Here is a 288,358-nt window from a genome sequence, read left to right as displayed (position 1 = left end):
CCTGATTGTTAGAGCTTCTTTGCAGGAATTCCTACCTACTTTCCTTAAAGAACTCAACGTAAACAGGCACAGAGGGTATTTGGTTTTAATTGGGTGGTTTGACCCCCGGGTGTTCCACATCCAGTGGACCATCCCCTACGACCACCAGGGCACAGCGGTGGTCCCAGCCCCCCCGGTGCTGCCGACCTCCATCCCCGGCTATCGGCACGTCCAGGGGCAATGGGCACCGATCAGCATTCCCAGCACGGCCACTGCCACGGGGGCACCTGGGGGCAGGAACATCCCCCGGAGCAGCCCCTCTGCTGCCCTCCTCAATGAAGCCCCTGAGAACCCCACCGATGGCTTTGACGTATCTGAGGAGGTGCTCCTGCTAGAGGCCCATCGGCTGTTTGATGTCACTCTGGCTACAGTGTGGGTCACTGAGGACGGTCCCAGAAGCAGCCCCATGCCTGAGAACACGGGTGGCAGCAGTGCAGAGGGGAATGCGGTGGCCCCATCACCTCTGGAGCTGCCAATGGCCGTCGATGGGCATTGGGCAGCGCTGAACATCCCGGGGGGCATCTCCGGGCAGCACCCGCTCCCCTGTTAGATGTGATCCAGGTAGTGACTCTATAAGCAAATCCTATAGGAATAGGACTGAAATAGATTTTCCTGGTCCTTTGGGCATTTCCTTAACATTATGCAATTCTTCTAATAAACTTCCCAGATTTCCATTTAAAATTATTAGAGATTAAATAGCTTCTATTTTTTTGCTGAAAGGATATTTGCAGAATATCCAACTTGGTGCAAGTGACGTGTATCAAACTTGCCTTCCAGCTGGAAAATGCCAAACTGTCCTCTGACTGAAACGACAAAGTGCTGGTGCGGCGCGAGAGGAGCTGAAAGAGGCTCATATGAGAATAGAAGCTCTCAGCTACCAGCTCTCTGGCCTTCAGAAACAGGTAAAGGCACTACATTTGCTCTCATAACTAATCCAGAGCACTATGGTGTTTGGATGGATTGACATTTCCGTCCATTTGCATTCCCTGAATTTTGCGGACAGAAATCTTGACGTCCATTTGGGAGGGAGATGGATTTTTGAACGTTTTTACTGTACATACGTTTTTACTGTACGTTTTTACTGTACCCACATAGAATGTAACAAGGTGGATGGATGATGGCAGAGCGGTAGATGTGGTCTACCTTGACTTCAGCAAAGCGTTTGACACAGTCTCCCATAGCATCCTAGTTGCTAAGTTGAGGAGGTGTGGTCTGGACAATAGAGTAGTGAGGTGGGTTGCAAACTGGCTTAAGAAGAGAAGCCAGAGCGTGGTAGTCAATGGTGCGGAGTCTAGTGGAGACCAGTATCTAGTGCAGTGCCTCAGGGGTCAGTACTGGGGCCAGTATTATTCAATATATTCATTAACGATTTGGACGAGGGAATTGAGTGTACTATCAGCAAGTTTGCTGATGACACTAAGCTGGGAGGAGTGGCTGACATGCCAGAAGGCTGTGCTGCCATCCAGGGACAGGCTGGAGAGTTGGGCGGGGAATAACCTGATGAAATTTAACAAGGGCAAGTGTAGAGTCCTGCATGTGGGCAGGAACAACCCCAGGTTCCAGTATAGGCTGGGGAATGACCTATTAGAGAGCAGTGTAGGGGAAAGGGACCTGGGGGTCCTGGTGGACAACAGGATGACCATGAGCCAGCACTGGGCCCTTGTGGCCAGGAAGGCCAATGGCACCTGGGGTGTATTACAAGGGGGGTGGTTAGTAGATTGAGAGAGGTTCTCTTTCCCCTCTACTCCGCCATGGTGAGACCCCATCTGGAATATTGTGTCCAGTTCTGGGCCCCTCAGTTCAAGAAGGACAGGGAACTGCTGGAGAGAGTCCAGTGTAGGGCAACAAAGATGATTAAGGGAGTGGAGCATCTCCCTTACGAAGAAAGGCTGAGGGAGCTGAGTCTCTTTAGTTTGGAGAAGAGGAGGCTAAGGGGGGACCTTATTAATGTCTATAAGTATATATAAGGTGAGTGCCATGAGGATGGAGCCAGGCTCTTCTCGGTGGCAAACAATGATAGGACAAGGGGTAATGGGATCAAGCTGGAACACAAGAGGTTCCACTTAAATTTGAGAAGAAACTTCTTCTCAGTGAGGGTGATGGAGCACTGGACCAGGCTGCCCAGGGGGGTTGTGGAGTCTCCTTCCCTGGAGACATTCAAAACCCATCTGGACATGTTCCTGTGTGACCTCATCTGAGGCATTCCTGCTCTGGCAGGGGGATTGGACTAGATGATCTTCTGAGGTCCCTTCCAATCCCAAACATACTGTGATACTGTGACTGGCTCCACGCCACAACGTGTTGTGTGGAACTCTTGCAAGTGTTCTCATCCAAACACTGTCTTTATTTTATTTTGGTTTTTATAATGTCTCAGAGTACAGTGGAATAAATCATTCTGTCCTTGACATTCATCTTCTCTTTTTATTGAAGTACTTAGACCTCTTTGTAAATGATGTGGCCCAAGAATAGTGTGTTTAGTAGAAGATCTACTGAAGGGAGGGTTATGTGACCCACGTGGCTCTCCTTAGCGTGACTTTGCAAGTCATATAATCATAGTACCAGAACATTTCTTGAGCAATTTCTCAGCCCCCTGCTTCTTTTCCTCTGGGCAGTCCTGCTGACACGCAGAGTATTCAAAGTTAACTCATCCCTAATCTCACCTGGTGGGACGGGACAAACACGCCAGGATCAGACTCCTCCATTCCTTTGCCCAGCTGTGCTGAACTTCATGAGGGCTCGGGGCAGGTTCCACCCCTCTCTTCCTGGGTGGTGACTCTGTTCCAGGCTGCTGTAGTCACCCTTGCAGACCTGGTCTGTTGCAAACCCTCTTTCCAAAAAGGTTTCTGGAAGGATGCAGCCTTTTTGGCCCAAGCAGGAGAAGGAAACAATTCCTGCTGCTTCTGTTCGGGTGTGAGCCAAACCCCAATGGTGACAGTAGAAGCTGCTGCTCAGCCTTCCAGTGGGCACCTCGCCCTGCGTGGGGGACTCAGAACTTGGCAGATTTGCACGATGCTCCTCTCTGGGAGCTCACAGCACTGCAAACCCTCTGCTGTACAGCCCGATGTTGCGACAGGACAAGGGGTGATGGTTCTGAACTAAAGGAGGGAGATTCAGGCTGGACATGAGGAAGGAATTGTTGGCCCTGAGGGTGGTGAGAGCCTGTCCCAGGTTGGCCAGAGAGGTGGTGGATGAACCATCCCTGGAGACATCCCAGGCCAGGCTGGACGGGGCTCTGAGCAACTTGAGCTGGTGAAGATGTCCCTGTCATGGCAGGGGGGGCACTGGGGAGCTGGGAAGGTCCCTCCAACCCAAACTATCCTGTGATTCTAAAATCAGGGTCCAGGGCTGGTCCCCACAGGGGAAAGGAGAAATTAGGAGAAAAAAACAAACAAACAACCACTCCTTCTTTGAGTCTGGGCTCTACTTGCTTCTTGTTGGATCTTTTTTCACTGATGTCGGGTGAGCCTTTGTTTTGTTAAACCGCCGATATTGTTTCTAGTCCATCACCTTGAAGGGGTTTAGTCTGAATAAATCCTTTTCTTCCCAGCGAAGTGCAGAACAGGCCCGGTCATGTCTTCCTTTAACCTTGAAGTCGTTCTTTTCTCCCCAGTTGATTCCGTTCTTCCCAGCAAAGTGCGAAGCAGACCTGATCTCACACGTGGTCAGTGCAGTCTGGAGCCATTTTGGTGAATACCAGCAGAATTTTACAGCTTCAGATTTCTGCAAATTCAGCTCACTAAGTACCATGAAGCAAAGAGGATATTAAAAATCACACAACCTTTTCATGCTGGGTGATTCATTCTATCTAGGAGGCATTTAATTAAGCCAGGTGATTGATGTAAAACTTAAATTGGGCTCGTCCACTGACCCGTGAGCAGCACAACCATTGCTGTACGGGCAGCTTGTTCAGCAGAGAGCTCACAGCAGCTCCCCAGGCTGCCATATTGATGGAACAAAGTGGCTGTTTTGTAGTCCAGTGGCAGACCCTGGGAAAGGTCTGCACGAGGCTCCGTGCACCCACATCTTGAACCTCTCTGGACCTCCTAACCAGCCCCCTTCTAATCCACCCCAGGATGCCATTGGCCTTCGTTGTCGCCATTCAGTGTGTTGTTTGCTTCCTCGGGGTTTCCCAGCGGGAGTTCTGGGCTCAGCTGCTGCTCTGGCCTTTCCCTTCTCTGGAGCCTGCACCAAACTGCTGCTGGTTTGGCTGGGAGGTCAATGCCTCTGCCAACTCCCCCACTTGAAGCCACAGGACGAGGCCCAAGTTTGCCCGTCGGCAGCTCAGAACCTGCGCTCATCCCGTCTCCTTCCCCGTGGACTGTTGGAAACCACGTTCCTGACCCCATGAACGTCCCCGATCTCCATCCGGCTCCTCTGCTGAGGGGGCGTTTGTGCCCAGGCAGACGGCAGCCGTGTCGCCCCAGCAGAGCCCACAGGGTGTCCCCGCCCTGCTCAGCCCTGGGGACCCCAGTGTGATGTCAGAGCCGCCACTGTGAGGTCACAGTTGGCCAGCGTGGCCTTCCCGCCCGGGGAAGGAGCCCCAGCTGCCATTTGGCTGTTGCCCTGGGCAGGCAGCTCTTGCTGCGGGTGCTGTTGGGCATTCTCGAGCTTTTGGTGCCTGGACAGGCCAAGTGCTGTGCTGAGCGGGGAGCCCCCACTTGCCAGCCATGGCCAGGAGAAAGGCATCCCACAGAAGATACCGAGAGGCCTCCAAAGGCTCCTTGGAGGCCAAGGCCGACCAAGAGCCAGCAGGGGAGGCAGCGGGGCCGAGCCGCTCCCAGACGAGTGGGTAAGAATTGGCTGCTCCTGCCCGGGGCGGCAGGTTGGGGTGGGAGCTGGGACGCGGCCGGACACGACCCGTGGGGCAGGGAGCAGCATGGGGAAGATGACAGAGGCTTCTGGAGAGAGAAACGGAGCTGGGGAAGGGGCTGCCTCTGTCCCCGCAGCTGGGACGTCCCCTGCGAGGCTTCCCGAGGCTGAGCTCCGGACAGGGCCTCGGCTCACACAGCATGGGGCTGGTGGGCAAGCGGCATCTCCCTTTGTCCTCCCGCAGGAGCGCCGGCACGAGGTTGGAGCTGGTGACGCGATTCTGGGAGTCAAGTCCCGGCTCTGCCACTCAGGGATTTGCAAACTGGCGCAATGAGGCCACAAAAATTGCATGTAAGCTCAGCCACTGCTGCTCGCTGTGACGTGCTTGGGGGTGAACTCCTGGAGAGGAGACCTCAAGAGACAGGCCTGACTTTTCTCTGTTTTTTTTTGCCCAGGGATTGTCTTCAGCCTCACTTGCTGTGGGGCAGGTGCCCTGGTCTCCCTGTGGACACGTCTGCTGAGTGTGTCCGTCTTTGCCGTGTACGTAGTGCAGGTTTCTGCTGTGGACGGGGGGAAGGGGATGTCCAGGGCCAGTGCAAGCAAAGGGGAGAACAGGGCGTGTTCCCCAGCCCAGACATGAGGAAGGAATTGTTGGCCCTGAGGGTGGTGAGAGCCTGGCCCAGGTTGGCCAGAGAGGTGGTGGATGAACCATCCCTGGAGACACCCCAGGCCAGGCTGGACGGGGCTCTGAGCAACCCGATCAGGGTGAAGACGTTCCTGCTCATGGCAGGAGGTTGCACTTGATGTGCTTTGAAGGTCCCTTCCAACCCAAACATTTGCTCTTTACGGATTGTTTTCCTTCTCTTTCAGAAGGTGGTCCTGCAGCTCTTCCTCTGCAGAAGAGCTGCCAGTAGTGTTGAGGCAGTGTGGACAGAAATCATGTTCCTCCAGCTTTTCAGCCTAAGAATGCAAATCCAGCTCTGAAGGGGTTTGCTCAACACTTGGTTCCCTGACAGCCCCTGGACTCTCTTTTTCAGGCACAAGATGGCCCCCAAAAAGAACTGGTTTGTGATGGACAGGCAGAGGATGCAGTTCTTGAGGGACATGAGGTGCTTCCGAGTCATCCTCCTCTTGCTCCTGGTGGCTCTTGGCATTCACTGCACAACCTTGATGCCAGGGTGGACAACACGGGCAAAGGGATGGATGGAGGTGGGTGACTCCTGCAAGGGAGCGCTGCTGACAGCGGCTGGAGAAATCACGGGCTCTTCTGCTTCCGTGCAGAGCGACCCAAAGAAAGAGCAGCTTGTGCCGTGTCTCCTGGGGAAGCCTCCCCCGGGGAGCCCTGGCAGCTCTGGTGGTGGAGACTCTAACGGGGAATTGTTCCCTTTCAGGAGCAGATCTGTGGGTCTGCGATCGAACGGAAGATCCAGAGGTAAGAGATGTTTCCTGAGCTGGAACTGGGTCTGTGCAGAAGCCTCAGCCAACACCTCGTGCTACCTGCACCCATTTTCCTAAAGCCAGGGCTCCCGTCCTTCCCTCTGGCCTTTGCATTGCTCAGCCTGGTGAGGAGGGAAGCGCTGGCAAAGCCAGGCGAGCACCCGTGTCTGTGCTCCGTGCTGAGCTCCAATGCTCCCCAGAGGGGATGGACATCTCTCTGACGAGATCTGCTTTTCTGGTCCTTCAGCGATTACCAGGCTTTGCTGGCGGCACAAACTCAAAATATACGGCGTCTGCTGAAGGAGGTGGCTCAGCTGAGGGTGCAGCTCGTCAGCGCGAGGAAGGTGAGTGTGCATTTGGGGAAGGAGGTTTGGCTGGGCAGAAGCCCCGATAAAGCCTCCTTGGGGTTGTTGGTGGGCTTGGATTGCTGACCATGCTGTTCCTCAAGCAGGCAGCGTCTGAGGCGGCTTCACAAGTCTCCGTGGAGATGTCTGACTGGGCCCTGCAGAGCGCTGGTACGGACACAAGCAGCCCAGCCGTGCTCCCGGCGCTGCTCTCCAAACTGGTGATGAGGACAGGACTGAAAAACGAGGAGCTGGCAGCGGCCTCACGGGTCGCGTCTGAGCACCGAGTCCTCCGCTTGCAGTCATCTGCCCCCCCTTCCTTCCAGGTGCCACCATCGACATGCGGAGAACTTCCCAGACCTACAGCTGCCAAGGGAATTGGATCTGCAGCGTTATACAGCTGTTTCGTGATGCCAACCCTCCTGAGGCTGTTCTGCAGGTATGGCAGCAGAAATCCTCAGTGCTGGTTTCCTTCCTTCCTGGGAAGGTGGGGTCTGATCTCAGGGGCATTTCCCAGCTGCAGCAGACCCCACAGACACCCCGTAGCCTGCGCTGCAAGCTCCAGGAGCAGTTGTGTTGGCCCCAGCGCTCTCTCACGCTTCATTTCTCTGCTGTTCTGGTTGCAGCCGGATGTTTCCCCAGGGAACTGCTGGCCTTTCCAAGGGCATCAGGGCCAGGTGGTCATCCGGTTGCCAGCACGAGTCCACCTGAGCGCCGTCACCGTGCAGCACATCTCCGAGGAAGCCTCTCCCTCTGGATCCGTCACCAGCGCCCCCAGAGACGTTGCCGTCTTTGTAAGTGTCTGCTGGGCGCTTCTGCCCTGGGGCCAAGCCGTGACAGCGACTTTGTGCATCCTCGGAGGTTTGTGTCCCGCTCTCTCCTGAGCCCGGCTGTGCCCTGGCATGATACTTCAAGGGCTCGAGAGGTTTCCTCCCTCTCAAGACTTAGTCTGGCCAGGGCAGAGTTCTTCACCAAAACTCCAGGCGGAGACTGAGCTCCAGCCCAACCAGTACCAGACGAGCACTGGGGTCCCAGGAGAGTCTGGGAACGGGACGGGGCTGATCCAGCGCGTACGTCCCTGCGGTGCTGGGATGAGTCTGAGCTGCTCTCCTTGTGCTTTGCCCCTGAGGGACTGGATGCGGACGGAGAAGAGGAAACTCTGCTTGGGATGTTCATGTACAACGTGGCGAAAGAGCCCATCCAGACGTTCCCGCTGAAGGTACGGTCCACACGCGGGGGAAAGATGCCAGGGAGCAAAGCAGGTTTGCCCGCACGTCTGCAGCAGGAAGAGCGTGAACGCTTTCTCGCTGGGCACAGGAGCCCGCAGCACTTTTGGGAGCTGGTTCCTGCGCAGGAGGGGCAGATCCATTGACTGCACTCTGGCTCTTGACGCCTCCGTTTCCTTTTGCCTCTTTTCTTCACAGGCACTTCCCAGAGCCTTTTCATATGTCAAATTTCTCGTCAAGAGCAACTGGGGAAACCCGAAGTATACCTGCATTTATCGAGTGCGGGTTCACGGGAAGATGGCGAAACCAGAAAGCCTCAGCTGAAACCAGAGCAGAAACAAAGGCAAAAAATAAAAAATGCTGTGTCAGTTCAGATCGGTGTAGAAGATTTGCAAACCTGATTCCTCACCCCATGAATGTTCCTGTTCTTGATCTGGCTAACCACAACCAAATGAAACCAAAAGAGTTTCTAAGTGTCTGAAGAAAAGTAACTCGATTGCAGTTAAACCAGCACAATGGGATAAAGACAGAGAGGGGGGAATTACAGAATGGGGGCAGGGAGCCAGCCAGAGAGTGATGGGGAGAGACGAAAAATAGCACTTATGGGCAACTGCCGCCGTTTCTTGAGCTCTCCTAGGAGCTGCGTCACCGGGAGCCTCGAGTGAAGTGCTGCCTGCCTTGGGCCCGATCCTGCACCCTGGTAGAATAATGGAATCAGAGAATGTCCTGGCTGTCAGGGACAATGGTGGCTCATGTTCAACTTGCTGTCGACCAGAACCCCCAGCTCCCCTCACAAACCGCGCTGGCTGGGACCAATGGCTGCGGTGCTGTTCAGATGTTTTTCATCTGAATGAGTTACCCAGAGTTACCCCCGTGCCTGTGTCTTTCCGGCAAGGGGTCTGTCCTGAGAAGGGGATGCAGTGCATCCTCTGCCACTCTCTGGAGAGACCAACCCTGTGTCCATGGCACCGGGGAACACAAAGGGTGACTTGTGCAAGACCACCCCTCATCTGAACCACTTAGGTATGTGCTTGTGAACAGGCTATCAAGCCTTAGAGTGTAAATGCCCATATAAATGTCCAACAGCAGCTCCATCACCCAGTTCCTCCTCCTGCCATTCACAGACACATGGGAGCTGCAGCTCCTGCACTTCTGGCTCTTCCTGGGCATCTACCTGGCTGCCCTCCTGGGCAACGGCCTCATCATCACCATCATAGCCTGTGACCAGCGCCTCCACACCCCCATGTACTTCTTCCTGCTCAGCCTCTCCTTCCTTGACCTGGGCTGCATCTCCACTACTCTTCCCAAATCCATGGTCAATTCCCTGTGGGACACCAGGGCCATTTCCTACACAGGGTGTGCTTCTCAAGTCTTTCTGTTTGTCTTCAGCAGAGTATTTTCTCCTCACTGTCCTGTCCTATGACCGCCACGTTGCCATCTGCAAACCCCTGCACTACGGGACCCTCCTGGGCAGCAGACCTTGTGTCCACACGGCGGCAGCTGCCTGGGCCACTGGGCTGTTTTGTAGTCCAGTGGCAGACCCTGGGAAAGGTCTGCACGAGGCTCCGTGCACCCACATCTTGAACCTCTCTGGACCTCCTAACCAGCCCCCTTCTAATCCACCCCAGGATGCCATTGGCCTTCGTTGTCGCCATTCAGTGTGTTGTTTGCTTCCTCGGGGTTTCCCAGCGGGAGTTCTGGGCTCAGCTGCTGCTCTGGCCTTTCCCTTCTCTGGAGCCTGCACCAAACTGCTGCTGGTTTGGCTGGGAGGTCAATGCCTCTGCCAACTCCCCCACTTGAAGCCACAGGACGAGGCCCAAGTTTGCCCGTCGGCAGCTCAGAACCTGCGCTCATCCCGTCTCCTTCCCCGTGGACTGTTGGAAACCACGTTCCTGACCCCATGAACGTCCCCGATCTCCATCCGGCTCCTCTGCTGAGGGGGCGTTTGTGCCCAGGCAGACGGCAGCCGTGTCGCCCCAGCAGAGCCCACAGGGTGTCCCCGCCCTGCTCAGCCCTGGGGACCCCAGTGTGATGTCAGAGCCGCCACTGTGAGGTCACAGTTGGCCAGCGTGGCCTTCCCGCCCGGGGAAGGAGCCCCAGCTGCCATTTGGCTGTTGCCCTGGGCAGGCAGCTCTTGCTGCGGGTGCTGTTGGGCATTCTCGGGCTTTTGGTGCCTGGACAGGCCAAGTGCTGTGCTGAGCGGGGAGCCCCCACTTGCCAGCCATGGCCAGGAGAAAGGCATCCCACAGAAGATACCGAGAGGCCTCCAAAGGCTCCTTGGAGGCCAAGGCCGACCAAGAGCCAGCAGGGGAGGCAGCGGGGCCGAGCCGCTCCCAGACGAGTGGGTAAGAATTGGCTGCTCCTGCCCGGGGCGGCAGGTTGGGGTGGGAGCTGGGACGCGGCCGGACACGACCCGTGGGGCAGGGAGCAGCATGGGGAAGATGACAGAGGCTTCTGGAGAGAGAAACGGAGCTGGGGAAGGGGCTGCCTCTGTCCCCGCAGCTGGGACGTCCCCTGCGAGGCTTCCCGAGGCTGAGCTCCGGACAGGGCCTCGGCTCACACAGCATGGGGCTGGTGGGCAAGCGGCATCTCCCTTTGTCCTCCCGCAGGAGCGCCGGCACGAGGTTGGAGCTGGTGACGCGATTCTGGGAGTCAAGTCCCGGCTCTGCCACTCAGGGATTTGCAAACTGGCGCAATGAGGCCACAAAAATTGCATGTAAGCTCAGCCACTGCTGCTCGCTGTGACGTGCTTGGGGGTGAACTCCTGGAGAGGAGACCTCAAGAGACAGGCCTGACTTTTCTCTGTTTTTTTTTGCCCAGGGATTGTCTTCAGCCTCACTTGCTGTGGGGCAGGTGCCCTGGTCTCCCTGTGGACACGTCTGCTGAGTGTGTCCGTCTTTGCCGTGTACGTAGTGCAGGTTTCTGCTGTGGACGGGGGGAAGGGGATGTCCAGGGCCAGTGCAAGCAAAGGGGAGAACAGGGCGTGTTCCCCAGCCCAGACATGAGGAAGGAATTGTTGGCCCTGAGGGTGGTGAGAGCCTGGCCCAGGTTGGCCAGAGAGGTGGTGGATGAACCATCCCTGGAGACACCCCAGGCCAGGCTGGACGGGGCTCTGAGCAACCCGATCAGGGTGAAGACGTTCCTGCTCATGGCAGGAGGTTGCACTTGATGTGCTTTGAAGGTCCCTTCCAACCCAAACATTTGCTCTTTACGGATTGTTTTCCTTCTCTTTCAGAAGGTGGTCCTGCAGCTCTTCCTCTGCAGAAGAGCTGCCAGTAGTGTTGAGGCAGTGTGGACAGAAATCATGTTCCTCCAGCTTTTCAGCCTAAGAATGCAAATCCAGCTCTGAAGGGGTTTGCTCAACACTTGGTTCCCTGACAGCCCCTGGACTCTCTTTTTCAGGCACAAGATGGCCCCCAAAAAGAACTGGTTTGTGATGGACAGGCAGAGGATGCAGTTCTTGAGGGACATGAGGTGCTTCCGAGTCATCCTCCTCTTGCTCCTGGTGGCTCTTGGCATTCACTGCACAACCTTGATGCCAGGGTGGACAACACGGGCAAAGGGATGGATGGAGGTGGGTGACTCCTGCAAGGGAGCGCTGCTGACAGCGGCTGGAGAAATCACGGGCTCTTCTGCTTCCGTGCAGAGCGACCCAAAGAAAGAGCAGCTTGTGCCGTGTCTCCTGGGGAAGCCTCCCCCGGGGAGCCCTGGCAGCTCTGGTGGTGGAGACTCTAACGGGGAATTGTTCCCTTTCAGGAGCAGATCTGTGGGTCTGCGATCGAACGGAAGATCCAGAGGTAAGAGATGTTTCCTGAGCTGGAACTGGGTCTGTGCAGAAGCCTCAGCCAACACCTCGTGCTACCTGCACCCATTTTCCTAAAGCCAGGGCTCCCGTCCTTCCCTCTGGCCTTTGCATTGCTCAGCCTGGTGAGGAGGGAAGCGCTGGCAAAGCCAGGCGAGCACCCGTGTCTGTGCTCCGTGCTGAGCTCCAATGCTCCCCAGAGGGGATGGACATCTCTCTGACGAGATCTGCTTTTCTGGTCCTTCAGCGATTACCAGGCTTTGCTGGCGGCACAAACTCAAAATATACGGCGTCTGCTGAAGGAGGTGGCTCAGCTGAGGGTGCAGCTCGTCAGCGCGAGGAAGGTGAGTGTGCATTTGGGGAAGGAGGTTTGGCTGGGCAGAAGCCCCGATAAAGCCTCCTTGGGGTTGTTGGTGGGCTTGGATTGCTGACCATGCTGTTCCTCAAGCAGGCAGCGTCTGAGGCGGCTTCACAAGTCTCCGTGGAGATGTCTGACTGGGCCCTGCAGAGCGCTGGTACGGACACAAGCAGCCCAGCCGTGCTCCCGGCGCTGCTCTCCAAACTGGTGATGAGGACAGGACTGAAAAACGAGGAGCTGGCAGCGGCCTCACGGGTCGCGTCTGAGCACCGAGTCCTCCGCTTGCAGTCATCTGCCCCCCCTTCCTTCCAGGTGCCACCATCGACATGCGGAGAACTTCCCAGACCTACAGCTGCCAAGGGAATTGGATCTGCAGCGTTATACAGCTGTTTCGTGATGCCAACCCTCCTGAGGCTGTTCTGCAGGTATGGCAGCAGAAATCCTCAGTGCTGGTTTCCTTCCTTCCTGGGAAGGTGGGGTCTGATCTCAGGGGCATTTCCCAGCTGCAGCAGACCCCACAGACACCCCGTAGCCTGCGCTGCAAGCTCCAGGAGCAGTTGTGTTGGCCCCAGCGCTCTCTCACGCTTCATTTCTCTGCTGTTCTGGTTGCAGCCGGATGTTTCCCCAGGGAACTGCTGGCCTTTCCAAGGGCATCAGGGCCAGGTGGTCATCCGGTTGCCAGCACGAGTCCACCTGAGCGCCGTCACCGTGCAGCACATCTCCGAGGAAGCCTCTCCCTCTGGATCCGTCACCAGCGCCCCCAGAGACGTTGCCGTCTTTGTAAGTGTCTGCTGGGCGCTTCTGCCCTGGGGCCAAGCCGTGACAGCGACTTTGTGCATCCTCGGAGGTTTGTGTCCCGCTCTCTCCTGAGCCCGGCTGTGCCCTGGCATGATACTTCAAGGGCTCGAGAGGTTTCCTCCCTCTCAAGACTTAGTCTGGCCAGGGCAGAGTTCTTCACCAAAACTCCAGGCGGAGACTGAGCTCCAGCCCAACCAGTACCAGACGAGCACTGGGGTCCCAGGAGAGTCTGGGAACGGGACGGGGCTGATCCAGCGCGTACGTCCCTGCGGTGCTGGGATGAGTCTGAGCTGCTCTCCTTGTGCTTTGCCCCTGAGGGACTGGATGCGGACGGAGAAGAGGAAACTCTGCTTGGGATGTTCATGTACAACGTGGCGAAAGAGCCCATCCAGACGTTCCCGCTGAAGGTACGGTCCACACGCGGGGGAAAGATGCCAGGGAGCAAAGCAGGTTTGCCCGCACGTCTGCAGCAGGAAGAGCGTGAACGCTTTCTCGCTGGGCACAGGAGCCCGCAGCACTTTTGGGAGCTGGTTCCTGCGCAGGAGGGGCAGATCCATTGACTGCACTCTGGCTCTTGACGCCTCCGTTTCCTTTTGCCTCTTTTCTTCACAGGCACTTCCCAGAGCCTTTTCATATGTCAAATTTCTCGTCAAGAGCAACTGGGGAAACCCGAAGTATACCTGCATTTATCGAGTGCGGGTTCACGGGAAGATGGCGAAACCAGAAAGCCTCAGCTGAAACCAGAGCAGAAACAAAGGCAAAAAATAAAAAATGCTGTGTCAGTTCAGATCGGTGTAGAAGATTTGCAAACCTGATTCCTCACCCCATGAATGTTCCTGTTCTTGATCTGGCTAACCACAACCAAATGAAACCAAAAGAGTTTCTAAGTGTCTGAAGAAAAGTAACTCGATTGCAGTTAAACCAGCACAATGGGATAAAGACAGAGAGGGGGGAATTACAGAATGGGGGCAGGGAGCCAGCCAGAGAGTGATGGGGAGAGACGAAAAATAGCACTTATGGGCAACTGCCGCCGTTTCTTGAGCTCTCCTAGGAGCTGCGTCACCGGGAGCCTCGAGTGAAGTGCTGCCTGCCTTGGGCCCGATCCTGCACCCTGGTAGAATAATGGAATCAGAGAATGTCCTGGCTGTCAGGGACAATGGTGGCTCATGTTCAACTTGCTGTCGACCAGAACCCCCAGCTCCCCTCACAAACCGCGCTGGCTGGGACCAATGGCTGCGGTGCTGTTCAGATGTTTTTCATCTGAATGAGTTACCCAGAGTTACCCCCGTGCCTGTGTCTTTCCGGCAAGGGGTCTGTCCTGAGAAGGGGATGCAGTGCATCCTCTGCCACTCTCTGGAGAGACCAACCCTGTGTCCATGGCACCGGGGGACAGAAAGGGTGACTTGTGCAAGACCACCCCTCATCTGAACCACTTAGGTATGTGCTTGTGAACAGGCTATCAAGCCTTAGAGTGTAAATGCCCATATAAATGTCCAACAGCAGCTCCATCACCCAGTTCCTCCTCCTGCCATTCACAGACACATGGGAGCTGCAGCTCCTGCACTTCTGGCTCTTCCTGGGCATCTACCTGGCTGCCCTCCTGGGCAACGGCCTCATCATCACCATCATAGCCTGTGACCAGCGCCTCCACACCCCCATGTACTTCTTCCTGCTCAGCCTCTCCTTCCTTGACCTGGGCTGCATCTCCACTACTCTTCCCAAATCCATGGTCAATTCCCTGTGGGACACCAGGGCCATTTCCTACACAGGGTGTGCTTCTCAAGTCTTTCTGTTTGTCTTCAGCAGAGTATTTTCTCCTCACTGTCCTGTCCTATGACCGCCACATTGCCATCTGCAAACCCCTGCACTACGGGACCCTCCTGGGCAGCAGACCTTGTGTCCACACGGCGGCAGCTGCCTGGGCCACTGGGCTGTTTTGTAGTCCAGTGGCAGACCCTGGGAAAGGTCTGCACGAGGCTCCGTGCACCCACATCTTGAACCTCTCTGGACCTCCTAACCAGCCCCCTTCTAATCCACCCCAGGATGCCATTGGCCTTCGTTGTCGCCATTCAGTGTGTTGTTTGCTTCCTCGGGGTTTCCCAGCGGGAGTTCTGGGCTCAGCTGCTGCTCTGGCCTTTCCCTTCTCTGGAGCCTGCACCAAACTGCTGCTGGTTTGGCTGGGAGGTCAATGCCTCTGCCAACTCCCCCACTTGAAGCCACAGGACGAGGCCCAAGTTTGCCCGTCGGCAGCTCAGAACCTGCGCTCATCCCGTCTCCTTCCCCGTGGACTGTTGGAAACCACGTTCCTGACCCCATGAACGTCCCCGATCTCCATCCGGCTCCTCTGCTGAGGGGGCGTTTGTGCCCAGGCAGACGGCAGCTGTGTCGCCCCAGCAGAGCCCACAGGGTGTCCCCGCCCTGCTCAGCCCTGGGGACCCCAGTGTGATGTCAGAGCCGCCACTGTGAGGTCACAGTTGGCCAGCGTGGCCTTCCCGCCCGGGGAAGGAGCCCCAGCTGCCATTTGGCTGTTGCCCTGGGCAGGCAGCTCTTGCTGCGGGTGCTGTTGGGCATTCTCGAGCTTTTGGTGCCTGGACAGGCCAAGTGCTGTGCTGAGCGGGGAGCCCCCACTTGCCAGCCATGGCCAGGAGAAAGGCATCCCACAGAAGATACCGAGAGGCCTCCAAAGGCTCCTTGGAGGCCAAGGCCGACCAAGAGCCAGCAGGGGAGGCAGCGGGGCCAAGCCGCTCCCAGACGAGTGGGTAAGAATTGGCTGCTCCTGCCCGGGGCGGCAGGTTGGGGTGGGAGCTGGGACGCGGCCGGACACGACCCGTGGGGCAGGGAGCAGCATGGGGAAGATGACAGAGGCTTCTGGAGAGAGAAACGGAGCTGGGGAAGGGGCTGCCTCTGTCCCCGCAGCTGGGACGTCCCCTGCGAGGCTTCCCGAGGCTGAGCTCCGGACAGGGCCTCGGCTCACACAGCATGGGGCTGGTGGGCAAGCGGCATCTCCCTTTGTCCTCCCGCAGGAGCGCCGGCACGAGGTTGGAGCTGGTGACGCGATTCTGGGAGTCAAGTCCCGGCTCTGCCACTCAGGGATTTGCAAACTGGCGCAATGAGGCCACAAAAATTGCATGTAAGCTCAGCCACTGCTGCTCGCTGTGACGTGCTTGGGGGTGAACTCCTGGAGAGGAGACCTCAAGAGACAGGCCTGACTTTTCTCTGTTTTTTTTTGCCCAGGGATTGTCTTCAGCCTCACTTGCTGTGGGGCAGGTGCCCTGGTCTCCCTGTGGACACGTCTGCTGAGTGTGTCCGTCTTTGCCGTGTACGTAGCGCAGGTTTCTGCTGTGGACGGGGGGAAGGGGATGTCCAGGGCCAGTGCAAGCAAAGGGGAGAACAGGGCGTGTTCCCCAGCCCAGACATGAGGAAGGAATTGTTGGCCCTGAGGGTGGTGAGAGCCTGGCCCAGGTTGGCCAGAGAGGTGGTGGATGAACCATCCCTGGAGACACCCCAGGCCAGGCTGGACGGGGCTCTGAGCAACCCGATCAGGGTGAAGACGTTCCTGCTCATGGCAGGAGGTTGCACTTGATGTGCTTTGAAGGTCCCTTCCAACCCAAACATTTGCTCTTTACGGATTGTTTTCCTTCTCTTTCAGAAGGTGGTCCTGCAGCTCTTCCTCTGCAGAAGAGCTGCCAGTAGTGTTGAGGCAGTGTGGACAGAAATCATGTTCCTCCAGCTTTTCAGCCTAAGAATGCAAATCCAGCTCTGAAGGGGTTTGCTCAACACTTGGTTCCCTGACAGCCCCTGGACTCTCTTTTTCAGGCACAAGATGGCCCCCAAAAAGAACTGGTTTGTGATGGACAGGCAGAGGATGCAGTTCTTGAGGGACATGAGGTGCTTCCGAGTCATCCTCCTCTTGCTCCTGGTGGCTCTTGGCATTCACTGCACAACCTTGATGCCAGGGTGGACAACACGGGCAAAGGGATGGATGGAGGTGGGTGACTCCTGCAAGGGAGCGCTGCTGACAGCGGCTGGAGAAATCACAGGCTCTTCTGCTTCCGTGCAGAGCGACCCAAAGAAAGAGCAGCTTGTGCCGTGTCTCCTGGGGAAGCCTCCCCCGGGGAGCCCTGGCAGCTCTGGTGGTGGAGACTCTAACGGGGAATTGTTCCCTTTCAGGAGCAGATCTGTGGGTCTGCGATCGAACGGAAGATCCAGAGGTAAGAGATGTTTCCTGAGCTGGAACTGGGTCTGTGCAGAAGCCTCAGCCAACACCTCGTGCTACCTGCACCCATTTTCCTAAAGCCAGGGCTCCCGTCCTTCCCTCTGGCCTTTGCATTGCTCAGCCTGGTGAGGAGGGAAGCGCTGGCAAAGCCAGGCGAGCACCCGTGTCTGTGCTCCGTGCTGAGCTCCAATGCTCCCCAGAGGGGATGGACATCTCTCTGACGAGATCTGCTTTTCTGGTCCTTCAGCGATTACCAGGCTTTGCTGGCGGCACAAACTCAAAATATACGGCGTCTGCTGAAGGAGGTGGCTCAGCTGAGGGTGCAGCTCGTCAGCGCGAGGAAGGTGAGTGTGCATTTGGGGAAGGAGGTTTGGCTGGGCAGAAGCCCCGATAAAGCCTCCTTGGGGTTGTTGGTGGGCTTGGATTGCTGACCATGCTGTTCCTCAAGCAGGCAGCGTCTGAGGCGGCTTCACAAGTCTCCGTGGAGATGTCTGACTGGGCCCTGCAGAGCGCTGGTACGGACACAAGCAGCCCAGCCGTGCTCCCGGCGCTGCTCTCCAAACTGGTGATGAGGACAGGACTGAAAAACGAGGAGCTGGCAGCGGCCTCACGGGTCGCGTCTGAGCACCGAGTCCTCCGCTTGCAGTCATCTGCCCCCGCTTCCTTCCAGGTGCCACCATCGACATGCGGAGAACTTCCCAGACCTACAGCTGCCAAGGGAATTGGATCTGCAGCGTTATACAGCTGTTTCGTGATGCCAACCCTCCTGAGGCTGTTCTGCAGGTATGGCAGCAGAAATCCTCAGTGCTGGTTTCCTTCCTTCCTGGGAAGGTGGGGTCTGATCTCAGGGGCATTTCCCAGCTGCAGCAGACCCCACAGACACCCCGTAGCCTGCGCTGCAAGCTCCAGGAGCAGTTGTGTTGGCCCCAGCGCTCTCTCACGCTTCATTTCTCTGCTGTTCTGGTTGCAGCCGGATGTTTCCCCAGGGAACTGCTGGCCTTTCCAAGGGCATCAGGGCCAGGTGGTCATCCGGTTGCCAGCACGAGTCCACCTGAGCGCCGTCACCGTGCAGCACATCTCCGAGGAAGCCTCTCCCTCTGGATCCGTCACCAGCGCCCCCAGAGACGTTGCCGTCTTTGTAAGTGTCTGCTGGGCGCTTCTGCCCTGGGGCCAAGCCGTGACAGCGACTTTGTGCATCCTCGGAGGTTTGTGTCCCGCTCTCTCCTGAGCCCGGCTGTGCCCTGGCATGATACTTCAAGGGCTCGAGAGGTTTCCTCCCTCTCAAGACTTAGTCTGGCCAGGGCAGAGTTCTTCACCAAAACTCCAGGCGGAGACTGAGCTCCAGCCCAACCAGTACCAGACGAGCACTGGGGTCCCAGGAGAGTCTGGGAACGGGACGGGGCTGATCCAGCGCGTACGTCCCTGCGGTGCTGGGATGAGTCTGAGCTGCTCTCCTTGTGCTTTGCCCCTGAGGGACTGGATGCGGACGGAGAAGAGGAAACTCTGCTTGGGATGTTCATGTACAACGTGGCGAAAGAGCCCATCCAGACGTTCCCGCTGAAGGTACGGTCCACACGCGGGGGAAAGATGCCAGGGAGCAAAGCAGGTTTGCCCGCACGTCTGCAGCAGGAAGAGCGTGAACGCTTTCTCGCTGGGCACAGGAGCCCGCAGCACTTTTGGGAGCTGGTTCCTGCGCAGGAGCCGGGCTGGCAGGGGCAGATCCATTGACTGCACTCTGGCTCTTGACGCCTCCGTTTCCTTTTGCCTCTTTTCTTCACAGGCACTTCCCAGAGCCTTTTCATATGTCAAATTTCTCGTCAAGAGCAACTGGGGAAACCCGAAGTATACCTGCATTTATCGAGTGCGGGTTCACGGGAAGATGGCGAAACCAAAAAGCCTCAGCTGAAACCAGAGCAGAAACAAAGGCAAAAAATAAAAAATGCTGTGTCAGTTCAGATCGGTGTAGAAGATTTGCAAACCTGATTCCTCACCCCATGAACGTTCCTGTTCTTGATCTGGCTAACCACAACCAAATGAAACCAAAAGAGTTTCTAAGTGTCTGAAGAAAAGTAACTCGATTGCAGTTAAACCAGCACAATGGGATAAAGACAGAGAGGGGGGAATTACAGAATGGGGGCAGGGAGCCAGCCAGAGAGTGATGGGGAGAGACGAAAAATAGCACTTATGGGCAACTGCCGCCGTTTCTTGAGCTCTCCTAGGAGCTGCGTCACCGGGAGCCTCGAGTGAAGTGCTGCCTGCCTTGGGCCCGGTCCTGCACCCTGGTAGAATAACGGAATCAGAGAATGTCCTGGCTGTCAGGGACAATGGTGGCTCATGTTCAACTTGCTGTCGACCAGAACCCCCAGATCCCCTCACAAACCGCGCTGGCTGGGACCAATGGCTGCGGTGCTGTTCAGATGTTTTTCATCTGAATGAGTTACCCAGAGTTACCCCCGTGCCTGTGTCTTTCCGGCAAGGGGTATGTCCTGAGAAGGGGATGCAGTGCATCCTCTGCCACTCTCTGGAGATACCAACCCTGTGTCCATGGCACCGGGGGACAGAAAGGGTGACTTGTGCAAGACCACCCCTCATCTGAACCACTTAGGTATGTGCTTGTGAACAGGCTATCAAGCCTTAGAGTGTAAATGCCCATATAAATGTCCAACAGCAGCTCCATCACCCAGTTCCTCCTCCTGCCATTCACAGACACATGGGAGCTGCAGCTCCTGCACTTCTGGCTCTTCCTGGGCATCTACCTGGCTGCCCTCCTGGGCAACGGCCTCATCATCACCATCATAGCCTGTGACCAGCGCCTCCACACCCCCATGTACTTCTTCCTGCTCAGCCTCTCCTTCCTTGACCTGGGCTGCATCTCTACTACTCTTCCCAAATCCATGGTCAATTCCCTGTGGGACACCAGGGCCATTTCCTACACAGGGTGTGCTTCTCAAGTCTTTCTGTTTGTCTTCAGCAGAGTATTTTCTCCTCACTGTCCTGTCCTATGACCGCCACATTGCCATCTGCAAACCCCTGCACTACGGGACCCTCCTGGGCAGCAGACCTTGTGTCCACACGGCAGCAGCTGCCTGGGCCACTGGGTTTCTCACTGCTCTGCTGCACACGGTCAGTACATTTTCACTGCCGCTGTGCAAGGGCAACACCCTGGGCCAGTTCTGTGAAAGCCCCCAGATCCTCCAGCTCTCATGCTCAGACACCCACCTCAGGGAAGTTTGGCTTCCTGTGATTAGCAACTTTTTGTTCTTTGGCTGTTTTGTGTTCACCATGCTGTCCTATCTGCAGATCTCGAGGGCTGTGCTGAGGATCCCCTCTGAGCAGGGACGGCACAAAGCCTATTCCACGTGCCTCCCTGGTTTTGATCGCTGCCATGTTTGCCAATGTGAAGCCCCCCTCGTTCTCCGTCCCATCCCTGGACCTGGGGATGACAGTTCTCTACTCATTGGTGCCTCCAACATTGAACCCCCTCATCTACCGCATGAGGAACCAGGAGCTCAAGGATGCAGTGACTTCTTGACTGAGCGACTGTCTAAATGAGGAGCTCTGCTCTACGTGTGTTGAAACAAATTAAAAGGCCTTGCAGCAGGTATTTTTTCCTGAGAACCTTTCCCTAAGGCCTGGTGAAAGATCTTTGTCCTTCCATGGAGCGACACTGCATGAGTAGGTCAGAAGTCCATGTTTGCATTGTACAGAGGAGATGTGAGCATGCACTTCTGTTGTGGTTTAACCCGAGCTGGCAATACCACCATGATAGCCGCTCACCACCCTCCCTTACCCCCCCAACAGGGGAGAAAATCAAAAGGGAAGGGAGAAACTTGGATTGAGATAAACACAGTTAAATAAGATAACAAAATACTAATACACAACTAGTAAATATATATATATAAATAATAGAAATAAAAGATACTCAAGTCAATTCCAAACAAACTCCGTCCACAACTGAGCAGCCAAGCCCAGCAAGCCACACCTGGTCCTGAAGCTGATCCCAGAGAGAGAGAGAGGAAAAAGCCAGAAAAGCCCAGCGAATGACAAAAGGCCAAGCTAAACATCCTAACTGAACTCCCCCAGCTTGTCAGCAAGAGCAAGAGATGGTGGAAGAAGGGAGAAAGGGAGAAACCTGGAACAGCAACACTCCTTAAATCACTAGCATGATGCTAATGGGATGGAATACTCTTATTGATCAATGTGGATGTCAGTCAACCTCTGCCCCACCTCTCTCATGCCTCACACCTGCTGGCAGAGCTCCTTGGCTCTCAAACCAGAGCAATTGAACATATTAACTGTGCTGGGGTGGCATCTGCTTGTTCTCAAGCTAAGTCCAAATAAAGAGCATGTTAGCTATGAAAAAGCAAGGTTTCTAACTGCATGAAGAAAATGAACCCATTTTCAGTCAAACCAGCACAATATCATGTACGGGAAGTGAGATGAACCCGAGTGAGCACATTCCGAGTCAGCTGTTCCTCGGTGTTCCGTGAAGGCCTGAGGGACAGACAATATCTCAAGGTCACTTCATGTTGTGAGCAACAGCCCATGGGAAACCATGTAAATGCAGCACTGCAATGTGCTTCCCTGAACCAACGTCCCCATGCCTGTTCCTCATGAAGTGGGACATTTCAGATGACTCTAGACTAACAAGGCACACCACAGGGCTGAGCTGCCACCCATCCTTTGGTAGTGGGAACCAGAGATCGGAGAGACACTGTCACTCCTGCTTCTGTTAGCAGAAGGGGAAGACTTTGCCCCTGAGCATCCCTGGGTGCTTAAGGAGTTCACAAGGCCAGATGTGGCTGACTTGACATTTCTGTGTGTGACTCTAGGAGCAAACCCCACTGGCCAGGTGACATTCATCTCAGCAGACAACAAACCCATCTTCAAAAATGGCAGGAGTGAGAAGTGGGAGAATTACAGGGTGGTCAGCCTATCTCTGTCCCTGGGAAGGGGATGGGACTCGTCTACCTGTAGCCATTTCCAGGCACTTGAAGGACAAGAACGGGATTGTTGAACCCAAATAATCAGGGGAAAGAACCTGGAGCTTTCCTTGGTAGTCGCAAAAAGCAGGAGAGAGAAGAAAAAGCCACCAAATGCAGATTGGAAGGTGGAGACTGGGTATCAGGAGGAAAAAATGTCACTGGAAGGGCAGTGCTGTGGTGCAAGATGTCACCAGGAGGGAGTCTGGATCAGCCCATGGTTTGTGTTCCAAAGAACAGCCAGTGAGAGTTCAGACAGAGCAGTGAAGGTGCAGAAATGCTGGGGTCAGAGCAGGTGGGGAAGCAAGATGGGTGTCTGCAGCCTGCAGGGAAAGAGGGGCAGGGGTAGGACCATAAAGAACAGCCTGAGGTGGAGATGGCAAAGGGCGCTGGCAAGGCTGGAAGGGACCCACAAAACCCAGGTCTTTGTCCCTTGGCCATGGCAGTTTTCTCTGCCACTGAGGCCTAGGAGAAGACATGTTGTCCTCATGGCACTGGGGCCTTGTTGCCTCCCTGCAGCCCCACGGGGAAGCTGGAAGTTGTTGTACCAGTGTTGTCCTTCCCTCGGCCTTGCACACCCACATCCCATGGTCCCAGGAAGAGCCCTGAGCCGCGTGTGAGGAACAGGATCCCCCTTCCCATTGACTGGAGGTCAGGGCTTCTCTTTTCTGCTTCAGAAAGCAAACCAAGGGGTTTCTGAGCATCAGAGCCACCTGCACAGGGCCTTGGCCCACCTCTCATAACAGCCTCCAATTATCTGCTCTAACGAGCCCCTGGGGAGGCTTTGTCAGTAACAGTCCTCAGTGGGGCCCATTAATGCTTCAAGGAACTCTGAGGTTTTGGTTTTGACTTTGGGTCCTCGAGGCCTTTTTTCAGTCTCTTCTCAGTACCTGTGATTCATGGACGCAGCCTCAAACACACAGTAACTTACAGAAGACTCCTAAATGACTTGGGGAAAATAAAGTTTCTGGTGTAAATAATTTATTTTGATCAAATCTTGCCAATTTGGCCATCCTGTCACATGCTGACTGATGCTGGCTGTGGTACTGTCACTTGAATTAAGTTCTTTACTCTTGTCAGAAAATGGGAATGTTTATCCTCCCCCCACCTCGCTCTTGGATTTTGATATAGGTTGCTTCAGATTCAGGAGGTTGCTGGCAATACTGCTGAGATTGGATAGTTGATTTAATTCTTAGTTTGTGGTGAGGTTACAGACTGAGAACCTAATTTAATTCTGTGTAATTTACTGTGGAAATAGATAAGCAAGATCTGTCCGATATGCTTGGGTCCATAATACTTCAAAATGTTAGTGCTTTTTGAGCAGAACAGACCAGCTAGCCAGGAGTGCTTGTCTGCTGTGGCTTCAGTTAGGTGGCTTTTCTTTTTTTGTCTTACATAGTAGCAACAGACTTGGTTTGCACCAGAGGAGAGCAGATGAGCACGGTATGGATAGACGGAGTAGTGCTGTGATATGGCATTTACACACAGAGCTGGAAGAAATGGCTTAAAATCACATCAACCTTATATTCATAAATCAGGATATAGAATTTGTGTTCTTGACTTTTAAAATGCATGGTATTTTCTTGTCTTGTGTATGCCTTAGTACATAGAACTTCCATACTGCATCTTTTCATGTGGCAGAACACATGTGCTGTGCTTGAAATCCGTGTTGATTGATCGCCGACTGTAACGACAAACAGGACATCAGGAATACAAGTAATATCTATTATGTCCTATTTGGTACATACACTTCAATTCTTAAACTGAGTTTAGCTCAAAACATTTCTGAAGCCATGTTTAGCAAGGCTGATAATTCTGACCTGCTCTTGGGAAAATTCTGCAGTGTAATTGGGATTCCACCAATAGCTCCATCAGGTGGTGCAATTGCTGCATGGGCTGGATACAAGATTTTTCTCCAGAGGCTGGGGGCAGGAAGTAGATGGAGTTGTCCTCTTATTTCACTGAAAAACAGCTCAAAAGAAATGCCACCCTGCAACAAGTAAAATAAATTTAATGTCTCATATCAGGAGCTCTAGTTCTGGAACCATTTTTACAGCATGAATGAGCAGAATTGCCCAAAGATTAAAGGTACTGGTAAATACTCTGTATGGGAACTGAAGACAGCATTCTGCATCCTCAGAGAAATACAATCACTCAGATGAACCTTTACGTCTAACTTTTCCCAGTTCTTGTGCTGAAATTAAAAGTATTGAGGTATTTTCTTGTGTGGGAGGAAAGGGATAAAAAGATAATGGAATAGTTTTGTATAGAAGTTATAATTTTATCTAGCTTTTGTTTTAAAGAGACACTCAAAAGGATATATAAAATAGCCTAATATAATGTGAGACTTTTTCCAAAATTATCCTTAAGAGGCTCTCAGAGTTACATGATGCTAAAGTTTGTAATTGTCCAAAAGATTTTAATAACCCATGGAGCTAAGGAAAATATTCCTAAGAGCTAGAGAAAAACTTGTTCCCCACAGCACAGGGCAATAAACAACCAGCGGAAGATAAAAGCCTTTCATGCAGATAAAGAGCTGGCAGATACCAGACATACAGCTGAAGATTTATTTGGGAGTATAGTCTTGTTCTACAATTAGGAGACATTTGAATTATTACTAAAAAGAAAATATCCAGCTGTGCTCCCTAACTGTAACAGATTGCACTAACTGTAAAAGTCCAGTGCGTGCAGTGTAGTGTGAATCTTTGATAAGAAAATGTATTTGAATCTTTGATAAGAAAATGTATTTTATTTTCCCTTCTTATGGCTGGCGGGTAGGAAGATGGAGAAAGAAAGTAAACTTTAAATTGTACAGTAGCCCAGTACAGATCTTTACATAATGCTTTTGCCTATCAAGTATCTCAGTTACAATTAGTGCTGTTGGTTTTTAACACGCAGTAAGTGTCATCTAGTAAGCTGAAAGATGGGAAAAGAGAGGGAAGTCAAGAGGTGGTGACAGTGCTGATAGATAATTTATCTACCAACTCTTTATTTGTCTAAATTCTTAATACATGTCTAGAATAGCACAAGTAGATATAAGGGAGAACTAATTGAAAAAAAAAACTATATTGATTAGCCAGATTAAAAAGTGAAAATAATTCTTTTTAATAAGTAAATGTGCTACATAAATTTGTAGGGCATGGATATTTGTTTCAAAACTTCAGAAAACTCTCCTTCTGGAAATAATCTGGACTTTCTCCATTTTTTTCAAGAATGATTTAAAAAATGAAAATAAATAGTTCATGGAGCTCTCCAGCATATTCTGTAGGTGTTCTGTGGTGCATATTATGCTTTGGCACATTGAAGTCTTTAATAACTTGATATTTGTTATCCTCCCTGTCATGAATGTTAAGTGTGCCATTACCATGCTAAAATATGAACTTCTTACATGAAATGTACTTCAAGAAGTATCAGTGCTCATGCAAACTTGGATATACTCAGTAACAGCTGTATCAATGTGCTTCCTTTCCTCCATGCTGGCTGCAGACAGCAGGCAGACCGAACTAAAGAAGTATCAGTAGGTATTATAGTAAATATACACTTGAATTTTAAACGCAAACTGAGTCTTGGCTCCCACTGCTATTAAAACAAACAAAAAACCAACAAAATCAAGACCAGTTCACTGATTAAATGTATGGGGTATTTAACCATTACCTTTATCTTCAGTGTAAAAAATCCCCAAACTTCCTTCATACAGGGACTTCCAAATTTGAAAGAGTTACAACTCCAGTGTATATAAAAGGAAGGAAACAAGTTCAGCAAAATTTAATACAGATTGTAAGCATTCTAGTTTACAGTTAAATGCACATAGGAGGCACACAGAAAATTCATGTCCTCCCTAAAGGCTCCTGTTTTCTTGTGAAGTCAGTAACATCATTGTGCCATGTACAATCAGATTAATTGGCCATATTTTCCTGAACAAAAGGCGTTATGCTGGGTTCCTGCATTACAAGGTACTGCAAACACACTTTAATTATTTTGTACCTATGAGAGGCAAACAAAAAACCTTTTTCTGACCTATTCCAGTAAAAGTACATGTTTGTTTGTTTTTAATGTCAGGAATCAAAATATTATGGAAGGTGGACTTTGAACTGTAATATTGTGTAGCTAGAATTAACCATACCTTAAAATTAGCACTGTCTGGATCCCAAACTTGCCATCTCCGTATAAAAATAACTGCGAGTTCGTTGTGCTGTGTTTGTTGACCGCACACCCTGCCTTGAACTGCAGTAACGAATGCACTGTGCTGAGACTGGGTGACTACTGAGAACTCTAATGGAAAATGAGAAGAGTACCTCATGATGCTACTATGTCAACTTAAAAAATATGGATTATATTCTCTCTGTATAATTCTGGCTCCTATTTGGGTGCTCCTAGCCTTTAATACAAAAAGTTGTTTTCCTCATCTGTGTAAGTGCGCTTATGTCACTTTTCTTACATCTTCCCAAACGGAAGCCCTGAGAGCTGTTGTTACGCTGGTACTGGATGCTGGCATGCTCCAAGGTACATTTGTCTCTACAGATCTGTCATTCTTCTGGGGACCAGCTTCCAAGCTTTTCCATATGTTGCATTCATTTGTTTTGTCTTCTTGCAACATCTGTTAGTGTTGTGATAGAAGAAAATGAGAGAATGTTTGCCTTCATTTTGCAAGTACCAGCAAACTGTGAGGAAGACACATGCCACTCAGGTGCATAAATATCAAAATAATTATACCTTTTCCATCTAAATTAGAGTATAATCACTAACAGCATTTTAAATTATGAAATTTGGGATTTCTTTGGCCACCTTCAATTGGAGGCTAGGTATGCTATTCTTATGCAGTAGAGATGAGAAATAACCACTGGGTTGCTTTATTAAAGAGAGGCCTTGACACTGTTCCTCAAACCACCTGCCCGGTGTTTTGCTTAACCATGTTCATGAGGATGTTGGCAGACTGGGGAGAAGGCGCTACCTTTTGAGGTTCTTGCACGTCTTCGAGTCATTTTGGCTTATGTGGTCACAGTGAGAATTTGAGTCTCGTGGCCTCTGCCTTCGGTTTTTATGGCTACCTTTCTTGGGGAAACCCGGCCACTATCCAGTATACTCTAGGCCGAAGAACTTCTTCTCCTGACCCCCTCATCATTTTCTCAAGTTTTCATATCTTTGATTTATTGCTGTAGCTGTTTCCTCTGGGTAGTCTAATCTTTCAGTCATTGACTTGCTTCCTCTGGCAATAATATCTGATAGGCATTTAAAACTTGAGGCTTCTGGCTTGGGAAATAGCAGTGGATGGCATACTTTTCTTTAAAATAAAACTTTGAACTGAAAGACTGGTGTCTCATCTAGAAAGCACAGTGTAGCTTGTCCTTAATGCCATAACTTGACTGTGTTCCCTCCCTGCTTTCATTGTCTGTTCTGCAGTCGATCTGGTGGTGTGATGTGCTGATGAATTTGCTAACATGGCAGAAAAATAACCTAAGATGTTAAGTGGTTTGCTCCGTGTTAGCAGGGTGATGTTGTTTACCATTCATTCAGCTTAACTCCAGAGGCAGTGCAAAAAGGGAGGAAGAAAAGCAGGTAACAGAATCATACCTCTGAATGAGAGTGAAATAGTAGCTAGAGTGTAGTTAAGATATGTATTAATATCTGAGCTTAGTATGGCTGGTCAGATTAGTGACATTCAGCCTGTGGCTTTACAGAGGAGTTCAAAGGTTCCAAACAAGTGAAAATATCTATTAAGCAACATGAGCAAAACCTGTGAGTTACTGTGAAGTCAAATGTTAAGGCAGTGGTGTCACACAGCATTATTAGATGGGACTACTTGCTGCTCCAAAAAAGCCACTCTACCCTTTGAAGGATAAATGTTGTTTAGGTCCCTGCTTTTTTCCTGTTTGCCTTATTTGCTTTGAACTTTTGCAATTTAGTAGCTAATGAATTTCTGGCATCTGAAGGCTGGGCCTTGCATGATAGAGAAAAGGCAATGCATGATGCTTGCACAAATAACTTGGCAGTTCATACTGTGTGTTAAAATAGGTTCGTGCTTGCATTCTGCCTGTTTATTATGTTTATGGTGTCCCATTGTTCATATCTTGGATCCTGCATGTTTTCGTCTTGGCTATACATTCATGCCAGAAGTTGTAGGGTGGAGATGCCCGTCAGTCCTGCTGGTATAGGCTTTGATAGCCTATACAAGTGGAATCTTATTAAGTGGAATCACTTTGTGTCTGTGTGACCTGTCTTAAGGTAAATGCTAATAAGGATACTGTTGTACTGTTGCAGTTGAGACATGCTTTTTGGCTCTGGGAAAGCAGGGAAGGTGTTCTGGGCATGACCCCCAGGTCTTATGCTGATTTACATATTAGTTTGTACAGTGAAACAAGTGAAACAATGATCTTATTTGCTTTTTGATTTGTAGGTATTTCCCAGTCTCTTCTAAGGACACTAAACAATACAAGTATTTTAACTGCCCTTTTTTTTTTAAGTTTCATCTTCAGAAGTTGTGATGTCCCCTTCGGCTGCACCAGTCCAAGGGGCTGTGCTGAGACCCTTTCTCCGAGGGACTCGGTGTCTCCCAGTCTCATGGCCATCAAAGCGCACACGCCTGTTGTGGATGGGCGCTAAACAAGCCACTTACATGTGGTGTCCAGTGTAAAGCTTTCCTGGGAGATACTGTGGAACAACCAAGAAAATGGGTGGGATCATATGTGTCTTTATCTTCAATTTCAAAGCACTGCTTTGAGTTGAGGCTACAATATGCCTTTGGGTGTTATGTTACAGTGTGTGTTCTTTCACTATAAGTTGTCAAAATAAAGACATGGAAACACACTGGCTAATGAGCTGAGAATAGAGGTCTTGACTTTGAATCCCTGAGCTGTTTCTATGGCTCAGCGAGAAAAGGCTTTTTGATTGCCTTAAATAAATTACCACTGCACAGTTCAATTCATTTTAATATCAGTGCTTTCTGCATTCAGTGCTTGAAATCTGATCAGTCAGAAAGAAAATACAAAGGCTACTGTGTGTGACTGTCCGTATTTGTAAAGAAGACTCATGCTCTTAGGAAAACACTTGCTGTCAGTAGCAAAGCTCTGAAGTCTGTCTCAGGTATCATTTCAACCCATTCAAACTAGGATGCTATTATATGAGATAGTTATGAAATTATGTCTGTTGAATTAGATAGACTGAAATAGCATCAGGGCTTTCAAAACTGCTTGAGCAGTAAGTTTAAGAAAAGGTGAAATGTGAATTCAATCAGTTACTATTTAGCAATGTCTTTAATTTATTGAAATATAGGATAATATATCTCAGACTAGGAAGTGGGAGAAACTGACTTGTGTTAACAATTGGTTATTTTAAATAGTGAGAAAAAAAATCCACCTACTGCATCATTTAGCACCTGAATTGGTATTCAGAACTAAGAATCGGTTGGTGCAGGTTGCTTTTAGGGGTATTATTAAGAGTGTCCCTGAAAAATACTCTTCTTAAGAAGAGTCAAAACCAAAGTGTGTGTCACCCATGTATTAAGAAGTTCTTTCTATTCAGCAGATGGATTACTAGCAATGATGGGGTGAGAAGAGAATGATAGGTCATGGCAGGAAGCATTTAGGGCAGAAAGTGGTTGAGCGTAGCTGTAGGCACCAACAGCAAGGGATGAAAATATGCATGCAGGGGAACTTGGAAGCGGAAGATCGGAAAACGTCAATAGATTTTGATAGATGAAGAGTGCGTAAATTATAGGCAAATAAAGTGCAAAGTGGAGCAAGCAAACAGTATCCAGGGCAAACTGAAATGCAGATGAGTCAAAACAAGCTGATGTGCCAGAGTGTGCCATAGCTGCAATATCAAAGGCAAAATGAGATTCCCGTCTTTGCCTTATTTTAGAAGGCAGGCAGTCTCTAAAGGGAAACAAGTAAACCAGTAGAAAGCACAGAGTTTAGAATTGCTGCTTTGACTGTGGTCAGGATCCTGAGGGCAATAATGGCCCTGACCAGCCTCACCTTGGCCCTCTATCCGTTCTCATGGGCCCGGGCCCTATTTAAACTCAGCCTTCAGGCCATAGTCCTGTTTTGCTGTTGGCAGTGCTGGTCTCTAGCTTGGTTTTGGCTATGGGTCCTGTAGAGCTGGAACCTGGGGACCTGGTTGTCACTGGGCCTGATTCTCATCTCTGGACCACCTTCTTGGTTTAACCTCAGACCTGTGTTGTCATCCTGTATTTGTCTGATGATCTGGGCTCTTGTGTGATCCTGCGCTGCTCCCTGTCCTGTGGGGAGCAACCAGCCCTTGCTGTGCCTGGGCAATTGCTTTATTGGCTGGAGTATGGCAGGCTCAAAGAAAATACTTGGTTTCCATTTTATTTATTCTTTCAAAATATAAGGGTGGTAGAATCTATCAATTTCTGGAAGTGAACTGCTTTAACAGGTTTTTATCTTTCCAATAATCCCTTGCATAATAAAATAAGAAAAAAAAATCATATTAGTACCTGGTGATTTTCCTGAATACTGATATTAAATTAATCACCTTTTCTAGGTCTACAGTTCTGGTAAAATGAGCTGGTTTTTAATGACAATAGATGTGACTTGGTATGTTGTTGTAACAGCTAGAGGAATCTAATGATAGATATCTGTAGAGCAGTAGGTAGCTGTGGTGCTGTAGCCCATGATCTCAGATCAGATTTTGAAAGTACTGAGCTTTATGACAGTTTTTTTGGTATTTGAAACTGCTTTTTTAATATCCTCAGAGATTTTAGCTGGAACTGTGTAACAGATGTTATTAACAAGTTAACTCTTTAAGCAATAATTTGGAGTAACTTCAGATCTTGAGATATAGTTCATTCAACAGTTAAGTTATACAGAACTCTCCTTGCCAGTGATTCATTCCTATAGTCTGTTCTAGTATTCTAGTAATGTATCACATCTCGACAAGGACTTCAGCTTTTGTAAATACTATTACCTTGCAAAAAGCTTATTGTATCAGTTTGTTCTTTATTTTGTTAGAAGACATAGCCTTGCTATTACATCCAGTTTCCTTCCCTGAATTTACAGTGTCTCTACTTTCTAAAGGAAGCGTGCTGACTTTAACTTAAATGCTTAATGAAATACTTCTGCAATTGATTAAGATATGTTCAGTGACTTTTCTATCGCTTCTAATTGCACAATGCAAAAAAAAAAAAAGTTTCCATTCTCCAAAACAGATTTTTTTGGCTCAGCTGCTTCTGTTCAAATGATACATCAAAGTGTCCTATTAACTGGCCTGCATTAAAGTGAAGATAAATGGTAAAGCAATAGCAGAGGCAGCAGCCATGACCCAAGCCTTGTGCTGGGTGTGCAGGCTTTGCCTTACAAGTCCTCTATTTAGGAAACTAAGTTAGGGCATGGGATTATGAATACAATAGCTAATATATGTTCTTAAGTATTTGTTTTATATGCAGGTGCTGCTTAAATTGCCACTGTTAATTGCTACTGTGTCTGACATTGCAAGTATCAGTACTTCCAAATATCACTTCTAGACTTCAGTTTGTTTTCTAGCTCAGCAGCTATTGTTTAGATTTAATGGTGGCTTTATCTGTAGTCTGACCTTGGCAGTTGGTCCTGCCCATCGTCCATTTTCAGAGGTGCAGTACGTGCTTCAGCCGTGTCATGAACACGCTGCAGAGATGAGCAATTTCTTAAATTATTTCTTAGTTTTAGCTATATGCTTACTCATGGAACTAGATGCTTTACTCATCTCCCTCTGAGATATGGGAGGGTGGTCCTAGGAGTTACATGGAACTTCAGGGTCTCTGATAGAGAATGTCAGAAAGTGAACTCATGTGACAAATGACTTGGTCTTGTGTTGGTTTGATACACCCTTTTAAATAAGCCATACAGAGGATCAAAAAGCATTTCCACTTTCCAAACTTCTTTGCTCAGTTTGTTGTCTGAATAATAAACAAAAAAAATTGTCTGAATAAAATAATAAAAAATAATAAATATAATCAATTACCAACAAGTATTACAGTGTAGGGGGGGGAAAGGGTAGAGCAATAACAAGGTCATCAGCTGTAGTAGAAAAAAGAACTTGCCTTATGCAAACTAGAATCAGCTGGAAGTAGTGAATAAAGTACTTTATCAAACCACAGCTCAAAGAGTCAGAATGGAAACAAACTACCTGGGAACTACTTCAAGACTTTGGCCTTACGTCTTGGGGATTCTGCAGGAAGCAATAGTGAAGATAGTTTAGTTAGTTTATGTTCAGGCTGCCCACCTACAGGACGAAAATCAGAGACTGACTAATACACAATCTTTCGTTGCCAGCTGAGCTTGGTATTCTTCTGGGCTTGCTGGCCCGGTACAGGACCTCGAGCTCAGACTGGCCTTTCTTATTTATGCTTTAGGTGTTTGAAGTAACTTGCAAACTTGTTCTTGGGCTTCCTGCACTCCTTCCTTTTATTGACTGCCCTTCGTGAAGTACAGTTGTTTCTTAAACCCTTAGATTAATAGTGCAGAGTTTGAACAAGTTTGCCCCCTTGCTCTCTTTTGTGCTGCTCAGGAACAGGGAGCCTTTTGTGTTGCTCTCTACTTTTCTGGATTTTCGAGTAGTAGTGGGTCATGGTCTTCTGTGGGAAGTTACCGCCTTAGAGTCTTTTTACAATATGTTACTTTCACATTGCAGAAAATGGAAAGTCCTAAGCAGACTTACATTAAATACAATAATCTCAGTCACTCTAAAATAAATATAACTTAAAAATGATCCATATGCAGTGAAGGGTTGAAAATGTTTTGAAAACTGGGTCTCTTGGTCAGTTGCAGTGGAAGCATAACCACACTGAGATTACTGTCAAAAATTTCCCATTGGTCTCCTCATGAGATGCAGCACAGGAAAGACTGAAAACCAGATCCCAGTTTTGCAGAAATGTCATAACACTGATAATGTAACTTAAAGACTTGAAGTGCTAGTTCATTACATATCATCTCTCTATAACTACCTGAAGGGCAGTTCTAGCCAGGTGGGGATTGGTCTCTTCTCCCAGGCAGTTAGCAGTAGGACAAGGGGGCATGGGCTTAAACTCTGCCAGGGGAAATTTAGGCTGGATATTAGAAAGAAATTCTTTACAGAGAGAGTGGTCAGGCATTGGAATGGCTGCCCAGGGAGGTGCTGGACTCACCGGCCCTGGGGGTTTTTAAACTGAGATTGGACATGGCACTTAGTGCCATGATCTAGTAAACGGACTAGAGTTGGACCAGGGGTTGGACTCGATGATCTCTGAGGTCTTTTCCAACCCAGTCAGTTCTGTGATTCTGTGATCTGTTGATAAATAAAAGCTACTTCAGATGTGATTGCAGGGATGCAGCGACTTGCCACTGAATAACTGACTGATTATAACCTCTCTAAAATACTTAAATTAACTTGTTCATGAATTATTGAAAGTATATGGTAGTGAAACAGATATCTCAGTAATATTTTCAGTGTTCTTTCCTCCCCTCATTTAATCATGTCACTTTTTTTCTGTGACTGTTTTCCATGAAGTAAAGGAATATTGCAATTTTGTCATTTCTTGTAGATCTCAAGGGGTGAAGTATTCCATTAGCACAACAGCCCATCTAAGAGCTCTAAGTCCTTGACAGAAGGATGTTTCCCCTCTGGCCACCACCTCCTCCAGGTGTGCAGTTCCTTCCCCTTCTCCACCCTTGTGCTGTCAGACCCTTTGCTGAGCCAATTCAGAGAACTGAGCTGCACAGCCAAGGAAGTGAAATATTTTTGCTGGGATAGGGAGTTGTAGCAGTTCAGCAAAGGGTCTCAGGAGCAGAAACAGGAGCAAGTGGGACTGTTTGCTTTTGGCTGTGGTGAGGTTGGTTTCATCCTCAGTCATTGGTCTCCAGAGTTTGCTGTTCCAAATAATATCTGGTGTGTTTTTTGGAGTGAGAATCCAAAAAATGGAGGCTGACAGCTCCAAAGGCAGTGAGCAAAACTGTGTTTTCATCTTAAAAGTAGGGATTTAATTGTTTCTGCTTATTCCTGAAGTCAATATGAGGCAAGAGCTGCTGCCTTGGCCAGCTGTGAGATGCTATGTTGCTGATCGGGTAGTGGCAGCATCTTCCAGGTAAGGAATGGTGCCTCCCCGTGCCTCTGTTGTGAAGCTTGGAATTCAGGGAGAACAGGGAAGAAGAAAGATGCGGCTTCTGGTGCTGTTACATGTGTGTTATCCTCTAATTCTGTCCTCTTCCCTCGAGTTTTAGCAGCCATGATTTGAGGGCCTTTTGTTTGTACCTTTCTGTCCTTATTAATCATTTTTCACTACTGTCCTCCCTGGCCTTTTCCTATTAACAGTATTTTCATTTATTGCCTTCACTTTTAAACTCATCATTCCTCTTCCCAGAGCTTTGTTTGCAGAAGAACATTGTGTATAAGTGGTCATGTTACTAAAAATACAGTTTGCCTCTCCCATATAATGACTGTAGCTTTTGGAGAATGTGCAGTGGTTTCCAGAGGTTCGTGTGAAACTTATCAGTTACTCTGTTAAATGCAAATTATAAAGAAGTTTAACAGACTCTTTACTGCTGCATCTTACATGGTTTAGTAGATGAAACATTTGCAGACAGTGAAGATTTTGGCTGTGCTAGGTAGACTTCCTTTACGATGACAGCTAAAATAAAAAGGGTTAATAAAGTTCCATTAGTATGGTTTTGTCACAGCCCTCTTTTCCATGAATATAAGATACAGCACAGAGTAATCTAGTTCTTGACATAAATAATGCAGTTGTCTCGAGCAAAGATTTATGAGACCTTCTGTAATATACAACATATAAGATCGGCATGGCACTCTTCTGTCAGAATAGTTCAGCCTGTCCTAAATTTGGGTTTAATGGCTGTGGGGGAGAGGGCAGAACCCTCCTTCCCTTGTCAATACCTCTGTCTTGTGGCAGATCCTGCATCATAAGGAGCTGTACAGTCCAACATTGATCTCGGGGCTGTATTTGTACTTGTTTGCTGTGTCTTTCAGCAGGTTAAACTTGAATGTTAATCTGTGTCAGGATTATCATCCTACTTTCAGATGCTTACAGTGACATACACTTATTGTTCTAGGCAGAAAAACTGCTTTTCTACATAGGAGAGTTACAGAGCTATGGGATGTGTCATAATATTCTTAGGGCTTCAGGTGTTTTTTTGGCTTTTTTTTTTTTTTGTTTGTTTTCCATTTCTAGCCAAATTATCTCATAGCATCATGACGATGAATACTTTTAGTATTTAGTCAAGTGTATTAGTGGTGCTAATTTGCCTGCAGTTGCTGTACCTTCAGTGGTTATCATCTATGCTGCAGTAGCACCAAACAAAAAAAATCCTTCTGTACTTGTAAGATTTACTCTTATTTCAGAATCAGTCTCTGGATTTGATCAATTATTATAAAGGACAGGATTTCCTGCAGTACAATTGGACTCAGTACCTTGCCTGGACAGTGTCCTACCTGCAGGTGGTGAAGGTGTGGACCAGGATTGTGGCAAATGAGCAAAAAAATCAGTAAACAAAAATATAAGGGATCATTTATGAGATAAGGAAACATCACAAGATGATGCTTGCAAGTAAATGGGTTCCCAGCTTTTTGGTAGCCAGATGTTACAGACCCAGTGTTGATGGGTAACCAGGTCCCACTCTGAATGGGAATACTCAAAGAGCACAATCTACCACAGATGTGCACGCATATAAAAAGGCATATCAGCAAATGCAGTTTTCAGTGTTACTGTTCTAAATTTTCCAAACATAACTGCCTTTCTTAACCTAATCTCTGTACATATATGACTATCTAATTTTTGTTTATGGTTTCATTATTGAAATATATTTGAAAGAACTATGTAGCACCCATGTATTCTGCTTTTAAGTCATGTCTAAATTGCTGTGGAGCTAATGAAAGCATCGGTCTTACTGTGTCTGTGTTATATTGCCCTCCTGCCCATACTCTCTGCACATCTTAAAGTACCTTAACTTCTGGCAATGATTTTGAAGCTACTTTCTGTGTTCAGTGTTATTTGACCTGAAGCGACGTGTAAGTAGCTGAGTAAGTGGATAAAAAGAAACTGCAAGGTGCTTGAACAAAACTTGCAGAGAAAATGGATGTGCCTGTGAAAACAGCAGCACATTAGCTCTACCACTGTGGGGAAAAATCTGCCAACCTGAAAACTGTTTTGCCTGATCTCTGTTATTCAGGTGGTGTTTGTTACTGATATTTGAACAGCATAAAGTAAACATAAAATAGTTGCTTATCGTTCTTGTATTTCATTTTGTGTACTTGGTAGTATAAATGCTCATGTCAGCATGAACTCATGTATATGCTAATCACTTCACTAATCTATCTCAAACAGTGGGAATGCCTGCTCAGAACAATTTTGCTAGATATTTCTGCAAAAGCCCCAAGTATTGTTTCAAGGATGGTGTTTCTAGTTATTATCTACTTTTCAGATATCAATAAGTCACTTGTTTTCTGAGAATATTTTTGGAGGGTAAGAAAATCAAGAGATACTTAAGTGTATCTCCAAAATGAGTACTTTATAGGCACAGCGCTAGGGAAGTATATTAACTTCAGCTTTTTAATAAGTGTCTTCACTTCTTTGCTGCACAGCTGGTATCAGATTTTCTTTTTCATTTAGAGATAAGTGTTAAGCCAGATTAATTTTCATAATAAGCAGTTTGTGTACTTGTTCTTAAGAATTAAAAATACTTTTTATATATTTTCACTGGTTTTAGATACCTCATTCATATGCAGAAAAACCTTGAAATTAAAACTTTTATTATCAGTGATACTACTGTTTACAAAGTTATTTCTTTTTTATTTATGACTGAGTATCCTAATCTATGGGCGGGCTTTGAAGTAGAAACTGGCACTCAGCATTTCGCCTTTTGAAATAATTTCTTCTGGTGCGCTCGCCTCTGGCTGCATGAATTGTTGCACTGCAGCTTGTGGGCTGCAGAAACACTTCGCATGCAAAGGCAAAGCCAGGAGTTTATTGTTAGCCTAATTAAAGTCTTAATGGTCTAACAAAAGAGTTATTATTAGTCTAGGAATATTGCAGAGAAGCAGAGTACTGTTGTAGAAAATGTCTCAGTCGTAATACAGTTAAATTTGTTGTTCCCATGCACCTTGGTATCTACCCCTCTTTTCCCCCTGATGTTCTGTTCATCCATTTGTTACCCCTCTAGGCCTTAAGGTCACCAGCCTTTCTCAGCAAGGGATGGGGCAGTTACAGCCATGCAGCTTTTTGCAAGGAGGACATTGATGTTGATGGTGCTGTGGGTGTGTTTTTTGGTATTTTTTTTCCTAGATCCCGCTTGGGGCTATTTTTGTTTTCTAATGTGTGCTTACACCATGCTCTTTCTTTGTATGTCTGGAATTCCACATTACAGCTGAATTTCACAAATAGAAAATACTCTGTATACATATGTATATTGGATGTGTATTCTTTGTTCTCTGTTATATCTGGTTTTAGCCAGCTCCCAAATTTGCATGCATTTAATGACCAGTAATCAACTATTCATGAGTTGCATGTAGCCGAGAACTCTCTTACTTTCTTGTTCTTGTACTTTCAAGCCCTTTTCTGTCATCGTGTGCCTGAAATACTCTACGCTACATTGTTATTCTACGGTCATAAATAGTTTATTCTACATGGAATATCTATTTGTTATTCCACTACATTAATCACAGAAATATCTCACAATTACTGTTGCAGTAGGTCTTACACCACACAATTGTGCATAGCTAAGCTAAAACTAAACCAAGATGAGCAACAGCCACCTCCTGCTTGACCTCCGGAAAGACCAAGACAGGTCCAGACAAAGCCAGTTCCTGTGTTGTGCCAGGATGAGTTAGTACCGAGCCTGGGACTAGCACTGGCCACACCGTGCTCCTTTTGCTCCAGGCTTACAGCATCTTGCAGGATATTGGTTTGAGTTGAGCCCAGTGTGCAGCCTGGCAGAGAGATGTTCCCGTGGCAGGTGGGAGATGTGGGCTTGTCCTCAGCTCCGGTTTGCTCGCCGCTCTGCGGCTGCTCTTCTCTACCTGCCTGGGGCTGGTCAAAGAGAAGCTACCTAGGTTTAAAGAGAGTTTGATTTTTGGTTTTGGTGTATGGGAAAAAACAACAAAACAAAACACACAAAAAAAGAACCAAACAAAACAAATGAGCAAAACCCAAACAGACTCAAAAACAACAACAAAAAACCCTAGCCCCTCACCCCCCCAAACAATCAAACCAACCAACCAAAAACCACACACAGAAACAACAAAAACCAAAAACAAACTGCCACCCAAACCTGAAACTCGATATGGAAGGTGCAAGGATAGTTATGTTCTCTAATGTGAGATACAGGAGATGGTAACAGTACCTTTTCCCCTCAAATTCTACATAAATGTATTTTTGCATCCTATTGTTCTTGCTTTGGTTTTATTGACACCTCTGTTCTGAGCAGTCTGTTCATTTAATCTGGATGTGCTAGGACCTTTTGAAAAGCAAGTTGTGATTCTTCAGTGTGTTCATTTCTTTAGAGCCTGTTTGGAGATGCACTAAAAGGGATCTCAACTTTAGGAAAAATCCTGAATATTTAGTTTTCCATATCTCATTACAAAAATGCTAAGTACTTTTGAAAATCTTGGCTGTGCTTTTCATCCAGAGTTAATTATAAGCTTTCTTAATACGCTGTGAGAGGCGAACAATGCTTTAATGTTTATGGAAGAAATGCAGATACTGTCTGGAAAAACTCGTAGCGAGGCAGTTTTCCAAAAATGTTCAATACTGCAGCTCGGTGTTTGTAATAGACTATTATAATAAAAGATAAACTTCTTTATAGGATTTAAAGCTGTAATTAGTAAGTGTGCTGTTGAGGATTGGGTCAGCTAAATGAGTAAAGTGGGTATTAAAATTCCTGTTGTGCTTATGGGCCAGTGAGCAGCTGACGGCCTGCCAACCTCCTTGACTCATCTGAACACCTCACCATTAACTTAAAGCGGTTCATTTCTAGATTAACTTGCTCAAAGGTTGAAGCTAAGGATGAGGTGACTGATGGGAGATCAGACTGCAGTTTTGTGGTGTATCAGGAATAACAAGTTGGTGTTTCTATGGTTCTGGAAGGAGACAGCGGGTGCTTGGGCATGGGTGTGCTTAGGTGGGCATGGCTGTTAGAGGTACTTCAGAGCATGGGAGCAATAGAGATGATTTATCAGTGAAATTTCCTTAGCAGCTTTCTCCCATCCATTTTATTTCCTGGGCAGAGGGGTTCAAAGCATTCAGACATCAATTTTTGGAGTTTTTTTACACTTGTGAATTGTTCAAAGCATTGAGGGTTCAGCCTTTGGCCCATGTTTTTCTACTGCTCCGTCCTTTGCCTAAGTTCTGATTTAGCTATAAAATGTAAATGTTATTGGCACTGGTTGTGGAGTATTTTAATAGAAGCGCTTTGGAGATTAAATAAGCATTGAGATTTTACTGCTGCACACCTTGTGATGATCTGCCGGGGATGCTGTACACCGGATTCCTGAAGCTGCTGTAGCGTGTCACGTGGATTCCACTGAGCTTTTCTACCTCCGGCTACATTGTGTGGCATCAGCTGTTGGAAGTTTACTAGAAGCAGCTGGGGTTTTTAGGCATTTTTCCACTCATTTTTTTACAACCACAAAGTGCCAAGGAAATTTAGCCTGTCTGAGTAAAGGAAATCTAATCCCAAATATCTGTGCGCTGCACCTTTTTCCCTGGGTAAGAGCTGTTTTCGTGGTATTTACACAAGAGGCCAGAGAGCTCCTTGGAACTGTAGGTCGGTGGGCACAGGGACAAGCAGAGGAGGTTTGTGAGAGGTGGCAATTGTTGCCTTTTAGTAAAGACAACTGAATTTCACAGCAATTAGTTAAATATTTATTTTAATGTATCCTCAATTATGTCACTTTTCATACTAATATGAAGCATCTGATTAACTGTGGTATACAGAAATCCGTTGCTTTTACATCTTGTGTGGATCTCATCTCATAAATGCTTAAGATGAGGCACTCATTTCTGACATGCTTCTTAAAGGTCTCTAGATACAGCATTTGGAAGAATGTCAATTTATAATTAATACTTAAATGTTGAAAATAGCTAAGCTGTAACTTGCAACAGAGTGAAGCATGTGGAAAACAGTAATACACAGTAGAATGAGGCAAATTGCTAAATTTAGATCAGCCCTCAAATTTGAGAATCTAGCCATAAATATGAATTATTACTTAATTTTTTTACTTTGCATAGGTATATAATCAGGGTCTCTTGAATATCAGTTCTTTACTGATCATGAGTCCAAGCTTCTTGAATATGGTGGTGAAAATTTTCATTGTTTATTGGAATAGGTTAATGTCAAAACTTCAAACCCAAACTGCATCCAACCCCCACCCCAGGGCAAAAATAATAAAAAAATCACAAATCTAATAATGAGCCGAGTAAGGTATGAAAAATACATAAAATCCCATCTAATGAAAACACAAGGTGTTTCCTAGAAAGGGTGTATAGAAATGCCAAGGTGTCACATTTAAGTTGTTACTTCAGGTGACATTTATATTGAATTTAAGAAGCAGCACTGATGTGAAATGTTGAGTTCTACTCTCTCAGATTGTACATAGCAAAAATAGAAATGTTCTGTTAAGTGCAATTCTCAATATATTTTAGTCTGCACGGGTATGGGGCTGAGATGCCTACTCGGGTGTCTCTCTATCAGTTCCTGCAGAGCAGCTCGGCTATGGAAGCTGCAAAATTCATTAACCTTTTTCAGTGAGCTTTCTTTATTGGTACCTCTCCATAGAGCTAACCGTATTCAAGCGAGAGAGCGCGTTAGCTAGGGAGTAAAATCCCTGGGCAATGCAAATTAATTCCCTTTGCTTTATTACTTCTCCTGCAAATAAAATAGAGAAACTACCCATTAGTCAGTGGCAGTTTACTACATGTGTCCCTAGCACCTCCAGGCAGTCACGTAAATTCAGCCGGAGCACGGTCTGCAATGTGAATCATGCACAACTGCAGCACTCAGCACCATCATTCATTGAAGGTCATTATCCATCTTTTATTTTAAAACATTATTTCAACTGTGACTGTAAGGACAGGATATTGAATGTAGGTCGGAAATTACCGTTTAAATGTATTTAGAAAAGCTAAAGAAACTATTAAAAATGAACTCATACAAAGCTGGAAAATAAACATTTGAAAATGCTTTATCTACCTTGTAGTGATGTATAAGTGTTAGTTAAAATGGTTCACTATGCCTGTTTCACAACTGCTGTAGTGGTAAATGAATGTTTTCTAGTGCCTCATCAGGAACATTTAAAGCAATGTTGATTACCTGAATGGACTTCTAACCATGACATCCATGCTCTGCAGTTCTGAATATATGAGCATTTGAATTTTCAATATAATAATTAATCATTGTGGAGAGACAAGATGATTTATTTGATAACAGAACAGTAACAGTTTTCATTTCTTACATGAAACTGTTGAAGGTAAAATACTCGTTGCACAAACAATTAAGCAGAAAACTCAAGCTCATGTTTTGCAGCATAGGGTATTACCATTGATCTCAGATCAAAATTCAGCCAGAATTCCTTGCTTGTTGAAGGGCATTAGTCTGTGACTCTGGGTTTATTGGTGTGATGCCATTGCTGGTGGTGTGAATGAATGTGTGCTGGCTATTTTTAAACTTAGTTAGTCTTAAGGGGTTTAGTTGTGTGTCATTTAATTTTGCATGGAATTGGGCTGACAGCCCAAACGATGACAGTAATGACTTTGGTTCTAAATGTGTGACAGATTTGTTAGAGGGCAGATTCTGATGCAAAATCCAGGAGTTGGGAAGCAAACATGGAAATTGTGGTCTGCAGTTGGTTTAATATATTTATGTATACATTTATATATTAGCTTCATAGATGTGTGTTAGAAAGTAAGTTTCTGTTTAGGAAAATTCATAAAATATGCAGAACAAATAGGTACAGTGCATAGAACAATAGGAGGACAAAGTAGTCAAGGGTGGGATTATAGGGAGACTTGTAACTCATTAGTGAAGGCTAAATTCTTCATGGCTGCATTGGTTATGAAGAATGTAGATTTTGATTACACACACACACCCCTTTTTTCTTTGCTTTTTGAATGACAGTTGTTAGTATAGCAAGACAGGAACCTTTTCTTATTTTGCATAATTTGGTTTCAGACTTAGATACTTTTTTTACTTCTTCTGTATTGAGATAAATCAACATCTTCCAAAGCCGTTGAATGGGGAGCTGGTCTCTTCAGCATCATGTGAGCTGCGACTTTGATTCAAGGATTTTGTATTCCAGGTTGGTGTCAGTAGTCCGTTTTATTTTTTGGGCCAGTCTCTGGTTCTGACTGGAAATTCAGCATTTTTTTTATTAGAGCTGGTACTCCCTATGGAAACGTGTATTTTCTAGAAATTTCTGCTGAGAAATTTCTGATATGTTCTCTCTTATGAAGTATGAGGGGTAGGTAGATACTGAGAATACCTAGGAGAGGAAAACAAACCAGAAGAGAAATGAAATTATGATTAACTCATAATGAAAACAAATAGAGGAAAGTGGTGTTAGGGAGCTTGAAAGAAATGCATCTAAGGAAAATATAGCAAAAAGATGATGTTCAAATGGCAGATGAAGTATTTGAAGAAGCCAGACTGATGAATTATGAGGTTGCAAATCTTGAGAGAGAGGAGTTATTTCATCCAGATCTGCAAAGAAGGTGCAAGTGGTTGAAATGAAAGAAATATAAAAACATAGAAATGGCTCTTGGCAGGTAGGGCTGGCTGTTTTTCTGCATTGCAGAAGAATATTGCCTCTTGGCTTTCAGTTTTGGACAATGCAGCTGTGGGACCTGCACAGAAAAACAGTCTCTTCTTTAATTGCATCTGTGTCCAGCGGCAGGAATCTCTTCCTCTCCCCGCTTTGCTGGTGCTCAGTTGGGTTTCAGGTGCTCTTGTACTTAATGTTCAGAACTTTAACAAAGACATGAGCGAGTTGGTTGGAACTGAATAAACAGTGAAATCCGAATGACTCCTGAAAGAGCAGGTTGTGTTAGCAGCTTGCTTGTGTCTACAACAGAAGGCCACAGTTGCCTTTGGCAGATCCACCAGGAATGATCCATCTTCTTGCCCCATAGGAAGGCTCCGATGGGGTTGTGTTGAGAAGGAATGAATGAATTGGTCAGAATCACTCTCCAAATTTTGGCAGCATGACATTTTCTGACTTAAACAGATTTAAAAAGCAAAAGAAATAACATTAGTCGACTAAACGTGCATACTTGAAGGGTAAGTAGCAGATTCATGGTGATTTTGCTGCAATTCATAAAAGGTAAATCTGTAAAATTCAAATAAAATTTTAAAAAAATGAACAAGAATTCCCTCAGTGTGTTTAATTTGGGAGACATTGAGTAGTTCTCAGTCAAGTGAATGGACGGCACCTGCTGTTTGCCAGTTGTGCTGAGGCTGCAATGGCAGAATATACATTGACTTGGCAAGCGAAAATTTTATTGTTTAATTTTGTTTTATCCCTTTTTATCTGTAGCCATAATGAAGAAGATTAAAGTAGAAGAGAATAGCAGCATTTCTACTGCGTTGCCAAGAAGCAGGTGTCCCTACTCAGTTATTTATAGACCACAAGAATGCATATCATGGAAATGGGCTGTGAATGGCCAGTTACCCATCTGTTTTATCTGCTGGGGATCGTAACTGGCTGTGTAGAAACTGAATTTTTTTTAGCTGATGAAAACCGGAGTTCTGAACAAACCAGTATATGGCTGACTTTCTACTATCCTGTGAGCCATGGAAATTAGTTGTATGTGATTTAGGCTTTGAAAACAAAAGAAGGCTCTTGCTGTAGACCTCTTCTCATTCCTGCTGAGCAAAAACGTTTCTTCCATCTGGTCTGGAGTGCAACATTCTACAACCATAGCTGTTTAGTACAATTGGTTTACTAGCTGATTTCACCCATTTCTTCATTATGGGTCTAGTGGTTTCTGTGGTTGCTTGTTGTCCCTTTCAGTTTCTGACACTCAGCTGAAAGAAATGTCAATACCCACTTTCTGATTCTTGCCCCACTTCCCGCATTAATCCAAGCTTGTGTCCCAGAATTGTGCCTGTCACTTAGAGTATGTAAGCTCTGAGTTCTAGCTTGGAAATATCCTGTTTCTTAAGATCTAGGTCAGAAGCCAATTCAAACGTAATAATTTATAATAATGAAACTAGGGCAAAACAAAAAAAAAAGCAGCTTTTCTTGTATGGAGAGAGGGGAATAATCCATTACAAACAAAATAGCCAGCACCTCAGGAGCTGAGGGAACAAATGACTGCTCTTGACCAAATGGGGCTGTACAGACCCACTCCAGTTTTCTTTAGGAGCCATTGTTAGCGCCTTGTTGCTCCGTCTTTCCCTTTTGTGCACAATGGTGACATCGCTAATATTGCTGCAGCTTTCAAAGAGCAGAAATCAACTTGGCAAAGAGAAAGTATTTGACCTCCTTTGATGCACAATGGTCTACGCTATGAACAGTGAAAATCCGCTCATTGCTAGATGAATTTCTTGTGTTTATGCATTAAAGCAGTTAAGTGGTTTCAAATGTGTTGCTAAGGTCAATGATAATGTCATAAACAAACCAATCATGTGCCCTGTCTGTAATGAGATGACAACATCGTGGAGTTGCTCATATAATCAGGTCTGTATTTAAAGTATTAATATAGCTATTCTGGGTAAAACAAAATGCTGAAAAAAAAATTTTTACTTTGCCTACTTGTTTAAAAGTCTGAACTTATAACAGTGATGTTGCTTCTGTTGCTCTGAAGTTGTAAGGTAGAGCTTGTCTGCTATTGAAATGTACAAATGTATCATTTCTTCCTTGGACATGAGCTCTGTCATGTTAATTTGAAATGAATTGATTGGAGAAAATAATTTTAAGTGTAAGTTCCTTCTACACCTAATACATTTCTATTTGCAATTTGGTTTCTTTATCCTCTCTGATACCAGAGGCAGTGTTCATAGCGCCTATGTTGGGTTAACATTCCCAAAATGCCCTGGTGGAGAAAGGTATTTAACGGTGCGTTAAAAGTTTGCCCTGGCAGGGAGCGAGGCTGTCAGGTAGATGCTGTGGTGCACTTGTAGTGGTGAACAACAATTAAACCTCTCTCTGGCCTGCCCAAAATACTTCCAGAGTGAGGCAGTGGGACCCTATGGGACCAGCAGTTCTTTGGAGGGGGTGGGACAGACAAAGGGACAGGGACAGATAAAGGGACACGCAAAGCCTGAGACAAGTTTTTAATGTGTTCTACTTATGAGTAGAACTGGGCCATGTTTTTGTGGCCACTTATTTATTCAGTAGAAAAAATACAGATTCGGGTCAGCCAAAGGTATGATGTTGCTATGTAATCGTATTGAATTTGTCCAGTTATAGAATTAATTTCGACTTGGTGTTTTTAAAGAATGTTATCTTGCTTAGATATCTCTTTAAAAAGTTAATGTCCTAGCATTTCCTTCAAAGTAAAGCTTTGATTTAAAGTGAACAAAATTGTTTTCCTGTCTTGGATTAACCAGTGAACTGAAAATATCCTTCATTCACACAGCAATATCTGTGATGCGTCTGTTGGAGAAAGCTACAAATAATTCAGAACTTCAAAGTAAATCTGCTTTAATGTGTTTAAAAAACATGCAAGATATTCCTTGATGGGAAACAGAACAGTTCTACATTATTATGTAATATTATGTGAAGATAAAGAAGCTGAGGAAAAAAGACACTAAATGACTCATCACCAAGAAAGCTGATGGAAAAACATTTGCCCCATTCTGTATCACAAGAGTCCTGTGGATAATTGTGTTAAGAAACTGTGAGATGGTGAAATACACGTGGGGCATATATCTCTAGAGAAAATCCCACATAATGTATTTTCTCTTCCATCCTGTTTTTTTGCACAGAAATCACTTAGCTTCTTTCAGCCCTAACTTTTAAAAAGTTTTTGCAAAGGCAGTATAGATTTGGCTCACAACGATTGCCCAGACAGGAATGCGGTTGTGATGGGAGGAAAAGAATGTGGTTTGGAGGAGTTAGGGTCTGTAGGCAGGGTTGGTTCCTGGCTGTGCTGCAGCATCTCTTGCCCTTCCATTTAGTGCCTTTTCACCTCTTTAAAGTGGTGGGAAGAGTCAGGACTGAGGTACAAACTCAGACCCTTGAAGTGAATCCACGATCCCAGTGCTGGAGCAGTGGGAGGAATGGTGGGAGGAAAGCGGGTGGTGACGCTGTTCCTCTGTCCTGGGGTGCAGAGCAGAGCTGGTTCTTCAGAAGTGATGGCACTAACACTGTTGTGAAATGTGAAAGGCTGTGCTTCGATGAGACCCAGCTTGCTTTGGCTATACCTTAGGTTCCCTTTCAACTCTTTCTTCAAAAATCTTATAAAGGAAAAAAACCACCTAAATTGGCAGAATGAAAGTACAAACTCAGTTGTGATTTGGGAATGGGAAGTAAATCTGAATAATCTGATCTGAGCTCTGTGTGTCCAGAGGAGGGAAAGGGGATATGAAGAGAGTGGTATTGGCTTTCTGTCCTTTGTTTTTTGCCCTCCAGGCAGGCTATGACAGTGATGTAGCTGTAGACTTTTAAAAGGAAAAAAGCTACAGTTCCACTTACAGACTTGGCATGTTCTTCAAGTGATGACCAGGGCTGGAGTACATGCCCACAGTGTCACAAACTGAGAAGAAGAGCATCTGGAGAAATAAAGCAATCCCACTGCTGCATTTGACAAGCAAAACCCCTCAGATCTCCAGGCAGTGAGCTGAGATGTTGGTCTCTGAAAGGTTTTGAGACTTGTTTTTCACCAGGGTCAGGGGAGAAGGCAACATCATCTAATTTGTTTTGTGTACACTCCCAAGTACTTGAAGGCCCTTCACGTGCACATGTGCTGTGACTGCATGTTTCTTACACTGAGTGTTCCCGTGCCCCAAGCAGATTAGTCTGGTGAAAACCTACCCAAGGGGATTTCTTCAGTGCTAGCTACGCTCTGGCTAAGTTATGTTTGCTTTTGTTAGTTGTTGTGACCATCTCTGAAGAGCTAAAGGTGCTATTCTTAGCTCTATCTGTTTCTTTGCCTGCTTGTTTCACCTCTGATGCAATGCAGTGCTGGAACTGCAATGCACTGTCAGTTTACATCACATTACACCAGTAACAATTTTAAAATCAGCACGATGTTACATGATTTGTTTTCCTTTCCTGTGGTTCGATGCCTACTAAGTAATCAGGGCTGCATGCTAATGACTCAAGAGTAGTTACAAATCATACCTTGACAAAGTAATTTGATGTGGACAGTATGTGGATAGCTTCTCAAACAGTTTTTGTGTAAACAATATAAATATAGCTGTGTGCTGGAAATCTTCAACCCAGTTTTGAATGTAGTTTCCATGCAGAAACAAACTAAAATAACTTGCTTATGCTGAATATTAACTTTGGGCTGTGTCATGCAGGATAGACTTTATTTTGCAAAACAGTGGAGTTGACTAGAATCAGCTGTTTCACTCAGTGTTCTGGCCAACTGATACTCTGCAAATATTAGTACAGACTGGGGGATTCCGTCTAAATAGTGGCTAGAGCTTTGCTCTGAGAGCATATCTACCCCAATCATGAGTTCGGTGTCATTCTGGGCTTGAGTTTTTGGACACTTGGACAAAACCACAGAAATTTTTCCTTAGCTTGTGCAGCAGGAATTATAATGACGTGTCCAACCTGGAAGCTTTATGTGCTAGAGGCTTCTAGATCCAACTGAGCAAACTTCAGTGCAGTTGCAGGCCTGAATTTTAAACTTAGTCTGAGATAATTTTCAGCATTTAGTTTAAGCCCAATTTAAGCTTTCAATACATCACTTCACGGCTGCCTGCACAAGTGTAAGTGACTCGAAGACTGGCGTTCACACCATATAGGACCAGAGGAGTTCTTACTGGGTAGAACTGGTTCCAGTGACTGCAAGCAGCCCGAGCAGTACAGTTTTAACAAGCTTAGTCATTCTTCTGCTGCAGTTGGAAGGCATGGCAACTGCTGAAATAGCTCTTTTCATGTTCTAAGGTTACCTTTCCTATAGAACAATGTTCAGGATGCAGTTGCTTTGTGCTTATGCAAGACTGCTGTACTCTGGTGACGTGCAGCGTTTGTTAGGTAATTGCCATTCAAGACAATGGATGGAGTTGCTTTTTGTCCCTGTCGGTAGTTCTAATGTCCTTTGACTTTTCGACCATCTTTCCATCCATTTGAGGGAGTGGATTATGTCCTGCTGTTCCCTTTCCCTTTCTCAGAGTGAGGTTCAACACTGTTCAGCTTGATAAGAGTAGTCATAGTGGAATTTTGGGATTTAGCCAGACCTTTAACTATTCAGAAGCCCTTGTGAATGAAGTGAATTATTCTGAGCAAGTGACACTTAAGAGGAGCATTTTTTACAGTGACATACTTGATACTAAAAATAGAGATGATTTCAGTACTTAGATTAACAACCGCATGTTCCAAAGGTGATACATATACAATCTGTTTCAGTCTGGATGTGCTTGTTGCAGATGAGTTGTGGTGGGCGCTCAGCATTCTCTCTAGTCCCTAGAATGCACCTTTGTGTGACACTTATTAGTGTCTTCATTTAGCAGGGCATGCTTTGTTGAGATATGGCTATATACGCTGCATCTTGGGACAAGTGAACAACTGTGAGGTTGGACCTAATTTTAAATGGTAAATCAGGTTATTGTGGCCCATTTATCTTTTCTACAGGAACACACAAAAATAACTTGAATATAAGAAATATAAGGGAAACAATTTATTTCTCCATCAGTCCCCTTGGTACAGTTTCTCATTAAAATACCTACTGGGTTTATAGAAGATTAAGCCTTTAGAGAAGAAATTATTTAGTTGTTTTAGACCTTTTTAGTCTTTCTTTTAGAAATTGAGTGCTCCATACTACAATGTTTGTAAGTTCAGTTAGAATTTTGGCTTAATGTTCCCTCCTATCATAAGCTAGTGTTTTTTATGGATCTATATATAAAATCAAAGGTTCTGGATCTGTGCTGATTTGTCAGATCAAACGTGTGTTTATTTTTCATGTGTATAAAATTAACTTACTTGGAAAACAGTCTGAATGAAAAAACTTCACTTATCCTTAGAAACTGAGCTTTATTCCTGCCCATGCTCTTCTCTCTCAGCACTCTGTCTTAACTGATCATCTTGAGATGAGGTTTAACTCAGCAGTTAATTGGACTTCAGGGAGCAAAATACACTTTTGTTTACACAAGTGCTGTTGTACCTGTGAAGGCATTGGACCTGCCACTGCTCCACTGCATTGACTTAACAATTTGCAGACAAAACATATGATTAAATCAAGGTATGAAGCAGATTATCGCAAAGCTTATAAGAAGGAAGACAAAAGCTTAACATTGTGTTGAAAGTACCAAACCTTCATGGACATGTTATGTTGCCTGGAGAAAGAAAAACTGCCAAATTTATTCAGTAATCTTGCCTGATGTGATATGTTTACAAAAGATACATTGTACTGTGTGCATGAAAAGATGTATTTTGAAATAGTGAATGTATAGCAGTTTTGTATACAGATTACTTAGGTGATTTCTTCAAGTGTCAGTCATTAAGATGGTAGCTGAGTGGTGTGGGTTTGTGTTTTGTATTTTTTTTTTTATTGGATTATACCCCACTAATATTCTTGGAGGACTTCTCTTTTAGGTCAAAATTGTATGTTGTTTTCAAAGGGGAAAAAACATCAAAGCCCTCAGGATTGACAACATCAAGGGATTATGTCAACTGTGAGCATGTTTCGAATGCCATAATGTTAGCAAGGGCAAAGCAACTTGAGTAAGCAAAACAGATGTTTCAGATGAGCTAAGATGAACAGCTGTAGATCTGTGCTTATACATGTAGCCATGCTGATGGTTAGTGGACCTGCTGAAGGTTTGAAGAGGGTAAGACACCAAGTAAACCCTTGTAAATAGTAGGAAGAGATTTTTCGTAATGATGAGGGGTTAAAATGAATTACTTAAACACCACTCCATGCCTCCTATTTAAAACCTGAGCCAACTCCTACTGCAGAGCATTAAAGTATCCCTGTCCCATCCCCTAAATGGGATTATTGAGGACCCCTCCATCAACTTTATAATTCACTCCTGAAGTAAACAGCCAGTCTAAGAATCAGTGTTATTGAAAAAATCAATTTGGTCAACTGTGGTAAAAATGCAGGCTGGAAAATCTGCAAAGACTAAACACAGAGTCTGTTTTTCTTTTGATTTTGAACCTTGAAGTGTTTATCTAGTATGAACAGCTCTTACACCTTCATTCAAGGATGAATGTTGATAACCAGTGAAGATGAAAAGTCAATTGATAAAAAATACAATGTTTAAAGCTTTTCAGACTTGCATCAAGGAGAACCTGGAACCATGAAATAAATCTGTGGTGGACTAGGACAGCAGTGAGATCAGTGAGGTCAACTGGTTATTACTGTAATACTTGCAATGTGTTTTGAGATTTCTTAAATAATATAGCTCTTTTATATTAACTGTCTTTAACTTGGGATACTGCAGAAGCACAAGCTGTTTCTCCTGCAAATACTCACATATTCTGTGAATTTTTATATGGGAGTATAATCAAGTAGTTAAAGATAAACAGAGTAAATACAGATGGAGTAGCTCATGACCCATTGCCTGGAGTTGTGTACCTTGGAAGAGCGTATTGTTCTCCACTTAGCGAGAAAGGCTAAGAAGAAAGTCTTTTTGGTTATCATCTTCCAGCATTTTAGCTTTCTGGCTAAAATCAAGAAAGCAAGAAATCTGATTCTTTTTTTGCAGTGGGAAGATAAGAGCTGGCAGGCTTCAACTGGAAAAATATTCTTGTCCCAACATATATCACAGTTATTTTGGAAGCTATGTTATAGAAAGAACTGGTGGGAACAGAAATAGTTGTGTGAAAGTAGATAGCGTACATCTGTCTGCCAAGTGAGATTCCAGTTAATTGGCTTATAAAAATTGAGTGGATATTAATTCCAGAAAGCAGGTCTGGGACCAAATTTTTCAATAGGCTGGTGAAATACCTTCAGATGTTAATATTTGTCTAGATGATTCCACATATGTAATTGTTGCCTAAGAAGAAAACCCAACCCTGCACGTATTTTAACATGTTTGAATATGTGCACAGTATATAGATGGTAAGACAAAACACAGGATACTTACAGTTCAAAATATATACTTGAGCATATACTTGATTCTATCTATTGAACTCAAAAAGAGATTTAATACTTGTGTTGATGTATCAGTGCAATTGTTTAGCAGGTGGTATTTCAAAGCGTAGTTGAGTTCAATTTAAAGAATGTCAGTAACATAACCAAACATTTAATTCTCATCCCTTTAAGTTGCTTTAATGAGGTTGTGATCATGAAGTCATTCCAGTAACTCATGGAAGGCTTCATTTTGGGAGAGAGGTACTTTTGTTTTGCTTTCAGTTGTGTTTAAAGCAATAGTGTGACCTCTGAGATTTAGAAGTCATGATGTATAAAAGCTGGAAATGAGCCTGTGCAGTCCTTGGGCTCTCTTTGTACAATTTGTACAGGAATTAATTTTTTTGTCTCCTTAGGGTGGGAGAGGAGGAAAGAATAGGATTGTCAACAGTAACTTTTCTGGGAAAAAGTCTACTTAAACCTTGAACTTTTCACAATACGGAAACCAGCCCAAGCAAGAGAACTATAGGAATAATTGATTTGTGGTCATCTGGGTAAGCTAAGCCTGCATTTTAGGCAGGAGACAAATGTGTTTTAATATGTTATTTTGTTTAAAGCTCCTTTGTCTTATTCGTTGTTCCCACCAGTGAGATTAAGCTGAGCAAGGTTTGAAACTGCAATAGCATGAAACTAATTAGATCTACTAATAATCACAGTGGTGCAGAGAGCACGGCAGCCTGGAATTTTTCTTGGGCAGGGAAAAGCAAGAGGCTTTGTTTCTGTAGGAAGGAATGGAGATGCTCCAACTGGAGCAAGAGCAGACTAAATGCAAAACCTGGAAGAACCATGACATTTGCACTTTAAAGAAAACTAATATTCAAGTGGCTCAGCAGCATCCCTGTATATGAACAAAAGCCACATAACATGTATGGCAGAAATAGATAACAGAAGGCTCTGACTCATCGTGTGGAACTGTAATTTAAGTCCAAGGGGGATTTTTCTATCTTGGATCTATTCCTACTGGCTCAGATGTCTCATAAGCCTTTAGCACCTAGTTTTAATAGAGCTGGTGCCTACAATCAAGAAATGGGTTGGATGCAAGGAACAAAATACTACTCATCTTAAAAATATCTTCCAGCTAGAACTGAGGTAACTTTGTGTTGATAAGAAGCTTCCATTGACCTTTGCTAAATTTAATTTTCTGGATTTAGAAAAGTCTCAGCTCCCTAAGCAAGAATTTGCTTAGTGAAGCACTGAGAAGCAGATGCAGTGTAGGCATCTTGGTGCTTCCCACTCAGCACAGCTTTCTTTTAGCAAACAAGTACCACCGATGAACAACGTGTGAGAGGTCGCTGCTGTCTCTTACCAGTCATAAATAGTAATTTTCTTTGTGTTGAATCAAATTTGAAGCGAAATAACTTCATACTATTCCATGAAAGTTTGTTTTACAAGTAATACAAGGCTAGTAGCTCACCTATCTTCAAGATTCATAAGGTATTATATTTTTCTGATCATTATTTTCAAACCTGGCAGGTCTATCCAGCCCTTTGAATACCTAATACATGTGTACTGATTCAAGGCAGTGGACTTTAAAACTATGTATTGTTTCCTCAAAAGATCAGAATGATAGTCATCTCTGATTTGAAACAAATTTCTGGTAAAAGTTTTGAAAATATACATCAGCTATATACATAGGGGCTTTTTTAGGTGTATATAATCTGCATAAGTGTAGACTGTCACTAATGTGGAGACATAGAATGTTCCATGTGAGGCGAGAGCAAAATTACCCCTGTCATTATAGACTTCAAGAATCTGAGCAGCCTTTAGATGGACTAATATGAGCTGGTAACTACTTGGCCAGGAAACCCGTCATGCTGTCCAGAAATAGACTGAGAAGAGACAGATTGATATGGTTCAGGGGCTGAGCGAAAAGACTTAAAATAGCATTTTTAAAAAATTCTGATTCATAAAGGCTTCTTGCTTTTACCACGTTCAGTGAGGATTAAGAGGTATTTGGCCCTAAATAAATAATGGCAAATTTTGACAGCTCCTCTGCTGTTCTAGGTATTAACGAACAAGCTGTACTGGCTATGCAGTGGGCAGGTGTTTTCATAGGTGTTCCTAGAAGGCTTTATTAGAAATATACTAATATTTCACAGTTTCTGGCTGGGGGAGAGCAGGGAGGGAAGAAGAGAAGCAGGCTTAAATTAGGTATTTACACTTGATTTGGTTCCCTGAAGCCCATACCTTGTGCAGGCAGTTGAATGTGTAATGGGATTGTTACTGACACAGTCTTCCCTGGACCGCATTGCTGTGACACAGATTTCTTGTTAATAGAGCAGCTTTAATTAAAAAGTACAGAGTTCATTATGAAATTCTGACTTGACCCTCAGAGTCAGATTTGAATAACTTCGCGATTTCCCAGAGAAAGACAATTCCTCTTGGGAACTGCATAGCAGAGTTGGGAAATAAAGCTGAAGATTAATTTGGTATGGGAAGTTCATTACAAAAGAAACAAAGAGAGAGTCCTGGTGAGTCTTGAATAACTGATAACTGGGGGTGAGGTGGGAGAAAGAACGGGCTGAGCTGTCCCTGGGTGTTCCTGCCCTGCCAGGGGTGCTTTGCAGAGGAGCTGAAGTGCTGTAACAGCCTCAAGCTCCTTTCAGTGATGTTGTCTCCTTTTTTTTTTCTGTGGCAGCCAGCTCATGTCCTTTGCAAAGCTGAGAGTAGCTCAAGGCCATCATTTCATGCATGACTTGGTAAATTGTGCAAGGAAGGACACTGCCAAATGAGGAGCTAAGCCAGTTTTCAATAAGCGGGCCATCTGTGACCAAATGTTTTAGGAAGTTTAAAAACAATTGAGTTCTTTCCCATTTCTACTTCGAGTTCATTTAGCACATATGTAACTTTGCACCCCAAGACTGTGTTTGTTACTGTAGCCTTGTTTGCTGTGCGTTAAGTTTGTGTTGAATCACGTGGTTTCATTTCAGACTCGATCCTGCATGGTGCTAAAAATGACTTTGCATCAATGTCGCTTTTGATTTGTGCTGGAGAGTTTTCCCAAGGTAGATGAAATTCAAGTATTTGTGGAGATAAGATACATGTAAATATCTTGTTGCTGGTTACAGCAATATTCCCTAAATGTAAGAGGAGTTTATTGCTGGAACTAGAAACCTTTTTAAAGTTGGAATGAATTCTAAGTAAGCCTCTCTCAACCTAGCCAGTTACCTGTTATCTTTTATTACCATCTTGTTTAACAAAATGTATGAAGTCTTGTCTAAGTGTTCCCTTGTAGCAAGGGCTACTGAGGAGATATGCAAAGACTTTTGGAGATCTCTTGAATCATGGCTTAACATTTTGCAACAAATACTACCCCTGTTGAAAATAGCGGCAATAATTTGACGTGTAATGTGTTGAAGTATTTTTTTTCTTGCTGAACTCTGGAGTCATTGGGTGAGAACAAATTCTTTTTTAAAAGGTTGATTGTACTTAACACTGCTTTAAGAGCAAGAGGAAAACGGTGCAGTTGTTTTCCTGAATCTGTGGGATAAATCTGGCTTTTAATTTAGCTGTCTAACATGGCTGAGGCAAGCATCTTATAGATGGTAAAGTGGATGGAGAGTACCAGACACACTAGGTGTCACTAGGTCGGCAGGAGGGACAGACACTTGCCATGTGTCAGAGCCCTCTGCTCTCTGGCCTCTTTGGGAAATGCTTCTGCTCCTCCGGCTGCTGTTTCTGTTCACAAGCGAACTCTGCAACAGGTCGCTTTCAGAAAAGGGAAACCTTTCTGTATTTCAGTGCTGCTTTGGAAGGGGCTGAGTAAGAAGCAAGTTTCTGAGCTGTAAATAGGGGTTTATGTAGCAGGCAGGAGGGAGGGAAACCTCAGCTGGAAAACATCCTCGGAAGAGCAGGATTCCAAACTTCTTGAAGTCACGTTGTAGCTTTTAGACAAGTGCCCAGCTGTTTGTGTGGAGAAAGCAATCACTTACATATCAATCCATCTGCCTTTCAGAATAAATGTTCTCCATGAAAATACTAAATTTGTCACTTCATCTCCCAAGTGCAGGGATGTTAGTGTTTGTTACACTGCTTTGAAAGTGAAGTGTTCCCTTTTTACACACAAATTACAAGGGTAACTTAAAGACAAATGCAAATTTTGTTTTCTTGTTTCTGCTGAGTGAAGTTGATTTCTTACCATGTTTGCAGCTCTTCTCTTTAATTTTAAATTAAACTGTGCAAATATACCTAGAAATGGACTATGACTGTCTGTTAAGAGTCTACTTTTTGCAGCATTTACTCAACTCTGTAGGTAGTGATCTCCTTGAATTTGGTGAGGGTTTTGGGAAGACTGCATATGTACTGCCAAGATTGGTCCAAATGTGTTTGAGCAAACTTTCAATGGTGTGTTTTATTTTCATTCTAATTTGTAAATTAATTTGGGCTAAGTTTTTAATGTGGTATTTCCCAATTTTCTGTAAGAGTGATTGAGGAAAGATATTAGAAATAATGCTAAAGTATGTCTACACTTAGATTAATGAAAAACATACAGTTCTGTTGAAGTCAGAAAAATTGGCTATTTCTCGTATTGGTCTTTCAAAGCATTAAATTCAGTAAATGTATTGTACACAGGATAGTGTGTACTAAGTATTTTCCAAATACATTGTGTCACTTTTAATATTTTAAATATATGCTAATGTTAAAGCCACATTTTTTTTTCCACCACTGTGAATTTCCCTTGCATTTGATGATATTGTATCCCTGGTTTTGCTGCTGCTCCAATAAGTCTTCTGAATAACACTGAAATAACCCTTCCACAAGGATGGAGATACAACCTCACCTCCAGTAACTGTGACAAACATCACTGTAAATTTACAGGAGAAAAGTGTGCATCAAGGGTGGAATGCAAAGATGCATTAAAACATCAAAAAAAAGAGGCACAGTTGTAGCCGCTTAATTGCTTTGCTTAGAAAGACTAATGCTGTGTCTAAGGAAGTAATCTCTAAAGAAGTTAGGAGATGAGGAAATGAAAAAAAGACATAGAAATATTGGGGAATTTTATGAAGAGACTGTCAAGAGCAATAAAGCTGATATAAAATGTCTTTGGGGGTGAGTTCTTGGTAATCGATATCTTAAAGTAGTGAAAAGCAAACTCCAGTGAGTGGACACTTGGCATTGTCCTATTTGAACCCAAAGTTTCCTCTGGCATAGGTGCCTTGTTGAATGAGTCTGTCAAAATGAGTGCATTGGCCTTGCTGTGAGGCATTCGGTGTAGAAATATGTATGATTGTAAAGGATTGAGGACAAAAGAGGACATCACCTATGTGGTAGTTAACTGGTGCATATATTCATTCGTGCAAAAACAAATGAGTTGTGGCAGCTGGAGCAGGATGGTGGGAAGGGGAAAGCAGGAGAGCAGAGGAGGAGGAGCGGTGGAGGAAGGTGCTAGTGGGCTGGGGAGTGGGCAGGGAGTGGGAGCTGCTGAGCAGCGCGGTGGGGCTGAGCCCAGGGCTGTCCTGGGGGAGTGCGACAGGGAGAAACGGGCAGAACGCTTTGAAACGGGAAGTGTCGGCTGGGGGATGGATGGAGCAGCAGGGATGCCCAGACGGAGCCAACTTCTATAGAGCGTTTTTGTGATATTTGGCTGCGGTCTGGAGCTTTTAGAGCTGCTTTTAGTGTGGAAGCTGCTGCTCCACATTCATTCCCCTGAGCCCATGGCAGGGATTTCTGGTTGACAGCCCCTGCATCAATGGAAAGGAGAACGCTCTGGGGTTTCCCGAGCTACCAACCTTTCGCTGGGGCTGTTAACGTGGGAAGAGTGCTCAAGTTTGCCACTCTTCTGCCCCAAACGTGGGGTTTTCACTGTTCCCCCAGATCTGACGCCCCCTCCCCCGATTGCCTGGGTCTGACTCATTGGCTGGTGCTTGTGGAAGCAGAACGGGGAGGGGAGGAGGGAGGGGGGAGCCTTCAAAGTAGCCGCGATTGGCCCCGGTTGGACAAGGCGCCCGTGAGCTTCGCCCCTGCAAGGGCGGTGGAGCCGGGGGGAGCGGAGCGGAGCGCAGCCCGCGGGGTGGATCCCGCCGCCCCTTCAGGAATCGGCGCTGCCATTCCCCGCCGCGTCCGGGCAGCCGAGAGGAGCGCGGGGGCTCTGAGGTTGGGGAACTGCTGCGGCAACATCGCAATTGCCCTTTAAACAACAACAAAAAAAGAGGGGGGGGAGGAAAAAAAAAAAAAAAGAAAAGGATGAAGACGCTTAAATGCCTCCTGCCAAAAGTAAAGAGCAAATCTCAGTTGCAATGGCTCTGCTAAAACTTGATCATGCGGGATTTCAAGCGATAAAGAGCTGCCGGGCTTACTGCGGCGGGAACAAGTTGCAGGATGAAATCCAGGCATTAAAGGACCTGTTTTCCACTTCGTTGTTTGCAAAGGAATCTACTGAAATGACTTTGAGGATCTTTAAACTGGAACTATGTGGAGGGAGAATGCAGTAAGTATTGCCTGTGTGGCGAGCACTGGTGCTCGCCGGGTAGCCGGGCAGGGCTCGGAGGCCCCGGGAGCCGCGCAGGGCTGGCGGCGGTACCGGCTCCGCGGTGCGATGCTCGGCTCTTAGTTTCTAGTCAGCACCGGGGACCAGTTGGGGAATGCCGGCTGCCTTTGCCTGGCGCGCCAGCGTCCTGCATTTAATTGGGGTTGCCTGGAGAAGCATCCTTATACATATTTACTGGGAATAGTGAATGAAAAATCAAAGCAATCCAAGCTTTTGGTGGAGGGATCTGCTAGAGTGTGCCTCCCGGGGTTTGTTTATGATAAATTGAGAATGAATCTGTTCCGTGACAAGATCGAAAAGAGCTTTACCCCACACCAATTTAGTCGCTTTCCAGATTATGCTTATTTTGAACCTGTCAAGAAAACTCCTGCCCTTGATGGTGTGGATTAGTTTGCTTCTAGCTGCTCTTCCCAGGTAGAATGTGCTTTCCCTTAGCGCTCAAACCCGTGCGTGTCTCCTGGAAGCAAACGGGCAGTTGGGAGCCCAGGATTTTCCTGACCTGGATAGGATGAGGGACGTTTCCCGGGCGGCTGCGGGCTCACGGGCGCTGCTGTCGGGAAAGAGCTTGAATTTATTGCTCGGTGAAGTGGGGGAAGGGGGAAAAACTTTAGAGTCTCGTCTCCGTATTTCGGTTCACACGCCGCATGAGGTTAAAATGTATTTTTTTCTCCTTGTCTGATGTGGAGCCCGGCTGACGGCTTTTCACTGTCTCCTCTTCCCCCCCCCGTGTCCAGCCCCCCTTTGCCTCTCTCCCTCTCCGCCTAGCTGCCCTCCCGGGATGCGATGTCGCTCGCAGGCTGCGGCGGGGATCACGCGTGCGGCCAGCGGCGCGGAGACCGGCCCTGAGCCCGGGCACCGAGGGGCGCGACATGCCCGGTGCCGCGGCATGCCCTGCACCACCTCCGGCACCTCCGGCATCACCGGCACCTCCGGCTCCCGCCGCCGCTCCGTCTCCTGAGGCGCTGGGTACGTGGGACGGCTCCGCGGGGCCGCCAGGGGGCGCCATCGCGCCGCGGCGGGGAGGTCGGTGGCGGGAAGCGAACGGGGGATGTGTGGGGTGTTAATTGTTATAATTGTTGTTTCTGGGGCTCCGAAGGAAGCTGGAGCGGCTTCGTGTCTGCGGGTTTGCGTGCTTCTGCCGTTTTTCCGTGCTACCCCCGGTGCTGCCCCTGGTCCGCAGCGCGGTGACTTGGGGAGCTCAGTGGCACCGATTTGCGGTTAGGTGCTCTCTCAAGTGCTCCTTGTCTGCCCCGAAAAGAGGTGGTGATACACCAAACCTTTGTCTTGATGTGTTTCAGCAGCAGATGATGGGGCTGGCAAGATGAGAGGGGAGATGTGACAAATGCCACCCTGGTTGGACAGCCCCGCGAGTGTGACGCTCTGCAACAAGCTTGGCTTTGCGTGGCACAGGGACTCCCTTCCTGCAGCTCACAGAGAGCCGGTTATGGGGATGGAAATCCCCCGAGCCACAGAAACAGAGGGAGATCTTGCAGAGTGAGACCTGTTCTCCCTCTTCCGCCTCCTTCAGATAGTTCACATCACTTCTATAGCTCATCTCTCTCCCCATCCTACTCTGTCTATATTCAGCCCCCTACAGAGACTCAGTGAAGACATGAAGTCAACCAATGCGGTGTTTGTGGAACACCCTCCTTTTCAACACCAGTGACAACTTGGTGCCTGAGATCAGCAGTTCCGAGATGCTCAAGTGAATGCTGTGTTAAGAGGAGGGAGAAGAATTAAGATAGAATATTGTGCTTCTGAATCTGTTCCAGAAATGCGGTAGACTGTGCTTGAGCAGCTGTCTAGGAGAGATCTTCAGAAATAAACCAGGATGGTTCTGGGATGCTGTGAGGTGTATGGAGTACAACGACTGGCGTTTCCAGCAGACCTCTGGCTCGCTGCCTTCATTTAGAGCTAAACCACCTCTTCCAGTGACTGAATTTTAAATAGATGTTCAGGACAAAGGAAAATAGATTTCTGCGTTTTACCTGTTTTAGCATGGCAAGGTTAAGGAGAAGGATGATAATATACTTTTTAAATGATGTCTGTCACTTTAATTTTGTTGGCTATACAGGAAGCATTTTAATGGATCTTTGCTCTGAACTTGTGCTACATTTTTGCCTTACTTGTGGGAGACCGGTTATAATACCATCATTGGCAAGCAAACTTTTTGAGGGGATATAAGAAGCTTGAATTGAAACTGAGATGAAGAATGCATTATAAAAAGCTGCTAAAATTCGCATTGTGTCAGGAAGCTTTCTCTTTAAAACCTTAGTTCAAGATACACGGTATATAATTTTTCTGTCTCTGTTTTTCTCATACAATGTGATCACTTTTACAGGGGATAAAGCTGGCAAAGATGAAGAAAATTGGCTGTGCTCTCCTGGTACTCCAAGCTCTTCTGGCACCTTTGGATCTTGTTCGTGGAGCGGAGAAAAGTTACCCCATCCTGAACATTGCAGTGATTCTGGGAAGGACCAAGTATATCACAGAGAGAGATATCAAAGCTCTCTGGACCAGGGAAATGTCAGCAGACCTGACTGTTGATGTCAATGTAGTGACCCTTCTGGTGAACCAGACGGACCCTAAGAGCATCATAACACATGTTTGCGACTTGATGTCAGGCACCAAGATCCATGGAGTGGTTTTTGGAGATGATACTGATCAGGAGGCAGTAGCTCAGATTTTGGATTTTATTTCATCTCAGACTTCTATTCCAATTCTTGGAATTCATGGCGGGGCCTCCATGATAATGGCGGATAAGGTAGGAAAATTTATTAAAAGCTTTTTTGCTAGTCTTATGTACTTCACTGTGTTGGTCTCTATTGTGAATAATCACTGCAAGCAGTTCAAAAAGGATGCTTCTGATTGTCTCTCTGTATTTTAAAAAAGAAAAAAAGATATGGAGCAGTGTCCTTGTTGATCACTCATCAAATACTCTGAAATATTTTGAGGTTCATGCCTGAAAGTCAACTTTCTGTCCATTGTAAAAGCAGTCCTAATGAAATCTTAGTCTCCAGCATGCTGGCCAGTTTAGAGATTTTACTAGCAAATATGACATGGCTGTAAGAACAATCTCAAAATAGTATGTCCATAAAATGATTTTGGGCATAAAATGTGACATTATAGGCAAATATTCTGCGGTGCTCGTAAGAGATAGCAGGCAATAGACCTGGAGGTATTTGAGGACAATAGTAGTAATAGGACTGTCATATTAAGCTGGACTTCTGTGATCCTCTACAGTGTATAAATTAGGTAGACTTGCAAACTTGAACCAGTTCTTGTATTCACTATATTAAAGTATATTTTTGCTAACTGGATACCTCTGATTTTCTACTATAGTTCATCAAAACCCACAATGGAGTTGTCTGGACTCCAGAGATAATGACAAATTGTTTTGTTGGAAAACATCTCTTTATATAATCTGTCGTGAGACTGTGGAATGACAAAAGTGACTCATGTACCCAGCTCATCTTTCTTAACACTGTAACAATTTAAACAAAAAAATCCTCGTTGGCAGTGCAGCGTTGATCTTGTGTGATGATCTCTGCCGTGTGTGAATGGGGTGCTCAGCACCGTGCAGGACGGAGCTCTCTGGCATGGGGGCTGCTGGGCCTTGGAGTCCATGAGCAGCTCCCACCCTGGTTTAACACAGGAGAGTCCAACTAGGGGAAGTCACTTACTGCTTTTCCAGCACACAGTGCTTTTCAATGTCAATTGTAGCTTATTTCCTGAGATTCGCATCCTTTAGGGCTTCTTATTCTTTAAATATTGTTACTTCTTAGAAGTGGCTTTTGAATAGGAAAGCACTCTCTGAATCCATCTGGAAATGAAGTGGTCCAGACCTGTTGTTTCATAACTTCGGGGGGGAAGAAGCAGGAAAGACACAATGATTAGTTACAGTTGAGGAGTCAACTTTGAACTTCTGAAACTTTTCACCTCTGGGAAAGACTTTTTCCAGTGCGGTAAGAGATCGGTCTCTCCTGGTATTTTGAATGGCCTTCCTTTATATCTTGGGTCGTACAAGGGGAGGACAGTAAGTGCTGAGTTATAGCAGACATTCTATAACAATGGCTTTGGCATCTTGATTTATATGGAAAGAGCATTACAGTCAATGCTGCTGTCTTAAATGCAATTCCAGTGACCAAGTTATTTCATGTGCTTTTAAATTACTGTACAGATTTACCCATCTTTATAAAGCTGGCTTTATATACATATATATATATAGATATGAATTTTATTTGATATGTATTTCACTCAACGTCCTCTGCCAGTATAAGAACATTTGAAGATCCAAGCCAGTGCTGAGTGATGAAACACTGGCAGAAATCCTTACGGAATCGACTTCATGCTCGGTAGCAGATGCAGCAGGTTACTGCTACAGATCTATTTTTTACTTTTATGTAGGAGCTTCTAGAGAAAGAAATAGATTGTATTTTCTTGTCTCAGGAAGTGAATGCTGTTTTCATTGTATGCTAATGTTGTCGTTATTGTATTACTGTCCTTGATTTTAGGGGTTATCACAGTTTGCTAATAAAACATTTTTGGCTTCTAAGATTTCACTTGGGAAGTTAAAAGGACTCTTTTGTGTGTTAAGAAAATCTAACAGAGCTGTCTTCAGTAGCTTCAATTGGCTGAACGAATTGTTTGTTCATGTAACTAAAATTGCCTTAATTTTCAACTTGGCTTTTGCAATGTGCAATGTTTTGCAACTGCTTTTGGAACGTCGCAGTGATGAGACTTGCATGTTTTAGTCAATTAACCATTCGTTTAGGAGTTAATTCCTGGGAGCTGAAGGTGAAATTCCCAGTGGTGTCATAAAGGCAGAGAAGATGAAATCTGAGGGAGAAGAACTGCAAGTGTAAAATCTGTCTTCCAAGTCAGTGTCAGGATTTTAGCTGAAATACATGGGTTTTGGCTAAATTGTGAAGTTGATCAGTGCTTTTGAAGTCTTCTGTTTTGTCTCGTACGTTGAGATGGCTGGATATGCAAAAAAGCTGCTTTGTCCCACTCCTGCTCCTGGATGTAGTTCTCTGGCACTTTAAGGCCATTTCGTTGATGTCCTTGTCATGTGGTTCTAACAGATATTTTCCTCCTGTGTGGCATTGTGCTGGTACTGTGGTTTAGGTGGCTTTTACTTCAGAATGTGTCTGTGTGTAGTACCTGTGTGTTTGTAGCCTACCAAGCACAGCTGACACGAGGGTGGCACAACAGTTCGGTGAATTCTGTGTCGGTGGTGGTTATATGATGCTTCACTGTCCTAAACAGGAGCTAAACTGAAGGCATAGAGGTGTGAAGTCATCCCTAACGCTCTATACTGCTAAAGACTTCACTGGAATGACTTAGAGTAGGTAAGCTTACCATATTCTCTATGGCTAATAAATACTATGTCAATGTGAATCTGGCATGAAGAGCAATCTCTTTAAAAAAGAGAAGTTGTTCTAGGTTTATAAATCTGAGCTGTGCCCACATTTGGAGTGTGCAGTGATTAATGCAGGCCGTACAGCTTCTGCAGCACCCGTGCGAACATCTGCTGTGAGGGGTGCGTGGCTGTGAGCGCCTCCTGCGCTGCCCAGCTGGCTGCTCTGCTCACTGTGCTTCATGTTTGCACCAGCTGGGGAGAGATGTTGCTCGATGTAGACTATGAAAATTGACAGGCATGTGAAGCCAACAAAACTGGAATGCATTCTGAACCTAGCTGCTCTGCCTTCAGCTGATGTCTGCTGTCAAGAGCCTCCCGACAAAGCAGTGTGACACTTGGGGCTGTGTGGTACCTACCTGATTGCAGCTGAGCTGGAGGTGCCCCTTGGACAGTGCCACATGCTCTGCCTCCAGCTGACTTTGTCACCTGCTGTCGGCAGCAGCTCTCCTGCCAATGAATTGCTCTTTGGCTTTGGTCCCCAGTTCTGCCACACACTCCAAACATGTTCAGATGTGGGATAGTCTGCTGAAATGAGATGAGAATTGTGTCTGGGGCATCTGTGCCAACCTGCTGTGCATCAGCATCCCTTGGAGGATGCTGGAACAGACTGGCTGTTTATTCGTCTTGTGTCTGTTGACATTTGAGGGATCTCAAACATTACTTAGGAACTCCTTCCTGACTTGAGCGTTTGGTTTTAAACTTAGTTACATTTGTTTCACCACGTTATTATTATGTTGATAGTACTTGTGATAGTTTTCTCAAACAGAACATCATGGTTAGCTCTATGACAATAATAAAAGATTTGTTTCCTTCACAAGTGGGGAAAAGCCCCTAGGTATTATAAATACATCCACGAATATTTAGCATCTTTGAGCCATACTGCTTTTGTGTATTGCAAAATTAAGTCTTTCTAACTTCTCATTAGAAATCTTTCTGAAAGACATAACTTGAAGCATTTTATTGTTGTGGAAGTACTGACTTTACAATGCATAGCCAATCAGCATTAAAGGTGAAAGTAATTTTCCAACAGGGCTATTACAAAGTGATGCTTCTTGAAACAGCTTTGGAAATGTTATGCAAAATAAATCTTTGCTTTTCCAAAAAGTAAGTACTATATGTGGTTCAATTATCATTCTTCATCATTCTTTCTGCTGATAATATTGGCAATAAACACTTCTAATTGTTTAGTATAAAATCCCTTTTGCATCTACCACCACCTTCAGCTTTCCCTTTTTACCCCATCCTCCTCCAAAGCGGTAAACATAGAACCAAACAGCAACTGAGGTTGGGAGGGATCACTGGACATTGTCCAACCCAACCCCGGCTCAGTGCTGAGCTCACGTCAGTCACATCAGAACGTCCAGTCAAGTTTTTAGTATTTCCATGGGTGCAGACAGCACAGCCTCTCTGGGCAACCTGTTCCAGTACTTAACCTTTCTCACCATGCAAATATTTTCCTTATATGGCATTTCCTTCTGTACAGTGACCACAGGCTCTTGTTCTTGTGCTGTGAGCCTGAGTCCAGCTCTGTGTAGCCGTAGGCTGTGATTGTACCTGTCCCTTTCTGGGCAAAACAGTTCCCTCAGCCTTTTTGTGCACTTCATGGCTCCAGTCCTGTGGACTCACTCAGGTGTGTTGCTGTCTGGTACGGGGGAGCCCAGAGCTGGGCGGGGGACTCCAGATGTGGCCTCCCGAGGAGCCAAGTGAATAACCGCTCCCCTGGCAGTGCTGTGCTGCTGCAGCCCGGCCAGGCCGTGTCCCCAGAGGGTGCGCTGCTGGCTGGGTTCTGCCCTAGTGCTGCTGGGATGTTCGCTGAGACATCCAGCTCTGAATAAGTAGTGACTGAAACTCCACTCTTAAATCCTCTTCATTCTTTTGGTGGATATTTTTCAGGTGCTTTATTGAAATACCTGTCATTTTCAGCTCATTACAGTCAAAGCTGGAATTGCTCTGTTTTTCCTCATTCCTGAGATACAAAAACCATATCGCACTTGTACACACCAGAACCCTAAGCCCAGCCTTGTAACTATGATCAGAGCACACCCAGACTCTAGGGTCTGGTACTGAGAATTTACACTCTCTTATCTATATTTAACTTTATACGCTGCTCTTAAGGTTCCTCAACATATCTTACAACTTCTTTGCCATGTGTCCTCATAGCACAAGGGTCATATTTAAAAAAAAGTTCGAAAGCCACACTTCACTTTTGCACTATGCATAAGTGTGCTTCAATTCTTATGCTTTAAAAATTATTATGATGAGTGGGGGGGTGTTTGGTTTGATTTTTATTGTTGAAACTTTTCTGGAGATCATGCCTAATGGAGTGTGCTCATCAATTTGCATGTCTTCCATATATGTTATGTAGATTCCTGTCCAGCTTATCTAGTTTGCTTGTAAAAGCAGTCCTGTATTTTTACAGAAAATTTTAAATTTAAATTTTGTAACTTTTCATTCCTGCCCTTACTGATAACTGGTGTGAGCATGTACATGGCACTATCCTGCTGGGCATATTAACTTCGGCTTTGGTTGATACTGCAGAAGACTGGAAGATTAATCTGCAGTTCAATATGTGCATTAGTGCAAAAGTACTTATATTTGTGTAACTGCTGTTTCAGGTCTAGATACAGTAGCTTGCACTATTCTATTACACACAGTACTTCAGCTTCTGCCCCTTCAAAACAAGCAGTTGAGTTTGATTTTTCCCTCTAGCTGTACTAACACTGCTATGGGAAGCACAACTTTCAGATATTCTCATTTTTATTTTGAACTGCCACAGAAATGTAGCATTGACCTCCTTTTGCAAATCTGTGTTTACTTGACCATTTTCATAAAAGTCAATCTATGTGTATTTTTTAAAAATAAAGTGGTCTTGCACATCCATTAAGATTTTTAAAACTGGGCTTGTAGTCTGCAGTTGCACCTTTTACGCACACATGCCAAAATCACTGCTCTGAAGGGGTTAAAATCTCTCGGGGCTGCTTTTGTAGGGCCGTGACCATGAGAAAGTAAAGCTTGATCGGCGAGAGCTGCAGCGTTCGCTGCTTTGAGCTGTCTCAGACCTTGGAGGGACATGGTGTTAACGGTGTGAGCCTCGCTTTCTTGCTCTCCCACTCTCTTTTAATTTCTAAAGGATTTTCCTAGCTATTTCCAAGATGATTACATTACTCCTCATTCTCTTGTCCACACAAGTTTCCCATCAATTTAGCAAAGGAAAGCATGGAGGATTCTCTGGAATACCATATGAGTAAAGTTGAACTCTTGTGGAGCTGAACAGAGGTATATTGGGTTTAATTTTCCTAAGTAGAAGGAGGATAGTTTTGAAGAGATCGGAGAATTTCTGTAACTAATAAGCAGATTGTAGGAAATTGAAATCTTCTAGAGTTTAGTTGATTTTTTAATGTAGCTCAGGTGTGGGTAAGTTACTGTTTTATTAGCTTGAGTGGACACAGCTTGAGTGCAGGGTGGGATCCTATAAACCACTCTTATTTAGGAGAGCAGAGTGTTTGGCTTTGCTTGGATCCAGTTATTTGCAGTAAGATTGATACACTTTCATCTCAAAGGTACTGTTTTCTTTATCTTCAAACTGTCTGTTTCTGCAGTTTTCTTAAAAATAGAAATCTGTGTGTCTTTGTTTTGAGGAACAGCAGTTTAAAATTTCTAGTAAATCATTGTTGTAGATAATCCATGCAATGTCTCCAAACTGTTGCCTGCCTGTAGGTAATTATAACACAACAGACTCCTGAGCTGAAAAAGCAGGATACCAAACCTTTAGCATCATTTTCTGCTTGCAGACATTCCTGCTGGCACCTTTTGGATGTTTTTCCTGAGGACATTTTCAAATGTAAAATCCCAAATTGTTCCCTTGAAGCTACAAAATAATAATAGACTATTATAAAGCACATAAGATATTTCTCACAATCATAATATATCCAGATAACATGCCTGAAAATATTCATCCTAATAAAAATATGCAGTGAGCAGAAGGGCCTTGGTATCATGTCAAATATGTTTTTCATGTTTCATCTATTAATTATTTTGTAGAGGGTGCTTAGGTTATTTGAATAAGACAGTTTGACAGTATGTTTTGTATTTGTCATTTATTTGAAGTACCAATTTAATTTGAAAAATTTCTGAATTTTTTTTTTTATTTGCTTGGAAGATATCTGGGCTAGATCTGCCTGCATCAGGGACGGTACATAAGCTGTGTAGAGATGAACAGAGGAACGTTGCGGTCCTCAGCTGGGTTTATTTGTTAGAAATCTGTGGTCAGCTGGGCCAGCTTTGTGTGTATTCCTTTCTCCCCCTTTGCCCTCCTCTGCTTCCCCTCTTTCCTGGAGCTATGAAGTTGTGTGACTTTTACGGAGGGAGTCCAGCCTGGATTGTCTCCACACCATCTGTCACCATATTGTTTGTTTAAATCCTTGAGATATTTTCTTCTGTACTTCACTGAATGAGATGAATAAAACTGTGGCAGCATCATTGGCTATTTATATCAGATTTAGACTTAATATCCTTAGGAGAAAAACCCTGTGCTTGCAGTTGAGGTACATAAGCTAGATGCACAGTTTGTAAAAATGGACATGGTTTAATTTGTTCAGTGCAGAGCTCCAGTTACACTGCATGTTCACCCTCCAACCAAGGGCCCCTCTGGCTTCTCAAGACAGACCTGGCTGGGGAGGCTCATGGACTCTCTAAGCTTCACGTACACATTAAAGAAATAATTCATAAATGTATCTATCTAGACAATTTGTGTAATCCGTTCCCACTCCACTCATCTCAACAGCCACAGAGACTGAACTAAAACTGACCTAAGAATTCTAGGAACATCTGAGGTCATAAACTGCTTCTAAACTTTTAGACCATAGGCAACAGTGGAACATCTCCATTTGATTGTAAATGTATAGAACAGAGTGCTTAGCAAACATTAACCTGTATTTGGACAGGGGCAAAAAAGCAAAAGTCCAATCCCTTTGGCTGTAATACACTAAGAAGCACTTGGGAGGGCTGTAGATGGGATTTGATGAAAACACTGTAGTATTCTGCATACTACTCCAAAATTACTTCCGTTACTTTTGAAAGTCATCTTTTCTTTTGTATTTAGGCATGATCAGGTCTGAGAGACCTGGGTCTTTTTCTGATGTATGTGCAGGTTCCTCTCCCTGCTTTCTTCCAGATGCCTTTGCTGAAGGCAGAGAGGAAGGGTAAGAGAATAAATTTGTCATCTTCATGCTCTTAATATTTTTCTTCAAGTACATTGATTCACCTACTCCTCAGGATGGAGCCTACAAATAGTAGTGGTTTGTTGTGTTGAATTAGCTGAAGATAGTGTGATTTCCCAGCAGGATCACATACACCCATCTTCAAGTGTGTGTGACTTCTCAGCTGCCTTTTGTGCATTGCAGAGCAAGATATTTCTATAAACATGTTTCATTCAAGGGATTGCTGGGTGGGAAGCTGCTTTTCCTTTGTTTCCTTTTAATTTTTTTTCTTTTAAAGTTTATCTTTATTTTAAGTTCTGGTTCAAAATTTCTGCCTGTACTTTTGTTGATGCAAAGTTTTGGCTGTTTGTGCTGATGAGCATGATGAGCTTGCCTCTCCATGTGAGCAGAATTAACAATAGGACAGCTTCATTTTCATTGTATTGATTTAGTGTCTGGTGGAAACAGTCTACATGTGTAGAACCACTATGAAAGAGGAAAGAGTAGGGATTTTATAGCCACCTTCCAGCTCAACACAATTTACAAAACAATTAGGAATGACAGTTATAATTGGATAAACAGAAAATAGAATTAAGGTAATCTGTTCGAAGTGCACGACATTCCTGTAATGAGTTGCTTTTAGGAGTTACAGAAACATATAATTACCAGACAAATTACATGTTATTTTGTGTGTGTGAGGCTAATTAAGAGTTCTGGGTAAATTGTGTGGAGGCATCAGAGCTATATGAAGTACCTCATTGGGATGAGATAAGGCTTGTGAATTCATCATAAGAATACAGATGTAAAAACTCTGGAAAGTGTGTGCATTCTAGTCAAGTACCATTTAGGATGGTCTGGTTTATTTTCAGTATTCATGTTATTTTTGTAGTAATAAGCTAACGCTATCCTTTGTTTCATTTTGTTCCATTTGCCTTCCTGCCCTCTCTCCATCTGCATTTTAACTATTATCTGCAAAAAGGCTGAAACTTCCTCTTGTGGAATCTGGTTTCTAGCGAAAAATGTGGATGATTCCAGTGCTTAGCATGCGAAACATTGAGCACTATTGCTTAACTATGTAACAGCGAACCAGTACAGAAGTTGTAAAAAGAAACGTTTGCTTCCTTTGCTTGCTCTTAGACAGCGTTTTTCCTACCCAGGCCATTCTGTTTGCAAATCCCCTTCTGCCAAACAGCTGCTTTCCAACACCCTCCTGTTACACTGTTTTCATCTGCATCCCATCTACTTGCTATTTCTACTTCATATTTGGTTGTCATCATAGTGTTAGAGTGTGTGTGTGTGTGTTTTCCCATTTATTGCCTTAGTTCACCTGCAGCAGAAGCAAGGCTGGCTGGGAGGGGGTATACCTGTCAGCCTGAAGTTCTGAATCCCTTAATGTTAGCAGTACCAGGACTCTTTCAGTGCACATACAGCACAGATGATAGCTGTGATAAAATAAGATTAATTGGAGCAAATAAAAATCATTTGGAATCCCAAGAAGAAAGTAAAAACTGTTATGACACTAAGCCAAGCCTGTTTATATTTAATAAGCAGAAAATAGAGAAAGGCTGAGAAACTAAACCAGGTGAGCTAGGGCAACTGGCATTTGAAAATATATTTATGATTCCGTTTTGTAATTTATTTTCAATTCAATTAATCTGAATTTCAGACTTCCATTAGAGGCTCCAGAATACTTGGGGACTGGGCAGATGGACAGTTAAAATATATGAAAATAAATTGCTTTTGACAGTGTCAGGTGGCTTGCTGACTCTGCACTCTCCCTATGCAAGAATGTGTTTTGCTGTTGCTTTAAAATATTCTGAGACTCATGTTTACTGGCACTTAGAACTTAAATTGTTATGTGCACAGAATGAAGTTATGGATTGTGAATTACATAAATGCTGATGTTGTCTAAATGGCTGGTTGAAAATGGGCAGTGTCTTCTTTGCAGGGTGAGCTCACTTGCAGAAGAAAGAGAGAATTTGGCATGATTTAGTTTTTTTTCCTCCAGGTTGGCTAAAGACAACAAATGATCTTCATAGCAATTTCCAGATATTTTCCAGTCTTAACAATTAAAAAAGTCATCACACACATTTTCCTTCTTCTAACCTTTTCCACATCAGGACCCAGGCTTCTGGTTACAATCTTTTGCATTCATGTCGTTCTTTACTATCCACCACCATTCTATAGCGTAAGAGTTAGTGTAATATGTCCAGTGGTCAGTGAATAAGTTAAATGACACTGAGTAGCTGACTTAGGCCATGTGTAAATAATAAAAACTCTTCATGTTTAAAATATCCTGAACAGTTGTTCAGTAGCTTCTCACTATATACAAGTGTTTTCTCATAAAAACGTCCCATGGTCTCTGAATTAAAATTTAAATGCACACCTGGGTAGCTGATAGCAGAGCCAGCTGTCACCTGCAGCGTGTGTGCCTTTAATGGCCATTGAAGCCTCACCCATCTCTTTTTCTGGGCTTGCTTCAGTTGTTTTCTTTCTAAGTGTGGACTGCATCTCCTTTTCTTTGTATGAGGTGACTGTTGGCTTGAGAGGGGCTGTTTTGTGGTTTACCCTCTTCACCGTACGAGGCGGAGATCTTAAAATAGTGAGTTATTTCATCCAATAATAAAGTGTAATAATCCAGTTCAGTAATCCTTATTCCAGTCTAAGTCCTGTTGGTTTGTTAAGCTGCAGTGGACAGTACCTGAAAGCACTAGAAAACTTAAGCCAAAAGAGGAATGAACTCACTCTCTACTGCCTTTTTTTTCTTTACTGTCTGATAAGTAAGTTATAGGCCTTCAAAGTCTTTGTTTTAAATAACTGATGATGAAAACAACTGTCTAAGTCAGCAAAGACATGTCTAAAAGCCGAGGAGCGCACTTGAGCATCCACCCTTACAGCATCCAGGTTGGATAAGAGTCCTGCCGGGAAGGCAGGAATCCTGCTTGTGGGATCCTGGCTGGGGCATGATGGATTTAATTGGGAAGTAAAGGACTAGGAGCAAGTGCAAAGCAAGTGAATACTTTAAATATTTAGTCCTTTAATGCCTACTTAAATGCTTTTCCTGAAGATTTCAGCACTGCGATATAAACATGGAGCGTTTTTTGCCTTTCTAATAAGGGGCTTAGTATGTTCTTTATATAAAAGGCATAAAGATGCAGACGTAGCTGCTAAATATCTGAGGTGGAAAGTCCAAGCAACACACTAGACTGAAGGCATATTCTGCTTAGAGGAGCAGTCTCTAGTTTAAGGGATGGTTTGGTACGCTAAGGCTGGGATGGTGCTTGGGCTGCTTTTTCAAATTACTTACTGCACTGCTGGAGAAATACCTTGTTGACATGCTGCCTGGTTTTACTCAAGTTAAACCTGATATTCTATTTAAACTTCATTTTTGTAATTAGATTTTGGCTTATCAGGTCACTTTAAGGTTTCATTTGCATGTTTGACCCAGTTAAAAACCCTTGTGTTATTAAAACAGCTTTTCTGATTTAGCTCAGGTGGTGGTATATTTTCCTTCTTAACAAGAATTCTAGTGTTGTATTAAAAACAAACCAACCCACACCCAAACCAAACAAAAACCCCAAATAAAACAAAAAACCAAACCACACCATTATCCCTCCCTTGGCTTCTTTGTAAATCAAGTATGTACAATAAGTCTACTCCCTATTGAGCCGGTTTAATAATTTGTTTTTCCATCTGCAGAGAGCCAATTCCCAAAGTAACTTCAAAGAGCCTTGTCTGAGCACAAGCTTCCAGCTTTGGAGCAACAGAGATTATAGAAATATGCTTATGCAATAGCTTGAAATCTCTGGCTATTTTGGCGTGGAGGCTAAAGCTGAATATTTGCCTCTATTATTATAACCCTCAACTGTTTTCAACTGAAAGTTTTACTGGCGCTTTGCTTTTGCCCCCCATGGTAACTGTGCACAGTGGGATGTCACACGAACGCTCAGATGTGGCGTCGTGGGCTTGCGGGGGAGCGATGGCTTTTTGGGTCTAGACGTGATCTCATATGTAACTTCATCAAGAAAACAACCATAAACTTCAGGCTTAACATAAATTGTCTACAGACAAGTCTGAAGACTTGCAGCAGCAAATACAGAATATTTGTAATGTTTTAGATTTAATCCAGCCTCATCTGTGCAGGCTTTAATCAAATGAAGAAGCTTCAAGTGAAATGGCTCCTGGGAGGGTGGTATCTTCCCTTCTTCATTTTTACAATTTTCTGTGTTGACGTGTGTAATCTCTCATCTTGCTAAAAATAAAACAATCCCCCGCCCAACGCAGATAAATAGATATGAGATAAATATTTTATATCTAATGTGTATGTCATGTTTTTGAGTACGGTGACAAATACAAACTACTTAAAATTGCTACTAGGGTGTTTGTGAGGATCTGCTTCATAAAATTGCAATTTAAGTAATTGTCTTTATTTCTGTCGTCTTTCCAACTGGAGGCTGTGCCTTTTTCATGGCATTCCAGCCCAGCAGTTGTCATTATCATTTTGGAGAAATGCTGATTTATTTATATATTTTTTAAAATTTTTTTGAGAAAACTCCTATCTGAAAGTCAGCGTGTCTGGGATTTGTCCCAAATTAATTTCCTGTGGAGAGAAGGGCTCTGAGTTTGGTCTCAGTACAGTGACTCTTCTAGATGATAATATCTCAGTAGGAATGCACCAATTTGATTTTAACTGAAGCTATTTCAGATCTTAATTTTTGGCTTAATTGAATCCTTACCACAAGCGAATCTCATTCTACCATACTATATTTCAATTGCACCAACTTTCATTTCTGACTAAAGATTGCAAGGATTAACCCAGATTTTAGCAGTTCTCTCCATGACCGGGTGGATGGGATTAAAGTCTGCTTCTCGTTGTGGCTGTTTATTCCAGTTTATGAATATTAGTTACATCTGTTAACCGGGACTGGAAATGTTCTCAGAATAAGAGTACAGCTAAAAGACAGTATGTTGAATTCACTGGTTTGTATTGTATTTCAATTAAAAAATAACACTTCCTAGCTTTGCCTGTTGACAGTAACACAATATATAGTTTATCATATTCTGCATTAGTTTTGCAGTTTGCAGTATTAATAAATATATCAGCTTTGAGACATTCCAAAAATAGGTATTTTGGAAAAAAAAATGGAGGAGTAAAGCCAGAATGGCATTAAGTTTAATAGGATCAAATGGTAACATCTTGCTAAGAACTGGGCTGGAAGCTGGCAGGGTGTTCCTGGATTTTTTCTGATAGTGTTGCTCTTAGAAATAGACAATTTCCCCCCACTGTGCAGGAAATGGAGGAACTTGTGGAATATTTTCTGCAAATAGTGTCCCACGTTCTAAAGAGCCCTGGCTAGCCTGGCAGTGGCTTTAGGAACTGGTTACTTCAGTGAGTGGGGAATGGAAAGTCTCGGCTGCAGGAGAGGAGCTGAGTTGGTTTTATTTAATTAGTAAAAATGAGCCTGTGTGGGGAATATGGCACCTGGACACAGGATGAAGAAAAGCTGATCACACAACATAAAATGAGTCGATAGGAGGACTTAACCTAAGGTGGACATAATTTGGATGATAAATTGAAAGAAGTGAATAGTATTTAGAAGGAAAATTAAGAAGTTAGGAATGGCAAGAAGGCAGCTGGTATTGTGATGGAACCTGACCAGTGAATGGTGGAGGATGAGCAGTTGTAGCATGAAGTTCTTGCTAAGCCTACCTTTTTATTTACGTTCATAAAAAGCTTGGAAAAATCTACAATTCCATAATAAAATAGTCTTCAAATCTAGCCAGGCTCATAGAAATGCTGGAATGGGTGAAGATGAAGTGGGATGAGTAAACTCCTGATGTGCAGCTGATCAGAAAGTGAAGGACTGTGCTTATCAGCCTTGGAGAGATGAAGTGGCCTTGGGACCCTTGTAGGAGTGTAGAAAACCACCTTTCAAGAATTTCTAAAGCCTCTGCTCCTAGAAAAGGACATTCCTTTTATTTCCTGGGGAAATGCTAATTTTACATTTTTATTTTAAGTAGGAGAACTTATGATCATTCTTTGGGTATTTCTACCGTTCTGTATTTTATTCTCTTGTGCCTCAGGCAGCAGCAGAATTCTCAAGAGATGTGATGAAGACACACTCTCGACTTGGACAAATCGCACTGTTTGTCGCACGTCATTCTGTTTTATTAGGGAGAAAGAGAACCTGTTAACAACCATGGAGCTGCACGGTTGAAGGTTTCGGGATTTATAACAGTGAAAGCCTTGAGTTCTGTGGTCCCGTCTCCCTGGAACCTGCCCGCGATGTTGGCTGCGTGTCGGCCGTGCTCTGCGGTGGGTTACAGCACATATATTGATGGGCAGCCTGGCTTGCGTTCACAGGCTGACACCCAAAATGATACAGGCTTGAATCTCTGTGCTGGACGTTCACTGCCATTCTGTGGAGTGAAGACAGAAGTGAAAGCATGAAAAAAATCTGATGTTTTGCTTAATGGCAACTTTCCTTGGAAAACCGAGCCACCACTACCCCGTTTGCCTGATTATGTTCCACAGGATGCTTTTAATTTTGTTCTGTTTGGTTTCTGTGTAATGTGGGCATGTAGAAGCCGATCATACACTGTTCATGTTTTTCATGCTCTTGCAGATTCCCAGTTTTAACAAGTTCCTCCTACCCAATTCCTTCTGCCTATTACTAGTTACTGTGATGATTTCTTCCAAAGTTCTTAATTCTATGACCTCTAAATACCAGAAAGAAAGATTAAAAACCTTTTAACACTCAAGTAAGTGTTTTCAGGTTCAAGTCTGTACTGGTGGTTTTGACCCTAAATAATCAAGAGTTTGAGACCAAGCAGCTGCCTTTGGAATAGCTCTTAAGGCTACAGAAGGTAATGCATTTCAGAATCTGTAGTATTTGTACAGATTTAAGCTGGGAAAGCCTTGAGAGAGGCTCTGTTCCAAGTATAGGACATGATATACAAGTACAGCAGAACATTAGCCAAGGGAGGCTGTAAAAACATTAGTTATGCTGCATTATTTGTTTGCCATTCTGTGTGGCTGGGTTTAAAGTACTGAAATGATGTCCTTGCAGGAATGGAATATTCTTCCTAAAATACCTTAATGAAATGGCCAAAGTCTTCCCTGATAACTTACTGTGGCTGGAGAAGGTTAACAAGATGTGCTAATGAATGCTGCATATGGTCTGGAACACATGGGTAGGACTGTTTATAAGTAATTTTTTTCCCCAAAAAAGGCTGAACAGCAAATCAGATAAAATTCTGTTTCAAAGTGACCGAGTCTATTTCTTCCCTGAAGCAATTCAGACTTCTTCCAGACTTCATTAATACTGGAATTATCATCAACTCTTACATCTTACAGCTGTTTCTTTTTCAGGGACCTGCAGAAGCCAATTATTTTGTGATGAAGTGCTTATTAATGAAAATCTGTGGTCATGTGGAAAGAAAAGGCCAGTACAGGAAAGTTTTGAGGTGCTCCTAGCTGTGCTTTTGGAAGAGCAGAAAAAAGTCAGAGCAGCATCCTTGGTTTCAGTGTTGTTTGTGTGATGAGCCTGGATTTCTTGCACTGGGAGTGAGGTAAAAAGGAGGATACATCTCGGTTTGCAAAAGTAAACAGATGCATTCTCTGTTTGTACTGCTGTCATTACATGAGGCACTGTGAAGTGCTGGGAGAAGTTTGTGTAGTTTTCCTTGTCCGGGCACAAGTTCATGGATTTCTTTCTGAAGTATGCGGATTAATCCCTGAGTCAGTGAGCACAATATCACTTAGCATTTCTGTTTTCACAGATTTACCTGACGAAGAGACATGTGCAGAGTCATGAAGCAAAGTTGTGTTAGTGGCACAGCCGTCTCTCCTCAAGCACCCGTGTCCCCAGCGGAGCCCCGCGCTGCGCTCCCTGGCTCCGCAGGGCGGTTCGTGTCTTTCTGCTTGGGGCATTTTTGTTATAATAGTTCTACCTCCCCACAAAAGATTCTGCTTCATGAACTTGAGCACATTGTTTTTCTCATAAGTGTAATTCTAATGGCATGATAATAAGCATTTGTGTAATATAATAGTTCTCACGATTCTTTAACCGTGCTATTGGGAACACCTTCACCATTTTGGACTTTTTCTCCCCTTGTTTCCTTTATTGATTGAGGTCTACGTTTTTGAATTTGAGAAGACCACCCTCTGCTTGACGTTTGATGTTCTTCATATCAGTTGTGCCTTGATTTCCCTCTTCCTCCCCCATGTTACCACTGTCTTTTTGTTCTAGACCTACTCCTGCAGCTACACGGAGCGCTTTGGGAAGGTATTTTGAGTTTAAGTTGTCTCTTACATTGCTTTGCTGCTTTGCTGCGGCTGATGCGGTGTGACTGGCACACAGGAGCCCTGGGGGCTGCGTTGCCGCTGGTCAGGCGGTGCCTCCTGCCTCCGTTCCACGGGTGATGCCGTGCGATGGCAGCTGTGCTTGGTGTGCTCTTTTGGACGGAAAAACACAAGTTCACCACGTGCTTTATCTAAAGATCAACATGCTGCAAGGAGAGCACAACAGTAAGAAACATCTAGCAAGTCAGCAAATGAACAGGCTGGTCTCTTTTGTTCAATGGCACTTTTAAAAAAGAACCCCAAGGTCGTAGTTTCTAATTTTAGTCAAAGTAAAACATGCACTCAGAATCAGACCCTGATTTTCAAACTTGGCTCTTGCCAGAGTAAGCATCTGAGTTTATAAGTACCTAAGTACTCAAACAGACATGCAGGAAAACTTGTAATCCTCTAAGTACCATACAAAGGCAGATACGAGTGTGTAAATAATTGTTCGCATATGAACAACTGATACATGAGTTGCCTTTTGTGATGTCTTCTATTGATGTATTTATTTTCTGTTGCTTTTCTCTAAGAGGTGATTACCTAGTCCTGGTAAGTGATGAATTTGCTCAAAAGTGGTGCTGCTAATGAAGAGCTATCTCTGTGCAGAGGAAGAATTTGAAAGGTTTCAGGCAGAACTCCCAGAGAAGGGCACATGGGTCAGGTTCCTTCGCTCCTCTAGGTACCGAGAGCCCTGAAGTTCAGGCTGACACCTTATCTGAGGTATGGTAAATCTGTTTTCCCAAACTTCATCTGTGGTTTGGAAATAACAGCAATTTTTACTTCATTGGTATTTCAGACTTGGACTGTTGGACCATGCAGTATTAGCTTATTCCAATACTCTCTGCTAAGAGATGAGTTTTGTATATATTTGTAATATTGTAGGGCTGAAGCAGTAGACATTAGCCGACATAGAGATTTGGAAGAAGTCACTAGTCAAAGCATTCTGACAGAATGAAGTGGAGGATCCTATTATTCATGCTGTCAGACAGATACTTTCTGGCAATTCTATGATCTTAGTCTTTTTTTTTGGCGGGGGGGGGGCGGCAGGGGTGGATCAGAAATCAATATCCCAATATACTTTTCCCACTTGGGCACTTGCTGTTCTAGCTTTTCCCATTTTCTCCAAGTGAGCACAGTCTCTTTTTGAGCCCACCAGGTATATGAAAATCTGCGTTTTCCTCTGGCATTTAGAATACCTGCCATGTTGATTAAAATCCTGCTGATCTGTTTCTGTTTGGGAGCTGCCCTGGTGCAGTTTGGAGTGATGAGCTGCCCGCTGCTGCAAAAAGAGCATCAGGTAAATAAGCTGGAAATCCCAACTGAGAACAAGTGCCCTAATTGGATACCGAGTCTGAATATTAATTTTGCATTACCAAATATTCCCACTAGGCATGTAATCCACTAGCTGCCCAAGTAACCTGATTTTCTTGTCTGAATAATCAGTATGGCACCAACAAAATAATGTATGGGTCATGAAATGCTCCCCTTCTATAATGTTTGCTTGGGCCTTTCATTGTAGACAGCATTGCTTTTGATTACTGGAAAAGACAAACAAAACAACAAATGAAGCTACTGTTTATTTCTTACTGTTTATTTCTCCTTACCTTAGCATTTACGTGGTTGTATGTGCACTGAAAAGAAACCTAGAAAATGTATTTTTTCCGTGCAGGCACACCTTACTGCGGTAGATCAGTTGAGCTAGAAATATATGCTGAAACACATTGAAATGTGAACCAAGTATATTGATACCATAAGCTATTAAGCGAGTGTTAGTATGCTCTCCTGTGAAGATACTCTTGATGTGAGGCTGGATTAATCCACTGTGAATCACACTCTGGATGTGCATGTTATATAGGAAAAGCAGAATAGTACCCGGACTCTTGAATGATACTTTTCCATTTAAAGTATTTATTCCTTTTGTTTTTGTAAGAATATTTCTCTGTGCCACTGGCCTATGAAACAGCAGAAATAAATCCTGTCCCTGATCTTCGATTATTATTATTCTTGCATAATACCAATAATTTACTTAATTGTTTAGAGCAAGTTCATTACATCATCTGTGACGCTCGCTAACGTTAATCAGGAGATTTTACAAGTATGTACCAAACAGACTCCAACACGGTTCCACAACAATCCAGTTCTATGTTATTTCTTAGCACCTCTTTCTGTTCTTCCCTGGTGGAGGAGGGTGAGCACAGTTCACGAGAACCACTGGGCAAAACACAGTGTGAGCAAGATCCCTGCGCTTTGAAACCCAAACCAAAGCAAACAGCCTTGGGAGAAGGGTTGACACGCTGAGGCTGGCTGCTGCAAACTGGAAAAGCAAGCAGCGCTCTTTGTGTGGTGGCCATGTCTCTCAAGGAGGGGCAATTTGTGTCCCATCTCTGAATTATACCAGAGTATCTGTTGAAGACAGACAAAACTGAGATGTTTTTTTTTTTTTTGCAATGCAGCGGTGTGCAAAATAAGTCCAGCGAGTAGTATGCTATTGAACGAAATGGTTTCAGTCCAGAAACAGGGAGCCTTTTGCCTCTTTTTGTCTGTTATACTTTTCCCTTAAACTTGCTTGTTATTGTTAATGATAATGAATATTAGTTTGCTCTATGAAACCAATGTTAAAGTGGTAGCATTGGTAAGACTATGGGAAAATACTTGGTTATGGGGGAAAAATGAGTGTGAGAGGGAGAAAAACCACTGACATTTTCATATGCACAAACGCATTTTTGAATTATCACATGAATAAGTTATAATTACTAAGAGAAATGTGTTTTGTATAGTTCATGCTATGAAATCCATTATTTAATCAAGCTGTGTGGTATATGCAAATGCATTATAACATAAGCAGCACTTCCCATTTTAAAGGTGTTTTCCTTTGTGTCATGTTAAAAGAAGGTGAAAATGGACTGTATCTAGATAAAAGAGCAATCAACACCTACTTATCAAAGAAGTTTCTGAACAGGCATCTCAACTGATCTCTTATGTTTGTGTGCAGTTAATTCAGGGCTTTACAAAAAATTGTTCTTGTCTCAAATACACTTGAAGATGTAGTTGCAATTAACTGTCCCTCTCTTAGAAAATGGAATAATTTATTTTCTTAAGAGGAACGCGGCTCCATTGGAAGATAACTGATAGCTTGCCTCCTTCAAATTGTGAATAATGTCAGGATCCCCATCTTGGCATGCGCTGCCAAGCTATTTTGAGGGAAGTGCAAAGAAAAGCTCTGATTCCCCCTGGCACATGAGGGGTGTAATGGAGGTGTCTGGCAGCATTTCAGGAAAGCAATTAGGTTTAGTGAAAGGGATTCCCTCTTGGCATCACTGTCAGTCAAAGAATAAATAGAGGGTGAGAAGCTACCACCGGTCTTGGTAGCTGGGGACAGCAAGCTTGGAGCCCTTGCCAGCTAACACAGGTGATATATCACTCTTATCGCAACATTTTTGGATTTATAGCCTATGTATTGACAAGCAGAATTGAACACTCTTGAAAATGAGACAACATGGGCAGTCTCTGAGGTGGGGTAGAGCCTCAGATGTTTAATTGTTCACAAGTTGTAACAAGCTATGTGTCATGGGGAGGCAGCTGAGATGTGGATAAATCTTTGGAAAGACTTCCAGAAGGATTTAGTAGAAGTAAGTTTTAGGGAGAGAGCTGAAACAAACTGTTTATCTTTGCGTGTACCTGATAGCAATGATGATTCATGTGCTTTGTATAGGTTGAACAAAGTAGAAACACTTGACATTTGTCATTTGCACATCCATAGCTCATTGTAAGGAATACACCAAGAGTTAAAATGACACATAGACAGGGACACGAGTGCTTTCTTGAATTGTCATGGTGAAGAACAAAATAGCAACTGGGCAGTGGTTATATGTTTTCAAAGGTTTTATGACTCTATTCTTCTGTAAACATAGTGAAATTTGCTTTCTTTAATTTCTGGTGATTCAAATCAGTGATATGTCAGAAATGCAGTTACAGCGACGCTGAGGGTGACGATCCCTTTGCCGCTGAGGGTGACAATCCCTTGGGCAGGGAGCACAGCGGAGCTGGTCCCAGGGACCTGCCTGAGGACACAGCCGGGCACAAGCTGCTGCTTCATCCTTGGGGTGGGTCTCTCGAAGTCTAATAGCTTCCAGTGCTTCGTTATTTAAAACATGTAACAAAAAACTGAGGAGTATTACATTCCTAATTCAACTTGTAAAATACAATATATGAGACCATCCTCCTCTTATTTAGTGTGTGGGAGCCAGCTTTTCAGATGGGATGTATAGAACAGGGCATGAAAATGTGGGTTGACTTTTTCTCCTTCTCATATTAGCGTGACTTTCCTTAAAATACTTCTTTTGCATTTCTTATTGCAGCATTAGAAGTTTTTGTTTCCTCTGCACCATGGAGAGCCTCAGGGCTCTGTGCTTCACTGGATTCCTCTGCCAAGGTGCTTCAAAGCAGTGAAAATTCCGCTGTTGTTTCCTTGTGGTTAGATTCCACCTTTATCCCTGACTCCAGTGGTTTTGTTTGCCATCAGTTGTGGTTGTGCCCGACCTCCTAGTTTACACCATAAGACTGCACCAGAGGAGGTTTCTCGTGCAAGGGCTTCCACTTCATTATCTTCCTTACCTCCTCATAGTCTCCTTCACCTCACTGTGGTTTTACCCTCTTGCTTCCTCGTCCCCAGTGTTTGCAGTGCCAGCTCTCTCGCATGTGCATCTTCACAGTATCACAGTATGTTTGGGATTAGAAGGGACCTCAAAAGATCATCTAGTCCAATCCCCCTGCTGGAGCAGGAACGCCCAGGTGAGGTCGCACAGGAACATGTCCAGGCGGGTTTGAATGTCTCCAGAGAAGGAGACTCTACAACCCCCTGGGCAGCCTGTTCCAGTGTCTGTCACCCTTACTGAGAAGAAGTTTCTTCTCAAATTTAAGTGGAACCTCTTGTGTTCCAGCTTGATCCCATTACCCCTTGTCCTATCATTGTTTGCCTATCTTCTGCAGCATCTCCAAAATTCAAGCTGATCTTCATGACTAGGTAAATAATTAGTTTAAGCTTCAGGGTCCCAAATCCAGAATATGGCACACTGTTCGATTCTGGGCAGTCACCCATGGGTTGTAGAATATTTAACGGATGGCTTGAAGACAGATTTTGTAAAAAGCTCTTGATCCTTTAGATCACTGTAGAGATGACTGAATGAGATGGCTTTAAGCATTTGGTGCTGAAGAGTTTTACATAATGGTGAATAGAAGGAAGACATGCAGGCATCAAGAAAGTAATCCCTTTGGTCATAGCTTTTTCTGGTTCCCATTTCTGGGAGTTTCAACTGGTTTTAATTCCAGAAGCCCATTTTGGGGCGATTTGTCTGTGGTATATGGGACAGCCTCTCTGGCTTCTGTTATTCTGTTAAATATGTAAATGAATCTTGCCTTCTGCATATGCAGCTACCCCAAGCTTAGCCAGACTTATTCTATGGGAAGTATAGTGTTTCACTTTTAACTTTAATGTGAATTAAGAGCTCAGATAAGTAAAAATAGAGAGTTTTTGGTTTTTTTTTTTCCTTCCATAGTCCACCCTATAAATTTTCCCAGCTATGTTGTGGGGTACCAAGCCTGTTGTCTCCACTATTATCTGTTTCCAAAGTTTGGTGAAGTGCTGGTATAAAGTAAGCATGTTACCATGTGCAAAACTGGCTGAACAGGAGTAGTTTTTTTTATAAAGTTTGCCAATGCCTTTTATATAAATGTTCAAGGTTTGGAGCGGTAGATCAAGATGTGCTAAGGTTTACATTCCGGGGGAAAAAGTGGATTTCTGCAAGAAAGTATGATAACTAATCAGGTTTGTATTTATAATGCTTTAGTTCTGAGGAAGTACTTTTGATCTAATAAGCATCTTTCTTTTGTCACATTTAATGCACGTCCTGGATGCTTAAAACATTGAAATGGAAATTGAGGCTGTGGAAAACCAACATTAAGAATATGCATCAATTTTAGGTTTCTTTTAAAATAGGGATTTGAAAATTGAAAATGGATATGACTTTATACTTAATGTCATTACTTCACGCTTTACCTCATATAAACTGTTTTGGTATGAATAAATCACATTTATTTGATGTTTTTCATAACTTTGTTTTTCTTTGTGCCATAATTATTTATGTTCATGCATATCTGCACCACTGAGGGAATAACAAGGGAAACTGGAGGCTGCGGCAGTCGTCTGGGAGATGACTTCAGCTGTGGGCTAAGCATAATAGTTGGGTATATTTGCTGGAACGATCAGTAGTGATTGGAAGTTACAATTTAGAAATGAGAAGTGCACTTCCTAATGATCCCTCTGAGATGAGCGGTTTTGATTAACTGATCTTCTGAATATTCAGGAAGATATTGCTATATCATTCTACATCTGCTTGATGTATTTAAGGATGGCTCTGTGGTATGATGCTAGCCATAAAGCTCCTTACAAAAATTGACTTGGGTTCAGTGTTTTGCAGATGATGATGAATTTTTCACGCAGGCGGCTTCCCTTTGCATTGTTTTGCATCCCCTTGTACGCTGGAGGTGAATCCCTTGGTTTATTACAGTGAGGACCTGTCTTACACATCATAAGTTAACTATTTCACAAACTTCTTGAGAGCTTGCAGGTGCCTGAACATGGGAGTGTCACATCTGTGGTTCCTGCTTCTAAAGATGATGACTTAGCAGCCATCACTACTTTGCTGTAGCTTTGTTTGTTGCCTGTATGAAGCTTTCAGCTGCACATTTCAGGGACTGTCAGAATTGCTTGTCTCATGGAAAAAATAAAGTCCTGTCCAGTAGGAACATCTGAATCAGTCTGTATGAAGTTGTTCCTGCTGCAAGAGCAGCTGCTCTGTATACTTAGGAGTCACTGTTTCTTGTGCTGTTGGTCTGGTGTGCGGTTGTTGTGTCCATGTGTATAAATAACACCAGAACGGTCGTGTCCAGGTGTGGCACCTGTGCTGGGACTGGGCACAGACACCAGGCTGCGGTGTACTGTGGGCTGGTTCCACCCTCAGTCTTAATGCAATAGCCTAAAAGTGAGTGTTGGGGTAGGAACTCTGTCCCTGACACAGAGTTAAAAGGGAAACTGAATTGTGTGTACCAACTCCTGAGGATCTCCTGGTCTTTTCTAAAACTGTGTGATTTGTAAATCCATTGGCTCCATACCCAGCGTACAGAATAACCTTGGGAGGAACTGCAGCGGGTTTTCTTTTCTGTCTGTTAGAAGGAATGCAGTAAGAGAAAAAGGAGTTGTAATCATTATAGTAATTACAACTGCAGGTTTTCTTTACGACTTTTACAGCCAGTAGAGTGCCCCTCTGTTACACAGGGCAAGCTATGGGTTGTGGAATGACAGCACACTCCCTTGTAGCTTTGGTTGTTCTAGGTCAGCATTGATGTGCATTGGATTTCAGCATCTATGGTTGTCAGTCTGCCACATCATTAATGTTTGAGTTTATTTTTAGTTTTTCTAGTTGAGTAAGCTTAGAGCTTCTGGAGGCGCTATAGACTTCGAATGCCCAGAGACAGAATTTCAGCAGTGCCTTACTGAAGAGATAAATCTTACTTGGCAGTGTTGTGACTGTATCCAATATTTCTACTCAGAATTTGTTGCCAATAAATATCCTTTTGTCCTAAGATTATGAACGCAGTTCCTGCAGACTCGTGCAGAGTACATATGGACATCCCACTAGCAGAGATACTGAATAATACTATTACTGAATGATGCCTGAAGGGACAGGGGGTTTGTTGAGAAGGGGTTAATTACCTGAGGTTGCATCCCTGCTTGTTCAGTTGCTGGGATGCTTCCCGGTTGAGGGCATGGATCTAAAAAAAGAAAAGGTCAGTTGTGACCATCCTGGTGTAAATCGCCAGTCCCATTAATCTAAGCTGGATTTTCTTTCCCTACTAAACCTGGGATATACGTGATTCTCCAGTTTTCTACCATGTGTGCTTTGCCGCACAGTCCCTTCTTAAAAGCTCTCTGGCAACCATGCAAAGGGCATAACATTTTCCTTTGTGAAGGTGGGAGATGAGACAGCCTGAAGATTGCTGCAGGGATTTTTTGGCTTGGGTTTATTCTACAAGGTGTTTTGGTGCAGACTGCCGGGGACAGCCCCACATGGGCAGTGTTCCGCTGCCCTGCCAGCAGTGGGCTGGGGTGGGGAATGCACTGGGAGCTGCAGGGAACCTCCAGTGGAGGCTGCGACTGGAATGGGGAGGAGAAAACCTCACTGTAAGGCTTTGGGGAAGGTTGTGGGGGACTGGACAATGAAGAAGATGAAGGAAGCACCTGCTGATAGTTGGGACTGAGACTTGTTTTGAGGTGGGGAGAGGAAGAGGAGATGGTTGGGGTTGCTGTGTGTGATGAGAGGAGAGCTGTTTGAGACATGGTGGATTTCTATGTGCATGGATGATGAAGGGAATGGGATGGGTAAGGAGAAGAGGAATGAAATTGTTTAAGAAAAAAGAAAAGAAGGCCCAGTCTAACAAGTTGATGAACTTCTGCACCACTGGACAAATACTTTCCTCCTGTCCTCCTCTTTCCTCCTTCATTCAGCTCCACTGCAGCTTGTACCTGGTGTCTTTTGTTTCCCCAGCTCCACCAGTAGCTCTTCTCCTGGGTGCCCCTTTTCCCATGGGAGGAGGGAGAGCAACTGGCTGCTGGGGGAGGAGAGCGCTGGGGAATAACTCTGCTCGTTCCATTCTTGAAAATCAATACAGCTGGGACATCTCAATCTGAGGCAGTATGCTTGTTTTCATCCACAGCTCACGTAAAACCTAAAATTTATGTGCATATTGCCCACAGAAACTCCCATCTGTTACCTTAGAAGGAGTTTTCATATGTATAAATGAACTTAATTTGCAGCAGAGAGAACATAAACAATTACCTATAGGCTCTGTGTAGGCATCTCATGTTTGCCTTCTGCCTTAATGTGATGAAATGAAGACTGTCCAAGAATTAGTACTAATGTCAAAGAGTAACTTGTGATAAGGAATCAGCTTGAATTAAGCATTTCCCTTTAGAGGCACGTTTTCATTTTTCATAGAAAAGTTTGATTTGAATTCAGCCTCTTAAAATGGCCAAAAAAATACTTGAAAAGCAAAATTTTTTTCTATTTACTTATTTGATACCTTAATATTATATCTAAATACCCAAAGCTTCGAGAAGAGGAAAAATTGCAGCTTTATAGTCAGCTATATAAAAAATAGGTCACACCTTGTTTCGAGTGTAAATTATTGCTGGTGTTTCCTAAGTACCCCACTGAAAGCTTCATTGCTGTTGTATTTCTGGACCAGAAGGCTAACAGAGCAAGTCTGAACCAATTCAAATGCTCTGTTTATGAAATGGATCACTGGAGAAGTTTTATTTTGCAGCTTAATTTAAGAATGATATTTTCAAGAACATCTTAGTAACTGTTGCTTTTGCTGAGAGATTGGGCTACTGCAAACTCACCATCTTCCTTGTCTAGGACCCTAGTTCTTAAACTATCTGGCCACATAAATATATAGATATCTATTCTGTGGTTAAAGTTGTGCTTTTCATGTATATTTTAGATTGCAGGTGAAAAGGATCCAGAGCTTTAAGGGAGTTACTGACTATGCAATTACTCATGAAATTTTATGAGCTCCAAACCAGTATCACATGTTGTGCGTGAGAGTCAGCTCCCTTCAGTTACCTTCCTTTTCCAAAGCTTTCCCCTTTTCCTTAAACATTCTCACGGTGTTCCTCTGTTAAATACCGGTGACTTATGCCCAATAACCTGTGATACTCACCTGGCAGGTAGGAAAATGAATTGGGAACTAACTCTACTTGTGTTTCAGAACTGGGCATCAGCTCCAGGCTGTGGGCAGAGGTGCATGGGCTTGTAGAGATCTTTCCAGTGCTTTTCTGCTTTGTGTAAGTAAATACTCATGGACTAGAAAGTTGGAGCCTTCCTGGAGAGAAAAAGCCTTGAGTGGGAGATGGAAAGCCTTGTCGGGGATCAAGTAGGAACTGGCTCCTGGTAGGACAGAGAAAACGTGGCTAATTCCAGGGATTCCACCTGAGTTGAAGAAACAGCAAGAGAAAAGCTTCAGTAAATCCCCTTTTCTGGTAAACTGTTTCCCTGGGCTATTTCTACAATCAGATGTTCTCCCTGTTACTGAAAGGTTATGCAGCAATAGTCCTCAAAGCCTTTTCTGTTCCATTTGGATGGCTCGAAGTCTTGTCTATGAAAAAGACCCCTGGTCTTCTCTGTTACTTTGAACAACAGTAGGTAGTATTTTCTCAAGTAATTTCATTGTAAAGACGACACCCTGTTTTGCTTACTGCTCTGATTTTAGCTGTGCTTGACAGACTTGTAACTATCTCAGCTATAATCAGGTAATATCCCAACAAACACCCTCACCCGTCTGAGCAAGAAACTAGTTCATTTTGAAAACTTACCGAGATCGAGAAATACCGGCTCATTTTGCATGAGAGAACAAGTAATGAAAATTAATGTGCAGTGAGTTTGTCAAAAAAGCATTAATAGAGAAAGAGCGTGTGTGTTGGGAAGCAATTATACCTGAGCTGATCAAGGAAGTTTGCTGTACTGTGAGTGAGATTACCTGCCAAATATGCTTATGCAAACAAAATGTACATTATAGAGAAACATTTCATGTCATAGCCATGGCCTAGAGTGATATTTTAAAAGGGCGTTTAATGATAAAACTCATTAATTTGTGCAAGTTAGTTCTGAGGTTTATAAAAATGGTTGGCTTTGCGAGCTTTGAGAATTAACAGCAAAGCAACACAACCAGGTTGGAAAGATCCCTTTCCAATGATATCACTGAACATGTAGGGTCCTGTTGTATAATGCATGATCTAGATTAAAGTTGCTGACATGCAAATAAATGCACCCGGTGAGAAAATCCCAACAGTTCTCTTACTGGTTCCTCTCACACTTCTCTAATGTATTTTACACCTTCTTGAACAGATGAGTTTGAGCTTTCTCATGGTGTTTTCTTTACTCTATAAAGAGGTGTGAAGCAGCCTTGTGCTGAGAAATAGGCCAGAGTCACTAGAGGTTCTTTGACATGTTCTTACAATCTTCTACATTTTCCTGACTTTACCAGAACTCCAATCTGATGCCTATTTTAATAAATACAAGCCATGCATTTTAATTTTAAGTAATGGTTGCTTGTAGATGAAAAACACAAGCAATTCCATGCATATAGTGAAGTGTTACTTAAACGTTCATCAAAATTACCACCTGGTCCTGCCTGGTTTCTTAATGTGGATAGGAAAAAGGTGAAGAGTGCCGGCCCGGAGGCTGTTACAAGGGGTATTGAAGCCATGGCTGTTCTGATCAGTTGTTCCTCAAGTCTCTCCAGTTGTGTGTCGGATTCTGCTGTACAGACTGGATACGAGTTGGTAGCAAAACACTCAGGAATGAAAAGCTCTATCCATTATCTCAAGGGATGTTTTAAAGACAATCAGCTGGACAAGAAATAACTGTAAATATGTCATAAATATTTTTTTCTTCATTTCTATAGAGTTGCTTGAATAGCTGTCTAAAACTAGACAGGAAAGTAACCACATAATTTTTATTTGAACCCGATTTCCTCATGTTTTGGTTTTCAGTGCAAAATTTGAGCATGATCCTTTGAAGAGAGTGTTGGGCTACTATACTGGTGCAATGACCGAGGAAAAAGAATTGCTGACAAAGAAAGAAAGGCTCATCTCTTTGTAGCAAAGGAACTTGTGAAAGTCTATCTAGGAAATTAATTTAAATTTTGCCCGTAAGTAGAAACTGGATTTTTCCAGTGAAGTTTTGTTCTTTCCTGCACTCTGCTCTCTAGTTTGGAATGAAACACAAGTCAACTTTTAATCCACTTTTGCTTCTGAGTTCTGAGAAGAATGGGGGATAATTTGAGTGGTGCAAAGAAAAAGATTTATCTTCCTCTAAGTCCTGCTGCTAAAGGCAGTTTATTTATTAGATCACCTCAGCCGGTGCACGTGAAGATCTCTTTCCTATCTACAAACCTCATCAGTGATATTTAACTACTTAACATCTATAGAACATGGTTTCATCAGCTGAATAGACATGGGCTACATTCTGACTGAAATTTGCTGGATCCTGTGTGTAGATACAAGTGTATTTGGGGAATGTGGTGAGCAAGTCTGACTTGCCCCGTGCCATTCTAAACAACCTGGCTGTATCCAAAGAAACAGAATTGCCTAGTGTTTTGATGTTTGCAATATCAGCCATATTTTTGATAAATCCAGTATGAAGAAAGGATAATTTCAGAGTTCTCAGAAGCATTTCTTTTCCTTCTGTCTTGCTGTGCATGCTTATCTCTTCTAGCCTTTATCCCCTGGACTGGCTTTGTACGCGCCAATTCGTGTCCCTGCACAATGAAGGAAAGATCTTGAAATCAAGTAAGCCTTCAGTACTATGAAATTAGAATCTATTTAATATACAGTGTTTGCAGTTCCTGTGGTTATTTTGCTTGTGCTTAAGTTAAGAATTCGTGTTCCCCAAAAAGTTATTGAAGAGCAGTAGGTCATTCAGTGGACCCAGGTCATGCTTTGTGCACTGTCCATGTAGAAAATGTAGCTTTTTAAACTAGATGTTTAAAATGATGGTGTAAATACCCTTCTGTCCTGACCCATTTTAAGAGCAAATGTGCATATCAGTTCTACTTTACATTATGAGTTTAGCTTTTAATTCTGTAACTGCATTTAAATGCAAACCCATTTCCTTTCAAATTCGAGTCCTTAAATGATGTTTTTCCAATTCAAATATCATGGTAAAATATATTCCCTCAGAGGCTTGGTACAGTGTGAAAATGTGCAAATAATGGATGCATGTGCATTGTACATCTTCCTACCAGATGGTACTGCTCAGATTTATAGTGTGTTGCATAATCACTTTAGAAGAGCCTGAGCGAATCTGGTTAATTTTAAAATTTCCTTCCCCCCGCCCCCAATGTTGGATGTTAGTTTCATCTCTAATTTTGCCACAACACTGATCTAGGCCGCAGAAGCCTGAGTTAAAAGAAAAGTCAATATTGTATCTGCTACCAGTTGGAGGGCAGACAGCTTTTGATTGTTGATGAACTAGTTCAGCTATTGATTTTGGCAGAGCAGCATAATAAGACTTTTTGCCTCTCGAGCTACAATTCACATGAGGCAATGCATTAGCATGAGGAACGATTTTGGTTGATTTTTATCAGAAAGCCTGGTAAGCTGCTTTTGATTACTGCTGCCCTTCTCCCAAGCCTTACGTTGCTGTTCGGATTCATACGGTGTGTCCAGGAGTGCAGTATTGAGCTACTTGTAGTGCATCTATTTCCTAGTGTGTCAGAAATTCCTGTGGCAGCTGAGTGCTGGCAGTGTTGGCTTAGCATGCTATCTTAATGAAACAAATCCTCCTTCAAATGTGCTTAACAAATTCAGAAAAATTCTGATGTTTCTTAACATTATGTTAAATGTAAAGAAAAGCAATAAAGCTGGCTGAGAAAAGATGCTTGCAAAAGGGCTGGGTGAGTCATTTTGTATAAGCAGATGTCTTCACTGCTTAAAATGAGGGCTCTTTTTAAAAAACACATTTTTAGAGATGGGAATTGGCGTGCTTCTGCCGAACTTGACCGTGGACTGAATTCTGTATACGACTAACAATCTATTTGCTAATATATCTGTACATGATTTAGCTTAAGAGCAGTTTGCTTTGGGGGAGGAAGGAAGCAAACCTGAGAGGTGTCAGGGGCAAGCAAAGGGTTGTGTCTCTGCAGACCTGTCTGCCGTCTTCCAGCAGAGTAGAACACAATAAGCTCTTAGTTCACCACCTGTTTCTGTCCAGTTTATAACTCAGTTTTGGTTTTGACAAGAACTTTCCTAAACATCATAAAAAATTGTCTCTGGATGAAAGTTCTCTGCCTTTTAATTGTGTTTCAGGTTACTGTGTGAAGGTTTAAAATTTCAGCCTTGTGTTTAGTATGTTTTCCCTTCACTGAACTTGTAATCCATTTTGGCTTTGCTTTTCTGTAAATTCTAGTGTCACTGCCTGTCTGAGACTGAGTCAGAGCTGAGATGATCTATTTAAAACTCAAGTAGAAAATTCTAATATTTAAGTATTAGACAGTGTCCATCTGGTTTGAAATCTAAATATAATAGCACAGCATAATGCTAGACTGGTGGTCCTGTAGTTCTGCCTGCATCCAAATGTTCAGAGAAGCTGACATCATCTTTTTAGTTTTCCTCTTCAGATGAGAAAGGAATGTTTTGGTGGGTCTGGAAAACCTTTATGCGATGACCGTGCACTCATGGTCAACTAGGAGCTTGTTTCCAAGTGGGCTGTGACTCACACTCTTTGCAAAATTACCTCTTTATGTTTCTTACTAGTTTTTATCAGGAGATTTCTTCTCCTGGTCAGAAACTCCATTCGTCTTCCATCTCAAGAACTGCGTAACAAAATCCTTCTCAAACTGTGCAAATATTGCATTAAAGGTTGCTTTGTGCCCATAATATTGCTTTCAGAAGGATGTTTGATAGCATCTCTATTTCCATGGTTAGGCACCTTTCTTTATTTTTGAACCTAAATTTATTCAGGGTTACCTCATACACACTGTGACTGTACAAGCAGCATTCTTAAATTTAGACAGTGCTTACACTGATGCTCCTCTTGCATCCGTTCACACAGTAGACAAGAGTCTCTCTGTCAATCTTCACTTTGTCAGGCTAAACCAGCCTGTGCGATGGGTTCTGGATTTACCCCGTTATCCCTGCAGCCCCTCTCTGGGGAAAGGAGTCTCGGGTATCCTTCCTGAATGGGAAATAAGAATTATACAATTTAATATTTCAGATGGTGGTTGATCTGTGCTTTGTCAACTAGCACTAACGTTCTTCCAGCTGTGCTGTAAACACAGACTAATGCATCCCAAGATGATGGGACCACATTATATCATGAGCAGTGATTAATATAATTCACGCCAGGCTTTACATTTTGGGGCTAAAATAGCTAGTGCTAAGAACATGAGGTATCTTAGTATTGGTTTCCTTGTCTACAAAGACAAATAGGCAATATTTATTTCTGCAATAATCGTTATTTACCAAGAGTAGTGTTTTACTCCTTAAAAAGCAGGATTTTTCAAGGTTAGATAGTGTTGAATGTACAGCTTTCTTCCAAATTCAACATATTCTACAGCAAAATGCTCATTGTAAGAGGTGGTGATTTGTTTTATTTGCAGGGGGCAAAGTTAGAGCCTGGTTCTGTTTCAGATAGTCCTCGTTTTTCTTTACATTTACAATACAGTTCCCATCCTTAGGTTGAAAACCGCACAACACTTTTCAGTGTGTTTAGAGTGGGATCCAGAAGACTCAGAGTTTAAAGCAGAGGCAGCTGATTTTCTCCAATTAAAATTCACGGTACCTTCATGGGCGTAACTGAACAGCTAAAATAAGATGGTGATTTAAAAGCGCTATGTGGCTTAAGAGCAATGAAAGCTTTTAAAATCCATTTCTCATTATTACTTCTGAGAAATTTCTGGGACATATACTCCTTTTCCATAAGTTCTGTGGGCTTGTGCAGAGGGGATTAGTCAGGGCTATAAAATTAGCAGTATTGTTTCTGTCTTCCCTGTTCTAGATGATGAGAGGTAAGTTCATATTATTAAAAAACTAGTTGTATCAAAAAGAATAGACTGTTTTGTTCATTAGGGAAATAGCGAACTATTTTGAAGTGATCAAAAAAACGTTTAACTTTTATCAGTTTTAGTGTGTGTTATGCTTATTAACAAAGTATGCACTGAAGTAGAATGTAGTTTGTTGAAAGGGAATTGTGCTGACCATTTTGGTTTTAAATTATTGACACAAAAATGATAATGGCTACTGAAAAGGGCAAAATAGGAATTTCAGCAAAAGCACGGTGGTGACAGCACTGATCGCAACCACGTTGCTGCAACTAATTTTATGACTTTTTAATATAACAATTTCTTCTTTTGCAAGAATTCCTAGAGAAGTTTTAAGATTTCAAGACAAAATCTCTAGAACAGTGTAAAGATTACAAGGAAGAAATAATAACAAATTGATAGAGATGTTTTAATAAACTAGCATTCATTTTCTGGTATGGACAAGATCTGTGAAATTAAACTGTCATTAAAGCCAAATTAACCTTTCTGTTAGTAAGTGTCTCTTTTGGTCAAACTCTGTTCTTGGCAGTCAAAATACTAATGACTGTTTTCCAAAAATGGGACTCTATCTTAGCACAGTTCTGCAAGTGCCAGGATCAGTTTTCTGTGGTCTTTCCTGCACTCTGCTGGTTGCGTAACGACTGAAATTATACCTGTCATTCAATTTGTCTGTATTTTGGTAATTGCACAGCTTGCTGAACTTTGTTCTGAATCTGTAATTAGCTATTTCTAACAGAAAAACTACTTGCTATTCTGGTCTACTCAAGATTTGTAATGGACTAAATTTGGATCTTCCGGGAGTCAGTCCGTCTGTATTTTAGCTTCATTTATAACTTCACAGAAGACTGATCTTTGCTTTGTACTTCATGGCCCATTGTGCTCCCATAAGGTTAAATGCAGCTCCTTTGTATCACTGTTTTATAGATCTGAAATAATACATTTGTTTCACTAATGGTTAACTTTCCAAAGTTTCAGACATACTCGTTCCTGTACTTACAGCATATGGGTTTCTGACTAAAAGGTTCACATTTAATTATATTGAATTTAATAAATCTAGCAATCAAACCATGCGAAGTATAATTGATGTGTTGGCAATGTAGCCAGACTGTCTAGAATACAAAGTGGTTTAGAGAGAATAGCAGGACCTCGGCGTGGAAGACTGTGCAATAACTTTTAAGCTTTCAGATGCAAGATTTATATTTCCACTTTTCCTTTTCAGCAGGGAGATAAAAGAATGTTGTTTTGTTGGTAGAATAGGAGATAACGGGTTTAGAGGAAGTATTTTGCAGCTGCACAAGAAGAGTAGGATACATGCATTAGTTCTAATAGGAACAATACCAGGGTTTATATATGGTCCTGGATATTTGTGATAATTTATGCCTAAATTTCCTATCTGTAAAACAGACATTGGAAAGGATAACTGTTTTAACGGATTTTGTCTTTTGACAGTGTATGATACTGTTAATTTTGTGTCTCCTGCTCAAGATTTTACATGGTGGATGGTTCTTCTGTATAACAGAACCCTCACTGAGTTTTATCCTTGAGAATATTACAAAATCCTCTTGTTAGTACAGAGGTACTGTAGTCTAATTTAGCAGCAATAAAAACTGAAGTCACAAGGAAAATCATGTCCTAAGAATGTGACAGTTTCCTGGAGAAATAAGTCACCAATTTAGTAACTTGAAGTCACACTGTTTCGGTGAGCTCTTGTTCACAAGTTGAAGAATATCTTGAAGCAGCAGAAGAAAGGGCTTTGGCACCATTTGTTCTTTCTTCCAGACAGTCCCGGTGACAATATAGGTTACATCTGTTTGTATGGATGTGTGATGCTGACTAGTGATGACTTTTCAAAGTCTGGCATATCTGTCAAAACAAAGCGGTGAAGTACTGAACAAGGCCAAACCATTTAAGGACTCTGGCGTAACCTGGAACAAGTCCTGGAATAGTTTGCTTCTAGGCCTGTGATAGATCTGTTGGGCAGGTCTGCACCTCAGTCAGCGTCACCCAAGGGTGAGAGAGATCCGGGAATAAAAGAGTGAGGAACTGGTCTCTCTGAAAGGCTATTTTGATGGGGAAGCAGGAGTACAAGGTGTGCATATTTTATATATATATATATTTATATATATATATTTATATATGAACATACATATAGACACACACACACAGACATACAAAGATAACAAAGCATGACTTTGACATGACATCAATAAATGTGACTGTTTCCTTTGGGACTTCCCACTATATCTCTGCCAGCTTTACAGAGAGAATATCCAAGTCAACCTGAGGCAGAAAATTCAAGAGCAGTGAGTTTCCGGCTCAGTGAAGCATATTTCACCTCTTTCCCAAGGGGAAATGTAGAACATTTCCTTATAATTCAGGTGTGTAAATGAGAAGCACTCCAGGTGCATTGTATTAGTCTTCTCTTGTGGCTGTAGCTTGCTTACTGAATAATTTTTTTCAATGGGGGTATTTATTCTGTGGTCACTCCTGTCACAAAAATAATTTAGTCTAATTCATTTGGAGCTGACTTAGATGTCACATAAGAAATTGAGGTTCTAGCTTGCTCGTTTGTGTAGCTTCACCCACTGCAGGAGCATGACCATTAGCATATATAAGATATTTTGGGAAAATAATATCCTTTCTATGAATGTATCAGCTCTTCTTCAAACCTCTGCACTGTTTAGTTAAATTAATGATGATACCTAATTTATTAGATAACAAAATACTGTTGTTGCTTACATTTATAAAGAATCCTGCAAGGTATATAAAATGTGAGTTTTGATCCAAGTTGAAATGACAGCACTGTCCTACCCTTTTATTCATTAGATACTTTGAGGAAATAGCCTCTGACATATGCACCTCAGAACAAATGTATTTTGCCATATTATTGACAGGCTAACAGCCCTGTATGAATCAGTGTTTTCTGCAGTTCAGCTCTTATCCTAATTTGCCCTAATAATAAGTTGCCCATGGGCTGAGATGGCTGTAGAGAGGACTGATGATTCCTCATTCTGTTCTCTGAATGTGGCTTTCATCAGTCAGAGTTCCATTATTTCAGTACTGCTGCACCATTAACCATGGAGATGCACGTGGGTGTTTGGAGGATCTGCTGGGTGGTGAAACAAAAGCACAGAATGGTTGAGGTTGGGAAGGAAGCTCTGGAGGTCACCTGGTCCAACAGATTGGGCAGAACCATGTCCAAACAGACTTGGAGTATCTCACAACCTCTCCGGGTGACCTGTGCCAGCACTTGGTCACCCTCCCAAGGAAAAAGTGTTTCCTGATGTTCAGAGGGAATGTCCCATGTTATAGTTTGTGCTCATGGCCACCGGTACTTATATGCATTAATAAACAATTAGAAACATTGATAAGAAATGATTGGAAACAAAAGTGGAAGCACAGAGGCAGCTGGATGTTGCTGTCACACCACTTGCAGCAAGTGATCCTAAACATTGCCTACCTTGAGGTCTACGTCTGGTTTTATCTCAGGATTTGGTATTTGATACATACAGATGGCAAGACATTCCTTAGATTTTAACATAAGAACTGAATGTATTATTATCTTTTCACTGTTCTGTTTATATTGAGATTATAATACGGGAATGATCAAGTGTTACAGTTGTCCTAGTTTTCTTGTCTGAGCATTTTCAGAGATGATGTGCTTTCAATGACAGGCAGCAAAACAAAGCGAGGGTTGAAATACGGTGAGTGCTGTAAATCTATTTACAGAAAAGAAAAATCAGGCAACTGAATGCAATATTAACCAAGGAATGAATCCCCAATGCCAGAAATAAGGCATCAGCATTCACCTAGTACTGTTGCCTGAACTGAATCTTTTCCTTCGTTTGTCTTTCAAGCAGAAGTTTTCTTTGAAAATGGTTTTCTATAGAGCAGGAATGTAAACTCAGTGGACTGCGGGTGGCTTTGAATAAGAATTATCAGTCCTGGGCATGCTTGCATATTTATTTACTTTTTAAAGGGGTTTTTATACACTTTTTGAATTCTAGAGAACCTTAAATTGGCTGGAAAGCTTTTCTTAAACTTGGTATCCAGGACTGCAAGGTGTGTCTGGTTTAAACAATGGTATAGACTGGGTCTCATTTGTATTATCTGTGCCAGAAAGTGGAGAACTGCAGGGCCAGGGCTGAGCTCAGAGCTTCAAGGTTTAAGCTCTGGAGTGTGAAATGAAAAAGGCTGGAAAAAAAAGAGCAAGACTATCCCACAAATCTGATATTTTACTAATATCTTACAGTATATTTTTAAATGGTAGTCTTACAAGTGCTAGAAAATAAAAAATTTGGGTGAAAATGATATAATCTTTAAGAAAAACTAATAGTATAACAGCTTTTAAAAAGTAGATTGGATCATCAAATTCTACTCAGGTCATCTTGTTCTTTCAGCAGACTCTGCAGGATACTTCAAGTGAAGGTGGTCTGCAGGAATGTGACTACTTGGTATCAGAAACATTAAATAAAATACTGCTTCCTTTGACTGCATAAAGACTTTAAAATACCTTTAGTATGGTGAAAAAATGCTGCAATATATTGTCTAAACATTCCTCCTTTCTGTCTGCCCTCATGTACAAAATGACATAGAAGTTTTCTAAACTGTAAAAATCCATGTGTTCTGGATACACCTAACATGTTTTCAGTAATTTGGATTGTGCAAAGAGGTAAATGTATAAGTAATCCAAATGCCAAACAGAACTCTAAATGATTTGAAAGAATTACTTTGTATAATGACAACTCAGTGACTGAAGTGCGTGTGACTGTACTTGATTACTGAAGCACAAAGAAAATCTAATAATCTACTAGAGTCTAATTCAGTGTTGTAAAATTTTATTATCTGCTAGTTTTAATATGATTTCAATTAAATCAATAGTGGAGGATTTATATTATCTTCATTTCTCTCTTTATCATATAAATGCTTTTTCTTCTCTTCATTGGTGAATACACCACTTGAAATAGGTTTTTTTTTTTTTTTTCTGGCTGGCCAGGATTTGTTTTTCTTGACAGAATGATGTGTTTTTGCAGCATTGATAATGATCAGGACATATTCAGGGAAGCACCATTTGCTTCTGTAATGTAGTACATGAAGCAAACTGCGATCTGAAAAGCAGTTAATCAAATTTTAGTTCCCCCTTAGCCTTTTTATTAACTAAAGAAGTATAAATGTGTTTCTTTAATATATTCCTCCTAATTGAATCTCTTTAGCCATGTAAGTAATTTTCTGTTCTTTAAGTGTCCTTCTTTTACCTGATGCTTCTACCACTGAGTTTTGAAGTGGCAGACAGTTTTATAGCTCAAATCTTAGCAGTGCTTCGCAGAGATTTTCTTGATTTGTGCCACGTCTATAAAAGTGGCACAAAACGATAATGGCTTTCTCCTACCTTCGGTACATTCTTTTATAGCTGGTTGAAAAAATAGAAAGGTGTTTAAGTGAGAACTTCTCTCTGGCTGCCATTAACATTCAGATAATTCATTTTTTGGCGCATTCAGTGATAGTTTTCTGATGGGCCGCCACTCCAAACGGCTCACAGCTTGTTATGACAGTCCAAGTTCGGGGTCTAGTTTTTCTGGCTCCTATTGAATTACTCCACGTTTTATGTTTTAATCTCGCTGCTGTTGTTGGCATTTGACTGGAGCTCTTGTCCAGCCTCTGCTGTTCTATTCCTGCCTCTCGGTGTTGGATCTCCAAGGCTCCCCGATTCATGCAAAGGCTGGAGATGATGCTGTTGGCTCGGGGTCTGAAATATTCCCATGTTCAAAAAGACAAAGTTGTTTAATCCTCATGTAGTACTGAGAAAGCAAGTGGTTCACTGCACAGTTGCTGTAATAATAATCAATATGAACATTTGAGTCCTGGACCTTAAACAAAAGGCACATCCATTCTCTCTATGGAATTTCTTTACCTGTCTCCTTGTCTCTTCTGTAGATTTGTCTCTGTCTTGTTGGCCAAAAAAATATAACGAAGTCCATGGAAAAGTTTCAGTGGCATATCCCTGAACAACCTTTTGCTTAAAAAGGGCCGCCTTCTGTCCCAAGAGCTATTATATGTTGAAACTTTTGTGACTGGAAATGCACCAGAAGCTCTTTGGTCTGAGGTGAAGCTTGAAAAAAAAAAAACAACTCCATTCTTAAAAGTTCACCTTATAGTCCTTAAAACACACAAACAAATACTGAGATGCCTGACTTGGTGTCGATTTGCTTTTGTCACCAACTGCAGAAATACCGGCCGATGTTGCAGCAGAGCTGGCAGATGCCAGATCTCCAGATGGTCTTCTAGGACTTTGTCTGACATGAGAACCCAATAATGAGCTATCAAAAAACCTCCCAGTTTTAGTAATTCAAAAAGTTTGCAATTCATTTTAGAGAATTTATGTGAGTCTGTTTCCCAGTGCTGTATTCTCATGATTCTGCAGTATTCTCATTTAACTGATGAGTTTGCAACCTGCCAAAGACCAGTTTCTCTGTAACAAAGGTAACAACATCTGCCTGTATCTGTATTAAGACTGGGGGAAAAATCTACATGTACAGATGTAATAATTTTTCTGTTAGAGAGGAAACCATCACACATTCACAAGCACAAGTGTACGTGCACATGTAGCCAGTTATGCAGAAGTGTCGTCTCCGTTGATGAAGATGCCGTTACCCAAAGCACCTCACAATGCAGTTTTGCTTAATCTTTAAGCCTTCTCTTGGAATGAAAATATTTAACCTCTAAAGCTACTTTCACGTGGGGCAATCTCAGTAGAGATCTATGGGCTGTAGCCTGCGGAAACATGGTGAGATCCCTGTCATCCATGGGGAGGAGGGCATGGGAAACACCTCCTGATCCCTTCTAGTTGGGTGCGAATGTGCTTTCTGTTGGAGAATGCATCTTTTCAGACACATTGGTGGCTCTTAATAACCTTGTGTATAAGCCCAAGGTAATAGAATATATGTTGTGTGGTAAGCCATATAAAAACTCTAAGGGCAGAAGGGCGTTTGCACAGCCTTTGATTGCAGAAAAGGGACCTCGGCAGCCAAAGGCTTCGCTCTGCTTCTGTCATATGACAACCTGGGCCCATGTGCTGGGCCCAGCGAGGCTGTGGGGCTGGCGAGGGTCTGGGGGAAATGCTTCGTGTCACAGGCTGTTACAGCAATATCTGCTGCACCATTCCTCTCTGAAAAGCAAATGATGCCTCTGTGGAGTGGAAAGGAGGGAGCAGGGTTTATTTTCTTCTTTCAAGTCACGTAAGACAGCCGGCAGCCATCACTGCATAGAGATAAGCCTTTGGAAGACCTTTGCTGCTTTCTGCTTTGGTTTTTCTGTTGACACTGCTGCCTCCACCCTTGTCCCTCATGCTTTTGAGCATCCACTATAGTTTGATTTCTAAGTAATCATCAATAAAAGACTTAACATTTGACTAGTAGAGAAATAAAAGAGATGTTTAAGACTGAAGGGTTTTGCAGATTTTTAAACAGGTTCAGTGATATAATTTTCATATTTTAAGACTGAACAGTGGGAACAGACGTATCCTCATATTATTCCGAACCTGTTGCCTGGCTGGGCAGTAAAGGTGGGTGATTCAGCCCAATGTGTGGCTCTGCTGCTGGGTTAATACGCAGGGCACGCTTTCGGTGGTGGAATATGAAAACATTTTGATGGTTCTCAGGAACAGGACACAGCCATCAAATTTGCTTTCCACTGTGGTTTACTGCTGTCTCCTGAGCAGCATATGCCAGTGCTCTGCTTGTTTGCTTCATCACTGCCTGTGTTGTCAGGCAAACAGGTTGTCACAGGTAAATCTGCAGATGGTTTTCTTAGCTTTAATCCAATTTAGCTAATTTGTAGGTTCCCTGTGACTTCCTACTTCTCCCCTAACTGTGAGACAAAGCAATATTAGAGCCACATGAAAACTCTGTGCAGCTCCCTTCCAACAAAATTACCCCGAGCATGTAATTATAGCTATTATTAGCAAAGTTCCCTCTGTCTTTCAGCATTCTCCAGAAAGCATCCTTCTCAGGCAAGTCAGGCAAAAAGCCCACAGAGGTTATAGATAGACAGACAAGTCAGTCATTTAAGAAATCTCTTGATGTTACCACAACATAATTCACTGTGTGCAATAAAATATCTTGGCTGGGCAAAAGATCTGTTTCATGATACGGTTGTTTGGAATTAACAGCTAGAAAGAAATGAACTCTCTGTTTTACAGTTTTTATAGATACCTCTTTGCAGTGTACTCATCCATTTCAATAATGGAGGAATTTATAAACACCATTGGAGAGTGTTTGGGATGTTACAGAAAATATCTTTCCAGAAGACAGCCTCATTCCAGGAATATAGTTACTTTTCTAATTCATGGTTTGGAATCTTAAGGTTGGGTGATGTGGTTGTTTTGGTATGTGTGTGTTTTGTCCCTCTCCAGTTGTCCCCATGCCTCCTCAATTTCAAGTTGAATTGAATTTCTTTTAACTACCAAAAGCAGGATACTTAAAGAATTAAATACACACACCACTGGAGTTGAAATTCTGTAAGGAAACAAGGGTTTAAAAGCAAAATGTGTCTTTCTGGCTGGTTCTGCGCTGCATCGGGGTCCTTGGCTGCCTCCCCAGGGCTGTGTTGCAGCTCAGCGCTGCTGAGAACAGGTTTGGTGAAGCACTTGGGGAAAAGACCGTTCTGTGCCCTGGGAAAAAAATCTGCCTGGTACGGTGGAGAATGCTAAGAACAGCAAAAATGCAGTCATGGGAATGACTTCAGCACAAGGTATTGGTGTTATTTTCACCGTTGGCTCCATGCTGGCTTGATATACCTGGTTTGCTGCTCTGAACTCTCTTGTTAGCTGTGGGGATTGCGGTGGACTTGGGAAGTGGGTGCTCTGCTTCTTGGGAATTCAAAGATTTGAAAGTGTTGCGGAGGTTATTGGATAAGTGGTGACTTTCTCTCATATTTGTACCTCTGCCCTCCCACCTACTTCAACAAGATTTCAAGCAGAATTTTGTACTGAAGCAGATTTTTTGCAAACTCCAGGCTTTCCTTGTGAGTCTTTGCATGAGATGATAGGGAGTGGGCAATTATCTTCTGAGGGATATTTATATAGATACCAGCTCTGCTGCTGCATGTACACTGCTATATATTAGTTCTTTCTTTTTATAGATTGGTGATCTGGAATAGAAGTGACTGGCAAAGAAAAACGTCTTAAGGGACCTTGGGCATCTTAGTAGAACACAAGATGTTCCATGAGATATATTTACCTACCTAACCAACAAACATTCCACACGATTCCTCTCCTAAGTTTAAGTGGAATTGTTAACTGTTCACACTGGTCTTCTTTCCTGATTTTACTTTTCTAATTATATTTTCTTATAAGCGTTCTCAAGACAATCATTGCACAGCACAGTTTCTTTAGTATAGCCAGTATTTCAAGGGGTGTTTATGCAATCTACCAAGAGGTGCATCATCCTGTGCATTTGGCCTGGTATTTGGTTATGGATCTCACCTTTGGAGCTCACACTCATATCAGCAGACGTGTTGGTCTCTGGAGGGGCAGAGGGACGGTCACTGTGGCACATTTGCTGCCCTGGGATGTTGTATGGAACAAGAGCAAGTGACTTTTCTAGGAGGCCTTCTTTGTGTAGTTTATGAAGCAGGGGAGAGTATAAAGCAGAAAATTGAAGCAACGACACAGGTTAAAAAAAAATTGTTGCCATTTAAGAGTTAGAAAAATGTTGGCCAGCTTTGTCTATGCAAATAACAATTGTGTGCAAAGATTTTATTAAACCAAACCTCTGCAGAATAGTGAAATGAAGATTGTGTGAATGTGGAACAAGCTTTTCCACATCAGTGCACTTGCTCTATAGCTCTTTAGACATCCACAGTCTATTCAAAATTGCAGGCCTGAACCTGGGTTTTGTGTTTAGTTAACTACTTTCATGTGTGCTTGATTACTGGTCTTCTGAGCATCTTGTGTATCTATAAATATGGTTTCTGTTCCTTGTGGTCTTTGCATAATTTGATGTACATAGTCTTTTGCTCTAGACAAGTCCAGGACAGAACCATTTTATTACATCTGCAACTAGACATTACAATAATCTACCCAAAATTCAAGCCCTGATTATATAAAAAAGTATATGAACACAATCAGTCTCTTCTCTGGAGACTTCATTGAATTCGAGGAACTGTTTTCCTCATGTCACGGTTTAGTGATAGAATTTATACTAGCCACAGGAGATTATCAACTATAGGGACATAGCTCTGTGTAGATGCTAACAACTAATAGAAAACCAAAGCAAAGCAGAGTTGTTTTACTTGGGAGCTGACATTAGCAAGGGCAGGCTGCTCTGGGATGGAGGGGGAGCCAAGAGTGAGAGCAATGCAGTGTCCTCACCAAGTGTGCTGTCCCACACCAGCCCGAGAAGGGCAGTGCGGGTCTGGGGACAGCCAGGTTCAGCCACAACCGTTTTGAGATAAGTCCTTGGTGACTGGATGGGTTGGTGGTTGAGCTGGGAAGTCAATCTGCAGTCAACGTCAGGTCTGGGTCAGTGAGAAGGTGGCTTGCACAGACATACTTGGAACACAGCTTGTGCAAAGACCAAGAGTCTGAGCTTCAACACCACTCCAGGTGAAAGAGAAGTCACCAAGAAGGTGTCTTTCAGCAATTTCTCACACTGGTCCTTTCCCACCAGCCTGACCCAACATTCGAGAGCTGCACTGTATTGACCAGCCTGGAGTACAGGTAACCACACACATGGGAGAAGGGGAGAGGTAGCAAAGCCCTGATGATGCATACAGAGGCCTGACAGGTGGAGGATAAATTAATCCAAATTACTGAAGTTATGGTATGGTTTGGAAACATTCTTATTCAGTATCTGCTTCTGACAAAAGAACCTATTTCTACAATAATAGCTTTTTTCATCTCCTCCTCCTCGTTGCCCCTTCTCTGTGGTTCACCATGGTTTTTCTTTCTCTTTTCTGCAAAGAGAAAGGACTCACAGATTTTAATAGTTTTCTCCTGACCTTTCCAGCTCAGCTGTTGAGGAACTCCATAGTTTGAAGTGCTTATTCAACCATGTCTCTGAACAGCCTTGTGCCTTAGAAGAAATATATTGTCTAATTTTTATCTATGTGCCATAGGCAATTGAGGATATTTATTTGGGTGCATAATTGGCCAAAATCTTTTTACAAGCATCCGTTATCTCTTTTGCTGCCCTTCACTACAACAAGGAAGAGAAGAAATCTAAATGTCATCAGTAAGTGAATAAGTCATTAAAGCAATAAAATCCCCTACATTTATAAAATAGATAACTCAAATGTCTCCAGAACATGCCTTGCTGAACTACTTGTATCACGTGTACAAGCCGTATACAGTTTTCTTGCCACAAAAAGTGTAAACTAGGACTTTCCAAGCTATCTTTTTTTTTTCTCCTCTAATCTTGCTCTCTAAGGTATCTGAGTTCAACACAAAATTGAAGTACATACACACAAGTAATGCTGATATACTAGAATGCAGGAGTTATAGAAAACCTTTTGAAATGTTAAAATAAGTAGCGTGTTTGAGCTGGAGTTATCTGATTAATCCCATGAATGAATGATGGACAGCAGGAGAGCAATGAACTACCTTCAACAAACAGTCACAGCATCCAGAACACCAAGGAACATTAATCAATAACCAGATCCGTTTCCTACCAGGTGCTCCGTAAATCTCACTTGTTGCAGCAAGTCCCCTTGTGAATCCTGCGGCTGGAAAGACAGTTAATATGGAAATCTTGTGATTACTTAGGAGGTCTAATTCTAGTAAAATTACATATACATAAAAGGCCGCTTTCATGCAGACCATGTAATTCCGTCTTTTGCTTAGGAAATAGTATATTTTGTATTTCTCACAAGCACTGCTAAGCCTTCTCTGAGTGCTCAGCGCCACATACAATGGCTTCTTTCATGGATCTTTTTCACTTTTGAAAACATTTCCTTCTGGTACAAAGGAAACTGACTTGATTTGGGGAGGAGGTGGAATGTGGAACTAATTTTTTACTCATTACTTTGAATCCTGCCAAGAACAGTCCTCACCTGCCCTTTGACTGCCATTGTGGGGTGGCTTGGCATTTCCATCAGAGTTGCTAGTCACAGGGGGAGGAATATCTTCAGATGGAGGTAGAGTACTACCTATTTTGTAACTCTGAGAGTTTCTGTGCTCAGAAATAGGGCAAGAAATGGCATAAATATAAGACCAGAAACTAGACTTCTGTGTGTGTGCTTTTTTTTTTCTTCCTCTGCTGCATATGTGCATGTAGCACAAAACATTGGAGTGTTATATTCGTCAGGCTGTGCCAATTTTAGAACAGAATAGACTGTTTTGGCTGGAAGGGACCTACAATGATGATCCAGTCCAAGTACCTGCTCAGTTCAGGGCTGACCAAGTCAAAGCATGCTGTTAAGGGCATTGTCCAAATGCCCTTAACCGGGGCACTGACCACCTCTCTAGGAAGCATGTTCCAGTGCTTGACCACCCATTTCAGTAAATAAATGCTTGTGTCCAGCCTTAACCTCTCCTGGTGCAGATTTAAACTATTTCCATGCCTCCTGTGGCTGGATCCCAGGGAGAAGAGCTCAGCACCTCCCTCGGCACATCCCCTCCTGGGGAAGCTGCAGAGCCATGGGGTTGCCTCTCAGCCTCCGTCTCCGCAGACTAGACAAGCCCAAAGTCCTCACGGGACATTCCTTCCAGCCCTGTCACCAGCTTTGCTGCCCCCGCTACCCAGACATGTCCAGGGACCTTCACATCTTTCTGAAGTTGCAGGGTGCAGACTACACACAGCTCCCCGGCTGAGGCCACTCCAAGGCTGGACCCAGTGGGACAGTCTCCTCTCTGACCGGCTGGTGCTGCTGTGTTTGATGCACCCCAGGGTTTGGTTTTCCCTCTGAGTGCCAGAGCAACCTGCTGGCTCCCCAAACCCACTGTCAGCCAGCACCCCCATCCTTTCCCACAGGCTGCTTTTGCTTCTCTAGCTTCAGTGCAACCATGTGGTTAATGTGGGACTGATCTACCAACTGACTTGTCTCCTTTGTTTGGCCGTGGCCGCTCACCCTGGTGCTGGTTGCAGCTTTATTCGCCTCTGGATTGTTTCCCCTGTTTCTTGACCTTGAACGAGGATTGTGCTTCTGCTGTCATTATGAATAGTTTTGAGGGGGCACACAGAACCTTTTCATCGGCGTACTTGACCACAGGCAGATGCTTCTTCAGTGTAAACCTTAGTGACCTCACCAGGTCTCTGTCTTTTTGAATTCTTTTTACAGTTGGTTTGGTCTGTATTAATGTTCTCTGTACCAAAATAATAGTAGAATTGAATTATTCGGTAGCTGCAGTGTACTTGTTTTATACAAATAGCTAAGAATGGCACAGAGGGCTGTACAAAGTGTTGCACAAATAATGCAAGAGACATGGAACAAGAATGAATCTTCTGGATGCCTCTTCCTCTGGATAAACCTGTAAGTACTTCATTAAAATACTGGTTCTTAATCTGCTGGTCGCACATGTAGAATCCACTGTAAGAGTAATTATCAACAGATTCCTGCTCCAAAGTCACCATAGTTGTTATTTTACATTGTACTATCAGGTGTTAAGCTGGATGTAGTTTAAAATACTTGAATAGAGCTGAGCAGACGGAATCTTAAAAAAAAATAGGAATTTAATAGCAACATGAGGTAGTTTTTAATGTCACCACCTACTGTGCCCAGTCCTATGGCTTTGTTACACACATATCAGCTGTTGCAAAAACCTTCATTTTCTTTAAATACAGCGTTATCCCAGGGCCACTTGTAGCCTGGCCAGAATCCACCTGTGACAAAATATAACTAAAAGATTTGATTCAATAAAGAATTCTTTAAGTAGGTGATCATTTATATTGTTGCTTTCCTCTTAGAAAGAATTTCTGTCCTGAAATGTAGGTTTCCACGTAAGGCTGCAGCATATTTTTCCTGTTCAGGGTAATGATATGATATCACCAGTGGAAGCGATGCTGTTAGGTTGTTTTTTTTTTAATATACTTTGCTGGTGTGAGCTCTGTTAGAAGACCAAAACTAGCCACACTGTGTTCGCTTCACTGCAGATGTAGTGACAGAGTTGAACTGTATGATGTCTTACTTTAAAAAAATGGGTTTCTGTTATATATATAATTATGACTCTGTTTTGTGTTGTGACTCCAGGTCCTTAAAATCATATCTTCAGAGAAGATATTGAGGTTTGTGCTCAATTTTGTCACTTGACAGGGGAGAGAGACCTTTCTCCTGCTGTATCAGTTTGTGTCCAGGGGAAAATGACGGGGACGAGCTGAAGGAAGAGAGGAGCAGAACATTAATTGACTCCAAACCAGAGCTCTGTGATTGGAGTTGTCTTCCTACGTGAACATGAGCAAGGCACTTAGCTGTAGTGTCCAACCCCAGTTTAAATTTAAATTTAGAATTAATTTAATGATAAATTCTAAATTTAACTTGTCTTCCTACGTGAACATGAGCGAGTTGCTTAGCTGTAGCATCAAGCTCAGCTGTAGGAGTCCAAGTTACTCCCATTTCTGCAGCAGATCATCACTTGCTGGATCTGTTGGCCAGGAATCATTTGGAGCCGGGGAGGCTGGAAGAATTCAGTGACGTCTGGTGTCTGCTCTCGAAGTTTAGTGTCTGATCTCACTGCTCAGTGTTGTGGAGCATGAGATTTAGCACCACCAGGTCCAGCTGGTTCAGGAGAGCTTCTTGTATCAGGGAGCTTTGTTCTGTTGGCTTGAAACACAGGTATAAAGTGAAAAATGTTGCACACAGGTTTGTGGATTATTAGCTTGAAATTAGAAATGTGAATCTGATATAAAACAAAAAGATCATTGCCAAAAATCAAAATACACTGAAGTAATTAAAGTAGTAGAGCAATAGTGTTAAAGTAATAAGAAGAATTTATGGAGCTTCTCTCCCCAAAATCCACTGCGCATTTGTAAAACAAACTGAGATTGGACATGGCACTTAGTGCCATGATCTAGTAAATGGACTGGGGTTAGACCAGTGGGTTGGACTTGATGATCTATGAAGTCTTTTCCAACCCAGTCAATTCTGTGATTCTGTGATGTATGTTTGTAACAGGAATAAATTAATGATTAAACAATTAACATTAGAAAGATTTCTTCCTTAATAGAGGTTCTTTTAAAAAGACCCATAATTAGGGCTACTGTACATACACGTTTTCAATGTCTTTTTTAATCTATAAATCTTATCTTGCTAGAATTGGAGCATCTGGGACGTTTGCCCAGGCCACCTGGAAATCCTTGGTATATCCACCAGATTGGGCAGATGACCTGTTCCTATACAGTAAATTAATCATATTGTGATGTGTTAGATTTCCTGTCCAGATGGGTAACACATGTACAAGTTTGTCTGGGAAATTCTGGGAAACAAAATGGTCTCTATGTTGCAAAAATACTGTAAAAGGTCAATGGATATTATTATGCCTTTTTGCTAAGCTGGGAGATGACAGTCCCTCTCATTTCAAAGCTAGGCTTGTAGCAGAATCTTTTTGCTGCCTGCTCTCAGTTCATTCTCACATTTTCTGAGATACATTTTAAGATCTGTTCAAACAACTGTGCAGACAAAATTGCAGAACAGCTATTATACAAACTGCGTGTGCTATGTAGCTGTATGGTGCATCACCATTATATAAAGATACCATTAAATCTTTCCAGTGAAATCACACAAAGGTGAAATGTTGGAAGTTACTTAGAAGTCAGTACAAGAAATGAAGGTGAATTCTTATTAAGCAATTTTTGGGGAAAATACCCATAGTTATTAATTATAAAGCACTTCTAATAACCTTGAAAGTTGGATCTTTTGCTGTGTTTTCTTTCGTTCTTTTTTTTTTCTCCTTATGACAGAAAGATGGAGAACATGGCTATCTCAGAAAAAAGAAATGATTAGACAGGCACGCTCAGAGATGAGGGAGCACCCAAGGGACAGCTTCACAAGCCTTTGCTCGCTCAACCCTGCACTAAAGTGCAACCTTGTGGAAGTAAAGACACCCGAGAGGCAGAGACGGGGCTTGGCCCAAACTTGGAAGGCTCTAAGACTTCTGTAGGTGCAGCTTCGTGCTAAATGCCTAAACATTACCATAGATGCAAACTGTGATTTGTCGCTGATCTTGCCAAAGCATATAAATTCTGCGTGAAAACAAATGCATTTTTATTGTAGCACAAAGATGCAAATATATACAATTAAGGTAATTGAGTTGCATTGCTCTGGCAAGTGAAAGCAGGCAAGGACTGCTCACTAGTTGGAGCTTATCTTAGCTCTAACAGCATACAGGGATCACTTTATAAGGTAAAAATTTAAAAGGTTGCTTGTAGAAGATGTCACATATTTGATTTGACTATTTCCTTTATCTCTTAAAATTAATTCTCACTAATATTTAAGGATTTGCAGACTAGACCAAATAGTCAATTTTTTTGTTAAGCTTTCATGTAAAACTCTTCAAACTATTTTCTGGTCAGAAAATCTATTAATACTGCATCTATTTAAATAAATTAATGGCTAGTGCATTGTTACCATCCGACATTTGAAAAAGATTTGTTGCAACATGGCTGGATGTTGGCAAGTGTATTTTTATATTCTTTGGTGAAGCGGGCAATGTGAATGTGACAACGACTTAGAGACGTGATGGCTCAGCGATTGCTGGTGGGATAAGAGCGCAAGTGTTGGTTTGGTGGCTCTCAAGGATGCAAAGGCTGTTTTGTGTCCCCGCAGTGAGGCAAATGGCTCTGCTGCTTTTGCTGGGGGCAGTGACCCCAAAGGGAGGCTTTGCTGGGTGCCTCTATATGTGGAGACCATGAAGGAGTTTACAAAAAAGTGAGAAGGATCCGATCTTGCTGAGCTGGTGGGTGCTGAGCGATCCCCCAGGCAGAAGGAGAACTGGGATGTGTCCAGCTCCAAGAAGTTCCAGCGAGGATCAGCAGTGAGAGGGAAAGCAGTTGTCATAACGCAGCCAAGTGGTTATAGACACTAGGTTACGACTGAGCAATTATAGACGTTTTACACTGCAATTCACACTGAGGAGGTCGCCAGCTTTCCAGTAAAGCAGCCGTGATGTGCGCCTGGACCTGTGTGCTGGGAACCGAGCGCCTCTTCCCGCTGGGTGCTCCCCTCAGTGTGCATCGCTGCGGCTGCTTCTCTGGAGACGTTATCTCTGCAGGCAGATGGTAATTCAGAGAATTCACCCATTGCTTGGTACTGATGCTTACTTTCCCCAAAAAATAAGCGTTTAAATATATTTTCAAAAAGAATTACACGCAGGTTTTTGCTTGAGATGCAGTAGGCTGTTTGATGTTATGTATATTCCATGCAGGAGTGGGATTTTGGAAAGGCTTAATAATACATTTTAATTACATTTTATAATGTTTTCTGTTCCTGGATCCTGTATTGAGTAGTGCGTCCAAAATGTTTTTAGAAATAAAACTAATGCTCAGCGAATGGATCAGAAGTAACACTCAGTCCAGACATTATATCTGTAACAGTTGGGTGGTTCTTCTGTTCCAGACCTTCAGCAGAAAGATCCGCTTTTGCAGCTTCCTTCACAATTTATAGCATTCTGGCATACAGATGGAGCAAAACGATTTGCCTTTGTGTTGTAATGCTGTTAGTAACTACTTAAATTCCTGTGCTCCAAGCCTTTTAAAGGTTAAGAAAGATTGCACGTGGACTTGCGCGGAGGAGTTGGTGTTTGCTCTGAGGGAAGACCTGCCCGAGGGCTCCTTTGCAGTGAAATTGAACAAATATGATAAGAGCTGGTATACTTTTATCAGTGGTTTCTGTAGTTAGAGCTGTCGTTTGTTGTTCCATTGTAGTTGGAGAATATAAAGCAAGGGAAAAGTTGCTTCTCATTAGGCTGATGATATAAGATGATAGTGCCCGAATGGTTTTTCATTAAACATTCTCATTTTTAACACTTGTGCGGGGAGGCAAGTATTAATACTTAAAAATACAGGAAAAGTTGAATGAAGGCAAATAAGAGGTGGAATGAGTGTTTACCGAGAGGATTTTTCTAGCACTATCTGTTTCATATGTAACCATGTTTGGTTACAGAATTAGCAGCAAACTTGATTATTTGCCACCACCTTTTTAAAACATTTGCCCCTTTCATCCATGTGATACCTGCATGTCTGTTGAAAAGTTCTGGCAGTTTTTCTTGTTACATCTCTTTTTTAAAAGGCAGGTAATTGCTGTCTACAAGAACCTGCTGGTGAAAATCTTCTAATTAAAGCGTATCCTCTGTGCTGGTAATTTCAGAGCTGGCCAAGCCAGTTTTGCTTTCAACAGATTTTGTATTTTCAGGCTTAAGACAGGCTGCCGAAATCTTTGGCTTCTAGATAACTGTCGTCTTAAAAATAAAACTAAGCATTTGAAATTCATATGAAGTTAGAATAGAAACAGCTCCTCTCTGAACTATGGTTTGTAGAACACTTTATATAAAAAATGAAAGCCATTGGGTGTTTGCTGGTCTGAGCTCGCTGCCATGTTTTCCGCATGGTGCCTGGTACCTGCTCAAGGGAGAACGTTTGCCCTGCTCCGCTGTTGCTCGTGTTGTTGCATCCTTGCATCGCGTGGTGTATCATGAATACAGGGCAATGAGCTAGAAACGGAGGTCGAAAGGGCCTTTAGTATCCTGGATTTCTTCCTGCAAGTTTTCTGTAAAACAGGCAAATTGTGAAAATCTGTGCAGTGTCATGGTAAAGTGGAAATAAATCCCTGCATGCCATCTGGGAGGTGTTTATTTGTACCTGCACCATGCTCTGCAGAAGCATCTTTGGCACAGCCTCGGGTGTGTGGTGCTACAGCCAAATGGTAGAAAAAGTCACCTGGTAGTCATTGAAAGGGTTTTTTTTTTTTTGCTAGAAACAGAAGGAAGATTTCGCTGCCCAGTGGCCCAGCGTGTGGGACAGCAGTGTTATCTTTTCATGTGCGTTTGTGTAGCTGAGGTCTCTGATCTCCACTAGCATCTTACTGCTGTACAAATGTGACTGGAACGTTACTGCCCAGTAGCTGAATTTTGTGACTTACTGAGCTTGAGCTTTGAAAGGATACAGCGGTAAATACCACCCTTCCTATTGATAAGTTCTACTTTTGAACATCATTCACTGGAAACGCTGGCCACTGTGAGAGGGCGTGTGTGCCTGTAAAACCCACCGCGGAGATCAGGCACCTGTGTGCTGGATTCATTTATGTCATGTTTTGTAGATACTTTGCTAACACTTTCACAAGCTTTTTTAGTTTCAGACACGTGTGCTCACTGCAGCACCGTGCTGACTCCTCTCCCAGAATGGGTTGGTGCTCTGCAGGGAAAACCAGGGGCTTTACCACCTTCACCATTGATGCAATGAATCCTATAGGTCTGCTTACCAGTGATGACCCCTGTTAGCTCATTGTCTGCTTAAGATGCCTGTCAGCAGGAGAGGATGAATTTGCTGGAATTAAATCCAGTGCGGGTGAGGAGCAGGCACGCTGCCCAGGATTCAGCTGAAATTTTTGGCAGATCCTGTGAGCAGGACAATCACGTTAGATCTTGAATACAAGTATCCCTCATGGTGGAAACATGGCAAGTGGTTGGTCTGGGAAGGTCCATGGACGGGGTTGGAAAAGGCCGGGTGGTTTTTTGGAAGACGTCCTGTGGGTGGGAGAGGATGGGGTCGGCTGTGCTGCAGGAGCAGCAGCATTGGCAGCACCAAGCTCTTGCGGTTTTGCCCTCCCAGCAGCATTCCAAAATGCTTTATGGCAAAGGCTTTGTTTTCTTTCCTGGTTTTCAACCTGTTCTGGCAATGTATGCAGCTTGAATAGCCAAATATACTTTATCAGGAATCTCACACGCAGAAGAAAATGAGGTTTTTCTGCATTCGGTGACCGTGTCTGTAATGGAGCTGAGAGGGGTTGGAGCGGGACCAGCTCCCTCTGCCAGAAGAACCAATATTTCTGGGGCTGTGGAGCTAACCTGGCGCTGTATATTGAGCTGAAGGTTCAGCACTGGACATGCAGGAACAATTCTGTCCTATTTTCCTAATGGGAGTGCACATTGTGATTACAGGAGAGAACATGCCGAATGGGATTCAGTACATTTGAGGCTGAAACGTGGGCTTACACAGTGAGACCTGCTGTTCACAGAACAGCCGACTCCAGACAAGGCAAAGCAAAGTTTTCACCGTAATTGTACCTTCTGTAGTGAGATTTATCTATATTAACGAAAGCTGCCTGAGTCTGTAGTAAATATAATTCAAAGCACCCTTTCACATTATATAGGTTATTGTCTCTATTGTAAAGCAAGACAAAATGTTGCTGTAGACATAATTTTGCCTACTTTCATTTGTATTTTTATGTTTTTTGTCATATTTTTTCGCTTAGGTTTTTCTACGTAGAGATTTGCTTCTGCCTTCTGAAAGCTGGAAATTGTGACATGAAGCAGTTGCAGTGGTAGATAAAATAGAAAACGTTGGATTTTGAGATAGAATGCATTTATCAGAATGAATTATTTATTTTACTCATAAATTTATTTACTCATGTTTTTATTGTGGAGAAGCAAAAGCAAGGTGAAAATGTTCCTGGATACACTGAAGGCTTTTTTAAAGTTTTAGTGCAGCTACTTAAGTGCAAATGTTTCACTGTTCTTCCTTGGGGCTGATGTTCCCTGTAAGGTGCTGAAGCGAGTGCTGCGTTACTGCTGCAGGTGCCATCAGCCCCAGCAGCATGAGGGGATGCGACTGCCTCTGAAATGCTTTGGGAATCACCGTTATCCCGTGGCTCTGTTGCAAGTAGAAGCTGAGGTAGTGTACATTTGGTTTCCAAGCAGTTTATTATCAGGCAATGTCGAATCTCAAGGTCTTATATTAAAAAAAAATAAATAAAAGTCTTTTGATATGCGGAAGCGCTCTGTAGATGGCAGCATTGATGAGGCCTTACTTGGTTTCGCTCAAATGAAAAGCAGCAAAAGAGTGGTTAACCAAAGGCGTTTTCTTAGTAGCTTTCTTTATACAAATATAGAAGTAGCGCTTGGCATTTTGCTTACATAATAAATTGAAGTTGCTTCATAGTCCAGTGATTTAAGGTTCATTTCAATGCTATAGCTAGTGTAGTTTTTTGGTAATTTACAACTTGTACTTTTAGTGGGACACACTTTTTTTCCAAACTGCACATGGCCATTTTTCTTTCTGACGCTGGAAGCAGGTATTAACCAAATCAGTTATCATCAGCATGATTGCAGGCAACATTATTGTTCTGTGTTCTCCTGCTGAATTTTCACACCTCATGTTTTCAGGCATTCCCATATCCTATTTTTTAGTGAGCAATAGTGGAAATTATTCTGAAAGCCTAGACCTTCAAGATGCTGCTCACCTACTTTGATTAAGACATTTTTCTTACTAAGACTCAAATAAGCTTTATTAGGAAAAGAGAGAGTACTTATTTAGTAATGTAGCATACTAGCTAAGAAGCCACTGATCTTGTACACTGAAATTATAGTTCCTTGCAGTAATTCTAGTTTTCTCACTCCTTGTTTGTCTGCATTGGATCTTGGCTTCTGCCTCTGCTGGTCTCATGAGGCAGCCATGTGATTTTCTAAGGGCACAAGGAAAACGAGGTTTTAAAGGAAGTGATAGCTGTTGCTTAAAATATGGTAACTAATTAAATAGGTATTTATTTAAAAGGGACATGAACACTGTGAAATGTCTTATTTATATCAGTCATATTAACCTTTTCAAGTGTTTAAAATCTGTGCTCCCAACTCTGGCTGTAACATCGGTGGAGCATCCAGCATTGGGTGGTTAGTCCATTTTCCTGTCATCTGTTTGCCAGAAAGGGTTATATTAGTAATATTCTTGCTTGGTGTCATCTGTTTCTGTCTATAGGGTAAGGAACCAGGGTTTGATGATTTGGGGTCATCTGAACACTACTGTGTTCTTAATATTATTCCTAAACTTAGTGGGGTAATCCAAAACTATAGCTGCTTCTGTTCTTCTGGATGCTTAGAGCTGTAAGCAGTGACACCCTTAAGTGTGTGTTGGAAAAAATACAAATATTGAAAGATTAAGCGATTTTATTATGTTTTTTTCTCATTTCAAGCTTCAAAATTTGCAACAGCTTATATTTACACAGATTTATTTTCAAGGAAGAATCTCAATTATTGTGCTTTGGCAGTTACACTTGCTCTAAATTGTTGAGTTGTGAATGCAGATGAAATAACACTTAATGGAGTTGGAGGCAGGTCAGAGTTTTACGACTTAAAAAATTGTCACTTGGCTGTAAAATCTTATATGCGTTTGTTAATTCATTTGGTTGTTTTCTCTGGTAATTTCTGATTTTCAGTTCATGAATTGAGAAACGTAGGTCTTGATACTCAGAAGCGTGGGCTGTATGCAAAGCCTGAAGAGCAGCTGGAAGCCGAGGGTTGTGTCAGGTCTCTGGGACTATTGGCCAGTTGGGGACACGACTGCGTTGTTGCTTTTGCCCCTTGAAAAACAAAGGTACTTCTTACCTTTTGAGAACTGAGAATTAATTTATTTGAATCTGTAAATAGCTTTGAAACCCCAGAGAGAAGAGTCAGAAGACTGAAAAGTATTGTTATTGCAATATAAGCTTTAATGCTTCAATCACTGATAAAAATGCTTAGAGTGTGAGACTCCCTGAGAATGCAATAGGGATGTTCTTGGCTTCATGCATATTAAGATGCTAAACAGTCTGCTTAGACCTTCATTTACAAGTGAGGTGGCCTAGATATTAGCTTCAAATAAGCATAAACTTGTTTTGATGACTTTTCAATCACTGAGACAAAATATAGATATGAAGGTAAAATCAATATAGTAGCAGCCTCTATGCCACAGCACCACAGAATGGATCGAGTAGCGGTGATGTACAAAGATTAAATAAGAAAAGCCTCTTTGGATATGTAGAAATCACTATTACAAAAGGTGTTAGTGAAGCTGTATTAATAATAAAACAGGACTTAGGATTTCATCCTAGTACTGCTTTGATGCCTACATGGACTTTCTGATGGTAATTTTGAGGAGAGATTTAACTTACAGTGACTTTTGCCAAATTAGATCTAACATAATTTGGTAAGTCATAATATCTTCCAGTTCAGAGCAGCTATTGGAGGGATACTTCATTTGCTGTTCCATTTCTATCAACTGCAATGAAGTCATATTATAAACTCGGCTTAGTTTCTGCTGTTAGTTTCTGCATTATGCAAACTACTAAAAAGCCATATGAATTAGGGAAGAACCTTTTATACACAGTTGAAGTGACACAAATGCACCATCCAAAAATAAAAGAACTTCAGTGGCCTATTGTCATGTTAACTTTTTAATTTTTACATGCTAAAATCTAAAATGTTTTATTAATAAGCTCTATTTTTTGTTAGTCTGTGTTCATTTCAGTTTGCATCAGCCTTCCCGGCTGGAGAGCAAAGGTTTTTAGGTGATTGCATGTACGGTGGAGCAGAACATTTGCACTCTTGGCCTTTTCCTCTGAGACTGCATGTTACCCCTGGTAAATTTTGGAGTGTGTGCTGGGAGCTGGATTTGTCAGTGTAAAAATGAGCTGGTATCACATACTCTGCACACTGAAGTCTGAAAAACGTGTCTTTTTCTGAAGTTTCTGACACAATAGTTCCTCTGGGGTGTTCACATTTAGACCTTGTATCTCCCAGCAAGAGGTGGGCAGCCCAAGGGATTAGGTGCTTAGAAATGCACTGAGACTTCGGGTTTTTCCAGTGGAAAGTTCTGGTTTAACTGGTCGTAATGAAAAATGTTTTAATTTTTTCTCCAATGAGCTAGTGGTTGCCTTTTTCTAAGATGGTTTTTATAGTGTGGCTGAAGTATTTTCAACAAGGTCATAGGAGAGAAGCAACAGGGTATAGGAGGAGAATCTCAGAATGACTGTAGAGAGAGCGCTGGCCCTGTCATGGTACATGATCGTCCTTTTACAGACCCTGTGTCATTTTAAGGCAAAAGAAGGACCCTCTAATGTTAGTAGAGCTTATTACTTGAATCAATTGGGATGGGATTTCCTAAAATGGCAAATGATTTCAGTGTGATTAGTTCTAAGTTATTTAGGTGCTCGCAGCTTTCTGCCCTTGTTTTCTCAATGCTGTGTCAGTATTCTGCACAAAACCACAAAGCTTTTCACTGAGGTGATGCTTGGTCTCTGTGACATGAGGAGGGTGCAGCGGCCATGGGTCACCCGTGTTCTGTGGGGCTCTCTGGCTTCCACCGTTTGCCTCTCCTGAGATGGACGTGCATAATTTCTTTCTCCATATTTCCTTTCTAATCTTTCCAGTCTGACCAGGTTTTACATCATATGCTTCCTTGTTACTTTAGATACTTTGCCACCACAGTGACTGAATGGACTGCAGTACAAACTGGGACCAAGAGACATTTCTCTAGGTGACAGAGCATTAGAATTTAAATCTAGATTTCTGGCTCAACACTCAGTCTTTTTAGTCACTGCTTCATCTCAATATATAGCTTAAAATAGCTGTCAAATAGGGAACAAGACAGGTGATGTAGATATTTAAGGTCCCTGTGGAATGATGGAGATGGAGGAAAAAAGAACTGGGTGCTCAGTGTGATATGTTTCCCTTGGGTGGTGAGTGAGAGCGAAGGGCTGTGGGTGCCCTAGGGCAGGGCTGGGCTGGCACTGGGCACCCGGACACCCTGACAGAGGCAAAGGGTTTGTCCATCTGTTTGTTGCTGTCTCTGAAATAAATTGGGAAATTATGGACTTTTACACTTGATAGAGAAATAGGCAGAAGATAAAAGCTCTATTTTAATCTGTGACTCATATCACTCTTCTGTCACGGCACAGAGGACTTTAATGCCAGAAACAGCTAGACACTGCCATTTCTCAGGCTACGCAGCTTCTCCCAAGATAAAATGATGCATGAAAATGCTTTATCTTGATAATAGACTCTACTTAAATGTGAAATGTGTCCTTGGAGCTCATTTTTATCATGCTGTACTCTTTCTGTGCAAGAAATCCCTTTGTAAGATAGCTCAGGGTTCCATTAGTGCTTCTGGACCTTCTTTTCTGGAACAATTATTTTTATATATTAAATGCCATTACCGTGGGATGAAAGAGGTGTGGGATAGCTTCACTTTTAAGTACAAGCCTTAACACACTCACTCTTGAATTTAGAAGCTGGTTTGGGTTTAAGTTGGTTTAGATCCTGTTTAATTTTTTTTGGTGAGCTCTACCTATTGGCATCTGTGGGGGAAAATACCCCTGAAATACTCACTCTTCTGCTGGAAGGGCTAATTTAAGAAGGTAGGCATTGCACTGGTTATATAATAGCAGAAAACAATCAGTTGAAGGCTTTTGTATGGGTTTATATGAAGGTCTCGATCTTTCATGTGTCCTTTAGAACAAATTATCTAAAAATTGTATTTGTTAGCAAGGAAGGGATAATTTAATGTGATATAATAAGTTGATCATGGTGACCATTTTAAGTTGTTAGCTTTCATCATCCCTTTCTATTCTGGACAGCAGTGACATGTAGAAAATACGCAGTAAGAAGTTAATTTGGTTTTAAAGGTCTCTCATTTTTCTTTGCTTATTTTGGCTACATCCTTGATGCCCACACTCAAGACAAAGGTTCTCATCAGAATTTATCTTCAATGAGTCTGTCAAATTGATGAGGTTCTCACTACTCACAGCAGTGCAAAGACATAGGTCAGGGTTTGCATGACCTGACAAAGGCAAGCATTAATTATATCTTCATTAAAAGAAGTAAAATTCTGATGGGTATTACTCAGTAAGAAATGGACAGTCGAGTTGATTGCGTCTTGGACTGCGTGAAGTGGAAAGAATGGAGGAGCCCCGAGGGCGCTGAGGTTCTGCTCCTGTTCTGGACCCTGAGCGACACAGAGGTGGTTTAACCAGCCGTGCGGTGCTGGCAATGGCACCTGAGAGTAAAGTAACATGAAGAACCAGCAGCCCGGTGCCTGGATGGGCTCTTGCTGGGGACTCCAGCCCAAGGGGCAGTGGAAAATTCCTGTCCGGCTTGCTTTGGGGCTTGTGAGCGAGACGCCTGCACGCTTCTTGGTGTCAGTCTTGGCCTCGCACATCGCTGAGTCCTGAAAAGACTCCTGCTGCAAAGCTGAGGCTGCTGAATCGCTTCCAATTAAACCTGATCTGATGTTAATTAGCCTGATGTTGCTTGGTAAGCTGTTTAGCACTTCTGTCTCACCTGGAATATGTGCTAGGGAACTGTGACTTTTTTATTGGAGTGAGCCAGATTTTTTCTGATTAAGTCAGGACTGATTTTAGACAGGCAAAATTTCTCTTTGTTGGGTATTTTGCTCATGAAGCCCTGTGATTCATCACAAAATGGTCCATTGTTTATAATCTAAGTGAAAATTCTCTGTGAAATTGTCACAAAATACTAATGTGCTTACCTACAAGTTTAATCTAGAAAAAAACTAATATGGAACCGTGTGTGCAAAGCAGCTGAATTAATGTGGTTTTCATTCCACATTTCCTGTGCTTTTAGCTATGCGAGTTTACTATAGCTTTAATTGCTATATGTGCATTTTTTGCATATATTCTTTTATAGAGGTGGTGGATATCTTGGAGTTGACACTGGCACTTCTGATGATCTTACCTACTGAAAAAATGTGAAACTTAAACACTTCAACACTGTTGAGAACACTGTGTAGGGTTTTATGACAAATAAATTACTAAGTGCTTGGATGGCTGTTCTGCCACCTTTAAGTGCCGTTGTTTGGGCTGAGCAAAATCATAAGATTACTCCAAACAGAGAGCACCTGCTCATTCATGTATCATCACCTAGAATGAAGCTAGGAAAATAATATATGTATCATACATTGTGACCCTGCTGTCTGAAACTAGACTGATATATTGACACACATTCCCTAACTGGCAAAAAGAAACCAACTTGAATTCCAGCAGTGTCTATTAAAAAAAAGTTCCCCCATCCTCATCTATAATATAATAAATATCTGTTTTTATATTCTCTGTGTGTAATCACCAATAGCTATTCCATACCCTTAATATGCAAGATGTGTGTTTTAGGCTATTATGTAAGTACTACTAACAAGGCAGCTTCAGTAGTTCACCTCTTCGATTCGTCTTCCTGGGAAAGTGTTTGATGGTACCGTCTTCTCAACCTTCCAAAAAGATGCTGGAGTTTTGCTCAGAGGTTCAGATAAACTTAGAGAAGAAACCTCATATGGCATGTCAGCCCTGGAATGGCATTTTATATGATTTTCAGAAAGCTATGCTTGTTGGAGGACACGTGCTTTAAATATTGGAAAGCTTTTTCTGGTCATCAGCTAAATCAGTACTATTGTATTTTTAATAGGCAGGTGTATAAAAACCAAGGAGTACTTGCTGATTTTTATTAATTCATATCCCTTTGTATATTTGCATATAATTTGGAAAAGTTGGGTAGCATGTAAATGGCAAAGGCTCAGTAACTAAGTGTAGAAACAGCATCCTCAGCTGAGCCCTGAGGACAGGGAAAGTGGTGGTTTCTATTTAATTAGCTTTAAAGTGTCCTTGCCTTGAGGGACCTATGTAAGATCTAATACAAATACACACTTGATAGATTAATAGAGCTCATAAATCTTGAATGGAAAGACATTCGTCCTAGGGTGCCTTTGTTCTTAAAAATCTTTGTTAAATACCCAGGAATGGTTTTTGTAGCACTGACACAGTAATTTGGTGTTTTTGTTTGGATTGACTGGTCTCTGAGTTCAGGGCTGTCACAGAAAGACCTGGCACAAACGAGAGCTGACATTTCATGGGACTGTACTGGTAACTGTGACTATAATAAAACAAAGATTTCGGCATGGCCTCCTTTTGAGAAAAGAAATAATAATTTTAAAACCCACTCTAAAGGTATTAGAGGCGCATGTCCTACTGTTTAGCAGTCTAAGATTATAATTTACACAAGCACTGATGCTGGTGATCAAAACCCTTAAATTGCAGGAATCCCAGAGAAAAGGCAGCTGTAATGATTGCTTGTTGTGGTGTCGCTGCTCATTTTGAACCTTCTCCCCCGTGCATCTGAAAACATCCAAACAGGAGTGTGTTTCTACTTGGCAAGAGCTAAATTGTACACAGTTTCATGAAGTCTCTGGTTCTGAGAACAGGACGTGCTCCAGGTGACAATAGCGCAGTCGAATCTTTTCCCTCAAGCTCTCACCCAGGTACCTGTTGCCCTTGGCAGCTGCCACAAGTCCTGCTTGTTCTTGGGACTAAGTCATCACTCGCATCTGGTGCATTTCTAGGTGGAGATCTCAACAGAAAAGAATTGGGTAATCTGGCTCTACTTATGTAGAAGCTGTTAATTTGAAGTTATTAATGTGATGGGATGGGAAACTGGGAGAAGGAGATCTGCTGGGTCCCACACCCACACAACAGTCATTGTCCACCATCTTCTTTTCTTAGCATATGGCTCCATTTGTTTGAAATCCTCTCTCTAAATTGTATTTTTCCTGGGGAGCAGGGATATGAGGAGAAAAACTCCTGAACTTAGAAAACAACTCCCCGAGTTATTACAAATAATGTAAGTATTGCAAAGCAGATGCTTTCTCAAAGGATCCAATCAGTTTGTGTAAGATCAGCAGTGCTGGGCTCCTGGTACTGTTTTAAGTATCAAGTTTTGTAAGGTCGCATTAGTAATTTGTGTAAACCCTCTTTTATTCAGATTAATGCTGACTGTTCCTTCCTGAGTCGTCTTTATTTCCTTTGTGTTTTTATGTACAATGCTGAAATTCTCTTAAGCTCACTGCTTCCATTATTTCATTCTCTGCTGAAAAATGCAGCAGAGTCATTTTATTAAAACAGCCTAAATGGCATTACCTTTCTGTGAAAGTCTTGAATATTTGGAAGTCTGCAGATAAAACATAGATACTATAAATAAACATAGTAATGTGGCAACAGGTAAATGTGCTGCAGGGCTGGAATACCGGTGTTGGGGATGGGCTCTCGAACTCCCAGATTTATTAGCAGGGAAGCTGGTGGCACAGGAGGATGCTAAGAGGTCTGATGGCAATGGCTGTAAAGAGCAATCCGGAATGGTAAAAAATGTGGCTCTTCAGGAAACTGCCATTTTCAAGCAGTTTTTGTTGTTGGCTGGGCAATTCTCAAGCTGGCATGGCAGTTTTTGATAGCAGAGTGCAAAGTGAGATTTGTATAACATCAAGTCACATCAGACTCTTCAGCTCAGATGAAGTTGGGGAAGACTCCAGCATGGCAGGTGTTGCACAGATTTTATCAGGGTCTCAGCATAAATAAGCCAGCATTTGCTGGTGGGGAGAGACAAGCAATAAATAAGGACAGCAAACGCCCAGAAATATTCTTATCAGATTTAAATGAAGTGAGCAGTATTTGCTAACTGAAGATGCTGAGTGGCATGGAAGGAAATCTGTTTGAGTCGCCTGTTGTCAGCCAGGCGTGGTTCTGTTCCATCCCTGCTGGTGTGTGTCCAGCATCCCAGCTGTGTCCTGCCCAGACATGGGGCACCGGGAAAGCTCCTGTTCCCCCATCGGCTGCACTCACAGGAGGGCTGGGGGCTCAGAACAAGTTATTAGTGTTGTTGTTGTTATTATTATCTCCCTAAGAAATAATGTCTGATTTTCATCCCTATTTGCAGCTGGAGCAGGTGTCTTCTAGAGCATTGGGGTGTTTGGCATTTTTTGTGAGAACTTGTTAATAGTTTCCACATTAAGTAAAAGGTGTTTTAATTATTATTTTAGGCTTGAATGAGTTTGATCGTAATTCCTCTCTGTCCTTTTCTTCTTTTATATGTTAAGGAGTTTCAAAGTCAGTGTTTGATGGCTGTATGCTGGATGCTTGCCACTACACAATCCTTGCAGCATCTCCAAGACCTTTTAATCACAGTAGCACTTTCATATCTTTTATTACAGTATGCAGCCAACTTTTTGTTCTTTCGGTGAGGAAATTAGTGTTCTTTCTGGAGACAATTAAATGTGTAATTAGCAGAACTTGGCTTACAGGCTGCTGTACAAGAGCTGTGCAGGACTCTGCACCACAATGACTTGTTAAGGTTTGGAGTTTTGTTGTATTTTCTTAATTAGGAAAAAAAAATGCTGCTTTTTCTTGGGAGGAATTCCAGCTGTAAGTGAGCAGCAGTAGCTGGGGATGGAAAAGCCAAACACCACAACAATGGGTTTATGTCGATGCATTACACAGCACAAGCAAGAATCCTCAAGGTCTGTCTGAAATAATGAAAGATTAAATACTTGTGTACTGGCTAAAGTCTTCATTAATGGACAAAGGTGCTGAAACGACAGGAGGAAGAGAAACACCGGACTGAAATTCCAGACATTTTCTGAAGAAGTGGGAGATTTCCTGCTCCTGGTGAGGTGCTGGCTCAAAAAGGAATATCAGGGCAAAATAAAGAAGTTATTTGTGCTTCTGTGTTAAGGATGATAAAGCTGTAGTAAATGAAGTATGACAGTTGTAGGTAGAGACTACAAAAGAACAGGTAAAGAAGGGAAGTGACAGCAGTTTGTCTTCACCTTCCATCCTCCAATAATTGCCCAGCAATGGCAAAGCTGGTCCGTGTGATGGTGTGGAGACGCTGGGAGCTCCGACAGCGCTTTCTTTCCACAGATTTTCTGAGGCAGTTCTGAAAGTTTCAGGAGTACCCAGACAGACCATTTATGCACTTTCTACATGAATATTTTTCAGTTTAAATAACTTTTAATAATATTATGTGAAAACGTAAAAATACTTCTGCTTCAGCAGGAACCTAAAAGATATTATTTTACTTGCCAAGATAAAGTGAGTTGGTGTCTTGACCACAGTATGTAATTAAATGGACAACAGAGCCTTCTTCAGTCGAGTAACGAAGATCTGGGATGAAGGGTATTTGAGCTTAAATTTGTGGAAGACAGGCAAGTTTTTAACTCAGAGTGATTGGAAGATGTTACTAATGTGATGGGTGGACTGAGTTGGATACTCATTCACTGACAATGTGAGAATAGAGGTTTGTCTCCTCCAAAAGTCACGTAGTCCCAGTGGGAATAAATCCCAGGAAGGACTGTGGCTGCCAGAGAGAGCTGCTGGGCACCAGCGGCCTTTGCTGGGCACACACAGACACGACTCTTACAAAACAAAAATAGCACATTCTTTGGTCCAATCCCAGGCCAGCAGGAGCCCTGCTTGGTGTCCGTGTTATATAATAGACTTGTAGGCAAATCACTTCCTGTGTGCAGTGTTGTCAGATTTTCTGGTATCAGGCCCAGGGCAGTGCTTTTCCTCTTGGCTGTAATGGTAGGAGAGCATCTGGATTTCTTTTTTATATGTGGTAGTGTGACTTCTTTTCATTTAAGCTAATATTTAGAATCTTCCTAATTGTTGCCAGTTTACTATCTTTGAACAATAAAGATTCCACAGAAAATGGAGGATGTTAGAGAACTTTTGATTTGCTTCTTTGTGTCTTTAGGGTGTTGTAAATTTTTCGAATGACTTCATCTGGAATCTATTTGTATATTGTCTGTATATGGAGGCTATGGCTTCATGGTGAGTTGTTTTTGATAGCACTACAACATGAAGCATGCCTGTTTCCTCACCTTCCCCCAGCCATCTGTTGTGCCAGCACAATGTTTGTGCGGCTGTGCCATGAACCAGATCAAAGAACTGATCTAGCTTTTCAAACAATCTTGTGAAGAGGATATGATTTTTGGCCTCTTTCCAAAATGTGAATGAATTTCAAAAGGCGATGACTGTGGAAAAATGTGCCTGTATAGGTACTGCCTGTGTATGGCATGAACTTGGTTTGTGATCAAAATAGAACACAACTTCTCTTCCAGAAGCATTTCAGACCTCTGCCTTACCTTGCTGGGAGAGTTGGTTAATGTTGGATGGGGATGCAACTCTCAATGGATTAATTCACTTTTACAAGACGAGGATAGATGGTTTTGAGGTGAGAACAGTGTGAGGATGACCCCATCGTTTTAAGAAAATTTACTTGAACATTTTATGGTCACAAAAATACATGTTCACAAAACCCTGCAATGACCAAACCCACTGATGTCACAGGGTACTGCCCCTTCCCAGATTGTCTGGGCAGGAAATAGTTTTAAGTTTAGATCTTTGAGTATATCAGTGGATTTTGAGCCTCCTCCTCAACCAATATGAGTTCCGTAGCTGAAGATATTACAGACAGAATAATTGCTGGATGTTCTTGGTTTTAGTGCCTTTATGTGGGGTATGGGACAGGCATGGACTTGTGTGGGTTTTTATTATATATAGCTAACATTGGAATTCATCATAGACATAATGTAATCTTGTGAATATAGCCCTTAGTTTATCAGTATATGCTGGAGTCTTTCCCTCACTTTCTCATCTATTTGATTAAGTTTTCACTCCATTTTCCACCATAATGGATATTTTCATTGTAAGAAACTTATTAAAGTCCTTAGGTGTCTTCCCACACACCTAAAAACTCATTTGGCAGACTGGAAACTCTTTGACAACTGGCTTTTTTGGTCAATTAAAAATAATGCTGCATTGCTAATGGTAATATTTTCTTTACCATGCCTGGTAGCACCCAGCAATCCCGAGGGAGCTGATGTCTGGATGCTATGTTTGTTTTTTTGTTCTGGATTATAGAATCATAGAATCATTTCAGTTGGAAGAGACCTTCAGAATCATTGAGTCCAACCATAACCTAACTCCAGCACTAAACTATGTTCCTAAGAACCTCGTCTAAACACGTTTTAAACCCTTCCAGGGATGGTGACTCCACTGCCCAGGGCAACCCATTCCAATGCCCGACAGCCCTTTCCACAAAGAATTTTTTCCTAATATCCAACCTCAGCCTCCCCTGGCGCAACTTGAGGCCATATCCTCTGCTCCTGGTGCTTGTTCCTGGGGAGCAGAGCCCGACCCCCCCTGGCTCCAAGCTCCTTTCAGGCAGTTCAGAGATCAGAAGGTCTCCCCTCAGCTCCTGTTCTCCAGCTGAACCCCCCAGGTCCCTCAACTGTGACTGACAGATACCATCACAAGTCTGATTTACTGTGTGTTTAACTCACTCCACATTTTACTTGGTTTAAAAATCCTGTTTTCCTACAACTTATTTCCCTACCACTGACTCTCAGTGCTGGTAAAACAGCTCCCTTGTAGCTCTTTACTGTAGATATTCTCCTGCTGTACTCCAAAAAGACTTGCTTAGACTTCTGAAATGAGCCTGGCAATGCTTGCTGCTTGTGTCCACAACTGCTCTGCTCTGTGCTGAGAAGCAGCAGTTGGAGGCTTCTGTTCTCAAGTGCTGATTCCCAGTTGACACCGGCCCCGAGCCCGCACTCACTGGGCTGGAATGGTTTAAGCCCCTGAGCTGGCAGGGTTGAGCCTGAGTTTAAGGACCTGTCGCTGAAACGTTGTTCAGTCATGTGCGGCTCACATGGGTAAAATCCTGAGAGAGAGGATCCCAAACGCATCATTTTTTTCCCCTGCTTTGATCTATGCCTGTGTTTCTGTGTCTTAGGGATATTTTAAGAAAAAGTAATTATTTTTGAGCATGATTGTTTGATATTGATGCAATATATTCAATAGTTACACGCTATCTTTGCACGTCTAAGACCAGTATTTTGTTCTGTTTTGCATTCTCAGCCAAGCTTTTTCTTTCTGTTTTATCTTACGACACCCATCTTGGGTATATTTGTATTTTTCCTTCCAGTGATTTTTGGATGCCTGTTAAGCCATTTATATAATTTGCTGATAGGTGGAATACTGTGGGCTCAATACAACTCAATAATTAGGAAGTATGTGTGCATTTCATTGCTGTCCTGGGGAGTTTAGCAACCATTTTTATTATAATTGCTAGACTTTGTAACTAACTCTCCTGATCGTGCCTCACAACTAAACAGGGACCAAGGCTGGAAGAATGAAGATATTTGGAACCCGCAGAGGCACGTAGCTCTAAAAACTACATGAGGAACTCTAGCATTTTTCAGCCAAATACAATAGTTTAGTCTATAGGGACTAATCATCTCTGGGGCTTCATCCTGTGCTGGCATCACAGATAACTGGTGTGTCGCTGGGACAGGGAGCCTCGTGTGTCACCTCAGTGACAGGATTGTTCTGCAGAGAGCTTGCACGCTGCTAAAATTGTAATCTAAATTCCCATGCCCTGAAAAGACTTCCACAAATTTAAGTTGACAAACTATCTCAACTCCTAGGAGTTCCGAATGACACGTCACTTCTTGTTGATGTACGCTCCCTTTGTTAAGATAATTTGAAATTCTGATGTAACAGAGTGACTGCTTAGGAAGTGTTTCTGAAGCAGATTAAGAACTGATTTTTCCTGTGCCATCCTCTGAATGGTTCTGTGTAAACACACTGCAATTAGCTACCTGTCTTCAATGATGGAGATGTAAAACTGCAGTAGGTGTCAAAATACGGCCGTATTGTAATATTTTGAAACAGGGTACTGCGATAACTCAAGATGTTTTGATATCAACTTGCAAGTTTAACCAAACTCTGTTAATCACAAAGGCTTCCTTAGTCATCGAGGATGTTAACATGTAGACTGAGCAAGCAAAGAAAAATTCAGCTTCAGAAGGATCTCTAGATGTCATCTGGTCCAATCACCCCCTTGAAGCAAGGCTGACTTGGAGCTCAGGTGGCTTTGCAGCCTTACAGGGCTTCGCTGCTTTATCAGGTTCTCTTCGATCTTCTCTATCTAGACAGTTATCGAGGCTGCACATCCCTTTAAAGATCCGGTTGCCTGCAATCTGTCCGTAGCTCTGGCTGCGGTGATCTCAGTATTGTGACATCTTTCCTTCTTGCACAAACTAGAACGTCAGAGGCTAAATTGTCCACTGAAGGTTTAGCGGGAAAAGCAGGATAAACACTTCTGCTCTAAGCATCCTGCACAGACATTGGGCAAATGAGATCGATGTTGTGAAACTTGTAAGATCAACTTTTTATTCTGCTGCAAAATGGTCTATTTAAGACTATTTGTAATCACAAGTGCTCTCTTTATGCACAATTTATCTTACTGAGGGTAATTCAATTTAACATCTTGAAATATATATGAAGAATAGAGGGAAAATTTATACCTTGTGCAGTCAGCAAACATTTGTACCCTGCATGACAGTAAATCAGATGCATCATACTGTTTCTCCTTCTCTGGCACTTTATGAAGAAACAGGTCAAGAAGTGTTGGCAGTCAGCGTAGCCTCTTAGGCCTAGGGAGCTGGTAATGGACTGCCTGGCTTTGGCAGTTCCTGCCAGGCAAAAGAAGTAAGATTTGGTACTGAATTTGATTTGTGCTGGTTCGAGTTCTCTAGTTTCTGCTGAGGGAGCAGAATCTCCTTATTGTACATGCTGCTACCCAAGGACCTGGAATTCTTGAGATTTTAATGTTTGGTGCTCCTGTAAGTATCGTGAGATATTAACCTCCTTGTGTGCCTTCTTGTGAAAATACAAATTACTTAGATTAATGTAACCATATAACCTTAGACCTGTTGAATTTCAGCACTAATAAAAGTTAAGCAGAGGATGAGGTGACTGTGGAGTTTATTCAGGTAACATTATTCTGCCATGTGCTCTCAAACACTCCTGTTTCAAGCATTTCCTTTCTTTGAACAGGAAAAAACTATTTTTTTAAAATTTAATTGCAAGAAAAATGTCTGTTTTTTATTGGGAATGATTTTTAGTAAGATTCTTAGTGACAAATCAGTTTGTAACATTTTTGAAGCCAATTTTCTTTTGCCTTTCTTACAAAATGGTGTATTTTATTCTCAAACTGTTTTAGCACACCAAGGAACAGAATGTCCTTAAATTGTCCCTTTAGTGACAGTAACACTGAGGCCATCGGGCAGTGACAGGGGTGGATTTGGCCGAGGATGAGAAACGCCTTGTGTGCATGAATCGAACTTGAGTGGCCTCCTGGTGCTGTAGTTACCGAGTGAACCATTTCTGAATGTACACAGGGAATTCTTTTTTTTCAGGTTTATTCCACGTCTTCCCTGGGGTTTACTCAGTGTAGGGGGGATGAAGAAGGAGGAGGAGGCTATAAACACAGAATTTAAGGACTGATTGATGGGATGGACTGGGAAAGAGAGATCTCAGTGTGTCTTTCAGATCCAGTTCTGTGACGTTGGTGGCTGAGAAGACCAAGCAACTGTTTTCTAACAGCATGAACTGCTTTTAGGTTCAGAAGCTTGTGATTCCTGTTTGGTGGCAAAATTCTCAGATGTTTAGGTGTGTGGAGCTGTAGTTTACTCACAGAACTGCACTGAGTGGCAGCAGATCCTTCAGGTGAGCTTGAAAACTCTGTGTTCTGGTGTGCCTCCTTCCTCATTTTCTTCTACTCCCCCACAGACTCCAGTGCTTTTTTGTCCATGTTGGTGATTATTTTTCTATACAACTTTTATGGTAATCTCTTGAATGTTGCTTGGCAACTACTAATTCTATTTGTGAGGAGTTGGTGTGCACTAATCCTGGGCTTTAAATTGTTTAGAAAAATCTCAGAAAAGAGTCGTGTCCAGGAAGGTATCCCGACTTTCATACCGGGAGGCTTCTGTGCTGGTTAGAAAGATTCTTCTGAGCTGGCATCTGCTGACCAAGATAGTTCTTGCAAAGACAAAGGTACATTTTCAGAGTTTAAAACAATACTTACAATGAACTCAGAGAAGTTGAGGAGACTCCTTGCATAATATGAGGAATGCTGGATTTCTAGTCTCTCACTCTTTGGTCCTGGAGCACAAGGAAATGGTGGAGATCATCAGTACAGCCATGATTCCATCTTTCATTCAGAAGAAGCTTTGCTGACTGCTGGGGAGAGGTGATGCTCTGCCCCTGGCTTCATTCCAACCTTCTGCTGAGACTTTTCTCCCTGTAAATGGCTCTTATGCTTACTGCATTCCCCCAGGAGCAACAAATGCTGTTTCCCACTTGTTTTAATAGTGAAGGACTTAATATTAATTCAGTCTTGACATCAAAAGACCCAAGCTGAAGATGATCTGCCTTTTGGTGGTCTTTGGAGATACCTGCACAATATGTTAATGTTATTTGCTTTCTATACATGCTGATTAATTGTGTCAGCTTATAATTTCTGTAATTCTGAAGCTTCTGCTTCATTATCTTGTAGCTTCACTCTGTCATATTAAAAACTGGTTTGAAAACTCCTTGGGGCAGTACAAAACCACCGGTAATTAATCACGTCAAGCATCTCGCATATGTCCAGTACAAGAGAAATGGTAATATGCAGTACTTACAGGGACGGCATGGTCTGTGAAGCTGCACTTATCAGAGGGTGACAGTAAAGAATAGAGGGGATTTCCAAAGCAAATTCTGTAGACCATGGTTTTACTTATACAAGTCCATCTTCTGAGGTTTCCAGGGACCTTAAGGCTCCACAGTTGCCATTTGGCAACTATCAGAGATGCTCTCTCCACTCCAAAAGCAGCTGGGGTGGGATTGACCCAAGACCCATAGCCTTTACACACTTAATTCCCTGGATGCTGCAATGTAATCCATAGGGTGTACAAGCTTTCACAGTTAGTGTGTTTTGTTTGCTCTATTGAAATTATACACATAGACGATGTTAGATAACGGTGATATTTCTCTCAGAGGAATACTGACAATTATTAAACATAGAGCACTTCTTGAAAATATGTGTTAAATATACCAAGGCCTAGATCCCGAAGGAGTTTTGGCTCTGGTACATCTTTGCATTTAAGTGAACTGGGCACCTACCTCAGTACCTTCAAGAATTTGAACCTTGAGCTGATAGGACATTTTCCTCCTGCCATGTATGTAACCTTGGGAAACAGCATTTAGCTTTCAGAGGAACTTCTCTGCTGTAGAGTGAATTAAACCAAATGATGTTTTATTCTTGTAAGACACACTTTTTTGCTGAGGGAGAAAGAATTTAAAGCCTTTAGTGGCACAAATCACTGAGTTAAAAGTATCAAAGGAAAAAGATAAGGGTAGATGGTTTCTTTGACGGTTTTGTCTCCCTGCTGTGCCAAGTGACAGCCAACATCTTATTTTAGGGGAAAGCTTTCCATGCTGGAAATGGTGGCACAGAAGTTCTTTCATTTGGCCTGATGCAAACCAGGGCTGATCCCGGTGATGCTTCATGTTGATGGCAATTTAAAATATCATGGATATAGATAATAGGATTCATTCAAGGGCTGTCGTAGCCAAGTGGGGTTCAATGTGACATTTTCTTTAATGCTTCAAGTAATTAATGCTCTAAGTGATTTATTTACACATTTATTATTTTGAATGGTATTTTGTGAAACAAAAAGTGAATGTGATCTGTTCATGATCTGATGGACAGTTTGGCTCTGACACCACTCTCTAAGATTACAAAGCAGTTTTAATGGCTATATTTATTCAGGGTAAAGTTAGAGTTAGTTTTAGAAGAGCACAGCAAAAAGCACTCCTAATGAAATTAAATCTCTGGTCTCATCTGGCTGTGTATCTGGAAAAACTGCTCAATTCAGCATTTAGTCATGGGAGAATAAATTATTCTAATTTTATTTATTGATTGGAGCAATGCTAGGTTAAACTCTTATCATATTAAGTTCTTGCACTGTTCAGCATTGATGTAGTGGTTTGCAAAAGCACAGATAAATACGTAGGTGTCTTCTGAAATTCCGGGAGATCGATTTTAAGACTGTTTTACACACCTTGCCAAATTAATCTATGCAGTCATAAAAATGTTTGCAGAGGCACTATTCATTAGGACTATCATTGAAGGTTTTAGAGCTATGAAAGGACACTTACTATCCTCTGTCATTACAATTTTTTTGACCAACAGTGCAATGCATACAGGATGTGTGCTTTGAAGCAGGCAGTTGTTGCTGGTGGACTATTGGCAAAGTCCATGGCTGGGTACCCTGATTGAGACCCTGAGAGAGGAATGCAGAGAATATTGTGGAATAGCTTTTTCCCATGTGAGTAAATGTGGCAAATCAGTAAGTCTCCAACTGGGTTTGCATAAAGATATATCTCGATATCTTCTCATAATGAAAGTTTGATGCAACCTAATTGGTTTTGTGTGACTGTTTCTACTTTGTGGTGTTGTGTTTTTTCTTTCTTTTTTTTTTTTTTTAAGCTCATGTAAAGAATCTTGAATGTTAAAAGGAGAGACCAATTTGGTCACAATTTTGAAGACTTAGGTACATTCTTAAAATCATGTTTTCTTTGTTTAATATACTTTGCTAAGTGGCAACATTTGATTATATACTTGAATAACCATATACAAATACATAGAAAATGGGGGAAAAAGACCCAAGTGCAAAACCAGTCAGGAAGCCCTGAAACTTGTTTTTTTTTTTTTTTTTTTAATTCCTGCTTACGTCTTTTCCATTACGCTGGAAAGCAGCAGGAAACTAAAGAGGGCAATGACCACAGAGTAGGAGGCCAGCAAGAGAACACAATCACAAGCTTTTCTTAGCAAGAGCTCCCTTCTGTTCTGCCTGCAGACCTGCTGACTTCTGAAGCCTGGAGCCCTGTGTGTTTCTTTTGGTTTGACTTGTCAGCTTGAACTGTTGTTACGTTGGATAATTGGGCAGCCAAATCAAAGGTGTGATGATACAGTAACGTTATAGTTAAAACTCAGTGCATAGCAAAGGTAGTAAATCACAGCAATTGTTTCTATTAATAGTAGTAATTCTATAATAAATAATACATTATTATTTCAATATAATACTATACTAAAATACTAAATAATATCATATATAAAATAAATAGTAATAGATACATTTTAAAACTGCACATTCATGAAAAGAGCATATGTTTTCCCTGGTATTCTAGGGGCAAATCTGACCAACACTGAAGTTGCTGAGAACTTTTCCTTGAATTTAGGCGGAGCCTGGATTTTAAACGCAGCTACCTATTATTTAGTTCCTGTAAAAAATGAGAGTCGGGTTTTTCAGCATATGATTTAGATCTGCTAACATGTTTATTATTAAATAAGAATAAAAAAAATCAAGTAAAAAATTCGGCGGCAGTTCTGGGCGTTGTCTCCCCAGGGGAACACGGCGGTGGGTGCTACCCCAGAGCTGTGCTGGTCACCAGGACTGGGTGGTCTCTGAAGCTGAGCAGGGATGTGCCCATGGCGGGTCACGTTCTACAGGGGAAAAAGGGGCTGAGCAGCAGCTGCTGGGGGTCCTGGGGCCTTCTCAGTCCCACCAGTACCCACCTTGCTGTCAGAGCGCTGCCTTCTGCAGCTCAGATATACGTGGTCTGAATTTAAATAACCGCTTAGTGAGTTGAGGGATGGGAGTGATGCAAGACTTCCCATCTTTAATTGTGAACTTGCTGTGTCCTTTTCTTGATCCATCAGACAGCTGGGCAAACCTGGGAATGTAATAAATTCTGAGATTGGAGAGTTTTCTGTGTATCTGCGACAAACACTGCGTCTCTGGCTGAGCCACTTTATGATCACTGCCATCTAATCAGTGCTGCATTTGAATCTAAAAGTGGAGGTTTCTTGTTTGCTAAAAACTAGCAATTCCAGTCAGACATTTTATCTTAAAGTACCAGAAACAGATAACTTAGTACGTGCCATTTTTTTGGTCAACTGATGGCAGAAGTTTCTGTGGGATGTGGGTTCTGGTTCAAGCTGATAGTTGAGGTGCATGTTCCCTTCCTTATGCAATGAATTTCCAGCCAAAACCTCAGATGGTTTTAACCTTAAGGGAAGGATTTATTGCGATAAGTAGAGTTTTTTAAAAAATGCATTAAGTAACAAAAATTTGAACTAGGCGAGAGGACAGAAATAGGAAAGGTTTAGATGCTATTTTCCCAGGAATCACTTTTCTAAGATGTGATTACTCTGTCTGCTTTGCTTTCCTTCAACAGGATAATTACAGACAGACGTGTTGGGATAAACTCCTCTATGTTTAGGAATCATTCAAACACTATAATGCTATGTTTATGGAAAGCCTGTAAATTAGCTGTGAGCACTGCAGAAATCATCATTATGGCTCAGCACACGTGGGGTTCAACACCCACAAACAGGCTTTTCTTGCTGCAAATGACGCTTTTGTTTGTCTCGAATGAGGATCCAGGCGCTATGGCTCACTTGGGAGCTATGTCTCGCTCCCACTTCTAATTAAAACAACTCATTTAAAAGAGGAGGAATTTAATTTTCTCTTCATTATTTGTAAAAAGCCCAAAAGTGATTTCTATCATAGCCTTTTAACGACAGAGGAAAAAGCCGTCCACAAAACAGCAAGGTTCCTCACCCAACAACACATCAGGACAGGAGATTTTAAAGGGATCCCTCACAGATCTGGAAATTAAGGATTCATCTTTTTTAAAGTGTTATGGAAGAGGTTTGAACCCTTTTTGATACAAAAAGACAGATACTTACTTTTCTTTAGCAAAAGTGAATGCTTTCTATTCCTGGGTATCAACCAAGCACTCAGGTATTGTGAGGCTTTAAATTAAAAATCTGGAGGGTCAGATTTGTCTAATCTGAGATTTGTCCTGTATGGAAAGCAGGGCATGCCGGATCTGCACAGAGGAGGAAAAAGCGGTGGGGTTTTTTCTGCTTATTGTTTATATATATACCAGTTTGCAAGTTTTCACATGCACCTGTAAAATCTAGAAGAAAAAAAAAAAGGGTTGACTGTAGTTTTATTCAATAAATTAACCATAATATGGTGTTTCCTGGGCTAGAAACTTTACAATGTGTTTGGCTTATGTTTGGAAGTTGTTATGAACATATGCTGGTTCTGGGATAATCCTGCCATTAAACTCCAGTAGTCCCTGCTGCCACCCCTGCCACCTTCTCATGATGCTCTTTGGTCTTTTGGATAATTTTTTCCTTACACAGATTTGAGTAGTTGTACACCTCTGAGATCATTAGTGGTGATGAATGTGATATATTGATCATAAAAAACAAACAAACAAACAAAAAAAAAAACAAACCAAAAACCAAAAAAACCCCACCAACCCACAAAAAACCAACCAACCAACCACCCTCTGTAACTGGGAGTAACACACTCCTAATAGATCTAGCAATCTGGGTTAAAATATTATAGAAAAGGCTTGCATCATTTGTATCAGATAATAAGATGGATATTTGCTTTCATTGTACTATGAGAAGTGCAGGTTTTCCAGCCAAGGCTGTGGACCAGCTGTAGAACCGAGTTTTGGGATCAGGCCTTGAAGGGTTTAGGCTTTTGCTTCTGGAAAGCTGCTAAAAATGTTATTCTGAAAACTGATGAAGTCTTTAATTTCTGACCAGGTCTGCAGGAAAGAACGCCCCTTCAATCTCCTGTGTGGGTCTGTGTGCTTGCTCTGCACGATGTGTTATGAAATTTGCTGCTCCTTTCTGTGGCATTTCATCAGTCGGCCCATGTGCAAGTGTAGTAAAGCCGAGTTAAATTTCCATCAGTACACAGAGTATTACTGACGTGAGAGACGGGGCTGAAAGCGCTGTGGAAGAATTGTAGCCCCAAGAAAATTTCATCCAGTCCACCCTCATTAACTTTAAATGGCCTTGGCAACTCCGAGGTGTAATCTGGAAAGAAAGTTGGAAGGCAGCAGCATTGTGGAAGGGAATTGGGATGTGGAGAGGATTCGTGGCTTCTGTTGGAGGGGGAATAGGTGCAGAGCTGCGCATGTAACCTGGGCTCTGAAAAAACAAGCAAGCAAGCAACAAAATTATTTTTCACTGCTTACCTTCACCACAAGGCTGCAAAACATCCACTGAGATTAGTATTGCTATGCTAGGGCTAAATTTGGCTGATATGTAAGTTATAGGTAATGTTCTTTGGGTAGTAAGTGAACTAGAAATCACTGTTCCTGCCCTCTACTGGAAAATAACTGAAATACTTTTGACATTATAAAACTTGTTTGATTGAAATAGTCTGATACTTAAGGTTTTAATGACTAAAGTAGCAAATGTCTTTAGTTCTACAGTGTTTTTGTAGTTTCTTCAAATTACTCATCAAGTACTAAGGCACCACTTAGTATGATGGAGTCAGTATGACAGGAGGAATATGTTGTTGCTTGTGTATATAAACATACAGGTATCTTGGGGTATGTAAAAGGATTCTCTCTGAGCATTGTATATACTATACATGCTATTGTTCATATTTTTAATATGCAGTAGTAGTTATATTATGTAACAGAGTCCAGAAATTTGTTCTGAAACATTTTACTGCATGGCCTCCAAGTGCTGGATGTAGCTGTACCTGGATATGTATAATGATGTGGCTTGGAAAAGATGTAGAGTATCCTGCAGAGAACTGAACAGCTGTATGACCATTTAGAAGGTAGAGCTTGGTTGAGGAACAGATTATTCCAGAGGTTCCTGTAGCTGTAGTCTTTACTTTTAATCCTGTATCTCATTCAGCTGGTGTCACTTACTCATAACACTCAAATTAATTGGATACTGGTGAGTATTGTTATGCAAGAGCACAGTATTCTAATCCTGCCCGAGGAGCTGTCATGACCTCAGGTCACAGCGCTGGTTTGGGAGGTGTATGCATTCTGTGATCTGCTTTGATGGAAATGACGTTTGTTATTCTCTTGGTTTATTCTGTTCATGTAGTTTACCCAGCATGTTCAGCTGGTAACATGGATTAATTGGTTTAATCATTGTTGGTTTTAAATGTCCGGGTTTTTGTATCTTTCTGCAAAGATGTTACACCCACCACCCAAAAAAAAGGCACTTCTTGTGCTGGTCTGCATGGCCAAAATTAGAAATACCAAGGGACAGGCAGAGACCTGTGTTGTCTCCTAGTGTAACAGCATTACTTGAACAATCTGTTTGGAATATGAAAAGAGGATGTTGTATCTGTATGCTGGGCAGGAAAACCAAAGATGAAGTAATTATTTCTTGAGTTTAACGTCTTAATAAAAGTGTCAGGCTAGACAGCTGATGTGTAATACATTACCTGCAAACCCTGCATTAAATAAATGCAAAGTTTGCTTAAATTTAAAGCATTAGTGCATGTTTAATATTTCCAAATATCCCATTGATGCTACAGCTCAGAGATAGAAATGTAAATCCTAAATATAGACTTAAATAGGCGAACATGTGATTTTGAGATAGTGTGCCTAATCATATTTTTTTGAATTGGAATGTGATATAATTTTGGTTTGCTTTGCAGTTAGTAATTTATATTATTACAAATCTCAGTGAGATTCTAATCACTAGGGCGTTTTTTAAATGTCAATACAATCTCTGAATCTAACCTAAACTTTAGAGGTATAATTAGTTTAATACATTTCAATAATAGGCGACTAAGTCCATGATCAGATAACAAGTCTGCATCCCTGGCTCTGGTCCCTGCAGGGTTCGGCACCGGCCTCTCCTTTGGGGTCACGGCTCTGCCAGCACTGACAGTCACTGCACACCCTTCATCATCCTCAGAGCAGAGCTGGCTGTTTTTCAGATGCAGGAGACACAAGGGCGTGTTGAAGCCAACCAGACTGATTTTTGCGCTGAAGTGACCACGAAGCGTTCACATGAATGTTTCTTCCAGCTGCACCACGAGGGTGACAGCTGCCCATGGGAGGGGACAAATTAGCGGTCAATAAAAAGGGGGCAATGGGACACATTGTTTAAATAATTTTAAACACAACTGGCTTTAATATTGGTTAGCATTCGTTGGCCTGAGAAATCTGAGCAAAGTCTGCCAAACTGTGTGTTGTCATGATTTACAGGATTTCCCAGTCTGTGGATTTTGGAGTACAGAAGTTGTGCAATGGCAAAGCACGTTAATGAGGAGGCCTTGGGGCAGTGTGCCCTCCCGAATTTTGATGAGAAGCTAAAATACTTGTTCCGAAGGTCTAGTGGTTGAATCACATACCTTGCCAAGAAAGTAATGGTACCTTGAATAATAATACAAAGACATAATAATTTGTAGGAAGTTCCATTCAATGGAGATGTCCTACGGTTTGCTAAAGCTTGGTAATGGAGTGGCTGCTACACCTTCCTACGCAGTTATTTAAAGATATGGCTTACTTGTAATGATTTAGTTTTGTCATTCATCTGTGTCTATCCCTACCCTACCCCATGATTTTCTTATAGTACTCCAGGACATAGAAATTGGTCAACAGACCCTTTCAAAAGAGGTACATTAAGCTCTTGGTGAGTATGGGGGCACATACCAGTCTGTGTAGGGACAGGGCTCTGAAAACCGGGTGATGAGTGTAAAGATGGTTGACTTGTCTGATTTTTGTGGTGAAGGGAATAAATTAAACTGTTTTATGAGTATGTAGCCAGCTGAATCAGATTCACTAACTAGACTTTTGCCCCACTTTGTCATCAAATACCCTGAGTCTTTCTGGAGATGCTGCTGAGTTTGAGTGACTGGGCCCCATCAGTCTGCATTGGGCAGAGCTGAAGCCTGGTGGTAAATAAAAGTGCTCCTGGTTTCATAGAAACACATTCCTCAGCTGCTGCTTGGGGAGAGGACAGAAGAGGTCTGTGTTAAAGGTGGTAAACTGTGAAAACATTTAAATAGTTTGGGCAATTATCTCCTCCTGGTGAGAGGGAAGGTGCAGCTGGTGTGGGCTTCCCAGCGCAGCGGGGGCATTTGGCGGCTGCTCTGAAAGGAGCTGGAGAGCCCACAAAGCCTGCTGGCATTGCCGTGGGGCAGGCAGGACCCACTCGTGTCTCTTCTGCTTATTTGATGAAGAAACTACAGTCATTTTTAGCATCATCTTCTCAAATTCTTCTGCTCGTTGTCTACCAATTGATATGAACGAGTTAACGAAAATATCTCTTATGCATCCATTTGATTTCCAAATGCACTGCTGTATGCACAAATATCATTGCTTAGTTGAGCTCTCATTTTGATTTAGTAGTCTCATTTTCAAGTAATTGAGTCCTTTCTTATGAGCAGACAATACTTTTCCGTAGACACTTATTTCTGTCAGAGCACCAAGTATCTGTATGTTATTTTAACGATTTTTTAAGAAATTTATGCTTAATTCTATGCTTTGTGTTGAATTTTGCTCATGAATACTCCATAAAATCTGCTCTTTTTTGGGGATTTAAGTGAGGTTGTAAGAAAAACAATTTTTCATAAAAAAAACCCCAAATGGAATATTTTAACTGATCACCACAAGCTGTTTGATATTTTCATAGTAAGCAAGAAAATGTTAGTGTGTATTGTGTCTATGAATGACTGTATAATAATAAATTTAACTCCTTTATGAGATTGCTTGGACAAAAAAAAAGGATCAAAGGAAAATGTGCTGTTTAAACTCCTGGAGAGGGATTAAGCCTCAGAGTGCAGGAGTCTTTCAGTGTATGTAATTTTATACATAGTGTATTTTACAGGTTTGGATTTTTATCAGACTATGATAGAAGTTAGAATTTTTTATCACTGAATTTTATTCCACTGTCAGACGACATGTTGTCATTTGATATGCTGAGATAAAATGAGGACAGTTTTGTCCTGTGTTATGGGTATGTATAACAACATATTATCATCCATATATAGTAGTAAAACCACCTTTGGACCAGACTTATGGTCACATCACAGTATCACAGTATGTTTGGGATTGGAAGGGACCTCAAAAGATCATCTAGTCCAATCCCCCAATGAAAGAGAAGAATAGAAACTATGGATGATTTCAGGACATTAAATCAGGTGTGGTGTTGTAATGTGACTTGTGCTACATTATTCTACATATCACTGGGCATAAATAAATCTTCTGGGCTGGAAGGTTTACAAGGAGATGCATTATACTTGCGTATTCTAAGGCAGCACTCCTTATTTCAAAGGAAATATGTTATTTCTTTGAAAATTGATAGCTGTTAAATTGCAGCTTTTGTGAAAATGCCTTTTTATGGTACGGTCACTGTGCAAACAGTCTGAGGTGACATATTATTGCTGGCTAAGCCACAGTATTGAGTGTAATGGCTAATTACTGCTGTAATTTAGTGAGTTAAACTCTTACTGACCCTCACCATTTGATTTGAAATCATGTTATTTTTAGTATTTGTTTACTAATTAGCATGGTTAAGAAAATGGTGAGCTGTGATTTGTGTCTGGTCACCTGTCACATTGTATTACCTCTGCTCTATGCTTTTTAAAAAATATTTTCTGAAAGACAGTACGAATTCAAGTGACAGAGGATTTCGTGTTTGTGTTTTCGAATGAGGGTGTATAGTTTAAAATCATGTAGAACTTTCATAATTAGTATTTTTATCAAGAACTAGTGGTTGTCCAAACACTTATTAATAATACATGATCCACAAATAGTGAAAGAAAATATCTGCTCCTACCCATGAGGGAGTTAATTTGTTTTGCACTAATCATTGATTTTTAATGGTGGCTTCGGCACCGAATGTTTGTCTGGGGCTCTGTGCCAGCCCTGGGCACCAGAACTGGTGCAGGGTGTGTTGGACATGGCTGAGCTGTCACCAGAAATGGCTTTTGGAGATGATGTTGTAGGTGAAATTGTTTCTCATGGGATGCCCTGCGAGGCGTCTGTGGGGAGCAGGGAGCTCAGCAGGTACCTGCACACCCAACCCTTCTGCGATGGTTTCCAACATCTCCCTGTCTTCTCCAGGCTTGTGCTGAGGAACTTGCAGTGGTGGGGATCCTGCTCCTCTCCTCCACTCCTGTTATCCAAGGTCCTTTGCAATAGCTCAGGGATTCTGAATTCGTTGCCAGCGAGTGTGCAGCCTGTGCCAGGCTGCCCTGTGAAAGGAAAGCTGAGTAGGGAAAAAAAGATGCACATTGTGGGTTGTTGACCCATTCCCTGCAAGCATGGCTTTGGTAACATTAAGCATAGTCGCTTGTTCTTTGTAAGTTTTGTAGTGATACTTTAGTTCCTAGAACTTGCTCCTGTGCTGATCTTTAGCAACCAAGTTACTCCCATAGAATCAGGGAGGATCAGAGCAGAGCTTTTCTCTACGTGAGCTTATTTCTGGTTATTTCTCGGAGGTTTCTAATGAACTGACAGCTGCTTCCAATTGGAACAACAAATGTCTGTCCACTGAGAAGAATCACAGATCTCACCTGAACTTCCAGCCAGAATTTGTGCATTTCATTTTTCTTTTCTTTCCCATTTTTCAATACACACTGTGCAGGGAGACTGCTGTATTTAGTAAAGATTTCAAAAATCAACACCTTTCTCCCTGAAATGAGCTGTATCTGCTTCTGAACACAGGACCATCCCTGCTTGCTCAGTAAATCCATCTTCCTCACACAAAAAGGGGGAGATTCAGTTCAGCTTCATTATTCATCATCTTTTAATTAGCTGTTAATGTAACATGAAATATCATCATCTGGCAAACTTGAAGTCACGTTGCTTTTCTATAGAGAATTATGATTCATGGAGAGGAGTGCCAGAACTGCCTGGTGAGAGCTGGGTGGTGGAATCTTCCTCGCTTCTTCCATGTTTCACCCATATTCTGGAGTTTTGGGGGAGTACATTGCTAAGAATCAGGTCACAGCTTTTCATTTTCCTTTTTGGTATTGCATCCTGTCACAGTAAGCCATGGCTAGTTTGAGGGTCAATCCTACAATCCTTATTTTAATAAGATGTTTAATCATAGTAAAATATTACACGTGCTGTGAATAGCAAGTATATGATGGGAATGGTGAGGCTGCTACTTTCAAGCCTCGGTATTTTTCCAACTGGATTTTGGACACCAGGAGGTCCATGTGTTATTTCTAAAAGACCTGCAAAAAGAACAGTCCTGTAGTCGGTGGACTTAAAATTGCCATTCTAGGGTATGGCAAGGAGACGCAAATGGGGGGTAATCAGGATACACTAGTTAAAGGCAAAGCACAATCCCTTGTGTCTATTACATTCAAATCTAAACTGCAATTGCAACTTTCTTAACAAGCTTTGTTACCTAAGGTCCCTGACATGTAATGTGAGCTCATCTTTTATGTGTGGAACTGAAGGCCCTTAACAACTGGTAAGAAGAGGTGTTTTGTTTGTCAGCCATCCTACACAAAAGGCTTTTTCCCAAAGGAACCCAAAGGGTTGGCATCTAAATAAATCCCTTTGACACACAATTCCACTAATGAAAATGAGCCAGTGCTCCCACTTTACTCTAGTAGATCATCTATTTCAGTCAACTGAGCACTTAAACAGTTTTCTGAGGACACCCGTGGTAACACAAGTGAAAAAGGCAATGCCCAACTCTCACATCTGGGCAGATGTTCCTTTCTGCACCCACCTTTGGGGGCTGTTGAGCACCCTGAGCTCCCATTGAATTTAGATGTCAGGGTACTTACAATTGAATTGCATTATGGATACTTGAAGAAATCTATTAACTGTCGTAGACTACATTGAGATTACTGAAAAATCTTTAATGTTTCCTACCTAGGTTAGAAAAACTATGAAGTTTATTTTTATATTTTCATAGGGATCTATAAAAGTCATCGATTTGTGTGGTGTTGTGCCTATCTAGGAAATAGCTATATGTGTAGTGTTGTGAAATGTAACTATTAAAAACTTCAGGCATTAAAAACATCAACTGAAATAATATGTTTTGTTACTTATTTGTATTCAGTACAAGGGTTATTATGTCTCTTCAAAGTATAAAGTTATTGTGCAGGTTAAGAAGATGGCTCCAGTCCTCTTCACGCTGCACTGAGCATTGTACAAACATGTTTTTTTATAGCTGGAAATGAGATACTCAATTTGCTATAGCAGTGCAGTGTTTACTGTATCTAGTGTGACTGTCAAATCTGCAATAATTTCTAGAAAAAATGTCTATGCCTTGTAAGGACCCAAACGTAGCATTCTGAACATTTCTTGAAGTTATGTTTTCCATCTGATATTTACTGTAAAGCAGAATCATGCTTCAAGATATTTTGCCTCCACTTAACTAAGGAAAAGTAACTTGGGCTAAGCGATTTTATAGAAGAAATAGTTTTACTGCACACATAAAATCTCAGTAATTTAAATATATGGTGCTAAAGCTTTTCTGCCCGGAATATTACTTGCTCATGGGAACAATGCTCAGTAAATCTCTTGAGATGTGTTATTCTTGTAAGTAAATGCATCCTTAAACAGAATGCGCCAAAGAAGATGCACATTTAAATTAAAGGTCTGGAACCACGGGAGTAGAATCAGAAAAAGTAGATGCAACAGAGTCTTTTGTCTCCATATCTCTGTTATATTAACTTACCTGCCATCTGTCCCCAAATGCAATGTTAAATGCTCTTGTTCTTCTCTAGTTGGCACATTGATATTGTAAAGCTGTAGATTCTGCCCACAGCTGAATTCTTCTGATGTCCCTTCTCCTTTGGATGTCATAACTCTGAGCGCTGGAGACTTTGCAGCTGCTTTGGGACAAATGTATTTTGTTTGGTGATTTCAGCTGTGATTATTGGAAGGCTCTGCAACAAATACCAGTGAAATATCATCCATGGGTAGTGGACTTTGGGCTATGTTCATATCAGTAGGATTCATTCTAAGATATACAGTTCGCTGCCCTCTTGCCTTAAGCTGGGGTGATATGTAAATATTGATATAGATCACAGATGTCAGAAATTGTGTAACTGAATTTGCTTCTGACCTGCTGCTCTTAAATGTAAAATGGCAAAGGACGTTCATTGCTAGACTGACGGGCTGACGACTCACTTTGAGAAAACCTGTAGTTTCTATTAGCATAACAGAAGAGCTGCTGTAGCTTTGCCCAGAGGCCAAAGATGATGCCTAAAGAGGAGACTATAAAGGATAAGCATAAATGGAATTTCCCTTGAGTACCTTCTCTTCTTCAAATCTGCTACTTGTATGTAAGAGCAGAGGAGCACACTATTTTGAAACATTCCTTCTAGAAGAATTTAAAAGCATCACGCATGCTTTACCTGCTTCAGCGGGCGGGTTGGACTAGATGACCTCCAGAGGTCCCTTCCAACCCCGACCATTCTGTGATTCTGCTTTGGTTAAGTTACCATGTTTTTGTGATATTTATTTATTTATTTATTTATTTATTTATTTATTGCCTTCCGAGGCAGATCAGTCAAGTTTCAACCTCTTGTTTATCACCCACAAAATGCGTATTTCTTGAAGAGATCAAGAGTTTTGAATCTCTCATTTTATCATCATCTTCCTCTACTACTTGAATATATCCCACAAATCTCTGTTGCTGTGGAAAGCTGCTGTGAATGGCTCCTTGAACTCTGTTTAACCTTTATCTTAAAAAATTTCCTTCCTGTCTGTCTGTCTGTCCTCCCCAGCTATCCCCTTGCTATTGAGTCCAATGCTGTTGGAGCAGTGCAGGTACACAGGGGTGGCCAGTCCAGGAGTCCAGGAAAAACACTGTTACAACCACACAGTCAAAAATTAAATTTGCTTTTTATTTCTTTTATTTACTTAATATTTTATACTCACCATTTGGTGAAAGGGGGTGGAGGGGGAGGTTGTTTGTTGCCTTCAGTTTTGCTTGTTAAGTGTAGATTTATGGAAATGACTTAGTTAATGGTTTTCTGGCTTCTCATCTCAACACAAGTGAGAAATATTTTAGCCTTCAGTTGGGACCAAATGTTTTCAGATAAGGAGAGGATGTCTTAAGGCATTTTATTGATATTTAATATGCATATCTTTCTAGATACTGTATGGCATTTATGCACACATGCAACACATACTATAAGTAATCAGTTTCTTTGACTTGATTCAACTACCTTTAAATGATAAATTGTTACTAATTCTGGATCTAATGCTGGATTCCTGGCTGTAGCATATTGAAATGTTGTTGTGGGTAAGTAAAGTTTTGATTCTGTTTCCAGGATTAATAGTTTGGATGGTGTTGGTTTTCAAGCTGTATGAAAATCCTTTTGCAAATATTGCTGTAAGCAGGTTGTCGTGCAGAATTTTCTTGTGCAATATTTGTACTAGATGAGGTAGAAAATTTGAACAGAGAATCAGACTTGTCTTCAACCACTCTAAGTCCTTGTTCTGAACCACTTTTCCTATGGGCTTGGGATATAAGATGCATATCTAAATTACCCTGTGATATCATCTTTATAGTTAAATGGTTAGTGTGTTAGATACCAAGTAGCTGGAATAAAAATTTATCATAACATCAGTTCTTGAAAATTTCCATAAGCTACTCAAACAACATAAATTTTGATTCCACAGCAGAGCAATGTAAGCACATGAAATTTTGCTTTGCTAAAATACTACCATTAAACTGAAAAAATATTAGCAAATAGACACATTTTAGTTTAGTGGGTACCCAAAACCATGTCAACTAAATTGGATTCTAGCAGATTCTGCAGATGGTTCACAATAATTTGTGTGCATGTTTCAACTTACGAGTGGGGTAGAGCAAAATTGATTTTGATGACTGCTTAAAAAAAATAGGCAAGTGCTGTAAAAATCTGTTAATCTGACAAAATGTGGCTGTTGCACTTTTTAAAGACTGATGACGTAACCCTTTTGGGTAGTAAAGTTTTTAAGATTAAACTATTAGAATGAAGCTTTATTTGTTGAAAATTTAAAAAACAGAGATTAGCAAGCTTCAATTTTTCTTGAAAGAGGACGATAAACCACTGTTTTTTCATTTGCTTCTCTTTTTGGACTTCCTTGGGAATTTTTGAATCTTCCGTTGTGTCAGAGATCCATCTGCCTGTACCAAAACCTGCTAGAAAGGTCTCATTTTGAAACCAGACAGTTAAACCCCATACACAGGGTTGTTTTCAGTAAACATGGCAATTAACAGCAGGATTGTTTTGAAGATATATCATTAGAACTAGCTGTCTGCTCCAAAAAGTAATATGACTCACTGTTAACTAAGTGCTTTGATTTTATATCCATTAAAATTCCCCCAATTGCCCATGAATCAAGAGAAGCTCATCTCTGATGGCCTTATGGGAGCAGATGTGGTTCAGCTATATTAACTAATTGATTTGATAGATAATTCTCTATAGTCATAGACTGAAACTTGAGGAAGGTGAGAAATTCCACACAGCCCAGCACGGTGCTTTAGTAGTAAAATATGTAATATCTCAACACTGGTGTGAAGCAATGTGAACACTGGCAAATAATGGGCCAGTGCAAATGTAAGAGAGTGGGACAGTGGGGATAGGTATTCTGTATACCAATAGTTTTATTTATTTGCTAGAGACCTATCAGCTGGCAAATTTGGGTGGTATCCTTCATTCATCCCATGTCTTTGTGGTATTATATTTCTAGAGGTAAATTATGTGAGTTCCAATTAAGCCTTTGAAAGCATTTTCACTTGCCTGTCCTGGTTGAATGGGAGCTCAGACCGATACACCACAATTTCCAATGCTGAACAACCCATGAATGGAAACCCAGAGAGCGTGTTCCAGCCCAGGGAATGGTTCATGAGCTCTCTGCAAAACTACTCGTCTTCCATAATTATGTTTTTTCACTCAGATGGCTTGTTGAGTTATTTTAATTCATTAGACATGACAGTCTATTATTTGAAGAATGTAAAAGATCAAAAACCAGTGGACTCCACAATGATCTGTAGAAACCCTGTTCTTATTCCTTTGTGTTTGTTTATTTGCTATTCTGGTATAGAAGAAATAGTGACCACCTTCAACTCTTATAGGGTCAGATAAGTCAAACAGGTAGTATAAAATTAAATGGATACGTTAAAGAAAAAACAAAACAAACCCTACCCGTTCTTTAGCAAAATTCTTAAGATGAAACCATGACCTGAAAATACAGAAGCCTCTGCAAAATGAATCCTTGCAGACTCCCTCTGGAAATGGGAAAGAACATGCTTGATTAAGCCGGTGCTAACCTTTCAAATTCGTGTTTCTCTGATATTTATTCCTTGAAATAATAAAAGGGGACATGTCAGATGTCAGGAAGCCATAATGTACTCCCCTGCCTGCTGCTGCCCTTTTCTAACTTGAGTATTCCTCTCCCAGAGCAAACTTTTAAAATAAAAAGTAAGGCCTTGGTTTGTCCTTTTTGTTGACCTTTATATATTTCTTGGCTCTGCATTTGCACCAGTTAAAGGAAGTAGGAAGAAACTTTCTATCAGTTTTCTAGCTCTGCTGGAAGGCCTTAGTCTTCTCCATGACAAATGGTGAGACACATTCACAGGTCCATGCGGGGTTCGGCAGAGAACCCTGCGGGTGGGGGTCAGGCACGTTTTTGCCATGTGGGAGACAGGAGAGGACAGGTCCTTGGGTAACAAGTCTTTTCTGCTCTTGGTAATAATTACTAAATTATTTCCACCCTCACACGTTGCTCGGCTTTGCCTGAAAGTACATAATTTTGTATAATTTCCCCCCAAATTGCTCCCATGGTGATAATGGGGGTGTTTTTTTCCCTGGGCGCCTCAGTGAGATGTTTGTGTTGGGAATTGCATGTTATACACTGTTAATGAATAGAGGCAGGAATTTAAGAACTCAAGAGTTTAGAAATGTGCAGGGTGTCTTGGGAGGCAAGGTTTTCCTTTCAGCTCCTCCGCTTCAGCGTTTGCATTTACGGGCAGCTTTTCGTGGGGCTGTACAGTACCACAAAGCAAGACCGTATGGCTGAAACCAAATTATTAATGACAGCTGAGTACAACTCACTTCACATTTACCTGGGGAGCATTACATTATTTCAAGTAATCCAAGAAAAATGGTACTAAGTTAAGACACTGAAAGATCCGTTATTTACCTACTTTGAGATCAGTACAAATAATTTACTTCTGTATATTTTTGATGTGATGCAAAAGCAGTCAGGTTAAATTCATGACTAATTCCTAGCTTTCAGTTTTTCCCGTCTTCATAAAAATGCTAAATAACCACTATAATTCATTAAACAGGAATCAGCTTGCACTGTGTATATAGACCTAGCACCACTTGCCTTAAATCTGTTATAAAAATGGACTATTGAATTTACAGTGGTGTAAAATAGGAGAAGAATCACTTTTGCTGTGCCTCTGTGGAAGATAAAAAGTGAGTAAGAATTAAGTAATTAAGATAAGTTTGAAGTCCTACTTGCAGTCCTGTCATTATAATTTTGTGTCTAGCTGAATATAATCATCCTCTGGATTGCTTTCTAAACCATATTTCAGATTGGTTTTTGCTCCCTGTCATAATATTGTCTTACCAGCAAAACAACCGTCCTCGACAAGTCTGCCAAGTGGAAAATTGATTTGGTCTTATGTTGACCCCTGTTTTGTTCTGGTTTGGCATTTCATTTTCATGTAGCAAAAGATATACTATTTTATAATGGATAACAAACATTCTCTAACTAATCAACTGCTGCAGGTTTTTCCTGAGTAGGAATAAAGTCCTGGCAGCGCTTTCCTCAGCAGCTGCTGATCCCGTGGAAAAACTGGAACTGGGAAAATAAGATGTCATGGAAATAGCTGAGGAGGATGTTTGGAGGGAAATATTCCTGTAATTTGTTGGAATTGAGGAAGTGAAATGTGCAACTCTGACAATAGTGATGGATTTATAGACGCAGTACACTAATTATAAAGCAACTTGCTCTAATGTATTAATCTATGAAATGACAGCAGCAGGGAGAGCTGCTGTTTTGTGCATGGGCATGGGAACTCTGAAGTGCCCTTCTCTGGTAATGACAGAATTCTATATTTAATACAAAATTGAACAATAATGGTAAGCAAGAAGCAGTCGAAGGATTGCTTCCTTCTGGTGTGAAACGTATGGGGAGATGTTTTGCTATAACCTGTATATTCATGTGCAAAACAGAAGGAAACAAAACCTCTTCATTTGTTCTTTTCCTTCTCTTCTCATGGCTGTTTTTCTTTACATGGCTGTGGTAGAACCCAGCTAAGAAGCTAGAACAGAAAAATCAAACAAAGCATAGCTTAATCATTTCCACAACTACTTCTAACTAATTTTTTGCTCTTGTCAGTGTAACATTCTTGGGATTTTCATGCTTTGAGATTTGTGTGTGGAATTTGGATAAAAGTTTATTGTATGGGATAGGGAGTGCAGCTTCCCTGCATCCTCCACCAGTAGTCTCAATAGTGGGGCCGCTGAAGAAAGAAGATAAACACATTTCTGATGTAAAGATGTATTACATCTATTCCTACTTCAGCAATGACTTAGATGGATGTCTTGATAGATGGCAAGATGACAGTTAAATGAAAATAACTGAATAAATTTGTTTTTTTTACAAATATCAATTTAGTTTGCTTTTGAATACAGAAAAGTACAACTTAAACGCTATGTGTGTAGCAAAATACTAGGTCTGTATAAAGCAGAGGAATAATGATGCTTTTTGAGACAAATGTGGAGCTTTAAAAACCCCAAAATGAACAGTTCTGTAGAAGTTTAAGGATACAATAGTTGAGTCCCTTATAGTTTTATTTAGTTATTTGCTATTTTTTCAATAAACATTTTATTTCCCCCCCTAAACTTAATAGATAATATGTCCTTGAATATTCTCCTTGTAGGCATTTAGATATCTGCTGAATTTCCTAAGGCTGCGATATCCTTTTAATCTTCCATCTGTTTCAAATTCATCGCAAACACATACAGTCAGATCTTCACCTCTATAAAAACATCACATGCAGTCAGTGGAGCTACATGAATTTCTTCAGATGAGAAGTTATATGGTGTTTTCACCATATAATTATATTTTTGTTCCACCATTCTGATCACAAATTCATTAGAATCACCTGATTTTTGACTCAAGTTGACATTCACAATTATGTGGAAAGGATTCATGCATTATGGGTGGGAACCGTACAAAAATGTTATATCAAAACTCCTTTTGTACGCTCCTTTTCTAAGGAAATGTTTAGAAAAGGCAGGTTGGTATTTTTAGTGCTCTCCTTGTGTTGTCAGGCTCCTGCAATACGCCACAGGCCATTGTGCACAAGACCTTTGTTCGTGGCCAGGACAGATGCCAAGGGCTGCACTGGGTTAAAAATGCGATGGAGGGGTTGGGTGGCAGCTGGAAATGCCCACGTGCGTTGGTCTCTGCCCTCAAACGCTTCATCTGCAGGGACCTTCCGGGAGAAATTCCTTCTGGTGCACAAAGGACCCAGGTTATGGATTGTTTGAAGGAATTATTCCACTGCATTAGTAGCCATGAATCCCATGGAAATGCGGTAGAGTAGAAGGATGTGCTGGAAAGAATCTACTTAATTTATTGTGAATTGCTTATTTTTACTGTTATCTAGCATAATCACAAGTAAAAAAAACAAAACAAAACAAAAAACAAACAAACAAGATAAAAGCTGGAGAAGAAAATGAAAGTGATTTATTTTTGCATTCCCATATTTTTTAACATTCAGTTAGGAAGTTACAGCGAACTTGGATTCATGGTGTTGTCTCCATATATCTAATTTACTTTTTAATAGTGAATCAGTAATGAAACCGTTAGATGCTGACTTTGAGCAGATTTTCTGTGTGCTGGGTTTTTGTAGCTGTGTCTTCAGATGAAAAGCTTGTTTACTTGTTTATTTTTAAGTGTACACATCAGGTCACCAGAAAATAGCTCCTAGAAGCATTCGGCAATCAATCCTAATTCAATTCTTCTCCCAAATATGTTTTAGAACATCTGTAATTAACCCCAAACCATTGCAGATCTGGCACTGACATTCAAAAAACTATCTTGGAGGTACCAAAGAAGCCGTGGCCAACAGTTTCATTGCCACCAGTTGTGTGTATTTTGTGCCTTCAATATTAGACTTTTATTGCCGTCAAGCTATATAAAACCCTTTCTTAACACTTGGGAAGTAATAGCACCCCTCATCTTCTATTAAAAAAATTATATATAGATACTCAATTTGCTCTGCATAGATTTCTGTAGATAGAATACAGAACTTGTAGAGCTGATTTACCTTTCTTGCTAATAATTGTATGTTTAACATCACCTTGCCATGAAACCCAAGTCAATTAATGTTTCTGTTCCCTGCAAGTGTGAAATAGGATACCAGTTTGCAACCATATTCATAAAACTCTTCAAATTAAAATCACCTTGTGTGTCTTTCCTTTAAAGGCTGCATAAGAAATCTTGAATGGATAATATCCTATTTTTAAATTATAAGCTTTTTTTTTAATCAGGATTTTGTGCTTTCTGTGTCCGAAAATGATGCACATAAGCTGCCACTACTGAAGTAAATAAAAACAAAGAATTATATGGCTTCTTCTGTGTTGTTTTGGTACTCTAATAATTATGATGTATATAAACCTAAAATGCAAAATTCAAAAATGAATTTAAATCTTACAGCAACTTGGTAAAACTAGACCAATGAAAATTTTCATAAATTTAGTGCCAACAAAATATGTCATTGTGTTGCCTATTTCTGATAGATGTTATTAAAATAAGAGGCACCCATCCCTATGCTGTATAAAGTGTTATGATTACTGTAGAAGCCTAAAACAAATATTAGAAACAGGTTCCCTTGCAAACTGACAGCACAGCTGTGTCAGGCAGCCATTGCTTGAATTTACCTCCACTAAGTCCTTTCCTGAGGACACAGGCACCTTGCTGCTCGTCCCTGGAGCCCCATCCTCTTCATCCTACACTGGGCAGCAAAGGGTTGTCTGCTCCCCATGGAGCGTGGTCAGCACAGAGCCCATGATAAATCTGCTTGTGCAGAGTTTGGCAGCTTCTACCAAGTCCGGTGAACCTGTGGGATTGAAGATCCCTCTGCCATGAGGGCTGGAAGTACCCGCTGCTTCACCTACATACAGCATGTGCACTGCAGTTTATTTCCATTGTGACTAAAACGTGGTATGAATTTACCGGGTCACATTCCTAACAGGTTTGGTGAATCTAAAGCTACCTGCTGGAGATGTTTGACAGTGGTGGCTATCTCTGGGGAGCTTTGTCAGTACCTACTGATTTGAGCTCTTCAAGTGATCAAGGACTAAGACATTTCCTACGTAAATATCTGTTTGTGACTTTTCGGCAAATATTTTAATCAGCTTACTTATGATTGGTGTTGCTTATTAACAATTTAAATATGATAATGCACAGGAAGTTATCTGAATGCAGTGAAGGTCTGGTAGCCATGGTGGATCAAACTGAGAAGAAGATTTAGAGATTCTTTTCCCTCCAGGCTTGTACAATATTAGTAATCTTTCAATGTGTTTGGTATTCTAGGATGTGATGTCCACATTCTTCCAGTTTGGGGCTTCCATCCAGCAAGAAGCCATCGTCATGCTGAAGATCATGCAGGATTATGACTGGCATGTGTTCTCTCTGGTGACCACCACCTTCCCTGGATACCGGGACTTCATCAACATCATTAAGACCACAGTGGAAAATAGTTTTGTGGGCTGGGACATGCAGAATGTCATCATACTTGATACCGCCTTTGGAGATGCCAAGACCCAAATTCAGCTGAAGAAAATCCATTCATCTGTCATCCTGCTCTATTGTTCCAAGGATGAAGCCGTCTACATACTGGATGAGGCTCGTTCCCTGGGCCTCACTGGCTACGATTTCTTTTGGATAGTTCCCAGCCTGGTTAGTGGCAACACAGAAATCACTCCCAAGGAGTTCCCTTCAGGACTCATTTCAGCGTCTTACGATGAATGGGACTACAGTTTAGAAGCTCGAGTGCGAGACGGCCTTGGCATTATTGCCACTGCTGCCTCAGCTATGCTGGAAAAATATTCCTTCATTCCTGAAGCAAAAACCAGCTGCTACGGGCAACTGGAGAAAAATGACCGGCCGTCTCACACCTTGCACAAGTAAGGCTTATTGCTATGAGGGTCTTTTCCTACATAACCGTGGTAATTTCCCATTCTATTGGCGTTAGATGTTTCTTGAAGGAGAATATTGCTTTTTGTTAATCCCTTTAGGCACTTTTTAAGGAATGATTTTCAGACGTTCCAAAGGAACGTGCAAATAGATTTGCTGCGCTGATAACCGCGCACATGGCATTGATGTTTTGTGCTGTGGGAAACAAATACTGCTCTAGATCTGATGTGGAAGGTGACAGATGTTGGTCTTAGAGGGTATGAAGCTGAATGAATAAAATTGTGCTGTTGTGTGCCTCAACTGTGAGGTAAAATTGCCGACACGCTCTGGAGGCTGTGCCTGAATCTCTTGCATCAGCAGGAACCTGGTAATGTTTTAGAAAACAAGAGATGTGCAGCGTTAAGCAGGTGTCCCTGGAAATTATAGAAGTATTAGATTAGTTAGGCAGCTTTTATCACCTAATGATTGAAATCTATCACTTCTGCTTGAGAGGATTTTCTTTTTGTCACCTGTGTTAGAATAACTGTAAAAATTAATCTGCATTAATCTAAGTTGATATGGATGTTTTCTCAAAATAGTTTGTCATATGGGAACTGCCAAGGTTTAAATCTGAATTCTTTGCTCTTTTTTTGCCTTTTAATTATCCCTTTTAGATGTGGTATTCCTGATTACTTCTATACAAAACGCTGCATCATACGTGCCACACAGTAATATATTTCTTAATCTGTTTTTTGAGAGCGAGTAAAGTGAATCTTGCATGTATTTTAATAGCTCTTTACAGTATCTCATTTGGAAGCTACTAAGCAGTATTTATGAAATTTGTTCTGACCAAATAACACAGATGAAGTACTTTCTACAGAAAAGCAGCATGGAATTGGCACAAGAAGGAAAGTCAGTGCTCATTTTATATAAGAGATTGCGGAACAATTTTTATGTTCTGAGATGTAGGTGCATATTATATTTAGATTAGGGGTGGATTGCCATATGATGTCCTGGAACAGTTGTTTTCCATGAAATGGCGTCTTTGTGCACAGCGTTCTTCAGAAGCTCCCTTAAAAGCCAAATAATCCCAGTGTGTGATCCTCATGTGGGTTGTCTTGATGCATTTGCCAACACCACCAAATAAAAGCGAAAGCTGGTGGCATCCCTTTAACCAAATTCTGTGCCCTACCAGTGGGATCTGCATGAAGAAAGAAGCTCACTATTAATATTCAAACACCATTTTTGGTGAAGTTAAATTGTATTCTGTTGTCAGAAGTGTTGGTGTTTAAAATACTGTGGTTCAGTTGGACGGGCAACAAGAACTTAAACCGGTTTTGAAAAGGACCCCTTTGGTTGGGTGATACGCTGGTGTACACTTGAATTAGGTATTCAGGGTTCAGCACAAATTGTCTTTCTTCACAAATCTTTTCTTTTCTCAGTAAATCTGTACAACTACAAGGATAGGTCTTGTGCATGGTAGGGCAGTGAGATCAGAGTTCACCGGGATGTTCTGCAGTGTGCAGTGCTTGGTGCACATGGAAATTATCAATAGGAGAAGTTGTAATGTGGTTAATAAAGTCACCTCCCAATGTGAAACACTGAGCTATGAAGTTAGAATATATTTTCTGTATCGGAGATTCATGGAGCTCCTCCACCACCAGAAGCAGCAGCAGCAGCTGGTTTGAATTTAGAAATGTTAGAATTACACTAAAATGAGTAAACTTTAAATAGTCCTTCTTATGTAATAACTCCCCAAGACTATTCTTGTCACATATAATCTGCAAGAAAAGCAAGTATATAGCAGCATTTAGCAGTGCTAAGTAATCTCTGGGAGCTGACCAGTCTCTCTATGCCAAGGTGAATTACATAAATTCATTGTACTTTCTTATCCTCGGCACTAAATTGTAGGTTTCTCCCTCACATGGCAAATCAATGCCTAAATTGGAGGTTTATTCTGAAATGCAGTCTTTGCAGTTTCAGGTCACAGATGTGTATTTTAAACTGTGCGATAAATGTATACGATGCTGTATTAAGGAGCTAACTTGACCAAAGGGTTTTGGAGCATCCTGATGATGAAGAGGCCTCCAGGAGCTGTAAAGACCTGATGGACCAGGGATCTGTGGTACCATGTCCCCTGTTTTCGCTGGAAATCCCCTCTGGGGAATAGGGATGCTGTTTGTGAGCCGAGGAGCAGGGGAGAGGCTCTGGGAGGTGATGCTTGAGCAAAACCAAGCTCCAGAATGGAGCAAAGAAAGAGGATTTTTAGACTCCATCTATTACAGTGACAGTCTAATTCAGCTTTAAACCCACTATAGTGTTCTAAGGCGATGCCATAATAGCTAATTTGCTTGTAAATGGAGGTTGCTAATGCTTTATGTACGACTTCCCATCTAGATAATGATTTTCATCTCCATTTATGAAGAAATTCTATGTAAAGAAAGCCATGAAGTGAAAGCTCCTCCCCTCTCTTAAATCCTTTGAGTATTAAATTGGTTTGAAGATATATATGTTTTGAAGCGCACAATTTATCCTTCCCCTGTCACTGCAATTTTGAGATGCTTTTATTGGCTTTCTAGACCCAGAAAAAATCAGGTTTGCTTTAGTTTTTGGAATGATTTGATCAGTGTTCATTTCTGATACACATGGGAAAACTAGTTTTTCCCTGTGAATAAAGGATTTAAAATACAGGGATCCTTGTCAACACATTAAACTCACACACAAACATATATACATATATATGTATTGATTCAGATAATATTTTCTCATCTGTGTAAGACCCAGATTCTCCCAAGACAAAAATACTGGCACTAGCGCAGCAGGATAGATAGAATTAGCAGCTCATTAATGCAATGTCAGTTGAACAAACGCTGCTCGCTCTTAAAAAAAGAAAACATGTAAGCAAACAAACAGCAAAACAAAATCACCCTGCCAATCGTCATGGAAAATGCTGCTGCTTTGTGAATAGAAATGCTCCTGCTTTGTCTAGAAGAGTCGTCATGATGTGCGTAAAAGTCATAACCCCAGGAAATAAATTTCACATTTCCAACCACTCTGATCAGTGCATGGAGGGATGGGGAGGACAAAGCTGTTGCTCTGTTGTCGTTATCCTGAAAAGCAAAAAGATGTGTCTATCTGTAGGTGGTCAGGTGTTTACCATGCAGTCTTGACATTTATTTAGATATATTGAGTTTCCAGATAGAACCAAATAATAGCAGGATTTAGAGACTTGTTTACTTTGGTAGCAGGGCTAGAAAGCTGCCCAGGCCCTTCCCATGCACCGGCAGGACTTGGACTCGATGATCCTTGTGGGTCCTTCCAACTCTGGACATCTGATGATTCTATAGTTTCCTTTATTCGCCATCACCCAGCCGGGGAGCAGGAGCAATGTGATGGCCAAAGGGCCGGCTACACATTTATTAGCTGATCCTGATTCATCAAGTTTAATATTTTGATTCAGATTTTAGTACTGACAGATAAATTTTCTTCTTTTTCTTATGGGCAAAATTAGGTATTAAATGGACGCAACGGTTTGATGAATAATCCAGCAAATCTGTTTAATCTTTTCCTGCACACAGATCAGCAGCCAATTTACAGAGGATTTGTTCATTTGAGTTCTGTCAAAAGACTTGGGAAAGATAAATATCATCTGCTTTGTTGTATGATTGAAGATGTATCATTATTCAACTAATCATATATGAAGCAAAATGCTTTTTCACTAGTAACATACTCACTGTGCAGAAAAACAAATGCTATTTACATTCACCTAAGGCTCTCCAGGATATTTTGTTTGTCTTTCCCATTTTGTGATCCCACTGCAGCTCCACTGGAGCCCCGATGTGCTCCCAGGGGTGCATCACATCCCGGGTGGCGATCCGTGATGGTAACCAAGGTTTCAATAGTCACACGTGTTTTGGAGGGAGACAGCTTGTCTGGAAGCATTTTTACTTTAGTGCTTCATTTTTGGTAACTTTAAAGCTTGAAGAAGTTTCAGTTTTTGCATGCTGCTGGATTTGCTTTATTTTCTCCTTTACTACTGCAAGTGCTGCTCTGCAGACACAAACTCCAAGCTGGCTGATGCACCCAAACGGCCAAAGGCATGAAGAAAGCAGCAGATTTCCAGGGTTGACAGTGTATTTAGGCACAGTATGTTTATGCAAGCATGTCTGAATGAGGACCAGGCTGCCAGTCCTAGATGTAGTATTAACAACTAATTTAAGACATTCTGAATTGCAAGGAATTATTATTGTCAACATGAAAAAATGAATGAGAAAAGATACTGAAGGCAAGGAAAAAAGTCAGTGGCAGGATCCCACTTAGCCTCATTAATTTGTGTAGTGATGCTTTCTGTTCAGGAGGCCCAGAAGAGCTTTGTAGCAGTTGGATTGGTACACGGGGACACACAAAGTCTGACTGAGTGCCAAGGAGCAGATTTTAAACATTACTGACTAGATATTTGCACTTCAAGAATTCATGTGCTATAATTGCCCTCTTCGGTAGTATGAGGGCATTTTCCACATAGTTGCATTAAACAGCAAGGAACTGATGAAACTGTTGACCTGTTCCTCTGAAAGTAAAACTTCACAATAGAGGGATTGGGGGGAAAAACACTCCACCCAAGAGATTCTGATGTGGTGCTGGTTTACTGAGGAGGCGAGTCAAGAAATTGTAGATAATCTGTATAAAAATTTTTCCCAGGTTAGGTCTGTTTAAAAAGCAGAAGGTACCAAACAGTTACCAGATTGGGGACTTTCAGAACATTTTCCCCTTTTTTGTGATAATATAAAAAAAATTAAACTGAGAGCAAGCATGGCGTCTGTTCTGGAGTTGGGCAGAGTCGGCCTTGGGGGCTGAAAGCAGGCCTGGAAATTCAAAATATACGGAGCTGTGCAGACAGCAGCCGCGTGCGGGAAGTCAGGCGGCCTCATGGGGAAGAGTTTGGGATGTTTCTGAGGTGGTGGAGCAAAATGGAACCGTATCAGTGCTTTTTACAAAATACTATTGCTAATAATAACAACGTTAAGACACTAAACCTTCTCATGTTTAATGAGTTACACTAGTCTGTGGCACCCTCCCAGGCAGCTGGGCCCTTTCTAATTTTGCTCCCTCCCCTTGCCCCCCTTTCTGAAGGGCTCCCCAAGTGTTTTGCCTTTCGTCTGGCAGAATTGGGGCAAAGTGACTTTTCCAGACCTAGCGGCAACTAATGCTTTAAGAAGCAGTTGGCGGGAGGTACAAGTAGCTGGCATGCCCTTCCTTTTTCACAGTTGCTGAGCATATTGTTCCCAAAATTTTATTCCTCTATGCTGGCTCAAGGCCTAGGGAGATACAGCTCCAAAGGAGGGAGGAGGAGGAGGCTCAAAGAGGAAGAAGAGGAGCTTTTGCATCACTGTGAAGGATTTGAATTTAGAAAAAGAAATCCTACATTAGCCTAAGAGATTAAGTTGTCTTTAAAAATAGGGTAATAGTCTGACAAACGTATTGCTACCTTGTTTAATAGTGTATTTCAGACCTATTTCTATATGTCCTTCAGACCACACATTATATATTCTACATTCAGCATTGCTTGATTTAATTTTATCAGTGTTTTTAGGAAATCTGTTTCTTAATGATAAATAATTTTTCTTGGGGTTTGTATTGATAATTATCCTTCAGATTTCACATTAGTACCATAGCAAGGAATTTAGCTGTTCAGAGCCTCAAGATAAAGAAGAACAAAATTTGGACTCACTCCTGCTCTTTTAGGTGTGATGCTGGGTGAATGCCAACCCCAGACAGGCTGGCTGTCTAGATTATTAAAATGATTGGTTCATACTGTTGGGAGGAAAGAGAAACATCACCAGATGACACACTGGTTGTGAGGCATCTCATCTGCTTTAAATTCCAGTTTGGAAATTCCTTGTTTGGGCGAGTTGGCGGAGAGTTCCTTTTATGAAACCTGTATTTCCCTGAGTCTCTGCTGTTCCTCTTCATTGCCTGCGGTTGTTGCGGGTTTGAAACTTTGCCCCATGGTGAAGGCGGCACTAAATAAAACATGAGAGTCCCCAGTGACGGCACCCGAGGAATTTATCAGGTTTGATTATCTGATCTGGCTGGCAGTGAAGATGGGTCTGAAGTCATGGCAGCGAGGAATCCCACGGGCTTTCTGCTCCCTGCAGCTATCGGGCTCCAGGCTTTATTGTACAGGTCTGGTAACTCGGTTCTCGTCTTTAGCGGTAGCTTAGGAGCGGTGTGTTCTCATCAGTACCCCTGCTGTACCCATTATGTTTTTCCCAGCCAGTGATGGGTTTGGGAGCTGGATACTGGGTGGATTTCACGCTAATTATAAACCAGCCTGTTATTGCAGAGCTGGCTCTGTCCCCGAGCCTGATGAGTCCTGAATTTCTCTTTTAAAAAGTCTGAATCTCTATCAAATTATCATTATAAAATAATGTGCCCGTGGTGCTTTGCTGGACTGGAGCTCAGAGCAGTTTCTCCCACAATCACCCTCCCACCCACCAGAGTGAAGGTTTTAAAGGTATCACTGGGAATTCAACACGTCTCCCCCCTCACTACTCTAGCAATGCATTTATTGGTGGATGCTATAGTGTTGTGAAAAGAGGTTAATGGAGAAGAAGGTTTCAACCTTGGCAGGGGAGAAACCAAAGGATTCTTTGTGTAGGAAAAGCAGCTGTTGTTACTAATTGTGCTCAGTTATTTGGTCCTAGTACAGACAGTTTCACATTTGTATTTCAGTGGATAGACTGAAAAAACAAACAAACCAACAAACAAAAACAACCAACCAACCCAAAAAAACAAAGATAGAAAAATGGAGAAAACATCAAAACAGTTTGGAAGGGAGAAGCGGGGAGATTTTGTACTGTATTAGATTTGGTGAGAGTATTTTTTTGTCATATGTACAATAATTATCACGACTACATTGCATGCGTTTATTTTTAAGGGATCAATTAATTAAGAAGTTTTAATTTATTACATTGCTCCAAGGACTTCCTGGGTATGTGTATATCCATGCACACTATTGCAAGCTTTTAAGATCCAGGTCTTTTCTAGATGGCCTCAATTCTTTCACATTTGTGAAAGTATTTTTGTACATATGACATCTTTTTAATGCTATGATCCTTGCACCTTTCTGGAAGAATGTTTGTTTTATTTAAGCCCTGCGTGGCCTCAGCAGGCACAGAGTGCTGCCGCCTCAATGCGAAGACGCGTTTTGTGGTGTCTCTACAGCAGCGCTTCCTCCCGGCTGTGCGATGCTTTTGAGGGACGGTTCCAGGTTGTGCACCATATTTTTCACTTATTTCTAGCCCCATGAATCTCAAAAATCTTTGTTTCTCTTTCCCCTGGAGCAGCCAGTTGATTGAGCAACTGGTTCAGATGCTGTTGCCTATGGCCGACGTTACCCTGAAAAGGAGAAACAAGGGACTGAGTCTCTTGGCTCCTGCTCTTAATGGGTGAGCAGGAGTAAGTGCAGCTGCTCTAAGGGAGAAGTAAATTCTAAAGTGGTGCTGCAGGGTCTCCGGGAGACATGAGAGCACCCGTCCTGAGGACAGGAATGTTTGGGGGGATGCTCCCTGCCTGGCACCCCCAGATCCAGCAGGCAGGAGTGCTGCGGGGGTGACATCCCTGAGCTTTCCTTCTCTCACTGCTTGTTTTCTCACAGCAGTTTATGAAGGCAGGGCTAGAACTGCTCTTTCTGTGAGACACAGCAAGTATTATGATTCATATTGTTGTTTTGGTTTGGTTTTTTTTCTCCTTAAAAATTGCCCACCACAAAATACACGAAACCTTCTTACTTTTGCTCTCAAATCCTTGCATCTATTAGGGGAATATTTGTGTGTCTTGCATGTATATGTATACATATACATGGTAAATATCAAAAGAAATCCCATAGCTTGCAAGTACATTTGCTGTTGTATAACATCAAAGCAGAATGCCTCAGAGATCCTGCTCCAGGCATGATGGTGGCTTTGCTGGCGTTTCAGCTGTTTATAGGAAATCCCTTACCAAATGCCTTCAGGGTGAAAAAGTCCCCGACTTCTGTAAGAAGGCTGGCCAGAAAGGTGCTCCTGTTTCAGCAGTATTGCAGCCTAGCAAATGGTCTTCTAAAAACTGAGATCTTCTAAAAATTTGGGCCTGATCTTTTAAGCAAACTCTTCTCATGTTTGTTACTGGAAATTAGAGTCAATGGAGTTTTGATATGATATTTACATGATAGGAAGGGCCACCTTATTCAAACGTGCTCTGTTTTTCTGGGTAGAGTCAGAATTTTCATTTCTTTGAGTCTATAAAAATGAAGATGGAAATTTGGTGAGTAGTTTGTAACCTTTGTGCTTCCAAGGCTTGCTGTAAGTACAATGGGAACAGTGTTCTGCTGTGGCGTTTCAACACTTCTCTTTTCAGTCTTGTTGAGGAAGGTGACAAGCAAAAAATAATTGCATAAATGTTTAAAAATGTTTGAAATATGTAGTACAGGCTTGGTTCATTGCATGATAAAAATCTGTTTTGGATTCAGGGTGATAATAGTTTAACTTCTGCCCCCCAAATCCCAATTTTCATGCACGTATCACCTGGCTAATCCTCCTCACAAACTTCAGTTTGCAAAAGTTAATTAAGATTTTAGTGTTATAATATCATCACAAGGCCTCCTGCTATCATGCCTTTGCAAAGGTTACAGCATTAATGAGATATGAAAGCAGATTAGCTACTAATCCAAGGTGTATGCTGAATTGCCCCCTTAAAATAATAAGCTCAAATTATCAGGCACCTCATTTAGCTAAGAACAAAAATATGCAGTTCTGAAAGTACTTCAGAAATGTATTTCAACCAATTTAGAAAACAAAGACATCATACACAGAATTAATCTTTGGCTTAAAACTCTATAAAAATAGCATCATACAAATACCATCTTTTCTTCACTCTGCTGAACCCAGAACAGAGAAGCACACGGTTGTTTCTCACAGGGACAAGCAGTTTAGGATCTTGGCCAGTAAAAGCAGAGCAGGACTTCTGTCCTTTGTGGAGGAAAAATGACAATTCAGAAAGGACCATGTATTTGTAGGTGTTGGTTTCTGAAGAACACAGGTAGTCGATAAATTTTGTGCAGAAAAATGTACTTGGGAAAACATGAATCTCTTTGAAGTTCTTTTTACTGCCAGAATTTGAGAAATTGGGGTAGCTCAGTCTGTGTCACTCCGTGGTATCTTTGTCCACAACTCAGACAATACCATTTTAAGAGACTTTTACACATTAGGGACTTTTTTTTTTTAACTTGCAAAATGTGTTTCACTACTAAATGACTGGTGAATTCACACAGTTTAAAATTATCCGCTGAGTTTGGTTTTTCACTTTAGATTTGTGGTTCATCTTTCTTTTTGGAGCACTTGAGCGTTAGTGCAGCTCCAGCCCTGCACCTTGTGCGGCCCTTGACTTAATTCTGGGCTGGGGCCTTTGCACATTAATCCCAAAATATGCCGAGCCATGGTTGAAATCTGGGGCGACGATTTTACCAAACTACATAAGAGAAGGGTGCAACTCGAGTCCTGGGCATTTTATTCCTCGGGTCACCATGTGTTTGATTTCTAGCAGTGAGCGAGCGTTGTGCTGTTTTCTTTCATGTATACGCAGGCAAATTCTGTCTGGTGGTTTGTCACTTGCTCTCACGGTGGCAAATGAGGTTTTTATTCCCAAGCAAGCTCTTTCAGTGCTGGATGAATGTAATATACAGGAAATCAGTTCAACTGAAAAGCAAAGTTCTGCCAAGGGGAAAATTTTCACGCCGAAAGTCTGTCACAAAATATGAGTTATTACGATGGGTGACTCTACAAACTGCTGTCACACTGGTGCCGAATGATGTTAATATATCTGTTTAGGGAGCTGCACATTTAATTATTAACTCTTATGATACAATGCCGTTGTTTCTTTTGGGTGTATATATTTCAGTGTGGTTCTGCTGTTGGGATTTACAGGTGGCTGAGTCAATGCAAAGCCTTCTCCCTTGAATGTGGAGCTAAAGAAGCACTACTACTATTGCTACAAAACCCCCAAAATAAAACAAAAGTCGCATGTAAACTGGTATTAGTTTCTTGTGGGTAAAATATCACAGAGCAATGTATGAACAACAGTTAGAGTAACTTTAACACCCTTCAGAACACATCTGTCTGAGACGTAAATGACATTGGTGTTGAGTTGAACTGCAGAAGGAAAGCACCTACGTGAAAGCTTGAATTGAATTTATTTCGATAAAATGCACGGAGAATTCAGTGCAATTCAATGCAATCCACTTCAGAACATGCAGATGGGGTGGAGAGCACGTTATCTTCTGGAAGCACCATGAGATCTCCAAGATTCCGCATTGCAGTTTTCCCTCTCCTGCCACATTGGCAGTCTGAAGTTGTGATTTTCTTCAACATGCCCAAAGAACACCAATGCCAATACCAGCCCTTTGCTCTTTTCCCTTTTGTGCCTGATTTTCTTTGGTGAGGCACACTCAGATAATGTATAAAATGATAGATTTTTGCAATATCGCAGTTGGGGGAGCTTGACCTGTGTGCCACGGTAGTTCACTCTTGGCAGTAAGATCCCTGTATTTGTGCTTTAAATAAAAACTGCAATTTCTCATTGCTCTTTCTGACCCTGGAGCAGTGGAAACAATCTGTTCTCACTGAGAAACACTGAAGCTATGTGATACTGGAGCAAATATAAATATGGATTTATGTAGTAAATCTGTGGAAAATTTTGAGAGAAAATGGTTTTTGAGGAAAGTCAAGTTTGTTAGATGGCTGGAATGCTGGCCATTGAAATACTAGACATTGAAATTTCACAGAAATTTCAGGACATTGAAATACTGGAGAGAATGAGGAGGAGGCGACGAGGCTGGTGAGGGGCTGGAGCACAAGTGTGATGGGAGCGGCTGAGGGACCTGGGGGGTTCAGCTGGAGAACAGGAGCTGAGGGGAGACCTTCTCATCTCTGAACTGCCTGAAAGGAGCTTGGAGCATGGATGGGGTTGGTCTCTTCTCCCAAGTAGCAAGTGATAGGACAAGAAGAAATGGCCTCAAGTTGCATCAGGGGAGGTTTAAATTGGATATTGGGAAAAGCTTCTTCCTGGAAAGGGCTGTCAGGCTTTGGAACAGGCTGCCCAGGGCAGTGGTGGAGTCACCATCCCTGGAGGAGTTTAAAAGGCGTTTAGACAAGGTTATTAGGGACGTGGTTTAGTGCTAGAGTTAGGTTATGGTTACACTTGATGATCCTGAGGGTCTCTTCCAACCAAAATGATGCTCAAGACTCCCCATGCTCCAAACGTCATCTTTCCACTACGTTCCCAGGATCTGGGGCATCTATTTCATCAGCGGTTCTGGTGACCGAGCCAGCTTGCTCATTAACTGCAGGACAGCTCATTAATTTTTCACTGAACTTGTTTTTCTTGCCTTCTAGGTTTATGATGAATGTGACTTGGGAAGGCAGAGATTTGTCCTTCACGGCAGATGGTTACCAGTCACATCCCAGGCTGGTGGTGATTGTGTTGAACAACGACCGCGAGTGGGAAAAGGTGAGCAGAGCCGTGGGGGCAGCGACCAGAGGAGCCGTGGGAGAGACTTGGTAGAACCCCGTTGATGACAAGTAGACAGGTTAACGTCACGGGTGTCAATGATGATATTCCGCTGCAGCAGATTTGTCACAACAGTTCAGAAATGATAATTTTACCTTATTCTGAGTAAGTCTAAGGAGTTTTAAGAGGGAAAGCAACATATCAGGGAAGATATGCCATGTGGATTTCAGATTTCTGTGAAACGTGCCTTGCATTTCTTCTTACAATTTACTAAAATAAAATGGATGAGTGAAAAATCTCCTGAAACTTATGTCTTAACTACTTAAATTTGGATGGATTTGTGTATATTGACAACTTCAGTCCTTTTATTTAATTGTTTTAGTATTTTTTGACAGATTTTAAACTACTTTTTTTAATAATGGTGAAATTATTGTTGAATCGGAGGATAATCCCTATAATGTTTGCCTCAGAACTTTGGAATCTTGACTTGTGTTCTCCTGGTAGCCTAATGATCACCATAAACCTCTATATAGACTAGAAGGAAAAGTTGCTGTGAAGAGTAAATAATATTGTTTTCTTATGTATGCAATACAGAAACAGCATGCAGTGACCTAGAATCTGAACATAGCTTGGGGCTGGTCCTCTAGATCTTACCGAGACTACGTCCTGCTACACACTTTTTAAAAGTCCTCTATGTCTTAATATCAGGGTTAATCATACATGCAAGTAATAAAAGAAAAAGCTTATAATGAGTGATTTTTCTTTAAAACTCCCACCTCGGCCTGTGACTGTCCTGGCTCTGAGTTTTGTAGACTGTCTCTTGTCCTGTGTTTTAAAAAAGGACATTAGAAACTGTATTGAATATGAGACTGTAGGAGAAAATACATCTGTATCATCTACCAGTTTTATTTTAATTTCCTAAAGCATGATCTTACGTTATCTAAATTGCTGCTGAAATCTATGAACTCTTTTTCTTATAGTTTTAAGATCCCATAAAATCAACTTACAACTTCAGATTGTAAGACCGCAAGGCTCTTCATCATGTTGAATAATGATGACAAAATAAGATTAATTGAAGGACATCTCAGTAAATATACTAGCCACGGCAAAACATAGAGAGTAGTCCTAGATAACACTATGTACTTCGTGATGTTCATTTGATGCAAATTTAGTTCTCTGGTTAAATTTAATCCTATCTAAATGTGTCATTCTGAATCTTTAGAGGAATCGTTTGCTCAGTAACCATTATGAAAATTTCTTACCCTGTTTTAAAATTCCTCAACAGTCTGCATCTCATACATCATGTTCTGGAAAAAATATAATACATGGGGAATATTAGTATGAGACACCAAGGGGAGAAAATAGTTAGGCAGCCAACAATGCTTATGGTGTAATAATTTCCTACATTTTGTACCTTGAAAGAGATTGCTCAAAGGACCAGGGGAGATTGGTGTGATGTTTCTGAAAAATAAGCTAACAGCAGCAAAGAAATGCTGGATATATGAACCAACATTGTTTCCAAGAAATAAGTGTGTGCACAGCTTTCTGTCTGGTGAACCCCAAACTGCTCATCGCTGTGTTTGAGGGGCTTCTAGGAAGAAAAAGAGTGACTGAAGGGAGGCTCATGCCCCCCAAAAAGTGTTTATGCATCTGCTTCTAGCTTCCCCTTTGCCTCAGAGCCCTTCTGGTAGACGGCCAGAGGAGTTTGGTGGAGCCAGCCTGCCCCAGCTCCAGCGTGTGTCTGCTGCTCCATCGCAGAGCTGTGGGAATGGGGCCAGCTTTAATTATGTCAGAGGGGAGAAGGGAAAGGCAGCCAAGAATGGGCTGTCACCACCAGAATTACTCTTCTGACCACAAGCTGATCCCTGCCTCTGTGGATGAAGACAAATAAACTGAGTAATGAATTATCCTGGCAAGCTGGATGTAGCTCTTGGCTATCTTGGAGCCGCCACGTTTATATCAGCAGAGAATCATTGTGCACTTCAGAAATAATCACAGAATAGTTTGGGTTGAAGGGACCTCCAAAGCTCATCCAGTGCCACCACTGCCATGAGCAGGGACATCTTCACCCAGATCAGGTTCCTCAGAGCCCTGTCCAGCCTGGCCTGGGATGCAATGATAATAATGGTTATAATAGTAATAATACTAACAGGGCAGTTCCTCTGACTTAGGGACATGAGTAAATAAACCTTGCCCACGCCCTGGTTTATTTTAACATCTCTGTAGTGCCATCTCAACGTTCTTTTCCAAGTTACATTTCTCACCCCAAATCTCTTAGCCAATATCTTTCCCTTTGGTCCTTTCTCCTTGCACTGTTTTGCTCAATTTCAGCACTGTCAAAGTTACTCATCTGACATCAAACATTTCCTGCTTTGAGTTTCCAGACAGGCACCTACTTTTACTTCCAATTACTTTACTGCAACAAGTATCATGGAATTGTTTTCTTGAAGTCTTATTAAATATCCTCAGTCATATATGGAAAACATCAAGTACTAGAATCTGAGTAATTTACTCATGAAAAAGTGATGACGCAACAGCCTGCTAATCCTTGTAATGTAACTAATGTACACAGAAATCACAAGTAGCTACTTTATTATTTATGTAAGAAAGAGTAATTGTGTTTTATGTGAAGATTTTTTTTACCCAATATTCTGCTGAAAATACAAGATTTAATATTAAAACTCAATTTTCCTTGGTTTTAGTATAATAATCTGCTTTTACTTAAATGCAATTTTTCTTCAGTCTCAAAATTGATATACTTGACTTGAGGCTTGAAGTTACAGAAAATCCATTCAACCATAGTTGAAGAACATTCATGTTACCCCTAGGAAAATAAGTTCATTTCCCTTTACAAATGGCTTGGGATCAAAACTTTGAAGTGATAACTTCACGTAATAGGGTTGACTGGGGGATTTGTCCTGTATCAGATTCTGAAAGAAGCTGGTAGGGTGGTAATAGTTGGAAGACTGAAAATCACTTTTGGGCACGTTCAGCAGGAATCCAGCGAGATGTTTTGACAGATCCTGAAGCAGCTACTCAAACTTCTGGCATCAACATTTGTGCTCTTGCTGGTAATCTTGACAGGCAAAGGGGCTGCTCTTCTCTGATTTTAAGAAGACAAGCTTGATGTGTGTTTTTCAGTGAAACTTGATAAATTTGCCAGAGATAACGGTGTTGCCCAAATATCACCAAAGTGCTGCAGGAGCACAGTGCTGGTGCTGAAAAACCTGCAGAGCTCCAGCAGAACCAGGCAACTTTTAGCATGGAAATAAACCAAATCAATCCAATATTAAAATAATATACTAGAATATAATTAGCAGTGGAAAATTTGGTGGTTTAAATAGCTGTGCCTATCATACATGTTAAGTAAGGTAGGGAGGACCGTGTTGCATTTAAAGGCGAGTGTATTCCATGTGTAAAGATGAGTTCCAGGTTAAAAAAGAATCTTTTACTGGTGGTCCCAGATACGTACAGACAAAATTACCATGATGGTCAGCATTCTGGGAGAATTTGTGAGATGGAAGATTTTGTAGTCAATGAATTTTGCAAGAAGCAAGAGTAAGAGGTACTATGTGGCACAACTGGTGGGTAAATGCCATTGCAAGAGCCGTTACCTACATCCAGGTTTATTCTAAATACAACCAATCATCTTTAACTTCCTATTAATGCAGGATTTAACATAGAACTCGATTTTGCTCTGATTAACTAGCGTATGTCAGATTGACAAGCTCTGTGTGAGGTTGTACACATTTGTAAGTAAACAGGAATGAGTGGGCAGAGGGTGTGCGACTCCTGCCTGGAATAAATGAACCAAGGTCTGCACAGAGAGCTCCATCTGGCTACGAGCATCCACCGTCACGGGCCCCAGGAAAAGCAGCTGTCCTGTCTAATGCTATGACTGAAACTTCCCTGGACAAGAATTGAAAACCCTAACACTCACTCAGACTTCTGACAGAGCATTTTGTAAGAGTACCATGATAACAGAAGGTCACTGAGATGGCACAGGGTAGTTTCTTGTGAAATCTCAATTGATTTCTGGGTGGGGGTCATAACAGCTGAATGATCCTGGTGCCTTATGACAGACATTCCCTAAAAGTTGTGAAGAAATGCATATATTTTAACTAGAACAGATGAAATTGCATGATCTTTTTTCATTTGCTGGTATGTCCTTTGTAAATAGCTCTGTGGCCTAATGTGATATATTATCTTCGCCCATAGTGCAAACAAGATGTTCTTACCATCTCTTAGGTTGTCATGTTCTTCGTTCCATCCTTCTTGCTTAGCTGTTTAGTCTTCCTGTAAATATGCGCTTACTGTTGAGTGAAAATTGCATATTGGTTCTGTATCAGTGAGCTTTAACTCAGCCTGAAGGCCTTTCCTTTGACCTTTACTGTACTGAATTGCACTGATTATTATGCAGCATTTCTTAAATCCCTGATACCCAAGGAGGATGCTTCCCTCCTCACTGCTCCTGTGAAGGAATTGCAGCTCCCATGGGAACTGGCAGCGAGTTGTGCTCTGCTCCTGTTCTTTACAGCTAATATTAGACAAGAATTAAAGGGCAGGAAGACTTTCAGGGCAGCTGTTTCTCTCTGAATGTGAAGGTATGGCCATCTGCACACTTCTAGAGGGCTGAAAGATCTCCACTGAGTGCAGAGGGTGATAAAATGTCTTCCCTTACTGGGAGGTGGCGGAAGAGGCTGTCGATTTGTTGAGCTCTTCCTTTCATATGACATAATCAACTCATAAAATGTCTTCTTCGGTGTGAGTCTGAAGTCTTGTGCTACATAGAGTTATATGGACCACTTCCCAGTGCCAAAACCCTACCATCTACTGGTAGGATCTGGTGAGTGCTAGTTACTAATTCTCTATAGAAAGACGAAGCTACAGGAGGTGGCAGCTTTCCCTTCCTCCCCGGAGTGTTTGTGATCACCCCGGCTGCTGGTTTTCCTTTGGGCCCTGCTGCTCACTCCTGCCCGCGAGGGGACAGCCGCACAGTCGCAAACCCCATCTGAGATTCTGCAGCAAATTTTGAAATCTTCAAAGTCTTTAAATGGACGCCTTCAAATCACCCAGGACTGTAAACCAGCACTCCCTATTAATAAGACATGAAAGTGCTCACCTCGTGTTTTGTCATTTAAATTTAGTCTGTCATTGTGGAGCATGGACCTTCAGAACCATGCGGCAACACGAAGGGATGCAGCAGAAGGTGTGTGACAGATGCTGTTTTGGAGGAATGATTTTGCTCTTGTGCTTTGTTCTGCAGCTGCCTGTTATTGCTACCCCGACAAACTCAATTTATGCTTTCTAGCTATCAACTTAAAATTTGCCAGAGTGGTTCTTCCTTGTAAGTGGAAATAAAAGTAATAAATAGTTTTTCTATAAAGCAAGATGAATTAGATTTTGCATTTGCTCAGCATTATTTTATTCACAAAACTGAGACAGCTGAAGAAGTATGTCTGCAATATGTGTGTGTGTGTTTCACGTAGAAAGAACATCCCTCAACATTTTTCTCTTTTCAAAGGTTTAGTCGGGTAGTCCTGGGAGTGCATTTAGTACCCCTGTTGTCATGTAACATATTTTTTACAAACGGATGATGACTGTGTATTGCGTACAGTTCCCATCTGCTGGGAAGAGGCTGATAGGCCGTGGTTATTTGTTTGTTTTCTGTGCGAGATGCCGGTGTGACAGACTTTGTGTTCGTGCCAGTGTTGGCACATGAGGGAGAACATACTCTGCTCTTTTCTCTCCCTCCTCAGGAGCTGGCCTTGCTCTTTTTGTCTGATTTGCTGGTCTCTGTGCGGGTGTGTGATTAGGATTATGTCAGTCATCCTTGTATTATTCAGAGACTGCTCTAGGGTGCAGCGGGAGAGGTGACTGCGAGGAACAGCAATACGGAACTTTGCAAGGTGCCTGTCTGTCTCAGGCTTCTTGTGTTTACGTAGCTGTTACACAGAACCACACCAAATACTTCAAAAAATAAATAGCAATCTTTACACAGAACCACACCAAATACTTCAAAAAATAAATAGCAATCTTCAAAAAATAAACAGCAATGCATGAGGCGGTCAAACCTGTGTGTAATCCAGGGAGTTTGTGCGATGCGGGGGATGAGGTGAGGACGCTGTGATTGCTGATTCAGTCTGACATCAAACAAGCTCTTCCCTGCTCTCAGCCAGTTTTTACTTTCCTTCATGTGTCCTGTAGAGATAAAACCAAAGGGAATATTCTAGACGGCAAATGAAGATGGAGAAAATAGCAAAGAATGTACAAGTTTGAAAGAAATACAATTACATATGTACCATTGCAAGTCTGTGCTTGAAGCTGGTTTGCACCTATAATAGTGAATTAGGGGTTTGACTGACTGTTTTTAATAAACTGTATGTTTTATGGGAGTCTTCTGGCCATAAATCATTTGGGCCAGCATCTTTCCCCAGAACAATTCTATTGCCTTTTTTCAAGTGAATACCATCTTCTATGGGATCGAAGCCACATCATTATCAGTCTAACTAGGAATGACAGAAATTTATCATAAATCTCCGGATGTTTCTTGGCATTTCCACACAGAGTAAAGGCATTAGCATGCAATTTTTGACAGTTCTGTAATGGAGCATGTCTGCCTTTTTTGAGCATTATCCTCAGCTCAAATTTTATTTTTTTAAATGTTTGTTTTACAAATACACACTACTGTGTTTATTACTTCAAAAGCTCTCTTAATGCTCTCCCCCCTCCACTTTCAAATCTAGCAATGCAGATATTCTACTGTATCTACTCAGAATAAGATCATTATCACTTTTAATTTCTATAGTAATATTAATTGGATTCTTAGGAGGCCTAAGCAGGAGAGCTCTCTTTCTAGACGCACTTTTGGACTCTGCACTTCTTCCCGGTGAGGGTGGCAGAGCCTGGCCCAGGCTGCCCAGGGAGGTTGTGGAGTCTCCTTCTGTGCAGACATTGCAACCCGCCTGGACACCTTCCTGTGTAACCTCATCTGGGTGTTCCTGCTCCGGGGAGGATTACACTGGATGAGCTTTGAGGTCCCTTCCAGTTCCTGACATTCTGGGATTCTGTGAGAAGTTCTATTCTACCCATCTCCCACCATATCAAAATATAATTTTGACAACCTTGCAGGCTGGTGCAGTGTTTTAACTCCCTGTTGTCCTCTGGCTACCCTTTTCCAATGTGATGGCTTGGAGACTGAGGAGATAAGAAAAAGCTGCTGAATGGCAACGAGTTCTCTTGAGACTGAGCCAGGACAACTAGGAAGGTTTAGGCTGCAGAGAGAAAGAGTAAGATGCTCATTCTTCACTGAAGTGGTGACATTTCTTCAATAAAGGCACTCTGTTTCTGTGTTACATGTGAATTCACCACTATTTTATTTTTGTGGACCTGTTAATCTGTGACAGACTGGCTGTGGAAATGTTTTCTGTTCTCTGCTAAGAGTACGTAGAGTTACTGTTCTGTACTGGAGGTTTATAGTGCAAACTAATGTGTTCTAGTGGACAAATAATTTGTCATTAACTTAGAAAATGTTGCATAAAGAATATCTGTATCAGGGATACTCATATTAACAGGTAAGCATGCTAATTTAAACACAGACCCCTTCTACCTCAAATCCAGATGCTTGGAGTTGGACAGAGGATGCCACGTTTAGTTCATTTGATCATTAGCTGTAATGACCATGAAGCAGCACATTGCAAATGAATGCTGCCAAACGCTGGAGGCAAGTGAATTTTGAAAATGTTCAGGTTGTTAAACTATTTCACTGTAAAATGGTTCATTCAAATCTCACCGTTGTCTCCTACTGAGAGCAGCAACTGAACTTTTCATATCCGACTTTTTGTATTTTACATATGAACTTTTCCATGTTCTGCAGCATTTCTAATGACTTTTACAGGTGAAAACAGGACTTGACATGCTTTTTTAAACTCAGATATTTATTTTGCTTTGTTGGCATAGGTAAGCCACTTCAATGGTGTTGAATAAGGACTAAACATTTGGGATTGCACACAAATTCTTATGCTTTATAAGCATATAATGTTCAGAAATACAATGAGCATTTGTAGTTGTTATAACCTGTGGCTTGGTTTGGTATTTCCCTAAACATTTGAAGGCTGTAAAGACATTCAAAACAGATATTGACTGGATCTAATACTAGATTTGACTTCCATAAGTGACATAAATGCTGATCCTGCAGGACACCTATATATGGATACAATTTCATGAATTCTCTTTATTAGGACAGAAACCTGCTCATGTTTTAGTTTTGCTTATTCTACAGCTTTTCTGTGTCATTTCAACCATCACCCTGTGAAAAAGGGAGACTATCAATTGTACAATGATCTTGAAAGAACTAAATAATATATGAAGATGTAAAACATAGTATAAATAATTAATACCATTCATATTCTTAATAACAATTATATAATTAGCTTTGCACAAGCAAATATAAAAATCCTCCCATATTTTGACTATGTGCTTTAATTGTATAAAACTAAATTCTTACCCTACACTTAAATGAAAATTTAAAACGTGTTTTGACCATTCAGAACTCTAGCAGAATGATGGAAGTGTCACATGTAATCTTCAACAGTACAGCTGCTTTAAAATCAAATACCAAATAAACATGGAAACTGTTCACTTGTGAGTCCAGCATCAGCAGCAGAGCTAGAGTGTTCAAAATATTCAAGTCGTGTGTTCTGGAAGTGGAAAGAGGAGTAGGTTAATTCAGAAGAGATAATTTAGAATAGTAAACAAATGTACAATTTTAATGTAAAGTGGTGTATGCTTTCTTAAACATCCCCACCAGTTGGCTTTAACTAAAGCAGAATAAAATGCATTATTTGTAATAAGAACTAAATCATGCACAATTGAGCTTGTGTTTATAAACCTGGCTCAGGTGAGATGTAACCCTGGGTAAAGGGTTTCATGATGACCATGCAAACGATAAGAATAGTAGCGTTTTCTCTTTTGAAAAGATACAGAAATGATTTTATGACACTTTGGTTATCAGTCTGGTGTGTGGGTGGATTAATTTTTTTTTTGAGAACAGTTTTCTTATTACTGCAAATTGATCCTCGTTACAGATGGAGTATCTGCTAGCTGTTCTGTCTCAAGCGGACATGGCACATGTCAAATTTCAGTGCAGCTATCGCCAGGGGATAGATAGTAATAACTGATGTCACCCAGTCTTTAGAAAGCTCTTTTCTCTTAAAATAACGTGACCTTATTTGTCTCTTTCACATTGCATCTTCTCACTTCATGCAATTACTAAAAAGTTGCAAAGTAATTTTGATAACAAAAACCCAAGACAACTGTCTTGCCAATGTAATTTCCTGTACCTGTATCCAGGCACATGTGATATTAGATCTCGTTTGTCAAAACCAGCAAGCAGCTTTTATCTCTGTGTGTCTTGATGTTTTAGGTGGGGAAATGGGAGAACAACTCGCTGAGCCTCAAGTACTCTGTCTGGCCAAGGTACAGCTCTTTTGCCGACAGCGACCCTGACGATAACCACCTGAGCATTGTCACCCTGGAGGAGGCTCCCTTTGTCATCGTTGAGGATGTAGACCCTTTGATGGAAAGCTGCCAAAAAAACACTGTGCCATGTCGTAAATTTGTCAGAATTAAGTAAGTAAATGCACAGCTTTCCTCTTTTGAGTGCAAAATATATTCTATTTTCTCATTAAATATTTCTCTTGCTTCTTAAAATTGCTTTCTGATACTTTGCTGTTCTTTTCTTCTTGCTATCTGTATTTCCTTTTCCTTCTCTGTTTCAATTACTCTTTGTCTTTCCCTGTCCCCCTCAGTGTCCTCTTGTTTGCACATCTTCCTTTTTATAAGTTGAAACGTTCTGGTTATAAATGGTTCAGGTAAGTCACATTGAATTAACAAGATAGTAAGTTTATAGTAAGTTGAAAGTCAACTAGAACTAGCCCTTCCAGTCACAAGAAAGAAGATTGTGTTCTAACGCTGGATTGTTTCAATGAGTCCTCTTTGAATTGTTTCCAGTTATCATGAAATATGCCCATTTTAATTGGTCTTTAATGATTTGAGAATGTTTTCTATTGAAAATGTATGTTTAGGCTAAAGTTTGGTACAGGATAAACTACTCCAGTATACAATACCAGTGTGACTTATTGTCTAGAGAAAAGTCCCCTGCTTTGATTGCTCTAGAACTTTGAAGTGGTCATTAGAAATCAGTGGAAAATTTCTCATTGTGCATTTATCAGCGTTTTTTCACCTGTTCTATTCTTCAGTCTACGTATTTACGAATTGAGTGTAATAATAACCAATTTTTTTTTTTTTACTGAGCAGATATTAGGGGATATAATGCATGTTTCTGAAGATTTCCAGAGGCTGCTGAATGCTAATGCACAGACTTCCTAAGTCCAGATAAACTTTTTTTTTTTTTTTTAAACATAGCTGCACTTAGTTGAGTTCTAAACTATTCATTTTGATTTTTGGGTCCTTCAAAGCCTATGAAATATTGCATTGGCTTCTGAAGATGTTTATACTGGAAAGTTCTAGAGGTCATGGAATGACCATTTCAGAAAAGCATAAAGGGAAAGTCCTTGTCTTTGTATTCCAAGGTGACCTGGAATTCACCTTCTCTGAGTGCAGAGGAAGGTGCAGCATCCAGTGTCATTACGGTGAACTGCTGCGCCTTTCCACAGCTTACATGCGGGAGCCCTCTAATTACTAAATGACATGTAGTCTTATGTCTTGAGAGTAGAAGTTATAAATGTTTTATCTAAGCCTAAGAGAATAGTACAAGTAGACTACGTCTTGATGGAGAAGTGCCGTGCACTAGGCTGGATACCGCAGCACAAACACGTCAGACAAGGTCTGTGTTATCTTCTAGTTATGTCTCACCAAGCAACTGTGCTAGGCTTAGTAAGACCTGCAAACACCATGTAAAGCATCCTGTGGATTATTTTTCCATCATTCAGAAAAACATGGTCACTCACAAGTATGACAAAATGCTGTTTCGCGGTATGCTGAATCTTGCCGTTGTGGTGATTTTGTTTTTCCCAGTAGAAATATTTGTCTCTCTTCTCTGTTGACAGCAACTCAACTAATGAGGGAATTAATGTAAAGAAGTGCTGCAAAGGATTCTGCATTGATATCTTGAAGAAGTTGTCTAAAACTGTCAAGTTCACATACGACCTGTATTTGGTGACTAATGGGAAACATGGCAAAAAAGTCAATAATGTGTGGAATGGAATGATTGGGGAAGTAAGTTCTGTTAGGTAAAAGAGCTCTTAAGTAAGAACTAGGGAATGTTTGTAATTCTTTTGGAGAAATGAGGTATTCTCTACCGAGTAATATTGGTGGCATCTTCTCTTTGTGGCTCAGGTGGTTTATCATCGTGCGGTTATGGCTGTGGGGTCTCTCACTATTAACGAAGAGCGCTCGGAAGTGGTCGACTTTTCCGTGCCCTTTGTTGAGACTGGGATTAGTGTCATGGTGTCACGGAGCAATGGCACAGTTTCACCATCTGCTTTTCTAGGTATGATTCTTCAACCCCTCCAGATCATTTAATTGCATTTTTATAGAGCTGGGTAGGTTTCATTGTTCATTAAGGTGTATAGTGCATTGACATGTTTCTGTTAAGTTTTGAATTTTACATTAGGAAGTTTCTATCGTGTTGATGTGCTGATTAATGTGATTACTAGTACATGGAGATGGTGCTGTTGGTTTCAGGTGCTGTAAGAGAAAACCAATGATCATGAGTTCAGTTTGAAAAATCATCACCCAAAATCTTCAGCTGGGAAAATGACTTCCTCAAAACCTGCTTCTTTACAAACTAATTTATGCTTGTTTAGCCCATTATAAATGGTTTCATATATTTTTAACATTCACATTTGCAAAATAATTTTAAAACCCCTCGTAGAATAGCTAAGAAAAAGAGCCTTCCTTGTGATTAGGAGATATTTGACAGCTAATTGGATATTTCCGGCTTCTGAACACCGTGCTGCTGCACTGGAGAGCTGCTGTTTGCTCCATTGGTGCAGCTGAACAGCAGAGATATAGCAAAGAAATGAAAGACTGGCCAGAAAGCAGGGGGGACATAAAGAAACAAAGACTTGGCTTGTCTTTCCTTATTTGCTTCATCTCATTTGTTCCTTTCTCCTTTCATTATTTCCCTCCCCTTGTCTTTTAGTGCTTATTGTTTAGTTCTGTATTTGTTGGTTAGCCTGAATTTACCTGGAGCTGAAAGAGAATGAGCCATGAGATGGACCAAAAGTGCACAAAATGCTGTTATGCTCTTCATAGTGTATTTGGACCCAGCATTTTTAAAGATATTTTGCAACAGAAAGTAGTGCTAATAATACTAAAATAGTTTCAGTGAAATTGGAAAGAAAAAAAGAATCAATATTAGGGAACAGTTTAGTATGTTCAAGTCCATTGGGTCAGCAGTGATGCCATTTTTGCCTCACTAATTGTATGGTTAATTTTTAGGTTGCTAAAGTAGGTTCTTCACTTCCACTGAAATCACATGTAGCCATCGAGGAGCAGATTGTTGGTGCAGTATCAGCTACAAGTGGGCAAATAATTGGGTTTTCTTACACAAGAATCATTATTTAGCCGCAAAGCTTATTTCTCAGACCTGTTCCACAAAAGGCACGTGTCAGAGATGATGCAAATAAATATAACTCAGGGAGCGAACAAATAACCTCCCAAACCTGGTGATACCCAAACAGTTTTTGTTGGTGGTTAATATTTCTGTTTAATGAATGAATTTTAAAATTAAATTATAAGAGGCTGTACTTTTAATGAAAATATTCAGATACTTTCTTTTCATTTCTATGAGTCATGGACTTATAAAGTTAATTAATATTTAAATTGCCGTTGCAGCATGTTGAAATTATTGTTTGAAATATAAGTACAGGGGTGTTTTCTAAATGTTCTGCAAGTGTAGTTGATTTTTACTATGGACACATCTTAAAAACCTGCTTTACCACAACTATCCAAACAGAGGCTGCTTTTGCATTTTTCACAACAACAGAGTTATTAGATTTCTAAATGCATTTAATGTTATCGGTTTAGTCGGACGTACATATAATTCAAAAAGTAAAAATAACCTCTTCTTCTAAAGCTCTATAGAATAGCATTACTTTTGAAAAAATCTGATTTACTGCACCAATAAATCAAGACTGTGCTCTCAGAAGTATGTTCAGGGGGTTTTTTTAGACACAGATGAAATTGCCACTTTACTGGAACTGACTGTGTATTTCGATGAGGTGTATGTAGTAGTAAAATGCTTTGGCAGAATTTATTCACGAACTGATTTTATTTCAGTTAAGCGAATGGCTAAAAATAGAGTCATCTTACCTAATTCTTTAATTTTTTTTTTTTTAATTTGTCAAAGATATATTTTTTTAATAGCACTTGATTGCACTTCATGGAAATACCTGTTTTTGTGATTTGTTCCTATGTGTGTAGCAAGTACGGGATTTTGTCTGAACTGGATTTTCCATTTGCTGGTGGTGTCCGATAGATGTGAGTAACGGGTGGGCTCGCAGCCTCTTCCTCATGACCTGCTGCATTCTGGTTTTCATGTGGGTGTCATCTTCAAACCAGAATTTTATCCACATTAAAAAACTTCATATCATACTAAAATTCATATATATTAGATTCACAAATAATTTTGTAAAGATTATGTGGGGATTTGATTCAACTTTATTTCAACAAATGAGCAAAATAAAGGAGACCTCAAATCTGAATTTTTATATAAGAGGGAGAGAGTTGATAGGTGAGGTCAGTTTTCTTTTTTCAGAGGCATTGATGGAATAAGAAATCTATGCCCCTGTCTATTTTCTGTCTTGTTTTAAGTACTGGTTTTGATGGTTTGAGGTAAAACTCAAAGTTACTGGAGTTAAGACATCTTCATTGCTCAGTATTCTCATTGCCAATCATTTGAAATGTACACTGGCAAGTCATATATTAGTATTTTTCTGCCATATCATAGCTTTGCTGAAGATTATTAGAAAACCTGCTGCTTGCCTGAGGGAAGTTCTCTTTCTGTCCTTTGAGAATCAAAGAACAGCCCTGGATGTGTCATTTGATCTCTAATGTGACAGGAAGATTGACTTTGTTATTCGATTGGTTTTGTACTTGTTCAATCTTACCGCTTGCTATTCTAAATAGCTTTTTATTTTTCTATAGCTTCTTTTAATCCTCCACCTCATTACCAGACTGCTTAAATTATTAAAGAACATTCTGCTTAAACTGTTGTTTATAGCTCGCTTTTCCACATCAGCTTGTTTTGCCCTTTGCCTTATTTAGATTTTGACAAATTACCATTGCTGCTTCTGATAGGTTTTATCTGGTTTGCTTGATTCTGTGAGAATGCTGTCCAAATTGTATGATAGTTTTACATGAATTCAAATTTGTTCCAATTAATGTGTGAATCCATAGAATATTTATATTCACTGTATTCAGCTACACAATATCCTTTACCTGTCTGCATCTGAAGGGATCTTTTTCTGCCTTTTGAGAATTCTGTTATTTCGCTACTTTACTATTCTCTTCCAAGCAAATAATGTCATTTCCCGCAATGACAGAAGAATTCTCAGTGGTTCAAATCTGAATTTAAATTCAAAGAATGAAGAAGTTGGGATGGAGGAGCCTCTTGGGCTTTAAAAAACAGGCAAAACATTGGAACAAACTGATTTTTTTGTCATTTCAAGTGCTTCTTTATTCTGTCCTAATTTGAAATAGTATACTATTTCTTTTCTCACACTTCACAGCACACTCGCACTTGCATTTTCTACCAAAATTAGGATACAAAATGCTTCCAGAGAAATTGACTTACTAAAAAGCTATTGTTTTGCCATACAAACCCTTTCTTACATATATCCTTATACCATGACAGATACCGGGGACTCCTAAAAATGACAGAATTTGTGATCAGGCAAAAGCGATATTTGAGAACTTTGTGTTATCACATACTATTACCACACATACCCAACCCTTTCAAAAATTGGTGCTTAGTCTCCTATTTGAAACTGCTTTTAATTATCCATTCCAACCTACTTCTTTTCCTTAAGTGTGTTTTTTCTGCCTTTCAAACTGATATTCCATTTTCCTTAAAAACATTTTGATTTCAGAAATATGCTCCTAGCTGAGAATCAGACTGTCAAAAGGATGTGTTTGCAGTTGGTAAATCAACATCTTTGTTGCAGGTAGATGAAAGTGGACACGGAGAGAAAAAAATCTGAAATAAGAAATATTTACTTTGAATGCAAGTATTTAACTTTTCTCCCTAACACTTTTTTTTTTTTTAATAGAAAATGAGGGAAATCTACTTCAATGAATTACCAAATGTATATAAACATATGCTTAATTGCTTTTGCTCTGCAGGAACACAGTCATGATGGTTGGACCATTCTGTTGATAAATATATGTGGTATAAGATAAATAGGAATGGGCTACCTGATTGTAAACTGAATAAACAGTGAGTCAAACCCACTATTTGCCCTTCAGTGTCAGTTAAGGCTTTGTCCAAGAAAAGTCTCCATCCCTTGGTTTTGAATTGCCACTTACATTTAAGTTTTGACTGTCTGAATTTTGTGTATAGTAACAGCAGTTCTTTGTATATTACTATTATTTGCTAGCATTGTGGTCGGAAAAATTGAATTTAAAGCAAGCCGCTGGGCTTGCCCAGCCGAAGACATTAGGATTCCTGTGCTGCAACTGGTTTAATGAACTGTGTTTCTGTTTCTCTTGTCTGTTTCGCTGCAGAGCCTTTTAGTGCTTCTGTCTGGGTGATGATGTTTGTGATGCTTCTCATTGTGTCTGCCATGGCTGTCTTCATTTTTGAGTACTTCAGTCCTGTCGGGTATAACAGGAACTTGGCACAGGGGAGAGGTAAGCTTTGCATTTTACACAACCCTCGAGCTATAAAAAAAATCATGTGTTTCCCATCCCTTGCCCTCCATCTGTTAAAATAAACATGACATAGGAATGAAACAGTGAAAGCAGCTATGAAACTATGTTTGCTTTTCATTTAAAACATGATTTCTTGAGGGCTTATATGCCTATGTTTATATTCCAATTCATTAGAATAAAGACATACAGAAGGATAAGTGATATTAGAGAGAGCTGTTTTCAGGCAGTGTTTGGTTAGTATTCTATATGGTACCAGTTGTTGAGTCACAGCATTGGAATAAGTTCTACAGACTCCTGACTCTCATGAATTCAGTTCAGAGAGAATGGTTTAAACTGGTGTGATTTGGTGGGTAATCTGGAAAAACAGCAGTTATATGGTATGTAGTTTTATATAGTCCCTATGAAAATTCTGATGAGCTCAGCCTGGAAATGAGGCCAGTGCCAGAAGGGCAGCACTTCTTTCCCTGTAGCATCCATGGTTATAGAAACTTCATTCTTAAAATATACCAGCACAACAGATTTAATACAGAGCTTGCCTTTCTCAGTGAACGTTGCAGTTGTATGTTATTAGCACTTTGACCTAAGAATGAGGATTCCATGTGTTCTGGTGCCCTCACCCTTCCCTTTCTTTACTTACAGTTCAGAGTGCAGCCTGTTTTTAATTTCTAAATCATACTTGCCTTGTTTTATAACAAGAGATCTTCCAGCTTGGTGAACACAGTTCTGGAGACTATTAAAAGCTAATGGTTTCTTCTAGATTATGATTGGTTCCTTCCCTGAAAAAGGGGATTAGTATGATGTTCAGATGATGTGATCATTTCAGTAAGATGGTAAACGTGTAACCTCTGTCCAAAACAAACACTGTGTTTAGGGAGGGGAAATCAAAGGTAAATACAGACACTGGGGATGCACGAGGCTGCTCATTTCTAGGCCACCTCCCATGCCAGAATTGATTATTTAGCGTACTTGTGCCTACAAAGGCATATTATGGCACTAGACCGTCTTAACTTAGCTCTGGATCCACCAATGCAGCTGCCATTCTTTTGAAACATGGGAAGCTTAAAATAAATAGGAATCTTTATGTAGGTTGCTCCTTTCCCTGGGCATTTTTGGCAGGATGAAGCTCAATGGTAATACTGGTAATACAATCTGCAATGGCATAAATGGAAGTTTAGCCTGCTTACTTGTCATATGCTTTCCTTATCATTATTGCTCAGAAAATACATATTATTGCTGTATCATCTCAATCTTAGTTGGCTCTAGAAGCTGATTTCATAAACCAAAAGTCAGCTCCATTGTGTTTTTTTAGTGCATTCTATCTTCTGAGCACGGCTGCAGAATAGAGAGGATAATCTAAGATGTTGGGCTTGATTGCATTAGGAAAAATATGCATTGTGTTAGAGAGCATTTCCACTGAAATGAGAACATTCACTGATTACACCCACTTTGGTTTTTATTGTTTTAATAATAATTAAATTAATAACTGAATCAGAGTTTGTAATGTGCATCACCTTGGATAAAGGAGCAAGGTAGGGAAGGAGATAATATTACAGGTGTCTGCATCAGAGCTTATTGTCTGAATTGCTATTGAATTAAAAAATAGATACTTATAAAAAGGTCACATGAGTCACATGCAGGGGAGGCTTGTTCCTCTCCCCTGAGGATGAGGGGACCATGGATGAGGAGCAGTGACTGTGCTGGGGAGAACAAACTCCTTTATTCTCAGAGGCTCCACAACCGAGGCTGTTTCAGCAGATAATAGGGTTGCTCACCCACTCTGCCACGAACCGGGCATGAGGTGTCATGCTGACCATTTCTTCTGGCTTTGGGGTGAATTAAAAGCTGACTGAAAACAGGAATAACAAAAATTACAGAATGGATTAGCTGGGACAGGTTTTTACCTGCAAAGCCAAGGCATTTGAAGGCAGGGATGAGACCGCACATGTGAGGCAGCCAGAGTTACAAAATAATTTGGGTGAGAAAAGTACTAGAATTGAATCATTCAGACTTAAAGCCATAGTTTTCCATTTTCCGTGTCTGCTGGCACAGAAGACTGAGGGGCAATCCTGTGGCACACACATTACTGCAAGAGACAGCTCAGTTTGCTTCTCCAAACTTGTGCTTTCCATTTTCATTTCAAAACTTTTGAAGCCAATGCCACATATAAAAATGTTGAAATATTTTTGACAAATATGTCATTACCATAGAGAACACCTATGATACATCCTTTGATTCCCCTGGGAGTACAGTGAATATGTATTGAAATATTTTTTAACCTATATCTTTGTGAGCACTTTGTTGTTATTACATAAGGTATCTTGCCAAGGTCTGATGTAATTGCTACAAAAATAACTGCTGTTGGCAATGACAGATCCCCACGGACCATCCTTCACGATCGGGAAGGCGGTGTGGTTGCTCTGGGGCTTGGTCTTCAACAACTCTGTGCCTGTGCAAAACCCCAAAGGGACAACCAGTAAAATCATGGTATCGGTCTGGGCTTTCTTTGCCGTCATCTTCCTGGCCAGTTATACAGCCAACTTAGCTGCCTTTATGATTCAAGAGGAATTTGTTGACCAAGTGACTGGACTGAGTGATAAAAAGGTAGGTCTTCAGCTCACAAGAGGTCAGTGTCTGTTCTTTATAATCCTTGGACAAATTTGTACTTTGTGCTAAAAAACTGAGCAAGATAATAAGCTAAAAGTGGATGATTTCCTTCTGACTGTAACCCTTTAACAAACCTGTGACCCAAAGTATGAAAATATCAGACTGTTTTCAAAGCCTTTATGTTGCATTTTTCAAAAGTAACTGCATTAATTGAGAAGTACTCTGAATTTGTGATGGAAATCAATTCCTGTGTGATTAAAAGGAACGCCTCACCAATGTAAGACAGTGTGAAAAATGAAGAAGTCAGCTTGAATGCAGGGAAGGCATATTTGAAATTATTTGAATGGCTCTGTGTGGAATATTAATAAACCAGCAACTAGCCAGTAATTATCAGAAGCCGGGTAGTGCTCCTGGAAGGATGTCCTTTTGCTCTCTATATAGTGTGCGAGGAAGTTATAGAAAGAGTTCAGATTAAATGGTGCCAGCACAAATAGGCAAAACGATGATAAAAAGTGATGCTTATTGTCTGTGGATGTTTGAATGTTTTCCTTGCATAAAGTGGCAAAAGTAAAGAGGAAAAATAAACAGAGAAGAAAATTTGGGGGTTTGTGTTATCACATTAGAATGAGATGTAAATACATAGGATAGGGCACAGAATTTTGATATGTTTATGGAAGACCCTTTCCTAATTGAAGAACCTTTGTATCAAATGCACTTTGAGCAGTAGGCACTGATGGTTCCCTTAAACTCTACTCAAGTTTCACACTTTGGCAAATAATAAATATGCTTATTTTTCATATTGTTCTAGCTTGACTGAACTTTCTTCTGCTGAAAGTATACATCCCAGATCTTTGTACTTGTGAATTTTCTTCGATAGTCTTAGAAACGTAGCAATTACTTGTATTTTTATTCCATTTTTGTGACCGCTTTGTAATAGCTGTATTGCATGGAGGGACTGAAGCCCATTTGCAGAATTATTGTTGCGATGGCTGTGCACAAAATACATCAAGGGCATGCTGTTTTCCAGTTTGTGCCCAGCTGTTTTAAAATGAAACTAAATATTGACATTAAGAAGTAATATTTAAATAGAGTAGAGCACAGGGGAGAACTTCACAAGGGATTTATCCCAAAGGACAGAAAACAAAGGCAACAGTTCAGATAGCCTTGTGTCTGTTTTTTGTTTTAACTGCTTTTTATGACCAGCCTTTGATTGATCTCCTGGAGTATCAAAACATGAATTGCAAGCGCGGCCAGAGGAAAGCCAGATAAAAAGGAACAAAAAATGACAGTAGTTTTGTTTTCATTAAGTCATGTTGTCGCAAAACCTTTGAAAGAGTATGAAGCCTGTTAAATATACCTCTATTTTAAGATAATACTCTTAGTAAGAGGCATATAACAGGTATTCTTCTCTTGAGGATCAAAAGAAAGGATTTGGGTGATGCCTTTCCCCTGTTTGTGAGGAAGTGCAGAGCGTTTTCCTGGGAAGTCTGGGTTTTGGCCGGCTTTGGCTTGTACCCGGCACAGCACCAACACTGGCCTCTGTCCCTGATCTTCCCCTCTCTGCTGCCTCTTCGCCACTCACACCTATGGGCTGTGAAAGTGCCAGGTTTTGTTCTTTAGCTTTTGACTAATAACTTCCTTATTTTTCTTATTTTTCTATTCGTTCTGCTGAGGAGGATTTTATCGCCACGGAAAGCAGAAATAGCAGAATACTTGAATCAGAAAATAGCATCTGCTTTTGTGTGGTCTTCTGATCATTTATTTGATCTGCCACCTTTGTTTTTATTTTACAGTTCTTCAAATATTGCCTGAAGCGTACAGAGATAAATCAGGGGAGCAATGCCTTTTCTGATTAAATTGAACAAGCCAGAAGTCCAGCAAAGCAAGGATGATCTATTTCAAAACATTCTTCTTGTCATACGCAGGTTTTGCCTCCTCTGCAATCCTGAGCTTTCTCAGATTTTAAACATTCAAATAATTAAGGCTCATTTATGGGAATATAATGTGATTCATGCGAAATTCTTTTTCTCCCCTCTTTGCTGCAATGTTGTTAGTAGGGCAGTTCAGGAATTTGCAAATGTTTTACTGTTGTTTAGTAGAGAAATCTTACTCTTGCTGCAAAGTGGTAATAGGCAAAAGCCAGTGAGAAGGGAGAGACTGAAGTATAATATATACATTATATAGAATATATATGGTGTGTATGTATGGTATATATATTAATAAGTAATACATAGAAGTTCAATAAATTTTTAAACACTTGAAATGTCGCTAATCAATTTCTGAATGCCATGTCATCTGAGTGTCACCCAGAAATACATGGCACAGCATGTACTGGAGTTCCTAGGGGTGGGTGTTCATAAACTCAAATGATTCAGAAGATGAGAGGAAAATTATATTTTGACATCCTTGTATATGGAAAAGATGTTTAAAAGCTTTGTGTTCATGAAAAGGTACAGAAAATTAGTCCAAAGGTATCAAGCAAAGCTTCCATTTGGTTACTTTTGAGATAATTTGTGCCTTTTTCATGTAATGAGAGGCAAGATGAGTAAAGGAGAGTAGATGGCAGTGGACAAAATTGTCTTGCAAAGCATTTATCTGCTGTGATTCTTCCACATAGTCTCGTTTTAAGAAATGCCCCCCATGCACGTGGTCTGGGGGATTCTCTTCAACCTTAATAGGAAGCCTCAGTTATGCCACTTAAAAGTTCCCTATTTTTGCCAGATTCACAGTATTCTTATAACGTTGGCTCTATATTTTTGTGCAATAGGGTGGCACAAGTTCTGCAGTTATTAGAGATACATCTGTGTCAAAGCAGAGCAGACGGAGGTGAAAAGGCAGCGCGGGGATGATGGGGTAGTTGAGGTGACCCTCTTGCCCCAATCTGTCTTTCCACTTGAATATGAGACCTTTGCAGTGCTTTCTGAGAGTTGTCAGCATAGATATTGACTGCGTTTCAGTAACTGCTGATTAAAACAACAGTCTTGGAATTACTAAACGCAGTAGCTGTGTTTTTCAAAGATCAGAAGTTGAATTGTCAATGTTTTCCATCTGGTAAAGGAAAGCAGAGAGTTCAAATATGGGTGTTTTTCTATCACTCCGAACCAGCCGTAATTCCCATCAAAATCTGTGTGAGCAGAGGGTGAATATTTACTATTTTTTTTGCTATTTTAGTAATGTTTCCCACAGTTCCTCAAAGACCCCAGAACAGTAACAAACAGGTGCTCTGAATACTGACCTTTTGAGGCAAGCACACAAATCCGCAGATTCAGTCAATACTTAATGTTTGTGGAAGATGACTTTACTGAATTCAATGAAATTGTCGGTTTTATTAAGACATATAGGTAAAACAAATAAAAAAATAGGACTGTTTCCTCAGCTCAGCCATCCTGTTTGGGGTTCCTACATCAGCATGGCTGGAGTTTTGTTTCATGTGCCCCAGTTGCAGCAGAACATGGGGAAACAAGAATGAATTGATTGGTCTTCTGAATAATAATAGATCTCTCCACAATTATTATTCAAGCAGGGGGCTTGTGCATTCAATTAAATTAGAAATTTAAATTAGAAATTAAAAAAAAATTAACATATCAGAAAATGTCTGGGAAGAAAATTGCTTCCTCGCAGACATGATGTGTTTTTATTTCCCACCGTGGGGCTTCAGGGAAAATGAGCACATGTAGAGCCTTGATGCTGATTCCTCCGTGTCTCCCGCCTGCCACATAGATCTTTGCTGCGATGTCAGAGCCCATGGACACGTCAGCTCACAGACCATCAGTTTAAAATTATTGATGAGAACTCCATACGCTTTACGCTAGTAAAAAGATTTCTAAACTCTTTCTTTCTCCTGTGAGCAGGCAGGAGGAGCAGATAATCCTTTCCCAAAAAATTATCTCCTTGTGACTGTTCAAATTGGTTGGTTCGGTGTCTTGTGCCAAGAAATGCCAGTCAATGGGTGGTGTTTGGAACTATCTATCTCTCTGAATTTTCTGTATTTGAAATCCATGTATGAATTATTTCATCAATTCAGTTGCTTGTTATCCCCATGATCTTTGCATGAACCAGTACTTTTTATTAATACCTGCTCTCCTGCAGAAATATTTTTGTGTTCCGTGAATGCTCAATTTGGGAGAGATATCTCAATTCCTTCAACCATTCCTATGGGAGGAAGCTCCTCCCAACAACTTGAACTCATATGAATGTTCTTGAGAAGTGTGAACATTCAGAACAAAACTCCTTTTCTAAATTACCTGGATACTCCACCATAATCTTCCTATTCCCTTGGTTCCCCTGCCATACCCCAGTATTAGAAATTGGCAGAATGCTTGTTACAGTTGAATTAAAAAGATAAGAAATATGTGAACTGTATGAGCACTGGCAATTTTTACGGGTCTTGAAATCAGCATTGTTTCTTTAATTATTTTTTTTCCAGTTCTATTGATTGGAAAATTTGATACAGACATTAGGTAATACTGGAAGCCTTTTTTGCTACTTCAGAGATTAATTCTCTGTAGATTTAACTAAAATTAAAAGCAAGCTACATCTGTATCAGTAGAATCTCTAGACATATATTTAAGTGCAGGGTTTGTCTCAGTGTGGCATAATAAACACAAAAAGGAGGCAGCAAATATAGACTAAGAAACATGACTAGTGTACAGTGTAATTTTAGTGCATAGGTCAATTAGTATGTGTAAAGTAGTAGCAAAGTAATAATTTAAACAGTTAAGCTGTGAAAAGAGAAAATGAGAAAGGTAAGATATCTGTTAGCTAAATGAATAGAGAAAAATAGAGTTCATTCCTTTATGCTTTGTCAAAATATGCTTAATTAAAATGAAGCATTTAATTGTAGTACTGTAACATGAAAATATTGTTGCAGCAATAATTTCACAGTCAAGGTTTGATGGAATTGAAAAATGCTCGCAGTCCTTGTATAAGCTTATTTGTATTTTTTTTGCAAATTGGCACTGGGTCCTGGGGATTCTTGATGCCCTGACACCAACCTTTAAAAAGAGAAGTATTGCACATGGAGCCCAAAGGAAGCAGCGGCTGTATAAATATTAGCTGTCTCTTGTGGCACGGGGTATAGAGATTGCTCTTCTAACTTCCATGGTAAAAACAGAGTATGTTTTGCTGTGGAATTCACGGGTGACTGCTTTTATCAATGCTCAATTGAATTTCCTCATTAGACAATAGTTTCTGTAATTTAAGTGGCCTTTTTCATGTATTTCTTAAAGAAATATTTCACTTAATCCTAAAGTGTCACTTGGTATTCAAAGGGAGATATCAAAAAGGCACATATGAAATGTTCAGGTCTGTTAGGAAAAGCTAATGTGAGATGATTTCCAGATGTGAGAGCTGAGTGTGCCCTGAGCTGTTGCAGTTCCTCTGCAGACATTCCCTGGCCTGTTTGTCTGTGCTGAGGCAATAGTGACATAGAGTGGAAAACTGCAGAATAAACCTATATGCTATCGAGCAAATGGTTGGTAGTTTTAAACTGTAAGGATAAATAGGGACTAGGATTATACATGTCAGAGCTCCAGAAGCCCCTTTTCATGGCAAGTGTTGTAGCTGCTGAGCCCTTGGGAAGATGTGAGAACTTTTATTCTCTGTCAATCTGCTTCCTCTGGGCAGGGCATTTGGGGTCCTGTGGAGCAAATGGTCCTTCTGGTATCTTGGTGTGGGGACCCACAGTGAAGGTGTGAAATGACTGTCAAAATGCTCTTTTCTTTTGGTTGCTCTTTACCAGTGTGTCTGCTTGTAGTTTGGGTTCTCTAGGGAGATGCTGGCAGGTGAGGAACATCTTCCACATCTTCCAGTATCTCTCTGCTCCATGTTCTGCTGTCCTGATGTATTTCAGTGCATGGGAGAAAGTCACATTAGAGCAGTGGAATTGAGCTGTTTTTACTCTGGATGTAAATGATTCTGTACGTTCAGCCAGTGTGAAGACACAGTTTCTGGGATAATGGAGCTGAATTAACCCATGGCATTTGCCTAGAAGAAATTCCAGGCAGATTATACAGCTTCTGTTTTTTTCAAACTGAATTTGCCATTCTTCACATTTTGACCACCTGAAACACTTTGCTTTTCCCATTTGTCTGTAGTTTCAAAGGCCGCATGATTATTCACCTCCCTTTCGATTTGGAACAGTCCCAAATGGAAGCACCGAGAGGAATATCAGAAACAACTACCCTGATATGCACCTTTACATGACGAAGTATAATCAGAAAGGAGTTGAAGATGCCTTGGTCAGCTTGAAAACTGGGTAAGCTGTTTCCATGAGTTCTAAATAATACTGTAGACCTTGCAGAAACTGAGAAACACTGATCTGTACTTACTGTGATACCGAACAGGCTGATGTCAGGAATGCTGTGTAATACATTTATATGACTACTTTACAATTGCATGGAAGCTTCGATGTCCTATGTAAAAGAGATTAAAAGGGAAGAATTAGTATTTCTCAAATTGAAAAAGGGACAATAGAGATGGACCTGGATTTGGGTGGGGGCTCAACACGGAACACAACATTTTGTACAGTCCCTCGTTATCTTTGCAGAGCTCTCACAGGAATGTGCTTTCAGAGGGTGAATTTCTGACTAAGCCTGTTTGTCTGGCCAGTGCACAACTACTTGTTATTTCTTTACAACCTCCCATCCCTTTGGTATGCTTTTAGGTCCCCTTTTACATTTTCTTCCCTGCTCTAATTAGCATGGCCCTGTAATTTACTGTCACATCTGAAGTATTGACTTTGATCTTTGTAAAACCTGTTGAGATTGTCTCAAATGTACTATCCAATCCTCCTTCTGGCAATCTTGGTAAGTATTCTGGCAAATATTATTGTCCTTCCTTAAGATCTGAGATGCAGACTTGAGTGCCACCCATCCTTTTCTGGCTCTGAAGGAGCTTGTTCTGTCTGCTTGGACAAAGAGACCGAATTTTCATTCTCAGTCCTCAAAAGGCAGGAGAGTGACTCACTGCTTGTATCAGTATTCATCTGGGTGACAGGAAAGTGTTAGTTCTAGCTGCCTTTTCTAAACCTGTAGGCTTGATGATAGCATGTGTATTTTTGTTAATAATACTGGCTTACAGTTATAATAATTTATCAATATAGTTTGTTTCGCTTTGAAGTGAGAAGGCTAAGTTACCCATGGGGATTTAAGTACATCTACTTAAGGCACATCTCACCTGCAATTATTTATGGTGAACACAGGACACATTTCTTCCTGTACTAAATTGAGCTGTTACCTTTGTTCCCTTTTCAGGAACTGCTTGTCCTTCTAATTTTTGCTCTCCTTCTCCCAAACATATAGGGGATTATAATGTATTTCTTATGCAAAACCCCCTGAAGTCCCCAAATCTTTCCTTAGAGTGCAGGTTCCCTTCTTTAAAAAGTTATCCTCCCTACTGTTTCCTTCACTGCGGTCTCTGCGGTGCTGTCTGGTCTCTTTTTGTTGTCATGTTTTTCTTGCTGCAAAACTGGAGGAGGCAGAACTGCTCCGGCTGGGCTCGTGCAAGCTGTATTTCCTGGGTGAGAGCTACATTCTGCATTATTCTATAATGCATCATTCTATATTCTATAGTCCTCAACACTACCATTCCTGCTGTGAATTTTTACAGAAGCTGCCCTTAATTTCAGCCATGGCTAGGGCTTGTTCAGTTGGATGGATAGTTTATCTGGGGAACATACGCTCCATGTACTTTTCACCAACCATTTGTGCTACTGAAAGCCCTGAAAAACTGCTGTTACCTTTAAAATCAGGGCACCTGTCAGACACTTTAGCATGAAGATGGGAGGGCTACCTGGCTGCAGGGGAGTTGAGCACACTCACTGAAACTCAGGCTGGCTGCTCTTGTGCCAGCTGCTGCTCTTCCTCTGAAGCTTTAGTCCTTTTGACAGCATAAGCTATTCATTTTTTATATCTATATATATAATTTTTCCCCCTCTGGAGTTTCTTTCCTCTTCTAAGTGATTTCTCGGTGTGGACACCCCAGGTGTCTGCTTTGCTCACCTTGACTGACATTTCTGTAGCAGATGGTGCAAATAAGCTGCCGTGTGCGGTGTGTTTTGGATTGATCTAAGTAGCTGCTGTTGTACATACAGCTGTGCTCCTCTGCATTTGGTCTGATGGCACCTGCAGAAGGATTAAGCAGCACGGCACCAACTGCTGAACCTGCCCACAATACAAGTGTCACTTTGTGTTTGCTTATGTCACAGTTTGGACGTTCCAGCAGAAGAGCAGCATCAAGTAGGTTATGTGTGTTCTGCCTTCAGGTTCTGCATAGCAAGAGCTGTGCAAAGACCTGACCTGTGCGGTGATTGCGCAGGTGACACGTCAGGCAGCATGGCTGTACCTTCTTTTTGCCTCAGAGTGGTTTCTCTCTAGAAAGACAATTTCATTTAAGTTACCAAATGGATCAGGCTTTGTCATCCTCACCTGTCACTTGCACCTTGAGCGCACCCAGATTTTTCCTTTAATGAGTTGCATTCTCCATAGGGAGGAGAATAGAAATCATAACAAGTATTTGGTAGTGTATTAACAATTCCTTACCTCTTCTTTTCCTCCAGATTAATATTCTGCATAATTTTTTCACTTCTTCTACCCAATTTTCTGTTCCATGGTATACATAACTGTTTCCTCATTTTGTATAAACCTGTGCTGCATCTTCTTCCTTTCTCCCTCATGAATTATTTGACCAGGTTGTTTGTTGCTGCCATGTAAAGTTTGTCTTTTCATCCTTAGCTAGACTTGATCAAGTTTTCACCTTCTCTGCTTTGTTTGTTCCCATGATTTTTAATACATCTTGCCCCGTGGGGAGCCTGTGTTGCTACTGCTCTTTTGAGTATGACCTGTCTCTCCTTCCTCAAACTGCATCTGCTTCTGAGCAAATACATAATTTCTATTTTACTCTTCAGTGTGTGTATGTTCTGTTTACCTTACTACCGTTATTTTGTCTGTTCTCATATTTATCTCTTGTCAAAGGTTTTTCTATACTTCTATCTTTTATTTTTTCATCCTCATCACTGGAAGCATACAACAAGCAATTTTTCTTACATATCGTGAAGCTTGCTACTTCTGCACAGCTTTTTAAGATTAACTGCTTGGTAATTGTACAGTCATAGACCATAGACCTGAGAAGAACTTGCAAAGATTGTCTGGTTGATACTGTTGCTGTGAGTCAAAATAAATAGTACCTGTGTTATTCCTGAGGAATGTTTGTGTAACCTGTATCTATTAATATTTACAACTCACTTTCAAAACCACTTTTGCTTCATTGAAGGCATAAGATTTTGTTCCCTTTAATTCTGTATGTATAGGGTTTGGTTCTTATTTTAAGGTGGAACAAAAAAATACCAGCAATCAGGCAATACTTAATGACTGTATAATGCTACTCGTGTGGCGCCCAATCTGAATAGAATCAAACTATCAAGTAGTCATTTGTCACAGTTCAGCCTGGTTTTGTTGTATCTCAAACTCTTAAGTCTTTAGATCAGCTTTAATTAGCGTTAGCCTCTTGGAATGTATTGGGAATATCTCTCAAAGGAAACCATGATGTCTAATACATAATGTTATTGAGTTGAGCTGGAAGGAGAAAGTGGGAAGGAGACAAACATAAAGCTACAAAGGCACAGATTTCTGGTTTTGCTTGAGACATGCTCGTGTCCCTTTCCTCATTCTGAACACAAAAAACAAACTGGATTTTTTATCTTGCTTTCTCACAAGAAGTGAGAAATCATCTGCGTGGGTCCAGTCACTAACGTGGCCATGAAAAACCTCAAGGGCAGAAGTGTGGGTAGGAATGTGTATTAAATAAATGATGTTCCTGCCTTTATTTCCTGGCCTGCTGTAGGGGTTAGATAGGTCTTGTGCTGCCGTATTGCTGTGCATGCAGAGAGGAGTGCGCAAGCATTTCTGTCCAGGAATCCTTGAGCAAAACACCCAGTCCCTTTGTGTTTCATCTCTGAGAGGTGAAGCTAAGAGTGGCTCAAAAATTACTTTACAAAGAAAGCATGTACTCTTTTTTTTTTAATTAGAGCAAACAACTTCACTACATGGGCAATAGGCTTGGACCTATCTTGTTCAATTAGCATCAAAAACATTTGATATCATTCTAGAAAGGAATCGACTGGGAAATGCTGCAAATCAAAATGGAAATGAGATTTTTGCTTTAGACTGACACTGACATTATACCTGTTCCTTCAAGTGAATCCGCATGGGAGGTTCATTGCAGCTGTCTCAGGAAGGGTTGTTGCTGTCAATGGTGGAGGCAAATTTATCAGCTATATTGGCTTTTCCCTTTCGATAAGAAATCAACCTTTGTTTCTGAAAATATGTTAAAATATCTGTAAAGTCTCAGTAATATCATTTCTGTCGTATTTCTGAGATTCACAGATGCAGCTCTCAGAAAGCTGCTGGAACACCATTTGAACAAGCAGCAGAACTATCTGTGCTCCCTTTATTAATTAAAGGCATCAATTTGCAACCAGGCCTGTTAAACGGGAGCAGAGTTCATGCATCTTGTCATTGAAGTACTACTTAATGTATTTCAAAATGGCAAAATATTGTACCTGCTTCAATGCGATTTGGTATTGAAAATAATCACAGTCTTACAAGCTTGTCAAAAAATGTACCAGTGGTTCTCCCTAAATTCTGTGCATGGAAGGGACCAGCTGAACCCTGTGTGCTGTGCGACCTGCAGAGCCTCAGGCTGCTCTTGAGGCAGCACTGAGCAGCTCAGGAATTCTCCGCAGTTTTTTGCTCCTTAACGGAAACAGAAATGGCAGATATTTTCCTGGGCATTACTCAGAAGAGTGAAGTCTGTAAGACATTAGCTAATCTGTTCTTGGTGGGTGAAGTCCAGCTCTGCTAGAGCCATGATGGCTCCTCTGTGTTCTTTAGATGTTTATTGATCAAATAAAGTTCTAAAAAAGCATCACAAGCTTTTCTGTCTATGCTGTGTTTAATTAATGTACATTTCTAGAATTGTCTGTACCAGAGAGAGTGATCCTATTGATTTTGCTTCTTGACGAAAGAATAAGTCTTTGAATAGGAAGTAGCTAATTATTGTGTTGTGTTTACAGTGGCTGTTTGGATTTGTTTTCTTCTGTTTCCCTTGTTTGTAGTTAAAGAATATGAGCTTTTTGCAAGCAAACCAGCCTTACCTGTTGTGGTTCTTTGGTGTGGGTTCTATCAGCTTGCAGCTGTTGAGTTCGCCTGTCGTGTTTCTCGGTGTGCGAGTGTTCTGCTGTTGTAAAACTGTCAAGAAGAGAAAATGCAATGGCAATAAACTGGAAATGTAGTTCATGTTCTCACCTTTGCCCCAGCACATCTACACTGGAATATTGTCTGGGATTTTACTGCTGATGGCTGAAATCAGGACATTTAATTGGGAGAGTCTTTTCTTACTGTAGAGAAAAAATGAGAAGCTTTCACTTGCCGATTGCCCATCACTGATGAATCCATCTAATTTTTTCCTCACTTACTTTTCCTCGACGTGAGGACTGCAGCTGCGTATCACGCAGTGCATATCTTGTTTCAAGAAAAGAAATGGTCTGACACTGTGTGTTATGGCAGCATATTGATGCGAGGACTTTATTTCAGTTTCATTGCAAAAAAGCTGAGAATAGAGCTTGTTTCAAGGCAACTGCAGTAATGAATCCCTTGTGTTCCTCGGGCAAGCAGCCCCTTGTTGTGCAGCTGCAGACCCTCTCGCTGGCCTGAGCGGTTTTCAGTTGTTATTTACAGCCGCAGCTGTGCCTATATATTCAGGGATTTGATGCTGAAGTTTACTCGGGACTCCATCTGCCTTCCTGTTAAAGATTGCTGTGCTTGGTGCTTTATACGCATCAAGTTTAATACCTTATTCCCCAGTCGACTGTGGCAAACTGGCGGCAATACAAAGCCTGGAAAGGCTGCCGTGGTGACGATGGCGTTTCTGCGCTGCCGGAGCCTGGGCAGGTTTGGCCGCAGATGCTGTGGGTTATCACACCGGAGCCATCCCTGAGAAGATGCTCTGGGCCTGCTGCGTGTCCCCAGCTGCTGGTGGCTTTGGTAGAACGTGGGATGATTCTACTGCTCAGCATTTTTTAATGGCAAATGATAATGCAAGAAGAAAGACCTGAAAGTATCTGGTTGAACAGTGTGGGTGGCTGAAGTTATTTCCTCCCCGCCAGCACACTCTCCCATGGGAAAACAACAATATGATTCTGAATATTTTTTAGAATCTAATGGTACTAAGCAGAGAAAGGGCAAGAAAAGACCCTAGAAGGCTCTGATGCCCTTTTAACCCTCAGTCTCTTAAGTTTATTGGCCTGAATTGGATTTTTGTTGTGCTTACAGTGCTTGTGAATTGTGTCCAGCTCACAACCTCGCACAGGCTGGTGTTTGCTGAGCGGATGCGAACCGATCAGAGGCTGCGCTGGCAGCTCCGCTCGGGCTGCTGGAACGTAATGCAGATTGTGCCCAGCAGGTCCTGCTGTTAATTGGGTCTGTCAATTAAAGTGGTGGTGCGCCTGAAGTGAAAAACAAACCAAACTTGTCTTTTAGGCAGCCAGCTGACATCTCCATTTGGATGCACAAACCATTTCAGTATTTTTTGCAGTATTCTGAGTTTATTTTTTACAGAAAAATTGTTATCAAAATTGTCATCAAAGGAAAAGCTTTCTAGTTTGTGGTGGTGTTGTGGTTTTTTTTTGTGATTCATATCTTTTCACCTAAAAAGAGGAGGGAAAGCTACAAGAGAAATTACCTGTTTGAGAGAAAATTATGTATTTTAATTTTTCATAAAAAGCACGAGTTCTTCGTCATTCTTGTGGGCAGATAATAACAGCTTGCAACTGGAACGCGAATATTCAGCAGACAGACGTTTTTAAACTTTTAATCTACTGGCTCTGGCTCAATATTTTTTGACTGTTTCTGACTGACAGCACCTTGCAGTATTTGTAATTGAGAATATTCTCTTTTTTATTAGGCTTCTGGTATTCCAGTACATATAGCAATTATTTTACCAAATTTTTAAGAAATTGCCAAAGATGGTTGACTGAAGTTTGTTTGGGTGAGAAAGGGGAAGGTCAGTGGGGCAGTGTGGGATATCCACAGTCTATAATAACTTATTGCTTCCAGCCCTCCTGGATGCCCATCATGATACACGACGAGAGAAGCTGCGCTGCAGACAGCTTTAGCTGTCCAGCTATCATTCTAAGAACACGACATTCTCCTTCTTTCTCATGGCCTGCTTGTTGAAGATCCCTATTCTGAGCCTGCTTGGCTGTTGTGTTTTTCACAAAACAGGATTAAAACATCAAATACAGCAACTGAAATATAACGAGTTTTTAGACGGGTGATCCTTGCCCCAGTCACACTTTTGAGATACTTCACCTGGAGGTGAAGTATGTACTGATCTTAATGAAAAGGGAATGATGTTCTCCTCTTTCAAAGTGTGAAAGCCTTAGAGATCTTTTGGGATACTCAAAATTCACCAGTTTAAACTACTCAATCTGAAACTTGTTTATTCACGTGTGATTGGAAAAATATTTTCCTGAGTCTGCATCTGCTGTTATTAGAATAAAACTTATTATCCAAGATAGGAATTAACCTTTTTCTTTAAAGGAAAGGACTGAGTGATGAATCCAAATTATATCTCTAAATGTTGTTTTATTAAGGAGAAAAGTTTAAGAAAATTACTGTCCATGTATTTATCAGATCTATAGGATATTAATTGAAAAGATTTTTGTCAGACCCTGAAAGGGCAAATTATTGTGCCAGGGGATCATTCCTTTAAGTCGGTGATAAATCCAAAATGTGACTGTGTGACATAAGATGAGAAATTAATATTTCAGATAATTCACTGTCAATGGTACTTATAAGGGCAGGAATATAAAACACCTTAGAAGACTGATGTAACTAGCTCCTGGATTGCTCCACATCCATACAAAGGCACATGTAGACCATTTTTCTGGATGTAACTCTTGGACATTTTTGGAGGCTGGGGCTTAGAACCAGTTCTGCTTAGACCAGTTCTACAGCTGCTCTGAAAGACAAAATAAACAATTCCATGGAGCTGTGAGACAGGACCATGGGAACTCCTTAGAAAAAAGCTGAACTGAACTTTAATTTGCTCAGTCAAATGAAATCTGAAACCGAGCTGGGTCACTACTGAGGCATGGATGAGTTCAGGCAACTTTTACTGTAAATCCTACGTAGAGTATCATATTTTATGCCTGTATGCATTCTGCCTCCTATCTGGAGTGGAAATAGAGATGTAAAATACTTTCAGAATTTTTCTGTAGTACTCCTACAAGTCGAAATAATCACAACTGCAGACCACTGAAGATTTTATTTTGCTTGTTTAAGTCTTTGCTCTCTTAGTGTCTCTTTCTATCTCTTTCCCCTGTTTGGCACTGGACCTTTATAAATTTCAGTAGTGATTGATAGAACATTGCATCTGTGGAGCTAAATTGGCATAGTTACCTTCTGGAGATCAGGTGTTGTGAATACCAGAATTAAAACAAACTCAGAAAGAAACAGAAGAAACTGGTGGAAGGTGAATAATTTGGCAGCACTGAACAAAGACTGTCTATTTATCCCTATCGATTTTGGCAGCAAGTACTGAATTATTATGCAAATATTGTACAAATACTTATACACTTTTCTTAAAACCATCTGACGTGAATAATGATTTTCTTACTGACATTCTGTAAAAAAACAAAATCTCTGCTAAACAGTTGAGCCCATTCAGTATTTTCTTTCCTTAATGGCCAGGTTCAGGCAATCTCCACAATCAATAGCTTCATTTATTTTGGCATCAGATGGCTGCAGTAGCTTTATTTCAGTTTACTTTTTGAAGTTTTCTTTTGGACTTCAATCTAATATTTGTTTCATTGTTCATTTTAATACTCATTTGGTGCTACACTCTGAGGGGAATGATTTTCAGTTGGTGTTACAGCTGCAATCACCCAAGCTGGGAACTGGAAAGCTGATTTGCAACTGGGCAGCTGCTATTTGTGCCGAAAGACTGCAGAGATACAGAACCATATACATTTACTGTTTGGTCCGGGCCCGTTCTTCAGAAGATATGGTCACTGAAGTATCAATTCTGAAATCTAATAGTTTAAAAGAAAGTGCAGGGTGTGGAGGACAAAGTGCCACCAAGCACAGGGACGGAGATGTCCCATGGCATTGCCACTGCTGGCAGGACTTGCTGGTACCAGTTGTTCTGATGGCTGTTCCCATTTCTGTGGGAGGCTGGTTCTCTGCAGGCTTTGAAGAACAAGCAAATACTAATATTGGCGTTTAGAGGGTTATTGGGAGCTGAGGAGGCGCTCATGAACTGTCTGGGGAAGCTCATACCACTGTAAATTCAAGTTATCTATGAACAGAAGCAGACATCATCATGTCCTTTTAAGCTGGGTCACATTTTCAATAATTTCTTCATGGCCATAAATGTGCTGCCTTTTTTTTTTTTTAAACAAACAACCAACAAAAACCAAAGCAAAGCAAACCAAAAAAACTCCAAACCAAAGAAAGACAACACCTGTCTTTGCTGTTCAGCTGATCCGAAGCAAGTTGCCTCTAGAAAACAAAACAAAACATATTATTTATAATTCCTTAATACATGAATGCTCTTCTGATTTTTTTGAAGAAAGGTTACCTCCTGTGTCTATATTACCATTTTTCAGCTAATGCAGTTATCTATCTAATGTCTTTAAATATTATAAACTACCAGGAAATGAAATGAACAGGTGAAAGTAGCTGTATCCCATCTAACCCATCTTCTTTTGAGAAGAAGCTGTTCTAAGTTTTAGTATTCATTTGATTTGGGGATGAGATCAGGTGCTTGGTGAAATGTGCTGAATTTATCCTTCATTATGCTATTGTAACTGGGACAAAACCTTTAATCTAAAAATACATTCCCCCTACTCAACTTTTCCAATTTTGTGTTTTGATAAACTGACACTTTGCAAGTACTTCATTGCTTGGCTTCTGAGACTTGAAGTGGGACAGTGTTCCGTTGCATAAATTAATCATACAGGCACACTAAATTTTGCATTATTCTGGTTGCTAAGGGAAGTGTTGCAGGGACGGGAAGGTGGGTGGTGAGCGGGGGCTCCTGTGTGTGAATGTGCTGGTCCAGGTACCGCAGCCCCGGGAGGCAGGAGGGTTCACAGCGGCTTTTTGGGCAGGCCTGACAGGGGAGGTGAAGGCTCCATCACATCCCATGAGGGTGTTAATGTCTGTCAGAGCTTCCTCTGTCCAATTCTGTGTCTGCGTTTTCTACACGAAGATTGAAGCGAGGACGGTTTGAGCTGGGAGAAAAGTTGAAAGCTCGTTCTCTGCTAATGAGTTCATCATTTAACTGGGTTAAACTCTGCTAACTCGCAGCGTTGCAGTGGGGTGGTTGTTAAATTTCCCCCTAATGAATTGGCAATGTCAAGATGTCAAGAATCCATCCAGTGTATGCGAACTTCAGATCTGCGAGGAGCTATTTGAATATGTTCTGTAAGATAAAGTCCCTGCTGGCCATGAAGTGCCATCAGATAACCTGAAACGTGTTTTAGTCAAAACTGGGTAGAAGCAATCATCAGTCCCTCATGCTAAAGGTTAAATATCAGCTTCTCTTTCTCCAGCAACATCACAGTGTCACTTTAGAGAACTTTCCTTGAAGCCTCATCTTTAGAGCAGCCATCCTGCCCTCAGTTGCTGTGTCATTCCTCAGTGACCTTGTGGCTTCACGTCCTTTGGATGTAGCCTTAGAGATGCGCATATGGCATTGTCTCACTGTGCGCTCCTGACATACATTCTTTTAGCCCTTCTGCGCATAAAGAAGGGCTAAAATGTAAATTATCACATTTGTAATACATCTATAAATCCATCATATTTTAAAGCCAGTATTTTTGCACTTACTGCCTTCCCAATAATGGTATTGATGATCTCTAAAATATATGTTTATGTTTAATCCACCCTTAAGTGGATGCCAGTTTTTTGCCTAATATCAAATTATAAGCGCTACTTTACAATCATCTATTCTGCAGACTATACAATTTCTTTCTAAAAGCAAAAAAGCTGAAAAGTATAGTGGTTTTTGCAGAACGTTTTGAAAATGGAGAGACAAAGCTTTAATAGGTAAAAGTGTTCCTGATGATGGGCTGGGGGCAAAGAGAGAAGGGTAAAGGTGCTGTTAGAAGCATCGTTTGAGGATTTACTGACTTGCAGTCTGGTATTGGTAATAAGACAGTAATTTCAAATATTGTGCTTTCAAAATACACGACTGGAGCCTCAGTAAACAGGTATGACACTTGCTATGTAATAATCTTTGTAGTCACTTTTGCATTTATTTACAACCAAATTTAGGAGTAACCTAGGCAAATTTCAAAAATAGGTCTGGTTTAATTAACTATGTTTTCTCAGAATTAAATTTCTATCACTTACAATAATTAAATACATAACTGACCTGTATTTTTTCAGAACAACCCCCAGAAGGTGTGTATTTGGGTGCAAAGGAACTCTTAGTCAAAAATAATGTAGAAAGGTCATTATAATGCAGCTGTTTACAGCAAAATGCAGTGCAAGCAAATTACTATGGTGGTGTATACATCATATGTTACACGCATTCTGGTTTTGTGTAAGTCAAATCTGTGTCAGTAATAATAAACAGCTTTTGCTGGCTGCGAAAAGACTGTATTTGGCGTGTTAGAAAACATAAAGAAATGAGCATGAGAAAAATGGATTCTGAAGTTAATGTACTGTATCTGACAGATGAACATTGCCCTGAATGGTACCCACTTTGGCAAGAAATTAATTCTGCTATAGATATTGTATGTTTGGATTTACTGCAGTAGTTGAAAACTGGGAAGTGACTTGAGTCATGCTCCTGTTTCTCTGATCCGCAATGGAAACACAATATTACTTGTTCCATAGACTCCAGTGCTTGACAGGGAAATGGAAAAATGTGAATAAACAGGACTGCGTTAAAGCATCCCTCTCATTTTTTGAATATTACAACACAAGTCTTAGCAGGACATAAAGTAATTGAAAGACATCGATTTCTATTCTGCTGCATTCCTGTTGGTGTCTCCAGAGCTACTGAGCAGATGCTCTTTTAGACTTTTTTTCCCTTTTCATCTTTCTATCAAGAAAATAAAATTGCTGAAGGATCCCGTAGTTGGTTAAGGGTGCAAAGTAACATTTTCCAAAGGAGCTATAATTTTTTTGTTGAGGAAGAAGCTGTGAGTAATAAAAGGGGCTTTTTCCTAATCCTGCTTTTCAGTTTTCATCATAGGAGTTTGGTGAAAAGTATGTGCCAATAATAAAGATGGGGAAAATTATAGGGAATTGTTTTCAGCTTTTCTGAAATTACTTTTCTGTACCTTTTCCTTTAATTTTCTTTATACAGTCATTTTTGAATATGCAATATGGCAACAGATTGAAGAATGGGTTTCTGCAATAGCTATTCTGGTTTTTCAACTCTTACACTGCTTGGTTACTCCTAAATATCTACGTACAAGACTGTCCACATCAGTTTTCCACAAGTTGCCCACGTCACGTTATTACATTCAGTAACGTGTGGGTTTTTTTTTTTCCAGTTAATAATTTAATAACACCTGACATTCTCCTCTGCTGTGTGCACTAAAATTCTCCCTGCCCCCTTACTGCCTCATGAAGGACATTTGCCTTTGCAGTCTCTATGATACAAATATTCCAAAATGTTTATTTTCTCTCCTACCCAGGACTATTGCAGTAGTTCTGAGGAAGTTTACAGACCTGCCGGTAGCTCAGATGAGTCACAGCACTGTGGTCTCTTCCTCTGCCGTCACTGGAGATGCCTGGTGTGTTTGGCTGGTTTGCGGCTGTTATAAATCTGGCTTCTTGCTGCATTCCAGTTTCTGTAGTTCTCTTTCATCTTTCTAATAATTCTTAGCAGTTTGTTTAAACCTACACAATGTGACACAAAGCTTCTCGCCCTCTGAAGTGGCTGCACTGAAACAACAAGTTAATTGGTTCATTTTTACGCGATTAAGGTTTGCAGGAGGTTGAGCCTCTCTTGGTGTGTGTAAAGTGTGAATATGGTGAATATACAAGTTAAATAGCAGAGTGCTTGGCACTCAGACCAATCCAAAGCTTCTCAGCTCTGTAGCCCAGTTGATTTTGCTGCCACGAGAACAAAGATCCCAGTGCTTACCAGTCCATCTGCAGAAAAAGAGAAAGAGGCCACAGGGTGAGCCGAGCCCAGGGCTGGGTTTGCCAGTCCTGTCACCAGAAGGGCAGCCAAGGCCGGGCTCTGCGTCCAGCTCGTCCCAGCAAAGCTGTGGCTTTCCCCAGCCAGACGGGGCAGGAAGGAAAGTCCTCACTGTTCCCCACAGATTTCTGCTTTGTCTTCTTCCACAGCAGATGCTCCTGCCGTCTTTGCAAACTGGGAAACGGCCTGATTTTCAGACTTGCCCAGGTTTTGCTCTCTGTTTTTTGGAAACTCTTATTAAGGAATGTTTAAAGTTGTCTGAAAGTTCTTAAAAAGTCATGGTGTCTGGAAATTCACCTCCTAGTGATGGAAGAGTTGGTTGTCCTCCCATCTGAGAGCTTCACTCGTGGCTTGTGACTCCCTGCCCACGCTGCCAGGGGTACAGCATGTTCTGAAGCTTTGCTTTGCTTTGCAAGGAATTAGTACTTCTGTAATCAGCACATGGTGAAGAGATAATTAAGACTTGAGAGGTTATAAGATTCACATTGGAAATGGAGAAAATATATTCTGAATCTGAGTTTATATTTGTAGACAGCAGGACTTGTTCAGGGCAATCAACTTTTTGATTTACAACTCAGGCATATGGGCAGCAGCTGATGGCAGGACCTTTCAGCACTCAGCAACTCTCAGTAAAGCACCTCACGTTTTTAAATTGATTTGCATAGTGAGATTTATTATGACCTTATAGAAACAGTAGAGAGAAAACCCTCAAGTAAAGCCTTTCAGCATCTTCAGAACCTGCTTTCCTTGTGTGTGTCCACTGCAGCTGGTGCCACTCTGCAGGGAAGCTGGGGGGATCCACAGCAAGTGAGCGAGGCTGGGATTGTTCCCTCTCTTTCTGTCCCAAGGTTTTCCTAAACTGCTGAATAGCTAAGGAGACAACCTGCCTGATTTCTGAAGCACCACAAGGCTTTTGACCTGGTCTTTAGCATAGATATCTCTTTCCTCTGTATTTCTGACTGAGTCTGTTTTGACAGAAGAGGAGCTGACTCTGTGTTTACCAGCATGTGTTTTATGTGCTTACATTGCAAAACTATAAATCCCAGAATAAACAGACGCCAGATTCCAGTGTGTGTTTTAACTTGGGTGGGTTTGTTGCAGCAGTATCCATCCCCATGAGTGGAGCATTCCCTTCCAGCCCCTTGGGCCGCCAGAGGCATCGCTGAGAGGAGCAGTGTCCTTCCCGCAGATAAAACCATGAGGCTGGATTGTATTGGTTATGGTTGTCTGCTGTAGATCAGAATTGTCACAAGTACCTTGAGGGTATGGCAAACAGTTTTCTTCTTTTCTTTTTTTCCCTTGTGTGCCTGCCCAAAGGATGCGGATTTTTGTCCTTTCTCTCTACACAAACGAAAGATTGTCTCCAAAGTGCTGAACCAAAGCACATTTAGAAGGTGGTCTGGCCTTGTGTTGGAGCCTGTGGGCTTGGGCAGTACCCCAGCATCTCCTCCCCAGCACCTCTTGGCCATTTCCAGTTTAGTCACCCTCAGTGCCTGGTAGCCAACTCTATCTTGTTTCCAGATTGTATCTGTTACACACCACCTTGTAGTTTTCTCCATGTTCAGTTACCTGTTGAAAGGCAGGAGAGAGACTTTTAGCACGGGTGGAGCTAAGCTGATTTTTAAGCTGAGGATTGTACTGACTGAATTTTAGGGAAGAGTGGAAAAACAGAGAAAATGATGACCCAGCTATTTATTTTAATGGGTACATGAACCACCTGTACTTGCTCTAAATTAACTACTTCACTACATTGCAGTTTGAGGACTTGAATGGTGACTGTTGAGGTAAGTATCCTTGAAGGGAAGCAATAAAGTACAGAAAGCAGTGACAGGAGCTTCACTCTTCACTTTTTCATGACAGCAGACAAAATTCAACCACCTCTGTCCTGGGGTTTCTCTTGGTTTGACATGAGACGGACAGGGGTATTTTTAGTGTCACATTTTTGCTATCTGATCCAGAGTTCCACAAAAATTGGGGTTCTACATGAATCTGTTGATTGATTGTTTAAGAACAAACATCGAATTATGTAATGCATGAAAGTTCGTGGTTGGTTGGTTGGTTGGTTGTTTGCTTGTTTAGTTTGGTTTGGTTTGTTTTTTCTGTTAGTAGCCAAAATCTGGTATGCCTAGGTCTTGCTCTGTTCTGTGGATATAAATGAAAAGCTTTATCAACGTAAACCAATTTAAGCTACAGAATTCACAACTGCTACATACTGATATAATGTAATTGAAGCTGATGCTCTTGTTTGTCTCACAATTAATTTATTTTTGTGTTTCCCTTTCCGTGAAGACAGGTCCCAGCTGTTTATGAACAGCATTTTGCCAGCCTCAGTCATTTGCATCCCTATAGAGAATGTTCGCGGTGCTCCGTGTCATGCACTGGGGCTCTTTTATTGGCATATATTATATGCACTTTTATTTTGTAAAATAGCCGCACGCCTGTCTCTTCTAACTCTTGCTTTACAGTACTTCTTAAAAATTATCCATGAAGGACATTGCCTGTTTTCCTTTCCTTGCTGATTTTGTTTTCCTCTATTTTGTCGTGTTCCCTGTATACCTCAGAGCATGGGATTATCCCATTCTTACATTTTTAGGTAGATGGGCTGATATGCTTGAAATTTTCCACAGTGTTGTTATACCTGCTGTGCTCCAAGCACAGAAATAATATGTTTGGAACTGTGAATCATAAAGAAATATTTTCCCTAATTTTTAAGCAGGATTTAGGTAGCTGTATCAGATATGTTCCAATACCTTCCTCTGTCTTTGCAAGGACTCAACCTCCACCTTCATTGTTTATTTTTGGAAAGAGACATAGAATAAGGGTGTGTGTGGAAAAGTGCTGAAGTCACGTTAGCAGTCTGTTTCAGTATTTAAAATAAGCTAATTGGTTATTGTTCTTTCAATTCATAAATTCTCTATTATCATTTGTGTTGGTTTTGGAGATAATTTTGTATCTCAAGATATTTATTATCCATTTTGAAAGCACAGATACCAAGATAACAGGGCAAGACATTTTGTAGTTTGGTTTCTCCTGCTCAGTATTTTTTAACAGCATCCCTTAAAATAGAAATGCAAAACTATGTGTCCTACTTTCCCCTCGCTAAAATAGATGCCTTTTGTTAATTTTAGATACAGCAGAGCAGGATATGTAATTAATGATATCAAAGAATCCATGTGATATTCAACAGGGTCCTAATATCAAGGACAAAAGAAGTCTGACAACAGCTGTCCCTCATGGTTTGGTTTGTAAAAGTGTTGTCTTTTATTTCAGGAAGTTGGATGCTTTCATCTATGATGCAGCGGTGCTGAATTACAAGGCTGGCAGAGACGAAGGCTGCAAACTGGTCACCATAGGGAGTGGGTACATCTTTGCCACCACGGGCTATGGAATAGCACTTCAGAAAGGGTCACCTTGGAAGAGACAGATCGATCTGGCCCTCCTTCAGTTTGTTGGAGATGGTAGGCACCGAGCCTTTTTCCTTTCTTTTCTTTCTTAGGTATGCACAGTTAATTCAGCTTTAGTGGCTCTGAGCCCTTTATTACTGCTTTCTTACAGTCTTTAAACGAAGCAAACAAGCACAAAAATAAAGTCGAAAATTATTTATTGATACTGAGACAGGAATTCTCTTCCCCTCTGTTCTAACTCATCTCACCACCCAGGATGTTTGCATCTATTTGCAGAGTGTTTTCACATACATCACAAAATAACAGTGGCCTCAGTGTTAGAGAGCATTTCTAAATGTGTTTTTTTATTTTGCCATTGAGCAATGACAGAGGAGTCTACGTGGTAGATGAGTTATCTTTCAGCATAACTGTTTTGCTGTTTAAAATTCTTTAGTTCAGGTCTGAACTGGTGCAAGTGATCCCTAATCTAGGGTGGATTAACTTAAACTTCTGGTAAAATAATGTTTATGGAATTGAAGTAAGGTGACTGGTTTTATTGGATTTCAAACAAGCTGTTTTTCATTCTAGCACAGAAGCAGAAGAATTCTAGGTCCTCTTGGCACTTCTGCCCTGTAGAAAACTTGCTGCACATCTTTGGTGTATTTGTAGACAGTACTAATGGCTTGTTCTCCATATAGGGCTTGAACTACATTTTGATTGTAGAAATCTTTCTTTGCCAAAGTGAAACTTCCAGCTTTTCATACGTGCATGCAAATGAAAATATGGTGGTTAAAAACATTTGTAATGAATGGCTGAAATCCTGCAGCAGATTAGAACATGGTGTGTTACATAATCATTCTGGTAATTTTTCTCTTACATAGATACTTGTGTTAACTTTGCATTTCTCTGCCAGTGAAAAAGAGGGCTCAACTGAAAAATAAATATGCACTTAAAATCACTGATAGCATGTCATTGAGACTAAGAGTAGTAGATTTCTGTATAACAGGACAATTTAAATGGCAAAGTGCAGGATCTTAGCATAATGCTCTCCTGTTCCATAAAAAACCAAAACATTAATTTCCATACTGGAGACAGTGAGTGTATTAGTCTTCCTGCACATGGATTTTATTCCTGTTATAGACCTAACTGACTGGAAGAGATGTAATCGTAATGACTGATGCATTTTGTCGGGTGAACATAGAGACATACTGGTGTCATCATTCCTGATGTGTTGGATTTAGAGAGGCTTGTGGAAGAAACACTGCTCACCTTGCTGAGGAGTTAATTGGTGACCCATAAGCTGGTTTCACGCAGTGACATATTCTTGTTTTAAACAGTTGCAATTAATTGGTTAATATCTTAGCTTTATTTTTCTATTTGTGAATATATGACTAAAATATTTTTCTGCTTGTGCAACACTACTAAGTGTTAGGTGCTGCAATTCTGACCTGGTTTTAGATGACGAAGTTGAATCAGGGAGGTTGAATTAGTTGTCCTGTACTAAAGAAGAAACTGCTTCTGTAGCCTGAAGGAGGATCCGAGGTGTCTCAGTTGTGGACTAACCCCTCTACATGTCAGAGCATCACCAAGGTTTTCATTCTTGTCACCCTGCATTTTCTTCATGCTTATTCTTTCATCTTTTTTTGATATTTCTTATGCAACAAAAATAAATGGAATCACAGAGAAAGAAAACAAATTAAATAGAAGGGAAGGTATTTTAAGCTATTCATGAAAAAGTTTGTCGCAATACCAAAGCTACTGCTTTTTTGTGCATCACTTTGACTGTCAGGGAGAAAATAAAATGGATGGGAGAGAAGAAGGAAAAATCTTATCATGTATTTACACTTTGACCTGTGGATTTACATAGCATATGAATGCTTCTAGCTCTAACTCATTTTTAGTAGCTGAAGATAATACAAATGAATTGTCTACAAAACTCAGTATTAAAACTTCCATATGAATAATTTATAGAATTGCAATAGATACAGCTGGCACCCAGTTGAATGAAAGCTTGTCATGAAATATCTGCTCCCACATTCATCTTGCTCAGATATTGCTTCAGAAGATAAACAAAAGTTTTGAATGCACAAACCATGGAGACTCTGGATGTGTTTATGACATTTTTGTCACTGGTATTTTTCAGCGCCTTTAGAAAGTACTCTGAACAACCCAGGAACGCTAAAATGTTCATTTTCCCTTGTAAAGGATGCCTAAATTTGCTCAGAAAATGGTGTGGGCACTATTAAAAAGAACAGCAGTTGGACATATATGATGTGTAGGAAGTTCCATCTTATGAGGATACTCCTGGGAAAGCCTCAGTGGAGTCTGAATGAGGTTGTTTAAGTAAATAGACATTCACAAATGAAGGCAGAAATACTTCTTTCACTCGTGTAGCCTCTGCAGAATGTAGGATTCTTTAAGACTAAGCCTATAAAACAGAAAAGCACTTGGAAGCAACACTGCATTATTATTCCGTATATGTGATAGAGCATTCATCACAGTATGGAATAATTTCAATGAATGAATATAAATCTAACGAGTTTCATAACTGTAAGAAAAAAAAATCCTAATGAGTTGAACAAACACAATTTATTGATATGAATGTTATGTTAATATAATGGGAAAACCTTTTGGATGATACTGTATATTTGAATAAGACTAAGTAATTTGTTTAAAAGTATATCTAATTGCACCTTCAAAACTCATGATCTCGTCTCTCTTTCATGTTTTTACAGTACTGCGATAGTCTTTTGAAAGGTGTTTTAGAGCTTTCAGTTTCCTCTGCATGTCTCTTTCTCCTGTGATTTTTCTCATTTGATTTTTTCCTTGCTTCATCTGTACCGTTCTTGTATCCAAGCCAGTTCACTTACACACTGAAATGAAATTTTTGCACAGTGGACAGGAAGGTTTTCCCCTTTTCCTGGCTGATGTAAAACACCCAACTGAAGTATTAATGACTTCATGCAGGAGCGTCTTTTCATACTTCTCAGAGCACGATGCTTTTTCTGTGCTAATGTCAATGGCTTTTGACCTTCTCTTTTATCTTGTAGGCACTGGGAAAAATAAGGTAAATACAGAGGGATGTAAGTTTGGTTTAGGGATAACTAGGCTTAGGCTGGGTGGTTTATATGTAGCTACATGTGTAGTGCTCTGATCCTGAGGATAGTTCTACTGTGTGGACAAATTATACTGACAATTAGCAATTACACTGTGAAAGTGATGGCATCCTGGGATGTATTAGAAGGAGGGTGGTCAGTAGGTCAGAGAGGTTCTCCTGCCCCTCTACTCTGCCCTGGTGAGACCACACCTGGAATATTGTGTCCAGTTGTGGCCCCTCAGTTCCAGCAGGAGAGGGAACTGCTGCAGAGAGCCCAGCGCAGCCACCAAGATGCTGAAGGGAGTGGAGCATCTCCCGTGTGAGGAAAGGCTGAGGGAGCTGGGGCTCTGGAGCTGGAGGAGACTGAGGGGGGACTCATTCATGGGGATCAATATGGAAAGGGGGAGCGTCAGGAGGATGGAGCCAGGCTCTTCTTGGTGACAACCAATGACAGGACAAGGGGCAATGGGTACAAACTGGAACACGGGAGGTTCCACTTAAATATGAGAAGAAACTTGTTCCCGGTGAAGGTGGCAGAGCCTGGCCCAGGCTGCCCAGGGAGGTTGTGGAGACATTCTCTCTCTCTGCAGACATTCAAACCTGCCTGGACACCTTCCAGTGTAACCTCATCTGGGTGTTCCTGCTCCATGGGGGGATTGCACTGGATGAGCTTTCCAGGGCCCTTCCAATCCCTGACACTCTGGGATTCTGTCTTGCTGGAAGGAAACAGGCTACAAGGTGCCACATTTGCTGCTCTGACAAGGAGGAGAAGACACAGAGGGCAGGAGGATGGGCAGGAGTTGCTGAGGAATGTAAAGAATAGCTACTTAGTTGTGTCAAAAATAGAATTATCCCCAAAATGTTTCATCACTTGGTCTATACAGGTTCATATATGTAGAAGCTGAGATAAATATACACTTGTTAGAATGAGAATAATTGCTTTGGAACATGGAATTTTTTTGATATGAAGAGTTAGAAGTTGCTTTTTCTACTTTAAAGGATACGAGTGAAGTGTATTACCAGCGTATTTCTGGTTTTGTACATCTTACTATCTGCATGTCACATCTCAATACCTGCAACAACTTGCAGGTGACAATTAGCATCCACAGTTTTGTTCAAAATATTTGATCTTCAGGATAATTCTCTAAAGCACACTGGCGGTTGTGCAGGTTTTTTGGCTTGCTGTGGCCACAAGATGAAACTTTCATTGATTTTTTTTTTTTTTTAGCAGAGCAATAAAAATATTTCTACTGAGACACACAAGACTGTTTCTCAATCTTCTGTTGAGAACTAGAAGCATCCAGGAGTCCAAAACCAACTGGAATAATATGGCTGTGGAGAAGCAGCAACGTTGTCTTGTTTGGATCTTCCACCCACAGCCGCAGGGATGTGTGAGAACAGAAATGCATGGAAGAATCGTGTGATATGTGCTTTGATTTCTTTCATAAAGCTCTGTAGGGAGCAGCCAGGCAGGCTGATGTACCCCAATCCAGCACGTTACCCGAGCAGCTGGCAACTGCTGTTTCGTACCATCTTGCCCTATGCTCAGTAAAGCTCAGGCACAAGGCCACGTAATGTGTAATTTAACAAGTGCTGGACTGCAAGGTCTGTGCAGGAACTGTGTTCCTCCAGCCTGCAACTCCAGGAACTTCTGCCCAGGTCTGAACGCCCAGGTGTTGCTGCTACTGCTCTGGCTGGGGCTGCACAGTGCCATTTAGAGCAGAGTGGTACTTTTCTAGAAATATACTCCAAAGCAGTTTGAAAGACATTGCCTCTGAAGCCTATAGCATCATGTCTGGGGGATTTGGAGCAGAATCACTGGTGCCTCGGAGGTGAGGAAAATTTATTTTTCTTTCTCTATGGCTTTTTTTTTTTTTTCATTTGCAAGCAAATGAGATTATTGAACTGCAAATGGCAAAGCTGCTTTGGGATTAAGAGAGTTTTGTGGGATGGAGAGAAAGACAGCAAGGAGCCTTTAGCTATGGGGGATGCAGCAGAAATAGGGGCATAAAAGGTGCATGACAACAGAAAGGGATGGAAACAAGGAACAGATTAATGCTGGGTAAAGGGAGCAGGTTTGGAGAGGAGTGGAGGAGGTGCTGACCAAGCATCTGCTGTGTGAGGTGTTTGTAACCCATTGTGCTGCTGCAGGTTATGGGCTCCGTTCGGGAAGGTCTGGGGATGGATCTCCAGGTTGGAGGGGCAGAGGGTGCAGCCACGTTCAGCCCTTAACCTGGAACGCTGCAACTTTTAAAGCCATTAGAGACTCAGAGACGTAAAGAAGAAAACTGGGTTTGGTTTGAGTTTCCACAGAGAGTCTGTTATCCCCTTCCTAATAACTTTCAGTTCTGGTTAATCTTTATGTGCTTTTAGAGTGGCTTAATACACTCAAAATTATTTTCCTGGGTGGATAATTGCTTCCCACTCCTTAGGGGTAATAGGCAACTGTGGAAATGAGATTTGCCCCCTCACATCTGGAAGAGGAAAGCACTTTGCTATTTTTTTTCATATTTTAGCATAAGCCTTCCAAATTGCTGTCTAGATTATACGGCAGTGTGACAGTGTGACTCACACTGGCTGTTAAGGACCAAGAAGGAAATACATATGCAATTATAAGGACATATTTTCTATGTGTGCTGCTCAGGCAGAATACACCCACAATCCCAGTGATTTTCTGTTTATATATTTAGTGTCCTCCTTAAGCAGTGGGTGGAACAAATGTGACTGGAGCATGTGAGTGTGTAAGTGGAGGGTGTTTGTGTAGCTAAACAAGAGTTAGAGGAATTGTAATATTGAAGATCGTGCTTAACGGTCCTGTTAATTCATCCATAATTAACGGGGGCATGCAGAGTGCGGTCATTAGCTCACGAGAGGTTTATTGCTGTCAGTCATCTGTGTTCATCTTTCTATTTTTATGGGGGAAATAACTCAGAAAATAAGAGTAAAGGACATTGTTTTGGGGGATCCAGACTGAATTCAAAAGGTCACTCTGCTCTTATGTAATCTCATCCAAAAGCTGCTGTATGGATCATATAATCGGTCAAACTGGCACTGATGAGCTTATTGAACCAAACACACATTGACCCATTTGGCTCCTGACTCCTCTGTTGAGGGTAAAGACCCTCTCAGGTTGGAGTGTCCAGGTGACGGGTGCAGCCTCCTCTATCGCTCAGTGGGAGCTGCCACCAGAGCACACGTGAAACAGCCTGTCCCTACATCTGAGAGCTGCCGTTTGTCCAGCTGGAACAAGCAGATGATTCTGCTAGTGCGGCCACAGTTGTTTGAAGGTGATGTCTTACATCTGACTGATGTGAAAGCATATATTTACTCCTTTTATTCAAGATCTTTAATTGGTTTAGGTCAGTTTTCCTTACGTGCTGGCACCTCAGGTTAGAGCTTTGCGCTGGAGTCACCGCCCCTTTTACCCTCAATACCTGTTTGCTTTTGCACCTTCTGCTCCATCCCGTGCACCATGATCTCCTGCTGGGGGATGAGCAGGGGGACGCACTGAGGCTGGAGCTCTTCTGGACTCAACCAAAGAGCTGCAGAGCCGTGGGGCTGCAGCCCGGCTGTCCCCTGGGCAGAGCGTCCTCTCCTTGATGCCCTGTGCTCGTTCCTGCAGAATCCACAGGCGACACTTCAATAGGGACAGTGTGTGAAACAACACAGTGCAGGGGAGAATGAATTGTTCCAGGCAGCTCTCCTTCACGCAAATCGATGTTTTTTGGAGTTGGAGGAGGGTGGATTTGGTTCAGGCACGTTGGCACTGGGCTTTCCACAGCTCAGGCAGTTGCAAGTGCCTTTGTGCAGTGGATCTCACTGTGTAAGTCTGATCTCCCACCCACAGTCATGAGAGCAGTAGCCCATTTGAGAAATACCGCTGCCAGAGAAACCCCCATTAGGTTGTTTTGTCCTCAGTGTGTTTTAGCTTTGCTGTCCCTCTGTGCCGGGGTTTGGGTTGCAGTAAGCTGAAGGTACATGCTGGCACTCTGAACCACCCTGAAGTTGTCATTTCCGAACAGCACCTGAAGTGTTAAAAATATCTTTCTGGATCCAGAAGGGACATATGAAATAGATTTCTTCTCCGTGTGTGAGAATAATTAAATAGGTTAAAATTAAAGGAAGAACTTGATGAAAATTACCCCTTCACAGTACCTAAGGAAGTAGTTGAGGCAGCCTGTGAACCATTAGTGATTGTCTCCAGGAACCTACGGCTTTAACCTACATGGTTAAAGTAGGGCAGAAAAACACCTGTCTTTTAAAGACAAAAAATAGGAACTCAGTGAATTATAGACGTTAGTGCTTATAGGAATATTAAAACAAATTCTTTAGCAGTTTACTTTGATCATTTGGAGGATAATAAGAGAATAAAATTTTAAAAGTCAATTTTCCAATTACAAATCTTGTAAAATTAATGTAATTACTCATCTGATAGGATGACTGTTCTTGCAGAGAATGCAGGTAAATGAAACAGAAGTAAACGGTAAATTCTTCACAAGGGCATTTTCTGTTTCCTTTTCCACATAGTCAATACTTTGACTCTAATCACTGTTTATATGTTGCTGCTTTTTCTTCCATCCTGTAATTTTTATTTAATGGCTTCTTGACAAGCATTTTTCATGTGCAGAGCTAATTCCACAGTCATATCTCTGTCCATTTTATTCCTTTGATTTCCCTGCATCAAACACTGTCCAAACTCCCGCGGGTGTTTATTCACTGGGGGCTGGCAGGACGTAGCACCTTTAAAATCAAATGCGGTCCCATGCTTGGGATGGCCAGTTTGGACTGTCGTGGGTCTGTGCTTAATCTGGCTGCATTCCCAAGTCACACTGAAACCAGGCCCAGGCTTGGCTTACTTCCCAAGACTGAAGATCAAAGGAGGTAGATAATGGGCTTTCTTTGATTCTGGGGGGTGTTTTTCTACCAGGATGAAGTTCAAGCCGCAGTGGTGCTGGCTGGGACGGTGCCCTTGGTGCTGGTCGGCAGCTGGAGGGAGGCGATGGATAAAATCCCTCTGGCTGTGGATTTGGAGAGGGGATGAAGGCACCACCAGTGATGCTGAACTTCTGATGCTTGGGACTTGCTGACTGTCATCATATGCTCCTGGGTTTGCCATCAGGAGGATACAGGGTTAGATTCTCCATCTTGGACACTTTTGTGTCCTGAGGGAGAATGGGAGGAGATGCTCAGGTGCCCCTCAAGCTTCAGAGGTCTTGCTTTCTTTCCTGGAATGGATTTTATTATTTTCTTTTTAAATAAGCAGCAAAGAAGATTATACTAGTCTGTTTGTTCTCCTTTTGGATGTAATTATAAAACTTCGGCCTTGCTTATTTCTGGCAAGTTTGTAACTAGGGACATACTCGGGCGATAATGAAAGGTTATTTTTTTTTGTACTAATCACAAGGAAAGCATCAGACGAGTATTGAAAAACTTATTCCCTCTTAAGAAACAAATCTTACTCCAGACTGCTTTTCTATAAGTGAATATGGAGAATGATGGATCATAGGTCATATGCTTTGAGGGTTTCTCTTTTTTATAAATAACATACAATTTTCAGTATGTGTGCATCTTCCTGGATGCACGTATAGATGTAGAGGAAAAAACACTGGGAAAACAAAGCAGCATGAAGGAAATGACCCATAAGGTAGACAGCTTTATCCATCAGTTTCTCATGGCTGGTCCACCACTTGGGAAGATGCTGCTTCTCTCAGGAAGGTGATTTAATGAGCAAAGCTGAGAACCAAGGGAGAATGCCAGGTCCTTACAAGGTGCTGGGCCTGGGAAGTGAAGGGAATGTGGGGATGCCAGTGATGCCTCTTGAAGAGCCCCTGCGAGGTGACACGTCTCCAAGAGGCAGTGACGGAGCCTGCAGAAGGGCAGCGCGTCCCTCAGCTCTGGGGTGACACTTCCCACAGCCCGCAGAAAATGCCGAGGGCTGCGACGAGCAAAATTGTGTCATTCTACCCTTTGATCTCTCTCTTTCTGGGTCTGGATAATGATGTTTTTATTGAGAAAAATGTTTCAGGGGGCGCACTGGCCAGTTTGTCACTCCTTGCTAGAATGATGAAGTGTCAAATACTTTAGAGGTGTTGCACTAAAATGTAGGAAAAAAAGGTCTTCTGGGGTAGTCAGAGTCAGAATGGCCAAATGGCCCATTTCTGTGCAAATGGCACAGAGAAGCACAAAGGGATTTAGCACTTGTAATAGTCTTGAATTACCACTGAGAGAGTGAGAATTTTGCAGTTTATTAGAGAAGACCATACTGTGTTTTGAGGGAATTGTGCAGAGGCTTAACACACTGCTTGAAATATAGATCCTTAAAATACTTATACTGATTCTTACACCATGAGGCAGACTTTTTGATACAGCACTATAGAAATTTTTAAAAATATCTTAATGTAGGCACCATGCAGTTATTTGTGAATTTTGCAACTCCAATATACTGTGAACATATTAAACAAAAAAGGAACATGATTTTTTAATCAAATCTATTGGAACTCTTCATTTTCTAATTTTTGTGCTAGTGTCATGATGTACTTTGTTGCTGAAATCTGCCACTAGTCATTTAACCGTTAATCTAGTCCACACATGGATGGAGGTAGAAAATGATTGTGACATTACTTTTAGTAAGTGCCTGAAGTGAAAACACAAAGCCTTAAAACAAGCCTGATTAATATTTATAAGTAACTTGAGACCCCCCAATTAGCTGCAGACTTGAACTCCATTAGCACTTGTTTCTTTCAGGCCAGGCATTTACATATATTGGGGTTGCTGACTTAGATTTCCAAGGTCTGTCTTATGGAAGGTTTCAAGCTCTTATTGCTGATTAGAATTATGCACATGTGGAGATAACAACTCTCCAGTGCCTGGTAATCACTAATCCCTGGCCTTTCAATTGCCAGGACTAATCTATTGCTATAGGTGTCATCACCCTGTATTTGCCTCACAAGTCAGACCACCCAAAAGGGTTTGCAACACAACAACGTTCCTTCTGAAGGACTTGATTCTTCTCTATATTATTTCTTAACCAAAGTTTAACCAGCCTCAAAGTTCAATGTTTGTCATTCCAGCTCCAGGCCAAGTTTGGAACAGGCTGATTTTTGGAAGGAGTGAATGGACACCCTAGTTAAAAAATTACTCATACCTGAGGATTTTGTAATAAAAATGTTGTGCCTTCTGTAAATATCCTGGGTAAAGTGGAATGAGCAGGAAGAGTAATATGCGTTTTTTGCCAGTTTTATAGGGTCAGCTATGCTGAAGGGTTATTACATTTAAATTAGTAACAGTTTTGTCTGTGTTTCTGTGTGTATGTATACACATATATGTATGTATATGTGTACACATGTATGTATAAATATATACTGTAAATGATTTATATACATAGACCAGAATTACCAGCTTCATCTGTCCATTCCCAGAGACTATAATTTAATAAATATGACAGTCCAGTGATTCACAGTGCTCTGCAATCCATAAAATTGTGGATTGCTTTTGGGTATTAATTAACAGTGGTTTCTGTCAATGTCAGATATAATGGAAGGGATATTGCAGAGCAGGATCTGCAGGACTCGGGGATGCTTTGTTCTTCATAGCTTGCCAAAGCACTGTCATTTATCTCCACTCAAAACAAGCTTGGTTGGTTTCTGTAGTGATGTTTTTGGAAAGGTTAGTGGATTATCAATAGTTACTTTAGGTGTACATGCCAAAGGGAAAGAAGCGTAGAGGAAACAGTAATAAAAACGAGGTTTAAATTCCTTTGTGAATTTTGTTATGAATTGTAAAAGGGCACAGCAGTCAAATCAAATTGAAGTTTGACAGTCTTGGGAGATGTGAATTTTCCTGTGGGAAGTAATGAGGGCTGGTTGTCAGAGCTCTGGCTACTAATGCACAAACCAGAAATCCTGCTGTCTCTCTGGACTTGGGTTCTTCTCTATTCGCTGGCCTCAGTGACTTTTATTTGTAGACTTTGGGGAGGACTTGAAAGAGAAATGAGGGGAACAGTCCACTGAGGTTTAGCAGAACAAAAGAAATCCAAATGTTCTAAGATATGGAAATGCAATAATGAACCCCAGTTATCTATGTAGTGACAGTGCAAAATCTACACTGGTGCAATTAATAATTTATTGTGCCTATGTCCTGGATTAGAAGGCTTTAAAAGATTCATTAGGATTGAGTTTCTTCTTTGGGGATGCTCATAGGTATTTTGAAGACTGAGCACTGTAATTTGGGAGAAGATACACTGTCTTGTTCAGATGTACATGTTCAGTTCAAGCTTCAAGCACAAAACTAATCTCAGAATTAACTAGGAACTAAATAATGTGTCTTACAGATTTGTGAAATGCCTTTGCTAAAGTACCTCGTCCTTTCTACTTCAATTTTTCCTTCACATTCTGTGAGAGGAAGTGTCTCCATCACAGTCTTGTGTTCCACTTGCAACTTGTACATCCAGATTATTTGTGGGCTGCAGCTTTCCTGGTGCCCTGGCACTGTCCTGCAAAATGCTCCCGCACCGCAGGTCATCGATCTGCTAGTCCAGCTTGAAGGTGGCTGAAATGTCAATACAGCTTCTAGCCATTTTTTTCCTGATCTTTACTCCAATGACATATGGATTATAATAGTGAAAATGCATTTTCTAATCACTGAGTAAGGATTAGGGATATGTAGCATGAGAATTCTTCCCCCAGATTGAAGCCATATCCTAAACTAGGAAACACACAAGCCAGCTCAATACTGTACTCTCTGGCCCCCTGTATTGCGTGCTGTATCTTCTAGAAACAATGAAGTTAATGACATAAAAAAATAATAATAGAATTCCTCAGCTGACTATATCCCCACAAGAGTAAAAAGGCATGTATACACATGCAATGCGTCAGAACACTAAACACTTGAAAATTAATCATATCATGCAATATGAAAAACAGACTTGGCAGGAACAACTACAGCTTCTCGCACACCTCTGTCCGTGTTGGCAGGAGCGAACACTGCTAAGGGACACCGTCCTCCCAGGCCAAATCTCATCAGTGAAATACAGATTCTACGAGTAAGGAACAGAGGCAGTGGGTGGATCTGCTTCCTTGGCTGGAAGCACATGAGGTGTTTTAATGGCAGTGAAGATGTGTCACAGCCAGAACCAGACCCCAGCACCGCTCTGTTCCGGGCACATGATGATGCCATTAATTTTTGTGCTGCTGTCTGGGAGTCAGTGGCAGCAGCAGGAGGGCCGAGGAGACTGTGAGATGAAAGGTGGGGGACCACGGGGCCGGCAGGGAGCAGAGGGGGTGTCCCACAAGGGACAAGGCTGGGTGGGAGTATGTGCTGTGGGAAGGGTGGGCAGTGACTGCGTTCCCCAGGTCTCGGGGGGAAATAGAAAATGAAAAAAGCCAGAAAGCCAGGAGAACTGTATTTGAGATACTGCTTGTTAGAATAAAACAATAATTAAAAAAAAATCAGGAAAAGGGACATACTGTATTCATGCAAGCATCCAGGCATTAAGTGACAGTTATTTTCTATAGAAAAGTGGCGTGTGAAACACAATAGACTTTCTTCATACTGCATCATGTATAACTTTGTTTCCTCACTGGCTGCCTGTGCTGTACAAGTAAAGCTGGTCAAGCTTTTTGTTTCCAAAATGACATTATTGTGACCTGCAGCCATCACGCTTTGGGAGATTTTACATCCAGTGGTGGTGACTGTCATTGCTTTGCCACGTATTACTGGCGAGAAAAAAGAGAGAGTTTTGATAAATAATGTTATTTCTTTCTAAAGTGCTTGTAGATCAGAAAGTGGTTTAAAATCACATCTCTGAATCAGTTACCTGTTACTGAAATGCAGCCAAGTCTGGGAGGAGATGTGACGGATGGCACTGCAGAGCTGGCCCGGCGCAGCGTCGCGGGGCTGCGGGACCTGGCTGTGCTGCTCAGGCTGAATGTTTAAACTTGCTGTTTAATCTTTGTTGTCTGCGTGGATGGTCTTTTAATGTTCAAAACCATCTTTTTGCTGAGAGACTGGAGTAAAAATATGGTATGGAAGGGACATGCGGATTCAAAGAACATGTAGATAGCTGGATTGTAAGGTTTTTCATGAGGTTATCTGGTTAGTAGCTGTTTGGCATCAAAAATAACACGAGAGACAAGAACACTAATAAATCAAATCCCCAGATACCCAAACCCTAGGGAACAAGAGATACCAGAGACAATAGAGAGATCAGACATGTCAGGAGAGGTTCAGCCAGAACATTGCAACTTGTACAAAAAGGACAAACAAGATTATCATGGGACTAATAGGAAAGAAAAACTACTTCTGCCATGTTTTAAAGGGATGGTGAGAACATGTGAAATTTGTTTTGCTACGTTTAAGGGAAGGGCCAAAGGGAAAAGTCAGAGAGGATCAGGGAGGAACAAGTGTAGAAAATGGAGAGGAGGGAGCAGGTTGTGTGCCAGGACACGTGTCTGATCCCTGTGTGTGTTCACTGCAGCCCGTCCTGTGTCTTGACTAAACTCAGTTCTTGGCTGGTTTTGTTGTGATCATGCTTTCCATTGGGCAGCAAAGGCAGCTCTCCTGGCTGGCACTGTTATAGCAACCAGAAGAAAGTTTTACCCAAATCACAGATCCTGCTTTCTAGAGCAACCAGCATCCCACGTAATTTATGAAATCTGAGGACATCTGAAACTAGGGTGCCGTGAGTGCAAACCTGCTATATTTGCAAATCCTTAGTAGATAAGACTAAAGTGCTCCACAAATGCAGCAGTAAATGGTGCTGTATTTTTAACTCACAAAGGCTTTTGAATCCTGTGAGCAGTAATGTTTGCATTGTGCTTTGACTCCTTGTTCCTTAGGGGAAATGGAAGAGCTGGAAACCCTGTGGCTGACGGGTATTTGCCACAATGAGAAGAACGAAGTCATGAGCAGCCAGCTGGACATCGACAATATGGCAGGAGTGTTTTACATGCTTGCAGCAGCCATGGCTCTCAGTTTAATCACCTTTGTCTGGGAGCACCTATTTTACTGGAAACTTAGATTCTGCTTCACTGGAGTCTGCTCAGATAGGCCGGGATTGTTGTTCTCAATCAGCAGGGTTAGTATGACTTTCATTTTCCCCCTTTGAGCAATAGAAATAATAAACCCTACCTCCCAAACCCATGATTTTCCCTTTTATTCCTACTTGAACATTTGAAGTGCATGTTAGAGCACCAGTGTGATGCTCTAGATGGGCTTTGGATGCACTTGTACTCCATGGGAGGTCTTTTCTCCATTGGTTTATTCTAGGGTATGAACTATCATCTGCCAGGATAATCAGTAATCAAATGCTGAAAACAAATACAATTAAGGGGAATTTTGATGAAGAAATGGTAGAGTTGTTCAGATACAGGAAATGGATTGATTTCCACCAAAAAAACCCACAAACAAACAACACCAAAGCAAACAAAACACCACAAACAAACAAACAAAACTGATGGCAGACATTAGCTCTCAGTTTTGTGTATTTCTTAAACAGGTGGATTTTAAGTGGTAAAAATATACTGGAATATTTTTATAGGCTTTTCTTGATAGCAAACTTGAATAAACCATATGAGAAAAGGTCAAGTATAAGTGTTGCTTATGTTTGCTTGTACACTAAGACAGACTTCAATGATAACTTTACCAACCCGAAGTGGATTTACATATCCAAATAATTGATACTTGCTGTAAAACAAGGGGAGTATGAGCTCGTTCTTACATTTTTGACAAATGAGTTGGGTTTTGTCTTCTTTTTTTAACAGTACTTTTATTAGGTGATTGACTTTTTGCTGGATCTTTTATATAGCTGAGGAGAATTGAAAATGATACTAAAATGCCTAATTGCTTTAAAATGTGCAGAAATTACTCTGTTGAGTAAATTGGACTGTATTGCAGCTGCATTAAAAAGATTCTGCCTTACTCTGTTAGGGATTGTCTAGAGAAGCATATACACTTTAACCTCCTCATTTTACATTTGAAATGTGTACTTTTGGCCTTTTACATGTGAATTTTTCCTAACCGATGTGAGGGGAAAGAAGGCCTTATTTCAAAGGCAAATTTCTGAGAGCTGCAAGTTCACAGGGTCGGAAATGTCAATTGAGCTCACAGGAGGACTGAAGAGGTTGAAGTTAAAGGATGGACTTCAACCTTTTGCTCAAAATAAACTCAAATTTGGGCTTCAGAAAGAGGTGGGTTTTTTTCATATGTGCCAGGATAGGAAACAAAAGAGCTAAAATACCATGACTAGAAGCCTTTTTATTTCAGCGGAAGTGAAGAGTACCTTAACATCCAAGCAAATAGCCTGACGGCAGGTTTGTGTAGGGGGGTAGCTTAATCACTGGTTTAAAATAGTAGTTTCCATTACTGAAGGTTAGTTACATGTTGTGATGAGACTAGGAAATCTTTTAGGGTCTCTTCTAATCTTGTTTTCTGGAATAAGCAGGGGAGGGCAACATGGACCATGGCTATTTTTCTTCTTTACAGTTCCAACAGGTATGGTGGAAATTATTCTTCCATATCGATGCAAGGAAATAATAATAAAAGGATAGATATGTACTTTTAGTCTTTCCAGTCATTAGATAAGCAATGTTTAATTTTTCTTTATTGCTAACTAAAAATAGAATGGAAGTATTTAAAATTTACACCTAGTGATTTAATTTGTTACTTCTGTTACAGGGTATTTACAGCTGCATTCATGGAGTACATATTGAAGAAAAGAAGAAATCTCCTGACTTTTCTTTGACCAATTCCCAAAGCAACATGTTAAAACTACTGCGAACAGCGAAAAATATGACCAATATCAATCCTTCAAGAATTAACTCCCCCAAAAGAACAGCTGATTTTATTCAGAGGGGTTCCTTGATTATGGATATGGTCATGGATAAGGGAAACCTTATATTTTCTGATAACAGATCCTTTCAGACAAAGGACAACTTTTTTGGTGACAACATGAGTGAACTGCAGACACTTCCTGGCAATCGACACAAGGACAATCTTAACAACTATGTTTTCCAAGGTCAGCATCCTCTCACACTGAACGAGTCCAATCCAAATACAGTAGAGGTTGCAGTAACAACAGAAGCAAAGGTGAACTCCAGACCCAGGCAGCTCTGGAGGAAATCTGTTGAATCTTTACGTCAAGAATCTGTACGTCAGAGCCAAGGCTCCCAGAGAGAAAACGGGTCAGATGAAAACAGGCAGCTTTCCTTGAAAAGCCAAAGATACCTTCCTGAAGAGATTGTCCATTCAGATGTATCAGAGACGTCAAGCCGAGCTACTTGCCATATGGAACCTGAAAACAACAACAAGCACCACAAAACCAAGGACAATTTTAAAAAAAGGACAGTAGCATCAAAATACCCAAAAGACTGTAGTGAAGTGGAGCTGACATATCTGAAAACCAAACAGAGCTCTCCACGGGATAAAATCTACACGATTGATGCTGACAAGGAGCCAGGATTCCGCTTGGACACCCCTCAGTACGTTGAAAACATTGTCCTTCCAGAACCTATAGAGTTTCCTGATGTTTATCAAGATCACAATGACAACTACAGGAAAGCAGAACACGCAAACAGGACTCCCTTGCACAACGAAGACAGTCTTCCAAATAATGACCAGTATAAACTTTATGCAAAGCACTACACTTTAAAAGATAAGAATGCTTCCCCGGTTGACGTGAATGATAGGTACCGACAGAATTCCACCCACTGCAGGAGCTGTCTTTCCAACGTGCCCACATACGCGGGACACTATTCGAGCAGATCTCCCTATAAATGCGACGCGTGCTTGCGAATGGGGAACCTCTATGATATTGAAGAAGATCAGATGCTGCAGGACACAACGAACTTATCGCTTCCTGAAGAAATATATGAGCATACTTGGTCACAAAATAATGCTCTGCAATATCATAAAAAAAATAAGTTGAGGATTAGCAGGCAACATTCGTTCGATAATATCGCTGATAAGTCTAGGGAAATTGATATTGGAAGACCTTCTCGTAGTATAAGCTTGAAAGAAAGAGAGAAATTTCTACAAAGTAGTCCATATGCAAGCATGTTTAGCGTGCCCTCAAGCAAACTGTTGGGCAACAAGGCCTCACTTTTCACTCGCGCTCTGGAGGACAGTAAGCGGAGCAAGTCCCTGTATCCTGTTCACTCAGATGATAATCCCTTCCTGCACTCGTCCCGTGATGACCAGCACTTATCTCTTAGGCGAAGTCCAGCTGATCTTTATAAACATTCATTACCAACAAGAGGAAGACATGATAATTATTTAAGGTCATCTATAAAGTCTACAGCCTCATACTCTTCCAGGGATGGTCGGATCCATAATGACATGTACATTTCAGAGCATGTTTTGCCTTACGTTGCAAATAGGAATAGCTTGTACTCAACTCCAAGGGTTTTAAATTCCTGTAGCAATAGACGTGTGTATAAGAAAATGCCTAGCATTGAATCAGATGTTTAAATTTTCCATGAACACTTCATCTATAGGGAAAAAATAGTTGCCACCATCTTAGAGGGGAGAATTTATTCTTTAACAGTATCCTGCTATGGTAGATGATATATAAACCTCTCCCTTTCCCAGTGTACTTTTTGTACATGAATAGGTAAACTAGTATGCTCTTAACCATCCTTTTAAAATATGTCTTGATGAAAAGGATAAAAAAATAGCCGTTTATGTATGCATTATATATAAATGGCAAGCTGTACTGAAATAGCCCCAATAATGTTGGCAACTATGATGTTTGTATCTAATTATTTTACTATTTCGGTTATTCTAATTTATGTTGCTAAGTATCATTCAATGTACGTTTGTCCTTAGAAATGTTTAATGATTTTCTAGCACTGGATAAGCAATATGGTATGCATGTAGTATGACACAGACAAAAAGAATTAGGAATGCATTTGCACAGTTACAAACGTAAGACTCTAAAAGAGAACAGAAAGCTAGGGTTTCAAAAATATGTTTTAGCCTCATAATCATTTTCAAAGCCAAATAATAATTAAAAAAACCCAGACCCTGGGACCTCAATAAATAAAATAATAGTGTGTTAGCACAGAATTAGTATGTTCATTGGAGATTGACAGAAAATAAATGGGAAGGCTGTAGGCCCAGACATGTGAACTGCTGTGTACTAAAAGGCAGCCCCATGGATATCAGTTAACATTAATGTACAAATGCTTTTCTTATATTTCACATGGATTTACCATTAGAAATTAAGTTCATTGAAAAGTCTGCAGTCGTCTTGTCAAAAATTTCACAGCTGCCTAATCCAGAGTCTATATTTTTAGATATCACTCTATGGCACTTCCTATGGAGCTGTGGACTTTATTAGTAACCTTGAGGCCTAATGTGTACGTGAGTTTGCATTTGCCCCTTACTGGTGATTACTCAGGGCTGTATAGTATTTCTTTTATTCCTTCACTTCCCAAACCAAATCCCAACCCACTGTAGTTCTGTGTTGACAGTGTATTAGTGACATCTAATTAATTGTATGTTAATAGTATTAAAGCTGTTAAGACAGTGTCAAACACCAACAGCCATACGTTCAGTGTAAGCAGTGAGGAGCGCAATACCATTTATTTGCATACACAATGAAGGATTAACACCTCTTGAGGGACTTCTTCCTTCCAGAATATTGTGCATATTTGTTCAACATCAGATCCCTTTTTTTTAACCTCTCCAATCATGTCTGTTATATAAATTGAATATATGCACACATAACTAAGGAATAGTATATTTATTATCACTGACTGGTATCTGAAGATGTTCATATAACAGGGATGCATTGTTATATGACTTTTACTTCTAGAAAAGATCACCCAGATTATTTCACAAGTGAAATGTCGACTACACACCCCTCCTCACCCCCACTGGAAAAACAAACAAACCCATGCTAGATTTTAATCATAAGGGAGTGTGGAAGGGAAGAGAGGAAAGCTTTCAGGAACAGAGTGTACAGCTGTAAATTTAATTTAAACTGAAGAAGTAAATATAATTATTAATATATTTAAATACTGAAAACGTTAAACAGGTGGTGCTCTCCCATTCTCCTGCTATTCTGAGAATTGCTTTAGGTTTTTTGTGTAGAGGAAGTTTAGATTATTCAAGTATTATTCCTCACATTTCACTGAGGAACAGTCAGCAGGGAAGCCATTAGCACTGTGAACTGGAAAATGTGAATATTACCCTAACTTTTCCCTAAACTAAACCTCTTTTCTACAGAGTCATGCCTGTCGCTGTAGTTGTGGTGTCTGTGTGCCAGAAGAACAGTATGCAGGTTGTTTGCATTGGAACAGCATACTGCAGAGGAGAGTTGCAAATGGGAGATAATATAAAGGATACATAAGGATAGGCAAAATATAGCTTCTTGAATTTTGCTTACTATTTTTTTATTAAGCAGATGTAAGCTGACCTTAACTACCAAACAGTCCTGAATGAGTTCTTGATAGTTACAGATGTATTTCTATGTTCACCATGATGGTGAAAGATTATATTTTTGAAGAATGGAGGTGTAATGAGATTTGGGCTTCTCAGTCCATTTCCAGCTTCCCAAAATCTCAGTATACTTTATTTTAAGTATGTTCAGAAAGCATTTCTATGGCTATCTGTATGCTGGCCAGAGCAAATATGTTTTGAGTATTCTTTATTCAACCTTTGGTCACAGTTATTTGCCCTGATACATGTTCTGTGCTTTCTGGTCCCTCACTGGATGCAGTTCTTATAAACAGAAGGTCCTTACCTGCCCTTAGAGAGATTCACATCTCTTAGGAATAGTCGTATGAACTAAGCAGGACTAGGATGTTTAGGGAATTAATACAGCTTTTCTTGAACCAAAACCTTTTTCCAAAGACATAGGGGTACTACTTGTCCAAGGTCTACAGGAAGGCAAATGCACTAAAGTCATAAATATTGTTGTAATGAGTTTAATAAAAGTATTTCAGGCAAATTTTAATTTTCAAATTGTAGTATATTAAGTAAAATCTTAATTCTTTTGAACTACCTGGTATGTTTCAGCAGATGTAGTGTTTGCTGGTATCATGCCAAAACCGGTCATGCAAGTCACTGACAATTTTACCAAGTGAATCATAAAAGCCAGTGGTGGATCTTTCACACCATCTTAAAGCTCTCAAAATATTTGCTGATCACTCTGAGTCTTTTGCATCATCATCTCTATCTAACTAGACACACATAATTCAGTATATAGACAAATGAAGCTGTGGGAAAGAAAAACTTCCATTTACAACATATTCTAGGTAAACCCTTGAGATCCAAATGTAAACATCCTAAACCCAGGTGGACTTATCCTTCTGTAAAATGTACAAGGAAATTAGCTATAAAGAAATATCTTGCAGTGTTTGCTTTTTTTGATTTGAGCAGATTTCTAGTGATTGCTGATATTTATGATTATTAGCTGCAAATATGCAATACAACCACCTCCCCTAAACCAAAAGAAATCAAAGAGGCAGAGGGAAGACTTGATAATGTTGTGCAGCAGTTGTTCACATGGAAAGAAAAGATGCTACTTTAAAGGAGATAAAAAAACCCCAAACCAACAGATACTGAAAGTAGAGGGAATAAGAATCTGCATGCGTTCATTGTTTTGATCTTGGCATATAATATGAGTGAATAAAGGGGGAAGAAAAAGCTAAAGCATAGGGGTGTAGGTGAGTAGCTGGTGTGGTTGCAGATGTAGACGTGTAAAGAAGCAGCAGCTGAGAAGTTGAAGAAAACTCTTCAACAGTAGAGCCACAAGCCACAGCTTGTGAAGCTCAGCCGTAGAGCGCGTAGAATTCTGAATATTGCCTGAGCTTTGTTGATATGTTTGCACTGACTTTGAATTAAACTGAGATCAAGACTTTCTGTATTTCCCTCTCTCTCACTCTAGCTGCTGCTATACTTGAAGAGGAGAAAAGAATCTTCCTGCCTAAGTGGCCATCCTTTCTGTACCTTTCTGGATGGTGCTGGGGACTTGTTACATTTTCCTGATTACAGCTCTAGCGGTTTGTTGCTCATTCCTATCACCAGGATTTGCCGTGACGCCAGCTGGAACTGAATCAGGCTGTAAATGCTCGGGGCCGTTCTTGGTAGCATGTCCTGTAGTGGTACACTGCTCCTGGACGACAACTTTGGTGGAGGCAGGATATTGAATTGCTGAGGAGTGCAGTAGGTACATGGAGGTAAAACCAGCTACATAGACATACCTGCCTCTTGCTTTTTTTCCTCTTTTAAAGATATTGTAGAACTTCTTCATGTTTTTGTCTTTCCCTTTTCACTAAAGTAAATTTTCCTTTTTCCTTTCAAATGGATTTTGTGTTCTGCTTGTGTTTCTTAGAGCAGTATAGCCACCCACTATCTTAAACGCATGGAAATAAGATATTTTAATATATAAGATAAAATTAAAGAGAATTGAGAGTTCTTGTATTTCTGGAAAATTTCATTTAATGTTTTTGCAGCTTTTGCTCAGAATTCGTTATTCTGCTATCTAAGAACCTAGGTTAGGAAAAAGAGCGCTGTGGCCAAACAGAAACCAGCTCACCGCCAGCTCACCATGTTTGGGCAGCATCTCATAAACACGTCTGTCTTTCCCTGTGATCATTCAGGAACACTTAGGAGGTGAAATAAGGGAAATCAAGAATGTGGGGGGGTTTTCCTGGTGAAAAGAAATAGTTTTAGATACATTTAAAACTAGCAAAAGCTGTGTAGTGTTGACTTGCTGTGGTGGAAGGCTGAGCTCTTTCTGTTGCCCGTGGGGAGACAGAGAGAATTCTCCATCCGCATGGCAGCTCAGAGCATGGGAAGATTGAAAGCATTTATGTGTGTGATCCTCCTGAAAGTTTATACTTCCCTCTCTTAACCTTTTAGAAAATATAGGCTCCTAACTTAGACATCTCGGTTAGATGGGCTTAGCAAAGTAATGGGTTACTTATCCCTCCAGAATCTGCTAGTTAAATCTGCAAGTGAGTAGTACCAAGTTAAACCTTGCAGGTGTGTATAGGTGCATATAGGCTCCTGTCCTTATGCAGGTAGCACCTGTCAGGTTTGGGTTTGCAGTAATCCCAGCCTAGTTGGTGCCATCGTCTTCTTTATCCCATGTAACTATCCAGCATGAAATAAAAGTGTCAGAATCTGTTCCTTGTAGAACAACTTGCAATTTTAATATTTCTGCAGTGTAGCATATGTGTCTTAGTGATGGGAAAGATTTTGGCATTATTCCTTCCCTTGCTGGGTTCATCAACGTAGTGCAGGAATTGAGGTATGAATTGAAAGGTCCAAGAGTCAGCTTGGATTTAGGAAGAATTCAAGAGGTGAATAATTTTGTTGTTTTACATTGCATTTAAGATGTTTGGTGTATAAAACCTAGTGAAAACATATCTTTCATGACAAAATCTCTCTTAGTATAGAGCAGTAACCATCCTGTGGCTTGGCTCGATTGTGTTCGGTGTTAATCATCACATCATGTGTTTCTTTCAAGATGGAGCGTCATCCATCCCCTCGCTAAACTGGCTTTCCCAGCTCTCGTCCTATCTTAGCTCAAGAGTCCTTTTAAAGTAGATACCTTTCCTGTATAATGCAATCTGGTTTGCAGCATAAAAACTGTTTTCCAGTGATACACTTGAATTGTTTGTTTTAACAATGTTATCTTTTTAATCTAAAATTCCTTCCAATTGAGAGGTGAGCCTTCCAAGTATAATATAACAGTGCTGAAGGAACTTCTGAAAGAGCATAAAGGTGTGGTGTTTATGATATGAGCTGTTTCCTAGCCAAACTCGCCTGTACTGTATTAGCACCATGTTAGTATTTGCTATGGTGAGGTGGGAGCACAGTTTAATCGCAGGTGTGTGTTTATTTGCAGATGTAGATGCAAGTTCAGACAGGTAGATGGTGTGATGGAGGAAAGGCTCTGGCTGGAGCCACCTGTGGGTGGGTTAAACAGGAGCAGCCTCAACACCATCACGTCTTCCATCGCTCTGCTCGTGCAGACTTTTCTGTCCGATGTGCACATTTTGTACGTAGCGTAAAGTTCTCGTCAATGCTCGGCTTGCATTGTGGAGTGTTCACCTTCATTCCAGTGTAGCAGCCATGTGTGTGGGATGGAGAGGTGGTGGTCGATGTTCTCTGGTGTCTGTCACCCTGTTAAATGGGAGCAGAAATCCTGCCTGGCTTCTCTCTGCTCTGCTGGGGAGGGTCACTGCACCCTTGTAAATAGGCTCCTCATTATGTCACCTCAGTTGAGCATTTAGCTTTTTTCGCCCTGCTTCTCTCGCCCTGTGTACAGCGTGTGCTCTCTGAAACATGTGCTCTTCCAACGTCCTGCAGCTTTGGAAGGCAGGATTACAACGTGCATCGCCCCGCAATGCACTGAAAATGCACTTAGCTCTTCTTGCAGGTTCATGAGCTTTTTTGTTACATACTGCAGAATGTATCTGCCGTGACTGAAGTTGTTTTTAGAATGAATGCCAGTCTAAACAGCTGTAAGAATCCACTGCTGATTTTGTGATGATTCTGTCATATCTATAATTTAAGAACCAGAAATAATATAAGTGAAATTAAGTTACCTCACTATTTACCAGGTTTTTGTTGTTTTGCACTTAAATGACACTTTTTACTCCTTTTGCTTAATTCTTTACCTGTATTGAAAACAATGCTAAATTAGTAGAGAATATAACCATGCTGTAATGTTGTCATGCAATACCTTTATTAATAGATAACCACACTAAATATAGTACTACATATTTAAGAGAGATGGTTTTGCCTCTCCAACTCTTAAAAAGTAGTGGTGATAAGCAGTTATACTCCTAGATGTTTTGTCCTTTCCCTTTTGTATTAGCATTTGTTTTCACAAATATATTTCAAAAATTATATTTCTATGTGCACGTTATAAAACTGTGAAAATAAATACCAATAAATATTGTGATACTTATTCAGTGCACTGTAAAGTTCCAAGTGAGATGATACTTTGCTTGGGAATCGATGAAGGTTTCCTCACTTCTCATAAATGGTACTAAGCTTTAACGTGGGCAAATGGTAATATTTACAGTGACATGCAATTTTAATGGAGAATGTCTTGTTTTGCACTTCTAGCACTAATAGAGGAAATATTTTTTTCTCAGCAAATGCATTATGAAAATACAATTTTAAAATTTGTTTTATGCATCGCAGTACATAAGAATAGCCATTCTGAAGAGATTTATGTTACATCATTAGTACAGGATTCTTTAGTCTGATAATTTTTACGGAGATCATGGTGTTTAATGGCAAAAACCTGTTGGAAATGTATTTTGGCTTCTGTTTCCCCTTGCAAAGCGTGTATTTGGACTGCAGGTGACACAGTGGAAGGTCCTCCCGAGGGTGCTGTGCCTTCCTGCGCTGCTGGGGAAGATCTTTCTTGTTCGCTCTTGGGACAAGATTAGAGGAGTTGAAAACAAATTTTGGAGCGTGTGTTGTGTAAGATTTGAAGTGTAAATGCGTGCGAACATTTCAAGTGGAGGTTCACAGTTATCCGCACCAGAGGGTGGTGTGTGCGGGCTGCGGGGTGTGTGGTTTCTGGAGGAAATGATCATTTTTAACTGAAGTGATTTGAATTCGGCTTCGGTTGCTCAAAGTCACTGGAAAAAAAAGAAAAGTAATATATTTTTGTTTTAAAGTTGTTGTCATACGAGGTTTCACAGGAAAATGGGCCAAAGAATACAATTAAATATGCAAAAGGTTAATCCTATGAAAAAGGGTATCCTGTCATCTTGATATGCACAAGCATATTAATGGTAATGGGAACAATGTGTGTAATTTTCCTGTATATTGCTATGTAGGTTGCACTATTTTGAATGATACAAGCCTGATATTTTAATTACCAAATACCATAAGAAGCTGTTTATTAATAGTTTAACGTTGTTAACCTAAATATATATACAGTATCCACACGTGTGCGTGCATACACTTTCCAACCCTGTCATGTCAGAGTCACCACCCAAAGCCATGGGACACATTTCAGCAGCATTTGAATGATTCCTGTCTCTCCTTCCCAAAGCTCTCAGATCACAAACCCGCCGGCAGCATTTGTTGTGCTGTTCCAGACCTGTTGCGGAAGGGGCTGAAGGACTTGCTGGGATCGGGATTGCATTTTGCTAGGACATGTGAAACCACATCAGAGTTCCTTGGAATTGTTAATTTGAAGTAATTCCCAAGCATTTTTTTCAAAGGGAGAATTGAGTAGTTATTAATTTTTCCACCTTAACGCAGAAACAGAGAATTCTGTAGTGTCAAAGTTTGTCTACAGTTCATTGCAAGCGTGTCTTGGAGAGCAACTTGCTCCAAGTCCTTCATCTGCAAGGAGGAGATTTTTAGCTAACTTGTTTTTACCTGGCCTAGGTCTGGGTTCCAAAATTAGGCAAAACACCTTTTGACTTAAATAGGGGTGTGTGAGTGATGGGAGAGCAGATCCTTAGTACAATTCACACTCAGAATTAAAACAGAACAAAACCAAACCTCATGTTGCAAAGGTATGGAAGTTGCATCACGTAAAATGGAGTGCAGCTAGGAAGGAAACTAGTGCAGTTTTTAGTAGGAGCTGTTTACAGTTCATGCTTTCTATCAGCTATAATATTTTGAAATAGTCTAATTCATTCCAGAACATCCTTTTTGCACCGATGGAGAACAGCTTGATCTCTCCCACCACATGCACAGTATAGCTTGCATCCTCCCCATTGAAACCAGAAGTTACAAACAAAATTCATTAGTGTGTTAGGGTGACTCCTACCTGATTCTTAACTATCTATGCTATTTTTATGCAAAATTTACATCCATACAGTTCAGGTTCTCTCAGAAGCACTTCACCTGTCAGTTAATAACGTTAATTTCAATTCATCAGATTCACACTAAACCTGAAGGGCATTTTGTGCATCCTTTCATCCTGTTTAATGATTTTTGCTGGCTTAGATGAAACTCTGATGTTTCTGTGCTGCTAAACAAAAACCACCAGAATTTTTTCTAATCTCAAATTACACTTTGAAAAATGTTTTTACCTGTTTACTTGAATAATGTAAATTTCATGTGTTGTCCTGATTAGTCTTTGTATACATATACGTATATATATATATGAGCTGTAGCTAAGCCTTATATATATGTATATGTATAAAGTTTTTGGGGAGGATGAGGGGCAAGACAAAAATTCAGCATTGTGACAAAGATTTTACAACCATTTATTAACAGTTTCAAGTAATGTATTGCGATTTGAGTTTGATTAGAAATCATTTTCAGTTGAACTCTGGAAAGTGCGATGTAACTAAAAATTAGTTTGGGGTCTTCAGTCATCATCCTAAGGCTGGTTTAGTTACATTTGTTATCTTGAGAAAATAAGAATTCACAGTATTAAGTTGGGCTTTTGTTGAGAAAGAAAATTAGTTATTAGTACAGTTGGAAAAGTGTTCTTGTTCTGCTGGGGGAAAAAACTCCAAGTGTACTAAATTGTATTGGTTACACGGAGCACTAATCTACGTCACAGCAGAAGAAATTGGCGTTCCATAAATAACGTCTTACCAGAAATCTTGGAACCATTTGATTCCACAGACAGTAAATTAAAAAGCCTATCACTTCTGTTATTTACTAGTGCAATTTACTGTAACACTCTCAAGAGCGTAATATTTTAAACCAAAGAGTAAGTAATAAATTTCCACTTGCTAGCAAAGAATAGTAGAGATTTGAAGACCTCTTAACACCTGGGGAAATAAATCAGGATGTTAGAGTAGAAATAAAAGAGGATTGGTGAAGGAGAATCAAGCATAAAATAATTAATTTTTAAGAGAATCCAGAATTTCATTATAAAATTCATAGTCTAATGGATTCTTCAAAAGAAAGAGTTTGGGGAAAAAGAGAAGAATTAAAAACTAGTGTTGACATTCCAACTGTTGCCTGTTTTATTAGGTAGGTTTAGCAAACTGAAATGAACTCACCCGCAAGCGTCTGTGCGCGGGCAGTTGTAGCTGCCGGGTTGCAGAGATGATGCGCGAACCCCCGAATGCCCCTGCACCCACCTGCAAATCTGCAAATCCCGGGAGGGCGGTGGGTCCACCCAGTGGTAACTTTGCAGCTGGAAGGAGCTGGGGGTCCCCGCTGCTCCCCCGTGTTCCGGCTCACAGCAGCTCACCCGACCGTCTTCAACCCAGTGCATGACTGAGTGCTAATACTGTATAAATATTTTGAAACATATCTAAAAAAAACAAACAAAAAAAATCTGTTTGCTTCAAACTTTTTACGATAGAGAAATATATAATTATTATGGTCGTCTTACAGATTGTATTGTGTTCTTCATTTTTGTTAAATATGTAGAAAAACATTAAGGGAATGGGGGACTCGAATGTCTGTGTGTACCGAAATGTATATAACTATTTGGAGAAAACACATGTGCCAAGTATAACATGATGTAAAAATTGTAAATATATGAAAAATTCATTTTTCTAATAAAGATAATTTCTGCAAATTGATATGAAAATGAACAATGGTATCATTCTTGTCTGTCTTCCTTGTTAAATGGTACAAGATGAAGCGTCATCTATGAATAAGGCTCACCTTTGTTTTTTCATTAGTAGTTGATTAGATTTGAAAGGTGTTAACAGCCACATGTTTTAAGCCATCCTCTGCTGTTAGAAATTATCTAAAGGTGAAGATGCCTGAAGGTAAAGCTAACAGCTTATGTTTGATGTTCCCAGTTTAATTTAACTCATGAAAAGGATGGAGAAAATTAACTTATGAGAAAATCAGATCAAGAAGTCTACTCTGAGTGATGCTCCAGCAGCAGAGGGAGCGGCAGGAGCTAAGTCAGAGGTGGCTGGTGAACCTGGGGCACCATTTTCCCCTATTCCAAAATTCATCAAGTGCAGAAAACACGGTGGGTCTGCATGAAGAGATGATCTGGGCTGCAGAAATGCGATGGTGAAGCAGCATCTGCCCGAGGCACCGCCAGCCCTGCACAGGGCTGGAGAGCCGGGCTGCGGAGAGCTCCAGGGCACCAGGTGAGGATGGGAGACAGCAAACCAGGGGCTGAGAACATGGCAGCGATGTTTCACCTCTTCTATGACTTTGAGAGCAGCAAACTTGTTTAATGTTGTGGTTAATCAAGACTTACATCAAAACAGAGGTTTTGAGATTTGCCCATTTGCCTGGCATGGGGAGCTAAAGGAGCAAAGTTCACACGGTGCTCCAGAGTGGTTCTGTAGGACCTAGTTTTCCAGGATGTCTAATTAGCGCTAATGAAAGTCTTCCTTTATTCCACAAAATGGGCATAAACAAACCCTTGGCAATTAGAATAATGTTCTTCGAGGCAGTGGGATGAAAGTCATTATATAAATCCACAGCATTGTTTTGATAAATGTTCTTCATGTTGAGAATAAAAATAACAGACAGGAGGTGAAAGGTTGCTCACAGATGTCTCACAGCAGAACAGACCCATTTACTTGTTCCCAAGATAAACATGACTGCACAGATAATATGAGAGACATAAAATTGGAATTGTGTCCTTAATGAGGTTTTTAATGAGTAAAGACTGCTGGGCTTATTGTCCTCTGCTAGAAAGCTGTTTTAAAGGGACCCCACTCTGTTTTCATCTAAACACCCCCCTTTCGTGAAATATAATGCAGTGTGCCCAGGTTAGTGAATCTTCATCTGATCTTGAAAGTATTTTTATGCAGTGGACAGGCTGATTTTTCTGCCCAGAAGTGCATGGTGATCTGGGTGGCTTTGATTCAGCTGGGTGATGAACAGCAAAGGCCCAGCTCAAGTCCTTCAGTCATGTAGAAGACCCAGCAGTGTCCGTAGGAAACGGGAGATGCAGGACAGACCAGGTGAGGCTCCAGCTGGGGCTGGTGTGTGTTCCCACTGAGCCCCCAGCTCCACCGGCCCCTGGAGCTGGTTCCTCTCTGTGCATCTATGAGTCATCTCAGCTGCAGCTGTGACTCCCTTTGGGAATAGTCATACTCTTCCAGATCGTTCTTTTGAGTCTTTGCTGATGTGTCTATGGCAACTATCAGTCCTCTAAGACTTTGTTCAGTAAAAAAACCCAAAAAGTTAGTGGTGGCTGGGAAAAGGAAGCTTTTATGTCTGACATATTGTGCGTAGCAGTGCCAGCAAACTGAGCAATTCACCCGGTATGAACACAAGTGTCTTCCTGTAATTTGGATGCAAACCCACTTGTTTTAAGGCCAACTACAGAAGATTTCTTGTCTCTACATGCAGAAACACCATCCACCCTTGTCCAGGTGAGTTTTTCCCATTGATCACACGTGCCACTTGTCTCCCTGGTTCTTTCAACAGTTTACCAACAGCGTTAGCTCCCCTTTGCAGATTTGCTCCAGTACAAAACCCAAACCGTGGCTTTCACAGACTGCATTGGATCTATGGTGGGCTCCTCTGGCAGGGCTGTTGCTCTCCCGTGTGTCATTCTGCTCCAGCAGGCATCTCCTCACCCACAGCCCAGCTTCTCACCCGGCCTTCTTTCCACTGAACGAGTTCCACACGCTGAGGGTCTCTGCATTGATTTCCATATTTTCTTTCTAGAAGAGCCTCAAAAACTTTCTGTGGGGGTAATTTATTGACTGTTTATTTATTACTTATTTGCCACCTGTTAGCTTACAGACAATGATCATTATGGAGATCAATTGCATTCTTTTAAAATCAGTATTCTCAAATCCTACTTATTAAAAATAATCTGTGTTTGTGATGTAAGTGATCATTGTTCCTTAACTATGGCAATAATGCTTCTAATGCACTGAAGTTTCTTAGCATTGCAGTAGGCAACTGTGGTGGTAATATAGAATATAATAATTATTACCATTGTCTGCCCAAGGTTACTGTAAGGTTAAAGACATTTTCCAGTGGTCTCCACGCAGCTCCAGATGGAATTTAACAGCCACAATTCTTAAAAACCCCCTTGTGCTGGAAAAGCGCAAGGTCTGGTGTTTTCTTCCTCTCTTTTCAGAGTGCACCTTAGCCTGCCAGTTAGACGTGACACGTCAAGTGAGGTCATTGAGCCTTTTCAAAGCCCACGATTGCAGCGTTCCAGCAGTCAGGCTGGTAACACATCACACTGTATATAAAGACCTATCAAAGATACAAGGAGCAGAAAATCTGAGCACAGGATGCCAGGGAGACAAAATACAATGTTAACCAGGTTTGAAAGCCTAAGATCCTCTCATAATGAAAGGATGTAGTTCCACTAATTAGTTTGGGGACTGATGAAGTTTGGCTCTTCAGAGGCTTGGTTAAGAGCAGCTTTCTCCCTCTGTCCTGCTCAGAAAAAAACGAACTGAGTAGGAACCATAACAGGCATTTCTCTGAGCTCAAGGGAAAACAGAGACTTGGAACAGGTTTACTCTTGATTTCCACGACAGTTTAGTTTTATCTGTTGAGAGATTTGCCAAATTAAGAAAAAGCTTCTGCAGTTGCATCACAATGTCATGGTGCTGATTTTGCCCTCCTCTTTCCCAGCAAGAGAAAGGTGGCAAATTGTATAATTCTCCTGGTAGCTGAAATGCCTCTCAGTTCCTTTACTGTGGTTATGAAAGAAGAACCACTTGTGGACCTTGGAGAGGATAATAGTAGTAGGAATAAGGATGACTAGAATAACTTTGATTTTCCTCTGAGAACAAAACTGCTGTTGCATTGATTTGGCCACAGCGAGTGTTTCCTAAACTGGGCTTTGGAAACTGCAGTGCATGTTAATTCCTGTTACCCTTTTTATTTGATACATAACTGTGTGTATGAAGAGCTTATGTTTAAAAATAGGGGTGGGAATGATGCTGAGGGTTTTTGCTATGGAAGAAACTTTCAAATAGGTCCGGACAGCTTTAAGCATCCTGCAAAAAATGGTGCAGGTTTCTGCACGTGCCACTCACCTGCAAGAACAGCTCCCAATAAGTCTTCATCAACCGAGAAAATAATTTGTTAAACTCTTTAACAAAAAATCAGATCTCAAATTGTTACGCCATTTAGATTTTTACCCTAAATAGAAATGCTGATATGATTTCTGAAAGATAAGCAGGTCCTGTTTTGCACAGCTTTAAATCCACAGCAGCTCCTTTGTATGGCTGCAGTATTAGCAAATGGGAGCCCCTAATGTGACCTTAACTATGTTTGTACTTCTGTTTAATTTCACATATCTCTTGTCTGAACAAAACAACTTTGATATTATCACCTTCCTGCTAATTTCCCATTCTCTCTGTCTACTCCTAACAGTTTTCTCCATTTCTGTTCCTTCCAGAACATCATGGAAGTGTGAGGTGCACCTTGAACCAGACCTGCACAGTCAGCACATTTCCATGTGTTAGTTAAAAGCATTGTAATCTCCATGTTCTTTTCTATTTCTGTCTCTATAAAAAATACCATTTTGCTTATTTCTGCACTGCCACTCTGCAGTGAGAAGATGATTTCAGTATTCAGAACATAACGACATCCATAACCTTTTTTTTTTTTTTTGGCTGTTATTTTTGCACTCAAAACATTTGGATAGCTTAAATTATTTCTCCTTGTGTATATTTATTTGCTGGCATTTCTAAACAGTAACATTTTTTTCCTTAATGTTGGAGTCTAATAGGTCATTTGAGATCTCCTTCAAATCAGTCTGGCTTGGAATAGTGAAGAAATGACAAATCATCTACAGAGCAGTGCTAGGGCCAGGGCTGTGTGTACTAAGGGGTTTCTATGGCCTGAATGCCTACGTGTTGTGGTATTGAGTTCCTTGTGCTGAAGGACTTTCTGAGTTAATGTTCAGCATAAAACAAAAAGAATTGATTATATAATGTGATGTACTGGGTTAGACCACTAAATGCTTTGAAGTCAGAGAATGAGGAACCCACAGTTTAGGTTATCAAGAAAGGTATTAAATATTGATGCCTTGAGAAAATGGCACGTCTTCAGTTCTTTCACACTACAGTCTGAAAAATCACAAGTTTACTTCTCTGGGGAGCTGTGCACAGGTAGTAGAAATGGTCTGATATGGAAAAAAAGAGTCAATGGTGAAACTAGCCCTACCTGATCATGGTATTTCTCTGAGAGCGGGTGGGTAGTTTGGGGGGTGTATAAACCAGCACTGCCAGCCCACTGCTCACATCGGTGTATTCCGCAGCTGGTTCTGCACACGTCTGTGGAAACATTTCTTCTCCCTGAGGCTGACAGGGGCCGTCGGACCTGAGGTTCTCTGGAGCGTGATACCTGAACTCTCCTGCTGTCTGTCTGATTGTAACGCTGTGCTGTGTTTGCCTCAGTGCCGTAACAACAAAATCCCATGGTTTTAGATGGGAAGTTGAGATGTAGTTATTTACACACAGGCCACCTATGGTGAATTAAATACAAGTTAACTCACAGAGTGAACTGCAGCCTATTACCTCAGTGAGTGAGCAGAGCAACTCGGCAGCCCCTGCACAAGCGGCTGCGCTGATGCGCACGGAGACTCATTATGTCCGGGGAATGCTTCGATCCTCCTAATCGTGAAGTGTTCCCACTGGCTTCACCATAATGGTGCAGCCCGAGGAAAAGCTGGTCCTGGGTTTTTAGTCTTTACTAGGCATTGCAGAGCTTGAGGAGACGAGAAATGTGACTGTTACTGAGACTAAGTCAGGGCTGCTGGTATTTTACTGGCTGGTTCTGTGTGTATATGCATGCACATTTTAAAGAAACAGCCTCTTAAATCCTCTCTAATATGAAAAGCCCCTTATTTGCTGATTTTAGCAGCAGTCATATTAGTGGTTTTTAGGGGGGACAGATGGCTTGGTGGTCAGTAAGGCTGGAGGAATGTTGACTCTGTGTCCAACAGTCCTCGACAGCGCTGGGTGCCAGGAGAGCTGGTCAGCTCTTGTGTTCCTGGATGAAGATATAAAATCTTGCACTTCCCTGACAGTAGAATTTTACGAAAGTCCTGCTTTATTTTTGGTTGGGAGCAAAACAGATCACTGGATGGGGAGTCTGAAATACTGGTTTCTGACACTGACCTTGGCATTACCACGTGAGCCACCTCACCTATGTGGTTTCCTTCCAGCACCTCTTCAGCTTGCTGCTTTGTCATATGGAGCAGATCCTAAAGTATGAAGCTCCCAGTCTTGGCAAACGCCAGTTGGCTTTGCAGCAATAAAATAGTTAAAAATACTCAATTACTGATTTTTCTTCTACCTGAAGACTATTGGCATATCTTCACCATGTCTGACCATTTGTCAGCACAAGCCTGGTGTACAGAGAGGTATAAGGAGCCGAGCACATTTCTGGAGCCACCAACATTTAGGATGAATTATAGCAAGGAAGATAAGCCTCCAAATTGGTCTCATTCCTTAACTACCTGCAAGACAAACTGCAAATCCTTGACAGCACTGACATCATGTTGCTCTTCATACTGGTGACATGTCAGCATGCAGAGGAAGGACCATTTTTAAAGCTGGTGACCTGAAACCAACAGCAACACATGGAGAACACCAGTCTTAGTGAACTTTGTTGGCCTGTTTGTCCTGATCTTACACAGAAACTGCATTTTCTTTCAACCTTGTATAAGTTATGTTGTTAGATCGTTTTTGTTTAAAGGCTTTTCCACGAGATATTTTCAGCAGACCATGCTTGTGACATTTGCTGTGCATTAGACCCCTGTGAACTCATTGAAGTGTCTTCAGGGACTCATGAATAAGAAAGTGTTTCCTTTTTTGTCTTCCTTTTCCCTGGTTTTGCTGGCTGGTTGGTTGTGTACGGTGCAGAGTGGCTGGCCTGAATGTTCTCACTCTGTTGTCCTTACAAGGGGCATGAAGATAAAGCCCTTTGGAAGAAACAGCTTTGTTTCCCCTTAAGAGCTTCAGCATGAGAAAAATGACCATAAAAGAGGACTTAATGAGAGAACTTGAGCTAACTATAACAAGAGGGATCCAAATATTTTTTTAATGAGATAGGTTATAAAAAGAGAAGTCCTGTAATAATGGTTTCAGGTATTTAATCAGAAGAGTTGATTTGTATTCCAAAACTGCTCTTTGTGCTGGAGTTACATCTTCATTAAGGGCCTGCATTTTAATGGACCACCAATCAAACTAAAGATCTCTTTGTGGATGTAAGATGGCGACAGTCCTATTTTAATATTGTGATGTCTTCTAATTGCCTTCCCTGCACAGCTTGTGACAATAACCCCAGTGCATGTTTCCAGGGAGTCCTTTGTTGAACTGGCAGGTGAGAGGGAGGACGAGGAGGAGGAACAAGTGTCACTGGGTAACTCAACAGGTTGGTACAAGTTGTCCATCCGCTGACAGAAAATAAAGTATCAAATGGCTGTTTCAAAGAAAAAAGATTTCCCAGCAGAAACTCTGGTTTGGGTGTACTGAGGCTGTAAGAGGTTGTATTTGCTCCTGGGACTTGTTTTCTGGTGCAGAAAGAGGAGCAGTCAGAGCGTGACAGTGTTGGGGATGGGATGCAGCAGCTACAGGGCGGCTGCTGCCGGTGCAGAGTCTAACCTGTCAGCGCCCCGCTCAGATTTCCCCGTTAAATAAAGAAAATAGTCATTATTCAGCTCATCCAGGTAGCAGAAGAAAATTCTCCTTACACTCATAAATGTCCAACGGCTGAATTAAAATTATTGTATTTCTAATAAGAGATGCTGCAGAACATGTTATACAACATGGGTCTGAACGCTGGAAGGTGTGGTGCCATCCTGCTCTCCCCACCAGCCAAAACAACCGTGCTGAACCTCCTGTGTGATGGAGCCAGTTTTCTGTTCCCTGATGCGCTTGTCTAAGTGTAACGCTTCCCAAAGGTGATACAATGCCCTCAAATATTTGGATGAATTATTTGAATTCTTGTATTTATTTACATTTTGATTGCTACAGATGGAATAAATTGTTCACTTTGAAGTTTTGTACGTTAATGAAGCTAGTTTAGTGCAGCCTAATTTTGGAACTTCTCTTCAACCTTTCCAGCTCTGTGAAAGGTAATATCAAGTAAAAGATGATGCGGCCTGAATAAGTTGTTTCAAACTCTCTTGTCCTCAGATCTGTAGAAGGGAAGAAAAAGTCACATGTAGCAGATTTCTTAGTCAGCAAGAAGTTTAGCTCTCAGCAAATTAGGTGTTTTTCTTTTGAAGAACCAGGTTTTAGAATAAAGAAAAATAATTTTTTCTTTTTTTCCTTTCCTTTTTCCCCAGTACCCTTTCTCCGGCAATACCTTATCTCCACCTGGAAATACACACTGTGATTTATCCTGGCAGACAGGGACAGCATCATAAGATTTTTAGGAGTGGTGAATAAGCAGCGAACTCTGGCAACATTTTCTTCAGGTGTGCTGTGGCCCTTTAAACGATCTGAAAATGTTGGCACCTGTCTTCATGTATGTATTTCTTCTATGTTGAATCTCCAGCAATGAAATGAGGACCTGGTGCATGGTTGTGTCGGGAGCAACTTGGGCTCTGTCCACAGGTGACATGACACTGAATTCCAGCCTCACCTCTGGTTGTCCTGGTGACACCAGGTTTGTCCTAGTTGCAGTGGAGCGTCAGAGGCCTCAGTTTCTATTCAGCCATCCTTGATGTCCTTTCATACCTGTGAGAGAAACTGTCTACGCAGGTGCTGGTGCAGAAATACATCAGTTAAGCTGTGAACAATGAACTACTTTCTTCCTTCTAACGCTGAATTCAGATCCTGAAAAAAAAAAAAAAAAGAAAGAAAGAAAATAGGGCAGGTTGCACAGGGAACAAAAACTTTGAGTTCAAACCGTGCCAGGGCAGTTTGCAAGTGGTGGGTATGAAAGGCCTTGTCAGGTTTTATCTTCAGCTGGTGTGCACAATGTAAGAAAAAAGCTGAAGCGCGTGTATTGCACAGGCAGGTACTGAGGGTGCTGTTGGCTCCACTGGCTTCTGTGTCAGGCTGAAAAACTTTGAAAATCTGTTTTCCCCAGTGTGGATGTCTTATCTGTTGAGTGTACCATGTAGCAGATGTTTTAAAATCCTTGTATTTCCCCACATGATTACTTTTGGAATAAAGTGCAGCTGCAAATGGATTTAGAGTCTATAATTTCCTTCCCTGGCAATGTGGCAACTTGAAGCTTGGCAAATACAGTTTTTATAACCTATGAAAAATGTGCTCATAACCTTGTACTTTAACATGAGCTGCTCACTATTCTTGCTTTAATCTGAAAAACCTGATAATAAACATGCAGGAAGGGAAAACTATTGAGATGGTTGACTGGTTGTTATAATAACTCTGATTCAGTACCTTGAATGACTAATGTGAAATGGAACTGGATAACATCAGTTTTGCACAGCCTGTATTTTCTACCAGCTTTTGATCATTTTTCATAGGAACTCCTCATTAACACCCCATCCTCCATTGTTCTCTGGCATTATGGACACTGTTTTTTCCCCCTTTCTGAGTAACATCTCTTGCTCTCATTCATCTGTGCTCCTTGCATATCATCAGGTAGATTTGATGGATTTCTCATATTGAAAACTGTCTGTTCAGTTATTTTAGATAATATAAACCCATCCACCAAAATGCAAGTTGATGATAGAAATTCCTGCTTAACTAAAACACTAATTCTGATCTTTTTTTCCAACACTTGCCTACAGCCAGGCCTGAAACCTTCCAGACAGTGCTGGCACTTGACACGCACCTTTGAGTTGTCCACTTGGCCATGGCAAGAACTGATGGGAGCAGCTCGAGGAGGCTGGTCTGAGTGCGTGGGAAGACTCGTGGAAGAGAAAGCAGTCATACAGCTCTGCAGTAGGTCATTGTGTCCAAAACAGGAGATGCATGAGAAACCAGGAGGACAGCATTCAAGGAAAGTGGGGAAATGACAGTAGCCAAAGTGTGGTGAGAGCCTGGGGGCTGCAGTGTGGGTTCAGGAGACCCTGGTGAGGAGCAGCAGGACAAGGAGAGGCTGCTCTGTGATCCAGGGAATTTCAGCTCTTGCTCTTCTGGCACAAACACTTGTGCAGGCCAGCAGAGACCTGGCTGTGCAGCTGATGGGCTTCACAAAAGAAACAAAACCCAAATAAAACTGCTCGTTTCTTTTAGCCAGGCTTTCCCATACCACGATTCACTCTGCACTTACAAGGTGGAGAGCTGTTTGTGCAAAGGGCCATGTCTGGGGCTGCGACCCATCATCTGGGCCATCTGGTGGAAAATGTGTCTGCCATCGAGACCTCAAGTTGTAGGAAAAGCCCGAAGGACTGTGAGACATTCAATCACATTTGTAAGAGCAACATAGCTGGTCTGTCACACTCATGACTGCACGGTTGCATTTCTGCCTTGTTTTGACTGAAGAGATTTTCTGTTTGACCTGCCCGTGTGCAGAAGCACTCTGGCATGAACCAGATGGGCCATACTCGAGCTAAAAAGAAAATATTTCTTTGCATTCACTTTTTCCTCAGCTATTTCTCAGCGCGGTTGCTCAGGTCACTGCTCAGCAGCACACGTGTGCATTTTGGAGCAGCCCAAGGGAGGTTCTTGGGTGCAGTGATGGGTGCCCCCATCAGGTGGCCGTGGGGAAGGCAGAGCTGTAAGCACCAGGTCCTCATTTTTTCTTGGCCTGAAAGACATTGTGGTATTACACAGAGCCCAAACGCTGGTGACGGCATGCAGCTGCATGAAGAAGCATCTCTGGAGTTTGCAGCTTCTAAAACGTTTCAGTTGTGGTATGTGTAACTCTCCAGCACCTCCCACAATAGGAGAGGTGGGATTTCTCACTCTGAGGAATGCATGTTGTACGGGCTCGGTGGAGTGAAGATGTGTCTCCAAGTGGAGTTTCATAGCTGGGCCTCCTCCTCAGGGCTCACGGAGCTGCTGGTTCCCTTTGGCAGGAGGTAACGCCATGGAAAAGGTCACTCCCAGAGGGAGAGAGTGTTATTTGGGCTAATTACCTTGCATTGTTTACAATCCAGGAAGCTACAAGTTGATCTGCTGAGTGAGAAAAGGGGAAAGTGGCTACAGCCTGTAATGTAACATAATGCGAACTAATGAAAGTTTAAATAAAAAGAAGCAAACAAGTCCCTAATGAGCTACCTGTGCCATGGTTCCACAAAATTTAATTAACGTTTCCTTGGCATTAAACATTACGATCTAGGGAAGGATCTGTGTCAAGGGCAGCAGTGACTAATTTCATAGCAAGGAGTGAACTTTTGTGTGCAGTTGTATCTCTCCAGGTGCCTGGAAGAAGGTGCAGAGGAACAACTGAGGACCTTGGGTACAGAGGTGGCAGGTACAGCTGCTGGATGGGGCGGGTTGTGAGCTGACGTCAGTTAAATATGGCCAGGAGGTGTTGGTCTTTCTCAGTGGAGAAGCAGAGGAAAATATTTTTAGTGCATGTTTGAAACACATCTGCATGGTACCAATAGTTTGTCATTTAGGCTGTGATCCAAGTCCCTGGTAGAGCCTGGTTCTGCACATTACTGGCCACAAGTTTGCAGCCCTTGAAAATACCTGGCCAAATGTCTCTGGATACCAGGTAAATGGAGTTAAAGCTTTATATCTCACACTTTACCAAAATAAAACCTTCCAGAGGTTTAACACAACCATTTGGAAAGCAAGAATACTTGTTATATGCTCACAACAGTCACAAGTTGCTCCTGAAGTCGCCTCTACCCACAGCTGCTGGTTTATATATAGCAACATGGAAGCAATTACTGTAGAGGTAAATACTCGTTTGCTCAGTGGATTCACGTCCATCTCTGGGAACTGGCTGGAGCTCTGCATTTCCCTCAGCTGTGATCCTGTTTGCTACCCCGCTTTCAGACATCCTACCCTGGCATTAGATAGAGAATATGCTTGGGATTGACTGAATTGCTGCTTTATGCGCCTCTGGGATCAACTTGCTGTGCGGCAGGAGCGATCTTCACAAGAGGAGGCAGCTCCGCAGTCCTGCAGAGAGACCTTGGAGCGAGAGATGAGCGGACGGGGGATGTTTGCAGCTGCACCAGCTGCTGCTGTGGATTTCCTCCATCTGATTTCCTCCTGGCAGCAGCTGATGCTCTCTGCGTCTTGTCTACCAAAAAGAAATATCCCCTTCCTGTTGCTGAAGGAATGGATTCCCTGTCCTGAAAAAAGAAAGCAGATCAAGAAAATAACAGCTCTACCTATAGTGCTGGTGTTTTGGTGGGGTTTGGAGGGCTGGAGTGTGGTGCCTCAGCCTTGGGCACAGACCCACCAGGTCACTGCGGGGTGTGTGTCCTTTCACTGAAGGAACCAGCTCGCACACAGTGACAGTGGTGGGAGACAAGGCGTTTACAAACCCAGAGTCTCTCCACTGCCTTCCGCTCTGACACCTGATTTAATGTGCTATTTATAAACCTAATCGCTTTTGGTTATACCAGTAGTGTCTCTCCCCTTGAACATGTTCCACGAATCACAAAATGCTCAGCTGGTGGTGGAGACCCCGTCTCCCAAACCCAGGGGTTAGCCAGGAGAGCTGGACTCCAGCTCTGGGGAGTCATGATTTATAGAGCTAAAGACACAAAATGAGAATTAAGATAGGATGTGGCACAAATAATGACAAAAATGTTGTCTGAACTTCTCAGACCAGTTTACTCTGCCACTTTCTGACGAGGTACCGACTTGGCAAAATGCAGGTGGTAGATTAAGAGTTATTTGGTGAGCAGAGTCGGGGTGAGATGATTCATCTCGAGGCTGCAAGGGGTGCAAGGGCTGAGTGTCAGCTCCGTGGAGCTGCGTGACGGGGACCCCAGGCCACTGCAGGGCAGGACACTGAGACAGGGACCGGGACCCATGTTTCATCCTGTGAAGGTCTCACCTGTGATTTATTGCACTTGCTGGCGGCACTGTGAGAGATGAGCGGTTCCTCACTCCCCACGTCTCTCCCTTGCCTGTGCCCTCATTTAATTTAATGTATAGCGTGTATTCCTGACTGCTTCAATGCCAGGAAATCTCTTGTAGCATTTTGATTGAGGTTTTTTACGTGTTTTGTTGAGAATATGGTTTCACAAGAAATGCAGCATTGCCAAAAATCTTTTGTTACTTGTTGGTGTGTGGGAAAAAGTTGGAATATCTACAGAGAAATCTAAATATATTAACATAGGAAAATCAACAAATACACTTGTACATTAATCCATATAAAATGCTTTTTAATTAAAGTGGGGACAGAGGAAGAGCTGTCAATATTGTTTTATGCTATCTAAGCCTACTTAAGTAGTGATAACAGGGTCAGGCTTTTGTTAACAACCTGTTTTCTTCTGTTTGACTTGACTTATTGAAGTCGAAGAGCTGCATTATTTCATAAATGCATTGGGCACAAATGCATTGTAAATGCGCTGCCGTGGGAGAAGTTAATTAGGATGAAGAGGGAAGCTGCGTTCCAGGTGCAGGAGCCATTAGTATTCTTCTGCTCTAGTTCCCTGAACCACTGCATTTATTAACCTTTAGCCAGATCAGAGCCAATTTCTCCTGTTTCTTACGTAATGTTGGAATTATAATTGACAGTACTGATGAAAGGGAGAAGTCTCCCTGCAACTCAAATTTTTCTTGCTTTCATGTAGAGGGTTTTTGAACAAGAGTCTGATCAGCTGTGAATAATTGCATCTCATTAACTGCGTACTGGAGATATATGTATATGCATATTAGCTGGAGTGGTGTATATATTTGGCTGGAAAATGTTATGGCATGCTTCAAGCAGCATCGGTGATGTGAAATTTAGTGTGCATGACATGTTTATGTAACCGGAGTGACATTGCTAAGGAGGTAGGAGAGATGATAGTTGTACATTTCGGTGCAGCTATGGAGGAATTCTTGCTAGCAGACTTCAGGAAAAGAGCTTTCATCCTCATAGTTAATTGGACAGATTATCAGCATTTGGTACTCTGTGAGTGAAAACAGAAGTGGGGTTTTCAGGCTCCTATTGCCCCATTGGCTGTGCTTGCTGGTTTGGGGGTGCAACATTTCCTGCAGGACTCGGAGGTTCCTGCCCTGTCTGAGAGCGTTCACAGTGGTTTTCTCTGGGACGTCAATAGGCTTCGCTTTTCTAGGAAAAGATAGTTTTGGGCCGGTCTTGTAAATCCCAATTCACAGCAGATGTTTTGAAGTCTCTAATAGACAGAAGAAGCTGCCAAAAAGTCATTTTTGTGAGAGTGATAAGTTGCCTTAGCCCTTAAATCCTTTTGAACGTTAAGAAAATCAAATAATCTATTTACAATCTTCTGATTGCACCCTTTATTTCTATGTTTGTTTGTTTTTTTCCCCACATGATTAGAAAGACGGTTCTTTTTAATAAAATTAGGTGGTGTATTTCCAGGAGGGCAGGTCTCTGCTCCTCACCGTGACTAAGCCGTTACCCCAGAGATGACTTTCCTGGGTGCAGAAGCTGCGGCTGCCACGTGGCTGAGCGACAGGGGCTTCCACTCGCGAGATTAACCTGGCTGCAGCGCAAGAATTAATTGCTTTCTGGCACAAGGAGTATCTTGTTATCGCTTGTAGTTCAGAGACAATTCATCTCACACATGCAGAAGCTGGCATGAAGAAAATGCCAACTGCTCTTATTTCCAGTAAAACAGTGATATAATTGTCAAGCTGATGAAAAACAAAAGCTTCCTCCTAATTTATTTGTTATTAAATGAAGAAACAAAAAAAATCTGCTGTTTAGCTAAGGAACACTTTCCACATTTTGCTGCAAAACCAGCTGACATTTAACGTTGGGACAATTCATGATAAAGCTGTTGAAATATCACTCTCAGGAGAATCCTCATGCTTTTTTTTTTTTTTTTTTTGCAAATGCAAATTGCTGGTTTCTTCTTGCTCTTATTATATCAGAACAATTTAACCCAAGAGGAGCTTCTCTCCATGGTTCATTTTATCTTATTGTTTTGCCAAAATTATGATAACTTTATGTAAAGCATAACATCAAATTATAGGATTATTTCCTACTTCAGGCTATTTTATACTTTCCTTTGAAGAAGAAAATAGTATATCACCGTCTTTCTTTTCTTAAGATGCCTTATGTTTGCCGGCTTCATCTTTGATTTCACCTCAGGATTTTAGCACCTGGTCAGAAAGGACTGGGAATCAAACTTGGGTGAGTGGAATATTAGTGGGGATGCTGTAGTGATTAATTGTTTAGCTTATTGTTTCCACAGAAATAAATTACTTTGAGTATTACAGCTTGTGCTTACGTGAGAAAAAAATGAGGTATTTTCAATGGTAAACAATAGTGAGGATTCATCAGTACTTGTGACCTGCCTAGAAGGAAATAGATAATCGGAGACTTCTGCTTTCAAACAGGCATGCAAAATTTTGGACCAGACCCTTACAATCAAAGAAGTGTGTGAAGGTAGAGACAAATCTTGTGAGGAGCACCAATTTTCTGATCAATCAACAAAATGCAATAAAAACAAACAAAACCTCCACCACCACCACCACCACCAAACAACAGGTTTATGTTGTCTTTGAGGAAAGATAGAAGCGGCTTGGTGAATTAATTTTCTGTCAAACTCAGCATTTCATTAAAGCAGAGATGGAAGGCCATGCATGAAACCTTCCAAACCAACAGTCATGACCAAACTCCAAGCTGGACATTAGATCAAGAAGTCACATAAAACTGAGCATAAAGAGGAATGAAAAAAATGAAACGAAATTGCATAGAAGTGCAGTTAATCCAAAGATTGGCTTCTGAAAAATGTAAGCTCCTTCTCCCCCGTTTTGTAAGGCTGTTGCTAGTGGGGGGCAACATATCCAAACTGGTTAGCTGGTCAGGAGATGCTAGCATGCAAACATGCAAGTGAATACTCTGTTTCTTAGAGTTTTCTTCTTATGTTTGTTAGATATTAAAGATTCATCTTACTTGTGAAAACCAATGAGACTAATGATTTCTCATTAATCAGGACATAAGACTCTCCTGGTGAAGCAGGTCATGTTATGAGCTTTTCATTAAGGAAAATTCAGTGCAGTCTGTCCTTTCACCTTTAAAATATAATTTAGCAGGAGGAATGTACTAATTCCAACAGCTTTCCACCTGCAAATATTGTCACCTTCAAACTCACAAATACAGTCCTGCCACAGGAGGACATACTGCATTTTGGAAAGCCCAGATTACTGATCATTATTTTGCTGAGCTAGGTAATGTGACCCATGCTGTTCCTCGGCCACAGTGACTTGGGGACACGTTTGCCCCTGACCCCGGTGCAAGGATGGGTCCTGGCCATGCAAGTTGACTCCTTAATCCTCTGTGGCTGTATTTTCCCATCTTTCTTTTTTGAGGAAGAGTCACTCCCTTTTCAAGATGTGATAAGAAATGACTGTAATTGGGTTGAGGAGGGCTATAAAACATAATAATGTTTGGGCTTGCTGAGCTGGTCAGCAAGAGCCCACATTTATGCAGCTTCATTTCTCTGGTGAAGGCACCCAAATGGATTCAGAAGGATGAGTCACCACTCATGCTGGGTGGACATAGGGAATACAACTGGGTTAAGTCAGTGCTGGATTCAGTACACAACAGCTCTGTGGCAGGACATGCTTTTTAAAAAGACTTCAGCTGTTTTATTATCCTGCTGAGGTGCAGGGTTGGAAACATTAGTCCATGCTTGTGCTCTTTTCCTGTCACTGTACTGAAGGGTGGAATATTACCTTTGTGTCCCAGTGCAGATAGCAAAGTAGATGAACTCTTATGCTGGATCCCTCCACCTGCTCACCTGTCCATTGGTGGAAACACTACAGGAGCCTGTTCTTTCTCCAGTTACATCATGTTCCAACTGGTGCAAGACAGGCCAAACAAAAATGCATCTAAATTAGGTGTGTTCACACAGGTGGTGATACTGGTACAATTACACCAGTTAATCTGATGGTAGATTTGCCCATAAACAAGCTTAGTGGAACAGACCCTATCCAATGATTAGTTTAGATGACAGCTTAAGTGATGAGATTTATGTCTTTTTAAAATATGTGTCTGAAACAGGTGTGTTGTACCTGTTTCAATCCTCTTTAGTGCTGCCTATAATCATGCTCCTATTAAAATGACACTTTTAGGGACTATTTTATAAGCTCTCAAGTATTTATTACCTTAATTACCCAGTATAAATTAACCAGGATACTCTATCCTTGTTTGGCTCAAAAATAATTACTTGTTATTATTCAGGTGCTAATCACCAAATCTTAATCCTTTGCTAGTTATTACGGATTTTCAGAGGGAAAATTAAAGGAGAGTCTTAAATAGGTCTGTTCCCTAATTTGTTTAATGCCAACAGTACGTCCTTTCTGTCCCTGGAGAACTTCCACAGATCGTGTCAGGCTGCAGAGACAGGTCGTCTACATGTGGTGCTAGGAGGTGGCAGGACGGGTGTCCCCCTTGCTGGGAGGTGTTGTGTGCTCCAGCTCTTTGAGAGCTGCACATGAGCATTGCTTGGCCTGTTCTGATGAGATTTCTTGTTGGCACTTTTTATACAATTGCTTGGGTTGTTCTCCAGTGGTGCTGAGTGCTTCCACAGCAAATGCAATCAGCTCCAGATGATGTACTGTCTCTGATTCAGACCGAGGCCTCAAGGTGGACCATCTACCCGCTCTTTGCCTTTCCTTCATGCACGGTAACTGGTGCTTTTAACGTGGGTATGTGAAAGTGGATCTGTGGTCGTATTTACCCATATGCTTTCTGTTGTGGTATCACTGTCCCCATGTTGCAAACGGATCATAAAGGCTTTTTGTAAGGTCACCTATCGAATGCATCAAAGTGCAGAAATGAGACCTCTGGTTTAAGTCCTGGTCCTGTGTAGTGTTCACTGTGCTGCAGTGCTTCACCTGCACACAAAACATACAATGAACCAGATCCTAAAGATATGGTGACTAATATCCTAAAAATATGGTGAAGCTCTAGCTTGTAAGAAGAATGTTTTTGGAGGTTCTGGTGTCTGTAGACCGTTCACTGTAATCTGACGGTTTGGCACATGCCAGGAGGAGCCCACAGCATTTTACCTCATTAGTGTCTTCACTGGAATTATTTATGAATGTTCTTGGTTTATCCACTTTTAGTCGTACTCTATAAGAAGGGAGGTTTTTAGAAATCAGATTTAGGATATTTTTACTAGTGCTTTTCCCAGCCGATGTGATTTTTTATGGCAATTAAGTGAGCAAATAATTACACAGTACGATGCTGAGGGTGTGAAAAATTTAATATAACCCATCTTGTCTATAATAATCAAAGTAATCCAAATCAAAAGATGGTGTGAATTGCGTGGGAATTAATATTATCATACAAATGTCTTTCACTGTTGATACTCTTTGATGTGGCCATGTAGAAAAGCCTTCGGAATCATTACAGATTAGGGGAAAAGTGAGCATTTCTGATAACAAATTCTACCCACTCATAGTAATACAGACTGGCTGTGTTAAATCACTTTAACATTTTTTTCAGTGTCTTTTTTTTTTTTTTAACTTTATTTTTTACATTTTCCTATCAATATGTTGGGAGGAAGGAGGAGGAGTGTTGTCTTCGGGGGAAATATGTCTTTTATTTTAAGCAGCACCTGATGTTGCACTCAGATTCAAATTCCCTTCTTCCAGAAATGCTAAGGAATTTTAAAGTCACTGAAATGAAGAAAAGCTCTGCATTAGGATTCTTTTGGGCTTTACTGTTGTAAGAGTCTTAGACTATTGACTCCTACATGCCTGACACCTCCCAAGAGCCTCTGCCTGGGTAGGTCTGTACAATTTGCTCCCCAGGACACGCCGCATCCTCTCGCAGCCTCTGTGTTCCCAAGGATATTAATTACACAAGCGTGCAGTGTTCCAAGTGCACCAGACTTCTAGTCTCCCTGCAACTAATTCCAGTTTTCCCTTTGCTTCTAACAACCTTCTGGCCAAAAAGAGACAACTGTCCATATCATACCTGTGAGTAAGGCTTGGCACTGAGCCTCTTGTAAATTGAATAAGATATGTTTGGTTGTGTGCCATGTTTGTACACTTTAAAATAAATTAGTTTGAAGTGCTTGTATTTGAACACAAAATTCCCAGTTTGTCACTGAAAAATGGAACTAGTTTCAAGTTAAAAGTGAAATATATGATGATAAAATGCTGATCATTCTAAATGCTCAGGTGCACACCTGATTAACATCATAACCTGATTTTCACGGCACGCTGGCCAAATGTGAATGTAAGCGAATTTGATATGTGAAGACAGGCCTGTTTGAATTTCATTGTTTGCCAAATGTTGCAGGACAAATCTGAAAGATTACTGAAAAAGTGAGTAACTTTTTGCTCTGTTGAATACATTCACAAGTGCCTCTTAATTATATGTGAGAAAAGACTCTGACAAATTCACTGATGAATTCTATTGATTCAAGGAGCTGTATCTGTTCATTATATTAACCTATGAACCTCACATGCAATAGTGTTCTACACTTCAGAATGTGCCTTTTCTTTTTAATTGAAACTTTTTCTTGTTACCCTGAGAAAGCTTTTGAACCAGCACACCTGTTCTTCATGCTGCACCAGTAACTTCTCTGCAGCAGTCCGTCATTGCCTGGTATTTGTCAAAATGTGCTTTCAAAATTACTACAGCTAGAGTTTAAATATTAGCACTACTTTAGCTACATTTTAACGAGGAGGCTGTTGGAATCTCTGTTACCAGTAACTGTCAGGAAAAATAATTCAAACTACAAATTTAATTTGGAATTCACTGTGTGCCAAGAATTACCTTTATCTGTCTGGGCTCCCCAGTGAAAGACTCAGTGATAAAACAGGTATTGTTTAAAGTTCAGACTTTCTTTGAATAAGTTTCCAGACTGATACCTTGTTTTGTTGTAAAACTTTTTAAGAATTCACGTATGAAATCCTGTAGCTACTGATTACTCCATGGTACATTGAACCATGGTGGAAGATCTGGATAGGAAGGTCTTATTGGATTTGGCCTTCACTCCTATAATAAATTTCCTTTATTCTAGGAAGAGAAACTTCTCATAAATAGCACTTGTTTCTGGCAAATTAAATTAAATGGAGTGGGTTTACTTGGCAGCAGTGAGTGTCCTGCCCCACACCTGAGCTCATGTCAGATATTTGTGCTGGGCTATTGTGCACCTGCCAAGGCCTAAAAGAGATTGAATGTGACTGAAGCTGATGGATGCCCTGCCAACTGCCGCACACCTGTGTTTTATAAAGCATTCCCCATACTGGGGCCAGGGATGGAAAAGAGACTGAGTTCGTATGAACTGTCTGATCTGTCACGGCTTTACTAAAATAAACACCAGGCACTGTGAATGAAGCATTAAAGCTGCAAGTGCACCCAGGGCTGTTTGAGGCCAATGCTGGTGACAGGAGATTGAGCTAAATGGACTTTTGGTCTGAACAAGGGTGACACCCTTACATGAGTCTTAGTTTTCAACTGTGTAACTTGCTTAAATGACCTGGGGTTTATCAATTACTTGGTCTTCTCAGGTAGAGCTATGTAAACCTGGAAAAGGCTTCAGTGCTTGTGGAGCACACACAGCGTGTTTGCCTAGTGTTGGTGTTGCCCGGTAGTTGTACCAATTGTTACAGGGGATCAGCAGAAAAAGTGAAAAGTTCATTGGTTTTGGTTACAGTCATTTTGTAAAGATGGCAGTGGATTACTGTGTTTGAGTAGGCACAACAGCAGGAAAAAAACGTGGGTGCTGTTCACATTTGCAGTCATTCCTACAGTGGTTTTGTGTGTGCCCACTTGTATGTTCATATGTTGTGTGGGTTAGTGTGTGCAGGGTCTTAGCTCAGTCCTTTACTAGTAGCTAATGTTAAGATATGGTTTTAGTGGGGAGAAGGTTTGCTTTCTCGTTTTCTGAATGTTTTTTAAAGATAAAAAGGAAAAACATTGAAACCATTTGTGTTGTGCTCTCAGAGGAGGGAAAAGAAAATTAACATTAAACAAATACACAGGCATGGATATCAGTGTCCCCATATGTAACTTAGCACATAATTATTTCGAAAATATAATGCAGCCTAGGTAAGACTTAGAAACTAAAGGTTTTAAAATTAGTCTGCTAGCCCTAGATGTAAGGCCAGTGAGACGAGGGTGCGTTTGAGGCCACACAGGTAAGAAAGACACATTTACTTGCTGAAGAAAGAGAAAATGAGAAGGTGCATCCTGAGGGTGCTTGGTCCCAGCTTCTGGCTCTGGTTCCCAGGGCTGTCGAAGTATTTTGTGTGGATACATCATCAGATAACGTGCATAGTCACTACTCCTTTGCAGCTGTCAACATTTCTCTAGTTTCAAACACAGAGGAATTCCCTTAGATGACCTGTTCATGTCTTCTAAGTTTTATTGCTTCAGGGCATACGTCCATGGAGTTATTAAAGATTTTTGTTATCCTTTCACGAGTGTATAACTTTTGAGCCTTAAAGTGTGGTCTGGAATTCAGTTCTGCTAAAAAGAATGGTTTTTCTTTTGTCCTTTAACTCTGTTGTTGTAGAAAGGCAGAAAATGCTGCAGACAGCACCGTCAAATTTAAACACTTAATGTAAAAACCTTTTTCCAACTGTGACAGGGTAATATCAAAATGTTCTGAACTGTTTGTATGTTTCTTAATGAGAAATTAGGAGTTTTATAACTATTAAGGGACTCCCTAGGGCCAATGTGTTTGAGGTCCACATACTGAAAGTTGCTAATGTTTAATAAATTATGAACTAGCAACTTAGGATGATTTTTAAAGGGTTTTAAAATATTTTTATTTGTCCTTTCCCCTCCCTTCCTGTATTTTCTTTGGATAGTGAATACAAATACATTGCACCTTTGCAATTCACGTCAGTTCCCACATGAAATTCATATTCACATCGAGAGGTTAGTGCACATTTGGGAACTGTACTTGCAGGCAGGCAGCTCGGTTCATTGTCCTCTGGTGTCTGCAGAAAGCAATCAGGAAAACATCTGTGCCTAGCTAGAGCTGATTTTAATGGATTGGGTTCAAATGTTGGCAGAAGGCACATGCTCCAAGAGCAGCCAAAAGATGGTTAATTGGCTGTCAGCTTTGGAGCCTGACCATTAGCTGGGAGACACAATACTTATTTACAGAGAGTCACAATATTTATTTACCAGGCATGCAGAACACAGTGGGAGTCTGTGTGGCTGGGAGGAACGGAATGCAAAACAACAGGGTAAGTGATGCTAAATGCTGGTGTCTTCTTTGCCAAAGGGGGTAATGGAATAATGCCACCAGCTACTGCACTTATTCTTTCTCCAGCCAAAAGTAAACAAAAACAAATTAAAAATAAAGGGGAAAACCCCCTATAATCATTTGGCAAGGGAGCTTTCTTCTGAAGTTTGTAGCGCTAGTCATTGTGCTGCAGTAGTAGGGATTGTGCCAGGTTTACTGCAATTGTGCTGCTAAGTGGCTAAATTACCGACTTGTCTTGCTACAGCTGTGTGGCTGCCTTAAAGGGAGTTCAGCTGCACTTGAGAATAAATTAATAAATAGAAATATTGGTAGCAGCTGGGTTTGCTGCTTTAGAATCCTGCCACACACCTTCCTGGGAGAGAAGATACTGCTGCCTTCATTATTTTTCTCTTGTCCTTGACACAAAACTGTCTGAGCATTGAACCAAATGCTTAGTAGGGTAAGTTATGAGTAGAAGTTTGTCTTCTCAGTATGGTAGGACTTGATTGGCAGTTCCTCCTCTCTTTATGTGGTGTTTTTGTGCTTCTGTAAGGTATTTTTTTTTTTTAAAGAGTCTAGGAATGTTAGTGATAATCGTTCCTACATTTCAAGAGAATAAGTATACTCAGGCTGCTTGTAGATTTTGAAGTGATGTATGAAAATAGAAGTAGACTTTTTAGTAGCTGAAGAGGACTGGTGGGTTTCAGCTTTTTGGAGGAGCGCTCTCTGTTTTAGAGAGGACAGGGCTGCTGCTGGATGGATTGATCTGGAAATCAGGTGTTGTAAAGCAGTCCCACGTTGTGCCTTTGAATGAGAGTCTCATAACAATAATTGCTGTGGTATTTTCTGAGTCCTGTTCCCTTGTGTGTGCACAGTTACCTGCTTTTTGATCCTCTTCCCCATTGTTATTTTCTAACTCAGTTCCTTATGGGAAGGAAAGTTATGGGACTTCTGTCTGCTCAGTGGACCCTCGTCTTGCCCTAAGTTCAAACTGCCGGCCAGCTTGAACCAGTTAGCAGAGCATGTTAAGTTTTGTTGAAATGTGGCTGGGTGGAGGAGGAAAGCTCTGTGTTTGCCTACAGAGAATGTGTGACTTTTAGTTCAATGCTTATTAGGCATCATAAAATCCACTCAGATGCCCCTGTAAGAGCTAACACTTTCAGTAAATCTTAATTAGTTTACTGCAGTTGCTTAAAACCAACAACACAAACCAAACTAACTGCAACAAAACAAAAACCAAAGCCAATAACCAAAACAAACCACAAAAAACCTCCACAAAACCAGAACACCAAACCACCACACCAGAAGACATGCAAGTCCCGCTAATCAGATTTAAAGCATAGCAACTAATGGCTTTAAAATACATTCAGATAACTTATTTTGGACAGACATGCAAGTGTTTACCTGTGCGAACATATTTTTTTAATGTGCGTAGTCCTAATAGCCTGCGGTCCTTAGGCTTTTGTTTCTGTGTTGTTAGACAGTAGCAACAGGAGTTGGAAATGCTCAAATGAAATGTGTTTTTTTCACAAGCAAGAAACAATAAACTCCTGGGACCTGAAAAAAAAAAAAAAACCCAAACCAACAGTTCTCCCTTCAGTTTGATAGAACAATATCTGCACTAAACTGATACATTAATTGAGTCTGGCAGCCTCCCTTTAACTGTGACTCAGTGCAAAGGATTGAGTTAGCTCCTCAGCTGCAGTTCTGGTTTTGTAGAGAGAATAAAATAAAATAGGTAGCACACATAATTTTATTTTTTTTCCCTAAAAAGCTCTGCAATTTTGAATATTTAGAGATTTGTGACTGTGGTGTTTTTTTTGTCAATCCATTTCAAACATTTTTGACTGTAATAATTTTAGAACTTACCTATGAAACTCAGTGTCACAATTTATTATCTGTTATTGCAACCATTGCAGATTTAAATGGATATGGAAAACAAACACAACTAAACTTATTTGGCATAGTTATGCTACAACAATAATGCCAGTAAATTTCAGGACTGGCTTGTAAAAAGGGCATTGCCTGTGATGACCAGCCCCAGAATCTGGAATTCATCCTTCTGATGCTGCTGTTGAGTTAGAACACAAGTGCCGTGACTTCCTTCAACAAAGTAAGGAAGACACCACTATGGTTCAACCTCATGAGAAATATCCATCCTCTCAATCTTTTCAGTCTAAAGAATAGTGGTGGAAAATAGGGAAATAATGCAGGAGGTTAAACTTGTCTTACCTGCATTTAGAATGAAATCAGTCATTTTTATCTTCTGATTTGTATTATACTCACTATTAAGAAAAGTTAGGCTGAAATCCTATTTTGCTAGGAGTCAAACACTTAGTTTCATTGTACCCATATCAGAAAGGCTTTTAGTCCAAGCTAGCTGTTTAAGTTGAAAAAAGAGAGAGTGGAAGGGAAATGAGGGACAAATGAATAATGATGCCTGCAAGGTCTTTGCAGAACTGGAACAGACTATTGGGACCGCTACTAAACACATTTTGTTACTCCCAGTTACTGGTAGACCTAAAGATTGGTTTTAAACCCAATTTGCCAATGTTGTCTGGTTTATAAATGCTAAGATAGGCAATGGTTTGATTAAACCTTCTGAAAGTATTTAAGCTTTAGAGGTTTCTTCCTGACTTCTGTAAACCGTAATGCACCTGTGAAATTTTGACCATTGTGTGGCAACTCTTCTAATCGCTACATTATAATATCTTGTGCTTTTAAAATACTTAGCAAAGGGTAGACTAATTTTTAAGTAAAATTTGCAAAAGATGGAGGAAAGAGCTTTAACTTAAAAGGAATGTGGGAGAAACTGGTGTCTCAGATATTGGTTCACAGAAACCTGCACTGGTACTATTCTAAACTCTTGAAAGGAAGTACCTGCTGAGGTTTCTGCTGTAACAGTCAGGGTTTGAGTTACTCCCAGTGCTCTTGCCAGTGACCATAATGCTTGGAATTGCTATTTTGTGCGTGTTCATATATGAACATATTATAAAAATACATAAATAAAAAATAATAATAGAATTGTAGAATACCAGGTTGGAAGACACCACAAGGATCATCTGGTCCAATCCAAGATTCAGAAAAACTGACTCCATCTTAGAAGAGCTTTAAAACATGACAAAAATAATTGGTATTGTTGTACAGTACTGGTTAATAAAAGGTCTGCTATGCCCACATAAATAAGAGATAAACATTGTGAATTATCTTCACATATGTAATATCTCATCTCAGAAATACAGGCTAGTGGGACCAGTCTCTGATTCCTTACCTGAGATTAAAGATAACTCTTAAATTCTGACATCATACAGAGAGGCTGAACCTTCCTTTTTTCCTGGGGTAAGAGATCATTACAATAGCTATGTCTTTGTATAAAAAGGAGTTGTATGTAACTTGCATATTTCCAATGATTAATGTTGTAGTTGTTTCTATTGTGCTAATGCATCATGCTTCTTGCATTTGCTTTTGTCAGGCAAACCAACATCCCTCAGTGGAGTGTTATCTTGCTACCTTCTCCACTATTTTTGTTTAGCTAATTCAACTACTGCATTACCTAAAAGGATCTAATTAATCATTATGTTCCTAATCTTGGCTCTTATTGAGATCACAGTTAATTAAATTTACAAATTGACATGGCAAAGTTTGATCCAGCCAAATTACCTCAGAGGAGGATTTGTATCAATAAAAACCTCTGGACCAATATATTGTTGGCTTGCGCAGCGGGTGATGAAGACCTAGCTGGGTAGTCCTGAGCCGGGGGTGGCTCGTAAACGCTGTCATGCGATCCTCGCCAGCCTGCTGAAACCGCCTCAGCAAATTAGAAGTTGGAGAACGTCACAAGCTCTTCTAGGTGGTTTTGCAGTGAAAGAGACTGATCTTGCAAGGTGTTCAATACCCTGGCTCCTGCTTAAATCAATGACTTCTGCAAGTCACCACCGAAGTCAATGGGGATAAGAAGGTGTTTTTCTCACTTTTCACTGCTGGGACATTCTGGCACCTGGGAGGCTTTGGCCTGTGGGTGCCAAGAGCTGGGGATGCCCAGGCAGCACCTGGTGTGTGGGGCTGTGCTGGGGGAGCAGATGTGGTGGGTGGCAGTATGAACAGGCCTGAAATGGAGGAGGCTTGGCCCTTTTAAACTAAAAGAGGGGTGATTTAGACTAGCTATAAGGAAAAGGGGTTTTTTATCATGAAGGTGGTGAAACTCTGGCACAGATTGCCCGGAGGGGTGGTAGATGCCTCCTTCCTGGAAAATTTCAGCGTCACATTGGACGGGGCTGAGCAACCTGATTTACTTGAAGATGTCTCTGCTTATTGCAGGGGGTTGGACTAGACGATCTTTCAAGGTCCCTTCCAACCCAAATTACTCTGTGATTCCCTGCAGGTCCACAGCTGCAGAAGGGGCTCAGTGTCCCAATAGCTGCTGAAGGGTGAAATCTGTGGAGGGCTCAGAAGCAGCCACATACCAACACCACACCTGCAGCAAGGGCTGGCAGCGGCAGAGTCCCCTGACCTGCTCCCCTGGGGTGTGTGGGTGCTTGTTGGGGACCCAGGACACTGTGGAGAGGCTGCTGGGGCTTGTCCAGCTCTGGAGCTGTTACCCCCACTGTGTCAGTGGCAGGGTCAGGGGTCTGGGTGGTTTCCCCTAATGGGATCTGCCTGGAAAGGGGGGACAAGGGCACCTGTGCTGGGTGGCTGCTCAGGAGAGTTGGAAACTGGGAGCGGTGGGAGGGAGATTACAGGCTGCAGTTACGTGATGCAGCAGTGGATGGGGTTGAAAGGAAGTGGTGCAGGTGATAGGAGAGGGAGAAGCCTCTGGAATGATAAAACAGAGCTAAAAGGCCAATCTCAAGTGCCTGCATACAAACACATGGAGTGTCGTAGGAGTAACTGAGACCTGGTGGTCCAGCTCAGGTGGCTGGAGTGCTGTAATGGAAAAACAGGCAGAGAAGGAGAGGAGGAGGAGATGTGAAGGAGCAGCTTGAATGTACATGGAGCTGAGAAGCATTCCAGGCTGGTGGAGGAGGAGAGGCCTGGTAGGTTTGGGGTTTGTTAGTTCAGTCCCCAAACAATTCAGTACTGGTGTTCCTGGAGTCGCAGGTAAAAACAACCCTTCAGGTTTTGTGCCAGGTAATTGGTAACACAGCTTTAGAAACACAATAAGAACACTGGGCATTTGTTCTGGAAAAATAATTCTGTGTACAAATGTTTTGGTTTACCGGACCTCTTATTTTTCCTCAGTGTAATCAATGGTGAACACATTTAGAAGTATTTTTCCAACAGTATCTGCAGAATGTCCCAATTAAATACAACAATTCATTTAAAGAGTCCACTGTTCTCTGCAGATGTTAGACACAGCATTGCAGGTTTTTTGTATTTACTGTGAAAGTATTTGCCTCGTTCTCTTTTTTGCCTGAATTTGAAGTATTTATCAATATTCTTCACTTTGCTGTCTGCGGTTGTAGGCTGAGCTCAGCAGATGACACTAACCTCTGCTTTAAGAATATTAAGAACCCTGTGCTAACTTTAAACCACACTGACATTTCTGTGGCTGCAATGTAAAAGGATGTGTGATAGACGGATATCTCTGGTTTCTGTTCAGTGCGGTGCTAAATAGTCTTGGATACTATTAGACCAAAGCTGTGAAGGGCAGGAGACTTGGTTCAGGCTGAGCCAGAACTACATCTTGCAGGCACATTTGAGCATTTTGGTACAGGAGGTTGAAGTTAGGCCAAAGCAGTTTGTTGAATGACAGCACAGTGCTTTCAAAGCAATAGATGTGGTTCCTTAAAAAGGGAGAACAAGTGGGGTGAATGAAGAAGAAATTTGTGCCAGGGCCACTGAAATGCCAAATGGTTTTGGTGATCTTTGGCAGCATTCATGAAAGGGTGAGGGGAAGAATAAGCAAACCAAAGTGTTTTGTTTTTTGGAGAATCTTAAGAGAGAAATTGTATTGCTTGCTCTATTTGTTTTCCTTTTAATGACAAAAGTCATTTTTTGATTTTTGGTTTGGTCTGCTTCCTTAATTACATGTTGAAAGAAATTGATAGGAAATAACTTACTGTCAAGTGCTGTTTAAGTCAGGTTGATCCAAAACTAATTGGTTTTGTGTATTATTGTTTTCTAGCTGTCCAGCAAACCAGAATACTGTTGATTTACCCAGCTTTTCACCTCTGTGCCAGAAATATTTACACGTGTAAGTATTTTTTAAAAATTCCTTGAAGCTTAGTATTTTCATAGTAAGGGCAAAAATATCTAAAAAAAATAAATAAATCTGGTTCTAGATATATTGTTATCTTTTGCTCATTCTGAAAATACTGTCAGGTGAAAATAAGCTTTTGTAGCATCAGCTATTGCAATGCTTAAGTACAGAGTTATAACCTGCAGTTATATTTTTCAGAGTAATGTGCTATTACTGGAACTAAATTATTCATACGAAAAGGATGATTGATCAAACACAAGCTACTAAAATGTGAGGGCTAGAACAAGGTCAAACTTATTTTAGTTATATGGAAACTAATAAAATCAGTAAATTGCACATGCAGACAGGTACTTCCACTCATGAATATCATTGTTTTCATTGTTATAGCCTGTTTTCCACTTCTGGCTTTCTCACAGACTTGCTTTTATTCATTCTGGCCTGTAAGCACTTTACAAAATATTAATGGTAATATTAAACCCAGGTGCTCAGTTAGTTATACACTCCTCTATCATACAAGAATTGGTATAAACCTCTTGCAATATCTTGACATGCCGAGTAAAGATTATACTGGTTCAGTCATCTCTCTCCAAAGCACAAGCAATCTGTTCTCAGACATACATAGTTCACCAAAAAAAATGTAGAGCCAACAGAATCATGATTGTGAGTAGTTTATCTGGTGAATTTCCCAATCAGATGTGGTATAAATAATTTATGTATGAATTTCAACATTGCATGCATTACCATTCCTAAACAGTGATTACATCGTGTCGCAGAATCTGCGGTCTCCAGCGGTGTAATAAAGCAAGTACAATTTAGGACAGGTCACACAGAAGCTTAATTAACCGATTATAGTGAGAAAACGGCGCCTCCTCCCGCTGCCCTGTTCTCTGCCAAGTGACCACAGACCCAAACCATGGACTGTGTCAGGGAAAGAAAGAGACGAGGAAAACCGGCAATTTTGATGTTAACAAAGCCAGGTATCCATCCCAGGCGGGGGTGCTGCGACTATTCGAAGGAGTCAGCAGTAAATAACATGACAATGTGGAGAGATGGTGGAGCCTGGAGTGGCACATCAGTGTTAGCTCAGAAGTGAGGAGCTGGAAACGATCACAGACTTCCCTTCCTTTAGTAATCACAACTTCTTACCCGGGCCTCTGTCATAAATATAAAAAAAATCACCACCACAGTCAATCCCTATCACACAGGCAGCGGCAACAAAAAAGTGCTGCAGTAAGTGAATTGAAATGATGCCAATGCCACTGCCCCTGACCAATCATATGGACAACGCTGCTGAGAAATTAAGATGAAGGGTTTAATTATTTGCACCATTTGTAATCAGCAGCAAAGGACAGCAAATGTGAAAATGAGTGTGATGGGCGCTGTGTCAGGTCAGGCGGCTGCAGCTGCTCAGCAGAGGGGCGGCCCGGCTGCCTGGGGCACTCGGATCCTGCTCTGCATGTGTTAGATGTGCATGCAGGTATATAGAGAATATATGCACTTATAGGGGATATTTGCAAATGCATCAAAGAAACATATGTCAATTTATCAGAACAGGTGCATTACAGATCTCAAACCTGGAACATTTTGTCGTTTGGAGGGGGAGAAGTGGGGCAAAGGGGTGCGGGAGCAGCATAACTTTCTTGTCCTCTTATCTTTACCATTATCACTAGTAGATTAATTATCTTTTTGCATCTGTCCCCCCCCCAAGTTCACCCTTGAAGCAGGGGGACAATACAATGTATCATTACTCCTTATCTCAACTTATTGCTGTGACCTTCGGAACAAGTCACCAATCAATTGCTTGCAGTTGCAAATCGATAGCCCTTTCAGACACGGAGATGTTCTTCCCCACGTCTGGGATTTCTTCCTGTTGTCTAACCTCTGAGAAAAATGGGGCAAGAGTGATCTGAGGGAGATCAGGGCAGATCAGTTGTGAGCTGTGCTCAGCAATCACTGAGAAACCATCTAGAAGCAACCAAAAATTATCTATTTAGTTTTATGGCAATTATGTTCTGTGATTTTTTTTTTTTAATTTTTTTTTTTTTTTTTTTTTTTTACATTTTAATTCCCTCAACCATTTCTATGCCCAGTCTTTACACTGTTGATTCTTCCTAGTTCTCCTCCCTTCTGGACAATCCTCTGGAAACAGCAGATGCATTTCCCAGTTGGCTTCAGCTGGACACACGGATTGATTTGGAACCTGCATTGATTTGGTAATTCGCACACAGAGAAGAAAAACAGGTACGCTGAAGCTTGTTATTCAATATTAATTTAAGAGGGTTGTGTCTCATGGAGGTGTTTAAAAGGTGTGTAGATGAGGTTCTTAAGCATACGGTTTGGTGCCCGTGTTGTTGGAATCGATGGTCTTGAGTGTCTCTTCCAGTCAAAATGATTCTATGATTCTGTACTTGAATATTTATTCCTTGATTTTAGCCTGTTGTCATACTACAGCATGGTACTTGAGGTTTTCCTGTTGATTGCTTTTTGTTTAAATCTTCTCAAATCTTAACAATTTTATTGCCACTTTCAACTGTTGCAAACTGGTCTCTAGTCAGCTGCTGCTACAGCTTGGATTCTGCCAGGGCTGTCTTTAAAATTGATTGCTGTAATGGCCGTGTTGAAGGCTGCTTATTGCCTATTATATGAGACATAGCTGAGAATCTTAGTTACTCGATTTACATTTTTTTTTCCAAAATTTTAATCTATCTCCCATTGTTTTAGTCACATAATAGATTACATACATTATTAAGAACTCAAATTAATGTTTAAATTTTACATTTTAAGCACTGTGTTCCTCATTGTCTCCTTGTTTTATTCATTTTTAGATCTTTTTATCAATGCACAGAACCCTGCTCCAATTTTTAAAATCATACCATTTGGCAATAAGCAAAAAAATTAAATAAATTTGTAAAACTAATTCATTCATAACATGATTATTAAACTAAATGAAGGGTATCAAATGATGAAGATCTACCAAACAGAATTATCTTCTTTATTACGCATCTCTGAAAAATAAATGAATGCTTTGAGAATTACAATTTCAGCCTATTCAGTGTCCATTGATGAGTCTGCTGTAGCCTCATGGATACGATTAGCTTATGGCAGTCACCAGTGTTGGATACTGGAGAAAGAATTCACATTTAAAAAAAAGGTACAAGAACCAGCCTTATGCTAATTGTGAATGTTATTTTGTGCAGCATGTAATAAGGTCTAAATTAGCTGTAAAAAGTAAATATAATTGTTTATATTGTCCCAGCTTTGTGTAAGTCACAGCATCCTAAACTGGCTGTATTTGGGTGGCAGAGAGATTCACAAAGTGAAGTTTAAAACCACACTATTTTACTCCCCTTTACTTGAAATATTAATAGCAGCTGTGTATTCTGAAGACCTCTGCAAGAGAAGTAATGACAGGACAATGATTTTGTTTGCAAGACAGGTACTTTTCTCTGAGCGGTTTCTCCTGACAACTCCAAAACCCGATTTGGTCTGGTTCATTTTGTAAAGTTGTTATTAAGTAAGCTTCCTGTAGCCATGTTCAATATTTCATGATTTGAGCCCCAGATAAAATATACTTCATCACATAGTTTCACTGCTCACATTTTTTATGTATTTAAATAGAACTGAACAGGATGTTGTAGAAGAACATATTTCATCTAGAAATGCCAATTTGTCAAAACCGGAATTGTGTGGGAAAGGGCTGATTTGATCCTTTTTTTTTTTTTTTCCTGTGGAAAAAGGTTTAAGAAACAGATTTCAGCTACTGAGAGCATCTCATTTCAACATTTTCAACATGCAAGTGGCAGGTTTATTGGCTTGGAAAAAATATTAAAACTATAATTAAATGCAATGAGAGTAAAAGAAATTCAGGGAATTTTAAGAGAATGAAATAATTCTAGTCAAGTCAATTGGACCTTAAGTACTTAAGACTTTAATTAGACTTTATGGCTCTACATCCACACGGCTTTCAGCACTCCTGTGCTTAGACCTAGCCAGCTCATATTTCTTAATTTTGCTTGACATAGTCTAAAGTCATTCCTATTCAAACTGGTAGTAAAATAATGCTACTTGCATTCAAACGGGTAGTAAAGCTGCTTTGGGGTTGGTATTTTTTGGTTTGCTCCTGTGGCAATTGCACCATCCAGGAGGTGGCTCCTGACTGCGCTGTGCTATCAATCCTACTGCATCAGAAAAGCAAAAATAAACCTGATGCTTCAAAGACAGTTTCCCTGAGAAGATTTGAATGCATTACAATATCGTTTGCTATGATCTTTTATGGTGATGCTTGAGAATGTGTGGATTACTGCCTTATAAAGGCAATTTTTTGTGCATCATTGCTTATGAGAAGGGTTGGCATACTAAAAGCAGTTACCATCGCATGTTGGAAAGTCCCTTGGAATCACATTATGAGGAATAAATCCAACAGAATTCAGTAGAAATTACCCTGAAATCAGAATGTTATTAGGAATTGCTTTTATTTTCATTTGACAGATGATGTACTCTCTGCATATTAAAAGCAAACAAAAAATCCCGAACTAAAAAAAAAAAAACAAACCCAGCAAACTATCCTACATAACTATTTGGTGGAATTATAGTCCCTCTTTTTATGTGTTATTGAAAACAATCAGAGCAACCTATTGAGAAGTTGTTGTTTTTTGTTAAATTATACACCACTTATAAAGGCTTGAGAATATTCATTAAATATTATTGGTATAGTTTGGTTAAACAAGAGCTCAAGGAACATAAAATTGCATTTTTCAAAGCTGTGATTGACTGAAATGATTTTCTTTTTGGTCAGTTAAGTATTGACAGAACTGATGTTGCCATGTAAAATTCTGCTTTTCCAGACTTCAAAGGCTTCTATAGGGACGAGTAGAGAAGATGGCTATTGTTCTTGTATGCCATGATCAACCCCTTCTTTACTGCTGATTAATTGTAAGAAGGAAAGGGTTATTTAAGACAATCAGTGGCCCTTTGTCATTAATTGGATTACGCATTTTCTAATTACAATGTAAATCTCACAATACTGAGTTACTGGGTTATAAAACCTTGGGCTAAATGCAGAGTTAATGCACAGTAGAAAAATAACAATGCATCAATGCCCACGTAATGATGAGCTGTACACACAGGGAGAGAGATCTTGAATTATTGGTAATTCTCTGAGCTTCTTGATAGTCAAAACCTAAATATAGTCGTAGAAGTTATTATGTAAAGTTGAACAACACAAAAAGTTGCATTCTGTCTCTTCATGAATCAGTCTCATTTACATGTGTATGTTCACATGTGGAATACAGCACATTATTCTGACGCTCATCACCTCACAAAACAGAATCAGATGAAAGAGGAGGGATATCTTGGATGACAGAGATGGAGTAGCTCCAAAATATGTGTAAAAGAAAGGTATTCTGAACAGAATAACTGGGCTTTGAAAAGACTGTGTATGTATGTAAGTTATAGTTGCCTTTAAAAACCAAGAATGGTGAGTTGAACTGGAGAACAAGAAGGCACAAGGTTTAAAGCAAACCAGAGAAGTTATTTCTTCATGTAAAGCAAAGTACAAAATATGGAACCACTTATAAAGATTTGTGAAGATAAAAATATATGGATGCACAGTGGATTAGACAAATTTATGGGGGGTTAAGTGTATCGGAGGCTGTTGAATGAGAGGTTTGCAAGCAAGTTGTGGGTAGCAAGTCCTAAGGTAATAGAAAACAGGAGAACAAGTGCTCTGTGCTTGTGAGAGAAGGGAAACAAAGAATCTGAATTATGGGGAAAACCCTTGAGATTATATTTGCTATAACATTCATACATGTGCATGCACACATCTACACAATGTTACACTACATAAGATTCTCTATTTTTTTGTGTGTATGTGTACAGAAAGAGAGCTCTGTCTTTAGATGGATATAGCTAGGGGCATACACACATATTTAGTATCTTTGCTTTGCTACTCACACATTTCTGGATATTACTTTCCAGAGGCTACAGACTGTTATATACCTGTCAGTTATTGTCACTGTAAAACTATGAGGTCTCTTTCTGCTGTGTATTCAGTGGAAGATTTTCTTTCCTCTCATTTGGGCTGTCAGCTGTTAGAACTTGGCTTTGAAATGTATTTGCTTTGGAGGATAGGATCACACTCTTAAACTGCTCACTCAGATGGGAGGTACAATTTAGAAATAACATCTGTGCAGCTGTTGGGACATCCCCAGGCAGTGCCAGGCCTTCTCTGGGATTACAAGTGGGTGAGGATTGTGTTCCCTCTGCTGCTTTCCTGGCCTCAAATCTGAGAACCGAGATCTTGAATCCTTCCTTTATTAAAGATCCTTTCTTATTTGATTTGAGCTTGACTTGAGCCTTTGAGGGATTAGGAGTATTAAAAGGGCTGAGCGTGCCCATGGAGAAAGGATTGTCTTTGACTGCTGTCTGTTAGTAATCCGTGTGTGATGCAAAGCGAGGATGTGGGGGATGCAGAGAGCTGTAGTTCCCCTCTGGTGGATGGAGGGGTCACAGAGATGCTTGGCTTTTGATGGGGGTTTGATTATAAAACGTTAACTGGCACAGGGAGCAGGAATTCTTCCAGTGTCCCAAAGCAAGCTGAGAAGTATCTGTATCTCTAAACACAGGCTGTGGTTTCAGAATTTGCCATTCCTGGTGCTTTCCAGGGTGTGTTGTGGTTTTTTTTATATAGTCTGCTGTAATTTATGTTGTAAGAGTTGCAAGCTAAAAAGGTTTTCATACATGTGTAATGTAACAAAATACAGGAAGATGAGCTCAGAACATTTTATGGATATATCTTTTATTTTTAAAATGCCCAACAAACTGTTTCACACAAGGTATGAGGTTTACTAAGTTATTTAGGATATTCTCTCTGATCAGCTTACAGGGAGGGAAGTGCACAGGGACAGATACCTGTTTGAAGACAAAACTAAACTGATATTTTTTCGTATTTTGACAAAATCCACCTTTGTAACTACTTAGAAATTGGAAACCTTGCAATTGGGTAAGTGAAAACCGCGTTTAAACTTGAAGGGCTTTTAGCAAGGGAAGAGTCTTTCTATGGCCAGACCTAGAAAAGATGTTAAGGCTTGCAGACTTCTTGGCCCAGACTCTTTATGAAACTACATGCCCGAAGTCACACAAAGCCCAAGATGTATCTGTACAGATGATATTGCAGGTTATTGACCTATAGAGACACTGCCCTCCTGAACTTGGGAAGGGAACCAGGGGACAAAGAACTCAGAAGGGTGTATTATTAGGAGCACAGAATGATGCCAACAGTGGATCCCATAGGAGAGCCTGGGCTGGGAGGTCCATAAGCACCAGTCCCACAGCTCAGCCTTGTTCCTTGGGTCTCTGCAGTCACTCCCACCCCACAAACACACCCACCACTCAGAAAACTCATGTTCAGCTTTGGATGCAAAGAGTCAGACTTAGTCTGCAGCCTGATCGCAAATAAAAAGAAAGTGCTTTCTGGAAAAACAAACTCTTAATCTGGTCTTGAATAGCAATTATGATGCATTTAGCATAAAATAGTAGTTACGGGAAAAATAGGTTTTCTTTTCCATTTGCAGCAATGTGGTTCCCTGTGAGATTTAATTAATGGCTCTCATTTATTCTTATTTTCCCCTATTCTGTGAGTGCTGGGTATAAAAGAACACATTTAATTTGGCTTCTGGGCAGCAAACAAATTCATTTAATGTTGATATAGAAGCATCTCTTTCGATTTTAGAGGGAAAAGAGAGGGAGGGACATGGAGGGGAAAATGTGATTAGTCGCATTGATATCATAGAGCGTTTGAATGGCTTTAGCAATCAGAGTGAATTTTTATGAAAACCAAATTTATACTCCTGCACAACAATTCAGAGAATGGCGAATTATCTCCAGTAGCACATTAGACAAATGGAGCCTGGAAGCGATAACCCACTTAATCTGGATGTAACATTTTCTCTTTTGGGGGATATAGGAGACATTAGAAACACACCTATGCTCTTTTTTATCTCTTTCAATTAAGATAATAAGCTTTCCTTTGGATCATGTTGTCTTGAGGAAGAAATTTCAGGTTAAGCAAATCTTCCAGTTGGATAAGACAGGCTATACTACCCATTTCATCATGATATTGAAGGGGACAGAGCAGCCAATCTGCAGAGTTCCTCCAACAAGCATAGAAAGCAGTGAGTGAGGTGGGGATGGATGGATGGATGGATGCAGCAAGTCAGCTAGAAGGCTGTTCTACAAATTAATGGAAGTTTTGCTACCAACTTTCAGTTAATTCAAGATCAAGCCTCCAGGCTTTCATTTCTACCAAGCTTGGTTGCAGCCCCATCAGCATTAAGAGCTGAAATCCAGTGCTATAAACTTACACCTGCCTCTTTTACATGAAAATGGCTGCTCTTTAAAGGCAGGCTGACTTTTTTGAGCAGTGTTGTTTGAAGGAGAGACTGGAACTGAGCAGCAGCCCATTGTTTCATGTTTCATTGTTTAGTGCCTATGTTTGGTTCTTAGGATCTAGAAAGAAGATCAACGTGAAAAAGTTTTGCTCCTGTCTTGTGATATTCAAGCTAGAAAAAGAGAGAATGAAAAGAATAAAAGAAAAATGCAAGTATAATTTAGGGGTAAAAATTGCTTGGCACTCATTAATTGCAAAGGGTGTCAGTAGACAACAGTGAATGCTGGGGATTTTGTGGCACCAAGAGCAGAAGGAGCAGAAACAGTTCAGTTTCCTGATGACTCTGCACACCATGACACTTTGTATCCTGCTCAGTCCTGTCTAACATCATCTGCTCTCATCCCTGTATATCAGCCAGTATGGAAGCACAGGTACCTCTGCTTTTGATGACATGACTAATTTATTTGTTAAAAAAGACTTTGAGTGGGGAATAGGGATTTATATTTTGGCTGCTGTAGTTGCATTATTCATCGACTCCTTCTTTGCCTTTGGCGATGGACATACTCTCCTCTGGCACAGTACTAATTTTAGTTCATTTAGGATCTCTTAGTTTAATTTCTTTCATATTTATTGCAGCTTAAAGACATAGGACTCTAGCAATTTATTTCTGCCATAAGCTCGGGCTCTTTATTCCTTCCCCTTCCTGTTGCCTTTTAAAAATCTTTTTGAATATATGTTTTTATTGAATTTTGAAACCAGATGGTATTAGCAGGAGTGGCTGGATGAGCGGAGTAGCTGAAGGGCACCTGCCCCGTGCAGATCTCTTTGCCCTGCAATGTGATGCGCTTTTCACCACTGGTTCTTCTCGCCGAGTGTCCTCTGTGGCGAGTCCTTCAGCCCTGGGGAAATGCACAACAGCAGCATCCTTGCTCCCCAGGTGTTCTTTCTGGACTGAAGAATAGCTTATAATATTTGAAGACTGTATCACCAATATGTGATTTTTAAATTTCTTTTTTCCTATATTTTGGGTCTTATGTGGTTTTTTGTGCTGGTAGGGTTAGTGCTGAGTATGGAAGAGATTATTTGAAGGTTTTTTGAGGCACCATTTTTGAATGACTTTGAGGCACGAAACAGGAGAGGATTTGACCTGTGCCCTCTGAGGTGAAAGATGTTGACTGCTAATTCTGACTCCTGAGAGGATATGTAGCTTCACAAATAAAATGTCCAAAGCAAGTGCCATTCTGGGTCCCATAGTGTACCAGTGTGCTCATTTCTATTACATGAAAAATGCAAGAAAAAGAAAAAAAAATAGAGTGAGAATAAACAGCTCTTTGCACACGTTTATCTGTTGTATTCATGAGGCATCTTGCCTTGGGAAGCAGTTTGGATAGAAGGCTGCAGATGTGTTTTATTCACTGTGCTTTATGAACTGCATTTGGAGGCAACTATTCAGGATCAGCAAAGTCTGTGGTGTTTAATTTTTTTGTTCTTTATTCCCTAGCACTGTTCTCAGTTTTGTTCTCAATTGGTTGAGATATCTGACCTGGTACACGTATTTTCCAATAGAAAAAATGTGGAGTTGGTATGATTTACATTGGCTTTCAGATTCATTTGGCTTATTACTGGAAAATGTCTAATGCAAAAATCAAAGAAACAGATGTTACTTGCTGAATTTCTCTGCTGCTCATGTACCTTCAAGCTCTTGCCGTGAACTTGCTATAGGGGCTGCTGTTGGCCATATTCCTATTTTTAATGTCACTGTCCTTTGGCAATACATAGATCTTAGTGAAAGAAGATGTTTTTCTCTGCGAGCTGTATGCATTTTTTCCACAGTCTGCTGTGCATTTTGGGCAGGCTGCGAGCTAATGATAAGATTGCTAAGGTGAATTCCCAGATCACCATGTTTTCTGCCAGAGATGAAAGGCCACGTAAATACGCTTTTCTGGCTCCTTTCTTGGATGTAATTTCCCTGTTTTATCTTTTCCCTCTGCACTTTGCTGGCAATATGGAATCATAATATCTCTGTGTACCTACATGACCTCTTTCACAGTGTTATCAGAGTGCAATTATTAATTAATCGTTACTGTTTTTCCCAAAATACCAATTTACAGTAAAACCTTTACTCCAATTTGCACTTGTGTTTAAATTTGCACAAGGTACTTAAGAATACTGCAATTAAACTAGCTTCCAAAAGTGTTAAGAAATGCCTCTTCCAGCAGAAAAACATCTATTTTAGAGGAATTAAGGCAGAGATTTTGGAATGTGCTATATTCTGTATCTAGCAAGGTCATCCAAACTAACCATTAAGAGTAAAAAAAGGGGAAAGTACTGAAAGCTCTATTCTAAGCGGGGTGTTCCAAGGCTGCCAAGGTTCCTGTTCTACAACTGAAGCTCGGGACAGAAACAATGTAGTGTTGAATGTCTGCACTCTCATGCTGGAGCTGCTCTGGGGGATCAGGTGTCATCAGGGAATTTCTGATCATCAGCCCATAATTTCTGGTCATCTGCCCAATAAAATCTCACTGGTGTCAGGTTTATCTTTTGGGATCTTGCCACTCTAGAGACTACAAGTGCCTCAAAAGTAAAGTGTAGTTTTAGATTTCTATTGCCAACAAAGTGGACCAAATTTAAACCATTTCCTTGTTGAATGGGAATGTTCAATTGGGGTCCATGTAAGCAGAAGATAATGCTTGTCCATACTCTGATTTTAAGGAACAATGAAATTCTTTGATGTTCAATTGTAAAAGCAAGTTCATGCAAAATCTGTACACACATCCAAAGAGAAAACTGAAGTCCGTTTGGAAATTCTGATCTAATTGAAGTTGTTCTCTAAATGTTTTTGTTTGTGTCAAGTTGTGGAAAGAACAGTTTAGCCTTTCTTGATCCATATGTAGTCAATCAAGTTAATGATGTTCCTATTATTTTGGTGAGTAGCCAGAATACGTGTGACACATATAGAACTATGGTGTTCTGTCATGGTAGGTCCTCAGGCGCTGAAAGTGCTGATGACATTTTAGAAAATGCAGTTATGTAAAGCATTGCTGGAGGCAAGACTGTGAAGCTGAATCTTTGTGGTTTCTAAGGCAGAAACAAAGTTCTAATGTGTTTATCTAGCTTCAATTGTCATTGAAACTAGCCTAGGCTTACTAGTTACAGTTAACAGGGCTTTTCAGCTCAGCTACAAAAACAGGTATTTCTTAATCAGTGGAACACAGGCTCAAAATTATTCTTAGTATTTAAAGTTGGTTATACTCATTCATAGCTTATTGAACCAATTAGAATACCCAGACAACCTCTTATTCCTATCTAAAAGAATAATGTTCCACATCCCATCACTGATTTAATATTTCTTTTAAAGTGAACTGCTGTAGAATCTAAATTTAGAAAGGAACTCTGAACAGGGACAGTTTTTGCATAGCTTACAGAGGAATTGCTCATGAATCATTCCATGACAGATTTGGATGAGTAATGTATTTTTGTAATGAGCAGCACATACATCTTTGTCAATCTTCAGGTTTAATTGGGAATACACTCCTCTCTCTCTAGTGTCACATGTAATACAGTTTTGGGGTCCTGTGTGGTTAAATTGGGAATTATAGATGTCAGTAACATTACACTGATGATAACACCGTGAGCTGGAAAAGTGGCATGTGTTAAGCAAGGAAGGAGAGTATCTCCTTGCCATGATACCTATCTAAAGCTGTACTAGATTTCTGCAACTTGAATAATTGCTTTTTAAATTTGGAATAGTAATTACAACAGTTAGTTGTACTTGATCAATAGAGGATAGCAGTAGGTTTTCTTTTTATTGGTCTTTTTAAGGTCTTCTGTTCCTAATGCTCTGTTGGTAGCTCTCTTAGCTATTGTCAAGCAATTCCCATTAGTCTAGTAAGGTTGAAAGTGCACTTACTTACTCAAGAATTAGGACTTGGAACATGCTGTTTGAGGACAGATTATCCAAAGCTGAACAAATAGCTTGCTTTAGACAACCACTCTTTTTTTCACCCGCTCTGCAATACATCAAAACCCCACCCTAATTTAATCTGCTCTCATGGAATCATACTTTTCTCAAATCAAATTTCACAGTTCTGCAGTCATTATCCCTGTCTGAGGTTTGTTTACACAGGATTGCGTGTGTTGTGGCTCAATCTGTGACTATTGAAGAACTTAATTTTGTGTTTAAGCCTAATGATGGGTGGCCTGGCAGAGATGGACATCTCCAGAGAGCCCTAGGAGGGAAATGCTGCTCTGCCAGGGTCTGGGGGGGAAAGGAAAAGGCTTGTTTGAAACAATACGATGGGGATTTGTTAGAACGCAAAATACCGTATCAGAGCAGTCACCATACAAATTCGTATTCTAACACTTGTGGCTAGCAAGATGGTTGGTTCCCCAACAGCGAAGAGTGGTAGGCCAGGGGAAGGGCTAACTGGGGTGTTTGTAGAAAGGCAAGGCTACTGCAAGCCTTCTACAGGTTTATTTGGACTGAGGAGACAGAAAATTCACACAGCTGCAGGACTAATAGGTCATTTCTGCCATACTAAAATCCGCACATTGCCTAAGCAATCAGCTTAGCAGAGGCAAACATCGCACGCAATGCAGAATCCTCACTTTGTGTGGCTGTTTGTAAGCTGCTGTGTGTTTGTGTAAATGTGTCAAAGGAATGCTTTGATTACGTTGTCTGGACCTGTGCTTTAGAAAGCGGCATTTGGATCATGCCATTTTCTGTACTCTCTAGAGGATTCAGGATTAGGCAAACCCAAATGTAAACCAAGATCCTGCTCCCATCTGCAGCTGAGTAACTCTTAAAAAAGGCTAAAGGAGGCAGGAAAGCGAAGCATCATGCACCACAAGGGTGTTCTTTCAGTGATGCACAGGCATTTATGGACAGGCTCACTCCTGCTTTAAAATGTGGTTTGGACCTATGTCAAAAAAACCCTGAAATCTTTATATTCATTGAAATTTTTATTCACCAAAAAATTCTGAAAGCTGTCTGAAGTTGGTTCCTAATTCTGTCAAAGAATCTTTACAGCTTTGCGTAGAGCCAGAAATGTTCCAACACAAGTGATATATTGCTCACTGCTGGCAGTTGTCCAAGGTGGAAGGTGTATTTCTGTACATCTTGAGCTAAATATCTGTGGTCCTCAGGTGTGGTTGTTGGTCACATCCATCCTATTTGGGTGGGACAAGCACTGGGTGACAGAAGTGGATGCAATGTGTGTTTGACTGATGGTTCTAGCTTGGACATATGTAGGCATGACCAGGAATGGAGTTTATAGCTCTTCAGAGGCACCAGTATGTTAAGTCGGTGGATGAGTCTAGCGTGTTTCTTGCCCTTATGGGAGTTAAAAAATAAAACATGAAAGAGCATGGGCAAAGAGATTCCAGTAAATACCACTGACATCTGATGGTGTGAATTGTCCTGTCTCCTTTTAATTATTGGCCTGCTGGTTTTTGTTTGTTTAATTTTTAGGGGAAGATTCTCAATGGCAGGCTTCAGGAAGCCTGGCATTACATTTTGTTCCCTTGCTTTGATATATGATACAGTAGATTTTTATCAACCATACATTTTGCAGTGTCTGGGTACCTCAAGGTGTGCAAATACTGTTTGAAAACTACTGTAGGTTCATGGTTCGAAATTATTATAACAGTTAATAGGTGAATAAAATGGAGCAGAAAAGAAAATTATGAGCCAAACAAATGGATTATGACAGGCAGTCTTTGTGTAATTTGCTGTACATAACTGCACAGTATTTCCTGCAAACTCTACTCTACAAGTTGAAGCTCTAATTAAGTACTGTAACAGATTACCATTTGAATCATTTTTCTTATTAGTAATCCCCAATGCCATCTATGGTAGTTTTATTACCTTGCCTGATTTTGGAGGTTTATTTATGGGAGCTGTGGTCACAGACTAGTGAAGTTATTTTTTTGATGCTTCAGTCCAAACTTGTGTGATTATTGCTTAGACTTGCTCTAAGTAACAACTTTTCTAGGTCATCCTAGTACTTGGAGGTTTCTAGACCTGAGATAACATTTGCACATAGACACGTACATTTGACATTTTCTTTCCTACGGAAGCCAAACTGGGAAGGTGGCAGCCTACGAAATGTCACATCAGCACAAGCAAGTTTCATATGTGTACGGCAGCCTTGCATTGAATTGGATGAAGAAAAGTGGAGTCTTGATCACCCAAATACATGCCTTTAACTTAAGCACAATTCCAACACTCACGAAACAGAGCACTCTGTTTCACTGTGAGTTTGGTGCTGGATCTCTTAAGCATGACACAAACCAGTGGGATATGATGGCAGCACTGCAGCTGAACACAGACTTATTTTAACAGGATTTAGTGATTTATTGCATCAGGTGGAACAGCATGGTACAAGGTAGCATGCTATGATTAGATTTAAGCAATGTAACTCAATGTGATGGCTGAAATGTCAAGAGGGGAAGACATCCATTTTTCTGGTCAGCCAATACTAATTCTGCTACCTGATGTCCAGTGTAATTTTTGCAAAGAATGATAACAGTGGGGGAAAGTTTACAAGGTGAGATATATGTAGCTTTTCTGAACAAGAAACATCATGAACAGAATGATTTATAATAGAGGGATAACAATCTAAGTTTATATCTAGCTGCTTTAGCTGTAACTAGCAGTTAGATGGAATCATTCAAGATCAAATCATCCTTAATCCCAGTTCAGAACTTCTGTTCTTACAGCCCATCTGTTGACATGACAAATTTGTCAAATTTTGGAAGATGATTGCTCTGTAATTTTACCATACCCCAAAGTGGTGCTGTGTAAATAAATCAGTCTGAGAACTGATGAACTTTGGCCTTGGGATAAAATATTTTGCTCATTATATCTTCAGAACAATTTTTCATTCTCAGTTATTTCATATTGTCTCTGATAAATTTATTTTTAACTCTGGAAAGGAAGACTCATTAATTTGCTATTTTTTTTTCTTCACAAAATCTTCTTATTCCAAGCCATTTGCGTGAGAATTCATCAGCCTATACATCCAACCCCAAAAGGTGAGAGACCCAATTCAACTCTGAAAAAAATCAAAGCATTCCTCAGTTAACAGATTGTGCACACTAGCCCAGTTAAACAGTTGAGTGTTGTATTTAATTTGTTTGGTTTTATTGCCATTTTTGACGTGTCAGAGGTTCTGCTAGCAGGACAAATGCCATCAGAAGTGCAAGGATTTTTGTGTAGTAGATAGGAGTGTGACAGGTTTTGGGCTAGGCTGGTCTGTGCACCCACACCTGTCTGTGCAAGGCGGCACTGACATGCGTTTTGCAGCACCAGGTGGAAATGGAAGCACGGTGTTTGTATTTCATGGCTTCTGTACCTCGTAGGGCTCTTTTCCTCAGTGCTACTCGTGGAAATGTTATGATAGAGCTGTAGATGCAATACTTGCAGAAGGACTACAGCAGGCTTTGGCTTTGGCTTTCAATGGCAGGGGTAGAATTTCCCTCCCCGCAGAGATGCACACATCTCTTGTGTCCTTAAATTCAGTCTGGGGTTAAAGACCGATCCAGATCCAAACAACCACTCAGTTCTACTGATGAGCTTAATCCCAGCTTCTTGGCTGTAACTTCCTTCCACATGGGAGTTTTGGGGAAGCACTTCCTAGGTCTTCCCAGCTTTTTGAGGCACCAGAGAGCTTTGACCACAAGCAAATGTGTAAAGGCTTATGCAAATGGATTAATGTGTCAGGGTGATCATACATAAATGATTTTTAGAGTGAACAACCTTTATCTAGAGTGTGTGGAGTTCCAGAGTATATAGGAAATATCTGAATGGGTTGTTCTACGGTAACAGAAGATCCAGTGTTTGGGTACGGAGTTCAGGGAAGAAGTTCATTGTGTGTGTTATCAGGTATCTGCTACTTGCCATGCAAGAGATGTGAATGCGTTCTCTGTTTTGAAGACCTTGCTTAGATACTCCCCTGTTCCCCAGCTTTAGATCCATGGTTCTGATTTAGCTCTGGTCCCTTGAAATGCTCAGCTCTCCTCAAGTGCAGTTTGACCTATTGTCTTGTGCATTGCTTTGGAATCTGAAGTGACTTCTCACCTTGTCTGAAAATACTTGTCACCTCAAGGTGTGCAGGTGTTCCAGGTGCTGTTTGGGTTGTCACTACCTGCTGGCTGGTGGGATGCTGAAACGGCAGGTGTCTCATGGGATAACCCCCATCTCCTGGGTTATAGCTGTCCTGAGGGTTGAGGGATCTCTTTAGCATCACCAGCAAGCAGCTGGGCTTTCTTCTAGCAAGGCTTGAACTTTACATGTTAATGCAACAGTATGACCTTATAACTCGTGAACCATGACTGAATTTGCAGAAAATCTTTAGTCTGTTATTCTCACAGCCCTTTCTCCCCTTCCTGTTAATATCTGCTTCTTAGCAATACAGTTTCTATTTCTATTTTCCTGCTCCCTTTAAAAAAAGTTCTAATTCATAATATTAACAGGAAAGAGACATCCAAGAGCTATATCTCTGACAGCCAGTGAAAAGTAGAAGCAGTGTGTGTTAATTGGCTATTGTTCGTCAGAAAAAAACTTCCAATTAGCCTCTGAAAGTTTGGCTCTAAGGGAGATTTGACCTTTGTGTTTTAGGATGACTACAGCAGCTAAACCTTGTAACGAAATCTCGGTAGCAGTCTAATTTCTACTATTACCATGATGAGATACAATTTCCAAAGAGAAGAATGGGGCACAGCATTTGCCACAGACAATTTGTCTGACTCTGCACCTGAATTGTCTCCTGATAAACTTTGCCATGCTTGTTAATCACACTCATTTGCTGGCAAACCAGTTTCTCTTGGTAGATTTCATGGCTATTATTCACTAAAGCACTCTTATTTGAGTCTTTTCTGTTCAGATCAGGTGACTGGTTGCCTGGATCAATAGTAAATAATTACTGCTTCTTCATTTAATGTTTAAATAAATCATAAGGCCATACATATGCTGCTGCTTTTAGCTGATAAAGTAATATTGCTCAGAGGCATCATGTTGTGCCATTCTGCCAACAGAAGTCTTTAAAAAGGACACAATTATTACAATGGCAGAAATGGGTGTTAATAAATTCTTCCATTTGTGCGTGGTTCATTGGTACCCCAGTGTGACATTAAACTTGGATAACACAAATACCTATCAGTATTTCATTGTTATAGGAAATAGTTGTTTGGTTCTTCTTTTTTCTAGAAACAATGACTAAATAATTTTGAATGGACTGATGACTCTCATTTTTCTTCTGTGAGCATTCTTGTGGCAGCAATATGGTCTCAGCAAACTGTTAAAATGTCCTTATTGAAAACATGAGAAATAATAAAAACCCAACAACTTGCAAAAGTAGACTCGGGAGAAATAAGTGAAGAATAATAATCTTGACTTCCATGGGAGGAAAAAAAATGGTGATTGCGTTTGGTTTTTTAATACATGCAACCCTCTCACTGTTTTCCCTCCTTCTCATTTCCTTATTCCTGAGCTTCTTTTTCAGACGTAAATCTAGACTGAGGAAGAGAGAAGGCTTTTAAGAGAATAAGCCACATACTTCTAAAATACCTATTTTTTTGTTTTGATAATTTTCTTTTTAATTGTGATGATTGTTTATATATTTTAGCTGAAAACTGCATCAACTAATTTGGCTTTTTCATCATACTGGCTGATATTGACTCTGTAGTAGCCTGGATAATCAATAAACAGAAGATAATAATCAAAGCATCAATAAGGAATGGCCCAGATTTGTAAACTCAACACACTTTTCAGCTCCAGTTTCAAATACTCCATTGGAATAACATCTCAAAACCTATCAAAACTATTCAGGCGTGCATAAATTTTGATCTAATCAATCTGCCCGTGCCTTACTGAAATGAAGCAATTATAAGAAAAATGGTGCTATGTGCACAGATTCTTTTATTTAGGAATTTCTTATTGATTTTGCTAAGACTTTCTGTCATCTGGAAGAAACTAAGCTCTTAATTTGACAAATAGGAACAAGTATTAAAGAAAAAGAAACCACTCCACTAATATGGGTATGGTGCAAGTCATCTGCCAACACTGAGTAATTGAGCCAATGTTATCACAACAGCGCTTTGATGCTCTAAAGCAATTACTGTGAAAAGTCCTATTGGTAATGAGTATCATCCCTGTTTCAGCAATGGCGAAAACAAAATTATGGCAAAATCTTACCATGGACAGAAAATAAAAGTCAAAAATAAGGAGGAAAAAAAAAATAGGGTTATTGAAGATTTTGGTTCCTTAACCAGAACAGAGCTTGTTCCTTGATCACACAGTTTGGACCCCCATGAATGAAGTTAAATAAGTCTTGAATGAATTCTGTAGTAGTGCCAACCTCTGCTCCCTACTTTTCTTGCTTAAAAATGAAACTGGTCTCCTACTGTAAACTGTTTCAGAACATGCGAAAGACCTGAGGCCTCTTTGTTAGTGTTAAATTAGGATTTGATAGGAAGAAGTACATAGCCTTTCATAGGGCAGAATACACAGTTTGAAGTTCCACAGAGTTTGATAAAATGTGTTATCTTTAAATGTTAAGCTGTTATTGTGTTAATTCCTGCCTTCATCTTCTGCCTTAAATACTTTGATAGGGCTGTGGAAATCAGAGTTTTTGATGTAAGCATCTTGGGAGGAGTTCTTCAGGGATGCAGATTCATGTTGGGACTGCTCCTCATCACCAGGGTGATGTTCATTTTCAGGTAGAAGCCTGTTCAGGTATTACTTCTGCAAAGGAAAAAGAAACCAATCTTTATGATTGACTGTGAGTCAACATGGGGAATATGATAATTCAATACGTGAGATAACACTATGTTGATTTCTCCATTTCTTGAAACTATTGAAAGTGCTGCTTCAGCTCTGCTGCACGTTTTAGGATTTTCTTATTTTTAAGCGTATCTCAGACTTACATGTACTGTCCGGCATTCATCTAGGACACTGAATTGGAAATGTACCTAGCATGAACTACTTGCTCGCTATTTTTACTTCAGCAAAGTTCCTTTGTACACCTGTGTTGTTCTTCACACAAGAGATTAGATACCCTGTTTTGCTGTGTCACTAACACAGAACAAAAAGGCGGGCTGTGCCCCCCAGGAGACTCTAATATCTGTAGGAATCAAGAGAAAACAGGTAGGGAAGGGAGCCCAGGGAGCAGAGGATTTAATAGTGGTCACACTGGCAGGTGGTGGTCTTGGCATTAGTTGAACTGTTATTGCCTTTGTATATTAAGCTGCACGATGTTTATAATGAACAAATGTTTTGGAAAAGAAAAGGGATCATTAATGCTATCTGGCCTTTGGTTTTCCTTATCTCTGTGGGAATGTTGTCAATTTTTTTTTTGTTATAGTAAGCAGAAGAACCCGTTGGAGCAGGTTACTGCAGATGGTTTTGCTTAACAGGCTGTATCTGTCTAAAGATTACAAGTAGTATTAGGTTACCCTTTATTCAGCTGATCTTTTGCGATGGGAGTCCACATACAATAATATTGCTATATGCTGATATTAATAACAGTTGTTATTAATATAAATAGTAAGAATTATATTAATGTATTAGAAAGGAAGAACCATGTTTTATTAACTTACAAGAAGCAATGATATTAACCAAGGTCCATGGAAGTTGGTGTATTAGGTCAAATCTTGGTGCCTTGCTCTAGGATCTGTGTGTCTGAACCCAGAAAGGGCTGTCGGGCACATAATGACATGATAATTAGGGACACTATTTTCATGTAACCCTAAACTTAAATTTAGTCTTAGAGCAGCCAGGGCACTGATCTTTGCAGTCACCAAAGTCTCTACTGAATTCAAAAGGCTCTTGACCAAGATCACTCGGTAAGTCAGTACAGGGGTAGAGAAGCTCCAGTTCCAACTTCTGAAGTGTCCGTATCCATGTGCATCTATCAAATGGAATATTTCTGAATACTATTTCAGTCACATGAACAAATTGGAGTGGCAACAGCTACTCCCACTTTCAGATTCTGAAATTCTTAAATGGTTGGAAAACCCCATGTAAACGCACATATTCATCTAGGTCTTAGAAATTACTTGCAGAATTAAAATCACTGAGTAATCTTGTACCGTCAATGGTAACTGAGATTGTGGCAATTCTTAATCATCATCTAAGGAGTGCATCTGAATTTGCATTTCCTCTGAGTCTTCTCAGATCATGGTACCTTTCTGTGGAGCCAACTCACCTAAAAGCCACCTTTTCAAGGTGACTGATGCAAACCTTGCAGTACAGTATTTTTCTCAGATGATCTTTATTCTTTGCTTGTATTATTTTCCCTACTTTTCTCCACACTGTTTCTCTTGGGATTTTTCTGCAGCCATTTTCAATACAACCACTTTTTGCTTTCTGGGCTTTTTTGTTTAACTTTGCATGCAGTGGTCTCCTAAGTCTATAAGCTGATACATCATAAATAAGTCAGGCTGGGATGCAAGTATGAATAAGATTTAGCTTGAATATAGAGTCAATGTCATTGCAGATGGTGAAGAAAACAATCAACCTGGAATCATATTCTGAATGTGGATTCTTCAAGCATTGATAAATGTTAATAAATAAACCAAAGACAGCTTCTATTATATACCAATATTATTGATATATTACACCCATATTACTAAAATATTTATGATATAAAATGAGAAAAATGTATTTGCTACTCATCTTTTGTCAAAAAGATACTATAAAAGAAAATACATAAAGAAATGAAGAAAACACATAAAAATAAGTTTGAAGGAATTTTGTCCCTGCTAGATAATTTATCAGGAAGGCTGATCAGTTTTGTCCCAGGTTTGAATCATTCTACATTCATCTATTTAGTGAAAGGGATGTCTCAGTGTGTTCTTAATATACTCATGTTCATATATGAGGGTCAGAGCATAATGGAGAGGCTGCAAAAGCTGTGTACAGTGATGTATATATGACTGAACTGCTATCAGGCAGGAGCTGCAGAAAACAACCCAAAGGCAACCCCAGAGTCAGTGTTGTTCCTGTGCCACCCCTGGGAGTTGCAGGTCCCGGGGGACACGGTGTGACCCGGGGGCTGTTCCCGAGCTGTGTATGCTGTGCACAACCCAGCACTGCCTCAGGGCCCTCCTGCCTGGGCCGAGAGCTCAGAGCCAGCTCTGGGGGACTTATTCATAGCCAGCTTTTGTTTTTTTCCCTGTCCTGTGTCTGGATTTAACTGACTTGTCCTACTGCATGTAGAGAAACCTGTTGCTTGTTATTCAGACTTGAACTGCATGATTCAGCACTGTGGCACTTCACTGGGGGGTACCTCTGGAGCTTGCAGGGTTGTGATGGTTCAGAGCTGAGCTCTTGCTGTGCACCAAAGCTGCCACGTGTCATTGCAAACCTCTTGTGGTGGTGGAAAGAATGAACTAGGCTTGAAGCAGGGAGGTTGCTTAGGGTTTTGTAGGTGTAGGTGGCTGTGCAGGTTTTGGCCAGATAGAGTTAATTTTCTTCATAGTAGCTGGGATGGGGCTGTGTTTTGGATTTGTGCTGAGCAGCACTTGCACAGAGTTAAGGCCTTTTCTGCTCCTCATACCACCAGTGAGCGGGTACAAGGAGCTGGAAGTGGGCACAGCCAGGACAGGTGACTCCAACTGACCAAAGGGACATCACGTATCGTATGACATCATGCTCATTATATATTTTGGGGAAGGAGAAGGAAAAGGGGGGACATTTGGAGTGATGGTGTTTGTCTTCCCAAGTCACTGTTATGCATGATGGAGCCCTGCTGTTCTAGAGATGCTAAACACCCACTTGTGATGGGAAGTGGGGAATTAATTCCTTGGTTTGCTTTGCTTGTGCACGGCTTTTGCTTTACCTATTAAAATGTCTTTATCTCAACCCGTGAATTTCCCAGCCTTTGCAATTCAGATTCTCTCCCCCATCCCACCAGAGGGGAGTGAGTGAGTGGCTGTGTGGTGCTCAGTTGCTGGCTGGGGTTAAACCAGGACAGTGGGCAGGGGGAATGTTGTAGTGAGTGGATGGGAAACAATGTTTCTGTGTGAAATGGAGTGACTGCACCACAGTTACAACACAAGGAAATAGTGTTGTGATAGTTTGAAGACAATGTGTTTATTTTTAAGCCTTTGAAATAAGTGATGTTATACAGCCCACAGGCAGCTTGGCATCTCTTTCATGACAAGGTCTATTATATAAGAAGGGAGTCTGTGTCTTACCAGGCCTAAATCAAAGTTATAAAAAGAAATACTGTGGAAGGTGGAATACATGTTATGGGATTGAGTTGTTTCTAATTGACAGAAACAGATCTTTCATCAGTTCCATGATTCCTACTAGGAATTTATTGCTGTAAAGTGTGTACAACAATAGGAATAGCACATCGCTCTGGAATATGGGTATTTTGGGTTAAATTTAGTGGTGTGCCTTGAAACAAAGGACAGCCAACTGACAAAACAAGTTGTTTGATAATGAAGTAACTGAACTCTAGAAAATTCCAGATTGTGAAGTGCAAACCTAGTAAATCCACTGTTATTGTCACAATGCTCCTAACCAAAGCCAACTTTGATGAAAGCTATGACAGTCTTTAGCCTAAGATCTTACTGCTCCTTGAAGAAAGATTGTATTGAGAAACAAATAACAAGGCTTTTCTGCTGCTGGCACTTTCTTTCCTCCTCCGTTCTACAGATTGGAAGGTACAAAGGGATAACACAAATGGAGGCAGACAGGAATGAGTGAGAGACCTATAAATAGACATGAATCAGTGTCTGCAACTTAGGAAGCCAGGTGGAGTTAGTACTGACGAGAGAGAAATATTTTACTGATTTTTTCAGTTCATAAATTAGTTACCACTAAGAAAGCATAACTATCAAAAAGCATAACTGACAAAACAGCCACTATGCTGAACATTGGAATCAAGAAGGAAGCCTTTTCCTAGCCTGGATTTTTTGCATTTAGAAATGATGAGAGAATTGTAGGATAACCCTGTCTGGAAGTGACCTTAGGACATCATATTTAAGTCTGAGTGTTGATCCATGTTTCCTCCCTTGCTCATCTTTTGTGTCTGTCTACAATAGAAATTTCATTTCAAGTTGTCTTTGAGACATTGCACTCATGACTCCATCAATTGAGGGGAAAAAAAAAGTCTGCTGAAAGCTGAAGAAGGTGCATGCAGTATGTGCTACATATTCACATCCCAGAGCCCTCCCAGCCCAGTGATGCCTCTGGCTGTGGGAAAGGCAATGTGCAAACAGCCCCACTCAGACACTTTCCAGATAGAAGTTCAATCCTGGCATAAGAATTCTGGGAGTCTGGAGAGATTCCTACAAGCAGAAATTGCCAGCTGAACCAAATACGTATTATCTAAGGAGATTGTCTGTGATAAGACATCCAAGAGTGACACAGCAAGCTCTGGGTTTGTGTCTTTCATTGATTAAAAAGCTAAAATTTTTCATCTGCTACTTGTCGGTGACAGTCTCTCAATGGACTGTGGTAGAACTGCTTGACTTGTAGTAATTTGTTCCTTCCCCAGAAGTCATCAGATATGGATAGATACTGAGATTCTAATAGCATTGACTATGTTATCTCCATGGTAATGAGACCTCTTGTCTGAACTTGGGAGTTTTAATTTGTTTATCACTAGGAATTTCATTGCTATACAGGGAACAGCAGGTGAATTTGTCTGTATGGCTAAAGAGAAAACGATGGCTGCTTTTTATATAACCCACTACAAATGTTATGTGTAATGTGCTTCAGAATACATTAATATGACATTTGTATGCAGTCTTATAATTGGCAATATGTTTCAAATGCCTTTGGAGTTTGACTTGGGCAGGAGAGGGTACACCATAGCACCTTTTGCAGAAGTCGTTTCTGAAATTCAGACTGCAGTCAAACTTTGCATGACTGTAACTTTCAGGCAAAATAAGTAAATACATAAATAAAGCAGAGAGGGACTCAAAAAAAACAAGGAAGACTAAGATGTGACAGCAGGTAAATATCATTAGTGAAGGCAGCAAGGTCTGAGATCAAGAGAGGACAGAGGGAGGGAGTGAGAGGTAGGTGGCTTTGATGCTTCAGTGAAATCCCCATTTCTGCCAAGCCCTTTTGAATGAAGGACCTGACGGGTGACTTTGGATATGACGAGTCAAGTTGTTTTCGAGATGGAGGCAGATTTTTACAAATGGAAGAGATTGATCAAGCCATGGTAAATCAGAGACATGAATGACAGAAGGCGCTCCTGTAATTGTACCCCAGACACTCTGTACTGCACACACTGTGGAATCCTGCTTGGTAATTCATACAAAAATAAGTGTATCTTCTGGAAAGATACTCAGTCTTGAGTGCGAAAGTTCAAGAAATGGGCCCTCTTTACCAGTCAGTAAGTAGCTTACAGTACATCACTCTTCAAGTCTTTTTTTTTTTTTTTTAATCAATTTTTATTTCCAACCATGGAATTGTGTTTTATATTGGTTAGCTAGAATATCCTCCAAGATCAGAAATACTAATTGTCTCTCTCTCTTTCTCTTGTTACTCGAAGGCTGTGGCCATATCAGATCTTACCCCTCTGCCTGTTTGATTGCTGGAAATAATGACGCAAAGTGCTTTAACAGGTATGGTAAGAGTAACACAGCACTATAAAGACTTGTTTCAAGAAACAGCAGATAAAGAAATGCAGTTCAGGTAGAAGTGATCTAAAGGGAAACACTGTGTTTAGGAATCAAAATATTTCTGGACAGGAATACTGGAAAGGAAAAAAAAAACCTTATTCATGAAAAGATATTGGTGTCTTTTTTTTTTTTTTTTTAATACCGTGTTTTCTATCAGAATCCTGTGTGTCTGCATTGATGTATTAAGTCCTAAGACAAGCATTTCTGAGACAGTCATTTTCAGCAGTAGTGTCTGGCCAGCAGAACTAAGCTCCGCTCCTGGAACGATCTGCAATTTCAAGAAGGAACTAACACAATTGGTGTTAGAAGGAAGTATTGATGATCTTTGTGAGGGATGATATTTCAAAAAATATCAATGAAACTATAAAATTCATCAGTAACTCTCTCCAACGACAGTTGACAATAGCATTAGTTTCATTGAAAGGAAAGGACTATGAAGATCCTGAAAAAAGATATTTAATATATATTATAAAATTTCTAGTAGGTTAAAGGCTGCATGAAAACCTTTTCATTATTAGAAATAATCTAGGCAAGCAACACCTCCTCCTCTCTGCTTCTAGCACCGCTCAAGTGCCTACACAGTCCTATTCTTTTCTAGCCATTATGGACGTATTAGGTAAAGGTACACTTCAGAAATAGGAAGCTATATTTAAGGAATCATGCCTCATTTCCTAGCTCTCCGTAGGTTTTCAAAGACAGCATTTCTTATATTTAGTAGCAGTTTCACCGAGAGAAGAGAAATACTTCTTTGAAGAGAGGTTGCCTTTTTAAAGTGTTTTTCAAAATAATTTTCAGTTATCAAATAATATAAAATGATGCTAAGAAGCCACAGCAGTAAGTGTCCTCGCAAAGGTATAAAGGATGGCTGAAAGGGGCCAAAGGCCAAAGTGGTTCTGAGAGTTAATTTGTTATTAAGGCTGTTTTTGTGTTTAAAGTGTAGATGACTCAAGGTGAACCTGCTTTAGCATGTGGGTTGGACTGGATGATCTCCAGAGGTCCCTTCCAACTCCAGCCATTCTGTGATATGATCTGATTGAAGTGATTGCACCAGTTCCTTTGCTGGTATGAATTTGCGTTGTTGCACTGAACACCAAGAGGCAGTTGGTATCTGCGTACATGCTGGCAGTTTTTCTCCAGGTACACCCTCTAAGGAGGCAGCCCGAATATTCTACAAGATGCCTGTGTGACTCCAGCAGCTGTATCTCAATCAACTGTGCTACAGCATCAGCTTCACAAGAGGTTCCATCTGCTTCATGTAACTGTGAAACCCAGGCTGATGATTGCACGTACCTTTGGGTGCAACCCCAAGAAGGTGAAATAAGGGCAGCAGGGATGCTGGGGGGCTGGATATGTGGTGGGCCTAGGGCTGGAGTATGAAGTGGAAAGAAAATTGAGTGAAAATGCTAAGGGCTCGTGTAGCTGGTGGAGACACAGGTACACACTCATTGCAGCCTGTTTTTTGAAGTTATGTACAAACAGCACAGCGAAGTATAACTTCAGGCAGATATGCATTTAAGAAAGGCATAGGAATAATTTTTCTAGCCCTTATTTGGGCTTTTATTTCTTGTTACCAAATTTATTCCTCGCCCAACCTCAGCAATCCACCAAAGGCCATTTTACAAATACTATTTTAAGAAGCTCTTTCAGAAAAGAAGCTATTACAATATTTTGTTTTTCACTTGTAAAATATGAGGAAGGAAAGGACTTGGGGCACTTAGAATTCCTTCAGTACCATCAGCAGTGAGTCTGTGGATTGCAATACATACACACACACACCACCATGCACTAATATCACATCTGCGAAACACTCAAATTTGAAGCCTGCACCTAAGATCTGCTTAAGATTTCATTGCCTTGTTATGATGAAATAAAATAGTGAAAGCCCTGATACATATGTATTTGCTCAGAAATTTGCATTTTTCAACTGTAGATATCCAGAGCTGAACGTTAGGCAAATTTGTCCCATTAGTCTAAGCAAAAAGCAAGTTATTAGCAAATATGAGTATTTAGGATTCAGTGATGCAGACTTACTATATCAGATTCTCTATAACAGCTAAGGCATCTGGATGGGACTGGGACATATGACATAAGAACTTGGGCGACTCATGTCCCATTAGGGCAGCCTGTGGTGTGCCATGAGTGCTACTCATGATGGAGCTCATCCGTGCTCAGCTGTCACAGCCACTGTTTGTTACAAAATTATCTGAAACATCCCAGCTTCAATTCCAGCTGCTATGATGAATTTGGAGAAAAGAAACACTAGTTAGATTTTTTTTTTGTTTCTCTTAGTTGTGCTGGTTTTGTCAGTGTTAGACATGGCTGATTGTGATTTGGTTTGTGTCCCAGGGGGACATATTCATATTCCAGCCATGAAAGTCACAAAATTAACTTGCAACATCATACTTTGGGAATGTAGTTCCCCTGCCGCCTTGTTACTGCTGCAAGATAACAACATCACCAGCTTTACTTAGAATAGTTAACTCCTAATACAGAGAGTTGCAGAAATCCTGAGTTCTGCATACGTGAGAAAGTGATGATACTGGTGTTCAGGAGTATTCTCTGGAGTGGGTTTTTGTTACAGGCCGATTTTCATGTTACAGTATTTAATAATTCATAACGTGTGATTTCTTACACTATTGTGTATTTTTAAGCTACGAAAGATAATTGTGTCCCAAAGAAGGGGACTTATCTCCTTTTATCTAGTCTTCTTTATTCTTCAAGCAAAATTTTAATGTGGATTTCTGATTTTATGTTTCAGGCAATAGATTATTTTAAATCCTAAATAGATATTTTCATTTTATTGCTAGAGCAGTCAGGATAAATTAGCTGAGAGGGGAAAACGTCAACAAATGACATATTTTTTTCAGTTATCTTTGAGAATATCCAGGATAAGCAAAGAATTATGGACTGAGCAGATTGTTATTGCTTTTTTTCTTCTATGAAAATATTCCTAGCATTAGATGTCTCTGAACATCCTCAAGACAGACACTTGATCCTGTTAACACAGAGTGATAACTTCATCTTTCACTCTGTCCTAAAACTGTCCCTGAGGTAGCTCCAGATTTCATGGGATAAAATGCCAAGTGAACCTGTCCAAGCTCTGTAGCTCTGTGATCTGACAGCAAGTGGCCCTCGTCTTTTGGTCAACTTCTCGAGCTCTGAGTGCTCGGAAGGGCAAAGCTCAGGTGGTGTCGAACATCCCCGTCAGAGGCTTTGTACCCTGCAACTCCTCATTGCTCCACAAAATCTCAATGTAACAGAAAAGCGGCAGAGAATTCCTAAAATAATAGCATGGACAACTGTCTGGGTACCATAGAAACTACCAGTGCAAGGAAGAGCTTTCTCTTCTTTAGCTTTGCCATTCAAATACTGAGTGTGCAGAGACTTT

At 41.4% G+C, this 288,358-nt stretch overlaps 4 protein-coding genes across 4 annotated transcripts; all 4 read left to right on the top strand.

The window, feature by feature from the left end:
* Positions 1 to 4,547: 4,547 nt before the first annotated feature.
* LOC309445696 (uncharacterized protein) lies at positions 4,548 to 7,513 on the top strand (the record flags this gene model as incomplete). Its single annotated transcript, XM_082064700.1, has 8 exons — positions 4,548 to 5,199; positions 5,304 to 5,388; positions 5,886 to 6,057; positions 6,240 to 6,280; positions 6,533 to 6,629; positions 6,737 to 6,800; positions 6,956 to 7,068; positions 7,256 to 7,513. The coding sequence occupies exons 1-8, from the start codon at positions 5,049 to 5,051 to the stop codon at positions 7,511 to 7,513; spliced, it is 981 nt and encodes a 326-aa protein (XP_081920826.1). The 5' UTR covers positions 4,548 to 5,048.
* Positions 7,514 to 10,087: 2,574 nt separating this feature from the next.
* Positions 10,088 to 12,885, top strand: LOC309445695 (uncharacterized protein; the record flags this gene model as incomplete). The annotated part of the gene is made up of 8 exons (XM_082064699.1): positions 10,088 to 10,571; positions 10,676 to 10,760; positions 11,258 to 11,429; positions 11,612 to 11,652; positions 11,905 to 12,001; positions 12,109 to 12,172; positions 12,328 to 12,440; positions 12,628 to 12,885. Exons 1-8 carry the CDS (start codon positions 10,421 to 10,423, stop codon positions 12,883 to 12,885), a joined length of 981 nt encoding a protein of 326 aa, XP_081920825.1. The 5' UTR covers positions 10,088 to 10,420.
* A 2,757-nt stretch (positions 12,886 to 15,642) lies between these two features.
* On the top strand, positions 15,643 to 18,257 carry LOC309445694 (uncharacterized protein; the record flags this gene model as incomplete). The annotated part of the gene is made up of 8 exons (XM_082064698.1): positions 15,643 to 15,943; positions 16,048 to 16,132; positions 16,630 to 16,801; positions 16,984 to 17,024; positions 17,277 to 17,373; positions 17,481 to 17,544; positions 17,700 to 17,812; positions 18,000 to 18,257. The coding sequence occupies exons 1-8, from the start codon at positions 15,793 to 15,795 to the stop codon at positions 18,255 to 18,257; spliced, it is 981 nt and encodes a 326-aa protein (XP_081920824.1). The 5' UTR covers positions 15,643 to 15,792.
* Positions 18,258 to 57,372: 39,115 nt separating this feature from the next.
* On the top strand, positions 57,373 to 222,153 carry GRIN2A (glutamate ionotropic receptor NMDA type subunit 2A; the record flags this gene model as incomplete). Its single annotated transcript, XM_082064546.1, has 13 exons — positions 57,373 to 57,662; positions 60,064 to 60,486; positions 151,360 to 151,952; positions 163,371 to 163,485; positions 172,910 to 173,115; positions 174,555 to 174,723; positions 174,844 to 174,997; positions 179,236 to 179,361; positions 181,754 to 181,983; positions 188,082 to 188,242; positions 204,481 to 204,668; positions 218,526 to 218,764; positions 220,363 to 222,153. The coding sequence occupies exons 1-13, from the start codon at positions 57,645 to 57,647 to the stop codon at positions 222,151 to 222,153; spliced, it is 4,413 nt and encodes a 1,470-aa protein (XP_081920672.1). The 5' UTR covers positions 57,373 to 57,644.
* Positions 222,154 to 288,358: the final 66,205 nt, after the last annotated feature.

This window comes from Streptopelia decaocto (genome assembly GCF_964273445.1).
Source record: "Streptopelia decaocto genome assembly, chromosome: 13".
Classification (NCBI taxonomy): domain Eukaryota; kingdom Metazoa; phylum Chordata; class Aves; order Columbiformes; family Columbidae; genus Streptopelia; species Streptopelia decaocto.
This window is presented reverse-complemented; position numbering and strand designations above follow the sequence as displayed.